Source organism: Podarcis pityusensis, assembly GCF_964106645.2.
Source record: "Podarcis pityusensis genome assembly, chromosome: 17".
Lineage (NCBI taxonomy): Eukaryota > Metazoa > Chordata > Lepidosauria > Squamata > Lacertidae > Podarcis > Podarcis pityusensis.
Window position 1 is genome coordinate 34,266,990 of NC_138042.1, and position 262,905 is coordinate 34,529,894.

The 262,905-nt window shown below is 43.9% G+C and overlaps 7 protein-coding genes and 1 pseudogene across 12 annotated transcripts; 4 read left to right on the forward strand and 4 right to left on the reverse strand.

Annotated features, from left to right (window-relative positions):
* Positions 1-7,262: 7,262 nt before the first annotated feature.
* Positions 7,263-12,156, reverse strand: MBOAT4 (membrane bound ghrelin O-acyltransferase MBOAT4; the record flags this gene model as incomplete). The annotated part of the gene is made up of 3 exons (XM_080988553.1): positions 7,263-8,362; positions 9,882-10,106; positions 12,026-12,156. The coding sequence occupies 3 exons, from the start codon at positions 12,154-12,156 to the stop codon at positions 7,408-7,410; spliced, it is 1,311 nt and encodes a 436-aa protein (XP_080844679.1). The 3' UTR covers positions 7,263-7,407.
* A 2,375-nt stretch (positions 12,157-14,531) lies between these two features.
* DCTN6 (dynactin subunit 6) lies at positions 14,532-22,276 on the forward strand. The gene is made up of 7 exons (XM_080987035.1): positions 14,532-14,660; positions 15,712-15,776; positions 17,049-17,154; positions 19,035-19,123; positions 20,441-20,488; positions 21,229-21,371; positions 22,035-22,276. The coding sequence occupies exons 1-7, from the start codon at positions 14,617-14,619 to the stop codon at positions 22,131-22,133; spliced, it is 594 nt and encodes a 197-aa protein (XP_080843161.1). The 5' UTR covers positions 14,532-14,616; the 3' UTR covers positions 22,134-22,276.
* A 6,821-nt stretch (positions 22,277-29,097) lies between these two features.
* On the reverse strand, positions 29,098-30,752 carry LOC308466567 (STING ER exit protein pseudogene; annotated as a pseudogene). Its single transcript has one exon. The product of its transcript is annotated as an STING ER exit protein pseudogene (transcript).
* Positions 30,753-45,270: 14,518 nt separating this feature from the next.
* On the forward strand, positions 45,271-131,237 carry RBPMS (RNA binding protein, mRNA processing factor). Of its 2 annotated transcripts, XM_080987010.1 has the most exons (9): positions 45,274-45,800; positions 87,615-87,692; positions 91,036-91,074; positions 91,647-91,709; positions 102,322-102,475; positions 107,930-108,060; positions 121,887-121,956; positions 127,134-127,240; positions 128,799-131,237. In XM_080987010.1, the coding sequence occupies exons 1-7, from the start codon at positions 45,537-45,539 to the stop codon at positions 121,947-121,949; spliced, it is 792 nt and encodes a 263-aa protein (XP_080843136.1). In that variant the 5' UTR covers positions 45,274-45,536; the 3' UTR covers positions 121,950-121,956; positions 127,134-127,240; positions 128,799-131,237. The 2 variants fall into 2 exon arrangements, with proteins under 2 accessions (XP_080843137.1, XP_080843136.1); XM_080987011.1 differs by lacking the exon at positions 107,930-108,060 and having other exon boundaries at positions 45,271-45,800.
* A 7,244-nt stretch (positions 131,238-138,481) lies between these two features.
* Positions 138,482-169,909, reverse strand: GTF2E2 (general transcription factor IIE subunit 2). 3 transcript variants are annotated; one of them, XM_080986991.1, is made up of 8 exons: positions 169,708-169,909; positions 167,060-167,226; positions 151,586-151,677; positions 149,920-150,027; positions 148,130-148,312; positions 146,586-146,679; positions 141,227-141,342; positions 138,482-139,006 (listed from the first exon to the last, which is right to left on the reverse strand). In XM_080986991.1, exons 2-8 carry the CDS (start codon positions 167,220-167,222, stop codon positions 138,890-138,892), a joined length of 873 nt encoding a protein of 290 aa, XP_080843117.1. In that variant the 5' UTR covers positions 167,223-167,226; positions 169,708-169,909; the 3' UTR covers positions 138,482-138,889. The 3 variants fall into 3 exon arrangements, with proteins under 3 accessions (XP_080843117.1, XP_080843119.1, XP_080843118.1); XM_080986993.1 differs by lacking the exon at positions 169,708-169,909 and adding an exon at positions 169,139-169,240; XM_080986992.1 differs by lacking the exon at positions 169,708-169,909 and adding an exon at positions 168,873-169,053.
* Positions 153,865-161,031, forward strand: SMIM18 (small integral membrane protein 18). The gene is made up of 2 exons (XM_080987041.1): positions 153,865-154,714; positions 160,410-161,031. Exons 1-2 carry the CDS (start codon positions 154,555-154,557, stop codon positions 160,739-160,741), a joined length of 492 nt encoding a protein of 163 aa, XP_080843167.1. The 5' UTR covers positions 153,865-154,554; the 3' UTR covers positions 160,742-161,031.
* Positions 169,910-170,876: 967 nt separating the features above from the next.
* Positions 170,877-231,587, reverse strand: WRN (WRN RecQ like helicase). The gene is made up of 35 exons (XM_080986667.1): positions 231,463-231,587; positions 230,739-230,835; positions 230,031-230,146; positions 229,393-229,538; positions 226,592-226,740; positions 223,586-223,735; positions 222,412-222,484; positions 219,103-219,217; positions 218,014-218,407; positions 216,738-216,818; positions 214,941-215,073; positions 214,516-214,591; positions 213,411-213,478; positions 211,822-211,930; positions 210,281-210,349; positions 210,019-210,101; positions 205,121-205,227; positions 203,499-203,686; positions 202,991-203,165; positions 200,973-201,154; positions 199,218-199,319; positions 198,827-198,919; positions 196,083-196,224; positions 191,758-191,928; positions 191,577-191,671; positions 189,703-189,775; positions 187,996-188,069; positions 186,253-186,325; positions 185,001-185,113; positions 184,275-184,389; positions 183,449-183,580; positions 178,880-179,042; positions 177,913-178,133; positions 174,087-174,227; positions 170,877-171,678 (listed from the first exon to the last, which is right to left on the reverse strand). Exons 2-35 carry the CDS (start codon positions 230,799-230,801, stop codon positions 171,559-171,561), a joined length of 4,305 nt encoding a protein of 1,434 aa, XP_080842793.1. The 5' UTR covers positions 230,802-230,835; positions 231,463-231,587; the 3' UTR covers positions 170,877-171,558.
* A 125-nt stretch (positions 231,588-231,712) lies between these two features.
* PURG (purine rich element binding protein G) lies at positions 231,713-238,157 on the forward strand. 2 transcript variants are annotated; one of them, XM_080986954.1, is made up of 2 exons: positions 231,713-232,078; positions 234,173-238,157. In XM_080986954.1, the coding sequence occupies exon 2, from the start codon at positions 234,186-234,188 to the stop codon at positions 235,197-235,199; it is 1,014 nt and encodes a 337-aa protein (XP_080843080.1). In that variant the 5' UTR covers positions 231,713-232,078; positions 234,173-234,185; the 3' UTR covers positions 235,200-238,157. The 2 variants fall into 2 exon arrangements, with proteins under 2 accessions (XP_080843080.1, XP_080843081.1); XM_080986955.1 differs by having other exon boundaries at positions 234,300-238,157.
* Positions 238,158-262,905: the final 24,748 nt, after the last annotated feature.

A 262,905-nucleotide genomic window follows, 5' to 3' on the forward strand; every position in this document is an offset into this window, starting at 1 on the left:
CCCCTTGCTGATCACTAGCCTTACTGTTGGACTACATCCTGATATTCCCTTCCCCAGCAGGCTTGCTATGAGGTCCCATCACCATAATACTACTTATCTGTAACTTTTCTCCCTAGAGGGTTGAAGTTGAGAAGCCCAGATAGTACTTCAGAGGCTAGATTTGGGTCATGGGTAACCATAGCTGACCCCAGGTTATATTATAAATTATACCATCACCGTAACCATTTGGCAATCCATCTTTCTATTTAATTAAATTAACGCAGAGGAATCGAGAGGTGCAATGAGCTGGGAGAACTGAGAACCTGAAATAAATAATACCTCTCAATAGAAATTCCTTACTGTTTTTCTAGTCTGCTTCTGGATGCTTAACAGCAGCTTGGCACTCAGAAATTAAACAGGTGCAGCTTTTATTGATGTAGAAATTGGGGGGGGGGGTTCAGCTCCATAATTTCTTCATGTACCTGGGGTTACAGACGCTTCAGGTTACAGACTCTGCTAACCTAGAAATAGTACCTCGGGTTAAGAACTTTGCTTCAGGATGAGAACAGAAATTGTGTGGCGGCAGCAGGAAGCCCCATTAGCTAAAGTGGTACCTCAGGTTAAGAACAGTTTCAGGTTAAGAACGGACCTCCAGAATGAATTACGTTCTTAACCCGAGGTACCACTGTATCTACAGTGCGTTCAACAATGATTCGTGTTGGAGGAGGCAGCATGAAATTCATACTCAAGGTATGGTTTTTTTACCAACCAGTTTGGAGTGGGTGGAGGGGTGATCAATGGCTCTATGCAAGTCAGTTTGACAGTTACTTATTGACCCAGATCCTGTGCTTTTATGCTAGTGGCGCTGTGGGTTAAACCACAGAGCCTAGGACTTGCCGATCAGGAGGTCGGTGGTTCAAATCCCCACGACGGGGTGAGCTCCCGTTGCTCGGTCCCTGCTCCTTCCAACCTAGCAGTTCGAAAGCACGTCAAAGTGCAAGTAGATAAATAGGTACCACTCCGGCGGGAAGGTAAACGGTGTTTCCGTGCGCTGCTCTGGTTCACCAGAAGTGGCTTGGTCATGCTGGCCACATGACCTGGAAGCTGTACGCCGGCTCCCTCGGCCAATAAAGCGAGATGAGCGCCGCAACCCCAGAGTCGGCCACGACTGGACCTAACGGTCAGGGGTCCCTTTACCTTTTTAAGCCTAATGTACTAAGCAGGCAACGGTTTGTTCTGACATAGCACCAGAAATAGTGATGGGAAAAACTTCATCACACCTTTATTAATGTTGGGCTGCTGTTAAACGCCGTAAGAACAAGTTTGTTTTACCCTCCCGAGCCAGGATCCTGCCCACAAAGGACCTGCAGAGCAATCAGGCCACATGCAACCAAGAGAGAACTGAAAGGCTTCCTGTTTGGCCACCAGCAACATATGGTGAGAACGGGTGAGCATTAATATGTAATAGACCCCTGTTAAGAAATCAATGGGGTTACAGTTTACTGAGCCTGGTGACAGCTGGGAGCCTGGCAGCCAATCTGTGTTTGCTGTTCTAACTTTGGACAAGAGGGAATTAGCAACAGGTGGGTCATATTGTTCTCAAAGGAAAATGGTTGGATCCAACACAAAAAGACGGAAATTGCGCTCACTCAGACCAGTTGGGCAAAGTTCGTGCAGTTGCACAACATCCTCCCTCAAGACCTTTGCCCTGTAGGCTAAAAGGCAAACTGAAATGGGCCAAATTGCCTGACTGCAGAAATGAGATTTGTGCGGTGACAGCACTTGATAGAGGCAAACCATACCAAGTATGAACTTCAAGGAACAGGTCCCACAACAGCTGATAGTTCAGATGTGCCCTGACCACAGCTCACCTGCTTTCCCCACTCCTCCTTCCTCTACCCTTGAAGGGATGGGCGGATGGATGGTAGGAAACAACCCTTTCTGAGAGTTCGTCATCCATCCATTGTAGAGACCCTGGCTGGCTAGCAAGTACATTTTCTGACGGGTGACTTTGGGGCTGTTCCACAAATTGCACAGCCACAAATGCAGATCGGCCAACAAGTGTACACTGCTCCCTGACATGTGCTTGCTTGTATGATACATGTGTATACAACAATCACCTGTTGTCGCATCTGTGCTTTGCATTTTTAGTTAAGACACCTAAAATGTGAAATGTGTGAAGAGGGCCTAGTAGGGAGGGAGGAAGGGTAGTGTTCTGAGGCCCTCCCTCCCTCACCCACCACCGGCTGCCTCCAAATCCTGTTGCCGCCTCCTCAATACACCTTCACTGGAGGCTTTTGAGCAGAGGTTGGATGGTCATCTGTTGTGGATGTTTATTTGGGATTCCTGCCTTGCAGGGAGTTCGACTAGATGACTCTTGGGGTCCCTTCCAACTCCACGATTCTGTTACCTCTCTGCACAGAATGACAATTCCATAGAGAGCCGGATTTGACCCTCTGACCTGTAGTTGCTAAGTCCAAATTTGGGCACCCTGGTGCTCCTGAACATCTCCCACTCAACTCAGCTGGCCATCATCTGGTTCACCTGTTGACTTAAGTCTGCAGAGCAGCCTTCCACAACTTGGTGTCCTCCAGATGTTCTTGGGACTATAACTCCCATCAATCCCAGGCAGTATGGCTAAGAGTGATGGGAGTCGTGATTCAAAACTATGCAGAGTTGAGGAAGGCTGCTATAGAACCTCTATGAGGATGCTCTGCTATCCAGTCCCAACCAATCCACACATGGACCAGAGCTAAGCCAGCATTCTGATTGGCTTCAGAGAACCAGGACACTACCTGCGCCTTGGGACAAACCAGGTACAGTGGACGCTCGGGTTGCGAACATGATCCGTGCAGGATGCACGTTCACAACCCGCAGCATTTGCAACCCGCGACTGCACACACATGGGTTGCGATTTGGCACTTCTGCGCATGCGCAAAGCGTGATTTAGCACTTCTGCGCATGTGTCACCGCCAAAACCCAGAAGTAACCAGTTCCGGTACTTCCAGGTTTCAGCAGTCTGTAACCCGAAAAGACATAACCTGAAGCAGCTGTAACCCAAGGTGTGATTGTAATCTGTAGTCTTAGATTTGACAATGTACCCATTGGTGAAAGATAGCCCCAGCATAACCAATAATAGGACCTTCTCTGAATGTGCCCCTCTGGCCAGTTGCTTGTTGAGATTAAGGGTCCATCTAGGCTGGAATTCTTTTTCAGCAGTGGCTAGTCAGATGCCTCTGGAAGCTCACAAACAAGGCATGAAGAAACACACAAATAAACAAACCCACCATCCCATTGTTTGCTCCCTGCAACTGGTACTCAAAGGTAAACTTCTCTGAATGTGAAATCTTTATTTTGCTATCATGGCTAATCAGAGCTGTCCTGCTTTATCAGATCAAGAGTCCCATCTAGGCTATAAGCACATTAGTGGCTTAAACTTCCTTTTTTTTTTTAATGATATTTATTGAAAATTTTTTAGAATTACAAAAGAAAACAAAGTAGAAAAAGAGAAAGAAAGAAGAGAAAACAAACCACATCAAACAATACAAATTCAAAAAAACAAAAATATACCACAAACATTTAAAAACAAATCCAATATTCTCAAATCCTTAACTGTCATTACCTTCTTTCTTTGACCTCCTCCTCCCTTTTTTTTGTATCCTAATTGTTAATTGTCGCAGCAAATCCTTTCCATATTTCATAATATTCTGTCATTACATTACCTTAATCTATTTTAATCTTATCTTACTATAAAAAACCTTAAAGTTTAAAACTTAAATCTTATTTTTACCAACTTCTCATAACCATAATATTCTTACATAATTCTTTAAACATTTTTGCTAAAGCAAAATAATTTCGTTCCAACATTTTTTTAACATTCATCAATTTTATAAAACAATCCTGGTAATAAAAAAAAGAAATAAGAAAACAATCCAATCTTCATCCAGCGTCCCTTCCTCCTGGTCCCGGGTTTTGTCAGTCCTTTTTATCTCATTGATCTAGCGCATTAACCTGGTAATCTTATATCCGAGGCCCTTAAGTCCCTTCCATGTCCCTTCCGCAGCTCTTCTTCATATTTATAACTGTATTTTCCTTTGTCTCCTGCTCCTTTCACTCGTGGGAACTCCAGCTTAACAATGTTTTTGACCCTTCTCGGCAAATCAGCCCCTTTTCCATAGTCCACACTAAACTCCATGTGGTATTTAAGAAAATGTTTCAAAGTCCCTCCAAAATTAAGAGCCCCCACAACCCCAAACATCTCACGGCCCATTGCCAGATTTGAAAAGTCCAAACATCCCTGCATAGGGGGGGTCTATCCAACCCCCCCATTTCCAAACCAGACCAAACTTTATCTTTCCAAATCTGGCTTTTTCCAAGTTCATTTGTCAAATCCAAGAGCTCATGTTCCTGCTGGGCCACAGCTCCCTCCATCTCTGGCGCCCAAGATTCAGCAACGTCCTCTTCCCTCATCTGTTCTGTCAGGGCACACTCCTGATTTAATTCCTGGGTGGGCTCCATATAATTTCCCACTGCCTGTTCAAAATTTCTGATCGCATCAGTCATCAAGTCCGTCTTCTCATGTAGCTGTTCCAGTAGGGCACTTGTTTTACAGAGAGCACCCAACAGAGCTTCTGAATACATTGTCCTGCAAGGTCAGAAGTCTATTCCCATGATCGTAATCTGTAACAGCTGCAAGCTCCCCGATTCAGAATTGGTTACAGTTTCACAGGCTCCCTCTAGGGGGAAAACTTCTATTTGTTCTTTTCTTTTAAAGACAAATCTAACAACAAAGTTTCCTTTTTCAGATATTTTGTCAATATTTGTTCCTTTAAAATGCGAAGGGGAACAATGGAATCACTATGTTTCTCTTCTTTTAGCTATCTGTCAAAAACGTTTGTCTCTGGTCAATGAACTTCAAAAAACGTCAGTCCTGACACCCCGCTCCAGGATCAAGACGGTGGAAAGTTACTTTACTTTACACTCACTTCTGAGGGTTTAAAGAGTCCGGAAAAAATCCCCCCTCTTCTCCTGCTTCCGAAGGGGGTTCAACAATTTTAGATGATGAAAGTTAACCTTTTACAAGCGATTTTCTGAGCTCTAGTTTGCCATGTCTTTGCTTTAATCTATCTACAAAGAAACGGAAGGCTGACTTCCTGTTTAGACCTTCCCGTTTCAGTGCCAAATTGAGAAGAATTTCTTAGTCCAATTTTCCTTTCTGCTCGCAAGTCCTTATTTAGAGTCCAATTGTCCGAAATTTAAGTACTCACGGGTGATTATTTTAGAAGCCAAACTGTCCCAGGAAAAAGGCAGCGCTCTCCGGCAACGGCTATGCGGCTTCGCTCCACGGAAGAAGCAGTTGACTCTCAGCACCGCACCACTTCCCCCTCTTCGCTCCGGAGCCCGTTAGTGGGTTCCTTTGCGGGTTGGGGGGGCGCTAAAGGTGCCCGCCGAGTCCCATGGTCACAGGCTTCATCCGCCTGTGATTTTTGAAAGGGTCCCCGCTTCGCCGTAGCGGAAAAGACCCGTTTCCCATGGAGCTGGTCCCTCCAGATCAGAGGGAGTCCGCCATTACCGATGGCGCCACCCCGGAAGTCTCGGCTTAAACTTTCCCTCTGCTGCATTTCACCCAATGCACGTGATGTGATTTGTTCTCCCACCCCTCCTATTCAATGAAACTCACTGAGCATGTGGCTGCCTGAACTCTACACATCTCAGCTTAACTGCGGCTTATGTTTTCAAATCGTATGGAAGCTGCTCTGACGGAAAATGCATCAAACAGGAATATTCCTCAAGAAACTGCAGGATACATTTTAAAAAATTGTGGCTAACTGGCTTCAAGCACCAGTGCGGGGAGAGCATTGGAGCTGGAATAAAATGCAATGTACCCACAGCCATAGATTGAGTTGCTAAAGTATTCTTTTACAAAGCGATCTGCTGTCATGTATAGACAGTGGGGAGGTAGAAGGAATCCTACATAAGTTGTAGATTTCTTGCTGCCTCCCATGCATCGTACTTGGCGCATTGCCACTTGCTCAGAGAGAAGAAACTCTTAAGCATGTAGCAGTAACATTGGGTTCTGCTGCCACCTGGTGACATTCTTGGAAGGTACAGCCAGCCTGGTTTCAAAGGAAGAATTCTTTGGCAGCTAGCCTATACCACAGCCCAGAGAGTTTGGGGCATATCTAGGGAGCAGCAAGAGGACTGATGGGCTTTAACAATGGCATAGAGGCATGCCTGTTCTTCTGCTCAATGTCACTGTCTGCTCAAAAGACCAGAGGCAAGGTACTGGGGACTGCCAAAAAGATGGGCTAGTACTGGAATAGGATGCCAAGCACAGTTACAGCACAAGGCAGTGTCTCTGTATACTTCATTCATTTTGTAAGATCCAAAGCATGTGCTTCGTTGCAGAACCGCCACGCTGAGTCCAATTATGTAGCAACCACAGGACTTGGGAGAGGAAGCAACAGCTGCTGTATCTCCAGCAATATTGGGGGATTTAAAGGCATGTTCCCTGCAGCAGGTGCAATCCCTAAAACAGGCAAAAGCACATACCAAAAAAAAAAAAAAAAAGGCAATTGGAGACAAGGCTCGGTTGGTAGAGCATGAGATTCTTAATCTCAGGGTTGTGGGTTCAAGCCCCACGATGGGCAAAATATTCCTGCATTGCACTGGGATGGACTAGATGACTCTTGTCCCTTCCAACTCTACAAATTCTCTGTCCTTAGGTAGGCATGCTCAGGGAGAAGACAGATACAGGATTTTAAAACTGGTCAAGAGTGCTTGACTGCACTGTTGCTGCTTTGTAAACAGAAATACTTTATTGTCAGGGAACCAGGCAGAAGGCCTTCTTGGTAGTGGCACCCACCCTGTGGAAAGCCTTCCCACCAGATGTCAAAGAGAAAAACAACTACCAGACTTTTAGAAGACATCTGAAGGTAGCTGTGTTTAGGGAAGCTTTTAATGTTTAATAGACTATTGTATTTTAATATTCTGTTGGAAGCTGCCCAGAGTGGTTGGGGAAACCCAGCCAGATGCGTAGGGTATAAATAAATTATTATTATTATTATCATCATCATCATCATCATCATCATCGTTTTCTGAGTGGTTTTAACTGTTTTTGAAAAAGCATTGTGTGTTGTTGCTCTTTTTTTGCAGGTAAGGGAAAAAGATTGATGTGGGGGGGCAAATAAAAACAAGTGCAGGCTTTATTAAAAGGGGAGGGGAAAGACAACCATGATGGGAGGAGCAAGATGAAAGACTTCACCTAGTTTGTACGTACTGTATGTTAACGATGCAAGTCACCTTACAAGGTGGCCTTGAACCTTGGATGAAAAAGCTGCTGCAACTGTTTTTAAAATCCTGCTTCTGTCTACACACCTCCATTTAAGGATGCGAAATGAGCTAGTGAGGACCAGTGGGGCTGCTCACTCATTTCTTTACTAACAGGAGGAGCACAGTGACAGAGACTAATGGAAAGAAGCTATTGTACGAAGACAACAGCCGCCAAAGCATGGAGACACTCCTCATCTCAACAGCAATCATAATGTACGCCACCACCAGTTGTGTATGACACCAGGTCACAGTTTGGTACAGCAGCCTCTGAAGCCGGGATTTTGCCACTGAACCAAAAAAGCGATGGAAGCGGTAGTCTGCTTCCACCATAACGGCCCAGCACAGAAACCCAAAGACCTGGCCAGGGTGGAGGCCATGCCACCAGGCTGAGAAGGCAAAGGTGGCCAGGAGAGGATGTGAACTGCTCTGCTGGAATATGAGCCGCCTCAGCCACTGGGCTGTGCTCTTGTTCCATGTTCGGGTGAAGCCAGCAATTGTGTTGGTTGTTTCTAGGGTCCAAATATCTGTGTCCATGACAACTCTGTCGGCAGCTGCTGAATATTGGTGGTGGCCAAGATCCAGCCCCAAACCGGCAGCAAGGAAGAGGGACTCGTCAAGCAGCCAGTGAGAGTAATAAGTGAGCCTCAAGGACAGGGCTGAGGTCCACACGACGTAAACACAGTCAAAGTGGGTGCAGTCGATTAGGTCGTCCAGAGCGGAAATGTATCCCCTCACGATATTGTTCAACAGGCCCAGAGTCAGAGCCCCCAGGCCTTTTTGAGTGGCAGCCCCGAGGAGACCTGAAGAAAAGGGAGCCTTGGAATACCTTACCCATGCCTGAAATCTGCGGAAAGAGCATAGAGGGCCTCCCAGCAGGGTTGGGAAACACAGCAGATAAGTACACAATGGCAGTGCCTGGAGCAGGTGCCAGCAAAAGGATCTCCTCTCTTCAGATGGCAAGGCCACCCTCACTTTGTTTTCATGGATATCCAAAGCCAGTGAGGTGACTTTCTGGGTCATCAGCATGAGGGCAGAAAGGGCAATGGGCAATCTGAAACAGAGCAAAAGGTTAGCTCAGTGACAGGTAAAAGGTAAAGAGACGCCTGACCATTAGGTCCAGTCATGGCTGACTCTGGGGTTGCGGCACTCATCTCGCTTTATTGACCGAGGGAGCCAGTGTACAGCTTCCGGGTCATGTGGCCAGCATGACTAAGCCGCTTCTGGCTAACCAGAGCAGCGCACGGAAACGCCGTTTACCTTCCCACCGGAGCGGTAAATATTTATCCACTTGCACTTTGATGTGCTTTCAAACTGCTAGGTTGGCAGGAGCAGGGACCGAGCAACGGGAGCTCACCCCGTCATGGGGATTCGAACCGCCGACCTTCTGATCGGCAAGCCCTAGGCTCTGTGGTTTAACCTACAGCGCCAGCCACATAGCCCAGCTCAGTGACAGAAGAGCACACAATTTGCATTTAAGAGCCACCAAGTTTTAGGTCTCGGCAATTCTGTTAGAGAGCCTATGTCACATCCCATTTTAAGCATCCGAAAGAATGCCAGGAATTGTAGTTTTGGTGAGGGTGCTGAACATATTTTGTTAGATATCTCAAACCGCCTCACAGAACTAAACTTCTCTGGATCCCATGGGCAACAGGAAATGGCTAATAAACCAGTCTGTCTGGTTTATATTTCCCCGCTTCAAAAGTAAATAGAGCTGCTTGTCTTTTAAGTCTCATGTACTTTTCTTGGCTCAGGATCTGACTTTTACGCAGATCCTTTTAAGAGCAAAATTTGTATGTGTATTCTTGCTCACCTTGGGTCTCTTTTTGCAGGGAAGTCTGATCCGGGAAGTGAACAGAAGGGGTGGCGGCAACACATCACTTACTCAAAAGTCCAAATGTGCTCATGGAAATAAAAAGGTTGACTATCCCTCCTCAAAAAGAAGCTCACTGATTAGTGATAGTTTAGTTTGTCCTAATAAAGGTATTTTATTAGGGTGGCGCTGTGGGTTAAACCACAGAGCCTAGAACTTGCCGATCAGAAGGTTGGCTGTTCGAATCCCCATGATGGTGTGAGCTCCTGTTGTTCGATCCCTGCTCCTGCCAACCTAGCAGTTCAAAAGCACTTCAAAGTGCGAGTAGATAAATAGGTACCGCTCTGGCGGGAAGGTAAACGGCGTTTCCGTGCGCTGCTCTGGTTCACCAGGAGTGGCTTAGTCATGCTAGCCACATGACACGGAAGCTGTATGCCAGCTCCCTCAGGCAATAAAGCGAGATGAGTGCCGCAACCCCAGAGTTGGTCACAACTGGACCTAATGGTCAGTTGTCCCTTTACCTTTACCTTTAATAAAGGTATTACACTACTGCTCCTGTTTATACTGGGTATAATTCCCATAAAGTTCAATGACAATAAAATTAGTAAGAAAAACAGTTATACCACCCAGGAAAGGACACTTTGAATCCAGTTGGTCTGTCTACTGTTTCTATGTGTACTGAAATAATGCAAAGTAAACTGCTCCGAGACTAACTCCGTCAACCAACCGATACACTAGACTAGAGCCAGCACATCTTTACCTGATACATGCAGCTTCTTGTAGGTAATATTCTTTGTAATGCAGCCCAAGATGGCACAGTGTTTGCCAGGTCATCTGAACGAAGAATGCCCATGTGTGGACCTGCTGTGGGCCAGCGGAATGGATTACGGCAAGAGAGGAGAAGGCAGATATAAGCAGCAGCAGGGCATAGCAGCCCATAGCAGCCCAGGCCAGGAGGAAACCACCCACCAGGAGGAAAGTGTACCTAAAAATAAACAGACATGTTTTCAGAGTCATGGTGGCAATTTTCAGGGTAAGAGGTTTCCCGCCTGGCAGGAAAGTGAACAGACGGGGAGGCGGGAATGCCACGTAGAAGTGTGGCAAGGCAGTGTTGGGAAGATCTGGGAATCTGTGCTCCCTGTGTAACATCTAGTTCCCAACCAACCACTTTGGTAACAAACAAAAAATCAGCCAGGTCATCACACTAGTTCAACCTGCATCGATACCTAAAGATGCCATTTGGTTCACTGTTAGAAATAAACATAAATTATTAGCATACATCCAATTCACATAGGACTGCCTCTTGTTGTTGTTTAGTCATTTAGTCGTGTCCGCCTCTTCGTGACCCCCTGGACCAGAGCACGCCAGGCACTCCTGTCTTCCACTGCCTCCCGCAGTTTGGTCAGACTCATGTTTGTAGCTTCGAGAACACTGTCCAACCATCTCGTCCTCTGTCGTCCCCTTCTCCTTGTGCCCTCCATCTTTGCCAACATCAGGGTCTTTTCCAGGGAGTCTTCTCTTCTCACGAGGTGGCCAAATATTGGAGCCTCAGCTTCAGGATCTGTCCTTCCAGTGAGCACTCAGGGCTGATTTCCTTCAGAATGGATAGGTTTGATCTTCTTGCAGTCCATGGGACTCTCAAGAGTCTCCTCCAGCACTATAATTCAAAAGCATCAATTCTTCGGCGATCAGCCTTCTTTATGGTCCAGCTCTCACTTCCATACAACACTACTGGGGACTGCCTCTTAAGACAGTACAAAAGCTTCAACTGGTGGAGAATTCTGTGGCATGCTATTGGAAGAAAGATGGCAGGGAGCTCCAGTCGTAACTGATTTTCTTCCCAGCTAGTTGTTGCTTTTAAAGTGCTACACATTCCTATACAGGGCTTTTTTTCAGCCGGAACTTGCCGGAACTCAGTTCCAGCACCTCTCAGGTGGGTGCCATTGCCATTATAAGAGAAAAAAGGAAGGCGTTCATGGTGAGTTCCGGCACCTCTTTTTCTAGAAAAATAACACTGTTCCTATAAGAAAGATAGGAAAGTTCTGGTCCTTCAGATGTTGTTGGACTACAGCTCCCAACATCCCCGACCTTTGGCCATGCTAATTGTGACTGATGGGAGTTGGAGTCCAACAACATCTGGAAGGCCACAGATTCCCCATCCTCTGGTATATACAATAGCCTCCTGTCCACACAGATAAGGCCTCTTTTGTACGTCCCTTTTTCCTAAGGACAGAACCATTCAGGCATGGAGAATATATCTTCCCATTTTGGTACCCAGAGGTGGTTGCTAGGTACTTAAAAGACCTGGGAGACCAACAGATGACACAAATGTCTATAAAATTAGCATGTGATACTTTACAGGTATAGATGTTCCTGGGAAATTACAGTGGCAAATGGTTGGAGCTCACCTACACTGTTTTGCTTTGTCCCCAGCTTCCTCAGAATTTTTTCCCCAGAAAATTGTTTTACTTTTATTTCTTTAAGGGGAAAGGGGCAGGAAATCTAGGGCACGCTACAAATGACATGAGACTCAGCCCCCCATAAACATCATGGCTGGTGGCACTTTCTTTTGCATCTCACTTTCTGGAAAACAATTGGATTGGCCCTTTCCTTACCAATTCACTTTTCAAATCTCCTCCTTATCCACAAGTGAAAACTTTTTCTTTCTCAAGTGTTTCCTAGTTCCTGATACATTGAGCTTATTATTTTCTAGAAGCTGCTGTTTTTTGATTGGCTTTCTTTTTAAGTATATATTTTTTAAAAGATTTCTTAGTTATTGTTTCTATTGTAAACTTTAAAATTCTTGTTTTAGACCTTGCTTTGTTTGCTGCTTATTAGGCAAGAAAAATATAACATTTTTATAAAAAGTAATAATAGGGGGAAAAATTAGATAATGATACCTACCTTGCATTTATAGAAAGATTCCCAGAGGCACAGAGATAATGGAACAAAATAGCAAATGGAAAAGCAGCTAGCTGGTATAAAGCTGTGGCTTGAAAGAAAAACGGGGTTTCCCAGTTCATGAAGACCCTCATTCTCAAAATGCTATTTTGCTGGTTATCTTCCAGTCCTTTCTCACCTAAATGAAGTGTCTCAACAAACGTTGTTGTCTTTTCCCTATATTGGAGTAGGCTAGTAATGAAAATCACCTAGATAATGAAGGTCAGCGTATCAGAGTTTATAACTATGGAGACGGGACATTCTGCCTAAAATATACCATTGAGGTGCATTATTTGTGCAAATGCCATTTTCACTGAGCTGCTGTGTCACGAAAGTCAGATTGTCACCCGATGAGGCCCTTTTGAATACTGATTATGAGGTGGAAGCAAAGATAAGAGCCTCATACCAAACTGATAACATCTCCATGACACACAAAATTGCAATACTTTCAAAGAATCAGAGATGCATAAATGGTTGTTCTTATCCTTCCCTTATAATATCCATCATAAACATTACCAAAAGAATACACAGTAAGTCAATATAAAAAATGGCAACTGTGGTAGGCATGAATAGAAAATTGTTTTGATACATTGGATTGTAGTGGGTATAAGGGTCAGTACAATAGTTAGGTTTCCAAGCGCCCATATTTCTCACAGATGGTCCATGGCTAAAAGGAGGCATGCAGTGAGTTTCACTAGAAATGAAAAGTAGAAGGAAAACTGAACATCCCTTCCCTGTGTGCCACAGTCCTGGTAAATATCACTCCCATCCATCGCCAGCCCACCCATAAGGCAGGCTGAGGCAGCCACCTTGGGTGGCAGAAGCCCAAGAGGCAGTGCCTCCACAAGTGCCCTTGGTCACCCTACCACCACTGGGGGAGAAGCAGCAAGATGGCACCAACATCTTAAGAGATCTTGTGCACTTCACAAAATCTTGTGAGAACTCTGCGAGATCTCATGGTCACTGTTGCTGCTTCGTGGGCACTCCCCAGGTAGGGGAGGCTGTTGTGGGGCAGCACCTTCCTGATGCACTTCGGGTGGCAAAAAGGGATGAGCTACCCCTGCCCAGAGCCACCTGTTGGAAAATTCCCAATGGTACACTTAGATATGTGATGTTTGGCCATAGTTGACTTGGGAATCAAACCCATGCTGCTCCCCTCATCCCACCACAACACTGGGGAGGCTTGTAGCAGTTATTAGTGTGGGTCAGAGCCCAACTAGGGCAGCTAAGGGTGAAATATCCCCTAGGCCATGAAACCCATTGCGGGACCTTGAGCTGTCTCCTGTCTCAACTACCTCACACTGTTACTGTGAGGATAACCTTAATCTCAGAGTTGTGGGTTGGAGCCCCGCACTGGACAAGAGTCCTGCACTGCAGGGGGTTTGTTTGTGCACGAGCCGATCCTCGTGATCCCTTCCAACTCCACAATTCTATGATTGTGCGTTTCTGAGCACAATTCAGAGTGTTGATGCTGACCTTTAAAGCCCTAAACAGCCTCTGCCCAGTATATCTGAAGGAGCATCTCCACCCCCATCGTCCAACCCGGACACTGAGGTCCATTGCCGAGGGCCCTCTGGCGGTTCCCTCACAGCGAGAAGTGAGGTTGCAGAGGGCCTTCTCGGTGGTGGCTCCCGCCCTGTGGAACGCCCTCCCATCAGATGTCAAGGAAATAAACATCTATCTGACATTTAGAAGACATCTGAAGGCAGCCCTGTTTAGGGAAGTTTTTATGTTTGATGTTTATTGTGCTTTTAATATTCTGTTGGGAGCCGCCCAGAGCAGCTGCTGAGGCCCAGCCAGATGGGCAGGTAATAAGCACTATATGTCAGTACTATAAGTGAAATATACTCGGAGTCGAGAATGGATTTCATGCTCTTTATTCAGCTCATAGTGGTGAGAAGGAATGGAAGTTCCCCCACAATATCTGCTTTATATACACTATTTACACAATGGGCCCCATGTGATTGGCTAATTCCAGGATTCTCCTGTAGGCCAATCAGGTTGTGGATTCACTTCCACCTGGAGCTGGATTGGGTGGATCCTGCAGACCAATCAGACTGCTGTATTGTTCTAGGACCAATCAGACTGCTGCATTTTGGATCCTATTCAGCTCAGAACATAACAATAAGTAACATAAGTAATAAATTAAACTATAAGTAAGTAAAATAAGTAATATAAGTAATAAATTGTTGTTGTTGTTGTTCCATGAACCATTGTGGGAGAAGCAAGCACACCACTTGAGCATGATATAAATGTACTGCACTAACACAAATGCTGGCTCCCATGTTTGTCTGTTTACACGAAAAAAAATCAAGACACATAACATTGTGTGCCGGGTGTTAAGAGGTTAATACACGCTGCCTCACGATATTAAGCGCATCAATGGTAACCCAGAACGAGGGGAGGAGTTACACGCTCCAGGGCGGGTTCTCATTGGCTACGTCGCTCCCATCCGGCCCGAGCGCAAGGCGCGGGGAATCGATTCCCGAGGGCCACGATCGCCACTCCTTTCCTTCTCGTTGGTATCAGCGGGCTGCGTCGCCGCCGGCCGAGTAATGGATGAGAGGGCGGACAAGATGGCGGAGAAGGCGCAGAAGAGGTGAGCAGAATCGAGCTGGTCGGGTCTCTTTGGTGGTGGGCTTAGCGGCGGCCTGGTGGATGGCAGGTCTGCAATTTGGCTAAGAAGGTGGGCGGGAGCCCCGGTCTTCTGCCCAGTTCTCTTTTGCCCGGTGCAGAATTAAATTTAGCATTATTCTCGCCATTTGCCACGGCTGCCCCTTTATTATTCTCTTTTTACCTTGTATGCATTTTTGCTCTGCGTAGAAATGTCTCGCAGCCGCTGCTGCCCGATCTGTTTCATGGCCTTTTGGCGCCACTAGATCCATTTTTCTCTCCACCGGATCCCGTACCAGTGAAGTGAGGATAAGACTCCACGCATCTGATATGAAAGATCAATAAAAAAGGGGGTCTTAGCCTGATACTTTTCCAGCTTGGAACTTCTTACTCCGTAGTTTTTATTTATATGCTTTACCGCTTATTCAGGCTGCTGCTTTTTTATACCAGGGGGAGAGAATCTTTTTAATAAAAACAAAAACAGCCCCACTCTCCTGTTGCTTTGCCTTGTAGAGAAAAGAAAATAGGACATGAAAGTTACACACGCGCTGCTGTCCTGTGCCGTTGCCTTAGAAGTCAGCCCCATTGAGCTCAACTGGGCGTATTTTTAGTAGACATGTATAAGAATTCCATTGTTTAAAAATGCTTTCCTCCTTTGGGGGGTGGAGCAGTCTAATTGTCTGTGTCACAGACTTCAGGCTTGTGAAACATTTTGTTTTTTTACTAGAACCCTGGTTAGGTTTCTTAATTTTTGTAGCCCCCTCCCTGAGGGACAGGATGGAACCCTGAGATGAACTGTCAAGCCTAAATTCTCTTAGCACCCCTTTCTTGAATTGCCCATCAAGGAAAATTTGGAGCCATTGTAACTGACCCCGTTACATCTGGGTAACAGCACCCAGCTCTCCTAATCTGGAATTAAAAGCCACTGATTGGGTCTCAGCTTGCTTGAAATATTCTGGATATATTTTCATATACATGTGCTTTCAAGGGAGATGCAAAACACTGTTGTTGTTTTTTGTTGATGTTCTCTTTTCCAGTGTAAAGATTGCTCCTGGAGCTGTTGTCTGTGTCGAGAGTGAAATCAAGGGTGATGTGACAATTGGTAAGAGAAAGTAATTTGTGTGGTTACTGTAGTTGTCAGAATCTCCAATTTGAATTATTGTCAGATTAAAGATACCAGTCTACAAATAGTCTCTTAATTTTCACATATTGCTTAACGTTTTAAAACAGCATTGCCTTCAGTACGAGACAATCCCTTGATTGTACAGGGGAAGATAATCCAAACAAGATCAATGTTTGTTTACAGTGTGGGTGGGGAACCTGCTGTGGAAATTGTTAGACTCCCAACTACCATCAGCCCCAATCAACCTGGCCAAATGTGAGGGATGTTGGGAGCTGTAGTCAAATCATATCTGGAGGGCCACAGGATTTCCGCTCATAGTTTGCAACAATGAACAGTGAGTAGAACCAGTGAGCCGATCAGAAGTACAGGTGCTCATGAGGGCAAATAGTTTGTGATCTGAAATACCCCTTCCATATTTATGTGGTGTTCTTGCTGAGAATGTAAAAAGCTTGTGGGTGTGATGGCCTGGGATTCGGATTCGGATGCTGAACCTGAGGAATCCCAGCCTGCACAGGATTCCCCGCCTCCAGAACCAGCTGAGCCGGGGCTGGGGCTTGAGCCTGAAGGGTCCTCACCTGTGCTGGATCCCCAGGTGCAGGCACCAGCTGAGTCTGCTCCAGCTCCTGAGGGGGTGGAGGACCCATTGTCTGCCGGTGCTCTACTCTCAGCCCCATCAGGGGAAGCTGAGGTTGCCTCTGGGTCCGGTAACCCTCCAGCTTCTCCTGAGCTGCAGAGAGGGCAGAGAGGCGGAGGGAACTAAGTTCCCGCAGGAGGAGGGCTCACTTCCAGGCTAGGAGAGGCGAGTCACCTGAGGATCGGGGCCGCCCTGTGCCTTGGGGCAGATAAAAGCCAGCCAGCCTCAGTCCCAAGTTGCAGGAACAGCTTTGTTGGTTGTCAGTTCCTGCCTGAACCCTGTCCTGCCAGAGCTCCTGACCTCACCCGACTACCTGCCCTGCATCCAACTTCAACTTTTATGGACTGCCTCCATACTGCACCTTCGACCTTGGACTGGACTCGGACCTCGCCTCTCAGTTAGCCCACGGGACCAGCACAGTTGTGTTCCAATAGTCCCTTCCACTGTTTGAGAATATAGTTGGTAGTTGAGATTTCTTATTGGTTCCATGTACATCCATGGTAGCCATGTATTGAGACAAATTGATACTGCTGCCCCATACCCTCTGTTTTCATAAAGTAGTTGGAGAAATATCTAACCGCTATACTCAGGAGTAAACTTTTGAGTATTTCCTACAGGGCCTAGGACCGTGATTCACCCCAAAGCACGGATCATTGCAGAAGCTGGACCAATAGTAATTGGGGAAGGTAACCTCATAGAAGAGCAGGCAATTATCATAAATGGGTATGTATGAAATGTTGAACTTTCTTGGGCCAAAATGGTGTACCTTGGGAAGGCCTTAGCGAATGCAGCCAAAAGCCAGCTTAATTTTAAAAATGTAAATGCAAGCATAATATTATGCAGTCTACCCTACACTAATAATAATAATAATAATAATTTTTATTATTTATATGCCGCTCACCTGGCTGGGTTTTCCCAGCCACTTTGGTCAGCTTACGAAGCATACATATCATAGCTTTCTGTCCCCTGCAGCTTCTCTCAGTGGTGGACCACATGTTATGTGTGCAGAAGATCCTACCCTTATCACCTTGGTTATACCAGTGAAAAAGATCTTGGCAACCCCTTGCTTGAGTTCTTGGAAAGCTGCTATCAGACTGAGCATATAGTACTGAGCTAAATGGACCATTGGTCTTATTCAACATAGAAAGCTGCCTTGTACTACCCAAAGCCACTAAAACCTAAATCTCCCAGGCCACCTGTCTTGCTCTTTTTTCTTGGCATCTTCCTAAACGGCCTCTTCTCATTGGCTCAGTTTTGCAGGGACAGTGTAAGTTCAGTATTAAAATGGAAAGAAATGCAAAGCTTCTTCATGAATGCACTGTTGCAGATAGGTAGTAAATCTCCATGTTGAATCCTTGTGCTTTATTTTATGTTCCACTGTGGAGGGGATATGCCACTAAAGAAAGCACGTGTAAGAAATCTAAGATAAAGAACAAGGCTTCCTATAATCCTTGCATGCCTTCAGTAGTTCACCGTTGTACACATTTAATTTGATCACACAGTATTTTACGTGATTTTTAAATTCCCCTTACCCCACTACAGTGGTACCTCAGGTTACATACGCTTCAGGTTACAGACTCCGCTAACCCAGAAATAGTGCTTCAGGTTAAGAACTTTGCTTCAGGATGAGAACAGAAATCGTGCTCTGGTGGCACGGCGGCAGCAGGAGGCCCCATTAGCTAAAGTAGTGCTTCAGGTTAAGAACAGTTTCAGGTTAAGAACAGACCTCTGGAATGAATTAAGTACTTAACCAGAGGTATCACTGTATTTTGAAGAAGAGGAGGAGTTTGGATTTGATATCCCGCCTTTCACTCCCTTTAAGGAGTCTCAAAGCGGCTCACATTCTCCTTTCCCTTCCTCCCCCACAACAAACACTCTGTGAGGTGAGTGAGGCTGAGAGACTTCAGAGAAGTGTGACTAGCCCAAGGTCACCCAGCAGCTGCAGGTGGAGGAGCGGGGAAGCAAACCCGATTCCCCAGATTACGAGACTACCGCTCTTAACCACTACACCACACTGGCTCTCTTTGATATGCATTTTGTGGTGTTCTCTTAGTGCAGAGAAATTAAATGGGAAATAGTTTGATCTCCTGAATTCTTCAGTTGCACAGCACTACTGGTGTCTTCTTTAGCCCGGCAGAGCATATTGCTCTACTGTGCCAACAGTCATCTGTCCTCATTGGCTCTGCAGTCTGAACAATCAGCTTTCTAACTCCTAGAAAAAGGTGAATACAAGGTACTTTCTATACTGAAGGACTTTTCCTCATCTGTATCCATTTTTCAAAGCTAAATGTTTTGGGAAGCTGCCCATAATTTAGTTTTTCCACCAGATATATTTAAATTGCTATGTAGATGCAAAGGTGGATGTTTCGCCCAGCAACCTCCTTTCAAATTCACACCTGTTCTGGTATTCCAGAAGAAACAGACTTGCCTTTGGGGCATAGGGTAGAGTGGGGAATCAAAAGGAGCAGCCCAATGCCATTGCCAAAGTTTTAACTGTCCAAACCTTATAGCTACCAAAGATAAAGACAGTTCTCAATCTTTCAACAAAGACATGGTTTTTTTGTGATGTAGAAATGTTAATGAATGTTTCAATCCTTTTACAGCTATCCTGAAAACATTACCCCTGATACAGAGGAGGTGGGAGCCAAACCAATGATCATTGGCACCAACAACGTCTTTGAAGTTGGCTGTTGTATCCTTCAAAAGAGCAGTGTTTTTTTAAAGTGAGAAAGTGTATGTTTGCACAGGACAGTGCTACTTTAGCAATGAAAACACCAGTGATGGAGTGATTTATTACTTACACACACACACACACACACACACACACACACACACACACACCCCTACCTTTTCACAAGGGAGAATTGTCTGAGTTTAATGACCTATCTCAGATTCCACAGGTGTTGTTAGTCACTTATATCTCTTTTGCTCCCAGCAACTTCCACCCGTGGGCATTTTGTTCATGTTCAGGGCAAGAGCTTCCTGATAGTGATGGGGTGTGGGTGTGTTTGTAGTAAACCTCAATGATATTTTAATACAAGAACTGCGTGCATTTATTTCACTACACAAATGTGCTGCATGGGCTCACTGTGCCTTTCATTTCACAGGGAACGTGTGGCAAAATAGATGTGTCTGCTCAGCATGTTGCAGCATTCACAACAAACTTGGTAAACATGCTAGTTTCCCTAATGTGAAAAAAAGCAACCCTGCATTGTGAGCAGTGACCTCTCTTGGGACAAAAGGCCTCAAAGTTCTGTTTTGTTTTGTCTAAAGGGATCAACCATTGCAGCTGGTGTTCCAAACTCAAATGCGCAATCTTAAATAAATGCAATCCAAAGGACCAGGTAATGAAAGCAACCCTCCTACAAGGCAAGCAAAGCAATGCAAAACATCACATTTAATATCATTACAATTTCCCTTGTTCTTTCCTTACCTGTAATATTCTCCATGTTGGCTGTGTTTTAAACCTAGTTGACAGCCTTCTAGTACAACAAGCTGTGAGTTTTGTTTAATCTCCTGTCTATCTTCGCCTTCCTTTTCTGCCTAATTTTAACACAGCTTATAACCGTTGAAGCCACAGAACAGTGGTAGGAGCACTTTTGCTGTAACAAAAGGGTCGTTCACAATCATAACAGCTAATTGGTTGCTCACAAAGAACTTCCCACTGATCTTTTACTTGTTCTGCTGAGAGAATTCCACTCACTGTTCATTCCTTCTCTGGCAGTTTGTAAGAGCCTAGCAGAAGAACCTAGGACCACAGAGCTGGCTGCTCTGAGCATTGAGGAAAGCTTTTGAGCACACACTCAAAGGTCCATAGGCAGCTTTTGATTAAACTAAAGGCCACTGGTCCAGGAGCTTTCAAATCACACTTTACTGAAGCAGGCCACTTGTCCTGAACGCCTTTTCAAAACATGGGGATTCTTCAGAGAGGATTGTATTAGGAGGAATCCAGGATAAGGGAGCATGCAAACTAAATATCTAAGTACTCTTCTTAACTGTGAACTTACAGATTCCCAGGCAATGAAAATAGGAGACAACAATGTAATTGAGTCCAAAGGTATGTATGTTGATTAAGTGGGAAATTGATAACTGGGGGTTATTTTTTTGTTTCCGGTTTTTGCATTGTATTACATATTCTCTATGCTTCTGAGGACCACTCCGACATCTGAAAATAGTGGAACGGTTTATGTGAAAAACCAATTTTGATAAATATATTGCAAGTCCGTAGTAGCATGCTTAAAATTGCAGCCTTGCTTTAAAAAAAAAAAAAAAAAGTTTGACCAAGACAGTAGTTTTGGAAACAGCGCACACACACTCCATTTGCAAACTTACTTAATTCTGAGTTTCCCCATGTTCTCCTAGGGCAGTCGTGGGTAACCAAAGGCCCTCTAGATGTTGCTGGATTAAAACTCCCATGAGCCCTAGCCGGCTTGGTCAGGGATGATGGGAGATGTAGTCCAGCGTCCTCTGCAAGGTCACTGGGTCCTCATCCCTATGCTTGATGGTACAGACTGTGGCAATTTAAGACCAGAGTTGCACATCCCTGGGTTGTTTACACTTGGAAATAAGCAGTGGACCTGGTGGTACTCAGAAGTGAGACTGCACATGATTGCAGCCAAAATCTGATATCAGCTGATACCTCAAACAAGTTGAGTTCTAGAAACAAGACAAAAAATTTGGGATGTTACAGAGGAGTAGCAGAGAGTAGACTTCTGTTGATGATGCTGGGCCAAAGAACAGACCACTGATGAGACTTCATGATGTTGCTCATTCTAGATGGGTTTTTTCTCTCTGCAGCATTTGTGGGTAGGAACGTGATCCTGACAAGTGGCTGCATCATTGGAGCCTGCTGCAATGTCAACACCTACGAAGTCATCCCTGAAAACACGGTCATCTATGGAGCTGACTGTCTCCGGCGAGTGCAGACTGAGCGGCCCCAGGTAGGTGCATGACAGGAGGTCAAGCTTTACTAATATGTTGCCAGTTGTTCCTCCCTTCCCAACAACATGACTTTGCCAACCCAGTCTGGTCTATCAGGACGGAGAGCCACTTGCTTCCTTTTCTTTCCCATCAACTCAGCACTCCCGTGTCTACGGTGCAAAGGCCAGTGGCAGTGGAGCAACTGATTTGTCAATGAGAATGTCATACGAAACCTGGCACAAACCTAAACACACTTTTTAATCCTCTCTGAGAGGGTCACTTGTAAGAGTCCATGATGTCTGGCCCTTAACAAGCCACAGTTTGCAATCAGTTTCTAATTCTGGTTTTCTAGCTGATTGCAAACTGTGGCTTATCAAGGTCCAGGCATCATGGACTCTTACAGGTGACCCACTCAGAGAGGATTAAAAAGCCTGTTGTCTTTCTCAGCTTGGCTGGGGGGTAGGAGAGACTCCCAGGATGGGGGCGGATAGGAAATAGAAATGAAGTTTCTGGTTAATTGATCATTTGCTTTCCCTTATGTTGTCTTTAAGGATGCTTTGGTTCTTTATCCCATGAATTATTTTCCCTGGTAGAGCAGAACATAAGCAAATGAATTCAGACTGTCAGTATTATCACCTATCTGGTGCCCCCCCCCCATTTTTTCACACTGCTGTTCTTTCTAGCCACAAACATTGCAGCTGGACTTCCTAATGAAAATCCTGCCAAACTATCACCATCTTAAAAAAGCCATGAAACCAACCTCAACACCTGTGAAGAGCTGAAGACACCCTTCTCCCAGCATGCTTACCAGAATTGCAGTGCTTTCAGGACTCTTGTGTCCGCAAGAACTAACTCACTTAACTTACATGCTCGTTCATTCCATTGTGCAACATAATGTTATTTATTAAAATGTTGAAAAATGAAATGTTGTGTGTGATGTATTCCCCTCAGTGGGTTGTCTTCTTCTTAGCCGATAAAAACTTGCGTTTCAGTGGAGGAGTGAAATTGTTTTAGCATTACAGGAGGTATAATTTTCAGTGGAATTGGGGCACGTTAAATGCCATAGGCACAATTCAGGCAAAGCGATGCACTTTTTAAAAGTTCCACTGCAGTCAGTGGGAGATGCTTAATGCTCACGCTGAAACTTACAAATTCATAACTACCTGCTCAGAGGTGGGGAACCTGTGTCCACTCTTCAGATGTTGCTGGATTTCAACTCCCAACATCCCTAACTATTGGCCAGTCTGACTGTGGCTGATGGTAACTGGAGTTCAACAATGTCTGGAGGGAAGCCACAGGTTCCTCACTCCTGGCCTGGATTGCACCTCAAGTGTATTAGAGCTCCTCATCATTTCTCTTAGATGGGTCTCTCTTCAGACAAAAATGGTGCAAGAGTGAGGCCCTAAGTGCTGTTCTGGCAGGAACTAATTGGAGTTGGGAATCCAGAACATCTGAAGGACACCAGATTGGCAAAGGCTGCCCTGAGTAATCTAGCTGTGACTGGTTATCGCCTCCCTTTGGCTTTATAATACACTCTCACACTCCATCCACAGAGCCATTTATGTGCACTCTAGACAGTGTGAGAGAGTATCTGTACCTTACTGAGCAATCCTATACCTAAGTGTGAAATTCTAAACACCCTTAGGAGTAAGGCTCCTTGGAAAGGGTGGGACTTTCTTTTGACTAACCTGTGCAGGTGTGCTCTGTGACCCAAATCAGCTTAAGTCATAGCCCCCAATAAATCTGTTATATTTTCCCCCAGTTGCTCAAAACGTGCAATCCAGGGAAAGTTAAGCATCCTTAAAACCTGTAAAGGAACTAAGCCCACTGATTTCAACTGTACTTAAAGTATTCCTACATTTATCTGGATTGTACCTTCCCTTTGGTTTTTTCCCTAGGGTGAGAGTTGTCCAATACAGCAGTACCTAATTTCTGTATTCACTGGAGGTTTTTAAACAGATGTTGGATGGCCACCTGTCAGGGATTATTTAGCTGTGATTCCTGCATTGCAGGGAGTTGGACTAGATGACCCTCTGGGATCCCTTCCAACTTTACAATTCTCCGGGGCTACTCTATTAGTCCAGAGGCCATCAGCGTAACACAAACTAATAATCCCAGAAGTTGCCAGGTTCTGCCATAATTAGGGTGCCAGGAAGCAAGATGGGTTTTCCAATTATGGAAAACATGCATGCAGGCATATATGAGGCCTGGCAAAACAACGAAAACACTGCGATATTCCTGAGCTGTTTCTCCCTCCGGAATGGAAGCTCCTCATGGAGAACCGTTTGCTGAAGATCTCAGTGAGTAGCTAGACTCTCAGATTGAAAATGCTTTGTAAACAAAAATATTCTGCGACTGATGGTAACTTCATTAGCATCCTCTAAACACAGCTGTCCCAATCTGTGCAAAGGCCTGCTTCCAATGGTGGGTGCGAGTGCTTGTTCCGGCTCCATGGAATTCCCTAGATGTCAGTGTGGTGTAGTGGTTAAGAGCAGTAGATTCGTAATCTGGGGAACTGGGTTCACCTCTCCGCTCCTCCACGTGCAGCTGCTGGGTGACTTTGGGCTAGTCACACTTCTTTGAAGTCTCTCAGCCTCACTCACCTCACAGAGTGTTTGTTGTGGTGGAGGAAGGGAAAGGAGAATGTTAGCCGCTTTGGGACTCCCTAGGGTAGTGATAAAGCGGGATATCAAATCCAAACTCCTGTGATACGATACACGACTGCATCTAGGGCTGCTAGCAGTTGCATGCACAGAGAGCTGGACTGGGAACCAAGATCTCAAGAACACCTAAAGTGTGTGAACTTCTGCCATCCTCATGCTGACCCTAAGGCTCATTAAATAGAGTTGCAAATTGAGAACATGTTTCTCTGTATACACAAGGGACTGAAGCCTTGACTTCCCTTACTATTTTCTAATCCAAATCTCTCTTGCCCCTGTGATTAATTGTCCCTTAGAAACAACCTTGACATGCCTCCACAAACGTTAGGACTTTTTAAACATACAAAATATCCACTCTGCCCTTGGGGAGTTCCAAAAGTGTATATTATTCTTACGCAAGGGTGATTGCTGGAGAGTGTGACCTAGTGGGTAGACTTGATGGATTTGGGATGAAGAGTTCCGTAACACACACTGGGTGACATTGAGCGAGGCAAGTTTCTGTCTCGGCCTAGTGTTGCTGTGAGGATAACCGGGAGAACCGAAGGAGATGACCTTCAGTGAAGATGTGATCAATCATGCCATGTGTGCTGTAACCTGAGTTCCATGAATGGAAAACAATGTTTCAGGATAAATGTCTGCCATGGAGCTGGTGCAAGAGGACATCATTTTGGTTCCCCAAAGAAACCATCCAGCGATCCAGCATAAAAAAGCAAAATACTAGCTCATTCTTCTTTTGACTTAAACAAAAGCTTATAGTGCTTCCTGGACAGCTCAGTTGGTTAGAGCATGGTGCTGATAACGCCAGGGTTGCAGGTTCGATCCCTGGTGGGATCAGCTGCCCTTTGATCCCTGCCCAAAGCAGGGCTTGCTGCCCCAGGCCTTGGTGTGAATGTGATTCAGCAGTACTCTTACCTGTGATGCAGAAGGCTGTTGGTGGAGCAATACAATCTGAAACACACATGCCCATTGTGTGCTTGTATTTACAGAACAAGTTGTGTGGTTCTTTGTGTCCTGGTCACTTTCTTTGATGACATAGCCAAATATATCTAACCAAAACAGCAATAGCTAGCCATTCCCTCCTCCTTGTTGTTTCCATATCTTTCTCATAACACACACGCCCGCTAATCGTGAGGATTTCTTAAGGAGATGTTAAAGCTCGATGCTTCAAAGATACCAGATGAATACAGAGCAACATCTCCCTCCCCACATTCCAGTGGTGAAAAGTCATTAGAGGAAAGGCTAATGAGTTAACATTGCTGTGATAAGGGAGCTGGAATAGCTTGACCTCCAAGAGGCCCCAGAGTTGAGGAAAAAATGGGTAAATACTCTAAACAATGCTGAGGAAAGCACAGGAAATTGGACTGCCAGGGAGTAGGCCCGTCAAACCAAACAGTATGAATGGTCCAGAGGAACTAAAGGTCTCTTAGGTTGTTCTAATTCTGCCTGACTCAGAGACTAAAATGCTTTTGTGTGTCTGCATCAAGCCCAGGGCATTTACATCAGTGGTGCAGTATATGGTGAAGAGAGAAGGGAACACTTTGTGTATGTGTGTGTGTGTGTGCGTGCATGTGAGAGAAAATGTGTAGAAAATGGGCACAGAGTTGCTGAACCACAGCTCCCATAATCCATGGCCATTGCCCACACTTTCTAGGTCTGACAGGAGTTCAGCAAAATCTGGAAGGCCAAAGGTTTTCATAAATGAGGCACACTGTGTATTCTACTCGTTTGTCCCCGGCATTGAGCAAACTTCCTCTATACATGGAGGGTCCATTCAGCTCTCATGGCAAATACCCACTGAGATTTATTTGTCTATTCCAGTTTTGAAGCTCTCAAAGTATATTATCACCAGCAGGCAGGAACATGGGATTGGCTCTCCAGGATCACTTGATTCAAGTTCAAAGCACACACTTTCCCTCAAAGAATTCTGGATATGATAGTTTGATTTCCAGCAAACCTAAACAGAATTCCTTTTGAGGGAAAGAATGCGCATCGTGTGTGCTTTAAATCATCTATACCAGGGGTCGGCAAACTAAGGCCTGGGGGTTAGATGCGGCCCCCAGGCTCGTAAATCTGGCCCGCAGACCCTGCCGCCGCTCGGTCAGCCCCCACCCGCTGCGGATGCCTTGCTGCGCGGGGACTGACTTCCGCGACGCTGGCACGGCTTCTGGGCGGGCAGCGACACTGGCGCAGCTTCGGATTGGCTGCAGGAAGTTCCTGCAGCCAATCTGAAGCCTCGCCACCTGCGCGCTGAGGTAAACCCGGCACTGCCATGGATGGAGAGGCCAGGAGGTGGGTCTGGGCCGTGCCATGGGCATTGTGATGGGCGCATCACAGGGCTTCAGGCGGAGCTTGGCGCACCTGCTGGCCCCACACCTGGCACCCAGCTCGGCGCTGCTGCTGGTGGTGCGCTTGGTGGCCACACTAGAGCAGCTGGAGGGCAAGCTGTGTGCCACCTGCCCAGTGCTCCGCATGCGCGGCCTGCCTGCCGAACTGGCCTCGGACGACGGGCTGCAGTGCATGGTGCACACCGCCTGGGAGCTCCGTGGGGACGGGCTGATGGAGTGGCTGCTTCTTGTCAACAATGCCGGTGAGTGGACGCCACCAAGACACGCTCCTGAGCGTGTGCAGAGTGCGTTCCTCCTCCAGGTCTGGAGGCAGCTGCGGGACCGGCTTGCAGGGTATTTACTATATTTTTCACTCTATAAGACGCACCAGACCACAAGACTGTTTTTGGAGGAGGAAAACAAGAAAAAAAATATTCTGAATCTCAGAAGCCAGAACAGCAAGAGGGATCGCTGCGTAGTGAAAGCAGCAATCCCTCTTGCTGTTCTGGCTTCTGGGATAGCTGCGCAGCCTGCATTCGCTCCATAAGACGCACACACATTTCCCCTTACTTTTTAGGAGGGAAAAAGTGAGTCTTAAAGAGCAAAAAATACGATATATTTTTCAAAATATAGTCCGGCCCCCCGCAAGGTCTGAGGCACAGTGGACCAGCCCCCTGATGAAAAAGTTTGCTGACCCCGATCTATACACAGCTTAGTAGCCTGGCTTGGATGGCCGGCAGTTTCCTCTTCTGTCCAGCAGTTTAAGAAGGAGAGACCGACAGTAGGCCTGATTTGACCCCAAAACACTCCCTGATTATTGCTCTGTAGCACCCGGCGCAGGGACTCCCAAAAGCTGCCCAGTTTTCTTTTGTAAAGGAAAGCAATCCCATAAGTAGAACGCCTAGATGTCCTAAATCAGGCCGACTCAAAGTGGGGGGAATTCACCAGACAGCACAGGGATGAAAAGCCTAATTGGCAGGCCGACAAGCCGTCCATGTGATGCGAAACACACCAGAGCTCTGGCAGCCGGTTGGTAAAAGTCAAGATAACTGATGGGGGAACAGCACGTAGTATCAGCAAATAGACAGCTGGACACAGCTACAGACCAGTGGCAAAACCCCAGAGATGTTTCTTTGAAGGGGAACAAAAATATTTAGGCAGCCGCTGAGCTTGTGTATACACAATACTCTTTTAAGGTGGTATGGTGGTAGATCCAGGGTTCCCTGCCTTGCAAACATTGTAGTCCCCACCCCCCATGGCTGCTGTTCAGACCTACAGAATCTGCTTGACCAGCTAGAATGTGGAAGAGAAAACTTGAGGCTGCAATCTCAGAGTTCAGGGATTGCTCACCTTTTAGGCCTGTGGGTTTTGGGGGTTTTTAAGAGAGTGCTATGTGGATGCAACCACCTCTGGTCATTTATGGCTCCTTCCCCTCCCAATAGAGACAGAAAAAACTGCAGCACAGAGATTTCCTTTTTTCCAAGGGATCTGTGTAAAATTCAGTTGTATTAATCTCTTGGAAAGCACACAGAAGTGAAAGGAACATCACTCTTCCAACTTCTTCCTTTAGCTCTATGTACTATTAAAGAGGAAGGGACGCGGGTGGCACTGTGGGTTAAATCACAGAGCCTAGGACTTGCAGATCAGAAAGTCGGTGGTTCGACTTCCCGCCACGGGGTGAGCTCCCATTGCTCGGTCCCTGCTCCTGCCAACCTAGCAGTTCGAAAGCACATCAAAGTGCAAGTAGATAAATAGGTACCGCTCCGGCGGGAAGGTAAACGGTGTTTCCGTGTGCTGCTCTGGTTCGCCAGAAGCGGCTTAGTCATGCTGGCCACATGACCCGGAAGCTGTACGCCAGCTCCCTCGGCCAATAAAGCAAGATGAGCGCCGCAACCCCAGAGTCGGCCACGACTGGACCTAATGGTCAGTGGTCCCTTTACCTTTACCTTACTATTAAAGGGGGGGGAAGGTAGCTACTCTCATCATTTCTTGGGGGAGGGGGGGGCAAAACTCAGAAGCTTCCTGGTGCATCCATAGACATGAGATGTCAATATGCATTGGGTCAAACACAGATTTTACACTGGGTTTACTTTACAACCTGTAAAGCTTTTTTAAAGAACGATTTTCTAAACCAGAAAATCCATCTTTCCACGCAGGAAATTATATGGAGGTGAATTACAGCAATCTTACGAATTTCCAACATTCATGTATTCAGTGTGGCAGCAACACACATGAACTTTCGGTAATGATCATGCACTTTTTCAAAAATGTCACTGGAAAAAACACAGGCAAATAAGTAGAATGATTAACGGCTATCTAAACCTTATAAACTAGTATCCACTTAAAAAATAAATAAACTAGTATCCACATGTATAAGGGAATGCTTATTAAAAATTGCACCTATATAGCATTGCACAGCAGTGGAGAATTCTGAAACAACACCGATCTTATGGGGAAGATCCCTAACATATGTAAAAGTGATATTGTAATGACCCACCCAAACTTACTTTGTTAAATCTCTGGGGCGGTTATGTGTGCAATTTGTGTACTTTTTGGACCTTTGGAACTGCTGTACAATATTCTCTATTGAGGGCGAAATGCAGTTGTCTTGAGGGATCCTTTTTCCGAATACTCTATGAATGAGATGCAACTTACTTTTATATTCTACTCCTTGGATGAAGAGGGATTGCCCCGCCCCCCAGCAAATACCACATGAGGAAAAGGTTAGATCCCCTCACCATGAATTTTTTCAAACCTGTATGTAAGATGCTGAGTCACATTTAACGCCACCTGTAGTTAGGCTTTTAGTATCTCAATGGAATACAGCTTTGGAGCCCCAGAATAACCCTCTCCCATCTTCCAAAGCAAATTTAACTTCTTTAACAAAGAAATTTAACTTCTTGCCAAAGGCGACGGGGATGGGTTGGAAATGACATACCACATGAAAATAACTTATTAAAGATCTATTTTTTTGTACATTTTGCTTCTAACTCCATCAATACAGACTTGACATATTGCCAGTAACACGGTAATTTCTATATACACCTGAAGATACAAAAACGTAACTCAGCACAACAGAGGCAGACTAACGCCTCTCTGCTCGCTCTTGGGAGAAGGTTGCTTTGCTTTTGCTAGGAAATTAAGGCTGCAGTGCTTCCTAGAAATGCAAAATAATAATAATAATAATAATAATAATAATAATAATGGGAAATGTTTCAGAAGGCACATGGTGCACACAAGCCTCCCTAGAGTGAAAGGCAACATCCCTAAGAGGATTTGAATAATAAGGACACAGGGGTGGGGTCCATGATTTTGGTTGGGGGTGGGCAGAACCTCAGATTTGTATTGATTTACAATACAATACATGGGCTACGCCCATGGTGGTGTGTGCCCCCCACCCTTTCCCCCCTAAGAAACGACGCATCCCTCTCTCTGGACGTTTCTTATTTGAACTCCTTGTCGATCAGAGTGCCTTTCCCTCTGGCCTTCTTGCCTCCCAGCTCGGCCTCTTCCTGCAGCATCCGCCTCTTGCAAGCGCCCTCCCTGCGCAGCTGCTTCTGGATCACGCGCGCGTTCTGCGCGTACGACTCGGCCACTTCCTTGGCTTGGATCTCCACCTCCTCCTCGTCGACGGTGGAGACGGTGACCGAGCCGCACTTGCCCATGTCCTTCGTCCGACGGGTCACCATCACTTTCTCGGGAGGAGGAGGCGGCTGCTGCTGCAGCTGCTTCTGGGCCCAGCCCTGCCCGAACTGGACCAGGGCGCCGTCGACCACGAAGGTGGCGGGCGCGCCGTCGGGCTGGTGGCGGTAGAAGAGGAGCAGCCCGCACCGCGCGCACTTCTTCCGGCACTGCCGCTCGACGCCGCCTCCGTCCCGGCGGAGATAGGCGCCCTCGGGCTCGTCCTGGGTGTTGCAGAGCTTGTAGACGTGCTTGGCGGCGTCGATCACGCGCGCGCGGTCCCGGGGCCTCAGGGGCAGCTTCTCCAGCGCGCAGTCCAGCACCAGCACCATCTGCCCGCACAGGCAATAATAGACGTGCAGGGGCTTCTCGCCCTCGCCGTACTCCTCGCGGTCGCGCGTATCCGAGCAAGCCAAGGAGCGGGACACCACTTTGGGCATGGCGGGCGGGAAGAGGGGCAAGCCGGCCAGGAAGGAAAGAAGGAAGAAGCCCCTCCTTCTCGGATGGAAATGCAAAATGTCGTCACGCTTTGCACTTCCGACGGAGCTGCTGGGATGCGCCACTTGCAGCAAGGCGCGCGCTGGCGCAGAGCGAGGTTTAGCAAACAGCTGGATGGAGCGCCTCCCTCTCCTTTAAAGGGGGTGGGTCCATGCTGTTTTCAGTTAATTTAACTTCACATATTTAACCAAGTAATCATTAAATTTAATCCAATCTTCCTGGTGCTCATTAAATTTAATATGTTAAGTTAAATTACGGTAACTGAAAACAGCTTGCAGATACTTAATTGGCTTAGGATTTTATTTAAGTTAAGTGATGAATTAATATGTTTAATTTCATAACGTGAAGATCTAAGGATGTTAATGTTTAAGTTAAATTTTATAAGAACTGTGATTTGGAAAACCGTTAAAAGGATATGCGATGAAATTCAACCAAGGGGAAGCGAGGAAGTCACATAATAATAATAATAATAATAAATTTTATTTATATCCCGCCTTCCCCAGCCGAAGCCGGGCTCAGAGCGGCTAATAACAGTAAAACGATAAAACATTCTAAAATAATTTCATTATAAAATTAATTCCAATCAAATTAATGGCATAGAGTTCTATGAGGATTACCAAAGGAGGGGGTCAGACTGTGCTTTGGCCAAAGGCCTGGTGGAACAGCTCTGTCTTGCAAGCCCTGCAAAAAGATGCCAAGTCTCGCAGGGTCCTAGTCTCTTGTGACAGAGCATTCCACCAGATCGGAGCCACAGCCGAAAAAGCCCTGGCTCTAGTTGAGGCCAGCCTAACCTCTCTGTGGCCTGGAACCTTCAGGATGTTTTTATTTGAAGACCTTAAGGTCCTCTGTGGGACATACCAGGAGAGGCGGTCCCGTAGGTACGAGGGTCCTAGGCTGTATAGGGCTTTGAAGGTTAAAACCAGCACCTTAAACCTGATCCTATACTCCACCGGGAGCCAGTGCAGCTGGTATAGCATCGGGTGAATGTGATCTCGCAGTGAAGACCCCATAAGGAGTCTCACCGCGGCATTCTGCACCTGCTGGAGTTTCTGGGTGGTTTTGTCAGTCCCCTGTTATGTTTATGGTGTATAACTTTTATGTAAAATAATAAAAATTTATAATAAAAAATAGATATTGGTAGAAAGTGATAATGGCCATCTGATTGTGCCAAGCTCTGCCTCCATTTTATAACTGGCTCCACCATTTTGTAACGGATGAGCCTCAGTAATTTTCAGCCATCTCAAGGAAGCCCCTGTGCTAAAGGAATACACACTCTGCAAATATAACCAGGCTTAATAGGAGTTCCTATTAATATAACTAGGTTTAATAGAAGTATTCTCAAATAGAGAATGCTCAGCTTCTCGCTTATATATCATTCCCAGGATATATATAATGTTAGGTTGTAAATGGGCCTGAAAATCTAGAGGTTATGCTGAAACTGGTCCCCAAAGGCCTGTGGTGGAGTGGCTACTGTCTGCTGGAGCAAAGGAAGCAAATGCTTCAGTCAACAGAAGTGAATATCCTTGCTTATGCCTGCCAATTTATGAAATTGTGGATTAAGGCAATACTGGGCTTAAATCCAGGGAGCACGAGGACAGCCAAGAGAGCAGGGCCATTCAAAAGGAGAAGGGTTGCTCTTGAACAAGATGCCTGTAGAGACAAAAGTCCCAGGGGCCAAAGTAAAATGACACCTCGAGCCTCAAGGCAGCTTCTGCTAGTTGGAGCACTTTTTAAGGGTGTCCCTTCGGCCTTAAACAGAGGAGTCCCCAGGGCCCCTCACTTTTGAGAAAGGAATTTGTTCAGCAGAAGCGTCAAAACTCCTCAGGAATCCTCAAACAATAGAGGGACTGTTCTCCAACCACAGAGGAAGAGAAACCTGTTTATCTATTTTCGTTAGAGAGCATCAGGAGATTTTTGAGGCACTGTTTCTGATGCGTCATATAAGATACAGGTTAATAACATTGGAAAAACCATCTTGATCTGGTGTTCTGTTGCAGAACCCCAGTGCTCTTTCCCTGCCCACATAAAATTTAAAAAACAAAGGGAAAAAAGGTACTAAGTTATTTATTTAGTAACTGCAGTGTTTCACAGCATTGTTGGAGAAAGCTTGCTCACTATTTTGTCACATTTTGATTTGTCTTAAAGCTGTTGATTTTGGCTTTTTCTCCTTATGGAATGGCATAACTTCCTCTGTGTGTGTTTGTGTGCACGCTTTATTAAGTGAAATCTGGATTGTACAAAGACATATTTTCTCATGTCAAGTCCAAATGCACTGCTAATCTTCAGTTCTATATAAATGGGGAGACATTGTCTACATTCCCCATACTAGCCATAGTTTAATAAAGTTCTATCATGTCCACAAATTTTAGCATTTTTTCCTACTCCAAACGATTCCAAAGACTTGAACTAACTAACTAACTAGCTAACTAAAATCCCACCTTCTACACTGATAGAACCCAAGGTGGCTTACAGATAAAAAGAAGAACCGCTAAAAACATAGAAAAAGCAACTATTAAAATACAATGAAACATTGATAGGATGGATATTCTTTTGTGGGATGTCCCAACCATGTCATAATTTCAGATGATCATTGCTAAACTTCTTCTAGCTACATGATTATTATTTTTTTAAAGATGTGGTGAGCTGAAACTGGATACTTCTATCATTATAATTGTTATTATCACTCTGGTCAGTGACCGAAAAAAATCGATTCATTCATTCATAATTATTATTATTTCATTGCAATACAGTAAGATCACAACTTGCGCTCATTTAACTTGTGTGTATTCAGCTTTTACATGCATGGCAAATAAATAAATAAATGGGCAGCCTTCTGGGAAAAATGACTTTCACAACCCCATGCACCATTGAACCCAATGTATTTAGCCTATAGGCGATATTTGCTTTAGGCGCGATCCTTGGAACATAACCCCACCCCCACGTAAGTTGCAAGCTTACTGTATATCAAGGTTCACTAGTTAACTGGACTTAAGCACTCAAGTCAGAAAATGGAGCTTTTGCTTGGCAATAGTAATAGGAAAACAACAACGGGGGGAAAGGACTTCATTTGCTTTTGCAGTGACAAAACAACATCAGTCTTATATGGAAACCAGCGCAGTGAAGGGTTACAAGGATAACTGAGAATTTTTATTTATTTTATTATTGCATTTGTATTTATGCTTTGATGAGTACCATATGTAATTTGATAGTGTATTTATTTACCTGGTTTCATGCTTAGAGTCATTGTGGTGTACTGTTAAGAGTGGGTGGAGCTAGATACAATGGTGACTATAGCCAGAATGAAATGTGTGAGGAGTTTGCAGGATTGCATCTTTGCATGTTCAGACCCAGAAATCTCCCCACTAAATAAATTCACACTTGACTCAAATTTTGGTTTTGGTTTTTCACATAATTTAAACCACAACTTTATTGATTACAGGAAGTGAATGTTTGCATAGGTTCTGGTTCGACTAGCTCCCTGCCATGTAGGTAGCGCTGACCCAGGGTTCCAGCATAGGTCAGCCAAGGGTGAACACCTGGATAAGCAGAAAGCTGGGAACGGGCTAACTTCGCCACCCAAATGTCCCCCTGGACTCAGGCATGGGCACAACCCCCTCTCAGGGGTTGACCAAACCATCGAGTCCCTGGATTCCTTTAATGGAATACCCTTCACATAGGGATGGCGAGAGCGTTCTCCCATCCCTATCACCTGAACCAGAGCCTATCCGCAACAAGTTGTGACAATTTGCTACGCGGCAGGTGAAACCCAAATTGCAACAGCCAATCAGCCAAGTGGGGAAAATTCCTGCCGTGCCCCTGTCCCAATGACAGACAGCACACGATGGCATAGCAAGGTCAAGCACAAAGCCCTAAAAGTAGGGAGAGGTGGGCGGGTGTTCCGAATGCACGCGCCGAAAGAGGAAGCTCTGGGTCACGTGCATGGGTATAAATAGGTCCCTCGAAACGTTTGGACTGCATCCCATTGGCCAGATTGCACCCAGCTACGAGGGACCTACCAATCCGGTGTTGTGGCTGACCAACTGTACCCACCCACAACACAGGGTGTCGGTTTCCAGCTCTCACCACAATACGTGCCCTCTTTAAGGGAGGACCCGATTTATCACCCTCCTTTCTCTCTCTCTCTGCTTCCCCCTCCCTCCAAATCTCTCTGCGTTTTTTTGGATGTGTGTCCCCCCCACCCTTCAATTACTGAATTGCTTGCAGAGGGCCCAAAGTGATTCCTTGTACAGTAAGCCAATATAGGTGTCTGAAAAGATAATAAACTTCAGATTCCGCCAGGCTCCATTGGGCGTAGTAGCCAGGATTTATGGGGGGGGGGGGGGCAGGCTTTATGTTAGGGAGGGTCAGAACCGAGTTATCAGCGATGCAATTGGTCAGTTACTTAAGCATTTTTATTTATTTACTTGATTTATGGGGAAGGGGAAGCTGCACCCTCTGGCTATGCCCATCCATTATGACTGGCAAATTCTGCCAGATTCAGCCCATATTTCTTCTGGCACCACCCCTAAGCCAGCATTCTACCCCCAGGGTTCAGGAACTGAGCAAACCCTTAAGTTTCCCCCCAGTTCTTTGCAGCTTTTTCAGATTCCAATACTCCAAGTTCTCACCCCAAGGTCTCTGTGCCTCAGAACTGCTTTGATTAACTGCTCAATTTCTCAATTGTTTATCTTCTATACATACCAGCAGGAGGCCCATTCTCCACTGGAAAGAGAACAGTACTACAGTAGCTAGAATAACAAGGGGGGGGGGGAATTGCTGTCGGGCCACTGGCCGTTCTCTCAAGGAAATGGACCGTTCTGCCAAATTAATGTTTTTCTACACCGTGTTGCAGTGGGGGTTGGGGTGCAATAGTTCAGGTTTCTGTATGTCACAATCCAAGTTCCTATGCACGCACACACACACAGTCACAATACAATGAAAAACAACTGTCCAAGGTTTGGGGGTGGGGAGGGCGTGACACACACAGAGAACAAGTAATTTGGCCACCCATTTGATTATACTTGCTTCCTGGCTTTTGTGTGGTTGGATTAACGCAGACTCTCAACAGTTTAGAACAGGGGTCAGCAACCTTTTTCAGCTGTGGGCCAGTCCACCGTCCCTCAGAGCATGTGGTGGGCCGGATTATATTTTGAAAAAAATATATGAAGAAATTCCTATGCCCCACAAATAACCCAGAGATGCATTTTAAATAAAAGGACACATTCTGCTCATGTAAAAACACGCTGATTCCCGGACCGTCTGTGGGCCAGATTTAGAAGGCGATTGGGCCGCATCCGGCCCCCGGGCCTTAGGTTGCCTACCCTTGGTTTAGAAGATGGAAGTAGAGACATTCTTGGGCACTTATGAAACCCCTATTTTCCAATGCAGGACACCAGCCTGGGGAAATGTGTGCATCCCTGACACAGACATGTTCATCTTGCGGGCCTTTTCCTTCCAAACACCGGTTGCTGCAAACCACGGGCGTGGGGAGAGTGCTTTTGTGCTCATGTTCTGCTTACTGGTTTCCCACAATCATGTGGTTGGCTACTGTGAGAACAAGATGCTGGACCAAATGGGATGTTGGCCTGATCCTGCAGGCTATTATTATGTTCCTCTCCCATGCTGAATTAGTTTCGTCTTCAAACATCTGTACTGCCCTGATTTGGAATACAGTGGTACCTCGGGTTACAGACTCTTCGGGTTACAGACGCTTCAGGTTACAGACTCCGCTAACCCAGAAATACAGTGGTACCTCGGGTTACATACGCTTCAGGTTACACACACTTCAGGTTATAGACTCCGCTAACCCAGAAATAGTGCTTCAGGTTAAGAACTTTGCTTCAGGATGAGAACAGAAATCGAGCAGCGATGGTGCGGCGGCAGCAGGAGGCCCCATTAGCTAAAGTGGTGCTTCAGGTTAAGAACAGTTTCAGGTTAAGAACGGACCTTCGGAACGAATTAAGTACTTAACCCGAGGTACCACTGTACATGTTATAGAAGTTATGTATTTCTATACACTCAAACCTTGGCTCCCAAACACCTCCGTTTTTTAACGTTTCGGCTTCTGAACACTGAAAACCCGGAACTAAATGCTCTGGTTTCTGAAAGTTTTTCGGAAGCTGCACGTCCAACGCAGCTTCCGCCTGAGTGCAGGAAGCTCCTGCGACCAGTCAGAAGCTGCGCCTCAGTTGTTTAACATTTCGGAAGCTGAATGGGCTTCCGGAATGGATTATGTTCGACAACCGAGGTTTGACTGTACCACTTCTAAGTAAGTGTGTACTGTCCCAGGCTAAGTTGGGAGTAAACCCTAGGGGAAAATCTGTACCCATGGCCTTGTGGGACATCTTCAGAAGAAGAAAAGGCTAAGGGGTAAAACCTACACAAATCTGGAGGTGAGTCCCTAAAACCAGAGGTTTTCAACCTTTTTGAGTCCATGGCTCCCTTAACCAACTACATTCTTTCTGCGGCACCCTATGGGGCTCAGGAACCCAGTTATGTCACCCCTTGCCTGCAGAGCAGGCAGCCTCTTACCCCTTTTTTGAACACCCTTCCTTGTGGAGTGTTCCCTCAGCCTCCTCTCCCCTCTCCTTGGGAGTCCTTTGGTCAGCAGCTTCCATCCCTGGTTTCTGCGCTGCCCACCCTGCCCCTAAAAGAGGGGCTTCCCAGAGGCACCATTCGTCTGCGGAGCTTGTAGCCAGGGCTGCTGCAATGAACAGCTGGGTAAGCCTTTGGGAGGCAGAGATGGGAGAGGGCATCAGAGGACGGAGGGAAGGAAAGAGGGACAGAGGCCAGTGTTGCCCGCAGGCCGCGGCACTCCTGACTATCGGCACCCCAGAGTCTTGACATCTGAGCAGTCCAGGACCTCCATACACACTGCCCAGACTTGCACCCTAGAGAGGTCACTTTGTTCCAGCCAATGCAGCAAAAACAATGCAGAATGCAGCGGTTATGAGTTACTGGTGTCTGCAGCCATAGCAGGCGCTGTGATTCTTTAGCAGTTTGACTTCACCTCCAGAGTCACACTCCGTTTTCTTTTGAGACAGACAGATGGCAACAGCAGCAATCCCAGAGCAACTGTTAGCTGGAGCAGGAATGGTTTCTAGCAAAGTGAGGGGAAGTGGCAGTTCTTTATCTGTCCAATAGCTAAGGCTAGGCTGTTCTGCTCTTTGTGGCCCTTGTTCCTGCCACTGACAAAGGGGGAAAGAGTTCCTCTCTTCTGTACTTCCAGAATAACTTGCTTATACTCTAAGGTGCTACTGGAAGGAATTTTTTTATTTTGCTTATACAGTATTTTATCTTATTATTGAAACCTATATACCTCTTGATTGAAATAAAACCTCTAAACAGTTTACAAGAACTATTAAAAAATGTAAGAAATTTTAAAACAATTCAAAATATTCTAAAATAATTAAAATTAAGCATAAAAGAAGGCATCAGCATCTACCTGTCTAGATAGGCTTGCCTTCACAGAAATGTGTTAAGCAGACGACGAGAAGAGTGCAGAGATGGCTGCATGATGTTAATAGGCAGGAAACTCCAAAGTATAGGTGCTGCCATACTAAAAGGTTGATTTCTCACAATTGTGGAACAAGTGTTTTGTGTCACCTGCTATACTGCCAATTCTGCATATCAAAGCAGTTGAGTGGGCATGTATTGAGGAAGGCAATCACACAATTATATGTTAATTCTGCCTTATTAAAATTAATAAACAAAAGCAACAAAATGCAAATAAAAAGTGATGGGAACATCATTTTTTAAGTTTTGCCAGCAGGCGATAGGTATATTTATAGTGACATGGGTGCTGGCCAATCTGTGCTACTCAGATCCACCATTAGTTACAAACTTGCAGAATTAATTTTGTGCAATCTGATCCTGGAGGGGAAAAATGCCTGTACGGACTCAATAAACAGAAATCCCATGCAGACCAGTTCCACTGCTCTGCAAATGTTACATCTTATGTAGGATAGGCTCTCTGGAGCGCTTCAACAGTATAATCATACTGAACAGAAGTTTGGCCTGCTTTATGTTTAACTCCACATCCCCTCTCTCCTTCATCCTAAGTCTGAATATTTATTAAAGCCAACAAACCGTGGTGTTCAATGGGACAGATACGGCAGAAGGCAAGGAGACCAGAATAGGGAGAACCAGAGGCAGAATCATGCCCTAAGTGGCTGTAACTCATAAGGCAGGCAGGCAGGCAGGCAGGCAGGCAGGCAGGCACTGTCTAGGGCAGGCTGAGGTTGGTGGGGCAGTGCCCCATTTGCACCAGCCCCCACTGCTAAAAAGAAAACCCTTACAAACTTAGAAGCCTTTCTAGCTTCTCCATCACAGCTTGTCTGAATGCACTTGCCAGACAGCTAAAGTAGCAAGAAACCTGAAATTAGAATGCTTGTTCAAGAGCCCATCCATCATCACCAACTCATAGACACATAAGACTGAAGATCCCCTTTCAAGTGATAATCCTTCGCAAAAACCCACAAAAATCCACCTTACTGTAACACAGAGACATTGCCAGAAGAGGCTGACTCACAGAATTTGTTGTTGTTGTTGTTGCTGCTGCTGCTGTTATATTTTTAAATATCCCACCTTTTCCCCAGACTGGGACTCACAAGGCAGCTTACAGATAAAAATACAAAAACACAGATAAAAGTAGTGAAAGCTAAAAACATAGAAAAGATGATAATTTAAAAGGAATTATCTTTTTTTTTTTACGTTTGCTAGTTTTAATTCTACAGTGGTACCTCAGGTTAAGTACTTAATTCGTTCTGGAGGTCTGTACTTAACCTGAAACTGTTCTTAACTTGAAGCACCACTTTAGCTAATGGGGCCTCCTGCTGCCGCCGCGCCGCCTGAGCACGATTTCTGTTCTCATCCTGAAGCAAAGTTCTTAACCTGAAGCACTATTTCTGGGTTAGCGGAGTCTGTAACCTGAAGCGTATGTAACCTGAAGTGTATGTACCGTATTTTTCGCTCTATAAGACGCACCAGACCACAAGACGCACCTAGTTTTTGGAGGAGGAAAACAAGAAAAAAAATATTCTGAATCTCAGAAGCCAGAACAGCAAGAGGGATCGCTGCGCAGCGAAAGCAGCAATCCGTCTTGCTGTTCTGGCTTCTGTGATAGCTGCGCAGCCTGCATTCGCTCCATAAGACGCACACACATTTCCCCTTATTTTTTAGGAAGGAAAAAGCGAGTCTTATAGAGCAAAAAATACAGTAACCTGAGGTACTACTGTATTAGCATTAAAACTATGTATCTTCTAATTCTATTAAAAATACAGGCAGCAGCAACAACAAAAATATCACAGCACTAGCCCTTTCCTTAAAAACAGTCAGTTCCTAAAGACCTAAAGAATCAGTCTAACTTTCCCAAGAAGAGAGTTCCAAAGTCCATTTTCATATGTCTTGGGAGGCCAGCTACAGTTATACCAACTGAGTAGCATTAACACCTCAAAAGGCTCTTGTTTCTCCCACAGCCACATCCTTGGAGTCAACCAGAAATCCTGCAAGGCTCACTTTCTGCTTGCTGTTTTGCTTCTGGCCCATATCACTGCATTTCAGCTCCCAACTCAGGTTCTTTCCTTCTGACAATCTCTGAGTTCAGGGAGGTGCCCCACCCATCTGGCACAAAGCTCCCTTTCCTTTGTTCTCTTAATGCCCCATCACCCAGGCGATCACCTCATTGGGCTTATGTTTTAACATTTGCTGGAACCAGGGATTAGAAGGATCTCAACTCCCCCCAGCAACTCATAAAAATAAGAAGTCCCACCATGCTGTCAACTTTTATTGACTTTTCTTTTAAAATATCCGTGGTTTTACATATTTTCTAAGTTTCAGCCTTAATAACAGTATGTTGCTCTCTGTACAGCTGTGATTTCAGGGAGACCTGGACGGTGAACCTACTCCAGCAGCTATCTGGGAGAGAGAAGGAAAGTAGATTGCAAGGAGATTTGTTCTGACAGAGCCTGGGAAGGATCCCAGCTCTTTTAAGGTAAATACCATAACTTACTGGACAAGTGTTTGGCAATTATATAAATACTGGCAAAAGTCAAGCAAAGCTAAAAAGAGACGCTGCCTTACAGCTGCTAAGGAAAACTCCAGTCGTTTTCTTGTTCTTGACTGCCATATATGGGCTATTCCATGACATTTCTGTAATGCTTTGCAGTGTGGCACATCTCATCCCTGAAGAGAAAAGTTGTGTGCAGGTTGACAGGGGTATCTCCTAAAGAAAGGTAGAATCAGATGCCTTTCCCCCCCTTCATGCTGTCTGGCACCTTGTCCTTTATGCACGGTGCTCCGAGGACAGCCAGAAAAATAGGAACAGCAGGCCCATAAAGCCATCAAGCACAAATTGATAGACAGATGACTCCATCATTCTTAGTGTTTCAGGGGACAGGGAGCAAACAAACACCACCCACTTCCACCTTATTCTGGAAAAAAATCACTGTGTGTTGTGCACTGACAGTGTTCTTGAGGTAAAAGGCTCTTCCCAATACGTAATCTCAATGTTCAAAGATTGCTGCCCTCTTCTGATTATGAACAAATTGGTTCTTTGTCTCTCTCTACATCTTCACTTGGTTTTGGGGGGTTTGATGAGTCACTGTTTTTGTTGATATGGAAATATTTTGTTTTTTTATGATGTTGGCATTTTTCGGCGGCTTAAAGTATCTTTGTGGGTTTGGTTCTGTTGCATGTACAAGTTCATTGATGTGAGCTGTTTTGAAATTGTCTTCTCCGGGGGAAAAAGTGGGACCTAAGTTTAAAAAAAGAAAGAAAAACAAACCAGCATATTCAGGGAAAGATGGGTGGTGGCGGTGGGCAAGCTGTCTTTCAGCAAAATTCATCTGCCAGAAGTGGCCTAAGCGACAAAGACATTATTAAGTTCTCTAAAGAAACCCAGGGTTCACTGGAACACAGATTGGAAACCACACCGTATAGGACAGAGGTGGATAACCTGTGGCACTAGGTTGCATGAGGCTTTCGGCCTAATGTCAAAAGCCTTTTTGCAGGCTGTTTAGTTAAGACCTCTGGCAATCTGTCCCACCCCTGGCTGTCTGATGGGTAAGGGCAGGGGAGGGGTTTGAGAAGGAGAGAGAAAAGAGGGTGGTAGGAAGCAAAAGGTTATGCCCTCCTTTCACTGTGGCCATTGGCAGAGTAAAAGCTGCACATCCTGGGTCTAAGGTACCAAATATTCCTAACTGATAGTACAGTGGTACCTCGGGTTACATGCGCTTCAGGTTACATACGCTTCAGGTTACAGAGTCCGCTAAGCCAGAAATATTACCTCAGGTTAAGAACTTTGCTTCAAGATGAGAACAGAAATCGTGCTCCGGCGGTACGGCAGCAGCAGGAGGCCCCATTAGCTAAAGTGGTGCTTCAGGTTAAGAACAATTTCAGGTTAAGAACGGACCTCTTGAACGAATTAAGTACAGTGGTACCTCAGGTTAAGAACTTAATTCGTTCTGGAGGTCTGTTCTTAACCTGAAACTGTTCTTAACCTGAAGCACCACTTTAGCTAATGGAGCCTCCTGCTGCCACCGCGCCACTGCTGCATGATTTATGTCCTCATCCTGAAGCAAAGTTCTTAACCCGAGGTACTATTTCTGGGTTAGCAGAGTCTGTAACCTGAAGCATATGTAACCCGAGGTACCACTGTACTTAACCTGAGGTACCACTGTAGTAGAAAACGAAGCATAGGTGATAGGTACTGTGTTACCTCTAGTACCCAAGAGCCACTCATTTGTAAAAAGAGAGATGATGCCGTCTTCTTACTTGGTCAGCCTCGTAATGCCTAGCAGAAACAGTCTGTGGTGTGTTATTTGCTTAGTGTGTCTCCCTGTTCCTGCTATCTTACATTACCACAACTAGGGAACCCCCCCCCCCACTCTGAAACAGAGTCTAAACACCAAGCTGGATGTGATGCAAAAGTTCCGTGACTGGAATGCCCACATTGTTTTTCCTTTCTGAAAAGTCTGCCATGAAGGACCCTTATCTGAAATATGTACAAAGCACAGGACGGCAGGCCTGTAAGATTCCCCTCCTCTGCATAATTTCCTTGCATCTCTCGCCACCCCCAAACCCTATGCAGTGCTATTTTGCCCTAACAGAGAAAACTTGTGTTGCCCATATTTATTTTTCAAATAAGGGAAAAAAGAACAGCTTGGGGTTTCAGTGGGAAAACAGTATGGAAGGAAAGGTTAAGAACTCTCCTCGTTGCATAAGCCCAGGTCTGGATTGTGCCCTTCCCCTCGGCTGTGTTTTGCAAAAGAAAAAAAAAAATTGGAAATTCCTTTTACAGAGCTCTCATATATCACTTCTAGTTTGACCCTAAAATATATTATTTTAGCACTCTTTTGGGTCCATAATGTCAAAACATTGTGGGGCATGTATGTGTGTTTGAAATTAACATAGATATTCTAGTGATTTTCTGGGATGTGGTTCTTTTAACTACTGTCATAAAAGTCAAAGTCAAAGAGTATGAAGACGCAGCCTCCTTCACACACTGATTCAACAGATTGAAACGGCTTCAAAGGAGCCACTTGTGTGCTGCGCTGTACTGTCAGCAGTGAGCTGTGCCTTTAGAAATGTTAGAACCATTATAAATCCTTTCTGATCTTCAGACTTATTTTTAGTGACATGAGGCAGGTATCATGTTGATCAGCCTCAGCGTGAAGCCTTCCTAGATCTAGTGACTTTTGGATTTGATGCAAACTGGTGGGCTGATTTATTTATCTGTGCTTGTAGAAATGATGATGATAATTAATAGGGAAAATCATCTGCGTAAGAAGAACCTGCTGGATCCAGGCCAATGGCCCATCGAGTCCAGCATCCTGTTCTCACAGTGGCCACCCAGATGCCCGTGGGAAATGTACAAGCAGGATCAAGGCACAAGAGCCCTCGCCCCTCTGGCAGTTTCCAGGGACTGATTGTTGTTGTTGTTTAGTCGTTTCCGACTCTTCGTGACCCCATGGACCAGAGCACGCCAGGCACTCCTGTCTTCCACTGCCTCCCGCAGTTTGGTCAAACTCATGCTGGTAGCTTTGAGAACACTGTCCAACCATCTCGACTTCTGTCGTCCCCTTCTCCTTGTGCCCGCCATCTTTCCCAACATCAGGGTCTTTTCCAGGGAGTCTTCTCTTCTCATGCGGTGGCCAAAGTATTGGAGCCTCAGCTTCACGATCTGTCCTTCCAGTGAGCACTCAGGGCTGATTTCCTTAAGAATGGATAGGTTTGATCTTCTTGCAGTCCATGAGACTCTCAAGAGTCTCCTCCAGCACCATAATTCAAAAGCATCGATTCTTCGGCGATAAGCCTTCTTTATGGTCCAGCTTTCACTTCCATACATCACTACTGGGAAAACCATAGCTTTTACTATATGTGGCTGGTAGCCATCAATAGCCTTTTTCTCCATGAATTCATGTAATACTCTTAAAAGTCATCCATCACTGCCTCCTGTGGGAGAAACTTCCATAATTTTAACGATGTGCTACGTTAAGTACTTTATTTTATCTGTCCCAAATCTTCCAAAATTCACCTTCCACAAGTTTCAGTGTTTTGAGAGAGGGTGAAAACCATTTTCTATCCACTTTCTCCCTCACATGCATGATTTTATAAACTTCTATCATGTCACCTCTCACTTGCTTTTTCTATAAACCAGGAAGTCCCAAAGGCTGCCGCCTTTTCTCATGGGGAGGGGGGTTTTGTTCCACCCCATCGATCATTTTGGCTTCCCTTTTCTGAACCTTTCCCAAGTGTAAGGTAAAGGTAAAGGGACCCCTGACCATTAGGTCCAGTCGTGACCGACTCTGGGGTTGCGGCGCTGATCGCGCTTTACTGGCCAAAGGAGCCGGCGTACAGCTTCCAGGTCATGTGGCCAGCATGACTAAGCTGCTTCTGGCGAACCAGAGCAGCGCACGGAAACGCCATTTACCTTCCCGCTGGAGCGGTACCTATTTATCTACTTGCCCTTTGACGTGCTTTCAAACTGCTAGGTTGGCAGGAGCAGGGACCAAGCAACGGGAGCTCACCTCATTGCGGGGATTCAAACTGCCGACCTTCTGATTAGCAAGTCCTAGGCTCTGTGGTTTAACCCACAGCACCACCCGCGTCCCTTTCCCAAGTGTACAAATACCTTTTTCGAGGTGAGGCAACCAGAACTGTAATCAGCACAGTGGTACCTCGGGTTACAGATGCTTCAGGTTACGTGATTTCGGGTTGCGCACTGCACCAAACCCAGAAGGACCGGAACAGGTTACTTCTGGGTTTTGGTGCTCACGCATGCGCAGAAACGCCAAACCACGACCCGCATGTGCGCAGACGCAGCGCTGAGGGTTGCGAACGTGCCTCCTGCACGGATCACAATCACAACTTGAGGTTCCACTGTATCCCAACTGTGGCCCCCTCAAACATTTTAGGGGGGTGGTTTGAAGGGATCTTGACCCCAAGGCGTTGGCTCCTTCCAACTGTCTGACTTCACCCCCAAAGGCGCAGGCTCTTCCATTGTCGCCAGAGACAAACGGACGCCAACCACCTGGTTTCGAGCCCCACTAGGGACGAAAGATTCCAGCGTGGCAGGGGGCTGGACTAGATGCCCCTCGTGGGTCCACGGCGAAGCAAGTTCAGCCCACGACCACTTGTCATTTGCCATTGGGTTTGGGAGTCATCACCCCGCCAAGCTCCTCCTTCCCCAAGCCTCGACGCCTTGCTTTCTGACCCGCCTCTCTTCACGTGCTGGGGCCGGAGGGTTGCTGAGGGGGCTGCCTCTCCTCTCCCTCGCGATTAGTCGACACCCCCCAACACCCCCCTCCTCCTCCTCCGCTCCCTCCCACGTAGTCCCAGGGAGTGGGCGCCAGGCGCGCGAGCCACCTTCCCCGCCAACCAGAGCCAGGCGCGCAGGCGAGGAGCTCGCGGTTCTTCCCCTCACGACTTCCTTCCACGGCAAAGAAGCCGCCGCCGCCGCCGCCTCTTTCCCGCCCCTCACGCGGCTCGCTCGGGGTCTCTCTCGCCGCCAGAGAAGCCCTGCATGCTGCTGAAGCAGCTGCCGCTGCTGGTGGCCAGGGCGAGAGCCCCGCTGCTTCTTCGCCTCGCCTCGGCGCGCTCGCCTGCCCGGCAGCAGCAGCAGCAGCACCTCAGCCCAGACGCGCCGCGGACGGGAGAGGCGAGGCAAGGAGGAGGAGGCGGCGGCGGCGGCGGGCCAGGGCGCTCCGGACCGGCGGAGGGAACCATGAACAGCGCCAAAGGCGAGCAAGAGCACAGCCCCGCCGAGCCGAACCTGCAGGAGGAAGAGGTACCTGCCGGAGGGGAGGCGGACGGGCCAAAGGCGCTGCCTCCCGGGCTTTCGCTTCGGAGCGCAGGGGCGGCGTGCGTCATGGGCTTGTCCGGGGAGCCCTGGAAAAAGTTTTGGGGGAAGGGGGGAGCGCTTCCAAGCAGGGCAGCCGCAGAGCTTTTCGGACACCCCCCATCCCTGCCACCCACCCACCAGCCCGTCCCTTAAAACGCGTTGACACCGAAGCCGTCCGCTCCGTCCGCTTTGGGGGCATGGAGAGGTTGCGCAACGCTTGGAAAACGAAAGGCGCGCCGAAGGTTCTCCGAAGCAACTAAGTTTGACCTTAGTTTGAACGGGGAAAGTGGGATGGTTGGTGGTGGGGAAACATGGGAGGCGAACACTGTGTTTTCTCCTTTACTCTCTTGTGGTCGTGCGCTTTCTCCCTGTAACCTAGTTGCCCCCCGACTCCCCACATTAAAAGCAGAGTACTCCTTTAAAAAAAAAAAAAAAGCAAGCCAGGCGCTCTGATTAATAGATAACGTATCGGGCGCATTCTTTCCCGATGAGTTAAGATGCAGAGAACTTGCACTTGGGCAAATCTTAATTCAGAGCCACCTTGGGGAAAGGTCGTGGTCAAAAAAAGCAAAGCGTGGCAAAACACGCAAATTAAGTTGGCGATGCGCTTTGGCAATATCGGTAAATGGTTGAACTCAATAATAAAGCAGTGCGAGTGATTTCCATCGTTAGAGATTGTTGTACAGTACTGTATTGTGTTGCCCATTTATGGTTCAACCCTATATGCTTACTCAGAAGCAAGCCCATACTGTTCAGTGGAAAACACTCCTAGGTAGGGTTGTATATCGTAATTTCCTTGAAATACTTGTGAGCTCTTGTAAGTTTGAGGTACTAAGCCATGCTTTATGTCTTAACCACCACATTCCACTTATAGACTGTCTACTCACTTTAAACCTCCCTGTGTGTGATTTGAATATTACAACCTTATAATAGATAGGTAGCCTGTGAATTTATAACGCCTACAGCATTTCTGTTCACAGTCTTTTTTGCAGGGTGATAAACAGTCAAAACTCAGTGTAGTAGGACCTTAGGCATTTTGTTGGAGGAAACTTTGCTTTTCCTTGAAGTAGACTAGTCCACAAAACCTTAGTGCCGGAATGATATTGTGAGTCTTTAAGGTGCCATAAGACTCTTCGGTGCTGTTGTTGTTTTGCTACACTGCTCTGAAATAAAGAAAGATGGTTACTCTTGAGCAGGGGTCACCAAACATTTTCATCAGGGGTCTACTCTCCTTCAAACCTTGTGGAGGGCCGGACTATATTTTTTTTCCGGGGGGGGGGGGGAATGAATTCCTATGCCCCACAAATAACCCAGAGATGCATTTTAAATAAAAGGACACATTCTACTAATGTAAAAACACGCTGATTCCTGGACCGTCCGTGGGCCAGATTTAGAAAGCGATTGGGCCAGATCCGGCCCCTGGGCCTTAGTTTGCCTACCCATGCTCTTGAGGCTAGGAACCTGTTTGGAAAAGAATTAAGGCAGTAAACTACCCAGATTAACACTTCAAGCCTATTATGAAGTGCTGCCGATTCACAGATCCTAGAAGGATGAATGGTGGTTGCATGGAACAAAACACATTTTCTTAAAAGAAAAACATTTCCTTGTGTCATGTATTCATTCTGCCTATCTGTGGGAATTACCGTATATTTATAGGAACACGAATATGTAGGTTTCTTCATCTATTACAATATATAGGCTTCTAAGCATCAGTTCAGTTTGTTATAACGTGATAACTTGCCCATATAGGCAAGAATGAAAATTCTAATGTTTGCATTGTTTTTCAGGTTGCCACCAAGTACTAACCAGATAGTGCTTGTGATCTGCAACATAAACCACTATGAAATATGTATATGTATGAACATTAATTACTATACTGATTAATTAATTTTAGGCATGGTTTGGACAAACTTTGAAAATTTTGTATTAGTAGAAGTTCTCTTTTGGGAACTCCTACAATGTGCTTAAACTCGGCATAAGCTTGCCTTGTATTGCAGCCGTGATGTTTGTTCATGGGGTTGGTGGTTGAGACTCTTCATTGCCTATCCCCTTAGTTGAAGGAATAATTTTTAATGATTTAATAATCTTGTTAGCGGCGAAATCTGGTGGTGGCTCGGAAAACATTTATGGTGCAACCTGTTGTCTTGTGATGATGTGCAACGAGGTATTGTAACAACGCATTCATACACGGCTTTGATGCTGTGTGTGTCCTTTTTGCTTCTGGTGTCAGCCTTGGGACGTCCTTGGCTCCTGAAGTCCCAATGGAGAGCATTTTCAGTGGGTTTGGGGGGAAAGAAGTTATTGGTGCTGCACTACCTAAGTATTTTCCTGGTCCCTGTCATTTCACCATTGGCAGCAAATAAGTAATGAATGGGAAGCTAAGGATGGAAGGAACATGGGAGTCCACAGTCACTTGTGTTGCATTCACCTACAACCTGTTTTTCATTTGTTTGGTGGTATTAGTTTTCTAAGGACCTTTTAATAGTATTGGGCTTGGGCAGAGGATTACATTAACTTCTGACCCTATTCCAACCTTACAGTTTATCGTTCCAAATATAAACGTGACTTAAATCTTGGCAACCTCACATCTCTTAGAGATCTGTGCTCCCATAGATAAACCATTTGGAGGTAGTGCTGACATCAGTGCCTCTTTACAGCAGAAGCCTCAAACAAAGAACAAGTCCCTGTCTCAAAGAGCTTTCAGCCTAAAGTTTGATGGCAACTGTGCAGCAGGTTAGCAGTGCTTCTGAAACAGATAACTGTTCAGTGTACTGTATCAGTTGTGGATTTTATACTTCTGTGTTTTAAATTCACTTGTACTTAACTTTGTATGTGGAGAAATAGCATTCTGATTTCAGACTGTGGTAAATGGGCAGTGTGGGAAAAGGAAGTCGGTGAAAGCGAAAATTGGACGTAGCGCTGGTGAAGGACCATATTTCCATTAATTATCTCATCCTTCACTTGTACACACCTGCTTGTTTCATTCATATGTTTGCATTCTTCCATTATCCCACTGTTTCTGCGCAATAAGGTGCACACATTTTATTGATATATATTTTATGCAGAGTTTAATTAGTTTATTTCCTTGGGCTAGGGAAATGTAAAAGTCTGTGAGGTGGATTGCTGCTTCCACTGAATACAGGGAATGGGAGGACCAAAGTACATGTTACATGGGAGGTCTGTGATTGGATATCCCAATATATTTTTCTTTACAGTGGTACCTTGGGTTACATACGCTTCAGGTTACATACGCTTCAGGTTACAGACTCCGCTAACCCAGAAATAGTACCTCAGGTTAAGAACTTTGCTTCAGGATGAGAACAGAAATCGTGCTCCGGCGGTGCGGCGGCAGCAGGCGGTCCCGTTAGCTAAAGTGGTGCTTCAGGTTAAGAACAGACCTCTGGAACAAATTAAGTACTTAACCCGAGGTACCACTGTACTTCGAAACTTCCAGGGTGCGTGTGTTCCTAGTGTGATCCGGGAAATGGTACATGTAGTATTTAACCCTTCCCGGGTATCATTTTGTCAATGTAAACCCCATCGCTCAAACTGTTAGCCAAATTGTGGGGGAAGACCTCTTGTCACTGCCCCCCCCATAGGGTAATAGCATCTCTGTGTGGTTAAATTGAAGGGTTAAACACACCTTCCCTAGTGGTTCCCAGCCTTTTGGGGGGGCTATGCCCCACCTAAGCATCTCTAAAATCCTGACCCCCCCCCGGTGACATATAATTCTTATTACTCAAAAAGTGAACTCCTATTCACATGGAGGAAGCCTAAAAGGCCATTAATTTGGTCTACACAAGCTTCCAAATCCCCCCCCCCAAATATATCAAATTGCACCCCTGTGGGGCATGTGCCCCACTTCGGGAACCATGGCTCTGGAGCTATTGCCCTGATCAAATGAAGAACCCTCCTTAATAAGGAGCGGCTGCTTTGAAGTAAATGAAAAGTATAGCAAATCTTCCTCATCTCTTCTACTTTGGCTCTGAGGTGCATTTTTTTTTTTTAAAACAAGGACAGCTCAGTAAGTTCATGGCTAAGATGTGAGTCCAGGTTTCCAACTCCAGATCCTACCTCTCTTTGCTGAGTCAAATGTCCCTCATAACCTTCAGCATCACTTAACAAACTGAGGAACCTTCAGGGCTGTGGTTGGTGTTATGCACTGAAGTTCTCACCCTGGGCCAGCAGAGGGATACTGTAGATAGTTTTCACTCAGGTCTGCATATGCAAATAAGGAATTGAAAGTGACGTTCAGTGATTGGATAGTTACAGAAAGTTGTTACTGTTGCCATGTAGTTGAGCTTTATATAAGCAGGTTGGCTGAACCACTTCAGCCCTGTTCTGGCCTGTGAATAAACAAGAGCTGTCTGAAGAATCGCTGTGTCGTCTGATATGTTCACCCGCAACTTAACAGTTGGCACCTGTCTTGTTCATGTCTTGCAGTTAGGCTGATAAACTGTGTGTAGAGTTGCCAGAACAGACGTGCAGTCAGAACAGGGCATGTTGAGGGGAGAATAGGGGATTGGCGCCATAAGAACCTTTCATCAAACATTACGATTTAAAATAGAGCAGAAGGCCGAGACCTGTAGTTATTCTAGCAGCTGAAAAAGAGACTAGTCATTTCTAATCACTGTTCTAAGAAAGGGAGAAATTGCCTGAAATGATGTTTTCTAACCACTGTGTAAGGGACGCGGGTGGCGCTGTGGGTTAAACCACAGAGCCTAGGACTTGCCAGTCAGAAGGTCGGTGGTTCGAATCCCCGCGACGGGGTGAGCTCCCGTTGCTTGGTCCCTGCTCCTGCCAACCTAGCAGTTTGAAAGCACATCAAAGTGCAAGTAGATAAATAGGTACCGTTCCGGCGGGAAGGTAAACGGCGTTTCCGTGCACTGCTCTGGCTCGCCAGAAGCGGCTTAGTCATTCTGGCCACATGACCCGGAAGCTATACGTCGCCTCCCTTGGCCAATAAAGCGAGATGAGCGCCGCAACCCCAGAGTCGGCCACGACTGGACCTAATGGTCAGGGGTCCCTTTACCTTTACCCTTTTAACCACTGTGTAGTATATAGTTGGTGCCTGAAACATCACTGTTAAGGACTGTTTCTCACGTCAGTGCAAACGGAACTCCCTTCTGATGGAAGGACCAGGTCTTGTTGTGATGATAGCTAGGTATGCTGAGTCAATACAATAGTAACTTACCACCTAATATGGTCTTTTTGTTTATTAAAAACGAGTTACCCTCTGAATTACTGGTATAAGTTTTTACTGCTCTGCGGTTGTCTGCCAGATGGTAAGGCTCTCTGCATGTTGTGTTGGTTGTTGCTGAATGTAGAGCAAAAATGACGGTGGTGTTCCCCTGAGCTGGGTGGCAAACATTCAAGTATATTCTTCAGGTATTGCTAATCTTCCGTATCTTTTCTTGGTGGCATATCAGTTTTTGTTATTTCCAAGTTCTGTTGCTGTTTGAAGTGACTTTACCTTTCTGAGTTGCTATTTAGAAAATTTTTGTGTGTCAGTGCCTGTGCTTAAGCCCCCCCTCCCCCCCAGATATCAGTCTCGGTGTGTCTGAAGTTGTGATTTTAGCAAGTGTAGATATGAGTGTCATAGGACAGATCTTTACTATACATTGTAAGCGCATCCAGCACACATTTTGTAACTTGTTAAGAGTGCTTAGAATTGTAGATCTGGGGGGGGGGGGAGACTACAGTTCCCAGGATTCTTGGGGGGGGAGTCATGTGCCTTAAATGTGCATTTGATGTGCTTTAAAAATATTGTGTGTTCATATTTCATCTTACTATTAATATTGTTTAATAAACAGTGGTAGTTTTCAGTATTTGATTTGGCTTTGAAAAACTCTGCTATGGAGCTAGTTTACACATAGGCGTGAGCAATCTAATTGAATCCAAATTGTGAATGCAGTGGTACCTTGGTACTCAAACAGCTTGGGTCCCGAACAAATCGAAGTGAGTGTTCCAGTTTGCGAACGTTTTTTGGAAGCTGAATGTCCGACTTGGCTTCCACGGCTTACGATTGAGTTCAGGAAGCTCCTGCAGCCAATCGGAAGCTGTGTTTTGGTTTCCGAATGGTTTCGGGAGTCGAATGGACTCCCAGAATGGATTATCGTAAATTCGAGAACCAAGGTACCACTGTAATGTATGATTACACAGTGCGGTAAGGAACCTAGCTATGGCGACCCATATGCATATCTTCTTGGCTGGATCAGAAAGCTTTGGCATGCAGTGGGTGCACATTTCAGACAGCTATTCTAGGTCAATGTAGGATTTGCATTCAGGACCTTCACATTCTCTGTAGGTCTTGCTGACTTTTTTTTTCAAAGTAGGCAATCCACTTTTTAAAAAAAGTCAACAAGACCTATAGAGTTCCAGATGTGGATTTCATAGCAAGCTAAAATGGTGATGATAATGCAATCATCCTATCTCTGCTGTGTTAATTAACACCTGTGCATGGGACGTGAAACCGTTGTCTTGAATCAAGCTTAAACAAAAAGAATCAAACCTCTTGATAAGTTCTGGATGATTTGTGTTTATCACCAATTAATGCTGTTGTGAAAGGTCACGGTATTTACCTTCTGTATTTACAGTATATTACATAGAATTATTGCAAGCTGTACTATTCACATTTCATTGCCATTTTACCTCCCTGTTTTTCTGTTTATACCTCTGTAATATATGCATGTATGTATACACTCTCTTCCCTGGGCCATAGGAGGATTCTCTTTCATGCATCGGATGAAATGAACTCTGTTCATGAAAGCTTGTTCTCAGACTCTTCCTCCCCTTTTAAATGCCTTTTTCTTCTTTTCAGCTCATTGCTCAACAACAGTATCTTCGTGAACATACATTTTCATATTTATTTAACTGCTGTAGTTATTAAAAAATATTTACAGTCTTCCATTCATCTATTCACATACCAGATGGGATACAAAACATAAAAAACACACAACAATAAAAACCCACCATTCAAAATACACAAAAGCAGTTAAAAGCAACAGATCAAGCTGAACAGCCATTAAAATGCCTGGGCAAATAATTGAGTTTAAACCTGGTGCTAGAATGATGTCAGCACTAATTGCACCTGTGAGTGAAGGGCATTCCACATTCCCGGTGCCACCACCAAAAAGGCTGTATTCCTCACCATGGGCTCACCCGCAGCAGTCAAATGCTGAGAAAAGCCTTTTAAGACATCACAGTTACAGGCAGCTTAGCATAAAGGAAAGGTGGTCCTTTGGGTATTTTCATCCCAAGCCTTTTCAGGCTTTAGATGCAGGTGCCAGCACTTTGAATTGGATTTGGAAGAGAATAGAATCCGTGGGATAAGATTCCACCCAGCTACACCATTTGAACAGTTCCAGGTAGTCTTTAGTGGCAGCCCCATGTACAGTGCATTGCAGCAATTCCCTTGGGAGGTTACTAGAATGTGGGTCACTGTGAACAAACTGTTCACTGTCAAGGAGCAACTGCAGCTGGCAAAGCAGCCAACTCTGGGGAAAAGCACTCTGTGCCACTGAGGCCACCTGTGTTAATGGTGACAATGCTGGATCCAGGAGTACCTGCACACGGTGTACCTTTTCCTTTAAGGTGAGTACAACCCTATCTGGAAAAAGCTGCCTGCCTGATTCCACAGACATGAGAACCACTTATTCCTTCTCATGATTCATCGTCAGTTTATTGGCTTTCATCCAGCCCATCACCAAATACAAGCCCTAGTTCAGAAACCACATAGCTTCACTTGACTAAGCTGACAGATGAAAATAGAATTAGGTTCCATCTGCATCATTAGTGGTCTTGTTCAAGGCTCCAGAAGCCTTGCTTCTGGCAAGGGACACTTTCCCCCCCTTTCCTGCTCTCCTGAAATCTTCCACAACTGTGCTGCTTGGTGCTAAATAGCTCAGGATTGGTGCTGGCTCACAGCCCCTGAATCCAAATGCTTTATTTTTGAACAGTAGGGCAGGACTTCCCAAACTGTAGTCTTAAGGATCATAGCTTCACACAGGTGGGTTGCAGCATGTCTGTGAAGAACACTTACCATTTGACTTCTGTGGATTTCAAACTTCAGTACAATAAAATACATACAATGTAAGAAATCAAGGAAGCAATAAAAATGCGATTGAAAGTCACACAGCCTCTAGCACAGCACATTACAATTGCTGCAGCAGGCTCAAGAATCATTAAGAGGTCTGCTAAGACCATCAGCAATTTTCAGTAGCAGGAGAAGTATAGTATGGGGAAGAGAGGAGGTTTTTTTTATCTTGGTGCACACCTGTCAGGGGTTCAGGAGCAGAGGCAAGGGCAAGGGAGGAAACAGAGAGCGAGGGGGAGGAGGCAGAAGAAAAGATGAGTGATGACGACGACCCGAGATCTCCGAGTCTTTCCAGTGAATCAGAAGATTCACAGAAAGGAGCACCAGTGGCCAGGGCAAGGGGGGAGCCTAGGGGGACACCCCAGGAAGATAGAGCCAGAGGGGACTCAGAGGGGAGCAGTTGGAAATCGGGACCAGCGTCACCGCCAGAGAGCAGGGAAGAGGAAGGGCGCCAGGGATCAAGCGCTGGCAGCTCACAACAGGGGGGAGGGCACGAGTCAGGAGTGGCCACACCTCCATCGGGGAGCGAAGAAACGGTCAGACGGAAGGTGGAAGGTTGGGCGCGCGCGCCAAGTTCAAATGCACAGGAAGGTGGCGCAGTAGGCAGCCCGGAAAGGGAGCCAGGTCCTAAAGCCCGCCGAAAGGAGGGAGAAGAGTCAGGGGGGTCAGCGTCAGCGTCAGAGGAATCCCGGAAGGAAGAGACCCCGGGGGGCAGAGGGACCCAGAGAAGAACAGTCAGGCGGAAAAGGTGGAGCAAGGCTAGGATATTAAGTTGGTGTACAAGGGGCGGAGACTCAGATGGAGCTTCGCCGATCTAACCATTAGACGTAGGGTTGCACGCAGCAGCTTGAGAATGGAAACTGTAACTCAATAAAGACTTTTATTTAATGATCGCTGGCTAGCGTGATCCTCTGTGAGCTAGGATCTGGAAGCAACTCTGACAGTAAGCTCCATCCCTTAAATTGTGGGCATCTACAGCCTCGCGGAGAGGAGAGAAAGCGGGTGCCTACTAGCGAGCTCACGAACGGCAGACAACATGACGGCCGAACAGCAGATAGTGGAACTCAGAGAAGCAGTGTCGCGCCTGAATGCCGAGGCTCTTGCATCCAGGAAGAGAGAGGAGGACGCAGCTGCCGCCTACAGGGATCTCCAGGTCAGGTTGGAAGTGCTTACGAAGCAAGGGCAACTGACACCCAAACCGGAGGGGATTGGGTTGGGGAGACGAACAGGCGGTTTGGTCTCTCACTTCGATGGGAATTTGCAACAGTACCCCAACTTTAGAGCAGATGTAATGTGTGCACTGCAACTGCTGAACAAAGACTTTAGAGATGAGCAAGAGAAGGTGGGATTCATCATGTCCCATTTGCATGGAGATGCTAAAGCATGGCTGCGCAATTTGTGGAGAGATAAGGATCCGGCGCTCCAAAATGCGGATGCCTTTATTAAAGCGATGGATGGGTGCTTTTTGTCAAGCATTGACGTGGATCTTGCTCGGCAGCAGATACATGGACTGAAGCAAGGGAGGGCCAGCGTAAGGCAGTACCATGCCCGCTTTTTCGCTTTGGTCAGTGCTCTGGAATGGGACAGAGATTCGGCTCCTGTAAGAGACCTGTTTTGGGAGGGATTGCACGGCTCGGTTAAAGATGAAATTGCGAGGGGGGAGAGACCCCGGACCACGCAGGAGATCGTTCAGAGGGCGCTGGCGGTGGGGGTGCGGCTGGAAGGACGTCCGTGGAGCAGTGGCGAAGGGCGTGGAGGGCGCGAACCAGCCAGGGGCTCCTCCTTCCTTCCCAGAGAAGCAGCGCGTGCGCAATCCACGCCTCCGCCAGGAGGAGGAGCGGAACCTATGGAGGTTGGAGGTGCAAGGGCTCAGTCAGCAGCCAGAGCCCTAGCACCGGCAGCAGTGAAAGCGAAGCCTCCTAGAGGGAACAGGAAGTGTTACATCTGCGATGATCCACAGCATATGGCGAAAGAGTGTCCCCAGAGGCTCCACAAGCACACTGCAGCCTCAGCAATGGTAACTGCAGCAACGCAGCAAGGACAACCACAGCAGGGAAACGACGGAGTCTGGTTGGAGGAAGAGGCACTGGGGCCCAGCCAGACGTGTCAGTGAAGCAGTCCCCAGAGATTTTACAGCCCATGGACCCCCTCCCGCCCAAACCGGTAGTGAGGCTCACCGCGTCGCTCCAGCTGCCCAATGGAATCACCATGGACGTGCCAATCACCATTGACTCCGGAAGCAATGCGGACTTTATAGGGCAGGACTTTGTCGACCGGCACGCTATACAGTTGCTGCCTGCCACGCTGCCCCTGCAGGTTGTCACGGTGGATGGCAGGGAGCTGCTAGGGGGGCAAGTGGTGAAGCAGACGCCACCAATGGTGATGCGACTTGGGAATCACAGGGAAATCATCAGCTTCAATGTCACTCAACTATCGGACACGCCCATTGTATTGGGCATGAGTTGGCTGGACAAGCACAGCCCGACGCTGGCTTGGTACCAGAGGCAGCTGACCTTCGGCTCTTCCTTTTGCGCTGAACACTGCATCGTGCCCAGGCAGGAAGGAGGGGAAGAGGAGTCACAGCTGCAGCTAGGCACGCTGCAAGCGGTTCCCCACAAGTACGCGGAATTTTTGGAGGTTTTCTGCGAGAAGGAGGCAGACAGGCTACCCCCCCACAGACCATATGACTGCAAAATTGACCTGCTGCCGGGGGCGGCGCTGCCCAAAGGGAAGCTGTATTCCATGTCTGAGGACGAACTGCAGGAACTCAAAGAGTTCATAGATCATAATTTGGAGCGCGGTTTCATCCGAGAGTCCAAGGCAGCGGGGGGCAGTCCGGTATTCTTTGTTAAGAAGCGGGACACGCCCCAAAAAAGACTTGTAGTGGACTTTCGCATCTTGAACAGTGTGACCAAGCCATCGGACTTCCCCATGCCCCGAATCGACGACCTCCTCGCAAAGGTACGGAAGGGCAGAGTGTTCACCAAGTTGGACCTGCGAGGGGCATACAACCTCATTCGCATGCGGGAAGGAGATGAGTGGAAGACAGCCATGTTCACGCCCCTGGGCACCTACAAATATAGAGTTATGCCTTTTGGATTGCAAAATGGCTCCCACGTTTTTCAAGCTTTCATGCATCACGTGTTGGCGGGGCTCCTCTACAAGACGTGCGTCTGTTTCTTGGATGACATCCTGATCTTTTCGGAATCGCAGCAGGAGCATGACAGACACGTCAAGGAAGTGCTGAGCAGGCTACAGCAACATAGGCTTTACGCCAAGCTGGAGAAGTGCCAATTCGACGTGACGGAGGTGGATTTCCTGGGCTACAAGTTGTCTGATAAAGGGCTCGCCATGGACAGCGCCAAGGTCCGAGCAGTGTTGGATTGGAAAAGCCCACGCAACCGGAAGGAGGTCCAACGGTTTGTCGGCTTCGCGAACTTCTATCGCAAGTTTATCAAAGGCTTTGCGATGCAGACAGCGGCCATCACGGACACGCTCAGCTCCAAGAAAAAGAAGTTCATCTGGACAGAGCAGGCGGAGCAGTCCTTTCAGGCACTCAAGCGTCTCTTCGCATCGGAAGAGCAGCTGCTTCATGTCAACCCCAGCAGGCCGATGAGGGTGGAGACAGACGCTTCGGACAGAGCCGTGGGAGCAGTCCTGCTGCAGAAAGACCCGCAGGGGGTTTGGAGGCCGGGAGCGTTTTATTCAAGGAAGCTCAGCAAGTCCGAACAGAACTACACCATCTGGGACAGGGAGTTGCTGGCCATTCATGCAGCGTTCAAAGCGTGGAGGCACTTCCTGATCGGCGCCAAGCACACGGTGCAGGTCTGCACGGACCACAAGAATCTAGAGCACTGGCGCACGGCACAGTTCCTGAACCAGAGGCAGATACGTTGGGCTGAGTTCTTTGCGAATTTCGACTTCCGAATAGAATATGTCCCGGGGGACACCAACATCATGGCGGATGCTCTCTCCCGTAAGCCACAGTATCTGGAGGAGGCAACGCCAGCGGCCGCCATGCACATCTTCGCACCGACAGTGTGGGCGTGCGCAGCGGCAACAGTTGACCTGGATGCGGTGCGACGAGCGTTGCAGGATGACTCCTTCGCGCAAGCAAAGATGGCAGAGGTGCACAGGGGCACGGCAGCGACCGACGAGTTCCAGCTGCGAGATGGTTTGCTCATCCGTAAAGGGGCCATCTACGTGCCGGGAGACGAACTTCGCGCCAAGGTACTGCAGCAGCTGCACGACGCGCCCACTGCCGGGCACTTTGGCAAGGAGAAGACGGTGGAATTAGTAGCCAGAGACTTCTGGTGGCCCGGAATGAGAGGGGAGGTCGCGGACTACGTGGCGAGGTGTGACACCTGCCAGAGGGCCAAACCAGTGCACAGACCGCCGGCCGGACTGCTGGAACCGCTGCAAACTCCGTTCGAACCATGGGAGAGAGTGGCCCTGGACTTTGTCACGGATCTGCCCAGCTCGAGGGGCAAGACGGCTGTGCTGGTGGTGGTGGACTTGTTCTCCAAGATGGCACATTTCATTCCGTGTGCGAAGGTGGCCACGGCGGAACAAACCGCCAAACTGTTCATAGACCACGTGTTCAAGGTTCACGGTCTGCCGCGGTCTATTCTGTCCGACCGAGGGCGACAGTTCATCTCGAACTTCTGGCAGAGGCTGATGGGCTTCCTGAACGTCAAGATCAACCTGGCGTCGGCTAGACACCCGCAGACCAACGGGCAAGCGGAGCGGGTCAATGCCATCATGCAGCAGTACCTGAGATGTTATGCGAATCAACAGCCTGCGACGTGGGTGGATTACCTGCCTCTCGCCGAGTTCGCCTACAACAACACGAAGCACGTGTCCACGGGGGTCACGCCGTTCTTCGCCAACAACGGGAGGCACCCCAGAACCTTCCCGGGACTGGAAAGAATGGGGGAGGGGGAGCCGCAGACAGCAGATGCGTTCGCGTCGGAGTTGCAGGAGGTCCACGATCAGCTGCGGCGGCACCTGGAGCTGGCTAAACACGCATACAAGGTACAAGCGGACAAACACAGAAGGGTTGGCGAAGAGATCCATGTGGGAGACTGGGTCTGGTTAGCAGCCCACGCAGTGCCGGCCAGGTCGTTGGCAAAGAAGAAACTAGGGCATAAACAACTGGGGCCCTACCAAGTCGAAGAACAGGTCAACCCGGTGGCTTTCAGGCTGGCTCTTCCGGAGGGTTCCAGAATGCATCCGGTGTTCCACAGATCGGTGCTCACTCCCTACAAGGCACCTCACAGGTTTCAGGAACCAGGAACGGCACCGGGTCCGCTCCGAGAGAGAACCGGGCAAGGGGGAGTGGCACAGGAGGAGCGCATCAACGAAGTCACGGAGATTTTGGACTCCAGATGGGGGGAAGAGGGGGTAGAATACCTTCTCGCCAAGGAGGGCACCCCGGCCAGTGCCAACAGCTGGGTGCCGGGCTACGCTTTAGACGAACCTCTGCTCAAAGAAGAGTTTCATGCCCTCTTCCCACATAGGCCAATGCCAGCAGACTTTTTCGACGACTGGCTTTTCACGCCCACGCTTTCGGCCAGCACGTTCCGGGGGTTCGACTCGGACGAGGAACCGACACGAGACGCCCGTTCCCCGGAGGGGTCACCCTCGGGATCTGCTTCAGAACCCTCGTATTGGTGGGATGATCGACCAGAGGAGCAGTTCCGCAGAAGGTGGCTGGAGGGTCCAGGACGAGCAACGTCTCCAGAAGGCAACGAGGGAGAGACGGACATGGACGTTTTCGGGGACGACCCGGGTTTCGAGCACGGCGGCACAGAGATGGAAGCGGAGGTGACCGTCGTCAACGAGAGCAGGGAGGAAGAACCGGAAGACTTCGGATGGCGGCCCGCCACGGGAAGCGAACTGTATCCGACATTCGTCCCCCTGACACAGCAGCACCCAGATCCCGCACCGGAAGGAGGGGAGGGGGGAAGAGGGGGCTTCGAGGGGGGGATGGATGTCAGGGGTTCAGGAGCAGAGGCAAGGGCAAGGGAGGAAACAGAGAGCGAGGGGGAGGAGGCAGAAGAAAAGATGAGTGATGACGACGACCCGAGATCTCCGAGTCTTTCCAGTGAATCAGAAGATTCACAGAAAGGAGCACCAGTGGCCAGGGCAAGGGGGGAGCCTAGGGGGACACCCCAGGAAGATAGAGCCAGAGGGGACTCAGAGGGGAGCAGTTGGAAATCGGGACCAGCGTCACCGCCAGAGAGCAGGGAAGAGGAAGGGCGCCAGGGATCAAGTGCTGGCAGCTCACAACAGGGGGGAGGGCACGAGTCAGGAGTGGCCACACCTCCATCGGGGAGCGAAGAAACGGTCAGACGGAAGGTGGAAGGTTGGGCGCGCGCGCCAAGTTCAAATGCACAGGAAGGTGGCGCAGTAGGCAGCCCGGAAAGGGAGCCAGGTCCTAAAGCCCGCCGAAAGGAGGGAGAAGAGTCAGGGGGGTCAGCGTCAGCGTCAGAGGAATCCCGGAAGGAAGAGACCCCGGGGGGCAGAGGGACCCAGAGAAGAACAGTCAGGCGGAAAAGGTGGAGCAAGGCTAGGATATTAAGTTGGTGTACAAGGGGCGGAGACTCAGATGGAGCTTCGCCGATCTAACCATTAGACGTAGGGTTGCACGCAGCAGCTTGAGAATGGAAACTGTAACTCAATAAAGACTTTTATTTAATGATCGCTGGCTAGCGTGATCCTCTGTGAGCTAGGATCTGGAAACAACTCTGACAACACCATTCCCCTGACTCTTAATGCTCAACTTCTAGGATACTGTTATAGCAGGGGCAGGGGGCCTTTTTGACTCCATAGGCCAAATTCTTATCAGGGTCTCCTTGTGGGCCAAATTTGACAGGTGTGTGTGGAGAAGGACGATCCTTCTTAGTGTTGGGTTTGGTTGTGTGAGAGAACTCTCACATTCACCTGGATCAAGCAAATTCACTTTCTCTTCACATCAGCTGAGGCCCTGTGTACCTGAAGGAGTGTCTCCACCCACATTGTTCAGCCCAGACACGGAGGTCCAGTTCCTTCTGGCAGTTTGCTCACTGTGAGAAATAAAGTTACAGAGAACCAGGAAAAGGGCCTTCTTGGTAGTTGTGCCCGCCCTGCGGAACACATTCCCCTCAAATGCCATCATTCCCTATAACAGTGCCTATCAACTTGGAAACAAAATGGAACATCTCCGAAACCAGGTAATGGTTTCTACTCCATTGATATTTTAAATAAAAATCCCCAGTCATCTCAGAATCTTACCTGCTCTGGCTTTGGGACATTGAAATGAGATGTTAAAATTCATCAGAATGGCTGCTGGGTTTGAGAGTTGAGAGTCTAAGAATTTATAAAATAATAATATTAATAATAATAATAGTATGCAAAGCAGGGGGATGGGTTGAGTTATGTTCTGTTGCAGGGGCTGTTACAAAGATGAAGGGAGCAGGCAACATTATATCAACGTACTGGTCATCTGTTTAACTGAGGTATATGTTTGTGTTTGTTGCCTGTACAATTTTGAAACTATTTATGTATATAAATCAGTTCATTTCTTCAATGGTGGTTATGCGTAAACATGACCTGCATGATTCCTGTATTCTCGAAGCTGAGAAATTATGTATGGAAATTCATCCATCTGAGTTTGAACACTAAAAGCAACAACAACCTCTTATAACTACAGCACAGGCCTGTAAAATTGCTGCAGGCCTCTGGCAAGTTACAAGCCTCTCTGAATGGGAGAAAGTTTGATGTCAGACAAGTATCAGTCCTCCGTACCCTTCAATTAGCATGTCAAAAATTGCCAACATAGATCGGGCGTGGGCAATTTGGGGAAGTGTTTTCTTTTTTTCAAAGCCTAGAAATATTGTATGCTTCTTCTTTTTTTGCAGTGTTGCACCAATCTGAAATATGTTCCAGATAAGGATTATAGGGCACAAGGATAGTAAAAGGAGGGAAAATTGCATTCCTTTTCCACTAGACTTAATTGTTCATTTAAACCATGGTTGTTGGCATTGTGGATTTTACTGTTCCGCCCCCCCTGCAGTAGCACTTCTGGAAGTCAGTAGTGTTATTATTTTTTGTAGGACCTTTGGCTGCGATAAATATTGGTTGAGTCCACTTTTTGGTAAGGGAAATAGCATGGAGTTAAGACTTTCAGACCCAAAATGCTTCACTTTAGTGATGTTTTCATAATTCTGTATGTGTCTGTTGGGAAGCAAGCCCCACTGAGTTCAGTGGACTTTTACTTCCGAGGAAGTCACAATATGACAAACTACAGAATGGCTTGTCTGAGCTGTGCAGTGAGCAGGAGAGAGGCATTTTCATGATGGCACCATGGTTAAGATAGGCGGCTGTGACATGTGAATGAGGCCGCTTCATATGTACATTTGAATTGACTATGAGGGGTGTCATTGTACCTCCACGTAAAGTGAAGTGGCTGCCTTGGGTTTCAGGTCTTGGATACTCTTACAGAAGACAGGGTGGAAAATTGACGCACCTGTCTTGTGAGATATGCTCCTCAAGGCGCATTGAAATGAATGGGAGCAGCTCAAAATCTAGCAAGAATGCTATTAGCTGCAAGATATAGCTTGGTGTGTATGTGCAGTGCTGAAAGCTCCAACTTAAAAAGACCCAACAGACTGCTTTATTTTTTATTACATAATAGAGCTATAATTTTAAAATATGGTTCTTAATGACTTTTTGGTTTTGGCAGAGCTACAGATCTGACTGTTCAAAGCTAGGAAGTAATAGAAGCATGTCAGTGACTTAAAACTCCGTAATAATCTTCCACTTGTGGAACCAATAAATCATAAAGAAACATGTGCTTTATTGCAATGGTAATGTGACTGGATTTTTAATGACAGATCTAGGGTTGCCATGCGCCTGGAATTTCCTGGACATAGCTGGGATTTGGCCATAAGAAACAATGTCTGAATTTTCACTTTTTGAAATATGGCAACCCTAGACAAATTGGTGAATTCTAGGTCTTGAAGAGATAATTTCTGTGTAGTTGGGAAACTGTATGCTTTCATTTTTGTGGAACTCTATACCAAGCTAACTCTTGGGAAAAACATATTTATTATGTTTGTAATTATTTTAATGCCTTAAAATTACCTTGATGGGCCATGCATTTTACATTTAAACCTTACGGGGTTCTATGGAAACACGATTCCACATGTGTGCTTTTCTTCTGCATCCATGTTCCAAAGAGTTGATGCTTTTCTTGTCAAACCTGTAGATGGAAGGAGTTCATATAATGGAAGGCCCATATAATGGAAGGTCTGATGAGCATTTACTGTTCCCAACCCAAATCCTGCGGAAAGCCATCTAATTCAGATTTTATTTTTATCCTGACTTGTTTTTAAGAGGTGATTTAATTATTGTTTGATTTTATATCAATGTTTATATTTGATGTTAGCCGCCCTGAGACCGGTCTCGGCCGGGGAGGGCAGAATACAAATAAAAATTTAAAATAAAAAAAGTTCATTATTCAGTTCATTAAAAAAATGAACTGGCTTGGTTGGTAGTAATCTGGGCTCTAGATGGCATTAGATTACTTCTGTAGTTGGTATGTATTGCCGTTGAATGATAGGCTAATGCTGCAGGTTAACAAAATTCCAGAGATAAGACGTAAGCTTCCCCTCTGAACCCAAAGAAATCTGAAAGTTTGCTTTGCACTTGCCATGTGTATTGAAGCTGTCATTTACTTTGGATGGTTGTAGAGGAAACAGACATTGGCCAGGAATTCCAAATCAGAAACATTTAATGGTTTACACAGGGCAGCGGCGTAGCGTGAGTTGTCAGCACCCGGGGCAAGGCAAGTAATTTGCGCCCCCTAACCCGGGGCAAGGCAAGTAATTTGCGCCCCCCCCAACCCCTAACCTGCCGATCTGAGTCGAGTTGCTGCTGGCGCTGCCGCCCAAACCACGCCGCTTGCCCGGAGGAGGAGGGGGGCAGAGAGGCGAGGAAAATGCAACATGGCCCAGCAGCTGCAGCAGCAGCAGCGGAGGCGGGGCTGTGAGGAGGGGCTGCCTGGCACGTCCTCCGCGGCCCTGACACGCGGGGCTGAGAGCCGTTGCCTGCCGGACGCCTTCAGCCCGGGCGCGCGCACAGCTCGTCGGTTCCACGAGACATGGGGCTCTGCTACAGCCTGCGCCCGAGGCTCTTCGGCGACTCCGGAGGCAGCGAGCGCGCCCCCCCAGATGTTGCGCCCGGTGCGGCCGGCCCCCCTGGCACCCCCCACGCTACGCCACTGACACAGGGTGACATTTTCAAGCTGCAGAACAGCATATAATAATAATAATAATAATAATAATAATAATAATAAGAAGAAGAAGAAGAAGAAGAAGAAGAAGAAGAAGAAGTTATTTATACCCCACCCATCTGGCTGGGTTTCCCCAGCCACTCTGGGCGGCTTCCAACAAAATATTAAAATACAATAGTCTATTAAACATTAAAAGCTTCCCTCAACAGGGCTGCCTGCAGATGTCTTCACATAGTGCTTTAGCAAGGACTTGTATCCTTTTTTGCCACGCAATAGTATTCAGAGTTACAAAACAGAGTAAAAGAAAACTTCATTGTTGAAATAATCTAATCTAAATCAGTTTCATTCTACCCAGTCTCTTTGGTAGACAAAAACCAGTTAAAAGATCCATAACTGTTAAGTTGTGGGTGAACATATCAGACGACACAGTGATTCTCCAAACAGCTCTTGTTTATTCACAGGTCAGAACAGAACTGAACTGAAGGGTTCAGCCAGCCTGCTTATATAGAGCTCCAGTACAACGTAACTGTAACAACTTTCTGTAACTATCCAATCACTGAATGTCATTTTCGATCCCTTATTAGCATATGTGGACCTGAACTATCTACAGTATCCCCCTGCTGTCCCAAGGTGAGAACTTCAGTACATAACAATAACTACTGCAGTGATAGTGCTGTATATGAAATAGACTCCGACAGGATGTTCCTAATGGAAGGTGACCAGTAGGAGATCTGTCAGACCTCCTCATCCTTTTTCTGCTCTAAAATGAGGTTGTTTCACCATTGAGCATTTAACTTTTGGGTTAGTGATAGATATAAATATGTTATGATGCTGTATAAAATGAGTATAATCTCTGTATTGGAGAAAGAGGAGCTGAGCCTAAATGAACTGTAGCTTGCCTCTTAAGAGTGTCTGGTGAGATATGACTGAGGTGAGATTTGAACTGGAGGATTTCTGGCTCACACCCTTTGGCTGCAATCCCACACTTTCCTGTGAGTAAGTCCCATACACATCAGCGGGGCAATGAACTCAACAGAGTTTACTTCTGAGCAGATATGTATAGGATTTTATCCCACGTCGCTCCACCACCATGAATAAAATATAGGTGGCTGTGAGTTCTCGTAAGTGGAAGTTCATTCGCTCCGTGTATTTTAATTTTTAAAATAAAAGCATCTAGGAAAAGTATTTGTAACATAAGTTTATCTCTTGTTTATAAAGTAAATTTATCACTTGAAACAGCTCCAAGTTTCCAAAGGCTTGTCGTACGTTCTAAGAAGGTATGCTAATCCACAGCAAAAACAAGAGGGAAAACATGTAGGGGGAAGTTCAGAAGATGGGAGATTAACCCCCCCCCCCAATGTCTTGAAGCTGTTTAGAGTGAACAGAAAAACAGAAAGTGAACAGAAAAAAATTCTAGAAATTCTGAAAATATTCTGGAGAAGCAACTGCAAAACTCAGAGTGCAGCAGGCAAAAACCCTTGCCTCCTTCATTGCTTTTTGGATATTTCCTGTCTTGATTTGTTCTTAATATAGCCCCTGTGCAATCCTGTGCACACTTGAGCACAGAGGTGCTTATTTCTGGATAGACATGTGTCTTGGTTTCTGGCTGTTGTTAATGCAGCCATTCAAGACTTTACTGCTAGACCAGAACTGGAAAAACCCAAGATTATCATCCTGGGATTTAGCTCCTGACATGCAATGCCCTTCCAGCGCCTTTCTTTTGGCTTAAATGATCATAGATAATTAGGATGGCAGGTGGAGAAGGCTATAAACCCATACCACATTGGAAAGTGGCCCCATTGAACTCCTTGGGGCTGACTGACTGTTAAGTAGACATGCATAAAGGTAAAGGGACCCCTGACCATTAGGTCCAGTCGTGGCCGACTCTGGGGTTGCTGCACTCATCCCGCTTTATTGGCCAAGGGAACCGGCGTACAGCTTCCGGGTTATGTGGCCAGGATGACTAAGCGCTTCTGGCAAATCAGAGCAGTGCACGGAAACGCCGTTTACCTTCCTGTCGGAGTGGTCCCTATTTATCTACTTGCACTTTGACATGCTTTCAAACTGCTAGGTTGGCAGGAGCAGGGACCAAGCAACAGGAGCTCACCCTGTCACGGGGATTTGAACCGCCGACCTTCTGATCGGCAAGTCCTAGGCTCTGTGGTTTAACCCACAGCGCCACCCGCGTCCCTTAGACATGCATAGAACTGTGCTATTAATCTACCACTTTCTCCCCCACCCCTCGGTTTGTGGATAAATCCTGGAAATAGAATGGGGGCTAGTTAAATTTGTAGAGGGGCATGTGCATGTAATGAAAAAGAGACTTAAATGTAGCCTGAAATCTGGCCCCTTGTGGTAGCATTTCAGTTGTCTCATGATGACTTCTTAAAAATCTTCCAAGACTGTGGAGGTTTCCCCCCCTTTTTTCTGGTACCCGTCTGTCTTGAGAGACAATGGAGTGTTACTGACTGGCTAAACCAGGTGAGGGTAGTCAATGGGTCTCAGCCCCTCGATGAGTTAGGGACTTCCCCTGTGTGTGTGAAGACAGTCTCCAGTGGATTGAGGGGACAAGACAAATAGTGGGTCAGATGGTCAAGAAGACAGTTTCAGCATGTGCTGTAGAGGGATCCAATAATTACTAAACATACAATTAAGAAAAATGTATTTTAAAGCTCATACCAATAAAATAGTTCCGTAAAACTCAACTTCAGAGCAGCCTAATCATATCAATACATGTCAGAATATCCATATCATTAAAAAAAAAAGGATGCCTCCTTTGAATTCTATAAATTGAAATTAATACATTGGAAATGGAAACTGATTTTTAACCTTCTTTTCCTGTCCCTTTCCCGGTCCTTGAATAAGCTAAGAATACATTTCCCCGCTCACCCACCCCCTTTAAATTTTTCCAAACCCTACAAAGGCAGGAACTGGGAATAATTGTTTTTAAAACTTGGATGATTGTTTGGGTACCAGACATCTGTAGCCTTGGTGACTATATGGTAGAGACCCAGAAACGAGGCTTGTGATGATGACATTATGTTGGAGGGCCTTTTAAGGTCCTTGGCTGAAAGTTTTTGTTTGCTTCAAGTGGGCTTGTGGGATTCCAGCAACCATAAACAGAGCCTGATAATCTAAACCAAGAATGGGGGGGGGGGGGAGGTACAAGCCCTCCATTAATGGAGTTCGTTTTTATGTGGACTTGTTCCAAGAGAGACGGAATGTACCCTACTTGAAAAAAGCAGTGACACACAGAGAGCTATTTGCCTCTGCTGTTTTGGTATGTTGTATGTTGTTTAGCTGTTGTGGTAAAATTGCATTTTCCTCAGGGAGAAGGAAGACTGCAGTCTTAAATTATTGCAAACCCATGTTGCTTGCCAACATTTCCTTTTAAAATTTTGGAGACTTTTATCTTTCACTCGCTTCAACCCCAAGCATACGTTTTCTGTCATGTTCTTGACATAATACTTCCTCCTACTTGTGTTTATAAGTTTGTTTTAGTGGCGTATCTACAGGACCGCTGTTTGTGCGTCCCAGGTGGTTACTGCCTTTGCAATGCTTGCTTGGAAAGCTCTGGTGCCAGGTAAGGAAGAAAAAAAAATGGGAGAGGAGAGGTAAAGGTGATGTAGGATGAGTGAAAGAAAACATAGTTAGGCGTGGTTTCATTTGAAGATAAGAACTTGTATCATTCACTTTAGAGGAAATAAACCAGGTACAGTTAATATTGATGAAGTGACAAGCCAAGTACCGTATTTTTCGCTCCATGACACACTTTTTTCCTTCTAAAAAGTAAGGGGAAATATGAGTGCGTCTTACGGAGCGAATGGCACTGCGCAGAGAGGGAGAACTGTGCAGCGCCCCTTCAGCGACGCACCTGTCCTGCGAAGCCGGAGGAGGAACAGAGGGGACTCCTTCTGTTCCTCCTCCCGCTTCGCAGCGATGTGCCTGTCCTGTGAAGGAGAGGCGCTGCGCAGAGAGGGAGAACTGCGCGGCGCCCCTTCAGCGGTGCGCCTGTCCTGGCTTCTCCCTTAGCCGTGCGCAGCCTCTTCCGGGCAGGGCGAGCCTTCATCCCGCTGCCTTGAAGAGGCTTGGCGCAGTTATCCCAGAAGCCAGAACAGCCACACGGTATCCCAGAAGCCAGATCCCTCTTGCTGTTCTGGCTTCTGGGATTCAAAATAATTTTTTCTTGTTTTCCTCCTCCCAAAACTAGGTGCACCTTATGGTCTGGTGCGTCTTATGGAGCAAAAAATGCGGTAAATTCCGTTTCTAAAGTTCTGTGTTCTGCAAACGCTGCTCCAATGTGACATGGTGACTATTTTTAGGCTCTAGTCATGGAAGTCTCCAGAGATCCACAAATATTTTCACTAGAGTGCTTGTGTTTAATTCTGGCGTCCAGAACCCAAAGCCTCTAGTGTACTGTGGCACAGAAGCAGGAACACATTAAGAGAGCCCCTCTTTCAAAATGGCGCCAGGCTTCTTTCTTCTGCCGGAACACGCTGTCACTGCCATAGGTTGGAGGGGAGTGGTAGCTGCCCCCACACATACTATCTGCCCCTTCTCCCATATAAAACTGCCTTGCTGGGCAGTAGATACAAAAAAAGGAGCATGTTTCCTTCTATGGATCAGGAAGCAAGAGCCCAAATTAGTGGCACCTTGCAGTCACCCTTTTAACCTACTAATAAAAAATTAAGAAAACTGTGTTGAGCATGTGTGTGAGGAAGAGTTCTGTTTATGGGTGGGCCCTGAGTTATTTTTTTAATAAAAAGCACTCGGTGAATTGCAATCTCTCACACAATGTGTCTGAATATTTTAAGTTTAGTAGTTTTGTTAGGGAATGTTGAGTAAGCGAGGCCTCTTAACCATATCTTCCTCCTTGTGTTGCAAGTCTTCTAAAAGTGATGAACTCGCAAATCCTTGACAAGAATGTGTACAGCAAACTGAAAACAGGTATTCTCTTGGGTTTCTGAAAACTGCAGAGTAGCTAGGGAGAAGGGAGTTTTCGTTGGGTCAATCAGGTGTCAAATGTTTGCCAAGGACACTAGTGTAGTTGCTTATTTTTGACTTGGAATGTGCTGAGGAAAGCTCCGATAGCAAGGAGACTGGGTGCTTGCAGCCGCAGAACCTTCCTGAAGCCTGAGGTGTAAATCTGACCATGTTCCAATGCAACTATGATTAATGCTTGCACATTCATCGTGTGGTGATAGCAATATCAGGGGATAAGTTTCATGTGTAAATCAGCTATTGCAGAACTTTTGTATTGCCTCAGACCAGAATGCTCTTCTGTGGAGTCAGTTCACACATAGGACTAATCAGTGAGGAAACTTGCATGTTTTATTTTGGATTGTTTTATTTGATGTTTTAATGTGTTGCAAACCACTCTGAGGCTTTTTCTTTAATAAATAATAATAAAAATAAAAATGGTGCCTAGACATTCCGTTGTGGAGACTGTAAGCTAGGTTTAAGGTACCATTACCTTATATACAGTGGTACCTCGGGTTAAGAACTTAATTCGTTCCGAAGGTCCGTTCTTAACCTGAAACTGTTCTTAACCTGAAGCACCACTTTAGCTAATGGAGCCTCCTGCTGCCGCCGCACCGCTGCTGCACGATTTATGTTCTCATCCTGAAGCAAAGTTCTTAAACTGAGGTAATATTTCTGGGTTAGCAGAGTCTGTAACCTGAAGCGTATGTAACCTGAAGTGTATGTAACCTGAGGTACCACTGTATCTGAGTTTCTAACACCGGCCAAAGGGACCTCAGCTTCTGGAAACTGGCTCCAATGATTCACTTTGATCTAGCACCCTTGAGAAAACGGTATTTCCCAGCAGTTCTTTGTAGCCTAGTGATCTGGTGACCAGAAGCAGAGGAAGGAGAAGAGAGAGAAAGCGATTGACCCTTCCTTCCTCCTTTATGCCCATGCTAGTGGAACACCAACCAGGTCAGTGGAGGGGGTTGAGGGGTGGGTGTGAGGTATGGTTTTATGGGCTGCCTGGGTGAGAGAGGGCTTGGTAGATAACTGTTCTGTTGCTTGGATTAAAATCTGAACCAGGAAAGTACAGTGGTACCTCTGGTTGCGAACGGGATCCGTTCCAGAGCCCCATTCGCAACCTGAGCAGAACGCAACCCACGTCTGCGTGGGTCGCGATTCACCACTTCTGCGCATGCACGCGACGTCATTTTGAGCGTCTGCGCATGTGCAAGCGGCAAAACCTGGAATTAACCTGTTCCATTACTTCCAGGTCACCGCAGGACACAGCCTGAAAAGATTTAACCTGAAGCAAACATAACAAGAGGTATAACTGTATTTCCAGGGCTGTAATGCCTAGCCTTGTATTTGAGGTGAGCATTACGGGCCTCAAGAGACTCATATTTCTGAGCTTGTGGTTTGCAAATAAATGACAGATTATTAGCAGAAGCTTCAGTGTGTGTTTAGCCAAAAATATTACAATTATCTACCTGACATAAGCTGCTGCCCATAGTAGGACTGGGCAAATATTTCAAGGAAAACGGAATAGCCAAGAACTGTTTTCTGCTCCCCACATCAGAGGGTTTCTTGCTAACCTTGAGTCGTATGCATCTGTGACCCAGTTAGTGCTGCCCCATTTTGCTTACAAATGTTCTTGTCTCTAGGGCCATCTGCCTCTGACCCTACGTAGAGTTCCTTTCCAACATGAAAATGTTGCTTCCTTTTCTGTTGAGTGACTGGAATCTGGAGTCCTGTGTTTTTTCTGTCTCCTTCCTGCCGTGACCCCATAGATGCTGCCCTTCTTGTGAGATGGCAAGGGGAGATTTGGGCTCAGGCTGCATTAAAAAAAGAAAAGAGCAAAAAAACCTGACTGTATGTAAACAAAATGGGTGGGATTCAACAGAAGAATTTCCCCTTGTGTGATGGAACCTGTTCTCCACCTGCTCCTTTCCCTGCCCCCCCCAAAAAATTGGATTGGGGATCAGGAGAACCCCTTCTGGCGAGCTGAAATGTTTGTGCTGACATAACACGAGGTTGAATTCTTCCCAGTGTTTTCAAAACAAGATGCCAACTCATTTCAAACTAGAATTCTTTTTTTTTAAAAATGGAAAGTTCTTTGTTTAGTTTAAAATAAGCTTTGAATTTTGCTGTTCAAGAAGCTATCCATATATATCTTGCACTTTCAACAACCCTTTTACACGAAGGGTGCTCTTTTTAAGAGTTTGAAGCACCTTGTTTTGGAAAAAAAATGCATATGCACCTTTTTTTCTTCACTGCTTTCGCATTTGGCGTAATGCCCTCCTGTGACGAGACATCGGTTTATCTGCCTGACATGTGGGAGAGCAAAATAAAGTTAGCACTGAGGCCAAATATACCCTGCAGAGTATATCTTTGTGACTGATTATGGAGTAGGACGGTGTATGTTTTTTGTGATTGTAAGTTGTTTCTGTTTTTAACATTGTGTTTTAAGTGTTGCGACCTGCCCTGGGATCTTAGGGTGAAGGATGGCAAATTATTATTATTATTATTATTATTATTAATGTATTTGCATTATCAGTGCACATGTGCGCATCCTACATATGGAGTCACACATGTGTCCCACTTTCCAAACACAATGTGATCCCAGGAAACTGTTCATTAGGCAAACGTTTGCATAACGAGTTGATGATCTCCATTATTTCCTATGGGAACATTGCTATTCCGTGATCTCTTAACCTCCCTCCATGGTTTCTTCCTAAAATGGCTGCAGCATCTCTTTGGAAAAAGCAGAAGCATAGGTATAGACTTGTGGAGCTTTGGTCCATGTTCCCTCTGCTGCTGAATCCCTGCAAAGGTCTGCACCAGTGTGGGAAAGGAGAAACTGGCTTCCAGGCTAGAGGCTGTGGTTTTTGTGTTTACAGTGGTACCTCGGGTTAACTACTTAATTCGTTCCAGAGGTCCGTACTTAACCTGAAACTGTTCTTAACCTGAAACACCACTTTAGCTAATGGGGCCTCCTGCTGCTGCCGTGCCGCTGGAGCACAATTTCTGTTCTCATCCTGAAGCAAAGTTCTTAACCTGAAGCACTATTTCTAGGTTAGCAGAGTCTGTAACCTGAAGCGTATGTAACCCGAGGTACCACTGTACTTCTGGTTTACTAGAATCTGAGTTGGAGAAAAAGTTATCCTTAAAACGCTTATTTATCTCTTTATTATCTTCTAAAATGCTTATTGGTTCACGATCACTGTGCTGTATTACCTCTTTTTAATATATAGAACAACACTTCTTGGCCACCGTTCATCTGTTCACGGCTAGCAAGAGCTCCTTGCACGTCTCTGATTCCCATTGTTGTGTATCTTGAGGGCTTCAGAAAATACAGACAGGCTCGCTTCAGCCTGTGGCCAGAATAAGCATTGAGACCTTTATTAAACGAGGAGTTATATAGTTCGTTCGTATTCCCTTTTGTGCAATACTCCTGATCTCAGGAACTAAAAATAGAACTTTTTTTTCAATATAGAAGCCAAATAAGAAGATCCTTGGGGGAAGAAAAGAGTAGAATGCCCTCTCCCATCTCATGCCCCAGCTCACCATTGACTTGACGAAAAGAGCAATAATGTTTTATGGTTTGAAAGTTGGCTGACCTGAGATTCAACTTTTAAGAAAACAAGAATAATTGCTAAGGAGATGACAGTTCTCTTTGAGGCTTGTTTTCAGCTCACTTCTCAGAGCACTTACGTTCGGTACCTGTGATCTCACGGTCAAACATGCTCATTTCTCTCTCTCTCCCCATTATTAATTGTTATTATTTAAATTTGGTTATTGAGTTTCATAATAAAGTATACACTTGTAGGGCTTTTCGTCTTGACACTTGGAAATTTTAATCGAAAACCATGACAGTGTTTTGCAGTTTGGAAATAGGGTACAGATGTTCTAGAGCTGAGCTGCGTGGTCAGCAGAATCGTGTGGTTCATCGCTTCAGACTGCAGGCAGCACACAGTTTCTATGTCTGAACGACTTCTGCCTCTAAACACATCTTCCTGCTCATGGAGAACTAGCAGGTCAGGCAGAAGGCTAAGCTTAAGAGCTCTCCTGTTATATTCACTCTATATTTATCCATCACCCCTCACCCAGAGGCTTCTCAGAGCAGCAATAGATATTTCAAAATATACTGGACGGAGCTATTGCTACAAGGTCTCTGAGCCCCTTTTCATCACTGGACCCTTCCGCTGGGCTTCCATTAAGGTAAAGGTAAAGGGACCCCTGACCATTAGGTCCAGTTGTGACCGACTCTGGGGTTGCGGTGCTCATCTTGCTTTATTGGCCAAGGGAGCCAGCGTACAGGTTCCAAGTCATGTGGCCAGCATGGCTAAGCCACTTCTGGCAAACCAGAGCAGCGCGTGGAAATGCCGTTTACCTTCCCGCCGGAGCGGTACCCATTTATCTACTTGCACTTTGACGTGCTTTCGAACTGCAGGAGCAGGGACTGAGCAACGGGAGCTCACCCCGTCGCGGGGATTCGAACCGCCGACCATCTGTGTTTTTTTTTTAAAACAATTTATTGGGTTTTACAATGGAAATAAACATAATAAACAATTATAACATTTGTCTTAACATAGTTTCACATTTTCTTTGGACTTCCTCGCATCTCCCGCTCCCACTTTCATCGTTATAACATTTTGTCAGCAATTTATCATCTTATTTAGAATCTTGTGTCCCTTCTATGTTTCATAATCTTATAGTTCTCAAAAGGAGTTAAATTTTCACAATCTTACTTATTTTCTTAAAAACCTCTAAATTTAGTGGTGCTCAGTTATTTTAGTCTAGCATCTTATTTAGCATTCACTCAAATTATAATGTTTTTGTAAATAATTCTTAAATTTCTTCCAATCCTCCTCAGTCCTCTCTTCTCCCAGGTCACGAATTCTGCCGGTCATTTCAGCCAGTTCCATGTAGTCTATCAGTTGCATCTGCCATTCTTCCAGTGTGGGTAGATCTTGAGTTTTCCAGTGTTTTGCGAGAAGTATCCTTGCTGCTGTTGTTGCATACATAAAAAATGTCTGATCCTTCTTTACCACCCCTTGGCCGACAATACCCAAAAGGAAAGCCTCTGGTTTCTTAGTGAAGGTATATTTAAATACCTTTTTCAATTCATTATAAATCATTTCCCAGAACGCCTTCACTTTAGGGCAAGTCCACCAGAGGTGGAAGAACGTTCCCTCACACTCTTTACATTTCCAACACTTATTATCAGACAGGTGGTAAATTTTTGCAAGTTTGACTGGGGTCATATACCATCTATAAATCATTTTCATTACATTTTCTTTCAAAGCGTTACATGCAGTAAATTTCAATCCATTACTCCACAACCTTTCCCAGTCCTCAAACATGATATTATACCCAATGTCCTGTGCCCACCTTATCATAGCTGATTTAACCGTTTCATCTTGTGTATTCCATTTTAACAGCAAGTTATACATCCTTGAAAGTGTCTTAATCTTTGGTTCTAACAATTCTGTTTCTAGTTTCGATTTCTCCACCTGGAACCCTAGTTTCTTATCATTTTTAAAAACTTCTTTAATCTGAGCGTAATGTAGCCAGTCTCGCACTTTGTCTTTCATTTTCTCCAAACTCTGCAATTTCCAAATATCTCCATCCTTTTCTAATATCTCCCAATATTTTGGCCATTTAGCCTCCATATTGGGTCTTTTTCTCGAACCGCCGACCTTCTGATCAGCAAGTCCTAGGCTCTGTGGTTTAACCCACAGCACCACCCGCGTCCCTATCATCTAGTCCTAGCTTACACCAATTTCTTCTTACAGACTTGCCACTAGGACTCTGACTCAAATACCTGTGTTTCTTGTTGCCTTCTTATGTGCTCAGAGTGTGAAGGCTCCATCTGCATCCTTTTCCACCTCTGACCTTTCTTTGGACACTGTTTTCGCAGGCTGTAGCCTCTTACCTCTGTTCCCTTGAACTCCTCACTCTGAGCATGGGGTGGAATGCATATTGATGATTCCCCTCCTGCTTCTCTTTCCTCTTTCTGATTCCTCCTCAAGCCCTTGCCTCAGCGGTTCTGTTTTATCTCTGCACCCTGTGAGGAGAGGCGTGACTTCCACCCTGACCTGATTTATTGCTCGCATGGCTTCCTGCGAAGACTTAACACATTCACAGCAGCAGAGCTGCTTCCTCCTAACACCTTCCTGCTAACAGTCTAGGGGCCAAACTGCATATGACATTAAATGGGTCAGTTGTGTGACTCTATTTTAAAAACTATAAATAGCAGCCACTGGAGGGCCTAACCAAGACCATGTGTGTAGGGGAGAAACCTGTCAGGAAGTTCCCAATCATCCCAGTGGCACTTTTCCTTTCAGGGCTAATAGCAACTTGGGTGTGTATTTGATATTCCCCCCTCCCCTGGCACTATGGCCTGGGAATAAAGACTTAATTCCACTCTCATCACACACTCGGTTCTGATCAGGGTCTCCATAGTCTGCTCATGGTTTTTAAAAGATTTGTCAGGCAATTGCAACTGATGTAGTTTAGCTGCAGGTCTCTCTGTGCAGAGTTCTTATAATATAAAGGAGAGCATTTGAGCATGTCTGAAGGGGTGCAGTGGGACGAGGGTGGCGCTGTGGGTTAAACCACAGAGCCTAGGACTTGCCGATCAGAAGGTTGGCAGTTCGAATCCCCGCGACGGGGTGAGCTCCCGTTGCTCGGTCCATGCTCCTGCCAACCTAGCAGTTCAAAAGCACGTCAAAGTGCAAGTAGATAAATAGGTACCACTCTGGCGGGAAGGTAAACGGCGTTTCCGTGCACTGCTCTGGCTTGCCAGAAGCGGCTTAGTCATGCTGGCCACATGACCTGGAAGCTGTACGCTGGCTCCCTCGGCCAGTAAAGCGAGATGAGTGCCGCAGCCCCAGAGTTGGTCACGACTGGACCTAATGGTCAGGGGTCCCTTTCCCTTTACCTAAAGGGGTGCGGGGAAGAGCTGCAAGAAAAGAGAACACAGTTGTAAAAAGAGGACATGTTATAGTAGTCCAGTATGGATTTTTTCCAGAGCATAAATAATGCTGGGGAGGTCAGGAGTAGCCGGGTCCTCCAGGTGTTCCTGGATCTGCAACAGCATGATCAATGGCCAAAGGTGGTGGATATTGTAGTCCAGCACTCATCTGGAGGGCACCTCACTTGGTGGAAGGATGTTTGTGCCACTGATGCCCGTTTGGTATCCAAGTTGCGAATCTGATTCTTTTAGGGGAAGCGTAAGCCCTTTCAGAACAGGTTGAACACCACCATTCCAGTCCACTAAATCATCTACCAGCACTTTACCTGCCTTGTCTGGATTTGCTTTTGCATTCCATTCCTTATTGGGTCCATTTCTGATTCAGATACCGGTTCGCCGCATTCACAGCCTCACTTGGCTCAATGAACACTTTTCTTTCTTACATCTACATGTCACCCTTTCATCCAAGGTGCTCAAGCTGGTGTATATTCCTCTTCTCTTCTGCCTTTTATTCCTGCAGGAGATAACTAGAACATGTACCACTCTGGTGAGACAGGGCACAGGCAGGTAAGGTCTCGGCCGATGAACCAGATGGAGCTGGTCGACAGCCACCCTGGACACAGAGTTGACCTGTGCCTCCACGGACAGCTGTGAGTCCAAAATGACTCCAAGGCTGTGCAGTTGGTCCTTTAGGGCAGGCATCCCCAACCTACGGCCCTCCAGATGTTTTGGCCTACAACTCCCATGATCCCTAGCTAACAGGACCAGTGGTCAGGGATTATGGGAATTGTAGTCCAAAACATCTGGAGGGCCGAAGGTTGGGGATGCCTGCTTTAGGGTCACAGTGTTGCACTTTTGTATGATAGTCCTGGCTCATTTTATAGGGTTGTTGTAAGTTGTCTACTCTGCCCCATCCCACCCAAACACATTCTGTAGAGCTTTAAATGGGCAGAGTGAGACCTCTGGCATAACTGCCATTCCCTTTCTTCTGCAGATGTTTTTGCCTGTGTTTCAAGCACCTGGTCAGAGCAACCATTGGAGTTGCTGTGTTCCTGAAGTACCCAACACAGTGCCCTTGGGGTGTTGTTGGAACGCAGCTCCCATCAGCCCCTGCCTTCATGGCTGGTGGTCAAGAATGATGGAAGTTTTAGTCTACAAATATATGTCAGTTGCCCCTGCCATATGCCTTGAGCATGTTTGCAGAGTGGCAATCAGTCTCTTAAAAATGGCTTGTGAATAGTCACTTGTGCAGTTTATCTGTGATGTGAGTGTTAGCACATTTCCTGCAGGCAATTGGGAAAAGATAACTTTGGAGTCACAAATGGGTATGTATAGGCAGCCAGGCTACGAAATATTTTTGTGGTCTTTTCTTTATAAGACAGTCCTGCAAGCATTCATTAAACAGAAGGGAGGGTTAATGTTTTGCTTGCACACTGATTTCAGGTGTGTCAAACTGTGTCTAGTATGCCGAGTCTATAGTAGGCTTTTTCCTCTATTTTTATATAGAAAGTTGGCTGCTTTTCAGTTTGGGAAGTTCGCAACGCAAAGCTTTCTGTCAAATACTGTGCAGAGGCCATTAAGGGAATTGTTTGCAAACAAAACTTTTCATGTCCATAGAGAACCAGTGGAAATAGAAGCCACATCTAAATATTGCAAATAAACAGAGGCCCCAGGCATTGCATGTCACAGTGTCGGGTATCTGATGTGGATTTGGAATGCAGGTTAAAATGACTTGGCCCTGTGCTCATAACCCTTGGAAACTCAACATCTCAGATTAGTGCTGATATACAGATGCGCTGGCATCGGCTCCTTTCTCCATTTATGGGGATTTTGACATCTTGTCCTAAAGTTCTGGTCCCTGGCCAAAGAAATTATAAGAGATTACATGGCTCCAGCTTCTCTTAGTCCCAGGAATCTCTACGCTAGGGGTTTGTTTCCACTGTCCCCTGGTGAACTTTAATGGAGATCTTTGCAACCAGCTCATTCCGGCAGTGTGCGGGACAGATTCTGCCATGTGCTAGTGCAAGTTTTCTTGTGCCCTTTTCCCGTTTTTGCTCATAAGTTTATTGTTCTAGCCAAAGGCCATGACAAACTTAGTACCCTCTTGCTTGTGTGAACAAAGATTTCAGAAAGCAATCTCTTGAGTCTCTATATAAGGGGCAGATTAATGAGTGATGTCTTCACCTGAGCTTGACCACAAATACAAAGTCTTCTGTTGTAGTGGCCATCCAAGATTGCACTGGAGCTAGTTCAAGCAGTTTTGTAGCTTACTGTTATACTCACGTAATGCCTTTGACTAGACTTTACGAAGAGAACAGTACCCAGTAATTCTGGAGAAGCAAAAAAAATGCAATGCATATCTAGACTACAAATACGTTGGTTCTATATAATAATATTTTGTACCTACATAGCACTTCAGAACATTCAGAGCACACACTTTTATAGCTGTTTGCAGGGCAGATGGTCAGTGTTAGAAACTGGGATAGAAAAGCTAGGAGCCAAATGGCTCCTGGGACTTGGGTTTGGGTGCCAAAACAGAATATCTAGTCGCCATGTTGGGGGGGGGGGAGTGTTGGCCAGCAACACATTTTATTTATTATTTTGATAAGCATTAACTAATACGCAAGACGCGGGTGGCGCTGTGGGTAAAACCTCAGCGCCTAGGACTTGCTGATCGTCAGGTCGGCGGTTCGAATCCCCGCGGTGGGGTGCGCTCCCGTTGCTCGGTCCCAGCGCCTGCCAACCTAGCAGTTCGAAAGCACCCCCGGGTGCAAGTAGATAAATAGGGACTGCTTACTAGCGGGAAGGTAAACAGCGTTTCCGTGTGCTGCGCTGGCTCGCCAGATGCAGTTTGTCACGCTGGCCACGTGACCCGGAAGTGTCTTCGGACAGCGCTGGCCCCCGGCCTCTTAAGCGAGATGGGCGCGCAACCCCAGAGTCGGACACGACTGGCCCGTACGGGCAGGGGTACCTTTACCTTTATCTTAATACGCAATTCACATAAGTGACACATTGTTAAGATCACATTTTTAACCGAAATAGTTAATATATGTTTAATTTGGTGTTGACAATAAAAATATTGGCACCATACTTCAGTTTTCAAAACACTCTACTCTTTACTGTATTGTTAAACTTCTTAACTTGTCTATCCTTATCATATACTTTGAGGCTTCAAAGCACACACATTTAAGTAATTCTTGAGTGTCAGCCAGGCACAAAAAATGGCACCCAGACTTTTTGAGGTGCTCGCAAATGGAGAATCTTTAGGCACAAAATGTGCCTGGCGACCTGCTAATTTTGAACCTTGAAGATGGTATGGTCCCCGCTTCAGCTTTTAAGGCAGTTACAAAGAAGGATAGTTGCTTGTGATGTTTATTCTCACCCCATGTTTCACTATGGTAAATGGAGTTGGGGACACAAAGTGTGTTGGGATGCAACTGCTCTCAAGCCACTTTGAGCTCCCTTTTTAGGCAGTCATACATGACCTTGGTATCATTACAACCGGGATCTTGCAGATAGCTATCATTATTCTCTTTTGCCCTGTCGAAAGGATTCTAGGAGCCCCTGCGAGGAGAGATGCCTGTTGAATCAGGCATCGGTTGCAGAATGAAATGTGACCTTTTCATGTTGGGCTCAGTTGCAACAAATGTGCACAAAGGAGAATTTCCATTCTTGCTCAAAGAGTTTGGTGGAGATAGAATCCAGTTGCTTAGATATGTGCAACACATTGTAATAATAATAATAATAATAATAATAATAATAATAGTAGTAGTAGTAGTAGATTGAAAGTTCACGGTCTGGAGCCCTTGCCTGGAGGTGCCATGGGATCTGCAGACACTAGATTGGTGACCCTACCTTACTGCATGACATATATGGCTGCCTCAGTTATATATCCCTGACTTAAGGGTGAAAATGTCTGTTGGTGATGAGAGAGCCCATTTACTAGTACAGTGGTACCTTGGCTGTCGAACTTAATCTGTTCCAGGAGTCTGTTCAACTCGTGGAACCGTTCGAAAACCAAGGTGAGGCTTCCGATTGGCTGCAGGAGCTTTCTGTACTCAATCGGAAGCCGCGTCGGACATTCGGCTTCTGAAAAATGTTCGCAAACCGGAACACTTACTTCTGGGGTTGTGGCTTTCAGGAGCCGATTGTTCAGGAGCCAAGCCGTTCGACAACCAAGGTACCACTGTACTGGGGCTTGTGCATGTGGAAAGTTATCATATAATTGGAACTAGATACTTGCTGGCTTTCATTTGGCTCTTGTGTGGACTTCAGCAGAACACAACCTCTTAAGATGTTTGACTCCATTGCGATAAGGGTATATCAGATACCTCTGAAGAGGACCAAACTAAGAGGAAGCCATTGAGCCTTTTGCTCATGTAGGGTTATTTAGACTTGCTGACAGCTGTTAATTATTGACAAGGGTTTAGAGATTAGCTGCCTTGTTTTGAATTGGAGTAAATCATTGAACTGAAGAGAATCTCTTAATAAACCTCCAAAACCAATGTTATTTACTAACATTAACTTACTCTGCCAAGTTGTATGTGTTCTTCATTTTAATTTTATTATTCGGTATAATACATTACATTTGGTGGAGTCAAAAAGTTGAATAAGTGGAATATGAGGCCGCTTGATGCTGTAGTGAACAAGATCCTAGGCAACATCTGAACTCATACTTTATACAAAATAGGCCAGACAAAAGGCAAATTCTTGGTTTCTCAGTGAAAATCTATTGGAAAACAAGAACTCGTCTTTTTATTTAAAAATAATAATAACAAAAAAGTCATTGCAAACAGCCAAAGGCATTTGAAGTCTTTGTTTCTGTCTCTGTTGTACTTCTGGCAGATGTTTAAGGACAAGGGAACATTATACTTTGCTTTCTAGAAAATAACACATGTCTGGAAAAGCTAGATTTAGGGGGCAGCTTTGCCCTTGGCCAGAATACCTCATTAATACCAGAAAGAATAATAAGAGATGAGGGAGGGTAGAGGGTGAAGAACAAAAAAATGCACTTGTAGGAAAAAAATGTATTATTTTTAGAAGGCTTTGAAATTCCTTGTGTACTCCTTCACAAAATTGAGGAATGCTGATAGGCTCAAGCACTGGAACGTTGCTGTGTTTAACACTCAGGAATGAGTTGGGGAAAGGGGGGAAACAGTTCATGTGGTGGGTTTCAGTTGCTGGACTGCCTCTGGCTGCAGTTTGAAATGTGTGTTTTTGGGATAGCAAAGATAGGCTAATTCAAGTGAGGGACACTTTAGGATGTAGAAGGAGACTTCTGAACCATGTGTCTTGATTCAGTCTGTAGTGTGGGAGAAATGGATCTTGCAGAACCATACCTGTGGCTGGGCGATATCTGGTTTTCAACATCATGATATATCGCCAGCTAAACATTACAGTATACAGCTATATAAAGGTGGAGCTATATAGAGGCATTGGCTGGCTTCGTGGTTTTTACCGCATTGTGATTTTTGAATAGCACACACCTAGGCATCATGATTCACAGTATATCGCCAGGTCAAAAATTATGAAACTGATAGATATCATGATATGGACTTCGAACTGGTTTTGGATGATATATCACATAGCCCTATCTGTGATGTGCTCCTTCACACGATGGGTAATTAACTTACGGACATGAGAACCACAGTCTGAGATGGGCTTAAGAAGTTAAAGGTAAAGGTACCCCTGGGGTTGCGTGCACATCTCACTCTATAGGCTGAGGGAGCAGGCGTTGGTCCACAGACAGCTTCTGGGTCATGTGGCCAGCATGACTAAGCCGCTTCTGGCGAACCAGAGCAGTACATGGAAACGGCGTTTACCTTCCTGCTGGAGTGGTACCTATTTATCTACTTGCACTTTGATGTGCTTTCAAACTGCTAGGTGGGCAGGAGCAGGGACTGAGCAACGGGAGCTCACCCCGTGGCGGGGATTCGAACCGTCGTCCTTCTGATCGGCAAGCCCTAGGCTCTGTGGTTTAGACCACAGCGCCACCCGTGTCCCTTGAGATGGGCTTAGTGGTGGGTAATTTTAAGGCAAATTCATGGAGGAAAGGTCTGTCAATGAAAATTATCCTTCATGATAACTAATGGAGCCTCAGTGTAGGGAGACGGCATAGTCCTGAAGACCAGGTTCTGGGAGCCAATAATGGAGGGCCCTAATTTTAAACTTTGTGAAAGCACGCGGGTGGCTGTTGTTCGCGATGGAATGTCCAGTGACATGGTTCCTTGACTTGAGCCAGGAGGGCTGGATCCTTACTGCATATAAGAATGCTTACACAAGTATAGCTGTGTGGGTGTGTATCCCTATCTCCTTGACTAAAAGGCTATTAATTGCTGATCTCATCTCTCTTTGGTGTTCTTCCATTGAACACGCCGCTAGACTTTTGCTTCTAAAGAGCAATAGAGCTTGAATTTCACCTTTGCACTGTATAATTTATTTACAAAGAAGAGAACTTGGGTCACTTACTATTTGGACCATGATTACATCAAGCCAGAAGAGACCCTTTGTTGCTCAGTTTTAAGTGCTCTGTATATTCGCTGACTGAAACTGTAGGCTCAAGTTAAGTGTAAATACCCCGCTTAACTAGCACAGAAAAGAGAGAAGACAAAGGCACCCAAATGGAAACAAAAGTCCTCACCTTCTGTCGGGAGCCTCCCCTCTTTTGAGCAAACCTGTTTTGGTCTGTTGTTTGCATATTACCCTGATGAAGGAATTGCATAAGGCAGGAGATGGGGGACAGTCTTCTCTTGCTGATGATCAAACAAGGTGTTAAAGGGGGGGGGGGAGGACTGAATGTACAAATACTTACCAAACCTATCTTCACAGAGGTAAAAGTGGAAACAGTATTGTTATAGATTGGGGGGACCCCCCCTAAATCATATAAATTAGGCATGATTTTTGATTATTTGGGATGTGAAGGGAGAAATAAAAGCTGCAGAAGAATTCCTGAGCTAGCCAAAAAGACCTGGCCATTAAGAAACAAGACAGGGCCATTGGCATTGCAAGAGAACTGTCCTCCCCCTTTGCCTTGAGGTATGAACAGAGGCTGGGGTTTGGGAAGGTTGCCAGGGTAACTGGATGTGAGGTGACAGGAAAAGAGAAGGTTTTTTTTAGCAAGGTGTTCTGGGAAAAAGAAGGGGGGAGAAGAAGGACTGAGATCCATCTTTGGCAGGCTGGCTGAAGGCTGACTGGGAGAGATGCCTTGGACTCTGTGGCTGCAGCGCTGAGGGGTACAATCCCCTCTTGGAATGTTGTAAGATCTGGACTCCCTTCATGCAGACTGAAGGTGTAAATAGGCGAACAAACCTTATTTCTTAAAGCTACAACAGTCTCTGCCATGTCTCAATTCTGCAAAGGAACACAGACCCTGGGTGAGTGCCTGGAACCCCCTGGACACTTGCCACCGCTCGTCGGAGAGAGGGGGAGGCACCCAACTTTTGTAACAGTATACACACCACAAGCAGCATTCGCTCTATCAAACTGCCTTCAGACGTCTGGGATGACAAAATCCTTTGCCTCTAGCCATCAAAGTGCCTTTCTGTGAGGTCTCTTTTATGTCCTAGTGAATCCTCAATGATTATCTTTATAGTTGGCAAAAGGCAGAGTCTCAGGACAGCTGGTGATGTCTGTTTAGAGAGGTATGTGTATGTTGGAGAGAGAGAGAGGAATGTTGGGGTCAGAGTCTATATTATCCTGGTCAGAGGGACAAGGGTGGTGCTGTGGTCTAAACCACTGAGCCTCTTGGGCTTGCCGATTGGAAGGTTGGCGGTTCGAATCAGCGCAATGGGATGAGCTCCCATTGCTCTGTCCCAGTTTCTGCCAACCTAGCAGTTCGAAAGCATACCAGTGCAAGTAGATAAGTAGGAGCCGCTGTGGCAGGAAGATAAACTGTTTCCATGCACTCTGGAACTTGTCATGGTGTCTCATTGCGCCAGAAGCGGTTTAGTTATGCTGGCCACATGACCTGGCAAGCTGTCTGTGGACAAACGCCAGCTCCCTTGGCCTGAAAGCCAAGATGAGCAACACACCCCATAGTCACCTTTGACTGGACTTAACTGTCCAGGGGTCCTTTACCTTTATGTTATCCTGGTCAGTAAACTTTCTTTGGCCAACTTTTGATTGGTTGGGATAGACAGTAGAGTCTCTTTCATATTAGAAAAAGAGTAGCTGTTAACCTCTCCTCCTCTTCCTACTATGAGATGTGAAAAAAATAGAGTGGAAGGCTAAGGAGTGGGCACTCATTTCATATTTGCTGAATCAAAAGCAACACATTGCTTTGGGGCAAACTGGTACTGATTTCCTCACGAAGCTGAAGCAAACACATATCTCTTAATGGGAAACAGTACCAGCGAGGCCGAAACATTCTGCCTAATGTGCCGATCAGTGCCTTCCTAATCCTTCAGGACCTCTGGCACGCTTCAGAAAATTAATGTTTGGTTTGGTGAAGCATAGGGGTGGACAAACAACAGTTGGGCACTTTTATCTTACATAGTCAGATATGAGCAGCTCTTTATGAGTCTGGAATAAACTTGCATTTCTAACGTAAGGGAGATCGTACAGTAGATTCCAAACACTGGTTGCAACCCGTGGAAATTATAACACCAGGAAACAGGCTGGGAGTACTTTTTGATGACAGAACCCTAAACAGAGGACTCGTTTGACAGCCGGCTTTTTTCTTAAACAACAGCAGGTCCTTTGTGCGAGTGATAGGGTAGAAACATTGCAAAACACTGTGACTTGGCATAGGAAGCTTTCATTATTTATCGATAAAAACGTATGAGAGCCTTACAAAGAAAAGTAGAACTCAAGGTGATTTGCAGCCAGTGCTATTTTTCTAGGAGGTGCTGGAGCTCACCACGAGCCAGTGTGGTGTAGTGGTTAAGAGCGATGGGCTCGTAATCTGGTGAACCGGGTTTGATTCCCCGCTCCTCCACATGCAGCTGCTGGGTGACCTTGGGCCAGTCACACTTCTCTGAAGTCTCTCAGCCCCACTCACCTCACATAGTGTTTGTTGTGGGGGAGGAAGGGAAAGGAGATTGTTAGCTGCTTTGAGACTCCTTAGGGTAGTGATAAAGCGGGATATCAAATCCAAACTCTTCTTCTTCTTCTCCCTTGTTCTCTTAGAATGGCACCAACCTGAGAGGTGCTGGAGCTAAGCTCTGGTGAGGTCCCGCTGAAAAAAAGCCCTGTGTGTAGCCAAAAAAGGAACATTGTATTAAATTCTAGTTTAAAATGCTTTCTTGATATTTCCAAAGCCAGAAGAAATGTAGTAACTCCAATGCAAGTAAGTCCAAAAGAACTTAACAAGGTTAGATGAGGTAGGGGGAGAGAAAAAGAAATGAAAATGCAGGACCTCAGGGGTGTATGGGAATCTGTTCATTAGGGCCAGACATGAATGAAGAGATTCTGGCTCAGCTGTGCCTGAAAAACGTATTTTGAAAGGAGCAGCTTATGCATTAACAAGCTTATGGACCTGAAGTTACTTAGATGTTTGAAGCCTGATAGAATAGGTAGATTTTCACCAGGCCTCTGAGTGCTAAGAAGGATAACCTGGCAAGCCTCCCTGGAGAGGACATGAAGCAGTTCTTGGCACCACAAATAAGAGTCCTATCTCAGGAGCCCATAAACTGACATCATAAAGAGCTGTATGCAGAACAGGGTCTCCCAGATGTGCTTTGGCTAGAGGGAGGTTTCTGTGGGAGATGTTCTCAAAGATACTCTTGAGCTAAGGCCGTTTCTGAAACAGAGTACATGATTGCAGCATACATTTTCTTCTTGCAAAGCATTATTAAGTAACTTTGCATGCCGATATTGACATTGGTAGAGCAGTTTACCATTTACTATGGGTATAAATTTTCCGGATTTGCAGACATCTGCGTTGCTTCATATGCATCTGCAAGGAAGCCAACACTTGGCGATAGTTTTTAAGTCATCTGCTTAAAGCTGGGTGGGGGGTTAATGCTGCTTTAATGGGTAAACATTTATTTATTTATGGCTAAATAATTGTTGAGAGAAGCTTGAAGTCATGACTTCAGCAAAATATGGCTGTGATCCACCAGCACTCTCTTTCCAGTGCAGAAGAAACAGTTTTAGTATCAGTGTAATTCTGTTGGTTTTTTTTTTTTAATGTTGCAGGATGTGCAGGAGTTATTATTTGAAATTAACGAACAGGGCTGGGTAAATGAAACATTGTCACCTGATGACTTTGAAGCCATTTTCATGTTTGTGTTTATAAGGAAGGCTTCAATTGGGAGCCGATTGAAACTAAATCCTTCGAAGACAGAGGTCCTATGGCTGGGTCGGGATGGCATGGGGATGGGGGCCCAATTAGTGCCATTGCCTTCCGTTAAGAGTTTGGGTGTAATCCTTGACGCCTCCCTTTCCATGGAGGTGCAGGTTACAGCAACAGCCAAGGCGACATTTTTCCACCTTCGCCGCATCAAGCAGTTGGTCCCTTACCTTTCCCGCCCCGACCTGGCCACAGTGATCCATGCGACGGTCACCTCCAGGCTTGACTACTGTAATTCGCTCTACGCGGGGCTGCCCTTGAAGCTGTCCCAGAAACTCCAGCGGGTGCAGAATGCTGCAGCGAGGCTCCTCACGGGGTCTCTGCCATGGGAGCATATTCACCCAGTGCTTTTCAAGCTGCACTGGCTCCCGGTGGTGTACAGGGTCAGATTTAAGGTGCTGCTTTTGACCTTTAAAGCCCTTCACAGCCTAGGACCCTCGTACCTACGGGACCGCCTCTCCCAGTATGCCCCACGGAGAGCCTCAAGGTCCATAAATAGCAACACCCTAGTGGTCCCGGGCCCTAAGGAAGTTAGATTAGCTTCAACCAGAGCCAGGGTCTTTTCAACACTGGCTCCGGCCTGGTGGAACGCTCTGCCTCATGAGACCAGGGCCCTGCAGGATCGGATTTCTTTCCGCAGGGCTTGACAGAAATTGTTCCGCCTGGCCTTTGGCTTGGAGCCAATTTGATTCCCTCCCTCCCTTTCTTTTTTTCTTTACTTCTCCTCCTGCGATGAGGCTACATTTTAATATTTTAATGTTTCATTATTTTATTGTTGTATTTTAATTTTGTTTTTAAGTTGTAATCATTCAACTTGTTTTTATTACTGCTTGTAAGCCGCTCTGAGCCCGGCCTTGGCTGGGGAGGGCGGGGTATAAATAAATATTATTATTATTATTAGACCTTCCAGGTTACCTGCAGTAAGTAAGAATCCCTTGTGCTCAGAGATGGGAAGCTTTTGTAAATTCCTGTTGATTTCTCATATACAGCTAACAAGAGATGTTTGGGCAGGTAGGCCAGTAATTTTTGTGAACAGACTTTAAAGGTTGAAAAAACTACTATTTGGAACTTCTTCATTTTTTGACAAAAAAAAGAAGGTTAAGTTGCCTTAATATTCTTGACGTGTGCCCTTTTCGCTTTTGTTTTTGTTAAAGGTACGAACGCTATTTGTCAGCGGCCTGCCTCTGGACATCAAACCCCGGGAACTCTATTTGTTGTTCAGACCATTCAAGGTACCCTGCTATTGAACTTGGAACTGAAGTGCCAGTGTCCTTATTTACGTAAATACTTGTGGTTCGTTTACTGTTTGTCATAGATGGTAAATCGGCGCAATAATATGTAATTGCCTCTTCTGGAGTAGCAGACAGAAATTCAGACGATGCTCCTCAGTATCTGGATTTTGAAAAAAGGTTGGGATGCAGTCTATCATGATATCTTATTTCAAATAAAAACTTGGCTACAGTGACTTTCCCATGAAGTGAAAGTTGGCCAAGAGCCCATGAGTAGAGTAATTATAAATAGCATACTGGTGTGATCAGGATTTAAAGTTGTGAATGCTAACCTCTAATGATGATAGGGATTTGGAGTAAGGATTCATAAGAAGGCTGAGCGACGTGTAATAATATGAACACACTTATGTATGCTTCCTGCAAGCATACATGCGTATTCCTGGTTGCTCCTTGGAAGTCCCCCAGCTCCCAGTCCAGGCAACAGAATTCCTGCAGCCCAGCCTGGTATATTTTCTGTTGCAGTGCTCGTTTCTCTTAGGAAATAAACCCCATCTCCCAAGTTTTAACTACTAGATGTAAAAATATCCCTACTCCAGACTTCCTCAGTACACATTAGTGTCTTGGCATTATGTATGTAACAAACTGAATCTGGCTAGCTAGTGCTGAAGTACCTTGACTACCTTCATGATCCTGCTTTTGCTAGAGGAAGAGAAATAGAAACGCTCCCCTTTTATACTTCCCAGCAGTTGGCGTGTCTTGGGGTACAGCTACTTTTCTGTTTCCCTCTGTATTAAAGTCCAGATGTGCATGGACGGCTAAGGGAGCTGGGCATGTTTAGCCTGGAGAAGAGGAGGTTAAGGGGTGATATGATAGCCATGTTCAAATATATAAAAGGATGTCACATAGAGGAGGGAGAAAGGTTGTTTTCTGCTGCTCCAGAGAAGCGGACGCGGAGCAATGGATCCAAACTACAAGAAAGAAGATTCCACCTAAACGTTAGGAAGAACTTCCTGACAGTAAGAGCTGTTCGACAGTGGAATTTGCTGCCAAGGAGTGTGGTGGAGTCTCCTTCTTTGGAGGTCTTTAAGCAGAGGCTTGACAACCATATGTCAGGAGTGCTCTGATGGTGTTTCCTGCTTGGCAGGGTGTTGGACTCGATGGCCCTTGTGGTCTCTTCCAACTCTGTGATTCTATGATGTGTCCCATTTTCAGACAGAAAATGAATTGGACTATAGAGTCACTAAATTTGAGTTTCTGGGTCTTACAGACATAATCTGTAATGATTTTAACATCCCATAAGTATTATTTTTGCTTCCAGGGAGCACTGTAAATGTCTCATCACTGCAGAATTTGCATGGAAGTATAGCCCTGATTCCCGCTGCTTTAAGAAAACCACCAGTGGCTTTGTGACATATTACTCTTATCCCCACCCTTCCGTCAGACCTGTTTGCATGCCTAAGAAGCATACCTCACATTTAGAAAAGGGGAAAAGCCTGAAGCCTGCCATGCTCAACAGGCCTGGAAGCGGACAGGTCAAGAACGAATTTGAGCAGGACCTACCATAACTAGTGTCTGAAATTGAAAATGGAGAGGCAGCATGGGATTTGGGAAGCAGAGACAGAGGGAAAGGCATCCCAAGGGCAAGAGAGGAAGTAGAGCCCCATGAGAAGAACAAAGCCACCTGGATAGGGAATCTGGGACAGGAACTTGCCCCACCTTTCTCAGCTTCTGCCTATCCTCATGGTTACTTCACACACACACTTAGATACTTCGGTGTGCATCTCACTAGCTGCTTAAGATTTGCATCCTTAGCTTTCCTAGTAAAGCTATTTGAAGAGTCTCTTCCACAAACATTCCCTTTGACCTGCCTTTGCAAATTATCAGCTATGTTCCTTTTATTGCTAGCAGAGCAGGGATATAAATTTTGCTCATCTTTTACATGAAATCCTCAGGCACCCATATTTAATTGGACAGAGTGGACACCTCTTAGAGCTGGGGTAGCTAACCTTTTTTGGCCTTCTCTCTGCCTCTTACACCCACGACGCACAAACCCCTATTTGATCACCCCTGTTTTATACCATCCCAGAATCTGTATCACCCTTTATTTACATGTGCAAGTAGACACTAGACTTGAATGTTGATTCTCTTTTAAGGAGTTTTAAAAAAATAAATCGGAAGAACTTCTCTAAACATTCAGTGTAGTCATATAGTAAGCCTGGATTTAAGAATGCAGATATGTTACGTTTGAATATTCCACCAACTGTGTATGTGTATATATTTTTAAACCACCCTCCTTGCATATGTGATGTTGGGGCAAAGAGTTCTAGGTTCTCATATTCTGCCTTGTGTGCAGGTTTGCCATATTCATTTGTTCCCTGAGGCATCTGATTGGTCACTGTGTTTATATGAGAAGGGGGGCATTCAGATGTGTGGTGATCCCAGTTGCAGTGGAAAAGCTTGTACCCAAGCAACAAAACCACAGCCATACTGAAGTACTACTGTAAAATTATGGATATTTTAATAATTCACAGTTTGGATGGGTTTTACAATGCAAAGCTTCATATGTTTACTCAGAAGGAAGCCCTGCTGTGCTCAGAATCAATCAATCATTTTATTTGCATGCTCCCTTTCCAAAGTTAAAACCATGCTTAAGGCAGCTTACGACATAAAAAAGTTACATAACTACAAACATAACCAAAGTAGTCATAAACAATAAAACATCAAAAAGTACACAACCAAATTGAACAATTTCCACATAACTTGTAAAAAAAGATACAAAAATTAATATCAATAACAGCAAAAAACTCCAAATAGACTCCAAAGAGTCTGTTCAGCAGCCTCAGCTTTTGTAGCTGGAGTCAGTCCGGGTCCTGCCCTCCCAGACCAGTTGGAAAAATGCCTGCAAGTCAAGGAGCAGGTTTTCCAGAACTTACAGCCAAGATGGTCTCTCAAAAGGGCTTACTTCTAAGTAAGTGTGCAAAGGTTTTCAGGCTTGCTATTTTTGTTTAATTCTTCCCTCTCAAACAAGAACAGTAGGCAACATGTATTTCTAGCAAGAATAAGCACCCTTAAACCATGCTGTTAAGCCCACCTTTAGGAGTTGGGATAGAGAAGGAGAGTTCAGCTCCTACTGTTAATAAGACTTCTGCCTTGGAGCCAAATGAAATACCTTGCATCTTTCCCACAAACCTTCCTCTTAAAGTTTGCTGTTTCTAAGTATAGCCAAATAACAAGTCACTCAGGGAAAAATGTACTGTATCCTGTTTTTATATATTCACATTTATTTATCTAGCATTGATCTTAAATTTTATCTTGGCCAGACTGTAATTTTTATTTCTTCCTGCAGGGTTATGAAGGCTCTCTTATTAAACTCACATCTAAGCAGGTAAGCAGTGTGTGTAAGCACATCTAAGCAGTGAAATTGTTAACGTAAATGTCAGCAGTGTATGGTTAACGTGAGAAATTCTAAACCAAGGAGATGGTATGAAATTTTGGCACAAAGTTTCAAACACCATAAATCTCCTGATTGTCTTCAGTCTAGATTCACCTTGGCTGTCTTGTGGGCTATTAAACATTATTTGGGTTTATGTGGAGTTCAGCAAAGATTTTCAAAAGCATCATACAGTAACGTTATAGAACTGCCAACAGGTTGAAGATAATAAAGTGTCTGCCTTTTAACCGAAGGAAAACTAAACCTTTAATGTGTTCATTTCCTTTTAACACAAAATAGCTATAAAAAACAGGCAATTATACCTTGTACTTCCAAGCTCACCACTTAAAACTGATAATCACCAATGTTCTGTTTGATTAATCTTTTAATTCAGTGGATTACAGTAGCTGCAGCAGTATGTAACTTTTTTATCACTGAAGTGTGAATATTCCTATCCCTGGGTTCTTTATTCATCCTTCAACAATAATTCCCTACCCCCAACCTTTGATTTTCTCGTTTTCTTTCAGCCCGTGGGCTTCGTTAGTTTCGACAGTCGCTCAGAAGCAGAAGCTGCTAAGAATGCTTTGAATGTGAGTATTGGTGCCATATGAAAGGCTTCTGGGTTGTCTTACAGCAGAGCTGCAGTAGCAGCAGAACAGTGTGGTGGAAGGTCTCCTGGCCGTGTAGCACTTGAGACTGCAGATGTGGGGATCCTTAAATGCTCACTCATGTGAAGAACAGAGCATAGGAATTTAAGAGACGGGGACGACAACGAACAAAACACGAGGCAAAGCTGTGCAGAGTATTGTTACGAAGCAGTTCCCGACATAATAAAATCGCACCACGTTTTAAAACTAGAATCGTCCAAAATTAACAGCAGCAGCAACTATAGTGCAGGCAATCCTTAAACCCAGAGCAAGCTTAACCCAAGACCTCCAAATACTGAGAGGACATGATGTGTTTTAGTTAGGTGATGGAAGCCCATCAAGGATGTGGACATCTGTACCATGGTTGTTAGAATGATTGGACTTAGCTGAGATGGCAGAGTTGGCTGTAGCTGGCGAATTGCCTGTAGCTGGAAATAGACAATCCTTGCCATTGATGCCACCTGGGTTTTCAGCGGCACCCCGGCTACATATCTGCTCTTCCAGGGAGAGTGCTGCTCCACCCAGGACAGGCTGAATTCCTGGTTCCCATAACTGAGAACCACCCACCAACAGGACCAAATCTGTCTTAGTGCTGAAACCAGGCCTTAACCAGAAAGGGTCATGAGAATGAGGAAGTGCTGTACATACAGGGGCCACCTCAGTTTTCAGAGGCCTCATTGCGTTGTGTGGAATGAAGCAAACAGGCTGCGAGTGTGAGCCACAGTTGAGAAGGGATGAAACATCACCTCAGACACTACGTTGCCCAAAACAGGAGGGAGCAGTGTCCCTGAGTGTTTGTGTTTTACTTTCACCTGTGTAGATGGGGAGAAATACTGTATTTTTTGCTCTATAAGACTCACTTTTTCCCTCCTAAAAAGTAAGGGGAAATGTGTGTGCATCTTTTGGAGTGAATGCAGGCTGCACAGCTATCCCAGAAGCCAGAACAGCAAGAGGGATTGCTGCTTTCACTGCACAGCGATCCCTCTTGCTGTTCTGGCTTCTTGAGATTCAGAATATTTTTTTTCTTGTTTTCCTCCTCCAAAAAATAGGTGCGTCTTGTGGTCTGGTGCGTCTTATAGAGCGAAAAATACGGTAGAATAGTGCATTAGTATTTTCACTTAATAGCTTAATCCCCAGTGAGAGGGATTTTGCAAGAAAGTAAAAACTTTCCTGCATTTTCTGCTACCATCCTCTATCCATCATAGTAAAGGGGACTTTTCCTATTATTAGTCATGGATTATACAGGGCAGAAAATAGCCCTTCTATGCTAGGGTTGAGGAGCAGGAATATTACGCTATTGTGTGATTTTTCTGAACGCCTTTGTCTTCCTTCAGGTAGCATTAGGTGGAGCAGATGTTCCCTTTTGTGTTCTGCCAGCGAGATTGCTCAGATATTGTGGAGTGCAAACAAAGTTCAGCCAAGTTTAATGTACCTTTAAAACGTGTTGGAAAGACACAGGGTTTTTTAAAGTTCTCAGTGCAGGAGGATGGAAATTAGTTCAGAAGAGGACTAACATAGCTGAAGAACCCAGTTTGTTATATCTGTAGTGAGGAGTTATCTCTCTCTATAGGAGATTTGACTGGATATTTTACGCTCACACCTTAAGTACAGCATCCTAAAAAACAATTTTGGGGTTCTGTTTGCCAGTCCATATGCAAAATGCTAAAGCATACCTCTAATCCCTGCTGGCAGTGCTTTTCCCCCTAGAAAAATTGGTGCCGGTATTCACCATGAAGTTATCACAGTAAGTGTCACACCTTTTAACAACAACAACAACAACAATAATAATAATAAGGTGTACCCTTGAGTACCCCCTGAAAAACACACACTGCCTGGAGGTATTTTGCCTGAAATTTACAGTCTTTTGACTGAACATGCAGTCCTGTAGAGTGAATTCTCCACCTGAGTAAGCAGGCAGGGATATGTCGATCTTGATTTCAGATGGCTCTGAATTAGTCTGTCTGCAGGTTTGCATAACTAAAGGTACATTGTACCTTTGTTTGTACATTGTACATTGAACAGAAACAAATACAGTGGTACCTCGGGTTACATACGCTTCGGGTTACAGACTCCGCTAACCCAGAAATAGTGCTTCAGGTTAAGAACTTAGCTTCAGGATGAAAACAGAAATCGTGCTCTGGCAGCACGGCGGCAGCGGGAGGCCCCATTAGCTAAAGTGGTGCTTCAGGTTAAGAACAGTTTCAGGTTAAGAACGGACCTCCAGAATGAATTAAGTACTTAACCCAAGGTACCAGTGTAGCGTGCAAAAGTAACACGAACTTTTCAGTCTGAACCCATGTCATGCAAGCTAAGTAAGCTTCCATGCATTTCCTTTTATTTTACGTAATTCTACCTCTGCTACTCATGGTTGCAAACCATTCTGCAAGGCAGAAGAACCCCAAGCCCATCTCCATTGCAAGTCTGCTATAGCGGTTAAGAGTGTTGGACTAGGACCTGGGTCCTAGACATGGGTTCAGCTTCCTGCTCAGCCATGAAGCTCACTGGGTGACCTTGAGCTGTCACCTTCTCTTAGCCTAACCTACCTCACAGGGTTTTGTGAGGATAAAATGTGACAGGAGAGAGCCTTGTTTTCTTGGTACAACCAACTCCCTCTGATGCCGGCTCTCCATGTCTGTCTCTCTGCAGCCTCTCTGGCCCTTCGTCCAATGCACTCTTTCCTGTCTCTCTCTTTTCTACCTCACCTCCTCCCAGGCTGACACTCAGGCTATTCATGGTGACGACAAGGCCTTTTTTTCAGCTGGAACTCACAGGAACTCTGTTCCGGCGCCTCTCAGGTGACGCCATTGCCATTATAAGAGAACAAGGGAGGCGTTCTGGCACCTCTTTTTCTGGAAAAATAGCACCGGTGAGGACTCACCAACGCAAGTATACTACTAGCTTGCCCATGCTATTGAGTTTGATAGAGGAGCCCTTCTTGGCGTCCCAACTGTAGCGGAAGCTCAGTTGATGGAGACTAGAGAAAGCTGTGCTTTTGTTCTAGAAAAGAAGGTGCTGGTACTGTGTATCCTTGAGTACCCCCAGAAAAAAAGCTTTGAGAGAAAGGAACTTGCTCTGTGTCCACACCTAAATTGTGGAACTCCCTTGGTGAGGTTTGTGAGGCCCTCTGTTATTTTTGTGCTTGTTTAGGCTAGCTTTTTTCTGATAGGTCAGATTTTTATTTGTTGCTTTTGTTTAACTGATGTGCCTGTCTCTGTCTTAAGCATATTATATTGTTTTATAGCTGAATTTAATTGTTGCTAGTTGCCTTGAGTAGTGCTGTGAGCACTGAGATTATAAGGAAAGACTGCTGGATCAGGCCAGTGGCCCCATCTAGTCCAGCAACCAGTGGCCACTGGCCAGATGCCCATGGGGAACTGCAAGCAGGACCCAAACGCAGCAGCACTCTCCCCTCCTGTGGTCTTTTGCAACTGGTGGACTAGATATATATAGCCATTGGAGTTTGTAGCCATTGTTGACCCTATCCTTCATGAACTTGTATAATCCTCCTTTGGGCTGGATCTAGTTTGCCTACCCATGGACTAGGAGGATGGGATGCCAATGCTAGTATAAATAAATACATTCAGTAGAAGATGGGGGATGTCTTTGCTACGTGACTGACTTCAGACCCATTGATTTTAGTAAATCTTATACATGACTAAAGGGACATGGGTGGTGCTGTGGGTTAAACCACAGAGCCTAGGACTTGCTGATCAGAAGGTTGCCAGTTCAAATCCCCATGACGGGGTGAGCTCCCGTTGCTCGGTCCCTGCTGCTGCCAACCTAGCAGTTCGAAAGCACGTCAAAATGCGAGTAGATAAATAGGTACCGCTCCTGCGGGAAGGTAAACGGTGTTTCCGTGCGCTGTTCTGGTTCGCCAGAAGCGGCTTTGTCATGCTGGCCGCATGATCCCGAAGCTGGTCAGGGGTCCCTTTACCTTTACCTTATACATGACTAAGCTTTCTGCGGCTCTGGGTCACTGAGTGAGAAGCGCAATATAACAGTATAATATGCTTAAGACAGAGGATATAATATGCTTAGGACAGAGACAGGTACATCAGTTAAACAAAAGCAACAAATAAAAATTTGACCTATCAGAAAAAAGCTAGCCTAAACAAGCACAAAAATAACAGAGGGCCTCACAAACCTCACCAAGGGAGTTCCACAATTTAGGTGTGGACACAGAGCAAGTTCCTTTCTCTCAAGGATACACAGTACCAGCACCTTTTTTTCTAGAACACCTCCAAGTTGGTGGCCATCACTGCCTCTCATGAGGGCAAAGGACTAGGACAGGGGTCAGCAAACGTTTTCAGCAGGGGCCCGGTCCACTGTCTCTCAGACCTTGTGGGGGGCCAGGCTACATTTTGAAGAAAAAATGAACAAATTCCTATGCCCCACAAATACCCCAGAGATGCATTTTAAATAAAAGGACACATTCTAATGTAAAAACATGCTGATTCCCGGACCGTCCATGGGCCGGATTTAGAAGGTGATTGGGCCGGATCCGGCCCCCGGGCCTTAGTTTGCCTACCCATGGACTAGGAGGATGGGATGCCAATGCTAGTATAAATAAATACATTCAGTAGAAGATGGGGGATGTCTTTGCTACGTGACTGACTTCAGACCCATTGATTTTAGTAAATCTTATACATGACTAAGCTTTCTACAGCTCAGGGTCACCGAGTGAGAAGCGCAAATGGCTTTAGGTTTGTGAAACTGCTCCAAGTTATTCTTTTAAATGTTCCTGCGTAGGCTACCTTGTAGGAATTTTGCCTGATAATGGAGTTGAAACAAGGCACCTCATTGATCTTGTCAACATCAGGTTATGGAAGAACGCAGACAGATGTCTAAAATGTAGCTGCCCTGTGCTGGGGGGGGAAACCCATCCATGCCGGATGTGTCAGATGTGAAGATAATCTCTTGGTGTCGTTGCTGTCAAGTGATGACAACTCATATGTGAGTTTTCTCTACACATTGGCAATCCTTTAAGTTGTACCCGGTACTCAGGAAAGCAGTATTATAAAGAAGTGTGTCTCCAAGCATATGAGGAATGAGTTTCCCTCAAAACTGATCGCCCCCAGCAACACCTTGTTACTGGGGAGAAGCATTCCTGAAGAGTAGAATGCCTTTGCTCTGACACTGATTTTTGTTCGTTTTAAAGTACAGTGGTACCTCGGGTTACATATGCTTCAGGTTACATACGCTTCAGGTTACAGACTCCGCTAACCCAGAAATAGTGCTTCAGGTTAAGAACTTTGCTTCAGGATGAGAACAGAAATTGTGCTCCGGTGGTGCGGCGGCAGCAGGAGGCCCCATTAGCTAAAGTGGTGCTTCAGGTTAATAACAGTTTCAGGTTAAGAATGGACCTCCGGAACGAATTAAGTACTTAACCTGAGGTACCACTGTACTGTTTCTTTGTCTTGTGTGGGGTGGGAGGGGAGTTAGCTGCCGGGAAATATAGTTATATTCTGTGTGTATAGAGTTAACCTCATTATTGATGACCCTCAAGAGCAAAAATATCTTGAGTGCAGGGAACAATTTTTCAGACTAGGATAAAAAGCATGCAGCAAGTACTCTGGTTCCCTAGTCTGTTTTCCTGTCTTCATTTTTTATGTACAATGTCTTCTTGGCTCTGCTAATCTCCGGGGATAAGAGTGAAGCAGAGCAGGATACAGACTGCCTTATATGGTGCTGATACTAAAGATGTTTTAGGAATGTGACTTGCTCTAAAGCCTATGGCCCCAGTTTTTGCTGCCAAACAAATTAGGTCATTTAAACTTCTGAGGTTTTAAAAGGACGTTGGAACTTTAATTTGGAACAAGAAACTGATGTTTTTTTGTTGAATGGCTCAGACTCCCAGGGAGTCTAGGTTTGTAATTTTTTGTCAGGCTTCTTGACTCTTACTTGCTGGTTTCTGGGTGCAATCTTTTTTTCCCTGGTTTAAAGTGAACAGGGAAACTTTTAAGGCAGGGGTCAGCAAACTTTTGCAGCAGGGGGCCGGTCCACTGTCCCTCAGACCTTGTGGGGGGGCTGGACTGTATTTTTTTGGGGGGGGGGAAATGAACGAATTCCTATGCCCCACAAATAACCCAGAGATGCATTTTAAATAAAAGGACACATTCTACACATGTAAAAACACACTGATTCCCAGACTGTCTGTGGGCCGGATTTAGAAGGCGATTGGGCAGGATCCAGCCCCCGGGCCTTAGTTTGCCCACCCATGTTTTAAGGCCTGCTAAAAAACATATACTGTATTTTTCGCTCTATAAGACGCACCAGACCACAAGACGCACCTAGTTTTTGGAGAAGGAAAACAAGAAAAAAAATATTCTGCATCTCAGAAGCCAGAACAGCAAGAGGGATCGCTGTGCAGTGAAAGTAGCAATCCCTCTTGCTGTTCTGGCTTCTGGGATAGCTGTGCAGCCTGCATTCACTCCATAAGACGCGCACACATTTCCCCTTACTTTTTAGGAGGGAAAAAGTGAGTCTTATAGAGCAAAAAATACAGTACGTACTTCAGTTTGCATTGAAATAATACTGGTCCTAGAATACAACACATGTGAGCCTCACAGCTTCACTGGGCATGAACAATGCATCTTGAGGTAAGGTGAAGTTGTACTGTGAAAAGTTAATGTTCCATCACAGTTGGCTCAGGCATCTTTGTCCGTGACGGAAGGCTTGCCACATTCAGCCAAATCAAGAAGCAACCACGCTTTCCCTTGGACTGTACCATTTCACGCTGTTATGTATGAATACTTCCTGGTGGTGGTGGTGAGCTCTCTAGAAAATCAGCACATCTCTCTGGGCTGATAGCCACTGGATTGAGAGGTGAGGCAGTGATGCCCACTTTACCAGCCTGATTTGGGATCTATTGCCCCTGGACTCCTCCCTCCCAGATCTCCATTGGTGACCATTCCATGTGTTAATGTATGTAATTTGATTGTACTTGTTGCCATCTTCTTTCTGTGGCATCTGCCACCTTGAACCTTTTCAGAAGCAGGACCCAGGGTCCTCCTTAAAGAGCGCACAGTAGGACCACCTTTTAATCCCAAACTGCCACATGGGACACATTTCAAGCCCACGTTTCTGTTGTAAACATCTGGAACTCTGTCTGTAAGACAGGAATTCTATTTGTGGGGAGGCAGTTCCAGGTGGAAAGTGGTGTTGCCTTCTCTCATTCGCAATTTCTGCCCTCCTGATGTTGCTTTTCAGTACTTTTAAAGGCTGAAGCTGATGTTAATCTGTATTGTAGAATTAATTAGCTAGTGCCCCGGGTGAAGTCTCCAGAGGGGCGCCATTGAGGCTCCCGGCATATGTGTGTTTGCATTGAAATGCACATGGGTGTTTGTGTGCCAAACTGGGTCTTTGACCCAGGTGAAATAAAGCCTAGTTTTGCCCCTTGCTGAATGCCAAGAGAGAGTTGAGCAATATGTTGCTAGATGTTGCCTCATTATAGCTAATTAAAGGGTACCAACAGGGTAGTCTTTTTAATGGGTGGTGGGTTATTGGGTTTTAGACCTAACATGAAATCTCATTTAGCAGTACACATGCAAGGAGGAGATCTGTCCTTGGATTTACATCCCATGTAAATCCCATGTAGGCAACCATAATCTCAGAAATGAGTCACTGTCCATACAGCCCCAGCATTGCTTACTCCTGACTGGGAGCATCTATCTGTGGTAGAGGTCTTGGAGATGCCCAGGAATAGACCTGCAAACTTGGCATGCAAAGCATTGTTTTACCATGGAGATATGGCCCCTCCCTATGTTGCCCTCTTTGGGGCAATACTTTGGAAGCATCTCTTGCTGGGGCAGTCAGCTCTGCAAATCTATTATTGTAGGGCTAGTTCTCTTTCAGGCGGGTAAACCTGTATCTGACCTGTATGCCTGCAAGTGGGGAAATCACATGATTGAATTCTGTACGCTATAAAAAAAAATGCCTTTGGTGGGAGTTGGGTTTGGGGTTGTATTTTAAATCACACTAAGCGTCTGCCTCACTGTTGTAGTTATGATTTATTCATCAGGGACCCTTCACTATCTATTACTACAATGGGCAGATTGGGTTCAGAGGTTTCCAGAATCTAGGGTACAGATACATTGGATTTCCATACTGAGCTTTGGTGGCTGAACTGTTCCTGCCTTTTTTCCTCCGTTCAGCATAATGGAACACCAAAGCTTACAGCTGCTTGTTTTTCCCCACAACCTTTATTTTTGTCTGTAGCTTATTTCAAGAATTTGCAAGCCCAGCTAACATAATTGTGCGTGCTTTTAATTAAAAATGAGAGTGAAGATGTTAAGCTTTATTTATTGCCTCACCCCACAAGTTTTCTCTCAATATTTAATTTCCCAGAGTCCGTCTCCCTAAAGATTCATGTTTTCATAGGCCTTGTTTATCTTCTCCCACTTCTCTTGTTGTTAATTGAATTCATGACATCAGTCTTATCCACCCACATCAAGTTGCAGCGTTCTGTTGGCAATGTTGTAGTGATGCATAGAAAAATTAGATCCAAACAGTAGTGTCCTGTTTCTAGGACCAACAAAAATAAAATTCGGAAAGCATAGGGTGTATCATTTCCTACTGAGTCTTATGTTTGGGGCAGTCATACAGAGAACAGCTTGCAGCTCTTGATTCCATCCGGACAGCACAACATATGGAGGTATACTTATTATTATTTTTGTCAACGCACTAAACAAGCTATTAGTTCTTCTCCAGCTTTAATAAACATTCAGAGCTTAAGAGTTTAATTGGACTTGCCATGGAATGTTCACATGAGTCTCCATGCATGTGTGCATATGCAAATGTGTTTTCCATATGGGAAATTTAAGAATTGGCATCTTAGAACTCAAAAGTGCATTGCTGAAAGAGGTTTAACACTTATGTAAATTTCCTAGAACCTAGTTTTGTGAGGTGGACTGCAAATTCCAGGTTACTTAATGGGAGGAAGCCTTAACACAGTTAAAGCCATGATTGAGGTTTGGCTAGGATTATAGGCATCTGAGCTGTGAGCAAAGAACTCCCTAGTTCAAATCATACTGATCACAAACGCTTGTTTTTGACACCTGCAGTGCAGGCAACTCCCCGTTTACACAGGGGTTGTGTTCTGAGGCACTGTGCATGTTGGTGGGACATGCATAAGCATGCCCTGTTCTGCCCTGCACCCTTCCAGAGCAAAAAATGGTGCATGCATCAATGGACATGAGTGCCATTGGGGAATTGCCTGTATAGGATAGCAATGCTTATAGGATATTGGACAGACTTATGAAATTATTATTGAATTATTGTTGTCATCCCCCGCTCAGAGTGGCTGAGGAAACTCAGCCAGATGAATGGGGTATAAATATTATCCTGTTGAAACCTAGTTCCTCAAAAGACTAGAAGTGTCTTTCCCCAATATTTTATTGAAAGCCTCCAAAGGAAAATATTGTACACCTTCATTATGGATCTTTATATGTTTTCCTGATGGGTAGCATAAATGATTGTCTCTCTGCATTTGTATACCCTTTTAGACAGGGAGAAAAGTTGGTCTTGATCTCTGATAGGCTAACACGTCTTGATTTTTTCAGCCTTTTTGTAATGGATTTGTTTCCTAGACCATCTACGCCCGTAAATTTCTCGTGAATCAGTTCATCACAATCCTCCTTGGAATTGTGGCGGTTAAACTGAAGAAATGCTGATTCTTAACCGAATCATTTTCGCTGGTGAAGTTTCTTTTACGGAGCCTTTTGAATGCATCTTCCCACCCCATTCTGTCGTATGCCTATTTAAGGCAGTGGCTTTGGGTTTGCATTTCTCAAGAGGATGTTATGCAGACTTGGCACCATGTTTGAGGGTGCCCTGGGCAAAGTGCCCTGGTACACACACACCCCAGTAAAACTTATCAGGTGGTGGGCCAGGAACATTTTGTTCTTTTTTTATATAAAAAGCTTCTTTTACTAGGGCAGACTGTGAAGTGACGTGCTGGCTGAAGCTGCCCACCGTTTCCACTTTCCCGGAATACTTCTGGGTCCTGCTATGTCATGCCTGGTGCTGATCTCAGACCTGATGCCACGCTCCTCTTTCTGGATTTATTTGCTTTGTATGATGCTGCTTCTATTGTATTCTCATGCCGTATGCAGTCTTGTCTGTTACTTTTCAAAAAAGTTTGCCTATAATATTTTATTCAAACATTTTCACAATAAGCTTCAAATCAAATACCGTATTTTTCCGTGTATAAGACTAGGTTTCCCCCCTAAAAAATAATGTCCAAAATTTGGGGGCGTCTTATACATGGGGGCCATCTCTCCCTATTTTCTTAAATCTGAGTCCCCAAAAATAGGGGGCATATTATACATGGGGCCGTCTTATAGATCGAAAAATACGGCAATTACATTGTTTCATAAGCTGACTTTCTTCCCTCCACTGTACATTGTTTTTACTCACACCTTTTCCACCGCATTATGCCTTTTATCTATTACAAAAGGTTTCTCTATTACAGTTAAGTCTTGTCGGTTACTTTCAGTGCAACCGTGATATCGCTGCAGGAAGAACTAACTCTCGTTCTTTCTCTTTCCGCAAAAAGGGAATCCGCTTTGACCCAGAAATTCCCCAGACGCTCCGGCTAGAGTTCGCCAAGGCCAACACGAAGATGGCCAAGAGCAAATTAGTGGGGACGCCAAATCCAAGCACTCCTGCCACCCCCAACACTTTACCTCAGTTCATTACCAGGGAGCCGTGTAAGTATGTGAGTGTGTGTGTCTGTGCTTCGTCATAAAAGAGCAAGCAGTGGTATGTGCCTTAGATAGGAATGCTCGACTTGTTTGCAAATTCCTATATGACCTGTCCTGATCTCCACCTCCTGGACTAATGTGTGGATTGGAGCGTAGTAGTTCTTTGGATTTTGCAGTTTTCACCTGTGGCGAAACAGGAAGTGCCTGTGCTGCCTGCCTCTGGTATTGGAATCAACTTTGAGTGAGATCTTGCCCAAAATTGGTGCCAGTGCCAGCAGCAGGGCAGGCGGGGTACTCTGCCACCCGAGTCAGCTGCCTCACCCTACCTAATGGCTGTGCTGGCCCTGCACTTCTCTGAATTTTCAGCATGTTTATCTACAATATTTAGGGAGCATTTTTAAGGGTGCTGTGGCAACAGTCTCTGTCTTAGAATGTTGGTTGCACCAAGCAGCTATAAAGTGGAGACAGGGGAAAATTCAAGCAAAGCAAAAGGAGTGTGCAGGTGTGAGAGTTTTGAGCCCCTTCTCCCCAAAGAATGCTCCCCCTCCCCTTCTCCCAAGTTGCTTTCCCCCTAGCCAGACCCGAAGGCAGTAAATCAGGACTCCATAGGGATGATCTGGAAGGTGGAACGTATTTGAACTTCCAAAACGCTTTTGATAAAAGTGCCTTACCATGGACTCCTGAAGACATCTGGCAGTCATGGAATAAGAGAGCAGGTCCACATAAGGCAAAGTCACTGATAATAGGAAGCAGAGGGCAGAATTTTATGTACAGTTGTCTTAGGGGGGGGGGGATAAGCAGTGAGATCCCCCCCCCCCAAGCATGTGAACTGGCACTATTTAACTTGTTCATGAACGATCTGGAGTTGGGGCAGCAGTGAAGTTGGCCGATGGACACCAAATTATTGGACATCTGGCAAAGCCTGAATGTGGCTTAAAATTAGGCGAATGAGTAACCAAATGTCAAATGAGAATTTAGTGAAAGTAATAAGTGGTGCATATTGCAAAAAACGAAACAAAATACAAAGCAACTTTTCTGTCTGAAACCTATTATTTCTACTTTTCCACTTCAACCGGCAGCAGAGTTGCACTCAGTGCAGGCCAGTGTCATTCCCGTTTTCCACAAAATGGCCCCAGGAGAATGGAATACTGTTGTTCCCATTGAGCCATGTTGCGCCAAAAGGTTTGGGCTATTCTGCTGTTTCCCCTTATTTACACATGAGTCATTTCCTGAATATCTTGGGAGCACTCCATCTATTCAGAAACATCTGAGGTGGCCCTGATTTGCTGCTGCTCTGATAGGTAGGGGTTGCCAAATTTGCTATTAGATAAACTCATGGTGCGTATCACGTGTGTCATCACATTTGTCCCTTGGCTTGCTCTTTGCTGGAATACGACAGTCACTGCTACGTGACAGACCTGATGTCTTCATTTCCGAGAGCGCAAGGTAAAACTGCCTGAGAGAGAAAAGCAACATAAATGTGTAACATAATTTTGTATTTTATTTTCTCTGTACGTTTGCTAGAATCATGAAAAAGTAGCTTGAATAAGCATAGGAAACGGAACACATTTGGGATTCCCAATTTTGGAAAAGACGGGTGTAGTTCATATGTCACATTAAACTGTAGTTTACAGCAAACCATGATTTAATGTGAACGAGCATTATGTGAACGACCCAAAGCAAACTGGTTACTGCTTGTGGTATGTTTCAAGGAAGTAAACTATGAGCCCAGGCTTGGACAACATGTCTTCCAGACAGGCTTGTTTCGTGCGCTGTGTGGAGCATGCACCGGGAAGCTGCTTGGTTACAGGGGTCAGCAGACTTTTTCAGCAGGGGGCCGGTCCACTGTCCCTCAGACCTTGTGGGGGGCCGGACTATATTTTGAAAAAATAATAATGAACGAATTCCTATGCCCCACAAATAACCCAGAAATGCATTTTAAATAAAAGGACACATTTTACTCACATAAAAACACACTGATTCCCGAACTGTCTGCGGGCTGGATTTAGAAGGCAATTGGGCCGGATCCGGCCCCTGGGCCTTAGTTTGCCTACCCGTGCATTAAACCTTGGTTTGTTTTAGGCTATGGTTTGATGTGATATGCAGTTCACCCCTGTATATCTCAAAGATTGAGCAAATGGTCATCACTGTAACCCTTTGGCTCATGTTGTGTATGCTTGGAGGCTTGTTCATTTTTGGCCCCAGTATTGTTCCTGGTTCAACAGAGGTTTGCAGTACATTTTAATACTTGAAGAACCTGCAAAATCAGTTTTACTGGAGACAATGGTAGGATGAAGAAAAACAACAACAGCAGCACACACATGTAGACACCACTACCAATAATGATTGTCTTCAACTCTCTTTAGAATAGTTGTCAGTCTCCCAGAGTATTCATGTGGTGTGACATTATTACACCGGATAGGTCATATTTCTCATAAAGGGGTGATTTTGTAGCTGAGCCAATGCGACTTTTTGTTGTTTTGCCTGGCTCAACCCTTTGTTTCCCATTATACATTTCACATGTTGGGAAATGGCCCCTGGGACGCCCAATGATGATAGCATTCCATCTGAACACGTGACACATCATAGTCCCTGACCCCAAGGAGCTTGCAGCCGAAATGTCAACAGAGAGAAGAGAACAGGGAGAGGACGAAATGCCAGAGGCGCAAAGGGAGCTGAAGGGTATGTGTGGCTCCAAGTGCCCTTTCTGCAAATTCCAGCAGAGCAGCTTCCGAAAAGAGGGGCCCAGGTTACATGGCAGCGTCCCTTAGTGTTGCATTCTTGCTAAACTCCTCCTGGCTCACATATTTCGGGGAAGGTTCTGGAGCTCTTGTGTGTATTTATAGGCTTGTTGCTCTCTGCTCAAGAATGACCACAAAGCTTAGGAATGAATGGCGGAAGGGAACGTTGTTAGCATTAGCCCTTGCCAACTTTTACTGTTTATCTTGCTTTTAAAACCAACAGGACAAACACTTAATCTCTGCTGTAATTAAAGTGCATCCCTGTCAGCTCCCACTGGGGCTTTGCTTGGATGTTCTCTGCCATCGTGTCTTGTGGGTGGAAGAAGAGGATTTCTTTAAATCTGAGGGTAGTGCGGATGGCTCAAGACTCCTTCAGTGAGATTCCAACCTTCCCTGATGCATTGCCCACCTCCTCTCATACCTGGAAAGAAGCTCAGGGGCACTTGGGCAAAGCAAATCGTGATAGGAGGAGAAGTAACAGGTTGATAGTTGCCAACTCTACCCTTGGGTAGTCAAAACAGCTGGGGAGGGGAGCAGTCCTAGCAGAGGATCACATCCTCTTCTTCTGTCCCTGAGTGGGAGTGAGGGGACAATAAGCCACCCACTTCTCCCTGACTGTTGTGGCACCAGCAGTTGATGCTGGGCTTGTAACAAAGACCAGTTCCACTGTATTGGAAGAAATGGATCAAGCCTCTTCTAACCTCAGAAATAATTATTATTATTTATTAAATTTCCATGCCACCCATAATAACATGCACATACCCCAGGCCATGGGGGACGTGGGTGGCGTTGTGGGTTAAACCACAGAGCCTAGGACTTGCTGATCAGAACGCTGGCGGTTCGAATCCCGCGACGGGGTGAGCTCCCGTTGCTCCTGCCAACCTAGCAGTTTGAAAGCACGCCAAAGTGCAAGTAGATAAATAGGTACCGCTCTGGTGGGAAGGTAAACGGCGTTTCCATGCGCTGCTCTGGTTTGCCAGAAGCGGCTTAGTCATGCTGGTCACATGACCTGGAAGCTGTACGCCGGCTCCCTCGGCTAATAAAGCGAGATGAGCGCTGCAACCCCAGAGTCGGTCATGACTGGACCTAATGGTCAGAGGTCCCTTTACCTTTTTACCCCAGGCCATAGATTGTTTAATTAGACAAAGGCCCGGGAGAAGAGAAATGTATTTGCCTGGTGCCTAAAGGTGTATAATGAAGGCACCGCATTCCACAAACGGGGAGCCATTGCAGAAAAGGCACTACCTCGTGTTGCCGCCCTCCAAACCTCTCATGGAGGAGGCACACATAAATCATTCTGAAATGAAGCCGATTAAGGTTGAGACGCATCTTTCCTCACTACCCACTAGATTAAGTAAAGTGGTAGCTTGTTCACAAGCTCTCAGAGAAGACAGGGAGCTTCACTCATGCAGCCCAGCATGGCATGTGGATTCTGCTGTTATGGAAACGTTTGGTTCTTGGATGTTTCATATACAGAATGGTGAAGTCTAAGCTGGCAACTGGGAAAGAGGTATTTGGCGCCCGGTGGTTGGCTCAGTGGATATTTCAGCTCTGGCATGGTGGTGCTTATGAAAAATTCAAGTTCGGTGCAAGGCATTGTTAGGGAAAAGACTGAAAATAAAAAACTGCCTGTATGATAATTGCTATTTTAGTAGGATTGCATTTGAAGTGTGTACTTTTCAGGTGACCTATCCCAAAAGGTGATCTGGAAAAGGCACAGGAAACTGCAACCCAAACAGTCAATGGATAATTGCACCTTTCTTTTTGCAAAGCAAGGATGGAGCTGAAATTATGAGTAGTTATCCTGGCTGCCCTAGATTCGTCTAAACTCTTCAGGAATGGGTGACTAGTGGAGGTAGGGAGAAGCACTGGGTAGGAGGCCTTCATGAATGGTGGCAAAGGAAAGAGGAGGAATATGCTGGTATTGTAACTTAAATAAGGTACCTGAACCACTGATATGTTGTTGTACTGCTATGAAAGGGTAGAAGAAAACCTTCATTATCATATAGACTCTTTATTTTGATCTGTGCAGAATGGCATTCTGTGTGCCCCCTCTCCCTTCCATTCTTAAGATGACTGGATTGTTTTTAATTGGGGAGACAAATGTAGTGGGGTAGCTGAGACTAACCTCTGAGTTAGGAAGTCCTGAGTTCAAATCTTGACTATGATTGGCAGGCCAAGAACAACCTTGGCTTCACATTGTGGTTTAAAGCAAGCTATGGTCCCTGGTTTAGATGTAACAGGCTACTGTGGTTTGTTGCCTAGGCTCACACCAGGGGAAGAGCGAAGCGGGAGCCACCAAGGCAACCACGGTAAACAGTTAACTATGGCTTACTATGATGTGTATCTAGATCAGGACGCAAAGTGCCACAGCCATAAGAGTTCATTCGCCCAGAGTCTGTATTCTTTCATCAGAATACTTTTGAGTGGCTCACTTTCCGCCTCTTAACAACAGCTGTAGACTGCCTTGCATTTCTTTCTCCAGCCGACAAAACGCCCAGTTTCCTTTCGGACAATAACCCTTTTCCTTAACGTAAGTTGCAGACTTTGGCGCCCTAACTCACAGCAGAATTTTTGTACCTGCTCTTCGGATTCCGTTTCCTAAGGAGAAGGCAGAGGGAGTTGGAGGGACCTCCTTGAGCTCTGCTTGTGTTTGCCGTTTTGTTTCCTGCATTTGCTGTTTTTATAACCATGAACTCTCCTTATTCTTCTCTTGCAGATGAGCTCACAGTGCCTGCACTTTACCCCAGTAGCCCTGAAGTGTGGGCGCCGTACCCTCTCTACCCAGCGGAGTTAGCACCTGCTCTACCCCCGCCTGCTTTCACCTACCCTGCTTCACTGCATGCCCAGGTAATTTATACCAATCAGTCACACCTTCACCCACGTTATACCACCTGATCCTCTCCAGTGCACCCCGAACGACTAACACCTGTCTGGCTAACAGGCACCCCAGAGAGATATTAATGATCACATCTCGATCAAGCTGACGCATTCTCCTTGGGACTACTGGGGAACGGACTTAGGAAAAATTGACAGCACCCCACTGCCTGATAGAACCGTGAACACCTTTCTCCTCTCGAGTAATTTCACTTCCGTTCACACGAGGCAGCGAGAAATACCTGCCGGGTCTTTGCACACATATATACCCCCTTGTATATATGGACTCTGCTTCCCAGGCTTGCCTTTGCCACAGTTTTGCTTCAAAGTTCCAAGGCTAAATTGTCTTTACAACGGATAAGGGGAAGGTGTGCAAGAGCGTGTTTATGTACACGTGTGTTTCTAAAGCCAGAGAGAAGGGAGGTAGACGGAACAAAAGTCTGTCAGAGGACATGCACATGGTCTCTTAAGTCACATGGGGGAATTTGCATTGTGAGCAGTTACCGTACTTCATACACGTTCTGAGCTGTAGCAAAACGAAGTTACCGAGCGAAAACTTAACTGCGATGTGCGTATGACCACTTGTAATCCAGTTGCCTGAATTGTTGTCCGTTCCCAGCGAGTCAGAGAAAATCCTGAATTGTTGCTTGGACATGATGTTGGGCTACAGAAGAGCTAATGAAGCAGCGCTTAACCCAGATAATATGAGATGCTGACAATAGGCCTGTTGAGCTGGGAAGGAGCGTTCAGGCTGTTTTTCGATGCGGGTCACACTCCGTCAGGAAAAGCAGGTTTACAGCTTATTCCCTTTGATCCTGCTTTTGTTACTTGATACTCAGAGGTCATTGGCAGCAAGGAGTGCCTTTTTTCCAGCTCCATGTTGGCTAGCTGTTCTCTTTTCTAGTGGCTAAAGAAATAAGTCATGGGGCGTTCTTGCAGGCTTGGATATTGCAGTGTGCTCTATGGGGGCAACCTTTTGATAAATGTCTGAAAGTTACAGCTGCAGAAAATAGGCTCTTGTCCAGGAGTGGAGATTATTACACCCATTAAAGAGCTGCATTGGTTCTCGGTATCTGGCCCATTTCAGAGTGCCGGTACTGACCTTCTAAAGCCTTAAAGAGCCTGGATATTCAGAGGTTTGCATATCTTAAGACATGGTGGGGAAACATACAGATGTGCAACTGAGATACTGCTTTGTGAACCTAGTTAGTGGAGGTGTGGGCGATGGCAGTGAGATTTAGAGTCTGCCTTGAGAGGCCTGCGTGGCTGACACTGCCCTTTCCCAGCTTTTAGGAAACATGTTAAAGTCTTCCTGCTTGAGTGGCCCTTTTTGGTTCTCTGGAGTTGGAGGAAGAAGTTGCTTTTGTTTCTCTGCAGTTCTGCTTGGTTGGTTTCAGGCTCTGTTGTTGCTATGGGGTGTTCTCTGTTCACTGAAGTGATGATTTCATTGCCACTTCAAGAGGCCGACAGGGCTGATTAAGCAGAGTATACATTTTTAAATATATCTCTGTGCCAAGAGCTTTGAATTTTATTGCATGGTTTCACCCAGTCAGAAATCTAGGAAGGAAAACCCCCTTGCCTCTTGGCAAGCTAGTCTTTGTAACATTCTTTTGAGGGATCTTATGTACACTTTGTTAAATTCCCACCTGGTGAATGGCTTTCCAGCTATTGTGGGGCAGCTCACAACCCCCCTCCCCCCTTTTTGGCAAGTGCTGAAATAAACATGTCAATAAGTAAACTGAAAATTCTGAAGAAGTGTGCATGCACACGAACGCTTATACCCAGAACAAACTTAGTTGGTCTCTAAGGTGCTACTGGACAATTTTTTAATTTTTTAATTTATTTTGACTGCGTCAGACCAGCCGGCTACCTACCTGACTGTGGGATAATGTAACACATGATGCATTAACACAAGGATCAGACATATTTTAGAGTCGGTATATGGGTCAATTGAACATTTCTCGGTAAGGAGATCCATTTTCCTGCCTGTAACTCAGTACCACCTTGGTTCTTGTTCCGGAAGTCCATTCAAGTTCTGTAAACGTTCGCAAACCAAGGCTTCCTGCACTCAATCAGAAGCTGCAGAAGCAACGTCCAACGTTTGGGTTCCAAAGAACATCCGCAAACCAAAACACTCACTTCCAGGTTTGCGGCATTTGGGAGCCAAAACGTTCGAGTCGCAAGGCGGTTGACAGCCAAGGTATGACTGTAGTTTTAAATTCTAGTAGGAGGATGTTAGGACACTTTCGTGAGGACTGAACACAACATAACCACTAGGTTAGGTTGGGGGGGGCATGGAGCAGGTTTTCACATAGAGATCAAATACGGTTCTAAAACAGAGAACTTTAGGAAACCTCAAGTAAATATCTCATCCCCCTAAATCCCGACTAGGTGTTGTGTTTATTCCAGCCTCAGGAATTATGATCAAGTCCTAGTGTTTACAGCTTGATGAGAGCTCTTAATCTTCTTTAGTGCCTGGATTCATGGACCTTGGTAAATTCTGTGGCTACATGGACCATGGTTAAGATAGCCTGACCTCATTCTGTATGGTGAAGCATGATAATATCATCTGATGCTTCTTTAATCCAGGCCATATCTCTTCTTAAAGTCCATCACTGGTAATCGGCCTGAATGCACCCAGTGCTATATAGCATTGTTGAAGCTTAAGTGACCTGACTTGGGAGGCCAGCGCAAGTTGCTCAGTGCTCTTGGAAAAGAAGTATGCTGTGTGCATTATTAAAAGACAGGAATAAAGGTTTGGCCAGGCTAGCTGATGCCAAGGAACCACATGATTGATTGACTGATGTTGCAATGTGCATAATTTCTGGCCATACCTGTAAAGATTACAAGGAGATAATACAACTTTAAATCTTTCGAATGGAATGCCTTCTGGCAGTTTTTGTGTCTCCCATGAATATTGTCTGTGGCTAAACCAGTTCATCCTACACGAGTGCAAAAGGGCAGGTCCCTACCCAGATAGTTTACAATCTGTAATTTGTCATGAGGAAACCACAGAGGAAGGGGAGGAAAGTGGAGGCAGGACTTAACAAGGGGAAGAATGTGTCTTATTCCAATGGCGAAGCCTTGGGCTTAGTTACAGTGGCATGTGAGGACCAGGGGTTTTCTGAAGCTTTCTCTGGAACAGTAGTCCTGAACTAGGGCATTTAGGCAAGGGCTTAGCTTTGAAGGCACATGAAGCGATTGCTAATCAGTTGTGTGTGCGTGGTTAAAAAAAGAATCTTACAGCAGTAGTCAAACTTATTTGAAGTTAGGCACCATCATTCTGCTTTGCTTGTTTCTCGTAGAACGGAGGTGGTCAGCTCCCAAGAGACTGCGATCTACTCACAGAATTAGGAACTGGCAGTGATCTACCCCCTTTTTGGGGGTTCAGGTCAAAGTTGTTGAGCCTTTTTTACCAGTAGATCACGATCGACCTGTTGGACATCCCTGTCATAGAACACTACATTTTCTTACCTTAATTGAAAATCTAGTGGAAGACAAGATGCTTGAAAATGTCCCTTTCCTAAAATTTCCCCACTCTGAAGCCTGAGTCTCTCTTCTTGGTTAAAAGTAGCAAGCACCCTTTTTATTTTTTGAGAGGCACTTTTGTTGCTGGAGAGGCAGCCACCTAGGAGGCCACTATAAGATGGGCAGGTCCCAAACCTGCAAGATACACACCAAGAAGCAGATATCTTATTCTTTTCTGGCACATTAGATAGGTCAGGTTCTCGTGTCAGCTGGCTGGGCTGGAAGTCACAGGGCAAGTCTCGCAACCCTCTTTTTCAGGGATGGCCCCAGCTTTGCGGAGGCGGGGATGGTGTGTATTCTCCTCCGCAATTTTCCAGCCGGGTTGTGCTAACGTAAAATTCAAAACTGAACATGAAGACGGGAGTATGATGGCATTCTGGAGCAAATGAAACCTTTGCCCAAGCCACAGCCTTCCTCCTCTTAAAAGGGAATAAAAGTTACAGCCTGAAAACTTGGGGAAAGAATAAATGAGAACGCAACCAGAGCTTGAGGAAAACAGTTTCTGACATGGAGGGAAAGGGGAAATAAGCTTCAAATGGAACACTATCTTTTATTCACGACCTGCAGTGGGGTGGACTGCGAGCGCAGGACTGAAAATAACCCCCCCAAGCTCCACACCTCTCTGGCAAAGTGGGAGGCAAGAATGCCAAGTAATGTATGTTCTGTCACAAGGACTTTTTCTGCTCGCTGAACCTTGCTGCCTGGGACTCCTAATGGCCCCTGAGAGCTGGCGCACTCTAGTTAAAAATTAACAAACAAAGGGAGGGAAAAGTAATTAAATATGGATGGCGGTAATCGCTGAGGAGCATGTCTGGCCCGAACTGCTGCACGCTTGAGCGCTCCCGTGCAGCTCGGCACATCCTGCAAGTTTAGAAGAACCCTGCGGTGAGCTTCCCGGGAAGATTTGCCCATTAAATCTTCGAGGAGGGGCGGCTGCGCTAGTAGGGGATGGGCGAGAGCGCAAGACTTTCAGGTGGACACAATGGGAGACCTGTGGCACAAGCTTGAGGAGTGATGGAATGGCGGCCAGGGAGGAATTTAAAAGGGCAGGTCCTTCTTGGCATCATCTTTCCTCAAAATAAAAGGCTTTCCGTAAGGTGTTGCAGATCCCTTGCATTGCATTGTAAGGGCTGCAGAGTCAACATGCATCGCAAAGCTGGGTGTGTGAGTGTTTATTGTGGATCGCCGTGCTGCAAACTTCTTGTCTTTATCTGGTTTGGTTTGTTCTTCCTCCTCCTGGAAGTATTCCATTACTGAAGGATTTGTCTCTTCTCAAGCCCACCACTTACCAATCTCCCTTTTTTGACTTTCCCTTCTGCCTTCTCCACTCCACACTTAATTTTTTTACATGCGTGAACGTCCTCAGCCCCACACCATCCCTAAATGCACAACTGTTGAGCTGCTCTAGGCAGCAAAACAAACTAATCCGTAACTTGCACTTTCTAAGGGCTCTGAACATTCAGGTGACAAGGCGTGCGGTTTGTAGTGCTTCTGATTTCCACACGCCAGGCCATATTAGAGTACTTTGAACTGTGATCTCCCTCCACCACAGGCCCACACTGACGACAAAGATTCTAGCTGGGTGGTTTCCTGCCTGTGCTGAGAATGGGAGCTTGGAATTGCTTGGGAAGAGAATACTTCTGACTTCCTGGGTAGACAGCAGTTTTAGCACCTAATGCACTTTCCCCAACACTTGAGATTTTTGCAGGTAGCTGCGTGTCATTTACATTTTACCTTTACCCTGTAGCAATGGTGAGGCTTAGCATCACAGCTGTCAGTCTTCCACCCAAGGTGGGCTGTTAATGCATCAAGTACAAGATGTATTGACAGCCTGTGCTGCCTTAGTGCTCAGACCTGGCCTGGATATGAAATTGAATCCACAGTGAAGTCCAAATCAGAGAGATGTAATCATGTCATTTGCATGTTGCTGCTAGATCTAAATGTACGTATTGTGGAGTTGCTGAGATTTCTTCATAGATGTAAAACTGGAGTAAAGGTAAAGGGACCCCTGACCATTAGGTCCAGTCGCGGACGACTCTGGGGTTGCAAGGGGAGCCGGCATACAGCTTCCGGGACATGTGGCCAGCATGACTAAGCCGCTTCTGGCGAACCAGAGCAGCGCATGGAAACGCCGTTTACCTTCCCGCCGGAGCGGTACCTATTTATCTACTTGCACTGGCGTGCTTTCAAACTGCTAGGTTAGCAGGAAAACTGGAATAGTACTATTCAAAGTACATTTCACACTGGATATGTTCCTGCTTTGTTTTCTTCCTGTTTTTAGCCCTACCTACCGCATTTCTCATGATGTCATTTCAGTTGCCATTTCATACATTGTCATCACATGTGGATATTTGCTGTTCTGTCCAAAATGACTCCCTGAGCGTCATGCAATTCATAAATTGTAGTCTTGGAAGGGACCGCAAGGATCATCAAAGTTTCCATTCAAGAGCAATTGGGCTGCGATAGATGGCTTGTAGGTGTTAGATTGGCCAGGCCATGTTCTGTTGTTAGTCCAAGTGCCAGAAAGGTATTTTGTGCTGGCCTCCTGGCACTGCAAGCCACTATGTCTTAATCTGCTTTAGCACTTTGAAAGCACGTTTGGCGTAAGATGGAAGCAACAAACTCAAAGAAGAGGTGCTTTCTATTGAGAAATTTGGGCACAGCAATGGCTGCGTTGGTTGTGCCGATCCTTCCAATGTGCCTGGATTAGCAGTGGTTGGTATACTGAATGTTGCAGGCACTGGCAGCCCACAACCAGAGCACCAGATAACCCCCAAAACCCATGTGGTTCTCTGCCGTAGAATCTGTTGACAAACCAAGTGATGCCACAGCTAGTTATTACTGTGGTGAGTGGTGGGATATGAACAAGAATAGTCCACTACAAACTAGGCTGTACCATCGATGGGTGGGTGGAATTGAGATGGGAGTAAGGGCAAGCTTGCACAGCGCCATGTGGGTCTTTCTTGCAAGACAGGCCTTTTGCGCCATAATAGTTGAGCAAATCTATAGGCAACTCGCCATTTGCGCAGGGATTGCATTTGAGATCATCCCATGCATTGGCGGACTGTGCCCACCCACCCCTTTCTGCCCCATTTTTGGGCCACTTCCAGGTCCACAGTGATGACCATGCGTCAATCAGATGCGTGTAAAAAGGTTGCTGCCTGTTTCCTTGTTGTTTGGGCAGCCCAGGACCTCCAAACACTCTAGTACGTTTCAGAGCACAATTCAAAGTATTGGTGTTGACCTTTAAAGCTCTAAACGGCCTCAGCCCAGTAAACCTGAAGGAGTGTCTCCACCCCCATCATTCTGCCCGGACACTGAGGTCCAGCGCCGAGGGCCTTCTGGCGGTTCCCTCATTGCGAGAAGCAAAGCTACAGGGAACCAGGCAGAGGGCCTTCTCGGTAGTAGCGCCCGCCCTGTGGAACGCCCTCCCATCAGATGTCAAAGAGATAAACAATGACCTGACATTCAGAAGACATCTTAAGGCAGCTCTGTTCAGGGAAGTTTTTAATGTGTGACATCTTAGTGTATTTTTGGTCTTTGTGGAAGCCACCCAGAGTAGCTAGGGAAAGCCAGCCAGATAGGCGGGGTACAAATAATAAATTATTATTATTATTACCCACACTTGTGCCCTGGGGAGGTTACTTTGGGGCTGCTAACACAACAAAAGCAATGTGGAAGGCAACAGTTACAAGTTCCCGGTCTTAGCAGCCACAGCAGGCTTTCAGATTCTCCAGCGGTTTAACTTCCTTCCTGGAGGCGCCCCCGTTATCTTCCATTACAGAAGAATGTGAACAGCTAACGTTGAGAGGTGGACGTCAGAAAACAGAAATAAAATTCAAAATGGTCTTGATAGAATGGTAAACTGCCATTTTTTATGTGTGGGGAGTTCAATCCTCCTCAGTTTGCACATGCAAAAGGTTTTCCCGTGTACCCAAATGCTGCAAGAAGCAGGACTGAACTCCCTGCAAATCAACCAGTGTGTGAGGAATTCAGTCCTGCTTGGTCGTTGTCTGCCGTTACCCAACTCCTGTGGGCCAACACTGACAGATGGATGGTACCACTCACACACCACACCCATCCCCTGATGTCATTATGATGTCAGATGATTGACTGGTGAGTGGTTCTGCCCTCTTGTCAAAGTTTGCCCAAGGGGAAAGTGAGGGAGAGATAAAGCCAAAAGCTTCCCTACCCCTGCGATGAGAGGTAATAGTTCAATTTGACTGTGCCCTAGTCAAATCTTATCTGGACTCTGCTGCATCCAGTTCTGGGCACAAAACTTGGAGACAAACTGGAATTATTTCAAAGGGAGCAGTGAAGATGGCTGGTGGGAAAGCAATCCTGTGCAGAAAGATTGAAGGAGAGAAGCCTTGAGGAGAGATGTCAGAGCACTATTCAAAAATACTTGAATGGCTCTTACATACAGAAGAAAGACTCATTCAAGACTAGATTTGATGTTGCTTAACTTACAAGGGATGGGACGCGGGTGGCGCTGTGGGTTAAACCACAGAGCCTAGGACTTGCTGATCAGAAGGTCGGTGGTTCAAATCCCCACGACACGATGAGCTCCCATTGCTCGGTCCCTGCTCTTGCCAACCTAGCAGTTCGAAAGCACGTCAAAGTGCAAGTAGATAAATAGGTACCGCTCCAGCGGGAAGGTAAACGGCGTTTCCGTGCGCTGCTCTGGTAACGCCAGAAGCGGCTTAGTCGTGCTGGCCACATGACCCGGAAGCTGTACGCCGGCTCCCTCGGCCAGAAAAGTGAGATGAGCGCCGCAACCCCAGAGTCGGCCACGACTGGACCTAATGGTCAGGGGTCCCCTTTACCTTTACCTAACTTACAAGGGTGTAAATTTGGCTTGAATATTAGGAGAAACTTGCTGATGGTAAGAGCAGCTAAAAATCGAAACTTCTTAGAAGTCGGGGGGGGGGGCAGGGCTCTTCCTTGCCTGAGGTTTTAAAACAAGCTGGATGGTCATTGGCTGGGGATGCTTCCCCCCAGTTGTACTGCAGGGTTGGAGTGGGATTCAGATGGTGCTGTTTAAGGACAGATGAGCATTCATATTCACACTTGTTCCATATCTTCTGTCTCCTTTCCTCCCCACTCTCCCTGCTTCTCAAGTACTGGGTTTGTAATATTTTTAATCAGGCAGATTAATCTATTTTTAAAACTTTTGATCAAGTAACAAGGTTCCCTGATTAACTAGGCAAACATAAGTGTATTTAATTTTTTTAAAAAACCACACACCATTTTAGGGAAGTTGTTCACCGTTTTCTTGAACACACGAGGCGATGCCTCTTTGATTAATTAAGGATGGTGCTTGCTGCTTCATCTAAAAGCATACATTGCCCCTCAAAACTATTTTTATCCCTTCGCTCACATGGGCACATTTAATTCTCATTGGATTCCTTTAAGTTGTTGACAAGTCCTGTCAGATGTACAGATCGTACAGTATTGACTGGCCCAACAGACCTAGAGGCAGAAAACTCTGTAGGTAAAGGCCTCCTCATAATGTTTTTCCCTCACTTTGCATTTCTTCAGTGAAACTGAGTTAGAAAAGGGTCAGCTGGGGGTTCAGGACACTGTAGCAGTTTCTGCCAGGACTGCTTTGCACGCTGCACCATTAAGCATAGCCTTTAAGACTTCTGAAGCATGAACGAGACAAGCAAATGTTTTGAAAAGCCTTGTGTGTCACGCAGGACTGGCTCGCTTCCCTGTCAAATCTACATGTGGGTCTGTTCCTGGGTGTACTGGGGAATAGATGGGAGTTACTTGGGTTCTGTACAACCTCTTGGTCAGAGACTTCAGGGATACGGTTTACGTCAAGGTGTAAAGAAGCCCTCTTTCCCCGCCATTTCACTTGCGTACATGACCTCCCACGCCAACACCACTGTTCAGTTAAATAGGTGGCTGTTCTTCTAAACTAGGCTGCCGCTTGCCTTGTCTTACCAAGCAGAAAAATCATGGAACTTACTCATGGTAGTTACAAAGGTGTGAGAGAGGGGGGTGTAGGTGCTGGTGGAGGAACTACATTGTGTTCTTTCTCTGAGGTGTAGCTGCCAGAGAAAGACGAATGTTGGGTGGGAGCAGAACAGAAAGGGGTACCATGTTCAGAACTCTTTCCCTAGGCATGTTTGCATGGCACTGTCATTACAATTTTTAGGGCCCAGGCGAATCCCTCTTTGCCATGTGAATTTTTGACAGCATTTAAGATCCTTGTGGACTTTCGCTATTTTTGTGTTGCAGTGGCAACTAGGACCGCTCCATTTGCTTGCTACATTGCACTGCTGTTGCAGTGAAGTAATGCTTTTGTCCCAGAAGTCTTTTGTTTGCTTGTTTGAAATGAGAGACAGAGATAGTTTAAATGTTCACTTGTCTTTCACCACTGCATTTGTACATGACCCCTATCTTTAAGAAAAGAATCATCTGCACAAGTCTTAGGTTGCAATCCTACACACTCCTGAGATTGAATTCCAGTGTTGAAGCCAGTGAGACATGCATCTGAATAGAAGGCGCACCTAAGATTTCACCATGGGTGTGTTTGGAATTAGGCACCCAAACCATAGTATGGCTTTGAATTCATTAATAATAATATTTTATTTTTATTTATTTTTATTTATACCCTGCCCATCTGGCTGGGTTGCTTCAGCCACTCTGGGTGGATTCCAACACATATAAAAACATAATAAAATGCCAAACATCAATGCTAGCAATCTAATCCAGTATAAAAAGTCACAATAACTTTAAACAGCTTATATCAAACAAAGCAACATTCAACAATCCACCAGAATCTAATAGTAAAACCGTAAAGTTAAACATCAGCACATAATAATCAGTTTACACTTATCAACCACAATAGAGAATTGCCAATCTATAATCAATAAAAATAACAGCAAATTGCAATGCATAAAATACCACAAAAGATACAAAAAGGGTAAAATTGTGACAAGGACACACAACTTATAAAACTATTTTTTAAAAAATATACCTGAACTCCTCTCCTTAGCTGCTGCTGCTGTTCTCAAACTCATGGTCTGGGAAAGGCTTCCAGGGCTGGAGTGTGGGCAGGGCAGATGGAAACACCATTGCCTGGTGAAGAATTCATTAATGTCTGCAGTTTCAGAGCAAGGTGAAGCGGGGGGGGGGGGGGAATGACTGCGAGAGCTCCCTCTTGTGGTGAACTGAATTCTGCCCCAATTGATTCTGCGGCCGTAGTGATGAAGGTTTGGGATTGTAGCACTCTTTCCCAAACCAACTGAACTTGGCTCTTTGGAACTTGCTGTATGTTCCCCCCACACTTCTAATTGCTACGTGATAAAAGATAATCTTAGCAGCAATTTCTGGCTTTGCTTAGCCCCTGCCCTCTTGCCTGACTTACTCATTTGCGCACTGAACTCAGAAGAGGCCAGCTGCTCTAAATGGGAGAGCAGGCTTTGTGCAGCTTGGAAAAAGATGGTGCAAGGAGGTAATTGGGCTTGTCATCTAGGTATTGACTTGTAGGGCAGGAGCTCTTTCCTGGTCCTGTTTAGGTGTCTTGTAGGGTTTGCTTAAGGGATGCAGGCGGCGCTGTGGGTTAAACCACAGAGCCTAGGACTTGCCGATCAGAAGGTTGTCGGTTCGAATCCCCGTGACGGGTGAGCTCCCGTTGCTCGGTCCCTGCTCCTGCCAACCTAGCAGTTCAAAAGCATGTCAAAGTGCAAGTAGATAAATAGGTACCGCTCCGGCGGGAAGGTAAACAGCGTTTCCGTGTGCTGCTCTGGTTCGCCAGAAGCGGCTTAGTCATGCTAGCCACATGACCCGGAAGCTGTATGCCGGCTCCCTCGGCCAATAAAGCGAGATGAGCGCCGCAACCCCAGAGTCGTCCACAACTGGACCTAATGGTCAGGGGTCCCTTTACCTTTACTAGGGCTTGCTTCCGGTAAGGCACCCCCTTTCCCAGAGTCCTTATGAGTCTTCTTCCCCCACCAACCTTCTTGTCTGGTAGTTGAGAATCTTCAGAGTATACTATTGAAAAGTTAGTGGTAGTCAGACTGGATGTTTAAGTATATGTAACTGCTTTCATTCCCCCCCCCCCCAAAAAAATATCACACATGAGAATTGCTAAGGGTCTTGCTAGACCACTTCCTTTTGTAGCAATTGCAATACACTATGCTAGATGCTGTTTGGTTTTAATTTTATTTCTATTGCTTCTTATATTTTGTATCTTGCTGCATTACCATTTGAATTCCATAGCTTCCCAAGTGTAATAAAATAAGAGAGAAGTGGTAAAATACAACGAAAAACCAGTGCGAATTAATGTGATAGTTGATGTGCCATCTCCTGCCTTCAGCCACAAATCCACAGACTTGTCGTGGACCACCTGAACGATGCTTGTGGACAACTGGTGGTCCGTGGGCCAGTTTGGCAGCCCTTCCACTATATGATCTCGGTGAAACTTTCAGTAGATGGACTCATACAAATAAAAATGAACGTGCCTGTTTTGTTTAAAATAAGGAGGCAAGGCATATTGCATGCCCACAAATTTTATAATGAACATTTGTTTTCTTAAAAATCCTTGCTTCTGGAAATGTTTGTGTGTACACATGCGATAGAGAATATATATATATCACACTCTGAAATTAGCATAGCCCTACTGACACCACCAGCACAACTTGAAGGCTCTGATTCATTTTGGCTGCTTTCTCACTTAATGCAACACTTGCATCTGTTTTGATGGGATGGCTGGTGTCAATTGCCAGGAAATGTCTAAATTTATAAGTATTGTTGGGGTCTGGATGGGCTGGGTATAGCATCTGAAGAATGTTTGGTCTAGTTCAGCTCTCAAATCCACTCCGATTTCCCCGATAGTGACCCAGGGACTAGAGGTGTTTTGCTGCAAAACCTGACAACTTTCCACGGGTGGTGTGGCTCGGGAATAGAGTTGGTGTTGTCTTTTTTCAGTTTATACTAATTTTGTATCTCTCTTTTGGGGTTTTGTATATAAAATGTAGAAAAAAATTCTCCTATAATAATTTAAACCTATTTTGCTGTATGAGTGGAACTGTGGGTGCCTGTTGTGCCCTATCTTGATTTGAAAACTTAATTAGGAACTCTCCTGCGGAACTTGGGGACCTGTGATCTTTGTCTCCATTCTAGAAAATATTGAGAGGGGCATGTTCTTGCATGTGCCCAGTGATCTTCCATCTGGTCCCACTAGAACAGACTTCCTCAACCTGGTGTCTTCCAGTTGTTGCTGGACTCCAACTCCCACCAGCCTCAGCCAGCATGGCCAATGGTCAGGAATGATGGGAGCTGTTGCCCAACAACATCGGAGGGCACCAGCTTGTGGAGAAGCTGTTCAAGGTAAGAGGCACAGTACGAAAGTGGATCATGTCAGGACAGACACCTGCCATTTCCCTTGAGCTTCTAATGGTATTGGGTTGCTCTTGATTGCATCTATTCAGTTTTAAAGCTACAATAGTGTGTGTGTGTGTGTGTGTGTGTGTTTTTATTATAAGAGATAAAAAGGAAACACACACACACACACACACACACACACACACACACACAGTAACAGTGCCAAAAGGAAACAGTGGAGACATCAAAATGAACTTTTAGGTAGCCGGGGAAACAAAGCCAGATGGGCGGGGTATTAATATAATATAATATGATGATAATGTCGTCCTCAGGACACTGGGACACAATCGAATAACACTAAAAATTGCAGACAAAATAAATGCTTAATAAAGGATAAATGATAAAAAAGACTTTACATAATTATAGGGGTGGGAAAAAATTAAATATTACAGAACAGCCGTGTACAAGGCTTCTTCCGTCTCCAGATTTACGATGTCCCCTGATGGTCTAGAGACAAGTGTAAAACTTACAGAATCCATGTATTCTGTATGAACAGGTGCCTTTCTAATCTCGCATTATCATAGTGGAGAGTCCAGTGGTTAATAAAACAATTCCATCTCTCTACTAGCTTGTCTGCTCCTTCGTCCTTCCCTCCTCCTTACCAGGTCTGTCAGTTTATCCATAAGGCCAGTGTGATACATTTTGTTAACATTCTGTTGTTGTTATGGTATTCTGTTGTTAATCTTCCTGCTTTGCTTAGCTGCCTTGGGGCATCTGCAAGAAGGTGGGGTGTAAATTTCAAATTTAGATGAAAGAACGCGTTGCTTGAGAGATTCAAAGGTGAGTCCTGCATCCGAGGAGGCTGAGGGCCGCTCTTATAAATGCCTTCCAAGTCTTGTCTCTCACTTTTGTTTTGATTTTTTCTCTCTCTCCAGATGCGCTGGCTCCCTCCCTCAGAGGCTACTTCTCAGGGCTGGAAGTCCCGTCAGTTCTGCTGAATACTGTGTAAGTGGATGAGAAAGACCTTGTGAAAATGCTCCAGATTAGCACAAGAGGGAGCCCGAGCGCTGTGTTGTTTTTGTTTTCTTCACTTCCTCTGTCTCATATGGATTGGTGGGAGGCTTGTGGCTACTTTCATTCTCTGCTTGTCATGCAGTCTTGGGCCTGAAATTGGTCCTTCTGTACTGGTTGCAGGTAGTCTCTCTCCGTGTCGCCACCCCCCTACTCCCTGCAATCTCCTTTCTGAGAAAAATATTCAACTTTTTTCGAACGAAAGGGAGCCGGTTCATGCTGTTGACCAAACTCTTTCATCGTTTTCTGTACCCCCTTCTCCCACAAACACATTTAAAAGAGTATAGGATGTCAGTCAGCCCAAGGCCTGGTTGAAGATGAACATTTTTGCCTGGCTCCTAAAGGTGTATAATGAAGGTGCCAGCCGAACCTCCCTGGGGAGAGCATTCTGCAGGGAGCCACTGCAGAGAAGGCCCCGTTCTTGTGTCGCCACCCTCCAGACCACTCAAGGAAGAGGCACACGAAGAAGGGCCTCAGAATATGATATCAGGGGCTGGATAAGTTCACATGGAGAGAGGCGGTCCTTGACGTATTGTGGTCCTGAGCCATTTAAGGTGTTCTACGTCAAATCCAATGCTTTGAATCGATGTTCCCCTTGCCTCGGGTGGCAGCGATTAGTGTCTGCATAATCACACATCACCCACCTCTACCATTTCTTTCCGGGGCATAAATAATACCTTAAGTGTAGATGAAGAAGCATTTGGATTTGATACCCCGTTTTATCACTACCCTAAGGAGTCTCAAAGCAGCTAACATTCTCCTTTCCCTTCCTCCCCCACAACAAACACTCTGTGAGGTGAGTGGGGCTGAGAGACTTCAGAGAAGTGTGACTAGCCCAAGGTCACCCAGCAGCTGCATGTGGAGGAACGGAGATAGGAACCCGGTTCACCAGATTACGAGACTACCGCTCTTAACCACTACACCACACTGGCTGAATTTATTTGTCTCTTTCCTCCTGTGATATGTGGGAGGGATCCTCAAGAATCTGGGAGTGACCCCAGAGTCTGATTGGATAGCTGATTGAGCAGTAAAAATACACTGCATGGGGTTTGTGTCCAAAACACAAAAAACTCCTTTGACCCTCTGAAGATAAAAGCAACCAACATGCAGCCTCTCTGTCTCCTCCTGCTTTTCTGTAAAGCAACAGAGAGCAATAGACCAATAATCTTCCCTCCCTGTTTTTCGTCCCATTTCAGCCAAAGAAAACAAATCTGCTGTTCTTAAAAATTAATGAAAACTTCACTGGCCGCACATCAAAGTTGGAGAGCTGTAAATCAGTGGGGTTATTAAAGGACATGAGTTTTGAGGGTGAAAGATGCATGCGGAGCTGCATGCTGCAAATAGGTTGGGATGACTTAAAAACTAAACCAGCAAGGACAGAAAGTAGTGAGGCTGAACTGATGGGAGAGAACTGCAAAACTTGTTCCCTTACAGAATGCTGGTTCCAGAACCTCAGGAAGCACTTCATACCCCAAAGTTCTGATTGCTCTAGAACAGTGTTCTTCAAACCTTCTATTGGCAGAGAACACTGTCCATATCAGCTGGGTCTCGCTGTGTGTTGCAGAGAACTCTGGGGCATGTCCTAAGTACACCGTCCATTCAGCCAGAGTACTAGCTGTATACCTATTGGGCTTCATTGTCACACATTCTCGGCAGAATATACATGAGATCTCTCCCAACACACTCATTATCTGTTCATTCAAGGGAATATGAGCAGCGAAGGGCACATACACCTTGTTGTTGTTGTTGTTTAGTCGTTCAGTCGTGTCCAACTCTTCGTGACCCCATGGACCAGAGCACGCCAGGCACTCCTGTCTTCCACTGCCTCCCGCAGTTTGGTCAAACTCATGCTGGTAGCTTCGAGAACACTGTCCAACCATCTCGTCCTCTGTCGTCCCCTTCTCCTTGTGCCCTCCATCTTTCCCAGCATCAGGGTCTTTTCCAGGGAGTCTTCTCTTCTCATGAGGTGGCCAAAGTATTGGAGCCTCAGCTTCAGGATCTGTCCTTCCAGTGAGCACTCAGGGCTGATTTCCTTCAGAATGGATAGGTTTGATCTTCTTGCAGTCCATGGGACTCTCAAGAGTCTCCTCCAGCACCAGAATTCAAAAGCATCAATTCTTTGGCGATCAGCCTTCTTTATGGTCCAGCTCTCACTTCCATACATCACTACTGGGAAAACCATAGCTTTTACTATACGGACCTTAGGGCAAGCAGTATGTGATGCCAATAAAGGTTTGATGATGATGGCAAGCAGTGTTCAGTGAAACTCAACTCATATTCTGATTTATTAGCTCAAGAAATACATACCCGACTGCCACCCCAGAAAGTTTTGAAATTGTTCAGCATCACAGGACAATAGGTGCCTGCTTTAACATAGATACCAACTATTGCACTGTGATGCTGAATAATTTCAAAATTTCGTCTCATATCTGTACTCACAAATCCATTTAATCTTCTGACATCTGAAAACCCAAACCTCATTGTGTCTGGTTAGCAGTACAATGTGCTGCTGTTTTCCTTTAAGAATAAACTCAGCAAATGGCCTTTCCCTAATATAGTGATTTTATCTTCCAAAGCCCAAATTTATCTAGGATTATTGGATTGTTGGTGGTTGTTTTTTTTTCCCCTAGAGAGAGGGAGCCAATGAGTTGTTTTCATACCAGCGTATCAGAGTGAGCAAGAGATGCATGCAAAAATGAGGCAAAGAGGCCTCGTGGATTGTTCTCCTCCTTCCAGATGCACGCACAGCCATATTTGGGAACAGTTCCCTCAGCTGCAAGCTGGCTGCTGCAATAGGAAAACCTCAGTGAAGAAAGAAAGAAAGAGTTCACCTCCGATGATTTTGCATGTTACGTGAACAATAAGAGAAGACAAAAGGCTTCTATTTTAAGAAGTGCTGAGACTGATGTAACAAGTCAAGCACCTGCCTCTCTAAGCATTATTAACATGTTTCAACATGTATACATGATGCACTGGCCATAAGAATTTGCTCCCTTGCATGTAGCATTAGTAAACTAGAGACGCAGGTGTCCTCAGCGGCTATGAGTGTCTTTTACCAGCTTCACCTGGTAAGGCAGATGCAGCCGTTCCTGGAGGAGAGCTGGACCACAGTTGTCTGTTATTGGAAACCTCAAAGTTGGATTACTGCAGTGCTCTTGGGGGGCGGGAGGCTACCCTTGAGGCTGCAGTTTCAGCTAGGCTGCTTATGGGAGCAAACCTACTCCCAGCTGCCAATCCTGCTACTGAACCAAGTTCAAGATTGAGACTACCTTTTCTCTTACATACCAAGTAGGTCACTGTGTTCTGCAGGGGAGTTTTTCCTCAAAGTCCCCCAAATATCAGAAACTTTCTGCACAGTAACTGAAAGGAAGGCTTTCAGTGGGGCTGCCCTTGTTTTGTGACAGGAGCACACTTAACCTGTACTTTACAGAAACAGTAGAAGACTTTGTTTTGTTTTGACAAACTTACCCATTTGGATGAAGAGGTCTTTGCTTTAGATTTAAAAACCATGCAAAATGGACATCTGCCTTTAGCTGTTGTTTCTGTACTGTTGTTCAAACGATTTTTAGCCGTGTTTTACGGCATGTTCGTAAATTGCCTTTAGACAAATGCAAAAGGAGACTGGCAAATAAATAAATCACCATATCCTCACCCAAAAGGCATTCAGTGGAAAGAGTAGCCATTGAGCGGCCTATCCTTTGGTTTATTTATTGGCTATACTAGCCAAATATAATGACCGTCCCTTGATGTGCAGAGGTAGACTTCCAGAATCCAGATACTGAGGGAAGAAAGGAGGAATAGCCATGGTGTGTTGCTTGTGACCTTCTCAGAAGTATTGAGCTGCCCTTTTTATTTAAAACAATGTTTTGGGTGTTGGAGCTGGGATGCTGGTCAGATTGGGTGAAGGGAGGCTTCTCATGGCCTTTGAAAAACAGGTCAAGCTTGACTTCAGCAAAAATGGGGCACGTTAAGAAAACATAGTTAATAAAGCTACTGTGCAACTGGGAACACCGGATGGAGGAAGGATTCGATGGGAGTCCAGCTTAGTTGTGGCTTTGGCTGCATAGGAGCACTCTAACCCTGTCCCTAAGCTGGACTGTTGTTATTGTGTCATTTGCAAAAGTGGGGCTTTTCAAGCTAGAAAACAATTGAACACTGCTGAGGTTGTCATAGAAAAGAAAAAGATGAGGAAAAAGAAGCAAAGGGACAAATGTGGTATTGTTGGTGTACAGTCAGCATTGTTTGAAAGTCGCTGTCAAGAGTAAAGGCTCAGTAGGTTTTCACCCTGAAATTATAATTCCTCATGCACATAGCACAGTGGATCCAGGGCAAACCGCTGCTTATATTCTTGATGTCTAATTAGTTCGGCTACAGCTGTTGTGGTTTAGCAGATTTGTATGTTGCGGTTGTGCTGAGAACTCTCTCCAATCTCCAACACTATTATAAATGGATTTTCCTAGATAGAGGCAATCTTCAGATTTCACTATTAAACACAGAAGCTAAGGTGTCCAATCTCTGTCATTTGTCCAGTCAGTGTACTCACTGGGAAAAAAGGCCCTATGTATTTTATATAATTATATCTAAGGGCCTATGCAGTGCTATTTTTCTAGAAAAAGAGGTGCTGGAACTCACTCATTCTCTTAGAATGGCAATGGTGCCCACCTGAGAGGTGCCAGAACTGATTTCTGGTGAGTTCCCCCTGAAAAAAAAAGCCCTGGCTATGTATTGTGTATTTTTCTTTATTGTAAATCGCTTGGAGAGCTTTGGGTGACAAGCAGCTATTAAGTTTAATAAATAAACAAACAAACAATCCTATAATGTACCAACTTTTTTCAATAAGGAGATATTCATATTAAGAATCTTTGTATCCATTATGGGGAATAATACCAACTGTCCCACAGATGAATACAATGCTAAAGTTTTAAGATGATTGTGGCAGTATTTCTGGTAACATAACTCTTTGTGTGTTGTGCATCTACTCTCTTGCAATTTGAAGACATGATTTCATATCTCCTTTTAACATCTTTAGAGATGGTCCTCGTCATATTACCCATTTCATTCTACAGAAGCATGAATGTTTCTGACAGCGCATGTACCTTTCTGTTGTGCAGGTACCAGGTGTGTGATGGCGGCTACAATCTGTCTTGTGGGTATTAATGCGTTCTTCCTAAGTCGCTACTGGTATCTTACCTCCATCTTCAAATTTGCAGTGTGGTGGGTAAGTGAAGACCTGGTTGTGAAAATACGCATTAATTTGATGGGCCAAACAGTTTAAGCAGCGCAGCCAAAAGCCTTAGACCCTCCATTTTCATCTTGGATCATCTTGACTTTGAGCCAAGAGACTCTGCTGAATAAATGCTGTTTATATGCATCTTCCCTGGCATATAACCAAGCTGGCAGTGCTAGCTGGAAATAACCTTGCACTGAAAAACCACCAGTTGGCTGCTGCTGTGGGCGATCAGTATATAGCAGGGGTTGGCACCTAAGGCCCATGAGCCACAAGCGGCTCATGGGGGTCGTTTAACTGGTCCATGGACCCCCGCTGCCTGCTCGGTTGGCTCCCATGCGCTGCACTAAACCAGCATGGAGCAGAGTGGGGACTGCCTTCTGCAACGCTGGCCCGCTTCCCATTGGCTGCAGGGAGCTCCAGGGCAGAAAGCCCAGCCAGCAGCCAAACGAAGCCTCAAGCGGTGGTTCCCACAGCGCAGCAACCTGGCAAAGGGGATGCAGCAAGGAAAACCATCGTCACCTCTCCACTGGGAAGTGCTGAGCAAAGACAAGTCCCCAGGCAACGCGGCTGATTTGATTGGCACAAGGCATGCAAGCTCCACCCCCCCAGTCGTTCTTAGACTCCTTATTGGATGAGCAACGCAGCCAAGCAACACAGTTGGAGCCTCCCTCCTCCCTGGCCGGCAGGGAGGGAGGGAGGGAGGGAGGGAGAGGAGCTGCTTCCTTTGAAACCCGGGAAATTTAAGGGACATCATCAATAAGGGACAGCAGTGGGACACAGTGCTGGGGTAAGGGACTTTCCCGCCAAATAAGGGACGGTTGACAGCTATGCCGTAGCGTCTGCGGGACCGTGAACCGGCCCAAGCCACAAAAACTTTGCCGACCCCTGATATATAGCATAGCTTCAGAAGGCAAAGCTTTTGTTCATACAAGAGCTCTGTTTTGCGTTTGGCCGCACTGAAGCTTTCTTTGAGATAGCAGCTTGCTAATTCAATTGGCTTGAGCTCAGCAGTAACACTTGGTGTTGCTTTTCCTTTTGGAATCAGTCAGAAGCATGCCTCTCTCACTGCCAAGGAGTGAGAAATGCATACACAGGAAGAGGCACCCCCAGAGCCCATGCATACAGTGAAATCAGTGTGCAAATCCAAACAGAGGGTCTTACGACACAAGAAAGTTAAAGAATTCCTGTTCATAATTTAATCCACCCTCACCTTCTTTCTATTCTGTTTTGCCCTGTGTTCACACATTATTCTTTGAATGCTAAAGGTTCTGTTCTGCTCTTAAGAGAAGGTCTTGAGAAGAACTGTCAATTTCTCCACTAGCAGATTCCATAGAGGGGAGGGGTATCCTACTTGTCAGCACTGTATCTCTTTCAGCAAGCTGCTCCCTATGTTCTTATTGAGGGGCCCTGTGCCTTGTGCCTGAAACCCCCTGGCCTAGAGATCTAGGTGTCCATATGTACATGAGCACCCAGACTCTTCCACTTTCTCATCGTTCCAAGATTGTGATTGCCTTTTTCTAACTGATGCATCTTGCCTTTCTTACAGGCTTGAAAAAACCTCACACAAGGATGGATTCCTTCAAGACTTTGCCACAGCCTCTATCACACATCTGCTCTTTCAGAAGTAAAGTAAAAATACTGAGTAATAATAATGTTTTCCTCTTCTATGCTGTATAAAATTGTAAGGAAGAGTGCGAATTCTAAAAAGCATGGCTGAACATCTGGTTTGAAAAAGTTATTTTCAAACAAAGCAACAAAGAGAACCAAGTATTTTTATACTAAGCATTTTAAGTAGAAAGATCTTACGCTGGGTTGGATCACTGATTACGTTCTTGACTTTTTGAATGCGTGTAATTGAAATTTCTCTTTCCCTGTCCTTTTAAGCTGCATGTTCAAGGCATGTTTTTAAATCTTGTTCAGATTTTTAAAAAGTGTATTGTTAAATTGTATAAACTCTTTGGCTATCCTGACGGGGAGCCTGAGAGGATGTGTGTTGAACATATGAAGTATTCCTGTGGTACGTGCTTCTCCCAGTTGTGCCAAATTATATCAAGCAAGACAATCAGATATGCAAATGTCTTTGTAACTTTGGGATATATTACCGTGTGCTGAACAGTATACTGGCAGTTCTGACAGCTGGTTTATGCTGTATTTTATCTGTGGTCACATATTTTGATATAAAACTATATGGGGGAGATGTGCTTTTTTTCTATGGCTTTCTACTGTGCACTAAGACCATTTTCATAATTACAACAGCTAGAAAAAGTGCAGTCATCACAATAAAATGACTGCAGCTACCTCTGCATACTGTATTCATTCAGACACATAGTTCCCAACATGCCGTTGTGTAACCAGTAGGATTCCTTGGTAAAAGAGAAAAGGAAAAGCATCTAGTTGGGCTATGGGAACCAGTCTTGAATGGCAGAGCCACGGAGGAAATGTCTTCTGTAAAGTAGGTTCATAGCATTCCTAGTCTACTTGTTTTAAAATAAGGGTACATTTGCATGCCTTTGCTCCATGTACAGGAAGGATTGGTTCTGCTAAGGTGGTGGTGGTTGTTAGCCGGTAATGCTGCTGTCTGTGAAGCTGACTGAAACATTGAGCAGTAAAGCTTAAGTTCATTTCATGCCATTATCCCATATGCATGCAGAAAACCAAAGGCCTTCTCTGTCACTGGATCCAGATCTAAGGCTCTTCTTCTGTACAGATTTTCTAGGAAGTGCCAAACTTGGATACAACAGTTGACCTTCCAATGTCGCCACTAACATCCTCCATGTGTCTGCAAGGCTGCCAGGTTGTGTGAAACTCACATAAAAAGAGCCAACTCAGCGCCATTGTTCTATTAGTTTGATGTCTGCCCTCTGTCTATACACAGACATTTCTGGTATAGAGGAATTCAGCAGCCCCTGTGTACCTACTTTTGTATAAGGTGCTGCTCCACCAGTGCCAAGATGAATACCAGGATCCCTTGAGGTCTTGGGAGAGAGTACCAGCTTGATTTTGCATGCAAACGTCTCTCTTACTGAACTACTTGGATTGCTTGGCCGTCAACTGGGGTGTGGACACAATGGATTCAATTAGTCATCTGCCTTCTCAAGCCTGATTCATGCCACCATTTTCAGGTGTGATATGTGGGTTGAGTGAATACAGCTTGTACGCTGTCCTCTGACCTGCTAATGAAGTTGGTTACATGACTTAGGCACCATTGGACAACCTGCCTGTAAATCAGTCAATCAGGATATCTGTCTATAGTGATGTAACAAAAACAGTTGCTTCACAAAAGGCAGAGAAGTAAAAAAAATAAAAATTAGAATTGACCTTGTCATCAAAAGATGATTATGTGAACCAGTCCCTCTGAGTACCATGATGTGGAGAGAAGGCCAGGGCTCCTGGATCATTTATTGGTGTAGAAGACAAAACTTCCAACAGACGAGCTTCCTTCTTTCCTGAATGATATGCTCCACATGCCAGATTCTTGCTTCCTATCCTCCTTTGCAATCTAGTCATGATACAGCTATACGGTTACTTCCATAACAATACTGGTAGTTCTGACTAAACAAGGAAACTGTTTTAATATGGTTAAATCTTTCCAAATGGGCTTCCCCGAGTATTGTTAATTCTCCTGAGAACAAATGACTTCATTGTCTTAAAGAGAATGCAGTATTTTGCAGGGAATACAAGTGACAAATGTCAAGCAGTCAGAGGCTTTAAAATTGCAGGGGAAAGGGGGTAGGTAAAAACCTATTCTTAAAACTAAATGGAAGACTTGAGAACAGAATTAAAATGTGACAGCGGGTGGCTGAATAACAGAATTGTGTTGGACTTTGTCAGCAAAAAACTTGATTTTTCCATATCTCCTCCTATTGGCAATAGCAGAAACAGAAGATGCTTCCAATTTATGGTTTTGTTTTTTTAAAAATAATGTTGTTAAAGGTACTTTTCTATTGTAATTTTCTAAAAATAAAGAAACAATGATTATAACTTATGCCTAAATAACAGTGGCCTCTGTTACAGTGTCTCCTTATCTGATTACCTGTTTGAGGAAATACAAGTTGCCTATGAGAATAAATTGCTTTCTAGGTGTGTTGATCCTGCTAGTGATCTCTGTGTGAGGTCAGGGTGTGTAACCTCTCATAGTATCAAGGAAACAGGATTTAAAACATCTCTGGCCTGGATCATGCAGGCATGTGAAATACATTGCCATCCTTTCGCTTGGTAGTTCCCACATTCTGCAGTGTTGAGTAAACTGTTTTAAAAACTAATTATTTGAGCAGACACCAGGTAAGAAGAAACCTAATTCTCAGGTCTGTGGTGATTAGTCTGTGATGGCTCATTTATACTTGCAAGTTATCATGCAAAGCATTGCACGTGCCAAAGGGAGAGGTGTCCCTGTGTCAAGAATAATTCCAGTTCAGTTGTAATAATAATCATTTAAAAAATTATCAGCTATACTTCACCCATCTGGCTGGGTTGCCCAGGCCACTCTGGGTGGCTTCCAAGCCACATAAATACATAACAACTTCCTGACACAGGGCTGCCTTCAGATGTCTTCTAAAAGTTGTCTTCAGCCCTCTGGCTGAAATAATATCTTGCCCGGCTTCAAAGCTACCTGCTTGAGGAATATATCTGTATTTGAAGCAAGCTTAGAATCCTGGATAATTAACAATTCTTGTCTCACCTCAGGTTCTTCTTGGGGTAACTGCTTATGTTAAACATTGTCCATCTTGGGCATGCAAAAGTAGCTTGAAATCCAGTTAGCATGAGCAGAGATTGGGGAATGGACCAAGATACTGAGAACAGGTTAACTACTTTTCAGACTCCTGGCATGAAAAAACAGTATGTTTATTATTCATTCAGATAGGTCTGATTAAGTCACTAAGGCTTGTATTGTTGAGATCTTTTATTTATTTTTTTATAAGATATTTATTAAAATTTTCAAAGTGTTACAAAATAAAATAAAAGCAGAAGAAAGTACAAAATAAAAATAGTTAACAAAGTAGAAAAAGAAAAAGAACAAACCCCTTCCAACCATATGAATACAAATTCAAAAATAAAAAAGTGACAGGGAAAAAAAATACATCACAAACAATTAAAAACATTTAAAGACAAATTCATTATTTTCAAATCCTCAACTGTCATTGCCTTCTTTCTTTGACCTCCTCCTCCTCCCTTTCTTTGTATCCTAATTATTAATTATCCCAGCAAATCCTTTCCATATTTCATAATATTCTGTCATTACATTACCCTAAACTGTTTTAATCTTATCTTTCTATAATAAAATAAACCTTAAAGCTTAAAACTTAAATCTTATCTTATCCTTACCAACTTCTCATAACCATAATATTCTTTCATAATTCTTTAAACATCTTTACTAAAGCCAAGTATTTTCATTCCAACATTTTTCTGACATTCATCAATTTTATAAAACAGTTCTAATGGTAGAGAAAAGAGATACAAACAGGTCCAATCTTCATCCAACGTCCCTTCCTCCTGGTTCCGGGTTTTGTCAGTCCTTATTATCCCGTCGATCTAGCCCATTAACCTGGCAACCTTATATCCGAGGCCCTCAAGTCTCTTCCATGTCCCTTCCGCAGCTCTTCTTCATATTTGTAACTGTATTTTCCCTTGTCTCCTGCTCGTGGTAACTCCAGCTTGGCAATGTTTTTAGCCCTTCTCGACAGATCAGCCCCTTTTCCATATTCAACACTGAATTCCATATGGTATTTAAAAGCATGTTTCAAAGGCCCTCCAGAATTAAGAGCCCCCACAATCCCAAACATCTCACGGCCCATTGCCAGATTTGAAAAGTCCAAACATCCCAGCATAGGGGGGGTCAATCCAGCCCCCCATTTCCAAGCCAAACCAAACTTTTTCTTTCCAAATCTGGCTTTTTCCAAGTTCATTTGTCAAATCCGAAAACTCATATTCCTGTTGGGCCTGTTCTGTCAGGACACACTCCTGATTTAATTCCTGAGTGGGCTCCACATATTTTCCCACTGTCTGTTCAAAATTTCCCACTGCCTGTTCAAAATTTCTAGTCAAAGTCGCCATCCAATTCACCTTCTCATGTAACTGTTCCAGTAAGGCATTTGTTTTATAGAAAGCACACAACAAAGCTTCTGAATTGTCCTGCAAGGTCAAATGCCTGTTCCCACGATTGTAATCTGTAACAGCTGCCGGCTCCCTGGAGTTGGTTACAGTTTCACAGTCTCCCTCTAGGGGGAAAACTTCTATTTGTTCTTGCAACAAAGTTTCCCTTTTTGAGATACTTTGTCAATATTTCTTCCTTTAAAATGCGAAGGGAAACAGTGGAATCACTATGTTTCTCTTCTTTTAGCTATCTGTCAAAAACGCTTGTCTCTGGTCAGTGAACTTCAAACGTCAGTCCTGACACCCCTCTCCAGGATCAGGACGGAGGAAAGTTACTTTACTTTAAACTCACTTTAAGCAGTCCGAAAAAGACCCCCCCCTTCTCCTGCTGTCGAAGGGGGGTTCCACAACTTTAAATGATGAAATTCAATCCTTTAAAGGCGGTTTTCTGAGCTCTAGTTTACGTTGTCTTTGCTTTATTCTGTTTACAAAAGAACGGAAGGCTGACTTCCTGTTTAGACCTTCCCGTTCCGTACCGAATTAAAATAGGTTTTTAAGATCCAATTCTTTTCTGCTCGCAAGTCCTTATTTAATGTCCAGTTGTTCAAAGTCTAAGTACTCACGGGTGCTTATTTTAAAGTCCAAATTGTCCCAGGAAAAAGGCAGCGCTCTCCGGCAACGGCTATGCGGCTTCGCTCCACGGAAATAGCAGTTGACTCACAGCACCGCGCCACTTCCCCCTCTTTACTTCGGAGCCCGTTAGTGGGTTCCTTAGCGAGTTGGGGGGGCGCTAAGGGTGCCCGCCGAGTCCCATGGTCACAGGCTTCATCCGCCTGTGATTTTTGAGTGGGTCCCCGCTTCGCTGTAGCGGTAAAGACCCGTTTCCCGTGGAGCTGGTCCCTCCAGTTCAGAGGGAATCCGCCATTGCCGATGGCGCCACCCTGGAAGTCCTCTATTGTTAAGATCTTTTATAAAGGAGCTCTTTAAATCAATGGAACTGAAGACACAACTATAGGTTATTGGTTGGTCTTGCCACTATTCCAAACTCTTTATCCAGATTTATATACGTTGAGGGCCAGTTTTTTTGTTGCGTAAGAATTAATCATCTGCTTCAATATTTCTTGGCAACAGTGAGGTATAAGGCTTGTGTTGTAAACTAAGGCTGCAATCCTGTATTTACTTACCTAGGAGTACCTATGTCTACTCAGAGGTATTTGGGTGATCCTTTTAAGGCTTGCTGGTCATGGCAAGGGCTATTTGGTGAAGCCAAGTAAAGGCAAATGGAACTCGGGCCCACTGAAAGTTCCCAGTAAGAATGAAGGAGCCAAGATCGTGAGAACAGCATCCATAGAATGCCACGCTGTTAAAACACCTGCCCATCCACAAATGGAGAAAACATTATTTCCAGCAAAAATGTCAGGACTGCATTGCATGTTAATAAATTGGTGAAATGTTCACCACAAACAAGGGGGAAGTGAGCATGGCTCATAGTACAGGGGGAAATGAATAACTTAAATGGAAAATCCTACTGATAACTGGAGCTCATGGAAACAAATGGGTGCAGGATAGGCATCTAATAGATATGTGAAGCCACACAAAACCTGCTAAATAAGCAGGAATCGTCACAGGGCAGTATCCTAAGATCTGAAAACACCCAAACAGGGCTCTATGAACCACCACTTTGGATGAAATGAGCTGCAATGCACACGTGCAATGCTTGAGTCTCCCTTATTAATCTCCATGTACAGTTACAGTGTTCTGTGCCATGAGATATCAAAACTGGCATCACATTTGTCACCAGCACTTCATCTTAGCAAGTGATACTTGTCTGTTGTCATAAATTTCTCTCAATAAGCAGTTAAGTGCCTGTTTTATTTTTATTTCATATTTTACTTTTATGCTTTTTTATTGCATTTTTAAACGGAATAATGACCTCGATAGTGGAGTTCTACATCCTGTGTCGGAGACAGTATGCCTCTTGGATACCAATTACAGTGGTGCCCCGCAAGACGAATGCCTCGCAAGACGGAAAACCCGCTAGACGAAAGGGTTTTCCGTTTTGGAGGTGCTTCGCAAAACGAATTTCCTATGTGCTTGCTTCGCAAGACGAAAATGTCTTGCCAGTTCCTGCGGGGGTTTTTTCCTTTTTCCCAAGCCGCTAAACCGCTTATCAGCTGCTGGCTAAGCCGCTTATCAGCTGATCTTTAAGCCGCTTAACAGCTGATGCTAAGCCGCTTATCAGCTGATCTTTAAGCCGCTTAACAGCTGATGCTAAGCCGCTTATCAGCTCATCGTTAAGCCGCTTATCAGCTCATCGTTAAGCCTCTTATCAGCTGATCTTTAAACCTAAGCCGCTAATACTGTAGCGCTAAGCCGCTAAACCTCTAATGGGCTTGCTTCGCAAGACGAAAAAACCCGCAAGACGAAGAGACTCGCGGAACGGATTCTTTTCGTCTTGCGAGGCACCACTGTACTGGGAATTGCAGGTGGGGAGGATGTTGTTGCACTCAGGCCCTGTTTACGGGTTTCCTATAGTCATCTGGCAACTGAGAACAGAATGCGAAACTCTTATTTCCTTGAATATATATATGAAGTAGTAAGTTAGCTCCCCTATGCAGAAAAATCGCTCACCTCTACAATTTCCTTTCACCCCCTTTCATTCATGGTGGGCACCAGCATGATCTTATCAACTCAACACTCTCAACAGCTTTCTGCCTAGGTATCATTGTCAAATTATACTGCAGAATCATCAATAGGAATTGGTGCCTGAATCTCTCATGAACTAGTCTGATTTTACATCTCTCAACCGTGAGACTTAATGGAGGCCACATTTAGTTTGGTGGGTCACAAATACAGGAAGCCAGCCTAATGGAACTTGGAACAAGTCAATAGTGGTGCTGTGCTGGCATAGCTGAAGTCAACCACCTCATCTCCCACCTCCCAACACACCTATTTCACTCCCTTGATGTGTTGCAGATGTTGCATAGGCTCCCCTCCTAAAGCAGTTTAAGAGGCTGGGAGCTAGCTGAGGAATGAGCATTCCTTACACATATGCCACTTCCTTCTCTCAGGGGTGAATTTTCTCTTCCCATCTTAATAATAGTTACTGTTAATGAAACTTCCAATTTCTAGCTTCTGAAACCAAGAGGTAACCTGTTGTACCAGGCACTGCTAATAGTCGAAAGAAGAATTCTAACTTGACTGATGGCATCTGTTGGTGAAAAACACCTATTTTTAATCAAGCCAAGGATATGCCTGCTGCTAGTCTCTAGGCAACAGCACACCAAGGAATCCGATCCAGCATATTAGCAGCTACCTCCGTGTGAGCCATGCAGCTGTAAGTAATTGGATGTCACTGCCATCACTATCTCCATGGTTATCCCTAACCTCGAATCCCTTTCCATCAGCAGGCAGCAAGAGCTTGCCACTCCCCTGTGTCATACCACCATCTGCCTGCACTTATAGAAAGTGACAGGGAAAGCCAAATGGGCATTCTTTACACAATTTGTCTAAGCTCACTTGCCTTTTTCTCCTCCGTTCTCTAAAAGCCTGGAAGGATTGCAATGAATTATAGATCAAATGCATTACAAACTACTTCATGTCAGTTCTCTCAGGCAACCATGCAAAATCCTGCTGCTACTTCCTTTTTATTCTGTTTTCCCTTTCCCCCCTCTTCCCTTGCCTATAGTTATAAATATCAGGGGAGGAAATAAAATTACCCTTCTGTTACACCAATTTGTGGAGCAGCATCAAACAGATCTGTATTTGTATTGCCGACCCAATAAACTTCCAAAATTACACTCTCAATTTGTGATGCCCAAGCTTTTAAGGGTGGCTAGGGACAGACAGCAAGTTGAATCTATGATTGGTTGTAGACCTCTGGGCCCAGTTTTTAACATTCAAAGCTAAATGGATTGGGTCCTTTGTACCTCGAAGAATACATGCCCGATACAAGCCTCTCCTTTACCGTAAGTTCATTTGAAGAGGCATTACTGCACGTGACAATTCCTTATCTAAGGTCAGAACTGGCAGTGGCACCATCCTCAATCTCAACTGCAAACACCACTGCAAGAACAGACAGGCTTTGCCTCACTGTTTTGCAGGTTTTCTAGATTGGGACACACACACTTTATTCATTTTAATTATGTAAATTAGGGCAGAGGTTTAAGAAAAATACTCTTACCTTCATTTATTTCTGTTTCCCACACAGCCAACAGGCAGAACAGGCAAGATGTTCCTGATCACTCCATAACTGCTGTAGGTCAGATGATTAGGTAGAGAAGAGACCAAGCTCTTCTGAGAAATAATTCAGTTTTAAACTGCAAATAATACAGAGCTAAGGAACAGACTTTCATTAAATTAGTATATTGGTTGTCAAAACAGGAGGATGCCTGCTCTCTGAAGAGTGTAAAAAATTGATAGAGAAGGCAAGAATACCTGATTCCTCACCTTCCATACACACAGTTTTTATTTGAGTCCTGAGGTGGATCAATGATTTTTTTAGAAAAAGAAAAAGAATGCCACCATGTCCCATTCTTTTTGCAGTGCAGTTAAGATGGAAGGAGGAGGCTGGAGCTTGAGCCATGAAGCTCTCCAAATGATTTTGGCCCAGTCAGTCTCTTAGCCTAACCTACCTCGCAGGGTTATTATTTGGATAAAATGAGGATAAGGAGAACCATAATTCATCACTCTGAGCTCCTTGGAGGAAATGTAAGATATAAATGTAGGAAACATAAAAATACGTAAAAACCTATTATTAGCATGGATATAGCATGCTAGACAAAATGATTTTGGGGATTGGTTTTGCCTGGCATATGAGATGCAGCTTTCCAGCACAGGCTGAACTGTAGAAATGACTCAACCCAGTAAACTGCTTACCCTCCATAATCTGAGTGGAGCTGCTGGCACAGGTGACCAATTGAAACTCTGGACTAAAAATTAATGGTTTCCAGGGTCTTTGTGAAATAATAAATAAGGAGAATGACCCATGAAAAAAATACATTGTGAACATGGAGGACCATTTTAAATTGTATCCTAACACTTCCACCCCCACTCATTTTTATTTCTGCAAGACAGAAAGCATCAGCTTTTATTGTAGTTCAGTTAACAGGCAAGGAAATACACCCCAGAAGAAATGCCTTATCTTTCTAGTTTTTATTATAAACATGTTTCCTTGAGAGATAAAACAAACATTCCATTTTATCTCTAAGTCAACCCCGATGAATAAAAGAAAATACCCACAGAACCCCCAAAAAAAATTCAAAGAAGACTTAAATGGTGAATACGAACCTTGGCACTACATGCTGAATATATTTAACTCCAATACCGGAGGTCTACTGACAGTGAACAGCTCTGATCCATGTTCATATTAGCCAATAAGATAAATATAGATGAACAGTTCATCCTTTATCTCAAGAGCTGGTTCTTCTTGGCTGCTGCAGGACTGGGAGGGGGTAGAACCACTTAACATTATACACAGGACACTTGTCCCTCAGAGCTACTGAGCATCTGCATCAAAGCTCACAACTGTTCTTTCCAGAAGGTCCTCTACTTGCCCGGAACCACATCAGAGTAATCCTTCAAAACTCCAGCTAAATGGTCATTGTGAGTCTTGAACCTCCGTTTCTTCTGAGAAGCAGGCTTCTTTCTCCTTTGAATTGGAGCCTAAAAGGAAAAATAAGGAATAATCATAATCCTGTTAAAACATTTTCTGCAAACAGCCTTGCAGGATCAGACCAAAGGCCTATCTAACCCAGCATCCTCTCTTGCCAGCAGTGGCCAGATGGCGACCTCTAAGAAGCTCACAAACAGGACATGACAGTAATACTTATCTCTGATGGATGCCCTGCTTCTGATAACCAGAAACGCAGTATCACTGAACATGACATTTTCTTTTTATCTATCATGGCTAACGGAAGTTGAAATATCAATTCTCCATGAATTTGTTTGCCTGAGAAACACACCAAAACTAAACCATGACTTAGTGCAGGAGTGGGGAACTTCTGGACTGCAGACCAATCGTGGCCCTCCAGGCTATTCCGTATTTGGCTGTGGAGGCCATTTTGGGGGAGTCACACCCACACCACCCCTGATGTCATACATCAGCTAGTGGGCGAGTGGGACCACGCCTTAAAATTCCCCGCACTTCTTCAGACCTCCATGATTTGAAGGAAAAGTGGAGGGGATGCATGAAGGTGTGCTGATGGGTGGTACAAGTGTGTGCTTTGCTCAAAGTTTCTGAACACACTCCCTTCATTATTTCTCCTTTAAACCTTCATGTATGTACATGGTAACATAGTCATAATAAATGATTTTGAACAAAATGAGGACTCTGTACATGGATGAAAGAAATGCTACATTTTGACCCGGCTATAGTGAAATAAGGAACAGCCTTAAAAAGTTCCCACCACTGGGGGACCACTAAGGGCGCATCGGAAGATGGCTGACAATAACATCTCTCCGACCCACACGAGGTAATTAAGAGGCTGTGATGGGAGTAAATAGCCTCCCGGCCCCCCCAAGCGTGTGGGGGGGGGGGACTGCCCTTGCCTGCTGTGCCCTATACCACCCCCGAATTTGAGGGGGTGGGGGCACTAGGCAGAAAGCCCTTGTGCGGATTTCGGCGCTCCTGGACGCTGTCTCTGATTCGCGCCTCTAGCTGCAGCAACTTCAAAAGAAACAATTAGGAGGACGCTAATGCACATATTTCAAGGAAGAAGGGGGAGTAAAGACTGCTAACTGAAGAGATCTCTGAGAAACAAGACGGGTCGGAGGAACAGGAATAAATCATGAGAAGACACACCAAGGCTCGGTATGTTTGGCAACGGGACTGGATTGGGGGGGGGGGGACTTTCCTTTCTTTTCTCTATGTGATTAACCAAGAATCCCCCCCCCAAGTCACAAGTCAGAAATGCCGCTTAAATGACTTAAGCTGAGGATTTAAGACTGTGTGGAGATAATTTTCTAACCAAAGCATGTTTTAAGGAGATCGTGGAAAGCATAAGAGCTTTGGAATGACGCAGCAAAAAATAGCGTCGCCATTTTGGCAAGTTCTGCCGAAAGACTTATGTCTGGGAGGAGGAACAGATCTGTTTTCATATTGTGGGTGAGCCTCCTCAGAGGGACTAAAGAAGGCGACAGATTTGCGAGACTAATGATGGAAAGAGTGCTTTTATTTATGAAAGTGATGATATATGGAAACCATCTCGACATGATGATTGGACGAACAGAAAAATTCACACAGGATTATAACTGGTGTTTACCTGCTTAAGGAGATTATCAGAAGAGATCATAAAGAAAAAAAGAAAAATATACGAACAAGATGAGATGTGGGAACAGCAAGATAGGACTGGATAGAATTATGAACATTATTTGGACAGAATTGTGGATATTAACGCAGCAGCAAGAAGATGATTGGAATCCCCTTCGGAACTTGAAATATGGGTCCCCCAACAAAAAAATTAAAATTCGGCTTTGTAATTCGGAATTTATGTGATGTGATTTGATTTGATTGGTCGGTTAATAAAAATTATTTTAAAAAAAAGAAGAAAAGTCCCCAGCACTAATCTTATAATCAAGCCTAATTCTAATGTCATGGCACCATGCAAAAATAATGAATTTTACTGAGTCCATAAAGGGATCAAATTGCTGTAACCATTTGCCAGATCTCAGGCAAGCATTCCTAATGGTAGGAGAAGAGCAAAGAAGCCTGGGGAGAAGAAGAGAAAGACAACTACCTCATTTATTAGTTGCAAGACAAATACTGATCGTTGTCCTGTAACCTGATTATTTTAAGGGTAACAAAGCATTAATTCTGTCCAGATTAAGTTCTCCTTAACTGACTCAATACTAGAGCAAAGCAAGGAAAAATGGCAATTTTCTTACTATTTTCTTTGGTCCAGCCTCCTGCATGGAAGAAATTCCCTGGCGTTTCAGATACTCTTCTATCTTCTCTTCATCCATGGAATCCACAGGAACACTCCTCCACAGTTTCTGAAATTCTAAAATGCCAAAATAAGAATACTTAATTAGACACGGCACTGGATAAACAAACAGGAAATGTTTCTCATTGCATTCACAATGCAAAACTTGCAGAGTTTTAAGCAGTGTGAAAAACTGCTTTGCCAGATTGTCAATGACACGGCAGACAAACCATAAGGTTTTAAATTACAGTAGTGAATTGAAAGGTCAATGATGAACACTCCTGGAAGCTGGTTAGAGGGTCACTTCAGCACAACTGCTTTCAGAAAAGTATCCCAACCTTTCCAGGATTTCTTTTTTGTCATAAGAAATGCATATGCACTTCTGCTTAGTGAGTGTCAGTTCAGTACATTCTAATGATTGGTACCATACGTTTTTCTTTAATGTACGTGGCCTTAAAACTAGACAGCTGCTGCACCAGCATCTCCTCCCACTGACATCCCAGTAACTTCAAGTGAAAGATAAGTGATGTGAAGTCACTGCATTTTGTGCCTCCACATCTCCCACAATGAGGTGGACTGGAGACAGAACGCATTGTTCTCATGTGTTTTCCTTCCGTAGGTACAGCTGGGGAGAGATGGGTTGGCAGCAGACACACATTTCCTAGTTTGAGCCTAAAGGAAATGATTAACAAATCAAAAGATACATCATGCTTCTATCCAAGTCTCATTAGTGTTGTTTTTTAACACACTTTTAAAACCAAAAAGCTATCTTGGCCTATGGGTCACCGAAAATGAAGAAGAGGCCCAAAGCTTCAAAGAGCAGCAATGGTCTGATAACCTGCATGCAACCTGCCTCCATATATCGTTTTAAGTGCTTTCCTGGAATGCCTTTATCAAGGCTGTGACTGGTACAATTCCACTTCCCTTCATTCCATGGTAATTAACTTCGGTAGTGCCTGTCAACAGACCCAGTGCACAACCCATCAATAAAACCCTAAAACACGAGTCAGAAACCATTTCAGGTATTCCCACATATACCAAGCATTCATGTTTTTGATGTGATGCTAACCAAGGAAATCCTCTGTGACTTTTCCTCCTTTGGATTTAATATAAAAGTAATGGAACTGGTTGGAGATTAACAAACTTAGGCTTAATCGAGAAAAGGCAGCAGTACTCAGCAGTGTAGTGGTGGGGGGGAGGGTCTTCCGGGGCAATTACCCTGGGCGCATTGAGGGGTGCTACTGACACTGCCCTCCTCGAGCAAGCCCTGCGCCGGTGTCACTCTGGTGGCTGGTGTCACTTCAGTGGTGAGGGCTGGCCAGGCGCAGCAGGCTCCTTTGCCTTCCGTGCCCGGCCCCTGGTGAGGGCACACGTGTCTGACCCGGAGTACTACTGCTTAAGGTTTCTGTTGATCTTGGTTCAGCTGTACAACCTGTACTTGATGGGGCTACACTCCCCCTTAGTGATCAAGTTAGTAGCTAAGGGGAACAGCCACAAGCTCAGCAGCTCTGCCTGGTGAATCAGCCAATCAGTATGTGAATGTTTGTGTAACTGCGGGGAACGCGAGACATCTGAACGGAGTGTGCAAGTAGTTTACAGAGTGTATTAAACTGAGTAAGGAAAAGGTAGAAGAGAAAGTATTTGAAATGAATACATTTTCAAGTTTTTGCAGTTCTTCACTTGCTTTATATTATTTTGATCAGCAATCTTTGGCTAAGAGGAGTGTGGTAGGTTTTGCACACCCAAACAGTTGCAGAGATTTTGTAAACACAAAGACGGGCATTATGTGGGATGAGATGGATGACCTCACGAGCTGGCATAATAAAAATGAAATTCAACAATGCACTGTATAAGGTCTCACAGCTGCTAAGACAGTAAATGCAATTCTTGTGTTTGCTGAGACATTTGTAATATAGGAAATGAAATACTGGTATTCTGGGCATTGAAAAAGAAACGGGGAACAAGCCTACCAGAAGACAGAACTCTTACAACTCAGAAATACAGCACTGTTGAAAACACTTGAATAACTTTGCCTAAAAAAAAGAAGCACTTCCATAAAACATATGAACTTGATCTGGGAGAGGACAGATCACAGATCATAACATGGAATAATGGATTAAAAACCTTTGGGACACTTCTGCAAAAATCTAACCTTCCTCCTGCAGCCGCCTAGCAATTCTGAGAATTCAAGCAAAATTTGGCCCAGATGCACTGAGTGCAACCATATCTTCTGCAAACAGCATACCTTCACATTTGAGAAAACTCAATTAAGTGCTTATACACATTAATATGTAATGCATTAAGCCTCAATCTAAACCCAATTAGACACAAGCGGAACAAAGAAATAGAAGCCCACCTAACACCTGCACAGTGGGAAAAAGTCCTATGTATAGTGGCATTAAACTATTCACCCATTACATTGGACTGAGATTAATCCAACAACAACAACAAACACTCCTCCAGGCCCACTGGACACTGGCATGCCTTAAACGCATGAGCATTACACCCATGGATGACTGCTGGAGAAGTAAGCAGCCCACCTAACCCACCAACTATGGAGCTACCCCAATAATCAAACCCTTCTGGGAATGGAATTAATTTGGTCCTGGACAAATTCCTGATAATAGGAGGTACCAACATCCTATTTGGCTACATACCTGGGGATTATTGAAAATACAGAAAATATGGTTCCACTAAGTCACACAGGCAGCAAAATGCATAACCCTCCAACACTGAAAAGGATGGATCACACCAAACATGGAAAACATGAATACAATACCTCCTCTCCTACGGCTAGCTGCCTGTGAGAAAATACTGCTCTATAAACTACATAAAAAGTCTAGTTTCCAAGAGAATTGGGAGCACAGCTTTGGAACCTTTCACCGAAAAATACTCACAACCTGAATAAGTGGGAGCACAACATAGGGATGGAAACTTCTCTAACTGTACTACTGTTAATCTGGGACCCCAAACATCACTGACATTTATTGGCCCATATCCTTATCTGAAAATGTAAACCTGAACATCATGTGTAACACACCAAACAACTGAACATCAGAAATGGAAATGCTGTAACTGAAAAAGCACAAGAGCAGAGGAAGGAACAGAGGAGAACTGGGGGTAGAGGGGGCAGGGATAAGGGACTGTTCTGCTTTATTGTAGTAACATGAAAACCCTAATAATAACAACAGAAATAATAAAAAAGGAATTCTGAGAAAGCCCTGCATTCCCCCAAAAAGGCAGGAAGATGTATGCACATCTAGAGAAAAGTCCCAGCTGTTCAGAAAATGCTTATTAGCCCTGATTTTCTGATTCCCAAAACCATATGCCCTCCTATCTATAAGGAGAGAATAGCTCACTACAAACAGTTATCATTCACATGTGGCATTATATCAAGGAAGCTCTAGTATTAGTTTTGTATATATTTTGTAATGTCTAAAACAGTGGTTCCCAACTGGTAGTCCATGAACCCCAAGGGGTCTGTGTAACCCACCCAGCGGGTTCGCAACACCACTCACATAACAAAAACGACTATACAGATATAAATATTTTCAAAAGTAGGGGGTTTATGGCTTGGCTTTTGAAAAACAGGGGGTCCACAGTACTGAGCTAATTGGGAACCTCTGTTTTAAAATAAAGCCTGTAATATGTTATCCTATGACAGCCGTTGCTGACTATTCATATCTGAAAGAAGTATCTTTTTAGCAGAGTTTAAGCTTTAAAAAAATCAGATAAATGATAAAATCATGGCTCACAAAAACACATTGTTAATGTACCATGACAGATTCCAAAATAAAATTTGTACACAATTATTTCCATAACAGAGCAAGCAAACTACAAATGTGAGATTATGCTGCCATCTACAGATCAAATTATGAAGACTCTAACCTTTCACAAACATTTTACACAGCTATGCATTCATCCTATCATGTGATATTAAATTTAAACATTAAGCTAATAATTACAGTTTTCTTATCTGAAAATAAACCTAAAGCCTTAAAAATCAACCGTGTTTCAAATTACTGACACCCCATATTGCAAAGGAATTGGGATTAAATAGACTGAACATCAGGTAGAAGTGCAACACCGACTATATTTAGATAATTCATAAATAAAATATGATAATGGTGATGACAGCGCAGCACATAATGGACAAAAATGACATCATCATCAAACAGTACATAAAAATAGTACATTACTACATATGCCGGATGGCTTCTATGCTTTCTCTAAAGCATTCAGAAAGCAGAACAATCCCACTTTATTCATAGCTTAGCCATATCTAAAATTATTTTCTCTCAATATTCTTCTAAAATAAATTTTTGAAGAAGAGAAAGAGGCTTTATGAAAAGCCTACCAACCACTCCTATATTTAGGGAAGTCTTATCATCTGCATATTCCCAGCGGTTATCTGAAAACTTGCCCCTCTCCCAGGAGGTCCAATTTGGCCTGCAAGGCCATTTCCCCCACTGGTGATGTCTGCTGATGGACAGGAGGACAGGATTTAATTCTACACTGGCTGAGCAATCCTGTTCCCGTATTCCTCCCTTAAGATTGCCTTAACAAAAAATCCCAACCACTTTTAGCTTTCCTCATAGAAGGTGCTCGAATCTCTTGATTAGGGTTGGTTTTTTTCTGGGATATAGAGTTTTTAAGTAATGGCTCATACTTGCCTCCTCTCAATTCATTATTTCCTATGAATAAACTAACAAGTTTACATGTACCAGCTGAATCTCTGCCTGCATGTTTGCCTTTCATAAGAGGAGAGGGGGACTATGTGCAAGGGAGCCTAAAAGGCCCTAGAGCAGTGTTTCCAAACCTTGGCTCGCCAGCTGTTTTTGGACTACAACTCCCATCATCCCTAACTAGCAGGATCAGTGGTCAGGGACGATGGGAATTGTAGTCCAGAAACAGCTGGAGAGCCAAGGTTGGGAAACCCTGCCCTAGACCATGATACCTGCTTTCAAGGGTCTCCAACATCCAGCACACAGCTAAGATGCGTGTGCTCAGTATTTTAGGCTCTGGAATTTAAATATTAGATGTATTAGCATTCAGGTTCAAGTTGTACAACATCAGATGAAGTGAGACATACGAGTGACATTTTAACATTTGACACCATGTGTGGCATCAGGTTTGGTGAACTCCAGCTCTCATCAGCCCCAGACAACACGGCCACTTGTCCGTGATAATGAAAGTTGTAGTCTAGCAACATCTGATTGACCAAATGTCTCACAGCCCAGTAATAAACTATTCTAAACCCATATCTAGAATATGCTTTCCCTAGACATACATATATTTATAGCTGTAATTAGAAAACCAACCTTCATCCACTGTAAACTGACAGCTCTTATCATTGTAGAAAAGAATTTTCTTCTTATCAGGACGTGTAACAAAGATGATCTGGTCCCCTAAAGCCTCAAATGTAAACACAGAAACATAAGTGTACTTAAGCACTGATAATTCCAGTACTTTTGAGATCCTCAACAACTGAATCTGTTAAGAGATATGGGTGGATGCTCAACACTGGAACTCATTTAGAAGAAATATGAGATGGATCCTTGCATTAATTTTGCCTATGACATAAACAATTAACAAAATCTGCAAGCATTTTGTGAATGGGCAAAACATCTTGTAACTCAAATAACAACAGATACAAATTATAGATCCCCACAGTGTTCACTTTCATAAAGGGAAAGGTGAATAATGCTAAATGTGTCTTATGGTTTGTTGACTTATAGTTGTAGAAGCAAGAAGAACACTCTAATTCCATGAATTTGAGGGAGAGTTAGCCCATCTCTATCATATATATCTTAATAAACACAGCCTACATATACATATATTCTGGAAAGCTGCTGGAAGCCAGCTTTTCACTCTGAATGTCACTGCTAGGTAAAAATCTAGCACCAATGATCACATGAGCACACATAACTGCAGGCAGCTCTCAAAACACCTGTCATTAGGGTAAGAGCTGTTTGAAGGTATGCTCCCTCCATGAGAGGTCCAGAGGGTGGAAACACAAGAACCGGCCTTTTCTGCAGTGGCTCCTCATATGTGGAATGCTCTCCCCAAGAAGGCTCACTTGGCACCTTCATTGCATATCTTCAGGAGCCAGGCGAAAATATTTCTCAATGAACAGGCCTCTGGCGGATCTATGGCCTTTTAAATGTGTTGGGGGAGACAGTTATTGGTTGGTTTGTTTTTATTATTTTGTGTTCTCATGTTGTATTTTTATGCTGCGAACCACCCTGTGATCTTTGGAGATAGGGTGGTATACAAATTTATTAATAATTAAATATGTTAATATTAATGGCATTTTCAGAAAAAGTGATTTATTAGGTGGTCCTCTAGGTGTTGTGTTGTAAGATGTTCAGAGTCTTTAAGATGGCAGATGGTCTAAATCAGTAATCTAAACAAATACCAAAATCTTTTGCCGTGATTCAGTTACTCAATTTAGTTTTGTGAATAAAGGAGTGTGTATTAAGCTTTTGGCTTAGCATTAAAAGTACTAACATGGTTCTTAAAAAGGAAGTCCAGAATTCAAAAGCATTCTCAACCACAAGTTGAACTGATGAGGACCCTAAGGAACTCACTCTCTGTCAGCATCAGTTCCTCATTTGTAAAACTGGTATATTTAGTTTGGAATCCTATACAGATTTACCTGGTAGTAGGTCTCATTGAACTCCCCCCCCCCCAAATCAATACTGCAAAGGCCCTTTTATACTGATTTGCTAGACAATGGCTATGATTCAGAAGGTTGACCCCTGATTTTTATTTTAACTTCTACCAGAAGCTGTCCACATTGAAGTTTGCTTTTGCAGAATAAGAAAAACAAATTCCTAACATGAAACTAGGGAGTGTTGCTTACCTTTATGGCTTTCTGTGCATTAGGCAGTCCTTCTTCAATATCTTCTAGAAGTATTCCTCCTAGCCCTCGCTGGTCATGTTTATCCAAGAGCCGAAGCAGGGCCTTTTTGTCTTTCAAATTATACTTAGGCTTGAAAGCATATTTTCCATCTATAACATCTATTTTGGGATTGTTGACAAGGGCCTGTAACATAAATACATGTTTTCAGCTTTTTACAGAAGATGTATTTGCTTTGTATACATTTTGTTAAAACAGTAATTCCTAAATTATGTACCAAGAAATACTGCCTAACACAAGAAAACTGCATATGGAAGAGCCGCAATAAATTAAAGGCCCAAAGTAGGAACTTCATGTTGCATGCCTGTATTACTCACCTGATCAGCCTCTTTCCACCCAATGATTATGTAAATTGCATGATGTCTTGGCATCACGAGCAACTGGAATATTCAGTCGCTGTCAGTGCAGAGATCAAGCAGAATTATGTGCCTGCCCAGGAGGCTGCCTGGTATGTCTCTGAATGAGCCATCACTCTGGCCTTGCCTCTTTCCAGGACTTCTTGAAGGAAAGCTATTCTGCAGTATCTCTGCTTCTCAGCATGGGTGTTGTGCAATATGAATTTGAGGTGAGTAGGACTGTGTCTGTTTATAAACTCTAAAATATACTAGGAAAACACACACAGGGTGAAGGCTTCAGCATGTACACAGGGTTTCCTCCTTCTCTCACCACTACCCCAATGGAATTGGCTCTGGGGGGGTTGGGAGAACCCCCAGAACAGCTCGTTTCACACCTTGTTTCATATGTCAAGCTGAAATGGTTGAGTCTCTCAGAAAACTGCATCTTGGTAACTCACTCACGGGTAGGGATGGCTGAAGTGCTCATAAGCCTGGGGATGAAGGTGCTTGGCGATTGTCCCAGGAGACACTGACCTCTCTTGCCCGACTGTGGGAGCTCCCCTCCAAGCACCAGCTATTTTCCCTGCCCAAAGCAAGGCCCACTCTGGCCAAGTCAAGTTGCTACTGAATAGTACTGATGGTGACCTGAAGACCCTGGTTCACTAAGAATGTCCCTGCTGGAAGAAGAGCATGAAGATGAACAGCTTGCGTACTCTGTTGGAACCAATAGGGCAAGGCAGGTGTTTCAGAGTAGGTGGGTGGAGGTGTGTTATATGGCAACAAGCAGCAGTTTTATTTTGCTAGCACACGTCTAGTCATGGATTCTATGAACACTGAGGGCTTCAGGGTGCTCTTTTTCCCAAGAACAGATTATGTTTAGACTTTGCTAAACATTTAATTACTGTTTAAAAGTGATGGCATCTTGTACAGCCAAAGGGAAATATTATTAGAGTATGTGAAAGTAAAATATGCCTGCAATTGTAACATTTGAGAATCCACATTTAAATAAATAAATAAATGCAGATCTTTTAAGCTTTTATTACTATAAAGCACTCAACACTAAAACTATTCCATAATTAGCATACACACAATATGAACAAATGTATATGCTTTGAAGAGTGCCACAGCTTTTTTAACAAGATGCATTCACATTAGATAGCATTTAGACATCAAGTTTTTAGGGGAAATGTAATATTAAACATTACAGAAAATATATTCACAATAACTTGAACCAGTATTTACCAAATAGTAATTTAACAAATTGGTAAGTTTGTCTCTTTTGATAGCTCATTAAAGCTCTGTATGACAGCTTCTTACAGCCATACGATCACTGAACAATATGAGTTAACATTTGATAAAAATGCTTATTTGAACTGGCCTTATCTTAGAAGTCGTTACCTCACTCATTAACCATTGTTTCTGCTTCAGTCCAATATCTAGGTGCTGTGTTTCATCCAATATTTCTTCCAGAGTTAAAGGGTGTGTATCACCACGCTGGTGCCGCGTCTAGGGAAAGAAATCATAACTACTTTGAGTTGCTATTTTTTTTTTAAAGTAAAACATTAAGAGTACATAAACTATGTGCTGAAGTTGGGTAGCAACGAAATGCAATTTCTTTTAGTTAAAGAACTGAGACACTATTCACAGATTCAGTTCCAGTAATTTACCTCTCTGTATTTATTCTTATCCTGCATGTGTTACAATCAAATCCATTAATTTTTTAAAATATCGACATATAAATGCTCAGAATGCTGTGTACCAACAAATAGGCCAGTGTTGTATCACAAATGTGTTACAACAGCGTTTCAGCAACACTGCATTGCTATTACAGGAATTCAGCTGCTAGGTTTTGGATCTTTATTGATAGCCCTTCTAAAATTTGAAATGGTACCTATGCTCATAGGAAAGGAAACCAGCATCTAGGTAACAGGTGGGTGAAATCTCAAGATCAAGGGCATATTGATCTACAGCTTGGCTCTTACCCCAACCAGCCTGTACCAAGTAGCTCTCCTGCTTTGCAACATGGGCAGGGCTGTCAAAACTGAGTTTGGTTAACTCTTATCAAAATGCACATTGGGGAAAGAAGCTCCAATCAATGTAAGTTGTAATAATATCATACTGCACAATGTAGTTAGACCTTCTACCAAATGAGAACAGAACTGCAGAGTTTGACATAGCTCTATTCACTTTCACCAGCAGATCTAAATGCAATAAATGTAATCTTACTCTGTCCACAAAATTACAACTGGACCAGCAGGTCTAATAAACCATTGGACTACAGCCGCTCACCCATTTTTTTATTGTATGAACTAAGGTATATATATTAATTCAGATGAATAATGTCCTTACTGTAACTACAGTGAAAATTAACTTGTACAAAATTATTATTCCAAGCCAGGTGTTAGCCACAATAATACTTTTTATACTTTTTAGCTCATTGCTGCAAACAATGAAATCACAAGAGTTTATATTTGAATGTCTGTGGTTACATAAAAATATAGTTACTTCTTGGTTAGTCACAGATATGCCGTGTACTGCTATGCAAATGAAGAAAAGACTAAATCTTTACTTCAGTGTCTCACATTTCCCTTATGCCTACTTATTCCCTATTAAAACTAGCACTTTTAACCCAGGGTTTAAATAGTCTGTGAGAGGCCTATAAACAAAATTGCACCTCTTAATTTCTATAGTCATTTCCGCACAGGAAACAAGGTTTCCAGGATACCAACTGTCAGAGGAAATCAATCAGCTTGTGGTTGTTGTGTGCTGCTAGGTATGGTCATATTTGTGCTTAAATCAGAAGCCTTCAAGGCAGAGCTTAGCTGATACCCTACTCCCATTTCCCACTCTTAAGGATTAAGCAGGAAATGATAGACCTCAGTTGGCAGGCAGAATAGTATCCTCCCCAAAAGCAGCAGAGTTATGCCTGAAAGATATATGCCATTTTTTTGCATCTAGCCATTTTCCTTGTCACATACATTTAATATTGCTGCTGAGATTAAGGAAATTATACTAGAAGGTGCACACTTTATTGTTCTAAATATCTGGAAACAAATGATTATACCTTCATATAATTCACTATTTTTGCAAGGACTCCAAACTTGTAGCCAGATCCACCAGAAAGGGCTTTCAAGTTAAAAGATCCATTGCTGTGATCTGCAAAGGAAAAACATGTTCTCATTTAGGCTAAATATACCCTTCTGTTACCATAACCACAAAGAAAAAGCTACGAGCAAGACCTAGCAGTTCTCATATGCATTACAGTATTTTCAGAAACAGCACTTATTACATGTTTGGAGAAACAAAGATTTTCAAAGCACAGTTCATTATCATAGGAGTAATCTTTATCAATAAACTGTTTGTGACATTTTTAAAGCGGAGTACCTCTTTACAAATGGTGTTACACTGGGAGTTTTGCAAAACTTGGCAGCCTTGGTGTTAACGATATTTACAGATTACCAGCAATGAGCCTCAAGCCTTCCACACAGCATGAATGAGGTTCCCTGCACATGAAGCTCTGCAGAAGACATATTCCCATGGAGTGATCCCACAATGATAAAAAGCACGTAAAGTAAAGCAGTAACGCAGGTAGGGCCAAATGGTTATTTATCAGACACTTCAGTGGCATGGTGACTGCATGTGAAGGGGACTGGAGACAATAAATGCTTCAACCAACTAGTAAATTATTACAGTGGCACCTCGGATTAAATGGGACGCGGGTGGCGCTGTGGGTAAAACCTCAGTACCTAGGACTTGCTGATCGTAAGGTCGGCGGTTCAAATCCCCGCGGGGATCATTTCCCCAACCCCCTGGATCAGATGGTGGGAGAGACAAGAGGACGAAAGAAGAAGTCCTGTTGCGCAAGCAGAATTCCTTACACTAGCCAAACAACTTTATTAGGTACAACCATCTGTCTATAAGGCAGCTGAGGGTCCACCAGACCCAGAAATAGCAGGATATGAGATGACATACAGTAATAAATAAAATCTCCCTAATTGTCCCATGTCTTACAGACTGTAAATAGAAATTAAACTGCCTCCCAATTTTTCTAGCACTAACCAAGCCAAATAAGCATATATTTTAGATCCCACATGCAAGAAAAGGCCACTGAATTTTTTAGGCTCTGAAAAGTTGCCAGATCTCTCAAATCCTTCCCAGTAACATTCATTCTAGTACCACAAGTCCATTGGCCCTGGGTTTCCAACAGCAAAACCATTTGTTGAACTAGAGTTGCCATATTTCAAAAAGTGAAAATCCGGACACAAAAATAAAATAAAACAAAAATTTAGTTTTGGAATTATTTTAAAGGAAATTTGCAAAAAAACCCAACACTTCCGACATAGGTTGGCATACGTCCAGATTTTCCTGGACACTCAAGAGATTTCTACCCGAGCGCTGTTACAGATGGCAAAATCCCAGCTGTGTCCGGGAAATTTCGAACATGTGGCAATCTTATCTGGATTCATGTGCCAGAAAAGACCATTAACTAAAAATAATTTTACCACATCTGACCCAGTGGAAAGTCTCTGCAATTACTGTATCAAACAAAGTGGTCGAGTGAACTGGATAAATGTATTTTAGACTGACTTAGGGTAAAAATCAGACTCCTGGCAATGAATGAAAATTTGAGATTTATCTCAGTTATTATGCAGTATAACAATTCACAGGCTGATTTTCTCTACAAACTGTACCCAAGGAATCTCATAATAGAAAAATACAATAAAAACAAAACTACAAGCAAAACCATCAGTAAATTATTAAAATAATGTGAACAGACTATAACAAAGGCATTAGTTAATTAAAAGAATGCTACAGTGAAACAGTCTTCTGTTCTTATGGAAAGGCAACCAGTGATTGGGTCAGGAATACCTCCATAAGGAGACGGTTCCATAATCCCTTCCCACAGCCAATAAGATTATATTTTCTCATGCCCCCTCACCATACTTCTGATGGTACAGAGTTCTTGAACGTATTTGTATAGTTGAAAGCAAATTTAGTAACCCCATTCCCAAGCCATTAAGCTGTTGTTGTTGTTTTGCTTTATTTCAGATTGGCCTAGCTTTGCTCTTTTTTTTTAATTTAAAAAATGGATTTATTAAAGGATTTTCATAGTTAACAATGTCTCTGTTTTCAATTCATAGAGTCAGTTATATTAAAATGAAATATTGTTTTAACTGGAATTGATAGTTTCTCTTCCTTGGTGTACTCCTACTGAAAAGGTAAAGGAAAATGTACACCCAAAACTACTTAGAATGATGGTTTTTTAATCACTTTTATACAAGTAGTCAAAGTGATAACAAATTCAGTTTTCTTTCCTAAATGGTAATACGAATCCATTGAAACAGAACACTGGCATTATTTTCAGATATATTTTGTGGAAAACAAAAACCTAAATTTCTAATTTTCCAGAGGTTATTCTGTTTTTGGCTTATTTCTTTTTTGTTGTTAATAATAATCTCTGGTATTTTGCTAGCTGCCTTAAGATGCTAGAAAAACAGCCTACAATATTTTAAAGAAAGACAGAATAACAAATTTGGACACATTTTGAAGAATTCAAAACACATTGTAATTCTCATAACTATCACCTGGTCTTCCCTGTCTATTTCAGCTATAGAAATGGGTCAGAAAGCAACAAAAGAAAAAAGGTAAATATTACGGATACAATTCACAAACTACTGCTGTAGTTTCAAATATTTCAATGCCTTTTACCATAAATGGTTGACAAAGCAGAAAAGACAAAATGTGTGTCTGTGTGAGTGTACATAATAATATAGGAAAATTTAGATCAGGCAGTAATTCTCTTCTATTAAGATTCTGACTAGTTATGGATGGTTCGCACCAGCTTGGTATGTCATTAAAAGAGCAAAGAAACCTGAAGGCATTAACACAATAAGTGCCTTGCTCGGATCAAAGCAAAAGCACAAAAGGCCACATTATTTATAAATATATTTAATGGTTAAAGGAGCTTCTGGGGGAATGGCAAGGCAGGGGAAGAAGATCTAGACAGATACCCTCTACATTTCAGATTTATGAATGATTTCCTCCTCGAGTAGGGGTCTGATGCAAATGAGCATAAAGGAAGTTGTCAGCTGCATTCTGCTTCAGCCAATAGCAGCAGAGCTCCATTTTAGCTGTACCCGAGGCTGTATTAAACAGCAGATCAGCACTGTTCCAGCATCCTTTCTAAAAAGAGGTAGGTTTATACCTTTTTTAAACTGTTGTACAATTATTATCTGAAGGCAAAACAGATTTTTTAAAATAAATCAAAGCATGCAAGACCCCTATCTACAATTTTTTTAAAAAAAATACAAACTGTTTACTTTCTCTTGCATCTAAAGCTGGATTATGTGCTGCTTAAATGCAGAGACGCTTCTCTTGTGCTAATAGAGAATCTTACCATCTGTGCATTCATGAAGAATTGATGACCATCCATCTTACAGAGAGAGCCCAACACACCCAGATAATATTCTGTGATCAAAATCCCTTTGAGGCGACGTGTGACCTACTAATTAATCTAATTTTGCCTGGTAAAAGCTACTGTTAATAAATATGAAATAAGGCTGTGCTAGTAAGATTCTTTTGTCTTCAAATTTAAACTATCGCTAAACTGCACACACAAAAATGCTATTGACCAAACCCACTAAGCTGGAATCTTAGACTAGCCTTAACCCTTAGCACTTAGCTATTGTACCTCTTCCGAGATGGATCACTGACATATTCAATGGGATTCTGCCAGTTCAAGTGTGAAGTGATTATTGTTTTGGGCTGCAATCATATATCCTCTAATTTGGGAGTAAGCCCCACTGAAACCAGAGGGACTTCAGAGTAAGCATGAGCTGTTAAGTTGTACTGGTTCATTTAACATTACAATTCCATGCATGTCTATTCAGATGTAAGCCCCACTGAGTTCAATGGGTCTTACTCTCAGATAAGTGGGTATAAGACTGCAGAGATTGTCCTTAAAAACATGTTGTCGTATGTTTCCTTACGGAACTTCTTTAACATGACCTAGAGAACCTACTTTGCAAGTCATGTGCTTTTACTGCTTTCCATATGGCTAAGTAAAAATAAGTCAAGCAGAAAGTACATACAAATAATCATGAAATATTTAACTTTCATTTGATTGTGTGGGCACACAATGAAGTGCATACATACATATATATATTTACCTTACTGTAAAGCCAAACATTTCGTTTCAAAATTTTAATCTCAAGGTAGTAAAAGAAAGAACCCTTCCAAAGCATAATTGTTAGCATGTAAATACAAATACCCATTCTTAAAACAATCAGTATTGGACAGTAATACATTTACTGATTTACTAAGCACCATCATGTCTTTATACCACATTCTATCAGGGCTAATCCTCCTGGCACAAGTAATATTTAAAAATAAAAGGCAGTTACTCCCTTGATAGCCATGTCTGAAGCTCTCTTAAATAGTTACGTTTATATTTCACCCTTCCCCTAAATGTGTTGTTTTTAAATCTTTGTACAAATTTATAACAACATAATACCACCAGTAGCAATCATTAGTCTGATTACAATCAGTTTTTTTAACCACTGAACTCTGCTTTTTCAACTAAAATGAAGCACAGCCTCATACATTAATCACACACATCAAAAATATGTCAGGTTGTTGATATTTAGGCTAAATAGATATATAGGATTCCTTTCATAGAAAAGCAATCAGTAGACAACAATACCTTTATGACCTATGGACTCATCAGGCTTTTCTAATAATTTAGGCCATGCACTTTGCTCATAATTTTATATACTTCCCAAGCTCTGTTGCCTCTATTTACAGCAGTAAAATGTTGGATCCTATGTAGCTATGTGTCAGTTGTGGCTAAACAGGAACCTTCAAAACATGGCCCAATCTCTTTCACTGAACTCTACTACCATCATTGGGCACAAGCACCTGCTAGAGGCACCGTGGGCAATTAGGTGTTTTCTTTTCTTTCCTGTATCTTGTGTTATTTGACAGGATCAAAGTACAATAGGAATCCAAATGCTCTTTTTATTGTGGGTGTTTTGCTTCCTCTTCTGCCCTGCTCTTGATAATTTGGAGCACATTGTAGGTCCTGCTTCAAAATTAAATTGATCAAATTAAGCTCATGGCAGTTCTTTCCAGGAAATTCAATAAATCCCAACACTTTTAGCTTTTCATGTTCATATTTTCAACACACATCTGGGCAGTCTATGTACCATTGGAGAGCTGGAAAGGAAAGCTGTTCTCACTAGTTAAGACTCTTGCCTATGTCTATGTAGTGTGTTACCAAAAGGGCTTTGTCTTTTTGTCTCCACTAAAACTGCCTTTGGAAGAAATGACAGAAGCTCTCCATAGCCAAGTCCAGCCATCTTTCTGTGACAAGTTTTACCAGCTGCCAGGGTTCAAAATTAGCAGGGTGCCAGGCGCATTTTGTGCCTAAAGATTCTCTATTTGTGAGCACCTCCAAAAGTCTGGGTGCCGTTTTTCGTGCCTGGCTGACACTCAAGGATCACTGAAATGTATGTGTTTTGAAGCCTCAAAGTATATGATAAGGATAGACAATAAGTTAAGGAGTTTAACAATAAAGAGTAGAATGTTTTGAAAACTGAAGTATGGTACCAGTATTTTTATTCTAAACACCAATCTAAGCATGTATTAACAGTTTATGCTAAAAATGCGATCTTAACAATGTGTCACTTGTGTGACTTGCGTATTAGTTCATGCTTATCAAATTAATAAATAAAAAGTGTTGCCACCCCACTCCCTCAGTGATAGCTAGACGTTCTGTGTTGGAGCCTACAACCCATGTCCCAGGAAGCCATTTGGCTCCTAGCTTTTCTATCCAAGTTTCTAACACTGCCTGCTCTTCAATGATTCCATGTGAGGCAGAAAAATCCAGCAGATGGATGACTAGACTGGTGGGGGAACTGTAGTCTAGTACTGCTTTCATCGAAGACACAAAAGCAGTATCAGTGCTCTCCCATTCTACAACAGGTATGGGGAATGGAGAACATTAGGCCCCTCCCAAACAAGATGATCAAGCTCCTTAAGCTCTGGGTGTGGAGCTCAAAGCTGTAGTCCAAAGCTCTCTTGCATTTGCTACTGAGGCTTCATGTGAGTGGGGAGTGGGGCTGTCATGCAGCTGAAGAGACCATGTTGGCCAAGACATTTCAATATTACTTTTCTGATCAATGTTGAGCAAAAGGGGCCTAGAGGCTTGGGATCCATGGCATTCCCTGCCTGTTGGGGGCACAGATAATAAAGCAGAGCTAGAACAGTTTTGGGAGTCGTCCTAATATTGAGATGGCGACCCCAATGGCCTCTATTAGGTCTTCTCTTTTGGCGATGGTAGCTGTGGGTTGTGTGTGGAGGATGTCTCACAGCCAAAGGGGTGTGAGTGGGGGTTTGCCAGCTCCATCCAATTCCCCACCCCCATTTTGAGCTCTCTCACTGGGTTGTGGTGGTGTATGCTTGCAGGTGAGGAGTCCAACGGGAGCTTGCTTTCCACAAGCAGACAGGATTTCTCTCTCTCTCTCTCGATTTGACTGGGGAAGCCTCTCCTCAACCAAGTCAATCCAGAATTCTGTCTTCCAAGGCCCAGCGATGGAGACTTTCCCTGTGCCAATTACTGTCTTTCTCTAGAGATCTCAAGAGAAAACTGAGATCTCATTTTTTAAAAGTTGTATTTCACATTGAGAGCCACTGGTTTAACTCTTATCTCATTAGCTCCTACAATTAGACCATAAAGAGTTCAACAATCTAAGCAAATAAAGAGAGAGGCACCATTATAAATGTGAGAGTACCAACAAATAGCACACAATGCAAAGTTATTTGGACCTTATTGTGTTAATCAAACTCATTTAAAAATAGAACTGTGATTAATAGCACTAGCCTACATTTTACTCTTTAGGTAAAAACATGGGCTAGAAAAGGATTCTAGCATTTGTTTTGACCTCGAGAGTATGACTGTCATGGCAATTACAATTTTTATTAAACTTCCAATAAATGTTATATATTCATAAAAGCAAGGTCTTCATTGATGCTCAGAGCCCTTTAAACAGCAAGATACCCTTCTGATTTTGATGTTTGGCTGTTATTTGTACCAAAAGCTGTCATTTCAGAGAATTATATGAAGTGTCCAACATTAATCTGTACTACTTGGATTACTATGACCCAGAAGACATACAGGCCTTGTTCAAATGATCAGATCTTAACTTATTTGGCTGAAATATGTGCTAGCCTTTCCCCTGCACATGCTGCTCCTTCCTTTTCCTCTGTGCAGTGTACAGTAATTAAACCCAGAAGTCTCTCAGTGACCATAGTTCTAAACCAAGAAACTGTTGTTTTGGAGTTTTTGAACAAGCCATGGTAAGAAATTGATTTAACACCTTGGTTTGTTCTGAACCTGGGAATCAGGGCTAAACTCAACAATGCCTAAATGCAAGCAGAATGGACTTCTTGCTCCAAAGGTCTGAGATACTATTAGTGCAGATTTGGAAGGGTATGCGGGGAGCAGAGGGGAGTAAAGGGCATTTCCATTGTATGAGTAGACATTAATCTAGACACAAATCTTGGTGACCTTTAAAAAGTTCTCTAAAGCTGCAAACCTATGCTAATTTACTTGGGATGGAGCCCCATTGAACTTAGTGGGACTTACTTCTGCATAGAAGTACACTGTGATGTGAATTATGAAGAAAGAATTATATTCTAAACACTAGAACTTAATTCAAAACAAAATGACTAAGGTTGGCATGCCAGTCAGCCAAACAGTCAAATATGGCCAAATATTCCATGAAGTCAAGATTGTCATTGGCTGTGTTAGCATGTAATGCTAACTCATGATTTGTTTAAGCCACTGTATGTCCAACAAACCACAAACTGTCTCACAGGTGGGCAATCATGGTTTGTTTCTCCAATGTTTGGTTTGTTTTCCAACTGTTCTTGTCTCATGCCTCTATAGCTTACAGGGGTCAGCAAACATTTTTAGCAGGGGGCCGGTCCACTGTCCGTCAGACCTTGTGGGGGGCCGGACTGTATTTTGAAAAGAATAATGAATTCCTATGCCCCCCCACAAATAACCCAGAGATGCATTCAAGAGTGAAGTCTGCTTGCTCCCTAGCCCTATAGCAGTCACAGAGAAAGCTTCTACTGCTGCTTATCCACAGGCAACTACAATACAGTAGTAGCAACGGTCACTGCCTAGGACTGCTCATTACTTCAACTTGCTTACTGAAGGAACCAAAGAATTTATGGCCTGCACAAGTGCTTTTAAAAACTATTTTTTTGTTTTTCAATAGTTGCTGTTACTTGGCTTATCTTTCTGTTTTACTTTACCTTTAAAAAAACAACAACTGTAGGCTGACCATGTTTCAGCATGAAACTGAGAGAACTGATCAGTAAATGGTTCACATTTACACAAACTTTACCCAACATTAAAAATGATAGCAATTACCATTTTGTAAGTTAATTGGGTTGGTGGGGGGAAAAGAGGTTAACTTGTTTTTACAATTTGCAAAATGTCAAACCTGTTTTTTGTTCTAATAAAGTTGATTTCAAAATACATGACCATTATTTGACAGTATCTGTCCAGTCAAATGTCTAGTCCTACGCATGACTGATGCAGTCTTGCAATACAGTAAGAAACATAAAGTAAGCACTATGATCCAAAACTTTGCTTTATTTGAAATAAAACTGAATTAATGTATCTGCACGTCAACACCTTTATATAAAACTATAGCAAGAAACATGAACAAACAATTAGCCAATTAAACAAAACAACCTTTCTCAAACTATTTACATAGAAAGAAACAGTTCTATTTTGTTGGTGACAGGAAAAAGCATAAAAATTTAACAACAAAGGAAAATCACCAACTTTCCTGTTTGTATATTTCAACACACAGAGCTGGTGCAGAGACGGAACTTGGAAGACTCTCTCAACATGGCAACATTCAACAATAGCCGTTGGAATGAAACTACATCCCTCTACCAATATCTTGGTTTTCAAGTGCAGAAGATTTATCCTTTCCATGACAACTGGAACACTGCCTGCTTTGTCATTTTGGTCATATTTATATTTACTGTAATATGTTTGGTGGTGCTAGCTTTCTTATATGAGCTGCTTGACTGCTGCTGCTGTGTGAAAAACAAAACTATGAAAGACTTGGAGAATGAACCAAACCCTGTTAGATCTATGATGGACAGCTTCAGGAAACGTGAAACAGAAGTGGTGTAGCAATGGACTGTTTTGCTAGCACCTGCAGCAAAACCTATGTTCAATATCATAATAAAGCTGCTTGCAACTTTTGACCAAGCAAGTCAGATTCTGCTTAGCCTTAAATATCATTAGCACCATTTTTTGTTCACTGGTGGATAGAAACTTGAAGAGTTCACAAAATGCTTAATACTGGGATGATCAATCACAGTGTTATGTGAAAATGGATTTTATGTAAAAATGGTTTCTTTGTTGTTTTACAATGAAAACCTGTTGACTAGATTGGAGTAAAATTTTGTTCATCTGACCAATTATGTCTACTGCTTAATTTATTTATTTTAAAATAAATATTATTGTCATTCAATATTTCTTTCCCAAGGTAGGCAACAAGTAATAACATATAAAAAGACAAAGTAAAGTGTATAAAAACAGCAGAGACAGTAAAAAAATAGCAGTAGGACTGATTCTATTTTTAAAATATTTGTTGTAGTCTGAAAGCTTATCAAACCCAAAGAAGTATAGCAACACAGAACCATTTTAGAATTCTGCACATCTGAAGGTATTAGATGAGCAAACAACAATGTTTTTATCATTTATGTAGTACATTTCAAGTATTTAAAGTTCTTCACATATTCATTATGGTATAAGCATTCCATCAGAGAATGAGTATAGGAGTGGCTAACTTTAGGAGTCCAGATGTTGCTGTCCTACAACTCATGTCATCCCTGACCATTGGCCTTGTTGGCTGGGGCTGATGGGAGTTGAGAGCACAACAACAACTGGAGAACCGCTGGTTAGCTGTCCCTGGTGCAGAGAGAGAAAATTATGTTAGCAGGGAGGTCAAAAGAAAATGAAATGCATTAAGTACTGACAGTGAAAAATACATGAGATTTTAGCTGATGTAAAATAATTGTAGAGACCATTCAAGAAGTTGTTCTTAGACTGGTAAATTAATTACGATCTGTAACTTACCAACTCAATGACATTTATCAACATCACTGCAGTTAATTACTGCTGTTGGCATTTTTTGTATTCCATCTCCTCTGACCTCTCTGCTAACATGTTTTTCTTTAGACACCACAATATATATATAATATTCTGGCAATCCAGGGTAACATTCCATGCATCTGATGAAAGCATTATGCCATGAAAGCCAGCCTTATGCCAATACATGAGTTTGAAAGCATACCAGCGCGACTATTGACTGTATTGCATACAGTGGTGCCCCGCAAGACGAACGCCTCACAAGACGAAAAACTCGCAAGACGAAAGGTTTTTTCGTTTTCGAGTTGCTTCGCAAGACGAATTTCCCTATGGGCTTGCTTCGCAAGACGAAAACGTCTTGCAAGTTTGTTTCCTTTTTCGTAAAACCGTTAAAACCCAGGGTGCATTGCTGGAAGAGGTGCAGTTGCAACCTGACTTCGAGGAGCAACACATTGCACGCGGTGTGGTGGCCTTTTAGAGCTTTTTAAAGAGTTTGCTGCATTTTTGAAGCTTTTCCAAAACTTCTTTTGCAGCTGTTTGGTAAGTTAAACTTTTAAAACTTTTTTTGGGGTTTTTGGATTTTGGGTTGGGGTGTTTAGAATTCAAGGACTTGGTGTTGGGGAGAGGTTTGCAAGAATCTGGGAGCTAGTGTGGTTTTTTTCTGCATTTTTATGATTTTCTGTGACCATTGGGCCATGTTTATTTTTTTTTTGGAAAAAAAAATCTGGGTTTGAATTTCTGTGTGCTGGGTGGATGGGGGAACAGTTGAGGAGGGGTTTGCAAGAATCTGGGAGCTTGTGTGGTTTTTTCTGCATTTTTATGATTTTCTGTGACCATTGGGCCATGTTGGGTTTTTTTTGAAAAAATTTTCTGGGTTTTGAATTTCTGTGTGCTGGGTGGCTGGGGGAACAGCTGGGGAGGGGTTTGCAAGAATCTGGGAGCTTGTGTGGCTTTTTCTGCATTTTTATGATTTTCTGTGACCATTGGGCCATGTTGGTTTTTTTTGAAAAAAAATTCTGGGTTTTGAATTTCTGTGTGCTGGGTGGCTGGGGGAACAGCTCGGGAGGTGTTTGCAAGAATCTGGAAGCTTGTGTGGTTTTTTTTGAATTTTTATGGTTTTCTGTGACCATTGGGCCATGTTGTTTTTTTTGGAAAAAAAATTCTGGGTTTTGAATTTCTGTGTGCTGGGTGGCTGGGGGAACAGCTGGGGAGGGGTTTGCAAGAATCTGGAAGCTTGTGTGGTTTTTTTTTTTAATTTTTATGGTTTTCTGTGACCATTGGGCCATGTTGGTTTTTTTGGAAAAAAATTCTGGGTTTGAATTTCTGTGTGCTGGGTGGATGGGGGAACAGTTGAGGAGGGGTTTGCAACAGTTGGGGAGGGGCTGGGGGAACAGTTGAGGTTTTTGAAGACTTTGGTGATTTTTAAAGCTTTCCCAAAACTTCTTTTGCAGCCATTTGAGGACTTTGAAGACTTTGGTGATTTGCAGCCATTTCGTAAGTTAAACTTTAAAAACTTTTTTGGGGGTTTTTGGATTTTGGGTTGGGTGTTTGGAATTCAAGGACTTGGTTCTGGGTTTGAATTGCTGATTTTTTTTTCCTTTTTCTGAGTTTACGAAGGTAAGAGCTGTGCTGCCATGGGACCCAAGAAGACTGCTGCTGCTGCGGAGGCCGGCAAGAGGAAGAAGGAGAAGGTGACGCTGGAAATGAAGAAGGAGATCATCTGGAAGCACGACGGTGGAATGCGTGTGACGGACCTCGCCAGGGAGTACGGCAGGAACCCATCGACCATCGGGACCATCCTGAAGATGAGGGAGAAGATCCTTGCGACTGATGCAGCCAAGGGAGTCACCAGGATCGTGAAGAACCGCCCAGCTGTTCTGGAGGTCGAGAAGTTGCTGCTCATCTGGTTAGAAGAGAAGCAGCGTGCAGGGGACACAGTGACTGAGGCCGTCATTTGTGAGAAGGCCAAGGCCTTGCACGCAGACCTCATCCGGGAACAGCCAGGAACCTCAGGAGAGCCAGAAGTCTTCAAGGCAAGCAGAGGCTGGTTTGACCAGTTCAAGGCAAGATCTGGAATCCACAGCGTGGTCAGGCATGGAGAGGCTGCCAGTTCTGATGTTCCTGCAGCTGAAGACTTTGCCTTGGAGTTCCTGGAGGCTGTGAAGACAGAGGGCTACGTTCCACAGCAGGTCTTCAACTGCGACGAGACCGGGCTGTTTTGGAAGAGGATGCCCAAAAGGACTTTCCTCACACAGGAGGAGGCCAAGTTGCCTGGCCACAAGCCCATGAAGGACCGCCTGACCCTGCTCTTCTGTGCCAACGCAAGCGGCGACCTGAAGATCAAGCCCCTGCTGGTGTACCACTCGGAGAACCCACGGGCCTTCAAGAAACACAAGGTCGACAAGGAGCGGCTGAGTGTCATGTGGCGATCCAACAGCAAGGCTTGGGTCACACGTGTGCTGTTTGTGGACTGGGTCAATCTTGCTTTTGGCCCTGCTGTCAAACAGTACCTGCTGGACAACGACCTGCCGCTGAAGGCTTTGCTTCTGATGGACAATGCTCCTGCTCATCCTAAAGGCCTTGAGGTGGACTTGTTGGAGGAGTTCAGCTTCATCAACACCATGTTCCTGCCGCCTAACACCACGCCACTGCTCCAGCTGATGGATCAGCAGGTCATCGCCAATTTCAAAAAACTCTACACCAAGGAGCTTTTCAGGCGATGCTTCGAGGTGACTGATTGCACCACCATCACCCTGCGGGAATTCTGGAAGGACCACTTCGACATCGCCACCTGCCTGAAGATGATCACCACGGCCTGGAACGGGATCAGCCAGAGAAATTTGAATTGCGCTTGGCGCAGCCTGTGGCTGGACTGTGTGGCACCAAGTGACTCTGATGCACCAGAGTCAACAGTGGTGCAGGACATTGTTGCCTTGGGGAGGACCATGGGCCTGGAAGTCACAGAGGAGGATGTCTGCGAGCTGGTGGAGGAGCACGACCACGAGCTGACCACCCAGGAGCTGGTTGAACTGCAGTCAGAGGTTGCGCAGGAGCAGGCCTCGCTGGAAGAGGAGGAAGCAACTGAGGAACGGCCGTCCTCCAAAGAACTGAGGGACATTTGCCAGAAGTGGAAGGAGGTGCAGGCTTTTGCAGAGCGGCACCACCCTAACAAGCACGTGGCACATGACCAAGCGAACACTTTTGATACGACGGTCATGTTGCCTCTCAGGGAGCTGCTGAAAAGGCGGATGAAGCAGCAGACCATGGACAGGTTCCTCAGCAAGAAGCAAAGAGTGGAAGAGGAACCTTCTTCGAGTGGTCCCCCAGAGTCTTAGAAAATGTATGTACAGTACACTTTGTTGATTTTTAAATGTTTTTCTGTCATGTTTAGAAACTTAATTTATTGTTCCTTCAATTTTTGATATGCTCTTTAAAGTATGTGTGACTTTAAAGAGCAGTTAATAAACTATTGTTGTACCAAATTTGGCTTTGATTGGACTTTTTTTGACCATAGGAACGCATTAATTGAATTTCAATGCATTCCTATGGGAAACCGTGCTTCGCAAGACGAAAAATTTGCTAGACGAAAAAACTCGCGGAACGAATTAATTTCGTCTTGCGAGGCACCACTGTATTTGTCAACCCTGCATCTACACAGTAGGGCTGACAACTTGGTTAAAAAACATGAAAAACCCAACAGTATGTGCTGTGTTTCCTTTTATATTTGGAACAGTCAGGCAAGGAAGGAACTCTGTTAATATGAAAACAGCACTGTTTCCTGCTCTTGACTTTGAGAGGATTGAAGCCTTACAAGAAAAGCAAGGCTGGCACCAAATCTAAGTAGCCCTGTGTTGGGTTCCCACCTCCACCAAAATCTGTACAACACACAGTACAACTTGATGCCATGACATCATTACACTATGAGGTCCCATTGCTGCCATCCAATTATGCAGAGCACGGGAACACAGCATGGTGATGACAGGACAAGCAATTCTTGGCAGCAGGCTCATGTAACATTTAGTTCTGCAATCTGGTTTAATGAGGTGGGGGGAGGAAATGACTGAACTGATTCTGCCATGGGGTGAGTGGTACAGCAATCTTTTCCTAACCACAAGCAAGTCTCAGTGAATTCTAAGCAATACTCAACACTTCAAGTTACAACTGCTTAACTGGCTGATAGGACTCTACATCAACAGCAGCACCAACTTTGCAATTCTTAGAATTGGCCCTGAAAGTGTATGATCATTGACTTGAGGAATGACGTCTGGAGGAAAGAAAGAATGGCAATCACGCAACAGGAGCTGGCCGAATGATGAGGCTTGCTTTATTAGAGCATAGTGTTACTCTATTCCTTTGTCCAGCTGCTAGTGCGAAGCAAGTCTCCTTACCTTACTGCTCCTATCTTGCCTGCATGGGCTCCTATCACCAGCTGCAAAAAACCTGCCACTCAAACAGAAATCTCAATATAAGCCAGGGTTAATTCCATCTTCTCACATTTCTAGGCTATGATATAACATAATTAACAGCATAAAGGCCCAGAAATGGGATACTGGAATCTTAACTGATGATTTAATTTTTTATTCTAAGAGTAGAAATACACAGTAGCCTCACTCATGTGACTGGAACCTGTATTAAAAAAACTAAACACTAACAAAATACTATCATGAGAGCTAGAACCACTTTAGCAACACAGCTCTGCTGCATGAAAGTTCAGATAATATTACTTCTCTCTTGAAGGAGCACCACAAACCAAGAAAAACAGTCCCTCGGTTCCATTTCTGTTATGTCAATTATTATTAGTAGTAGTATTTTTTGAGAAAAGGGGTATAGTCCAACTTCTCCAAGTCATTAACTGATCTAAATTGTTCTCGACCCCCTACCACAGAACTACCATTAGAAGAAACATACAAGGTGCCCTGGTTTGCACATTATCTATTTATTTATTTATTAAATTTATATCCTGTTCTTTCTTCCAAAGAAGCCCAGGGCAGCAAAAAACAAGTGGTAAAACATCTTAAAAACATTAAGCCACTATTAAACTATGGTTTAATGTAAAAGAACAGTGAGCTTGTGAATGCTACTAAAACTGCAGGCATTTCACTCCTCCCCTACTCCTGCCAGGAAACAAACCAGCCACAAACCTGGGTGTGGCAATGTGGCAGCAGTAGTAAGGCATAAAACATGCAAGATTTCAGTAGCATATACCAGCACAATGCACATTCACATTTATTTCAGCTGTGGTTCATTGTGACATGTTAATCAGATTGTTATGTATACATAAAGCTCAATGACCTGGAAGGATAGGACATAAGAAGAAGAGTTTCTGCTTAAACTCCAAAAGCAGAACCCACGAACCTGCATTCTGTTTTGAGCTTGATGATCCACCCTGCTCTACCTTTGTCTTCTTCTTCTTAGAAGATGAGGAATCAGAAGAGGGTGCTGGACGTTTTTCTACAGCTGGAGTACAGAGCGCTCGCTTTTTGAAAAGTTCTCGTTCTCTTAGCAAGCTTGGATCCATAATTCTGTCAAAAAAAGTGAAATACTAGTGAGAATGTGTTGTATTTATACAGAGCTTTACATCATACATAATAGTTGCGTTCCGACATTGTCAGCCGCTAACATGGGAAGAGTTGTCTTCACCATGGGTTGAACAAGATCTAGCTAGTCAGTCCCACTCTATTTCCCTCAGAGGACATCAGTGGGAACTGTCGCCTAGTAGGCAGAGGCTAAAGGGCAACACCATGGAAGACTAAGAATGAGGGCAGAAAATGCCCCCTGAATAATCATAGTACCACAGGATTGCCACATTATTTCTGTTCCTAATACCACACTTGAATTTGATTTTTATTGTTGGAATATTTTGTATGCCACTTTGAAAGTTTCTATGAGTTATAAAGCAGGGTAGAAGTACTGTAAATAAAGAAAACTAAATTATAGTTTAACACTACAGGGAAGCGTCTGGGTGAACCTCCAGCCTGTGTGCTTACTCCTCCCTCCAAAAGCATTAGCTCCTATTTTCAGCTAATCTTGGTTACTTATTATGTGTGAACACAGATAAATTGTGGTTGTGTTAAGCATGTTTTAGGAACCAAGGTTTTTGATACTGGCTCAGTCTCCTAAACCATATGAAACCCTAACAATAGTTATTGGTTCAGATATAGCATGTACAGTGGTACCTCGGGTTACATACGCTTCAGGTTACAGACTCCGCTAAGCCAGAAATATTACCTCGGGTTAAGAACTTTGCTTCAGGATGAGAACAGAAATTGCGTGGCGCCGCCGCCGCAGCAGCGGGAAGCCCCATTAGCTAAAGTGGTGCTTCAGGTTAAGAATGGACCTCCGGAACATATTAAGTACATAACCAGAGGTACTACTGTAATCACAATTACTTGAAAATGGAAGCCAAATCTTATGTTTTCCTCACAAACCACAGGAAGGTGAATGCTCAGGTCAAAGCGGTTGCTCAAAGCACTATTTCACTACTTCTTGGCTTAAATCCATGCCGTAAAGCTCATAAGCGTTATCTTCAAACAGCAGATGTAAGGCTGAAGAAAGCATCTTGCCCATCTAGTAGGTTTTCAACAGAGGCAGTATGTGAATTGTGGATTTCCTGTATCACATATTTAGCCACTATAATACACTAACTTTCCTGGTCATGAGGGTTCGTTCCACAGTTTTAGGTAACTGGCAAGTGTGTGCTCATAAGCACAAAACTTTGTATTGACTATGTCTTGCTCAACCCTGAAGGACCACTTCAAGACTAGGAGCCTTCCAAGACTGCTAATTCCAAGGCAACATCCTGTTTTTATTCTATGTTCAAAAGGGAAATGGACAGCTAAAGAGTTGTATGTCAGCTTTCTCCTCATCCCAAGATGAGTTACCAGGTAAAATATTCAGAGCAGCATCTCTGGCGGGAGTCCATTGATACACTTGGGAAATACAGGACTTCACCAGAAAGTTAAGGTGAGCAAGTGAAACACGCTGGAATATTTGCATACTCAGCGGTCCTCTCTGAAACTAAGGTAATGGCCTTGCAGACAATTATTCTCTCAGCCTAAGACCTCTTGCAATGTGAGGCAATAGCACCGCCTACGTTCCAGGGGTATTAAGCATTACCCTGCCAGCTCCTATTTCTGCGAAGAGTTTTGAAAACATATGGGTCACACACCTACTCTATGGAGTGCCTATGGAACTGCTGGCGGTATTTATCCTTGAGGAACCCTGGAAATCGTGCAGAAATCGTCAGGGAGCCCCTGCGCGCAACCACAGAGCAAGGTTTCTGAAGGTTCCCCCAGGAAGGGAACGACAGTCCTGTGGGGCGGATGGCGGTGCCTCTGAAGCAGAGAAATTTCCCTCAAAAGCGGGGGCCACTTTTCACTTTTTTCTCAGCTTTCGCACGGCAACCGTATGTCGGGTTCGACTACCCAGGCTTACCTCAAAGGGACTCCAAGGAGGACATGGCAGTTTGAAGAAGCCGCTCCGAGTTTCCTCAGTTAAGAGGTCAGCCGCCCTGCGCGCGCCCCTCCTCACAACAGCTGAAGCAACGACGACGACAATAACACTAACACTGTGGTTTTTGAACTGAGGGGGCGGTTGTGAGGAAGGGGCGCGCGCAGGGCGGCTGACCTCTTAACTGAGGAATTTCGAAGCGGCTTCTTCAAACTGCCAGCTCCTCAGCCGAGTCCCTTTGGGGGAAGCCTGGGTAGTCGAACCCGACATACGGTTGCCGTGCGGAAGCTGAGGAAAAAGTGCCCCCCCCCCCGCTTTTGAGGGAAATTTCTCTCGCAGGTCTCCTCACGCTTCCCCATGCCCGGAATATTCCCGCTTCCACAAGGGGGTTGCCTTGCTGACTCCACCCGGGGAGGTGGACTGCCGGGCTGCCCTCTCACTTCCCCCCCCCCGAGCCCGCCCCCCACGAGGCAAACCAAAGTCGCCGCCGCCGCCGCCAATCCTATCCCGGGGTGCCGCTGAGCGCGCGCGCCCCCGCGCGCCAAACCACTCACCTCGCGCACGAGACTACCCCAACGGCGGGAGTGGGGTGGAGGGGAGACGGGTAGAGTGTTTGTGGGGGCGGGGGAGAGAGCGGGTTTGGGAAACCAACTTGAGCCCTGCGGCTCGTGCTGCTTCCCTATTGGCTCAGCTTCCTAGCGCGCAGGTCTTCCGCCGACTTTTCCCATCCTGCTCGCTAGGCGCGACGTGACGTCACCGCAACGATGCTTTTTTAAAAAAAATATGAACCTGGAAGTACATCCCTACGTTGCTCCGGCAACGGGGAGGATTGTTTGAAAGGCGCATGCGCGGAGCAAAAGGGTTCCTCCTCCTCCCCCCCACTCCTATTACTGGGTGATAAAGTAGAGAAAGCGTATTGGTTGGCATGCAAGGTGAGGGGTGGGATTAAGGCGGGTCTTGGGGGGGTGAAACTTAATTTTTGCAGGGGTCTTAAAAGTACGTTTTGGGGGCGTGAGGAATTCAAGTCTACTATCATTTTTGTGTTTGGAGAACATTTGGCTTCGGAAGGCTGCGTTTGATGAAGCACATAAACTGGGGAAAGAGCTTTTGGTGGCTCCTAAATTTTGGAACTTCCTCCCCAAAGAAAGACCCATTTATTGCCTGGAGACCCTTTTATTGTCAACTTAGGTGTCAGACGAAAAGAAATTCTGTTTCTGTAGGCTCTTAAGATTTAAATACTTCAAATACATTAAGTATCCATGAATTCTGGAGAATAAGGAGATAAAAAGTCAAATTTGGTGTGTGTGCATAGAGGAAGGGGTGGTGGATTTTGGTACTTAAGGAGTAAGGGTTAAATTATTTTAGGTGGCAATTCATTAGAAAATACCTATACAGTGGTACCTCAGGTTAAGTACTTAATTCGTTCCGGAGGTCTGTTCTTAACCTGAAACTGTTCTTAACCTGAAGCACTACTTTAGCTAATGGGGCCTCCCGCTGCTGCCGTGCCGCCGGAGCACGATTTCTGTTCTTATCCTGAAGCAAAGTTCTTAACCTGAAGCACTATTTCTGGGTTAGCGGAGTCTGTAACCTGAAGCGTATGTAACCTGAAGCGTATGTAACCCGAGGTACCACTTTAATTCTTCAGCATGGATTTTAAAAATATTTTTTTAACTTCTATCTACTTCTCACCATCAACCTTCATAACTGGACAAAACAGAATAACTTTTAATGAAAAAGAAGATTTATTTATAAGAAAGTGCCAAAAATAGTGGCAATTATAGAAAATAATATATTAACAATTTAACAATATTCATAATGGTTAAGTAATCTGACAACCACTTAGTTATGCACCACAATATCCTGCTGTTGGGTTACATTTTTTGCCTTCCTTAAAGAAATGGTCACAAAAATAAAAAATGTGGGATTGCCCATTTTATGCAGCAATAATCCTACTGATATTACTAACAAGGCAGCTGGAAAAGACCGGTGCTACATGCACTGTTCCCAGGCTTCAACTGTTCTTCGAAGTGTACTCTGTGTTCTTTCCCCCAAAGTTACTGAAACTCTTCAGCATGCCAATATTCAGTGGTACACAGAGGTGCAAGCCCTGCAACACTGTATAATCTGATTTAATCCACTGCTGTTTTCTTCTTCACCTCAAGGTTCAGAACCTGGTAAGCCCGGCATATGAACCAACTCAATATTTGGGGCTAATTTTAAGCCCATCCAGTCAGTCATAGGTTTGTGTGGTAAAAAATGAACAGAATGTTCTGAATGTTCTGTATTTTGAAAAAGAAGTGTTCATAAATGTCTCACTGAGTCAGACTGAATGAAGAAAAGTGAATGAAGTATAAAATTTTGATCCAGTTTTTATATCTAAACATAGTTTTATGATATCCCCATGTTCAACCGAAGAGCCCTTTGCTTCCTCCAGCCTTAGATTTCTTGGGAGTTTTACGAGGAACAGTTTCTCCTGAAGTCCCAATCCATCCTGGTAACTTCCTCTTTGAAGGCTGAGACAATGTCTAGAAAAGAAAAGAAGAAATCAAAACACATTTCCACCCACTATTGCATACCGCTATTTGCACATACTGTCAACTGCCTGTGTTCCTACCAGGCTGCCTGTTGAAGTGGATATAAAGATACATTACTCCACACTTCTATCAAGTTCCTTGGAGTGTCCCACAACTTTTGGTTTTGCACTTTAACCTCTGTTACCTTGACAGGCAGCCCTTCACTAGGGGCTGCTGACATTTCAATCTCCTATCTTACTTTCCAGTTCCCAAAAACATGTCAAAGAGCTTCAAGGACAGATGCTGGATTAACATCCCAGTGCTAAATGGAAACGGACATAGCAAAATATTCTGGCTGGCCATGTCATTTGTGCCTCTCTGAGGTCAGATAAGGAGATGGAATGCAGCCTATGCGAGTCACAAAATGCAGGCACACAAAAATCATGCCTAATGCTTTCTATCTAAAACGGGGGTGGGCAAAGTTTTTGTGGCTAGGGCCGGTTCACGGTCCTGCAGATGCCGCGGTGTGTGTGTGTGTGCACACGCATGCACGCATGTGCAAATGCTATTTTCGGCGCTCCTTCCGGCACAGAGGAGGCGTGCGCAGCTTCCCATTGGCTGCAGGAGCTTCCTGCAACCAATGGGAAGCCAGCCAGCGTCGCAGAAGGCGGTCCTCACTCTGCTCTGTGCCAGTTTAGCGCGGCACACGGGAGCTAACCAAGCAGGCACTGTGGGGGTGTCCATGGGCCGGTTAAACGACCCCCAAGGGCTGCTTGTGGCCCATGGGCCTTAGGCTGCCGACCCCTGATCTAAAAGGTTAAATGCAAATAATATTGAGACAGTTAGAATAAAATCTGTATATTTAATATCTAATTTTCAATCAAATATCACAATTTTTACATCACTACTTTCTCCAGAAACCTAATCAAATCTATGCATGATTAAGGGCTGCCTCTCCCCATATGCATTGACAAGGACCCTGCAATCAACATCTGAGGCCCTTCTTTGTGTGCGTCCTCTATGAGAGGTCTGGAGGGGGGCAACACGAGAACCGGCCTTTTCTGCAGTGGCTCCATATTTGTGGAATGCTCTCCTCAGGGAGGCTTGCCTGGTGCCTTCATTACATATCTTTAGGCACCAGGCGAAAACATTTCTCTTCAACCATGTGTTCAGCTGATTAACATTCTATGGCTTTTTTAATAATAAAGGTAATAATAATAATAATTTTTATTTATACCCTGCCCTCCCCAGCCAAGGCCTGGCTCAGGGCGGCTAACAAGCAATAATAAAAACAAGTTGAATGAATACAACTTGAAAACAAGATTAAAATACAACATTAAAATATTGAAACATTAAAATATTAAAATGCAGCCTCATCCCAGGAGGAGAAAGGAAAAAGGAAAAAGAAAGAGGGGGAGGGAATCAAATTGGCTCCAAGTCAAAGGCCAGGCGGAAGAGCTCTGTCTTACAGGCCCTGCGGAAAGAAATCAGATCCCGCAGGGCCCTGGTCTCATGAGGCAGAGCGTTCCACCAGGCCGGGAGAGGCGGTCCTGTAGGTACGAGGGTCCTAAGCCGTGAAGGGCTTTAAAGGTCAAAACCAGCACCTTAAATCTGACCCTGTACTCCACCGGGAGCCAGTGCAGCTTGAAAAGCACTGGGTGAATATGCTCCCATGGCAGAGACTCCGTGAGGAGCCTCGCTGCAGCATTCTGCACCCGTTGGGAGTTTCTGGGACAGCTTCAAGGGCAGCCCTGCGTAGAGCAAATTACAGTAGTCAAGCCTGGAGGTGACCGTCGCATGGATCACTGTGGCCAGGTCAGGGCGGGAAAGGTAAGGGACCAAATGTGTTTGTGGGAGAGGGGTTATTGGTTTGTTTTTGTTTAGTATTTATTCTGTATTGGCATTTTGTATTTTTCTGTTGTGAACTGCCCTGGGATCTTTGGGTGAAGGGTGATATACAAATTTAATTAATTAATAAAGATGATGATGATGATTTCAGCTATAGTTTGGGATTTGCATTTGTTTGGGTTCCTCACTTCCACCTTTGTGAGAGAGGGAATGGTGGAACTTTGAATTCTGAGCTCCTGAGGGCAGGGGAAAGCCAGGAATTTGGCTAAAAGAGCATTTGGGAAAGACTGCCTTCCTAGATTGCTGTAGGCTATACCCACAAATCCATTCAACAGGGTGGGGGACAAGATGCTAAGCTACAGGGGCTACACAGGGAAGGAGGAGAGATGACAAGCAATTCCTTGTGCAGTTTTAATAAACCAGGTCTCTACAGGACACTGAGATTGCTGTTACTCTCTTGGTTCTGTAATTTATTTAAAGGTGTTCCCTCACCTGGGTAAGAACATGTGGTGCAGAAGTAAATTATTACCACAATAGTTACAAATGTAAATATGATATATTGACCACATTACCTGTGACTGGGAATCAGTAAAGAGATCTTCTTCCTCAGCATTGAGTGAAGTCTGATTCCATGAGGCCAATTTGATAGCGCTCTGATGGCTCTGGACATTTGGTTTAGCGCCAAGAATTTGCTCTTCATTATCGCTTTTCGCCTTTGAAAGAAAAAGAAACCATGACAAACATTCCATTGGCTACTGAACGAAAACACCGAAATAGAAAAGGATTTAACGTGAAAATCAGTCACAGTATAACGTTGTGCACATAACACTTCCAACTGTTCATTTGGTAATTTGTATGACCAAACACTCATAGTTTACTGAAAGATTAGATATTGCTTTTAAGGAACAAAAACCTGCATCGCATGTGCTTCATCTTATCATTAAACAATGAGCCCCATGTACACTGTAATGCCGAAAAGAAAGCCGACAACCAAATCCTGTGGGAAAGCTGTTCTACGCAAGGAAAATATATTCATGCATGGAACACAAGAATCAAAGGGGAAACCAAAGAGAGAGAAAAGAAAATACAAAAATAAAATTAAATCAACCTGGGGTAGGGTGTAGGTGTGTGTGTGTGTGTGTGCGCGCGCGCTGTACCCCAGTTCCAAAACAGTTAACAGACACATAAAGAATAATAGGATTTTATTACATGTGGTTTTTTTATGGATACTTAGGTTTCCTGGAATTCTATCCCGTACAAAATTATAATGTCAGAGGTGATTACCCAAAATGAAGAATCTGTAGGTTCCTTGAAGAAAACCAAGAAGTGTATCAATACACTGGTATAATTTAATTGTTGTTAAAATGTACTAGATAAAAAGTGCAAAATAGGGTCTCATCAAAAGGAAGAGGAAATCCTTAAAACTGATCATTCCAGTCCCTTTGCGTCATAATTTTGACCCAAATTGGTTCCTCAATGCAATGCATTCACCATCTCAACCCTATTTTCACATTTCCAACCTTGTTTCCAAAGCAGCTTCTCTATCTCATTCGGCAGCTCTGCTTTGCGCTGATTTTACCATCAACCTCCATGTCCTCCCATCACAGAATCATCAAATTGGAAGGGACTCTGAGAATCATCTAGTCTGGATTGCAGGAATATGCTGCTGTCCCATACGGGAATTGAACCTGCAACCTTGGTGTTATCAGCACCATGCTCTAACCAACTGAACTATCCAAGCACATGCAACCCTGGCTTGCATGTATGAACCCTCCCGTCCCACCCCATGGTAAAAGTACCTGGAGTTCTCCCTTGCTCCCACTAGGTGCAGCTGTGGAGCCATGATTCTAAAAGAAAACAGTATTATTACATTTTCATTTCAAAGAGCTCAGGAGGCAATTAGTCCTCTCTCTCTCTCTCTCCCTCTCTCTCTCTCTCTCTCCTTCAGACCCTTGTGAAGCAGTGGATACCCTGAAGAAGTGCAATAGTACCTCAGGTTAAGAACTTAATTTGTTCTGGAGGTCCGTTCTTAACTTTAAACTGTTAACCTGAGGTACCACTTTAGCTAATGGGGCCTCCCACTGCCACCGCACCGCCAGAGCATGATTTCTGTTCTCATCTTGAAGCAAAGTTCTTAACCTGAGGTACTATTTCTGGGTCAGCGGAGTCTGTAACTTGAAGTGTCTGTAACCTGAAGCCTCTGTAACACAAGGTACCACTGTACTTGGGAGTGAATGATGGGCTTGGATGAGGGCTAACAAATTGAACCACCAGAGCTGCTGGTGAACAAGTCTGGCAAACCAAGGGTGTGGTGTTTTGACTCCTTCCAGAGCAGGCGGTGCTCCCCTTTAAGAACCTGGTAGGGGCAGGGCCAGCACACAGTTTGACGGCATCAGTAGCTCACAATGCCTCGTACTAGCTCAAGCATAGGCAAACTTGGGCCTCCAGATTTTTTCGGACTACAACTCCCATCATCCCTGACCACTGGTCCTGTTAGCTAGGGATGATGGGAGTTGTAGTCCCAAAAAACATCTGGAGGGCCAAGTTTGCCTATGCCTGTACTAGCCAGCTCAGGGTGGCCTCTGTGCCCCTCCTTGGAGATGACCTAGCCAGTGACATAGTGTCAGCTGCCGACATCCCAGGGTGCACGCCAGAAAGGGGGCACACATGTGCAGTGGACGGGGTGGCATGTGTCCCAGGTGTGGGGGCGCCAGCCCAGCCAATGCCACCAGAGTGGCCCCACCCCCACCAGAGCAATGTGCTGAGCTGCCTGCCCACCTGTGCAAGGGGCAGCCTGGCTGGCCAATACAGTCCTTGTCGGACAGAGGAGCACTGGATCGAACCATCACCTGCGTGGAGGCACCTAGTTCGTGCCCCTTCAAAAACTGGGCGCCCAGCACCACAGCCCCCCTAACGCCCCCCCCCCAAGCTATGCCCCTGGACCTGGCCACAAGTGCTCATCTTCTAGTTATATCCAGACTCTTGCAATGCATGTACATGGGTCTGTCTGTGTAAAGTGTCCAGAAACTACTTTTCCTCCAACATGCAGGAGCCAGACAACTGGGATTGACTGCTGTGAACATATTACCCAATAACTAAGGGGGCTTCAAGGAGCTGGTTTGGCTTTCAAAGCTGTACATGGCCACTAATCCCATCACCTCCTGGCAAATAGAAGGGGAAGAAATGGAGGCAGTGAGAGATTTTACTTTCTTGGGCTCCATGATCACTGCAGACGGTGACAGCAGCCACGAAATTAAAAGACGCATGCTGCTTGTGAGAAAAGCAATGACAAACCTAGACAACATCTTAAAAAGCAGAGACATCACCTTGCCAACAAAGGTTCATATAGTTAAAGCCATGGTTTTCCCAGTAGTGATGTATGGAAGTGAGAGCTGGACCATAAAGAAGGCTGATCGCCGAAGAATTAATGCTTTTGAATTCTGGTGCTGGAGGAGACTCTTGAGAGTCCCATGGACTGCAAGAAGATCAAACCTCTCCATTCTGAAGGAAACCAGCCCTGAGTGCTCACTGGAAGGACAGATCCTGAAGCTGAGGCTCCAATATTTGGCCGCCTCATGAGAAGAGAAGACTCCCTGGAAAAAACCCTGATGTTGGGAAAGATGGAGGGCACAAGGAGAAGCGGACGACAGAGGACGAGATGGTGGGACAGTGTTCTCGAAGCTACCAGCATGAGTTTGACCAAACTGCGGGAGGCAGTGGAAGACAGGAGGGCCTGGCGTGCTCTGGTCCAGGGGGTCACGAAGAGTCGGACACGACTAAACAACAACAACAAGCATGTTGTCCAGACCCAGGCCTGTGCTTAAGCTTTCTCCCTCCTAACTACAAGTTTGCAGGGGGGAGGTCTTGCTAAGCCATGGTTTGGCTTACTGTGTCCTGCAAAGGCCAATGTGACTGACACAGGCACAGAGTTGTGCCCGACACTGGGGGGTGGGGCCTGACGTAACCCATGCAGTGTGTGTGACAACACATGCATTGCGTGCACGACTGTTACATTGAGAGAGGCCAGCCAGGCCTCCTCTCATTGTGACATTCACCCGCAAGGCCCGTATTGGTCCATGCAGCATCAGGAAGTGCCACATGGCCCAGGGCGACTTCCTGCCAGGCTGCAAAGCGTCAGGAGATGCCCCGCAGCCAGGGGCAACATCCCACCAGGCCATGCAGCATCCCATACTGCTGCAAAAATATGGGGAAACAGAACTGAAATTAACAGATTTGTCCATTGCTAGGCAATGAAACAACTGCAAGTGCAGTTGAGTGCAAAGGGACAATGGATATAAATCAAAAGACCACTGACGCCAAACCACTTTTTGTTTCTTTCTTGCATAATTAGTTTGACAGTGTCTTTCTCTCTTTCTTTGTATAACTTTGTTTACAAACCTTTGTTTTAATCCACGTAATTTTCTCCCCATCCTTCTGTGAGGCTACTGTCATCTGTAGACATGAAGGTTCTCCTGTTGGTCCTTGCTTTTCTGAATCGTCCTGCTGTCCCAGCTGCCGACTTCTGTACCCTTTCTTCAGCAGTGCAATGGTCATTCTTATAAGATACAGTTCAATATCTGCAGGGACTAGTGTTCTAATGGCTTTCATTTGTGTTACATCTTAGAAAGGGGAAAAACATCAATGCAATAATTATTATTTGGTAAGAGAAAAAAACCCACTGTGAAGAACTGCTCAAATTTCCACAAAATCATATTTAGGTTTGCATCCAAAGCCTGTCATACTCAGAAAAGATCTGTTGGATAGGATGCAATGAATGAGTCCCATCAGCAGGTTTCAACTATTGAGTCCCATTCCTCCCATGAAAATTAATGGACGTGACTAACTTAGGTCCACCAATGTCAATGGTAAAATTTAGTTGGATACAACCAAAAAAAACCTCTATATACAGAGCAGGCAAATTACTTTTTTTTTTTTTTAAGGTCCAGGGAAAGTTGAACTTTGGATAAAACAATATAGAATAATGGGGATTTCCAATCATTTTTGCACATGCCAACCCCAATTCTGTAAAGCCAGAACCTCATAAATGTAGGTTATCTTAATAAGCATTCACAAATTCATCTCAGAAACACCAATGAAAACAAAAGCTATTATCTTCTCTACATCTTCTCTCTGAATTTGCAAAGTTGTGCAGATGGGACCATTTTCTTTTTTCCAGTTTAAACTCTACGTGTTTTGATGAAACACTGGCAGTTTCATTATGAGGTGCCCTATTCATATCACAATTAATTAGGCTCATCTTTGCCCAGGAATGGGCCATTTTCAAAGGTACTGAAGCTCTCATATTTTGTCCGTATCTCAAGAATATCATTTATTAGAGGCTGCAGTGCTTGGCTGAACTTTTCACCTGAGTTGATGGGAGGGTTTTGGATGACTTTCGTGATCATCTCTTGTATCTCAGGAGTGAGACCGGCACGTTGTAAATTGACTGGGTAGCCAGCTTTCAAGGCTTGGGATAGATGTGTGCCAACCACAGTAAGAGGCAAAGACCGTTGGTCACTTATACTCTCCTGAGGAAACAAGAAAGACAGCAATCAGAAGAGCTACATTAAGCCAAAACTTTATAGCTGAAAATACATTTCCCCAGAAAGAGAAATAGTTCTTTAGCAATAGAAATAGTTCTTTGGCAATTTCTGGTTTGCTTCGCTATACTTTGCTTGGGATTAGGAAAGGGAAGATAACTTGACACAGGGCTGCCATCTTAGCACCCTAAATAGCCTGTTAATAATATCTGGCAACAGAGAAAGTGTATGAGACTCTTGGGGGCTATAAAATGCAATGGCGATTTTAACCACTACCGAATATATCAGGCCAATGACCCACCAAGCCAAACACACCACACCCAGATATATACAGTGGTACCTCGCAAGACGAATGCCTCGCAAGACGGAAAACTCGCAAAACGAAAGGGTTTTTGGTTTTTTGAGTTGCTTCGCAAGACGATTTTCCCTATGGGCTTGCTTCGCAAGACGGAAACGTCTTGCAAGTTTGTTTCCTTTTTCTTAAAACCGTTAATACAGTTGCGACTTGACTTCGAGGAGCAACTCATAGCACGCGGTGTGGTAGCCTTTTTTGAGGTTTTTGAAGACTTTGGTGATTTTTGAAGCTTTTCCAAAACTTTTCCGACACCGTGCTTCGCAAGACGAAAAAAACCGCAAGACGAAAAAACTCGTGGAACGAATTAATTTCATCTTGCGAGGCACCACTGTACAGTGGACACTCGGGTTGCGAACGTGATCTGTGCGGGAGGCACGTTCGCAACCCGCAGCGCCGCGTCTGCGCACGCATGGGTTGCGATTCGGCGCTTCTGTGCATGCGCAAAGTGCAATTTTGTGCTTTTGCGCATGCGTGAGTGTCGAAACCTGGAAGTAACCTGTTCCGGTACTTCAGGGTTCGGCATAGTGCGCAACCCAAAAACGTGCAACCCGAAGCGTCTGTAACCCGAGGTATGACTGTATTGTGGTCTCTCCATACAGATATGTTTTGTGCTTGTGTTTTTACAGATTCAGGCAGGATGTGAAAAACCCCAGGTTTGCTTAGCTACCAGTGATGGCTGCAGATTACAAGTTGCTTGCACCTAATAATGCTGGAATATTAAAAAAAAAAAAAAAAGGCTGAATGTTGAACTTAATTGTGTAATTCTAGAGCAGTGATGGCCAAACTTGGCCCTCCAGCTGTTTGGGGACTACAATTCCCATCATCCCTGACCAGAGGTCCTGTTAGCTAGGGATGATGGGAGTTGTTGTCCCAAAACAACTGGAGGGCCAAGTTTGGCCATCACTGTTCTAGAGGGTAGATGCCTGTTGAAAAATTATTTGGGCTATAAGTGAAACTATACACTAGTAATAGCACTATTGAATATATTTAGATTCAGGTTAAAAAAGCAACACTGCTTTTCAGTACTGAACATCCTAAGCAGCCGCTTATGCACCAACTATCTACACTTTGACAATTATATTCTTCCCATAAAGAGGACGGCTGTATGTTATGTTTGCTGACTTTCTCCCAGACAGGAGACACCAGGGTGCACCCTGTAATCAATGGTTATTTGATACAAGGCATCAAATTACCTAGTACTAATTGTATTATTGCTCCTTGTTAATTAGTCCTTGGGCATTTTAAATTGGTTGGCTATCTAACAAGGAACACTCCTGGGAGGAGGGAGTTGAGCAGGCAGCAAGCCCCCGGCATTATTGCACAGCAGCACTCTGTGACAAATAAGTGTAACAAAATAAGGTATAGGACTAAGTAGGGGGAAGGTCATGTTCAATGACAATTTTCGGCAGTGGTGAAAAATGCATCCCATATTGATTTATATGTTGTTGGTGGATTATGGTCATTGTCTTGTTGGGCTGTGTATGTGATAAAGGGGAGCCATACCGGGGTAAAGGCGTCTTCTTCTGTTTGTCCCTGTGTCAGTTTCAGTTTATTGGTTAATTTTTCTAGTAGGGCTGTTTCCCATACTATTTGGTACCATTGGTCCATGCTTACTCCTGACAGGTCTCTCCAGTGTCTGATTATGGTGTTTCTGGCTGCTGAAAGTAGGTGGGTTATGAGTTCTTTGTGGTGTAAATGGGCATTGTTGTCTTGGAAGATGTTTAGTAGGGCCAATTCTGGGGTGATGTCTAATACTTACATATTTCTCGTATGGCTGTTCACCCACCCACCCCACTCACTCACGAAAACAAAGACCACCACAGCCCACCACAAACAAACAACCACACCCTAACCCCAACCTCTCACACCACCAAAGGAACACAAGTGAACAGCAGAGAACCTGCACAAGCAACACTGACACCAAACCCTACATACATTAAGCATAATAGAAACATTGCCACCCGACCCCACCCCCACCTATCTTCCCCCCTCCACCCCTTTTTTCTCTCCCCCTAATGTCTCACCAAATGAAACGGATTTGTAAAAATGTTACATGGAAAAAATACGAGAGACATTACACATACTTCTGTAAAACAAGAAAATCTTTAATAAAAAAAATAATGCATCCCACTAGCTGCACTTTTTGGGGGGCGGGCAAGAGAGGTTACTCTGAAAAGAAGAAAATATGCTCTTGAGAACAATGCTGATCCTAGAAGAAATGTTCTAACTTATGCTCAGCAATGTTGCCACATAACCAAATCTGTACAGCCACATGGCATTATGTCACCACCTTTGTGGCCTGATTGCCAATTGGCTGGGATTGCACGTGTAAGATTGTTCCCAGGAAGAAGGCTGCAAAATACCAGTAGAGAAGAAAACAACAACAACAGAGCAGTAAAGAAATGACAAAAAGAGAGTGGAGAATATAACATTATTTAGTGGGACTAGGGGAACAGTTGCTTCCCTCCCCTTCAAAAACAAAGCAGATAAACATTTGGTGTGGCTTTAACAGAATATAGGTTTCAAACCCTTTTAAGAAACAGCAGTGAACAGTAAACACAACAAGAGTAGCACACTACCAAATGTATTTTGACACCCCTTAGAGGCAATTTTAGTTAAGTAGCATAGAAATTGTTGAATAAAATGAGCTTTCATAGGCCACACTCAACTTTGTAGACTGTATTAGTGGGCCCCAAATCAGAAAAGCCACAATAAACATGTTAGCCTTCTTTAAGTCTACTTTATTGTTTCTGCTACAACCATTGAACAAGACTTGCCAAACATTAAATGGTGCACTTCGGCCATACAACCTAGGGTTTGTTATGGCTCTGTGCCTTTCTTTAAGTTGAGTAAAGCATTAATTGGTGAAGCTTTTCCTAATATGGAGTTTTAGTGTGAAGAAGTGCTTCACTAGTTAATTTCTGCCTGTTAAAGGTAAAGGGTCTCCTGACCATTAGGTCCAGTCGTGACCGACTCTGGGGTTGCGGCACTCATCTCGCTTTATTGGCCGAGGGAGCCAGCATACATCTTCCGGGTCATGTGGCCAGCATGACTAAGCCACTTCTGACGAACCAGAGCAGCGCACAGAAACACTGTTTACCTTCCCACCGGAGCGGTACCTATTTATCTACTTGCACTTTGATGTGCTTTCTAACTGCTAGGATGGCAGGAGCAGGGACCGAGCAATGGGAGCTCACCCCGTTGCGGGGATTTGAACCGCTGACCTTCTGATCGGCAAGTCCTAGACTCTGTGGTTTAACCTACAGTGCCACCCACGTTCCGCGTCTGCCTGTTAGGAAGTGATGAAAGGCACAGATATTTTGCCTACATTAAAAAAATGTGGCAATTCTAGGACTATCCTATTATAAGCCTGGTTTTTTAGAAAGTTACATTCCACTGACTTTGGTGGGACAACCCCTCTCTCCATGTGTGGGAGCCAGTTCCCTATATTTAGATCCTATGAAGCTGTGGTACATGTGCACTTATCACAACCAAGTTGGTGGGGCAGGTTGCATGGGTCTCCCTCATACAGCTGGCACCCTATCCAGTTCCATTTTAAGGGCATGCATATAGAGGCCTTATACATCCAGATAAGCAGTGCTTAGAATTAAAACCTTGTTGAATCCTAACATTCTGCCACTCTGTTCCAAATACAGTGGTACCTCAGGTTACATAAGCTTCAGGTTACAGATTCCACTAACCTGGAAGTAGTACCTCGGGTTAAGAACTTTACCTCAGGATGAGAACAGAAATCGTGCTCTGGCAGCACGGCAGCAGCTGGAGGCCCCATTAGCTAAAGTGGTGCTTCAGGTTAAGAACAGTTTAAGGTTAAGAACGGACCTCCGGAACGAATTAAGTACGTAACCAGAGGTACCACTGTAAGTGTTCTCCCCAAGCCACAGAGCTCACTTGTGGCTTGCACTATGCATCAGCAGCAGCCGGTCTTACACCTTTCAATTTCACAAAATTAACCGAAATAGATCATAATCCTTCTAAAGCAGAGCAGCTATGAAACACAGCTGGAGCTTCAGGAGCTTACCAATGACATGCTCTTTTCCTGAAACAATGTGTAAGTTGTGCGTTCCGATTCTGTTAGAGTGCTGCATCCGCCATCCTTCCGAAGATCTATTTCTGGCTGATCTCTGGATCCAGAACTCTTGAAGACATCAATCTATACAACAATAAGCAAGCTTTTATTATTTAAAAAAATCCTAAAGCCTCAAGGAAAACCACTAACTAAGCAAATGATGTTGATGGCTGAACACTGTCGGAAAGCTAACTATATTTTTCCAGATTACAGATAACCCAAAACAGTGACTAGGATTCAAAGAATTTTATGAAGCTATCTTCCACGTTACACTCTGCATTGGCTATATTCACATTTAAAAAATAATAATCACGAAAAAGGTACTTTTAGTGTCACTTTTGAGACTCCTTGAGCTAAGCAGTTCTATAATCCTGCAATGCGGATGGCTATCTATATGCCTCTGCAATGCCTGCATAAACTTGTTCCACATTCTATACTCATCTGGGACAGGACAAAAGGGAGAAAATACTACTTTGAAAAGCAGAGACTAGTGCCATGATGACTTTCAGGGCCCCAGAGGCCACAGCAGCAGCAGCACCAACTCCCACCAATCTCTTGATTGTGTGGTGATGAGAGTCCAATGTCAGCCAGCCGTGGAAGGTGCAAATCCATTAATTGCAATGGGCCTAACCTTGCCCTAGAAATCTGCATGGCAGAGACATCAGTGGGTTTCTGCTGACAAGTAAAAACAATCCTTTTTAAAGCCCTTTTGAACCCTAAGGAAATAAATGCAGGGGAGGGAAACCAGATACAGTACATTAATTCAATTACATCTGACCTGTAAATCATTTGCCTGGCAGAACTCCTTGATTGTGATCAGGAGAGGAGCCAGCATGGTAGATTTCGCTTCGGAAACGCCATCAACTCTCTTAATGTTTTCCACAGTTGTAGGCCTGAAGGAAATATTGGAGACGTTCTGTAATTTAACGCCATGAGCTTCGATACATAAGGTGTATGCAGGTTAAGTCCGGATTTTAACAAATAAAACCCTACAAGCTACTACCATCACTGCTAATAATTTAGCCTCTGTAAGAGACCTTGAAAAATTCCTGAAGACTGCTTTCCTCAAGAGAGTAAGAACATGTAAGAAGGTGCCAGGTTTTAAAAGAGGTAACGAAATCTTCTAGACCAGTGCCATTTCTAAGTCATGAACAATCTTCTGTGTTGATTTGCACATGTATGTTCATGATTTGATGACTCTGGAACACTTTACAACTCTCAACTGAATGTGTAAATACTTTATTTGCATATTACATAAAGATTATCTTAAGTTTGGCTGGTGTGGTTTGTGCACACATTCCCTGCTCCCTGTGTCCTAGCCTATTATGGTCTCTGGTCAAATAGATTCTGCTGGTTTTTGTAGCGCTTCAGCTCCGACTACTGTAAAGTGGGCAATGACAGCCCATCATATCATCCTCCCTGGAAAAGACTTGCCTTGCTGGCATAAATTATTAAGTCGTCAGACAAGGTTTATCTTCTTATTCAAACCAAAATAAAGGCTCACCTTATCACGCTCATATCAACCAGCACTTTATTTGTTGCTAGTACGGCTGGAGGAATGTCCTTCTCATTCGCCAGTTTCTGACGGGCTGTCACTAGCTTGCCATATAGCATTGTCTATTAAAGGCAAAAGACAACATGTGAAGGCTGTACAGTGGTGCCTCGCAAGACAAAATTAATTCGTTCTGCGAGTATTTTCGTCTTGCGAATTTTTCGTCTTGCGAAGCACGGTTTCCCAAAGTCTTCAAAATCACCAAAGTCTTCAAAAACCTCAAAAAAGGCTACCACACCGCGTGCTATGAGTTGCTCCTCGAAGTCACCCTGGGTATTAACGGTTTTAAGAAAAAGGAAACAAACTTGCAAGACGTTTTCGTTTTTCGTCTTGCGAAGCAAGCCCATAGGGAAATTCGTCTTGCGAAGCAACTCAAAAAATGAAAAACTCTTTCGTCTTGCAAGTTTTTCGTCTTGCGAGGCATTCGTCTTGCGAGGTACCACTGTACTGTGATGCCTATGAGGGTCTCAGAGGACGAATGGGGATGTGTATGTCCTGAGTGAGTAAACCCAAAAGGTATGTGAGTCTGAAGATAAACATGAAGATGAAGATAGGTAAAGTAAAGGTAAAGGGACCCCTGACCATTAGGTCCAGTCGTGACCAACTCTGGGGTTGTGGCACTCATCTCACTCTATAGGCCGAGGGAGCTGGCGTACAGCTTCTGGGTCATGTGGCCAGCATGACTAAGCCGTTTCTGGTGAACCAGAGCAATGCACGGAAACACTGTTTATCTTCCCGCTGGAGCGGTACCTATTTATCTAATTGCACTTTGATGTGCTTTCGAACTGCTAGGTTGGCAGGAGCCGGGACCGAGCAACAGGAGCTCACCTCATCGCAGGGATTCAAACCACCGACCTTCTGATAGGCAAGCCCTAGGCTCTGTGGTTTAACCCACAGCGCCACCCGCGTCCCTAGCCGTGTAATACATAAACATTAATAGAAAAGGCAACACTACAATGGGAAGGGCATTCTGGTCTCATTCTCCACCCCTAAAAGCTTGTGCAAAAAGCTGCATCTTGACCCAGCGTCAAAATGTATAGAATGCTGAAGACAGATGCACATCAGACGAGAGGACATCTTCACTCCAGGAAACTTCATCATTATCTGCAACTCATAAAACTAATCCACTAAGATTTCTTTAATCAGGTGACAGCCCCAGTAAACATATCATCAAATAAGGAATTACTTCAGTTGACATACTCACCTGCAATTCCTTCTCTCTTAGAGATGCAGTAGATTCTGAAGGGGTCAGAAGCCGTGGCAACTGCGCTGTGGCACTATCAAAAGAAAGGAGGCAAGTGTTCTAACTTCAATTCAGCCCGTTTATCCAGCAACTGACACAAAAATCCCTGCACCTTTTCCTTGAAATATCCAGGAAATATCCTTGGAGATAGGCGATATATTGATATATTGCCCCAAACTGGTTTGAAGTCCATATGATGATCTCGGTTTCATAACTTCTGATGTGGCAATATACTGCGAATCAGGGTGTATGTGTGTGTGTTCGTGTGTGTGTTATGCAAAAATCACAATGTGGGGGAAACCGTGAAGCCAGCTAATGCTTCTCTCAATTCCTGCAGCTCCTGTTAACTCTTCCAGCTCAGCTCCCCCCGCCTGATGCAGGGGGCAGAGAATCGCAAGAGCAGGCGCTGTCAAAAATCACGATGCAGGAAAAACAGTGAAGCCAGCCAATGCCTTTGTACAGCTCCATCCTTATTTCACACATCATGATATATCAATCTGTTGCTATGTTTAGCTGGTGATATATCGTGATGTTGAAAACCAGATATTGCCCAGCCTTACTTGGAAGGTTTTACCAATGAGTGAATCCAGAACCCACTGTACTGTGTCATCCATGGACGACAAAGCTCCAGGACAGCTGCCACTAGCAGCAAAGGGAGGGGGTGTTTGTGAAACATATGGACAGGAGCAGGAATGTCCATAATAAGCCTGACTTTCGTGTCAGTTCAGGCCTGCATGCCTATCTATGTATTTCATGGTTATGCAGCTATTTCCCCACCCAGCAGTCTACATGCAAGCGCAGGCAAAAGGGAGGTCGCCGGATGAATTGCAGTGGATTGCATGTTTCTGATTCCCAATCATTTAACAAGAGCAACAACCAAAAGGCTCCCCGACCCCCACCCCCAAAATAGTCTGTTAGAATCCCTGTTCCGTAGGAACTCAGATATGGTTAAAAAACCGTATCTTATATATGCAGATAATCCCAGTTCATGTGGTACAGTATGCAATTGGCCTCTTTACCCTTATTTTGCACCTGGCTGCAGTTGGAGGATTTTGTAGTTCACACACATACACACACACACACACACACACACACAATCTCTCACTAAGCTAAAGCGTGCCCACACTTACATTAAAACAACTATTGCACAAAAGGCTGTATTTTCATTAGAACTGAAGATTTGATCAAGTTTTAGTTATTTAATCAGTGATGATGACTGCCTGCAGACCTGCATGTTGATGAGTTTTTAGGCCAAGTTGGTTCTGTTAGGCTGCTGTAATAGGAACTAGAAAAATATTGATTTTCCATCTAACGACGAGTGGGTTTTTGCTTATTCAACTGTATGTTGTCTTACACACCCTTCAGTCTTTCGCCAATGCATCTATATTGTGCTTTGGCTATTGTGGTAGCCATAGAATATGCCCAACTTTTCATGGGGCTCCATATCAGTAGGAATTGATATCAGTCATCAATTAATCATTTAAAGGGGGGATGATTAAAGAACCAAAAACTCTTGAAATGATTGACATTACTAATTGTAGCAACAAAGAAAAGCGCTTTTGTAACTGTATTGTCCCACTTACAGCGGCTGACCCAACCAACATTCTCTAAAGAGACCATAGGAAGACTAGATGGAAAAAGGAGATCTAAAAAGATATTGGGGGGGGGGGGGGTTAGAAGGTAGATAATCTTTGGAAGTATTACCTTTTAGCCGAGGATGAACTTTCTCTAGAGACTTTACTCGCTTCTCGATACGAAAACTTTTCATGCAAAGACATCTTCAGGAATACAAAATCCCAAAGCAGAAAATGAATACAAACACAAAAATTTACTTTGAATAAATATTTATAGTAAAATACTCAAAATAATATCAGTAATTTGATAATGTGTTAACGGAATGCATCTCGTTTCAGAAAAACATTTTAGATTCCACTCCTGTAAACTCTCATGGAGATCTGAAGACAGGAGAATATAAAATGTATCCTGAGATGATTACTTGACTTCACCTGCCTAAGGTCTATTATGTATATATCTTATGTATTTATTTCAGTTGTGATTGATACACTTTTATTAAAGTCTTGGTATCTTACTTTATTCTATTATAGTCTATGGACTAACGGAATAAACATTATTCATTCAATCAATAAATCTTTTAATTTTACAGTATCCAAGAAATCTTTAAAACAATATAGAATTCTAAGGCTTCATTTCCAAGTCCCTTTTGAAACACCTTTCATGAGAGAAGGAATGCAGACACAGATCTCATTTGTGCATAATGCTAAGGGAAACCATGATTTGGTGCAAACATTCAGACAGGCGACCGCAGCTTAGCATGTCCTTCGAACCCATTTCTCTCTAACACAAACCACAAGCTGAAAAATCAAAGGACAAACCTTGGTGGCCGCTCATGGCTTATCTGAAAGAGTTAAACCACACACCCAGATTCAGACAACATGCTAAGCGAAACCATATAGTTACCTAAGCTGTGTTTTGGAAGTGAGAATGGAATGTGTTTTGGAAGTGAGAGCTGGACCATAAAGAAGGATGATCGCCGAAGAATTGATGCTTTTGAATTATGGTGCTGGAGGAGACTCTTGAGAGTCCCATGGACTGCAAGAAAATCAAACCTATCCATTCTTAAAGAAATCAGCCCTGAGTGCTCACTGGAAGGACAGATCCTGAAGCTGAGGCTCCAAGACTTTGGCCACCTCATGAGAAGAGAAGACTCCCTGGAAAAGACCCTGATGTTGGGAAAGATGGAGGGCACAAGGAGAAGGGGACGACAGAAGACGAGATGGTTGGACAGTGTTCTCGAAGCTACCAGCATGAGTTTGACCAAACTGCGGGAGGCAGTGGAAGACAGGAGGGCCTGGCGTGCTCTGGTCCAGGGGGTCACGAAGAGTCGGACACGACTAAACGACTCAACAACAACAACAAAGCTGTGTTTTGTCTGCCAGAGAACCATGCTTCGTAGAGCTGCTGCACTAACTTGAGAAGTCACCATAGAATATGCCCAACTTTTCATGGGGCTCCATATCAGTAGGAAAAATTAACAGTGGTATGCAAGCTCACTTTTAGCCAAGCTTGCATCCATCGCTGTGCAATCATCACGTGTACAGCAACTCCAGAGCAAGGAAATATGTGCCCAGGAACTGGGCAGCTAGGCTTGATCCTGCCACCCTATCATATATAGCAGGTGTGCTGAACCTCTAGTTCTCCAAATGTTGTTGGGACTCCAGCTCTCATTAGCCACAGCCAAGATAGTCAATCATCAGGAATGATGGGAGTTGCATTGCATTAACAACTGGAAGGCAACAGTTTGGCCATGCCTGACAGATAGCCTGACCAGATCACTGTCTTTGACTAGAAGGCAAGAAGCGATGCAAAAGTGCTGGTTTTTACCATACAGACCTGCTTTTCTGTTGTCAACTGAGGTGACGTTCTATAGGAGAAATTACTGGTGTTCGAAGAGGTCGGCTGATAGCTGGAAAGAGAAGGGAAATTATCTCAGCCTTACTGATAGCAAAAACCATTCCAACAGCAAGATGCACAGCCAAGTCTTACCGTATTTTTTGCTCTATAAGACTCACTTTTTCCCTCCTAAAAAGTAAGGGGAAATGTGTGTGTGTGTCTTATGGACCGAATGCAGGCTGCACAGCTATCGCTGAAGCCAGAACAGCAAGAGGGATTGCTGCTTTCACTGCGCAGCGATCCCTCTTGCTGTTCTGGCTTCTGAGATTCAGAATATTTTTTTTCTTGTTTTCCTCCTCCAAAAACTAGGTGCGTCTTGTGGTCTGGTGCATCTTATAGAGCGAAACATACGGTACTTTTGCAGAATGCAAAGTCACAAATGTTAATGATTTCAAAGTGCAGCTTCTATTTACTTTCAGGCCAATCTCTAAGGCAGTGGAGTTCAACTCTCTGAAAACTGAGGCACTCCTGTAATATATCACCACACCCTGTGAAACCTAACCACTTTTCCCTGTCTGCCACAACCTGCCATATTTTTTTCTTCACCACTTTGGTCTAATAGTAAGGTTAATCCTTACATTCTAGAAGACAATTGCAATACCTTTCCCCTGCCATACAAACCTGAACAAAACAAACAATGACACATGCCCTTATTTTGTCAAACAGAGGACTCAATTTGAACAATCAGCACAGAAAGGTTTAAAGTGGGAGATGGCAACCTTAAATCGTGGTCACATTTGAAAACCGGAGAAACCGTCGTGGGTACCACACACAACATAACCTACTACCCTGATGCAAAAGAAAACTCCATTCAAGCTCAACTTTTTTTGGGGGGGGGGGCTGCCAATAAAGGCCTCTGCGGATATGTGTGTGCCCATGAGAGTTATGCTGGCACCCGCTAGTTTAGGGCCATGAGACTGCACAAGGCCGCACAAGCATCTGTCCTTTTTCTACACCAGTACCAACAATAGAGGGACGCGGGTGGTGCTGTGGGTTAAACCACAGAGCCTAGGACTTGCCAATCAGAAGGTTGGCGGTTCGAATCCCCATAACGGGGTGAGCTCCCGTTGCTCGGTCCCAGCTCCTGCCAACCTAGCAGTTCGAAAGCACATCAAAGTGCAAGTAGATAAATAGGTACCACTCCAGCGGGAAGGTAAAAGGTGTTTCCGTGTGCTGCTCTGGTTCTCCAGAAGCAGCTTAGTCATGCTGGCCACATGACCCGGAAGCTGTACACCGGCTCCCTCAGCCAATAAAGCGAGATGAGCGCCGCAACTCCAGAGTCGGCCACGACTGGACCTAATGGTCAGGGGTCCCTTTTCCTTTACCAACAATAGAGTTCCATTTTGTTTTTGTTTTTTAAAATCATTTTTATTAATTTTCCAATAAAAACACCCAATTAAGATATCCAATCATAATATTCCAATTTAAATAAAATAAAAAACTAAAATAAAATATTTTTATTTATTATAATAGAGTTCCATTTTGAAGCTCCCAGGTGAAAGCTGGGAGGGTCCATCCCTTTCTGTGTGAGACAAGGGTTAGGATCTACCTTTGAGAGAGAACTTTGTATTTTCTTTCTTTCTTTCTTTCTTTCTTTCTTTCTTTCTTTCTTTCTATTTTCATTTAGATTAGTTTTTTTATTGTATTATGAAAAAGCTTCCATTTTTTTAATGAAAAAAAAACACACAAAAGAAAACAATGTTCCATTTCAACAGGTGAGCTTTCAAAATGATCCAGACCTAATGTTTGGCAGCCTGGAAGCACTTACACAAATAAGCATTGTTAACTTCAGTACTTAGACAGGCCATGGTTACCTTAAAGGAGACTTCATTAAGCGCAGTTCCTCATTAGGCTGAAGCAGAAGCTTCTGTCCTGATTCCTTTCTTGCTTTACAGAGCCAGTCTTTACCCTGAGACAGAAGAAACAAATTATGGCTCAATATGGTGCTGCCAAAACAACCAATTAATAGAGCACCTTCTTTAGTTGCAAACTTACTGTCTGCGTCAGCTTGCACTTGGTTGTAAATTTGCGTTGGCCAGAAACCTCTATAAGAAAGCCCTCTAAGATCAGTTGCCGGCCTAATGACTTCCACCAGTTCTCTGGCCAGTCCTTCCCACTTCCGAAGAGAGGATGACTTCGGTATTGTTCTGGGAGGCGTTCAGAATACTGAAATTAAAAAAGGAAGAAGCCAGAAATATAACTAAAATCTGAAGAACCGTTTCAGATGTTCCCTGGACTTCCTGTTCCTGCAGAGGACCATGACTTCAGAAGTACATTCACATCGTTCTCAAGTAGAAGATGCTCACATAAATGGCTGGGCGGTATCTGGTTTTCAACACTGAGCTATGTCACCAGATAAACATAGCAATATACCAATATATTGCAATGTCTGAAATAAGGATAGAGCGTTGGCTTGCTTCACGGTTTTCCCTGCATTGTGATTTTTGCATAATGTGTGCGTGCACACACTTTGATTTGCAATATATTGCCAGGTCAAAAATTATGAAACCAACATCACGATATGGACTCCAAACGGGTTACGACAATATATTGATATATTGCCCAGCTCTGCTTATGTAAAGACAGCTCTTTTCAGCATGGCTGCATTGTGCAGGAGGAAACCATTCTACTGGGATTGTATTGGGGTGGGAAAAACACATAGTAACACCTCATCAGACTGTATGTGACTGCAAGCTTATTTCCATCCACACATATCATTTTTTTTATTGAAAAACAGGTGATTCACTATAGGATTACTATGTCCACTTCCAGACTGTTGCTATCTTGTGGGTAGGGTTCAATCGCATGCCAACAAATTCAGATTGTGCAATTTAAGTGGATTTAATGTTCTTGTTGAACAGAGTAACTTTTGAAAAACGAACTTTTTGCAGTAAGGAAAGTAAAGGAATAAGAAAATGCACTGGAAAGAGCAGGATAACCATTGCTTAACACCTTGTTGTATAACCTCCCTGTAAACATATCAGAATCAATGATCAATAAGCAGCGGATGCTGCATAGCCTCCCGTTGTGCAAATGAATCAGGATGAATGTTCAACAAATACAAGTATATAGGCTTCTTCTGAAAAACCCAAGACACACTTTTCAGTAAAGCACTTTCGCTGGAGATTATCTCATGGTGTTTGGGAGGCTGCTACAAATGCAAAACCGGCATGAGATTAGACATGCTTCCCCACACCTCCTCACTTTTGGAGCATGAAATCTCACCCACACTGCAAACCTAATTATAGGAATACAGTGTTGTTGCACTGACATTGGTGCTCAATGCTGTTTAGCACAGGGTCTGAGACTCTTATTTTCAGCCTTGGTTAGGAGATAGGAATAGGGATTCTTTTTAAGTGCCAGCTCAAGTCTGTCGTGTTTGTTTAGGAGTCTAGTGCACTTTTATCTGGTATTTAGTTGCTGTTTTGTTCTATTAAGCTGATCCCCATGACCTTATTTCATATTTTAATCTTTACCATATTTTAAACTAACTTTTTTGTGAGACCCTGGAAGGGTCAACCACACATCCCTTAAATAAACAATCAATCTTGAGATTAAAATGCAAGAAAAAAATACTGCTGAAGTCTAACAAGCATCAAAATAACATCAGCCGCTATATTTTAAAGTTCCGTACTTTTCTTTGTTTTAACAAGGGTAGTATAAGATTTCATTCAAGGCAACTTCTTAATTTGAAGATTCCCAGGAGGACTTGTTCACCACGGAAGACTGACTCAAATTTCAAACAACAGGTGAAATCTGATCTCTCTTGTGACCCACCTGAAACCTGTCTAGGAGCACACCTGTGCATATTGTTACCAAAAGAGTCTACCAGGCTGAACAAAACTGAGGATAACACAACTCTTCATAAACTATGGGTGAATGTTGTATAAGGTAAACAATGCATATTCATAAGGCGCGATTGGTAAAAGGTATTTCCAACCGTAAACACTTTTAAACCCAAAAAGCTGCTGAATTAAGCTTTACAACCAGAACAAAACTTGATTAGAATTAACATTCAGCTTTCACAACAAGCTCTGAAAATAAGCAAGAACAATTAGAGAACACAGACACCTGTCGCAAGAAGTCAATAAAAGAAGCCCCTTAGTGCAAGTGATGGGAAATTTTCTGATGCATTCTAAACTCAGTGTACAAATGTTAACTGCATATAATCTTTTGAGGGCCCCCTCCTAAGGCATTTTCTGGTTTGCTGCTGAACTTTCTGCAGTCCACAGAAAACTAAAATAGCAGCCTACAGAGGGAAAGTCTGGTTTTCCAGATTGAGTAGGTGGCAGAAGGAGAGACAGTTAAGCACTGGAAACTGCAAGGGGCGAGAATGTTGCTGTGCATGGGTTCTGCTTCCAAGTTTCCCAAAGGCATCTCGTTGGCCACTGGAAGAACAAGATGCTGGACTATATGGTCCACTGGCCTGATCCAGTAGACTCTTCTTATGCTCTTAACTCTCGTGTAAAGATAAAGCCAACTGGAAGCACAACTCCTCCCACCCCGGCCACATAAAATGTACCTAGGATCCAAGGCACCCTTGCAGTCATTTGTAACTGGTGTCCAAACCCCCACTCTCAGCAATGAAATGATTTTTGGAAAAAACACACAGTTAAAATCCACTCCAGTGCTCTTCAACTGGTGTAACCAAGTAAAAACAGAATTTATAATACAGGCAAAATGCTAATGTTTTCCCAATCCTATTTTGAAAAACTGTGGGGATAGAATGGACCCCATACAGCAGGGATGTCCAACTGGTCGACCATGATTGACAGGTCGACCCCCGGGTGATAGCGGTTGGTCACGGGCTCATTTTTGTCCACGGTGGAAAAATAACTGTAGCCCCCCCGCTCTGTCCTTCATTCACGCAGGATAGGTAAAACAGAAGATGGAGTTATCGCTGCTCGTTTGATTTGTTGCTAAGTGATTTATGACCTGGCCCCCCCTAAAACAGCTTAGGCGTACCCCCCTAAAAAAAAGCTTAACAACTCTGAACTCCCCCCCAAATGGGTAGACCACTACCAATTTTTTATTCTGGGAGTAGATCGCAGTCTCTTGGGAGTTTGACATCCCTGCCATATAGTTTAGGCAACTAATAGTTTCACTTTCTCATCCATTTCAGTGTTTCGAAACCCTGATAGATTGGTAAGTCAAACGAGCAGACTCTTAAAAGTGTTGAGAAGAGCTGAATAACAGTTTAACAGACTTTTTCAAACAGCTCCTGGGACCTAGAGTAACTACATTATCCCTCCTATGGTAATATTTCCCCTAAAACATACCAAACCTGCCTATATTGACATGTTATTATTGGTTTGGGGTTTTTTGCCTGCAGGGTGTATCCCCCCTCCCCCCCGCAGAAGGGATTTAACATCCTGAACTAGTTCAGTCCAGGAAAAGCTTTACCACTTCATTCTGCTGCTAAATAAACTGGCCCTTATTATATTGAAGTCACAGGTGGGCAAACTGAGGCAGAAAGGGTGGCTTGCTATTAGGCACCTACAGCTGAGATTTGAACCAGGGAATTCTTGGCCCGCAGCTCATGCTCTAACCACTGCACAAAAGCAGCTCCCCTACATGACACACGGTCCCCAGCAAAGCACACATAAGGGATTGTTGAGCGCTTCACAAATGCATCACCTTTAAAGTGAGAAATTACTGAATTTTTCCGTCTATAAGACGTCCCCATGTATAAGACGCCCCCTATTTTGGGGGACTCTGATTTTAAAAAATGGAGGAAGATCTATCCGTGTTTAAGACGCCCCCAAATTTTGGACATTGTTATTTAAGGGGAAAAACTGAATTTTTCCGTCTATAAGACGTCCCCATGTATAAGACGCCCCCTATTTTGGGGGACTCTGATTTTAAAAAATGGAGGAAGATCTATCCGTGTTTAAGACGCCCCCAAATTTTGGACAAAACCCTTATACATGGAAAAATACGGTAAGTCTTTCCTCCCAAAGTGCTGCACATCAGCCAGTTAAGATTCAGACCTTTCTTCCTACACATTTGTATCAAGGAATGTGTTTCTAACAGATTTGTTTCTAATTAGGTACTCCTTAAAAACAAAAGGTTTGAAGCAATATCTGGATGTAATAAGCAAACAATTAGAAGTCTACACACTGTCTCTTAAAAACAAATTCATTGCCTTTCAGTTTCTGTACAAAAGGACAGAGCTTCCTTTTCTTCAAGTTTGGGACGGTCTTCAATGAGAACCAGAAGGCACAGGAAAAACACCTCTCCCTCCTTCCCTCCTATACATACAGACAGCCAAGAGGATTAAAGAGCTGTTAACAAGCCACCCCATAAGCTGTAACACTTACAGATCCTCTGAGAAACAGGACTGGGACACCCATGCCAAACCTCTCGTTTAAAGCACATACTGCAGACATCAACTGGTATGCTTGCCGGCCAAAATCCTGCAAACTGTCTTCTGTATTGACCACAGGAGTACGTTGAATGTTCCTAAAAGCACAGGAACAAAAATAAGGTTTGTGTGATATGTATAAAACAACAACAGAGGACAAAAAGTGTGTGTATGTGTGTGTGTGTGTGTGTGTGCCATGAGCGAACACACAGAGAGCAAGTTCTGGTGGGGGACCTGTGGCCCTCCAGATGTTACTGGTCTGCAACTCCCATCAGTACAGCCAGGACAGCCAATGGTGAGGCATGATGGGAACTGTAGTCCAGCAATATCGAGCCAGTCACCAGTTAACCACCGTTGCCAGTGTGGTGTAGTTAAGAGCGGTAGACTCGTAATCTGGTGAACTGGGTTCGCTTCCCTGCTCCTCCACATGCAGCTGCTGGGTGACCTTGGGCTAGTCACACTTCTCTGAAGTCTCTCAGCCCCACTCACCTCACAGAGTGTTTGTTGTCGGGGAGGAAGGGAAAGGAGATTGTTAGCCACTTTGAGACTCCATAAGGGGAGTGAAAGGCGGGATATCAAGTCCAAACACCACTTCTTCTTCTTGATCTAGGCCAGGCTTCCTCAAACTCGGCCCGCCAGATGTTTTGGGACTACAACTCCCATCATCCCTAGTTAACAGAACCAGTGGTCAGGGATGATGGGAACTGTAGTCTCAAAACATCTGGAGGGCCAAGTTTGAGGAAGCCTGCTCTAGGCAGTGTTTCTCAAACTTGGGTGCCCAGCTGTTGCTGGACTACAACTCCCATCATCCCTGACTGCTGGTTTGCCCTCGCTTCCCCCAATCTCCCATGTCTCTGCTAACTGGCACGCAACAAAATGGATGCAGCACCTCTGTACATAAAGCTGTGTCCCTGGAATGTAAGCCCCCACTCATCATAATGCCAATCGCCTCATAGGAATGATCAGCATCACATCCTGCATGCCACGAGTGCGCAGGTCTGTGGCTCAGGTGTGAACCAACAGGGTTTGAAAAGAGGAATCACTACAGCAATGGAGATGTGAGCAGAGGCGTTGTCATCCTTGCTCCAAAAGGAACTTCCATCCCTTCTCCACAACTCGCCTTAGACTATACAGGCAAGCTTCAGATTCTGCTGTAGTACAGGGGTGGGTGGGCGTAAAGTCCATAGATTTCTAGGGACGGGGAAAGTACTTGCCAAAACGGGGCATGCAAGAATACAGTCGGACAATCTGTTGCCATGATGCAAATCCTTAGAGCATTTGCATTGTGTCTTAAACTATAATATTCCTACCGTTCAAGCTACATGACCGAGCAAATAAAGCAAAACAAAGAGGTTCAGCTCTCTGTGTAGCTTCTCCACCGTTATACAATTTTATTTATACAGTCATAGCTCGGGTTGCGAACGCTGCAGGTTGCACGTTTTCGAGTTACGGATCGCACCGAACCCGGAAGTACTGGAACGGGTTACTTCCAGGTTTCGGCGCTCGCACAGAACCACTAAATCGCACTTTGTGCATGTGCAGAAGCATGGCAGACGCGGCACAACAGGTTGTGAACACTGCGGGTTGCGAATGTGCCTCCGGCATGGATCACATTCGCAACCCGAGGTTCCACTGTAAATACGGATGGCGGGGGAGGGTGGGGAAAGAACAGCAATTAAAATGCAGGCATGAAGCAAGGCAGGGGAGGCCAACCTTTTATTGTAAAGGTAAAGGGACCCCTGGCAGTTAGGTCAGGTGGTGGCCAACTCTGGGGTTGCGGCGATCATCTCGCTTTATTGGCCGAGGGAGCCGGCATTCAGCTTCTGGGTCATGTGGCCATCATGACTAAGCCGCTTTTGGTGAACCAGAGCAGCACACGGAAACGCCGTTTACCTTCCCGCTGGAGCGGTACCTATTTATCTACTTGCACTTTGATGTGCTTTCGAACTGCTAGGTTGGCAGGAGCAGGGACCGAGCAACGGGAGCTCACCCCGTCGTGGGGATTCAAACTGCCGACCTTCTGATCGGCTAGTCCTAGGCTCTGTGGTTTAACCCACAGCATCACCCGTGTCCCAACCTTTATTGTACATCAGCCATAAATCAAGTCCAAAGTATGAGCTTGTGATGCTTGGGTGTGCACAAGAGTACAGTACACAGCTCCTTCTCTTCAGATCCCTGGCTGCAGTTGTGCCTCTAGTCTAAGGCCATGCTGCAGAAGGCCAGGGTGTGGGGGGGACGGATAAGCAGCAGTATAAGCCTGTCTTTGTGTCATATTACCAGGCCTGCAGGCCCACATGACTTATGTCCAGATGTGGCCTTTGCCAGTGCAGGCTGGTCAACCATGAACTATGGAAGAGGCCCTGGTTAGGTCAAGGAATTTAGGATAAGATTTAATATTTGACTTCACAACTTGAGCTCAGTGCCCACAGTCGTTCTCCAACATAAATTCAAAGAATAACATTTCATTTTTATTTCTTGGCTTTTTAAGGATGGATTTTAAATTTGAAACTAAAGCCATAATCCTGCGAGTCAGCTTTTGATTGGGAATTGCAGGATGGCATCTTATACCGTTTACCCTAAAAGTAACAACATTTGAAGAAAACTTCATTAACAGAGAGCCATTAGAGACTTATTGCTGCTTGTCATATAAGCTGTGGGAAGACAGTTCCAAACCTTTAATCTTTTGGGAGGAACATTTACCTGGATCTGCAATTATCGCAACATTTTTCTGTTCCCATGATACCCGATGAGGCCTTTCGGAGTTGTTTGTCTTCGAAATGTGACAAAATGATTCTACCCAAGAGAACATTGGGAATTAAATAAAAGAACAAGAATTTACATGTTAAATTCATTGAAGAAAACAATGAGCAGAAATCACCATCATTAATTAGTTCACCTGGGAGCTAATTTATCTTGCTTGAATCATCCCGAGATGGGCATCTATATTTTTTTCAAAGTATAAGCTTCAAGGTGCAAATACAAAAATGTACCAGAATGCAAGCGGCACTTTTCAAAACTTTGAAAGATTTTCATTGAGCTGTGTTGACAGCTCCTGATTGTTACTTGCTAAAATATAAAGTATAACACGTACTTTCTTCTGCAGCTATTCAAGCTGAGGTATTTCTCAATCTTTGCCATCATCTTCAGTTTGTACAAGCGAAATTTTTCATTACGTATCTCACTGAGTAGGTGTCTTAAAAAGAAAGTGGGGGAGAGAAGGAGAAAATTAGAGATGAAACGTTCATTATCTCCCTGTCACCTTCCAAGAAAATATAAAATTTGCACAAACATCCTACACACATGCTTTTCATGCAATATCAATCGGTCATAGCTATAAACGGAGCAAGAAATGAAGAGCAAGGAAATGCACACTGAAATTTCATATTGTCATCGTCCATATATTGCCATGTTGTCACAATTTCTCTAGTTATATGCAGATACAGTGGTACCTCAGGTTACATACGCTTCAGGTTACAGACGCTTCAGGTTACAGACTCTGCTAACCCAGAAAGTGCTTCAGGTTAAGAACTTTGCTTCAGGATGAGAACAGAAATCGGGCTCCGGAGGCGCGGCAGCAGCAGGAGGCCCCATTAGCTAAAGTTGTGCTTCAGGTTAAGAACAGTTTCAGGTTAAGTATGGACCTCGAGAATGAATTAAGTACTTAACCTGAGGTACCACTGTATATATAAAACAGACTGACACCATAGACAGAAACTGCAGTCTGACTGGGCAAAGTAACATTAAAAACAATGATGTCACAATTTTATAACACATCTCAAGCATATAAAGTGTTTCACATACACTGGGTGGGATTCAACTATGTGTTGTGTGTGTGGAACTAGGCCCACTTGCCCAACAGGACTCCCCCCTCTCTCTCCTCCTCCCACACACTCCCTAAATATGCTCTGGGGGTTGGGGGGGTGAATCCCAGAACAGGTTTAAGGGGCACGTGAGGGATGAATGGGGGGGGGATCAGCGGACCTCATTCCTCATGTGCATATCCCACTTAATGCTACACTGAATTCCACCGACTACCTCAATGGTCATGTTCAGACATCACACTAAAACAGAGTTTAGAGTAACAAGAACAAGATGCAGTGAGCCTTGGGCCTTCTGTGTCCATCAGAAGGAGTTCAGAAGCTTTTGCTTGAAAGTTAGTTAGTTAGTCTATACCACAGAGCCTCTTGGGCTTCCTGATTGGAAGGTTGGAGGTTCGAATCCCCGCAACGGGGTGAGCTCCCGTTGCTTGGTCCCAGCTCCTGCCAACCTAGCAGTTTGAAAGCACGCCAAAAAAGTGCAAGTAGATAAATAGGTACTGCTCCGGCGGGAAGGTAAACGGCGTTTCTGTGCGCTGCTCTGGTTTCGCCAGAAGCGGCTTAGTCATGCTGGCCACATGAACCGGAAGCTGTCTGCGGACAAACGCCGGCTCCCTCGGCCTGTAAAGCAAGATGAGCACCACAGCCCCAGTCACCTGTGACTGGACTTAACTGTCAGGGATCCTTTTTTGTTGTTGTTATATTTATATATCGTTTCACACTCTCAGAGGCATCCCAAAAAGATTTACAATATAAGATTGTTTGGATCAACAGTAGCTTTTTGTGTTGCCCAAACCCAACAAACTGTGATTGATCTTAACTATGGTTTGTTTGAAAAAGGTTACATTCAAACACTGGGTTATGAAACTGGCTTGTTAAGACAAACCATGGGTAAACATTAATAACGGTTTAAGACTGGGCTGCCGAGTTAAAATGTGGTTCTCTGAAATCAGAAGCAAAAGCTTCCAAACTCCTCCTTGTAAGCACATGAGGAGAGAGGAAAGCATGGTAGGCCAGTAGTATTTGGTTACCTGTTGAAACTCATGTCAGCTGGAGTCCATAATACATAGCAAGAGGCAGGAAGCCCATCACGACCAGCCCTTCCAATTTCCTGATAATACGATTCCATTTCTTTTGGCGCTCCATAATGAATAATTGTCCGGATGTCTGCTTTATTGATGCCCATTCCAAAAGCTACAGTCGCTACTATACACTGAAAAATAACCACCATATCAGTTTTTAACTCCACTTTAATATTGATGCATGGAAAAAATTCAATGTGCTTACAACAGTTTAATATGTCCAGCTACATAAAGTATACAGTGGTACCTCGGGTTACATACGCTTCAGGTTACAGACTCCGCTAACCCAGAAATAGTGCTTCAGGTTAAGAACTTTGCTTCAGGATGAGAACAGAAATCGTGCTCCGGTGGTGCGGCAGCAGCAGCAGCAGGAGGCCCCATTAGCTAAAGTGGTGCTTGAGGTTAAGAACAGTTTCAGGTTAAGTACGGACCTCCAGAACGAATTAAGTACTTAACCCGAGGTACCACTGTACTATGGCTCTGTCTCCAGTTGCAAAGCACTCATTAAAGGCAATGAAGCCAAAATGGAGCTATATTGGGCACAGCCCAGTAAAAGGTACTACCTAAAAGTCTAGTTTAAATCAACAGAACAAGCCATGCAGCCAAATCCTATGAACATATAGTAAGAGGCAGGAGCTTACGAAGTGGGGGGCGGTCTGCCCCGGGTGCCACTCTGGGGGGGGGTGACTAGATGGCCCCTGCCTTCCCCCAGCTGTAGAGCAGTCGAGGGTGCACGCAGTCAGCATGGGCGCCGCTCACACAGCGACCATACAGGCCACCGCGCACGAGCGGCAGCCCATATGGCCGCCTCGCGTGAGTGGCACCCATACTGAGGCAGGGGCCATCTTGTCAACCCCCCCCCCCCCCCGAGTGGCACCCAGGGCGGCCTCCGTACGGATGTCGCGTGTGCGTCCCCGGGCAGGGTGTCCCGCCCCAGGTGCCGGAAAGCGTTCCTCCGCCACTGGTCAGAGGTATTGCTGAATTCAATGGCTCAGTGTTTGATCTAGGGAAGGATTTGTACCAACACCTGACCAATGAGGAATTTGTCAGCAAATGGCAGAAAACCATGGCTAAAAAAGCCACCTCTATTGGTCTGTCACCCCCCCAACTGTATTACCTGGGTTATGAAGGCGCCCAAAAGATGTTAAAGCAAAGATTATGGGATAATGCACACAGTGACTTGCGATCTCGATCACACGCAGTCTGTAGTCCGCTGGCAGTAGGAGTACAATATGGGCATGTCTTTAACATCTTACATTAAAAACCTGACAGTACCAAACTACTGAAGGCTTTTCACCAAAGCCAGACTAAACGTCTTTCCTTCTGCAGTGTTGGATGGCAGGTTGAGAGGAGTTCCCTACCAGGACAGACTTTGCTCGTGTGCTCAAGACATCGACTCCATAAAACATATTTTGTTGCACTGTGCAAAATATGAGCAAGCCAGGGCTGAACTGATGCTACCCTTGCTGGTACCTTTCCCGGGAAAATCAGAGGCTCACTATGTCAGGTTCCTATTGGAAGACCGGACAAATGCTAGAACATTAGCAGTAGCAAAGTTTTTATCGGTGGTTGCAAGAACCAATGATCCCTATATTCTGAACAAAATGCTTGTTTAACCTGGAGGTAGGCTGTATGAATTGTGTCTTGCTTTGTAACGATTTGTTGAGTCCCTGGACCGTAATAAAGATTGTTGTTGTTGTTGTTGAATTCAATGGGATTTACTCCCAGGTTAAGTGTGCACAGAATCACAACCTTAGTCGCAACCAGTTTAAATTTTATTGGTGTCACTGGGACACAGTCAGAGCTAACTTATGCTAGATTGTGGCTGCTGAGCTTGGAAGGAAAGTGGGAGGTGGGACTTTGGGACATATTTAGCGACTATGATGCTTCCTCCTGTATATTGCCCCCTGTATATCCCACAAAATACAACCACACCTTATGACAAGCAAACAGCATTTCCTTCATACCTGAATTTCATCTCTCATGAATTTGTGGTGGATGTCTCGCCTTGCTGCGACTCCCATGCCAGCATGATATGTTCCACAAACAATGTTTAATTTTTTCAGCTCTGCAGCTACCTGTTCAGTTGTCTTCCTTGATGGGCAGTAAACAATAGCGGGGCCTTCAAACTCATAACTAAATCTAAGAATTTAAAGAAAAAGCATCTGCGTGTGACATAGATCATTAGGATATCCAAGGAACAAACAAAGAAAATACGTTAGCCTTGTGACAAATCTTTCTTGTAGATTTTTTCCTTGAATACTGGCTCTCTTAATATAATAATAAACTTGGAAAAAAATACTGATCTACTGTTGTGGACTATCAACACATTTCAGAAGTTGAAAGTGTTATTGGAGTAGAAGAGCCTTTATTTAAAAAATAAATAAATTTAAATAAATATTTATAAATGTTTCTTTCCAGCGGTAACCTTGGAACACAAAATTTGCGGGCGAAGGAGGGACAAAACACACTAACTTGTCTTTTTTAACAAGGAACTGCTGTATGTCCACGATGATATTTCCAGTTTTCCGTACTACTTCTAAGTATAAATTAGGCCGGTCAAAGCTGGTACATGTGACCTGGGGAGTCTTAAGGTTCAGACAGTTTATGATGTCCTCTCTGACAGAAGGGCTTGCTGTTGCAGTTAATGCAACAATGGGAACCTGAAAAGAAAAAAGAAGCAGAAATCTGGAATATGTAAAGATGGTGGATAAAAAGAAATCAAAGCATTAAACTCTTTTTATACCATAATCCAAAATTTAAGGAATAAAGAATAAGCTGACACTCTTTGATTTGACTTACTCTAATTGGTGTGGCAAGTGTAAATATATGCATGAATAAAGCACATTGTTTTCAGTAGGGTCAGATTAAGTTTCCCAGAAGAATTCTAGGAGGAATCTAGGAAATATCCATCATCACCTTCTCCTTCAATGTCAACATTTGCAGTTACAGTGAACATCCACACAGGTTATCATGATCCATATTCTGGCCTTCCTCCCACCACTTCCCTTCCTCCCCCCGAAAGGTTGCGAGGCAACTTTTAAGAGTCCATGTGCATGTAATGCTCTCCAGACTGGGAGTGAGCTACAGGATCATATACTCCTCTTTCCACAGACCATTAATTTTTTCTTATAGCCCAGGGTTAATTATGATTTAGTCTGTTGTCTGTTTTGGCAAACCATGGTTTGCAGGCAGCCAGCACACCAGAATCAGGAGCCAAGGTTTGAAACCACGGTGGGTTAAACCACAGAGCCTAGGGCTTGTCGATCAGAAGGTCGGCGGTTCGAATCCCCGCAACGGGGTGAGCTCCCGCTGCTTGGTCCCTGCTCCTGCTAACCTAGCAGTTCAAAAGCACGTCAGAGTGCAAGTAGATAAATAGGTACCGCTCCGGCAGGAAGGTAAACAGAGTTTCCGTGCGCTGCTCTGGTTTGCCAGAAGCGGCTTAGTCATGCTGGCCACATGACCCGGAAGCTGTACGCCGGCTCCCTCGGCCAATAAAGCGAGATGAGCGCCGCAACCCCAGAGTCGGCCACAACTGGACCTAATGGTCAGGGGTCCCTTTACCTTTATTACAGTACAGCATGATGTACAGATTGGCAAAAGGGGATTGTGGCAATTACTGCTCTTCCATTTTTATAGTGCTTCAGCCTCTGGGAGTGCCGAGTAGTTGGAAAACAAGAGCAGATAACCAAAGCTAATATACCTGGAAGTTCAAACCATCTTCAGCATAATTTATGGTTGGCATGATTCTGAATTGAGCCTATGCTAGTATACACGTTAATGTGTAATCACAGAGGGAAGAGTATGTAGCGCAGGCATAGGCAACCTCGGCCCTCCAGATGTTTTTGGCCTACAACTCCCATGATCCCTAGCTAACAGGACCAGTGGTCAGGGATGATGGGAATTGTAGTCCCAAAACATCTGGAGGGCCGAGGTTGCCTATGCCTGATGTAGCAAGTTGCCCATCCAAAACGAAAACACAAGGAATGATCAACAACTATACACAGCGCACAGAGATCAAACATTTGTTTTGTTAAAGTTGATCTATGTTTACAAAAATTAAATCACAAAAATTTCTTGCAATGACTATACTGTACCTTAGGAAGATGTTTCTTCAACAACCCCAAAGACCTGAAAGAATTCCTGAAGTCATGTCCCCATTCAGAAATACAGTGAGCTTCATCAACAGCTATCAGGGTGATGCCTAAGATGAGTTAAGACAGGCTCGATTATGTGGTTACAGAGCACTTACGACAGTATAGATTTCAGAGCCAATTGGTATATACGTTTTGCAAATTTAACCACTTATGCAAGTGGTCTACTTTGAATTAGCAGGTGTCAGAAGGCAGAGTGACCTCTGGGTGTACCTCATCTGAGGAAGAGGCCTAGGATGCTGCAGTCAGCCCTGACACACCTAAAGAACCCATTAAAGCAGCCCAACTACAGTGGTACCTCGGGTTAAGTACTTAATTCGTTCCGGAGGTCCGTTCTTAACCTGAAGCTGTTCTTAACCTGAAGACCACTCTAGCTAATGGGGCCTCCTGCTGCCGCTGCGCCGCCGGAGCACGATTTCTGTTCTCATCCTGAAGCAAAGTTCTTAACCTGAGGTAATATTTCTGGGTTAGCGGAGTCTGTAACCTGAAGCGTATGTAACCCGAGGTACCACTGTAATCCAGTCTTACAGACACTTCATCTGGCGCAAACCTCTACATGCACTGTGGATCAGATTCTTTCCTGGACCTCTACGGTGGTACCTCGGGTTAAGTACTTAATTTGTTCCGGAGGTCCGTTCTTAACCTGAAACCATTCTTAACCTGAAGCACCACTTTAGCTAATGGGGCCTCCCGCTGCTGCCGCACTGCCGGCACTTGGTTTCTGTTCTATCCTGGGGCAAAGTTCTTAACCCAAGGCACTACTTCCAGGTTAGTGGAGTCTGTAACCCGAGGTGTTTGTAACCTGAGGTACCACTGTACAGCTAAGACAATGGTGGACCCAGTGAAAGACAATAAACCAGTAGAGAAGTGCTTGCCCTGCTGCAAGGAGGCTTCCAGATCCGATGTCTACTCAGAAGAAAGCTGCACTTGTAGCCCAGCTGATGTTCAGAAAGGCATGGATCTGGTTGAATTAGTATAATAAAACCTCTGTGTCTGCCTTTAAACTCCTGCCTAGATTTCGGTTTGTCTACAGTAGCGCAACTGGGTTGCTAATGAGCAAACTTGAGCCCTGATCAGACGACCCAGTTAACATTCATGCCAGAAATTATTCTAGTAAGCTTTAATGCTGATTGGAACCTCAAATTAACCTGTGGACCTCCAGATGTCATTGAACTCCAACTACTCCCAACAGTTTAGCCACCTCTTTACTAAAGTTTAAAAAAAGAAGCAGCTGTCACTTGGCAGAAATAAAACTCTACAACCTAATTGCAAACTTATGTTGGTATTTTGCAGAAGAGAAAGGGAAAAAGAAAAATGTGCTCTCCACTGAACCTTCCCAATGCTCCCATAAGTCAAGGTCTACAAAAAGTTATCTTATCCTCGCACTCCTACATCCTTTCCCATACTAAGTTTCTGGCAATTCTCAGAAGCGAAGAAGTACAGAGCACAGACAAGAGGGACTTCAATTAACAGAAACCTTGGCTGACTGGATCAGAGCCAATGTAAACATTGGGGGAGCCCAGGTGGACAACCAAGAACATGCCATAAGTCATTTCTCTGATAAGAGCTTACTCTTTTTATCTGACCCTGAGGCAGGAATGCCAGCAGGGGCATCGCAGATTCCATACAGTAGTTGGCCTTGAAGTTAACTACGCAAAGCTGCAATTAACCAAGTCTCAACACTAGCTGGAAAGACCAAATATCCTTATCAGCTAAGGCCTTGCTCTCTTCCCAAGGTATTTTGGAGTACTTACAATCAACAACTTAGCCCAAATGAGAAGAAGAAAAATTGACCCTCCTTTTAGGACTTGAAGAAAGGGATTAAAGCTTTCATAGTAATGGTTCTCCCAAAGATCTTTTTTTCTATTCCAGACTTTGCCTATAGACAATCCTTCCTCTTCTCCGTGGCAATGGCAGAAATATTTGGTAGATTTCTGTCACTGGAATAAGAAAGTACGGCTGGAGGTGGGGGCGGGTGGCAGCGGGTGTTGTTGTTGTTGAGTCGTTTAGTCGTGTCCGACTCTTCATGACCCCATGGACCAGAGCACGCCAGGCACTCCTGTCTTCCACTGCCTCCCGCAGTTTAGTCAAACTCATGCTGGTAGCTTCAAGAACACTATCCAACCATCTCATCCTCTGTCGTCCCCTTCTCCTTGTGCCCTCCATCTTTCCCAACATCAGGGTCTTTTCCAGGGAGTCTTCTCTTTTCATGAGGTGGCCAAAGTATTGGAGTCTCAGCTTCAGGATCTGTCCTTCCAGTGAGCACTCAGGGCTGATTTCCTTAAGAATGGATAGGTTTGATCTTCTTGCAGTCCATGGGACTCTCAAGAGTCTCCTCCAGCACCATAATTCAAAAGCATCAATTCTTCGGTGATCAGCCTTCTTTACAGTCCAGCTCTCAATTCCATACATCACTACTGGGAAAACCATAGCTTTAACTATACAGACCTTTGTCGGCAAGGTGATGTCTCTGCTATTTAAGATGCTGTCTAGGTTTGTCATTGCTTTTCTCCCAAGAAGCAGGCATCTTTTAATTTCGTGGCTGCTGTCACCATCTGCAGTGATCATGGAGCCCAAGAAAGCAAAATCTCTCACTGCCTCCATTTCTTCCCCTTCTATTTGCCAGGAGGTGATGGGACCAGTGGCCATGATCTTTGTTTTTTTGATGGGTGGCAGCGAGTAACACACAGTAAATCAAAGGTAGAGAGGCTGGGAATTCCCAGTCTCAGGTCATACTGTGAGGTTTGCTGGAAACATCAGTGCCTTAATTGCTAGTAACGCTGAAATGATACACTGAAGAATAGCCAGCAATTTCCTCGACGGCAGGCACTCCTGTTTGGTACGCTCTCCCTGGAAAATCCTTTATCAACCTTTAGGGTTGGGAGATGCTGGTGCAAACATCTGTTACCATTCCTTTATACAGTTCTAAATCGTCAAGACTGCATGTGTCTGAAAAGATATGCTCATTTCTAAAGTTGGAAGTGGGTGAGCATTAAAAGACTAAGAGGCTTGTTTCAAAATGGGAAACCACTATCATGTGAAAACCTGATCACCTCCTTCCCTGCTGAGAGGGATCTTTGGCTCAGTTACATAGTTTTGCAAGGGCAATTGCGGAAAGGGAAAGTGTGGATGGGTCTTTAACAGCCTTTGAAACCTAACGCTTCCATTGGTTCAGCCACAGGGAATTAATTTACTGCTCTATGACGTGCTATGGGAATTTGGTAGGATTGAAACAGGTCTGGGAGGGGAATATAGGGGGATTAAAGGTAAAGGGACCCCTGACCATTAGGTCCAGTCGTAGCCGACTCTGAGGTTGCGGCGCTCATCTCGCTTTATTGGCCGAGGGAGCCGGCATACAGCTTCCAGGTCATGTGGCCAGCATGACTAAGCCGCTTCTAGCGAACCAGAGCAGCGCACGGAAACGCCGTTTACCTTCCCGCCGGAGCGGTACCTATTTATCTACTTGCACTTTGACGTGCTTTCAAACTGCTAGGTTGGCAGGAGCAGGGACCGAGCAACGGGAGCTCACCCCGTTGCAGGGATTCGAACCGCTGACCTTCTGATCGGCAAGTCCTAGGCTCTGTGGTTTAACCCACAGCTCCACCCGCATCCCTTATAGGGGGATTAGTGCACTATGATTCTGAGGCAGCCCCCATTTAAAACCATCTCAATCTTAGGTTTGTGCAACTGCTTCGAAAATCATTCATGGGTGGAACTTGACATCAGTTCAGCTGAGCTACAAGAACATGACTATGCCATTGAGCTGGAGAGGCTGTAGTGCTAGAGGCTTTATCCACCAGATGTGGTGGCCATGTCCTTACATTGAAAGATTTTGGGGCCCAGTATTTGACCACCTCTCGAAAATCACAAAACAACCAGTTGCTAAATCTTCATATATAACCTACTTATCCTTACAACTAGGCAAGAAGCTGCTCCATATGGGCCCAATTAACTTCCTCTTGGTAAGGACTAGAATGACAATCTCTGGAGGCTGGAAGACCTCTTCGGATGTCACCAGCCATATTTGGACATTTGAGTTATATGGCCAAGACCATATAACACTGGTCCTGAAAGACCTACATTGGCTCCCAGTATGTTTTCAAGCACAATTCGAAGTGCTGGTGCTGACCTTTAAAGCCCTAAATGGCCTCAGCCCAGTATACCTGAAGGAGGATCTCCATCCCCATCATTCAGCTCAGACACTGAGGTCCTCCTCCAAGGGCCTTCTGGCAGTTCCCTCACTGCGAGAAGTGAGGTTACAGGGAACCAGGAAGATAAACAACTATCTGACTTTTAGAAGACATCTGAAGGCAGCCCTGTTTAGGGAAGTTTTTAAACTCAGCCAGATGGGCAGGGTAATGTAATGTAATGTAATGTAATGAAATGAAATGAAAATAATTCACCTTTTCAGAAAAACTGACTCAGTCTACAGAGCCCATGGGCATTCTAAAAAGCATTCTTTTGATATCACGTGTTTTTTGTTGTTATTTCTGTGAAAACTCATAGGTGTGTTATAAGAAACTAGACTCCAATACAGTGGTACCTATGGTTACATACTTAATTTGTTCCGGAGGTCCGTTCTTAACCTCAAACTGTTCTTAACCTGAAGACCACTTTAGCTAATGGGGCCTCCCGCTGCTGCCGCATGATTTCTGTTCTCATCCTGAGGCAAAGTTCTTAACCCGAGGTACAATTTCTGGGTTAGCGGAGTCTGTAACCTGAAGCGTATGTAACCTGAAGTGTATGTAACCTGAGGTACCACTGTAGATAAAACTCCTAGCAATTCCAAAAGCAGCAATCTCTTCTGAATTTTTTTAACACTATCAACTATTCCCACTTACCAATTGTTCTGTCAAGTTCCTCAAGCCATGGCAAGTTCCCCGAACAGAACTCTGGGGTAATGTAGACAACTCTATAGTGGCCCCTAGCAAAAAGAGGGGAAAACAGCAGTGAGCTCAAGTTCAGCTTTTTTATGTTTGAAATTGCTCTTTCATGTTTACTGTACTTTATAAAGTTCTTTAAAAGCAACTTTAGGACTCTGCCTAAAAAGAGGCACATTATTTGCCTGACCACCCCAAAAAAAGGAGACAAGGCAAGGCTTACGCTTTGATTTCCCCTCTGACATTCTTTGACTGTGCTGATCCAAGTAGACAAGCTTGAATTCCTGACATCCTACAAGAAAACACCACAGTTTTTTTATGATTTAGATTGTAATACCCATTGGCTAGAAACAGTAAAAATCTGTCTGACTGCACAGTGGCTGTTCTCTAAGCAGGGCTTTCACTAATTCGCCATAAAAAATAAGATACATTTTACGTTTTCACTTCCCATCTATCACTTTGCCTTCTAGAGTAGTATTACAGTGGTGCCTCGGGTTAAGTACTTAATTTGTTCTGGAAGTCCGTTGTGGTGATCACAAAGGGTCCCTGGACATTTGACGGTCTATTGATCCCTGTGCCACCACTGTGATTGCTTCCCCACTGCCACCATCCCGTTTCTCTTCAGGTAAACACGGAGTCCAAACAGTTGTTAACATCAAAGCAAATAAACAAGTTTATTTTATAAGCATTAACAAGTTTATGGTTTCAGATAATTTTTCTTGTCAGTTTCTTAATCTTAGTTACTTTACCAGCCTATACCTTCCTAATAACTTCTGATTATCCCAACTGTCTATCTGACTCCTCTTAACAGATTCTCTCACTCTCTCACATCAAACTATCCCAACCCAGACTTATCCTCCCTCTCTCTTCTCTAACACCCGACTGACTCCTCAACAACTCCAACTCTAACTCCTCCCCTTGGGTTCCCACTTGCCAATCACTTCACACTCATTTAACCCTTTCCTTATGACCCAGCATGATGTCACCTAACCCAGGAGGGCAAACACCACATCCGTTCTTAACCTGAAACTGTTCTTAACCTGAGGTACCACTTTAGCTAATGGGGCCTCCTGCTGCTGCCACACAATTTCTGTTCTCATCCTGAGGTAAAGTTCTTAACCCGAGGTACTATTTGTGGGTTAGCGGAGTCTGTAACCTGAAGTGTCTGTAACCCGAGGTACCACTGTATAGGTAGAGGAACAATTGAACTTCCAACGTCGCATCCGAAAAGGGATTTTGGTGCAGTGGGGTGGGAGATAAGCTGGGACATTTCCTCATGCACATTTCCAGTTCAACACTACATTAAGGGTATGCGTCTCTGGGATGAGTCTCTGCATGGTTGTGACATCATATGTCTTAGAAAATGAAATTCTCCACCACAGAAATACGAAATCTTCTAGTTCATTTCTTTTTATTAAAGAACCTTAAAAAAAAAAAAAAAGACCCAGGGACATCTCTTTTGCAATGAAGAAAAGAAAAGCACCTCTAAGAGAGAAAAGGTGCTACATTTGTTTTGCGCTACACTTTTTTGATAGGTTTGGACATTTTGTGGATTACAGTTAAAAAAACCAGAGACAAACATATCCTCAAAGTTTGATGCGGCTGGGAAAAGACAACAGGTCTTCCGATTTATTGGTTTAAAATATGTTTTAGGCCACCTTTTAGGGCTGCTTTCATCACAAGGCTGCTTTCATCATATAGACACAGAATCACAATATATAAAATGAAGACAAGACCACTTATTCACGGCAGGCCTAGACTTACTCAAGTTGTAGTACTTGGTCTTCCATCAAAGAAATAAGGGGAGAGATTACTATTCCAATTCCTCTTGTATAAACTGGTGGAAACTGAAAGCACAAACTTTTCCCGTATCCTGAAATAATATATATTGAATGAACACATCTTGAATGATAAGGGAATCTCATTGGAAAACAACATTTCCTTTCCTCAACCTCCCTAGTTTGTTATCAGTCTTTATAGAGACACAGATGTATATAACGATATTAGTGGGTTTATCCTCATGTCTATGTCAGTACTAATAAGGACCTTCTACAACACTTCAAATTAAAATTTTACAGATGCAGAGAAAATCACAGCAAGGCTAAAACTGGCACGGAATTTAATGAACCAGCTTCAGTCCCCTTTGTTCCAGCGATCTCTAGATCAGAATAATAGAATAAGATGTACATGCGGCTACACAGCTGGTGCACAATGTGGCAGCAAGAATGCCAATAGGAACAAAGTGGTCTGAGCATATTAACACCAATTCTGGCACTATGTTGCCTAGTTAGCTAATAACTTAGTATTGTCTAAATCAGAGCTTTCCAAACTTTTCATGTTGGTGACACACTTTTTAAACATGCATCATTTCGCAACACAGTACCGTATTTTTCGCTCTATAGGACGCACCCGACCATAGGACGCACCTTGATTTAGAGGGGGAGAACAAGGGGGGGAAATCCTCCCCTTCTCTGCTCAGCGCCCTTCAGCGAAGTGGGAGAAATGGAGCCCCTTCCATTTCAGCAAAAGGAACCTGAAGCCTTCGGAGTTCCCGCTGCACTCCGGAGGCTTCAGGCGGCTATCCCTGAAGCCTGGAGAGCAAGAGGGGTCGGTGCGCACCGACCTCTCTCGCTCTCCAGGCTTCAGCGAAAGCAACGCGAAGCCTCTGGAGCGCGGAGGGAGCGCTCCCTCTGCGCTTCGGAGGCTTCGCGTTGATATCGCTGAAGCCAAGGAGCCTGAATTCGCTCCATAGGACACACACACATTTCCCCTTAATTTTTGGAGGGGGAAAAGTGCGTCCTATAGAGCGAAAAATATGGTAATTCAGTTTTACTAGCAAACTGGAGGTTAAACTAAACCCTTTCCAGCCCTGGGAGGAGCACAGGCAGCATTCGTGTGACACACCTACACAGTGCAGCCGACACACTAACGTGTCGCAACACACAGTTTGGAAAGCTCTGGTCTAAATACTGGAAGTATGATACTGTCCTAAAGGGGTGTGTGTGAAAATGTGGAGGCTGTAGAAAGAAGGGGAAATTGACCCGAAACAGGTACTTTGAACTTCCACCATGCCATACCAAAGGCTTCCTGACCTTTCAAAGATGGAGCAGTGAGGAACAGGTGTAGGAGAGAACATCAAAGTTCATGAGCTTCCTTAAAGTTGCAGTTCTTAAGACTCCAAACCATGGCACCCAAAAAGCTTACAGACTCCCAACCCAAAGATATCCTTGGCATTTTATCCCCGCAATGGGGCAACAACCGCTCATATCACTACACCCTAACACTCTCAGGAAGTCATCTTCATGGGTTTACCCCTCATACGACATCCTGTGGAAAAAATATATGCAGCTCACCAGTTGCCATGACAACAAGGTTGTCTCGTCTGTCTTGCAAAACCGAAGAGATCACTTTCCACTGGACCCTTGAAGTTAAGGAAAAACATGACACAAAAGGTTCAACTCTCATTTGAGTCTTATTCAGCAACTTAGCAGTCACTCTCTCATGTGCAACATAAAGGTAAAGGGGACCCCTGACCATTAGGTCCAGTCATAGCCAACTCTGGGGTTGCGGCGCTCATCTCGCTTTATTGGCCGAGGGAGCCGGCGTACAGCTTCCAGGTCATGTGGCCAGCATGAATAAGCCGCTTCTGGCAAACCAGAGCAGCGCACGGAAACGCCGTTTACCTTCCTGCCAGAGCGGTACCTACTTATCTACTTGCACTTTGGTGTGCTTTCGAACTGCTAGGTTGGCAGGAGCAGGGACCGAGCAACGGGAGCTCACCCCATCGTGGGGATTCGAACCGCCGACCTTCTGATCGGCAAGCCCTAGGCTCTGTGGTTTAACCCACAGCACCACCCGCGTCCCCATGTGCAACATACAGGTTTCTTTTTACAGAAAGCTGAGTCTTCTATGCTCTATTGACTGAGCTATTCCAGCTAAGGAATTCAGAATAGAGCAGAGGTGCAAGAATTGTTCTCCTTGGTGTCTCCCTTCCTCTGCCTTCTATCACGAAAACATCCAGCCAGCCATGTCACCTTTGCAACAAGTCAATTCCTCATTGTCCCTGCCTGCCAATGCATGCAGCTAATCCAGATGTCCACCTCCAAATGAGCCCATTGGTTCCTGTTCCACTGACCAAGCCACTATCATCTCATTTGCACCATGAGTGTGCCCTAGAAGACACCTAACACAACACTCCCCTGGCCCTGTGGGGGGACTGATAACTTGCCCACTCCACCAGCACTGATCTCATCATTGCAGAGCCCACCATATGTTCCAAGCAACACAGCTTAAAGACCACTGCACTATGCATGCTGGTCGCAACCCACATGGTGAGCTCTATTCAGCAGTACAGCTGGGGCAAGGGACCTGTCCCAGGGATATATGTTTATGTGGTAAATACAAAGCACAGATCCCTTCCTATTGTTGTGTATAGGAAAGGAAAACAACAAAACTTACGGTTTAAAATTTGCATGTCCAAAATACATCTTTAGGCAAGCAATTTGTTTATCGTTGGGTCTAGGCAAGTAGGAATCTTTGAAAACACAGAAAACACAAGATTCAGAGCTAAAGAATATAGAAAATCTAGTGAAGTCATGAGAAGCAGTTCTTGTAGCTAGGCCTCCATTTTAACTTGTTATAGTGACTTGGGTCTAACTAACTATTGTAGGCATCCCTCAGTGAGAATTCTGGTTTCCTCGCCACCCCTAAACAGCAGATTCCCCATGCTTTATTATAAATTGCTCTTGAAACTTGGAGGTTTGTCTAAGCTTCTCTTTGGAGAAATATAAGTTCCCTTTGAAGTGCAGAACTAGATAGGTGGTTCTTTGGATATATTTTAACAAACTTTTAAAGTGGTTTTTTTAATAAAAAAAACTATTTACCCCAACTTTCCTCCTCTTCCTCAATGCCTTCATCTTCCTCATTATCATCTATAGTGAGTTCATTTTGCCTCTTGGACTTATCCAGGGTCGAATCAGTGAAATCTTTATTGTGCTTGTCTATTTCTTCTAAAGACTGGAGAAGAGATTGGACAAGTTAAGACACTCTTAGATCAAAAGATGCAAATAAATCAGAGGTAGCTAAGATGCTGGAGTGAAGTTACATTTGATCGCACCTGTTTGGTTTGTTTTTTAATTTAGTTAATGAGCTCATAAACCCTATCAATAGAATGACTCTAGGCTGTAAAAATAATATTCCATTACAAAGAAACTTGGCTGGTGGGAAAAGTTGCAATTAGTTCTATCACTTTATCTGCCCGTCAAGAAAAAGCTCCATCTCCTTGATTTCTTCATATCAAGTTGCTGTTAAGGCACAGGAGAAGAGGCAGCATTTCATTTCGCTAAGCTGCACCAGTATTTAAAAGTCTATTCTTGCTTGTCAAACATTTTCTCAATGGCTCCAGTCAAACATACTATACCAAATACAAACTTCTTCAGTAGAGGAAATACCTGGCAAAGCACATGACCAAGAGCTAGCGCGCTCTCTCTCTATTTACAAAACCTCTCTCTCAAAAACAACTTATTTATTCCAAAAAGCAACACATTTACAAAAACATGCTCGTAGACGGAAAAAACAGACATCTGAAAGAAAAGTAAATTATTATTTTTAAAAGTCAGCAGACATCATTATTTTGTAACAGACGCCGTGAGAAAATGGAAGAGGCTCAAGCCTCATCCCTGGGATTTCTAACTTTTCCCAGCCAAATTCAACACAATTATCTCTGTTATGCCATGAACGGACAAGCAACCCAAATACATGACAGGGATGTTTAACAACCCATTGCAACCCTTGCTTCCTTATCTCAATATAACCAAGCTTCAGAGCGTCTCTCTATGGTGGGTATTTAAATAAATAATTGAAAATTAAAATCTAACTAGCCAGAAAGAAACTAATTGGCTCAGGGAGGATCAGGAGAACCCCTAGATACTACGGTAATTGATACTCAGCAAAACTGAGCCTTGACTGGGATCCAATGATCTCAAGAATGCAAGGTGAGGCAGCCAGCAGACAGAAAGTTAAAGCCCGGCAATGCAATTCCCACCCCATCCACACACAAAAAGTAATGTAGAAGGACCCTCTAGAAAAAGTACACAATTTTTATCCATCAACAACAGGACCAGGGTGGGGTTGGACCTTTCCCTTATAGTTTTCCATGAATTTTACTGTCCATAAACAGTATTTTACTGTTCGTGTAAACCCTGAATTACCATAATCTCTCTGGGAGGGGGCAGCATGAGCAGCTTAGACCTTGTTGCATAAGTGGTTCCCCCATGCAGGGACCTTTGACACACAGCGCCGGTTCACCAAAACATGCTACGTTCTCACTTTCATTTAGGCAACCATAGCTGCTTTTCTGTCTCTCTGATCAGAATGCCAACACCTCCATGGGCCTTTATTAAAAGCAGCAAAAATATGCACACAGTAAAATACTGTTCCCAGCCAGTGAGTTTTCCGGTTTGCAAACGTTCATTGGAACCCGAACGTCCGGCGCGGCTTCCACGGCTTCCTGCAGCCAATCGGAAGCTGTACCTTGGTTTCTGAACGTTTTGGAAGTTGAACGGACTTCCGGAACGGATTCCATTCGACTTCCGAGGTACCACTGTACTTATACCTGATATTTAACAGAAACATGATCAAATGCACTTTAAAAACTGATAAGTAGATTTTCAAACACCTACTTTAAGCATCTCCATTTCAAGTTCATCATCATCTTCAATGGTGCAAAGAGAATCCTCTTCATCCTCTAGATGGCTTGATTCCTAAAAGGAACATTTCAAAGTGAGTGCAGTTTCTATTTTGCTGTTGCTTCTCTCTGTGAGCAAACATGACAGCGGCTGATGTTTGTGCCTTTCCCCCCATTGATAGGGCAACTGAGGGGGAGGGGGCAAGGGGCATGTCCGTACCATTTTGTAGTTCTGTCTCTTTTTCTGTTCATTTAGATGTGACGGCCATTATGCCATCCCCCAAAGCAGCCACTTTGTGTTATACCACGCCCCATAGTAGTCATGTGTGGCTCATGCTCACAGCACTTTCTCCCCAAAATGATGGAGACCCTTGTAACACGAGAAGCGTTATGCACAGCCTTATTATTGAGTTAGGAGAGGGGTTTAAAAGTCCGATATTTTGTCACAGGAGAAAACAGGGGTTTCTCAGATTTCTAGAAGCAAGCAGACCCCCGCCCACCTCTCATACAATACTGCTTCAGTTGTTGCAACCCTACTGAAATCTGGGAGAAATATCTGGTTGTTAATAGATTAAACATTATGGTGGAACCTCGATGGTCGAACGTAATCTGTTCTGGAATAATAATAATAATAATAATAATAATAATAATAATTTATTTATACCCCACCCATCTGGCTGAGTTTTCCCAACCACTCTCGGCGGCTCCCAATCAAGTGTTAAAAACAATACAGCGTTAAATATTAACAACTTCCCTAAACAGGGCTGCCTTCAGATGTCTTTTAAAGATAGGATAGCTGCTTATTTCCTTCACATCTGAAGGGAGGGCGTTCCACAGCGTGGGTGCCACTACCGAGAAGGCCCTGTGCCTGGTTCCCTGTGACCTCACTTCTCGCAATGAGGGAACCGCCAGAAGGCCCTCGGCACTGGACCTCAGTGTCCGGGCTGAATGATGGGGGTGGAGACGCTCCTTCAGGTATACTGGACCGAGGCCGTTTAGGGCTTTAAAGGTCAGCACCAATACTTTGAATTGGAACACTTTCTGGAAGACCGTTCGACAACCGAGGCGCAATTGCAGTCGGCAAAATCCATTGAAAAAAATGGGAGAAATGCAGCTCGGAAGGCGTTCGACTTCCAAAAATCGTTCCAAAACAGAAGCATTCACTTCCGGGTTGTCGACGTTCAGGTTCTGAATTGTTTGGCTTCTGAAGCGTTCGACAACCAAGGTTCCACTGTGCTACTTTTCTTAGACCCTTATCCAGATAGACTCACCTTAGACATACAAGCCATTTCACTTAGCAGCTCCTCCTCAGCCTGACGCTCCAACATTTGAAGTTCATATTCAGTTATATCTAGCGACATTAAGCATTCTCCCACCACAGCTTTAGGTCCACTGTCTGAAGCAACATCTACGTGTTTTTCTTTATTAATTTCCAATTCACCTTCCATTAGGGCTTCCTTTTGGACTAGTTTGTGACCCACACGATTGATTGACTCAGACGTGACCTTGGAAGTCAAGTCTGATATTTCAGTTTTTTCTTCATTACCGCAGATCATTTCTGAATCTGTAGAATCTCCCAACTCGATCCGGAAGGTAGGCTCAACAAGCAGCTCTCTTCTGAAAGCCTTGAAGTTTTCTGACATGGCAGCCAAAATTTCTGCAGCTCTATTAAAGAATGTCAAAATGGCAGAGCAAGCTTCAAAATGGGCTTGATGGATTTATCCAAAGAGGGTTAAAGCAAACTTGGATGTATTCTTGGTCTGATCTAAATGCACTCCCCTTTCTTAGTAGGATCCAGAAAACCATACATACAATCCAGTTATCCATTGCCCATATTTTAGCCCTTATTCAAAAGCACTTTTCAATTAAAAAACAAAGGTTATTCAATTACATTTAAAAAATAGATCTTAAAAGACACAGTTAAAACCAAGAAGGAAAAGGGATCACTAAAAATAATCAACAAGCTAAAGGAGAATGGAAATTTAGCTCAGACTAAGTCAGACAAAATTAAGATGTTTTCACAGTTCAGAAGAGGCGGGGCTACAACTCTTATAATCTGGGTACCACAATTAAAAGAAACTTGTCCTGCAATCCAGGCAAGCACACCTTAAAAGGCAACAACACATGAAATATTTCTTGATGCTCTATAAAATACATTCAGGGGGTCTCCCGACATTCTTTAAAATATTTTTTAAGGAGTAAACGGAAATGCAGTAAGAAATAAGGCCCAAAAAGCTATGGTGCAAGTACAGACATCCTGGTGCAAGTAAAGAAGGCCTGTCTATGGTTTTGTCTCATTAATGTTCTGAGAAAGAACACAATACCATTAATTTGAACTGATAAAGCAAACAACACCTAACCTTTGGAGGTTTGTAGATTGTCCAAAAGTGCCAGGAAGATTATTTGCTAAATCCACCATCTCCTCTAATAAAGATGCGAATTCCTTCTTCATTTCACTTGCCAATAGGGCCCCATCTGTTTGTTTTTAGGGGAGGAAAGGTCAATGTGAACATTATTTTTACCAACCACTATGTGCTCTTTTCCAGTTACCTGGCTTTGAAACAACAACAAAGTAAAATTCACTGTTTTAATAGCGATTTACTTCTCTTAAAATTTCAGGCCTGCTCGCAAAATAAGGGATATTGCAATGATTACTTTTAAATGGGCTTCCACTGGGCTTTTTCAGAGAGGCACAGAATTCTCCTAACATGTTTCATATGCATGCTTAAATCTTTCTGGTCATTCTTAAATCACCACATCCTTGCTATGAAGTGAGTCTACCACCTAAGTCCTAATTATTAATAAATAATAATAATAATGCAGTGTTAACCTTTATGTTGAGTTACTACAATGTTGCCTACATGTAGCCGCTTCCAAAGAATGCTCACAAACTGCAACTCATCCAACATGCAGTTGCGGGTCCATTACTTGCCAGCCTGTTTCATGGACCCAATTCAATGTGTTGGTGCCCTGCAATTTTTTTCATTAAAAATGGAAGATGAAGGCGAAGTACAGTGGTACCTCAGGTTACAGACGCTTCAGGACTGTTTTTCTCGGTTTGTGGTGCTCCTTCAAGAGAGAAGTAATATTTTCTGAACTTTCATGCAGCAGAGCTGTGTTGCTAAAGTGGTTCTAGCTCTCATGATAGTATTTTGTTAGTGTTTATAGTTTTTTTTTTAATACAGGTTCCAGTCACATGAGTGAGGCTACTGTGTATTTCTTCTCTTAAAAGAAAAAAATAATTCATCAGTTATTATTCCAGTATCCCATTTCTGGGCCTTTATGCTGTTAATTATATTACAGTGGTACCTCGGGTTACATACACTTCAGGTTACATACGCTTCAGGTTACAGACTCCGCTAACCCAGAAATAGTACCTCGGGTTAAGAACTTTACCTCAGGGTGAGAACAGAAATTGCACAGCAGCAGTGGGAGGCCCCATTAGCTAAAGTGGTGCTTCAGGTTAAGAACAGTTTCAGGTTAAGTACGGACCTCCAGAATGAATTACATTCTTAACCCGAGGTACCACTGTATACTTTTTTTAGAAACAAGCTCTGATGATTTCAGCAGTGCATTACCCGGTAAGCACACAAGGTTGCAACTGAATTCTCATATATATATTTACTTATTTAAATATTTGCAAACTGCACTTACCAGAATATATAACAATGTGGTGTGCAACATACAAACATAAGAATAGGCTAGCAACCAAAAGAACATCAATGATGTATCGATAAAAACCAATTGGTTCACACACACACACACACACACATATATATTTAAGAGGGATTTTAACAGGGAGAGTGAGGTGGCACAACATGTTTTATAGCAGGCATGTCCAACTCCCAAGAGAATGCGATCTACTCCCCCTTTGGGGGGGGACCCAACGTTACTGAGCTTTTTTAGGGAAGTGGTTGACCTTTGGGGGGGGCGAAGGCAAAGTTGTTTACCTTTTTTTAGGTGGGGAAGCAAAGCATGTTTAGCTTTATATTGGGGGGGGGGACATCGCTCACCTAAAACAACAATGCAGCAGTAACAACTGCTTTCGTTTTCTAATTCGTCGGCAAAACATCCATTTGACACAACAGAGGACAAGAGCGATGGCGGCCAGGGACTTTCACTCCATTGCTTATCACTACTACCAATCAACAGGGATCCCATGATTGACCACGATCATCCGGGGATCGACCAGCCGATCACGGTCGACAGGTTGGACATCCCAGTTTTAAAGCATTAATTGGAAAAGCCCTCTCTGCTAGCTAGGGATGATGGGACTTGTAGGACTTCTGGGTTGGCGCCTCTGGCAATGGCGGATTTCCTCCGATCGGGAGGAACCCGCTCCGTGAAAAACAGGGTCTGAACCGCCATGGCGAGGCAGAGACCCATTAAAAACCACAGGCGGGAGAAGCCTGTGGATGTGGCATTCGGCTGGCACCTTTGCGCCTCCCCTACTCGCGGGGAAACCCTGTTTTGGGGATCCGGAGCGACGTGGGGTGAGTGGCGCAGTGCTTTGAATTGACTTGTAGTCCAACAGCAGCTGGGGATCCAAGTTTGAAACAGTAACTCATGGTTTAGTGCAATGTGGACAATCCAAGCGCCCTTCCAGGTTAGCAAATGAGGAGGTGCTTAGAAGCTTTCACTTCTGCTTCTAGTTAACCAAAGCTAGTCAACTAGAGCAGCTAGTTGGAAACAGAGTCGCTCGCTCGGAGCTATCCGTGGTGCTGCAAACTCTGATCAGCGTCGCCTCATTATCTGTGGATCCACGCGGCAGAGGAACCAAATAAAAGCACTGAAATTAACCAGTAAAGCTATAAATGGCCTAAATTAGTGGTATCTGAAGGAAACGTGTGTAGAATGCATCCATGTACAGGGTCACAGTGTACGCCCTAGTCTTCCAGTTGTATAGAAAAATGCAATGCCTTTTAAAAGACTCCCCATCCCCCATGCTTTTTGTAAAATACAGTCATGGGAAAGTCATGCTAGCAATCTTTCCAATCTAAAAGGGACACCTTTTGAGGTGTGCAAGGTATTGCTATGTTTACCAAATAGTTTGCGGTTTCATTCAAGTATATGACCACACCCACTCTATTTTCCCACAGCTCTGATAATACACACAGTATGAACTCCCAGTACGTTTCCGAGCACAATTCAAAGTGTTGGGGCTGACCTTTAAAGCCCTAAACAGCCTCGGTCCAGGATATCTGAAGGAGCGTTTCCACCCCCATCGTTCTACCCGGACACTGAGGTCCAGCACTGAGGGCCTTCTGGCGGTTCCCTCATTGCGAGAAGCCAAGTTACAGGGAACCAGGAAGAGGGCCTTCTCGGTGGTGGCACCCGTTCTGTGGAATGCCCTCCCACCAGATGTCAAAGAGAACAACTACTACCAGACTTTTAGAAGACATCTGAAGGCAGCCCTCTTTAGAGAAGCTTTTAGTGTTTGATGTATTGCAGTATTTTAATATTTTTTTGGAAGCCGCCCAGAGTGGCTGGGGAAGCCCAGCCAGATGGGCGGGGTATAAATAATAAATTATTATTATTATTATTATTATTATTATTATTATTAACTGTGTCTATCACGTTGCCCAATGCATTTTAGGAAAAGAGGAAAGACAACAGAAGTTGAAAGTGGGGATGGGTAGAACCTCATTATGGTTTACGTTGAAGCTCACCTTTTTCTGCCCTAATTTGCATCTGCTTAGAAGTACTCATGTTCACCAGTTTTTCGTAAATGAGAAGGCTAGCCTACAAAATAAGAGCAAAGAGAACTTTTTAATGCAAGTTAAGTAATGCTTAACATTTTTTCTCAGTCCATATAATTTAAAACTACCTCTCTCTCTCAAAAAAATTTTTGATTAGCATCTTAACAGTGAACATTCTTTTAATACTGCGCAACAACTGAGCAACTGAGCAATAATGAACAATTTTAAAAATTATAAAACCATAAAACAACAGGGAAACAGCTTAATACAGTTTAAATAAAAAGTGGGGCTGGGGGGGGGGGAATCTCAGCGGACAGCAAAAAGGTAACTAGTCATTAAAAGCCCATGGAAACTTAGAATTCATTAGTCTAAGCATTAGGCAAGGAGCCCTGGGGAGATCAATTCAAAGTCAAGGCACCACCATGGAGAAAACCCCTTCCACAGATGCCACCTGCCTGATCTCTGACAACAGGGATACTGAGAGAATGATGCCCTTAACTGGCAGGCAGCTTCATGCAAAATTAACGATGCGTGGTTAATACAGAATTCTATGAAGTTAATTATGACCAGAAGCTTCCAGATTGGATCAGAAGCCATTTCTGTTTCCTTTTGGCAGCCCAAGTCCTATGTAGCTGGGATGTCCTCCAAGAAATACTCTCTTTCGCTACCTTCTGTGTGGCTTAACACTTCCTTTAATCAGAGAATTGAGGGAGCCTGTAACATTGGCCAAAACCACTGATTCTCACCCATATCAGTGGCTTCTACTTTTTAAAAGCAAAATGTTACGGTGCCAACAAATATCAAGGAACAACACTCAGCTCCATATCCCCCATGTGACTTTGCAATTCTGGGATATGGTTTATAGAAGACAAGAGAGGATGCTGCTTTCTACATAAGATCACTTCAGCACTAGCAAGGGAAAGTGTCTTTGGTAGGATCAAACAGGAAACTATGCCTGGCAGTAGAGTTCTGGGTTAATTCACGGGACGCTGAGAAAGTAAGAGGGTAGGGGTTGTGTACTCAGACACAAGGCTCATCCACATCTTGGCATATTAAGCCGATCATCCAAACCAGGCCATAGTAAGCTTGCAAATTGCATACTGCCAGACGTCACCTAGAAAAATATAAGCTTCTTAGTACATACATAAGCATCGGTGGCGGCATACAGCTTTTGCTCCTCTGTAAGGGGAAACTGCTTCCAGTTACCACAACGGACCGATTTGTCTTTCAAAAGCTGTTTGTGGAACAGATGCTTCAGAAGGTTGTTCAGACTCCAGATCTCTTTACATTTGAGCTAAACAAAATAAGTTGCAAACATTAAGCGCGAGCTGTTTTTGAGGCTACATCAGATAATAAGTGCACAGTGATATATTTCAGATAGAGATGGAATAAATCTAAATCGCAGCTTTAAAATGCGTTCGGAGAACACGCTGAATTTTAAAACAGAGGTTAAGGGGAGCAATAAGCTGTGAAAGAATTTCATGATATGAAACCTTAAATCAGCTACCTTTAACATGAGCCATGTTGCAATTAAGTGTGTGTATGGGAAATCCATCCAGAAGACAAAATGTTTATCAAAGAGTTAGTGATTCTAACATGGTTATCCTTCCTGCCTCTGTTCCTTCCCCCTCCCTCGCAGCTGCTAAGTTTTTGATGGTGTGAGAACAGTTTTTGATGTCCTCCCTTGCAGCTGTTAAGCTTTTGATGGTGTGAGAACAGTTTTTGATGTCCTAATCAGTGGTGAGAAAGTGAAGCCCCACATACGCCTTAATCAGTCTGGGAGGATAGTGCTGGGAACCTTCTGTGATGTTGGAAATTGTTATTGGAAAGTGGGGCATTGGGAGGAGATGGCTATAACATCAGATGGCTTGGCCAGAGTTTTTCAGAAGTTTGTGCATGGACTGATTGGCTGCAGGGCCGTGCAAACTGAGGCTACCTGGGGGAGTCACTTTGCCACATCTTGAGGGCTTCCAAGTTGCACATAGAAGTGCATGCTTGGTATGTATATATTGCTTGTTGTTTAGGAATAAAACCTTCTTCTCACTCGTGTTTTGTACTGGTTCTGAATCTCTTTTAAAAGAACCACCTTGCGTTTGGCAAGACAGTGTGCCACAATGAATAGATGTATCAGCTGAATAATAATAATAATTTTTATTTATACCCCGCCCTCCCCAGCCAAGGCCGGGCTCAGGGCGGCTAACAAGCAATAATAAAAACAAGTTGAATGAATACAACTTAAAAACAAGATTAAAATACAACAATTAAAATACTGAAACATTAAAATATTAAAATGCAGCCTCATCACAGGAGGAGAAAGGAAAAAGAAAAAAGAAAGGGAGGGAGGGAATCAAATTGGCTCCAAGCCAAAGGCCAGGCGGAACAGCTCTGTCTTACAGGCCCTGCGGAAAGAAATCAGATCCTGCAGGGCCCTGGTCTCATGAGGCAGAGCGTTCCACCAGGTCGGAGCCAGTGTTGAGAAGGCCCTGGCTCTGGTTGAAGCTAATCTAACTTCCTTAGGGCCCGGGACCACTAGGGTGTTGCTATTTATGGACCTTGAGGCTCTCCGTGGGGCACATCAGGAGAGGCGGTCCCATAGGTACGAGGCTCCTAGGCCGTGAAGGGCTTTAAAGGTCAAAACCAGCACCTTAAATCTGACCCTGTACTCCACCGGGAGCCAGTGGAAAAGCACTGGGTGAATATGCTCCCATGGCAGAGACCCCATGAGGAGCCTCGCTGCAGCATTCTGTACCCGCTGGAGTTTCTGGGACAGCTTCAAGGGCAGCCCCGCGTAGAGCGAATTACAGTAGTCAAGCCTGGAGGTGACTGTTGCATGGATCACTGTGGCCAGGTCGGGGCGGGAAAGGTAAGAGTAAAGAGTAAAGTTCTGTAACATTAGCTGAAAATATTCATCGCATAAGGCTTGGTGTGCCATAACTCAGTGACAGAGCCTCTGCCTTGCATGCCGAAGGCCCAATCCCCGGCATCTCCAGATAGGGCTGGGAGAAATCTCTGCTGGAAGCCCTGGAGAACTACTGCCGGTCAGTGTAGACAATACTAAGCTAAATGGGCAATTGCTCTGACTCAGTATAAGGCATATGTTTCTGTGTTTTGTGTCATTGGAGCAGGGAGTTCCAGAAACCCAACACATTACATGAGAATTCAATGAACCCTGGCCAAACAATACTCAGGTGACAAGCAAGAAGGCTCATCCCAGATTTGTGGAAAGTGACATTTCTAGCTACTGAGACGGTCCATTCACAGTCTCTCTAAATTCCTACAGATTCATGCAATAGACTCTGAAATAATTTGATGATACGAAACCTTAAATCAGTTACCTTTAACATGAGCCATGCTGCAATTAACTGTGTGTATGGGAAATCCATCCAGAAGACAAAATGTATATCGAGGAGTTAGTGATTCTAACATGGTTACCCTTCCTGCCTTTGTTCCTTCCCCCTCCCTCGCATCTGTTACGTTTTTGATGGTGTGAGAACAGTTTCTGATGTCCTAATCAGTGGTGAGGAGGTGAAGCCCCACATACGCCTTAATCAGCCTGGGAGGATAGTGCTGGGAACCTTCTTTGATGTTGGAAATTGTTACTGGAAAGTGGGGCATTGTCTTTGGATCAGGGAGTTCCAGAAACCCCACACATTACATGAGAATTCAATGAACCCTGGCCAAACAATACTCAAGTGACAAGCAAGAAGGCTCATCCCAGATTTATGGAAAGTGATATTTCTAGCTACTGAGATGGTCCATTCTCAGTCTCTCTAAATTCCTATAGATTCGTAGTCTGGGAAATGAATTCTTTGCACTAGGCTGATCTGAGGCCAGCACCCATAGTAGTTCCTCAATATTATTATTATTTTAAAAATCACAAAGTTTCATATAATGCAGAATGGAAATACAGTCCAATAAGCAAAAGCGAAGGAAAAAGGAGTATTTGGCACAATATGAACATTGATCCTAAAAGGATCTCATTATGGGATATCCATTTTCATTTTAAATTTAAGATATCACTAGCTGCAGGAGATTCATCCAGCAATGTTAGTCTAAATACACAGCATAGGGTTTCTCGCCTACATAGCTGATTTTCTATAACTTCTCTGCTGAGGATCCACTCTAATAACAAAGACTCAGTTATTATTACCTTTTCATTAGCAAGGTCACCCAGGTCCACAAGGCTCTCCAACTTGATTTCAAAATCACGCATCAGCTTCCATTTATCCCCTTCGATACCAACCCCAACTTTTTTAATAGTGTTACTTTCAAGCAATTTTTTTAGTGCCAAAGGAAAGTCTGAAAAGATCAAGTATGCACATTTTTAAAATAACCACTTAAGGAATTTATATATCCTATCTATTTAATGTAACAGTAGGCTTCTCACAATGCTTTTTGTTAAAAAAGAAAGAAGTAAATTATATGTTATTCTGGTCTCTATCACAGCTGCACCACCGCAGCTATACATTAAATTACCTACCCACCAAAAAAAGAGATATTTTCAGCTAGAATTGCTGAATAAACAACAGAATATTTCATTACATTTTTTTTTTACCCCACCCTTCCTCCCAAGAGAATTCTGACCGTATTCACGAGCTGATCTAGAGATACAGCTCATATATTCAAAAGAACTTAGGTTCAGCCCAGAAACAGAAAGTAGACATGAATATTAGCTACAGAGTTGAAGTACTGTGTATGCATTGATACATACCATACTTTTCGCTCCATTGGACAGTTTTTCCCCTCCAAAAACTGAGGGGAAATGTGTGTGCGTCCTATGGAGCGAATGCAGGCTTGTGCCATAGCCGCGCGCAACCCCTCCGGCAGGGAGAGGCTGCTCGGGGCTATGGCTTCTTTAGCTCCACGCAGCCTCTCCCGGCAGGGAGGGATTGCACGGGGCTAAAGAGGAAGCCAAAACAGCCAGCGCAATCCATCCCGCTCGCTGCCTTGGCTTGTGCCATAGCTGCGCACAACCCCTCCGGCAAGGGAGAGGTTGTGCGCAGCCTGTACGCTGCTCTTTGGGGCTGGGGGGGGAAAAGATTTTTTTTATTGATTTCCCCATCTAAAAACTAGGTGCACCCTATGGTCCGGTGCGCCCTATGGTGCGAAAAATACGGTAATGGATAGCACTGAATCTGAAGCACTGAGTTTGGTTCACAGGCTCAGTGGGAGCAAAAGAAACGAGCATGAAGAAACCAGTGTCACCTCCCCAAACAACCTGACCTAAGTGAGGAGAAGAAACACCAGCAGCTGAGGAATTGGTGTCCCCAAAAATCCCTTGCTAGGAACAGAAAACTGCAGCCAAAACAAATTTTTCCAGTTCGGGAACAGCCACACAGTCTTTGGTCCCACCAGCACCCCACATTTAAAGCACTACGATACCACTTTATACATTCATGGCGTCACCCAAAGAAACATGGGAAATATAGTTTGTCAAGAGTGCAGAGAGGAGTTAAAAAGGTAAAGGGACCCCTGACTGTTAAGTCCAGTCATGGACGACTCTGGGGTTGCGGCGCTCATCTCGCTTTATTGGCCGAGGGAGCCGGCATACAGCTTCCGGGTCATGTGGCCAGCATGACCGAGCCGCCTCTGGCGAACCAGAGCAGCGCACGGAAATGCCGTTTACCTTCCCGCCGGAGTGGTACCTATTTATCTACTTGCACTTTGATGTGCTTTTGAATTGCTAGGTGGGCAGGAGCAGGGACCGAGCAACGGGAGCTCACCCGGTCGTGGGGATTCGAACTGCCGACCGTCTGATCGGCAAGTCCTAGGCTCTGTGGTTTAACCCACAGCGCCACCCGCGTCCCTCAGAGAGGAGTTAGAATACCCATATTTCCCTCAGAGAGCTACAATTCCCAGACGTCCCTGGGAAGAAGGATTGGTTTTAAAGCACTCTCAACAAGTAGCTGCTATAATATTCTCTTTCTGCCACCACTTTGGGCCTGGAAGGCCCTGGGAACCAAGAAAAGCAGTATCAGGAAATTTGAGCATGTCTTTGCTACACAGCAGAAAAATACTGAATGCCCGTTTCCAGATATTGCTTCTTTTTGATCTGGGAAATAAAAGTAGTGGAACTGTACAGGCAGAGATATGCTGTGAAATGATAAATTCCAACTGTACTTCCTTCTGCACTAAGAATCCTACTCTCTCCTCCCTCAACAGAATGAAGCAATTTAAATTGTGCTAAACTGACACCTGTGAACTTTCCAGTTTACACATCAATAAAAACAATATTTTGTCAGAAAATAAATCTGATCAGATTTGCTACAACGGAAAAGATTATCACACTCGGCATCATGGAGATCAGGATCCCTTCAGGTAGACATCACACTTGACATAGTGAGAACCTCTCTCCCTCCACAATTGCAAAATACTCAGCATGAGTCTGTACTATACATTATGCAGTAGAACCACATGGTACAGTTATATCAAGTTATATATTTGACCGGTATTCCACTGTGGGAAGGATTACAGAACCTCCCTGAACACTGAAATCCACCAAGATGGTTCTCACATTGCATAAGTTAAGCAAGTCCAGCTTTTCTTGGTTACAGAGTTTGGACAGCCAGGGTACAAAACGTCCTACTATTGTGAGAGCAGGCCTTTTGCTGCTTTACAAAATACCGTATTTTTTGCTCTATAAGACACACTTTTTCCCTCCTAAAAAGTAAGGGGAAATGTGTGTGCGTCTTATGGAGTGAGTGCAGGCTGCGCAGCTATCCCAGAAGCCAGAACAGCAAGAGGGATCGTTGCACAGCGAAAGCAGCGAATATATTTTTTTTCTTGTTTTCCTCCTTCAGAAACTATATGCGTCTTATAGTCTGGTGTGTCTTATAGAGCAAAAAATACGGTAAATTGTGTTCAACAAAGCAAACAAACTGAGCTACAGCTTAGATGAAAGGACAACTTAACAAGTACAATTTGTTGAGAGATTAACTACACAGTACTGACTTGACATAGAAGAGATGTGAAACAAATAGCACTTTTGTTCAGATCCACAGAGTTGGACTAAAGCAACTTTGCCCTCCTTCCCTTTAGTGTAGCATGGCGGCCATTCAATGTCAAATCCTAATGCAGCTCCATAGGATAAGGTTGTACTAGAAGATAAAAGGTATTAACAGGATTAGTACAGTGCAATCCTGTGCAGGATTATTCAGAAGCAAGCCTTTCTAAACCTAGAGGGCATAGATTTGCACAGGTAATATTTGTTAGTGTCTTTTCTTCCTTCAAGAAATACTGCATGACTATTTTATCAGTTCTGTGCCAGACCTAGTACTTGCAAGGATCCTTAGTACTAACTTGACATGAAAGACTGTATAAATCTTTGCAAGGGGGGGTGTCCTTCATTTTTTTAATTGATTGATTCAGTGTGTGTGTGTGAGAGTGAGTGAGAGAGAGAGAGAGAGAGAGAGAGATTGAGGACATCATACCTCTTTCAATTAATGGCCCTTATTCCTAGATTTTGGAGGTGGCTCCCACATTTGGATCAGATTTGTCTATAACAGCCTAATGAACATAATTTTTTTTTCAGCTTACAAAAATGAGATGCCATAGGGTTAGCAGTTTAAATTAAACTTTCAGTCTCTTACGCAATATCCTCTGAGAGTAAGGAACAATCGTTTGCATTATAGCTGTAAACAACGGAACCATGGAATTCTAAGAAGGGAAGGTTGTCTTCCAGGGCACTCCGATGGACTGGATTACTCTGGTTCATAAAAATGCAAAAGAGAGCTTGTTGTAAAGGATGTTTAAGGAATGGTTTTTCAGATCAATCATACTGGCACAGGTCACAGTGCGCTTGCCTTCCTGTCCAGGTTACAAAAGCATCACAACAATTTCTGTCGATAGGTAATTAGAGAAGTTAATGCATCCAATGCATACCAAGAAAATGCTTTGCCCCACGCATATATAAAACATATACATCTTCCAACACAGAGATTATTTGCTATGTCACCACATGCCATGTCATCAACTCAATCTCCACTACTCAACCTGCAAACCTTAAGGAGAGTCACTGATGACTGTTCCTTTGGAATACTTTTCAGGTCATGCAATCACAACACCCAGTCCTCATGAGCAATGGTATCAAGCTAACATCAACACTATTTGGGACATAATAAATCTAAGAAATGCAGTAGTTTTACATTTTTCCGTGAAACGGGAAAATTCTATGTGATTTGCTAATTAGAAACTGCACACAGAAGTACAATCAGTGCTGCGTTTCAGAGTCTGCCACTTTTTACTGCTGTTTTTGTTCTTGTCCTCTTGTGTGAATCAAGCATATTCCCATTCCTTACCTTTTTGTCCCCTTTGGCCTGTTCAGTCATCCACTGAGGTAGTTTATTTGATGAAGAATCCATATTCCTATCAAATTTGTTTGGATTTTTATGTTAACTGGAATAGAAGAAATAACAAGCATGCAACTTGGCTCAGTCTAATATGAAATGATTGGTGTGGCATAGGTCAATCCATTCCAATCAGTTATTTGGGGGAAAGTCAGAATATAAGTTTTCCACATAAGTAAATAATATAAAGAAAAGATATTGCTTAACCATAAATTGCTTAACCATATATTCATCTGAAAAATATTCAGATGTCAAAGCAATAAACAACTATTTTACTTTTAAAAGACAACTGAAGGCAGCCCTCTTTAGGGAAGTTTTTAATGTCTGATGCTGTACTGTTTTTAATATTCAGTTGGAAGCTGCCCAGAGTGGCTGGGGAAACCCAGCCAGATGGGCGGGGTATAAATAATAAATTATTGTTATTATTAATTATTATTATTAATATTATACACGTTTCCTGATAAGTAAACCCTCCTCCCGTTTTTAAAAATGTAACTTACTGCCAGGTAAGTGCATAGGTGTGCAGCCTAACAACACTGCAAACTGAAGTAACTATGCGAGTATGGAACCAGTGCAAAGGGCTCAGATCAATCAATTTCTGCGTGTACATACAACCTTATTCAACCCAGTCATAGACACTGCCAGTCCGAAGAAGGCTCGGCGTTGGACAACTCACCTGATCTAAGCCCTTCCTGGGATCCTCACCCTCATCTTAGCAACCTTTCCCGCCAGACCCGCTAAATAGCCGTTACGAGCCGCCGACGCTACTGTCGCAACAGAATGACGTCGCTTACCGCGCCTCTCCAGCCCATCCCTTCGCCCTCCCTCCCTTTTCCGCAGCTGTCAACTCTAGAAGGTGAAATGAGGTGAAACGCATGCGCGTAGCGCTTTCCGCGCCCGCCGGCCTCTGGCGCCCGCGCGGCATTCTGGGGCTTGTAGTTTGCGGTTCTGTGAGGGGAGGCGGGAGAGGAGGCCGGTAGGCTTTGGCGACGGGAAACGAACCCCCGGGCCCCTCTCCCCGCTCGTCGCCCTGCTCCTTCCGTCCACTGGCGCGGAGAGCGGGCTCCGTCCGGGCTTCCCGGCGGAGGAAACGGACCTGAGGCGGCGGCGGGAGGCGGGAGGCGAGCCGGGCGGGCGGTAGGACCTGCCCGGCCGGGGATGCTCCTCTCCGGCTCCCTGCGGGCGGCAGCGCGGGGAAGGCGAGCGCTGCGGGGGCCAGCGGCGGCTGACTGGCTAGCTGGCGAGCGAGGAAGGAAGGAAGGAAGGAGGCGAGGAGCGGCTGAAGAGATGGAGTAAGTATCCCCTCGCCTGGCTCCCTCCTCGCCCGCCTCGCCTGCGTGTCATGGCGGCGGGTGATCCTTCCCTCCCCATCCCCCCCCCCACAGCACGGAGAGCGCCGTGTCTGTCGGCCTGAGGAGATGAGGGGGGGTCCGTGGGAATAGTCACCTGCTGTGTCAGGTGGAGGGGTGGGGGTTGCTCCCGCAGGTAGAAAAAGCGGGGTTGGCTTTGACCCTGGGAGGCTGTTGCCGAGGGCGGCGGGGGGGGGGGGGAGAGACAGCGGAGCAGTTAGAGAGGCTTGTGGTGGCGGGAAGGCCCGTAATCGGGAAGGGTGGCAATTTATTTTTTGCCTTTATTCCAGGGGTTTCCCCTTCCCCTTATCCTGCATCCCCAACAAAGGGCATGCATGCTACCTTGTGCCTTGAACGGCGGCGGCGGCGGCGGCAGCAGCACATGCAGAAATTTCAGAAGAGGGGCGCTGGTATAGGGTTACCTTTTCTTTCATTCTTTGCTGGCCATGATCCTGTATCCTAGAATCATAGAGCTGGAAGGGACGACGAGGATCATCTAGTCCCGCCATCCTGCGATGCAGGAATATTTTGCCCAACGTGGGGCTCGAACCCACCACCCTGAAATTCTTGACCCTGAGATTCAGAGCCTCGTGTTGTGCCAACTGAGCTTTCCCAGTCCTGACATGCTGAAATTCAGCAAATGAAGGCTTTTCTATCATAAATAATAATAATAATAATAATAATTTATTATTTATATCCCGCCCATCTGGCTGGGCTTCCCCGCCACTCTGGGCGGCTTCCAGCAGAATATTAAAATACTGTAATACATCAAACATTAAAAGCTTCCCTAAACAGGGCTGCCTTCAGATGTCTTCTAAAAGTCTGGTAGTTGTTGTTCTCTTTGACATCTGGTGGGAGGGTGTTCCACAGGGCGGGCGCCACTACCGAGAAGGCCCTCTGCCTGGTTCCCTGTAACTTGGCTTCTCGCAGTGAGGGAACCGCCAGAAGGCCCTCGGTGCTGGACCTCAGTGTCCGGGTAGAACGATGGGGGTGGAGACGCTCCTTCAGGTATACAGGACCGAGGCCGCTTAGGGCTTTAAAGGTCAGCACCAACACTTTGAATTGTGCTCGGAAACGTACTGGGAGCCAATGTAGGTCTTTCAAGACCGGTGTTATATGGTCTCGGCGGCCGCTCCCAGTCACCAATCTGGCTGCCGCATTCTGGATTAGTTGTAGTTTCTGGGTCACCTTCAAAGGTAGCCCCACGTAGAGCGCATTGCAGTAGTCCAAGCGGGAGATAATTAGAGCATGCACCAGTCTGGTGAGGCAGTCCGCAGGCAAATAGGGTCTCAGCCTGCATACCAGATGGAGCTGGTAAACAGCTGCCCTGGACACAGATTTCACCTGTTCCTCCATGGACAGCTGTGAGTCCAAAATGACTCCCAGGCAGCACACCTGGTCCTTCAGGGGCACAGTTACCCCATTCAGGACCAGGGAATCCTCCACATTATTATTATTACCTGTCCCATTTGGCTGGGTTTCCCCCAGCCACTCTGGACGGCTTACAAAACATGTAAAAAACATAGTAAAATGTCAAACATTAAAGACTCCCCAATACAGGGCTGCTATCAGATGTCTTCTAAATAATAGTCCCTTCGCCAGGAAAAGCTGGCGAAAGTTTCTATATGCCGGGAAGCTATTTAAGGCACAAGCAGGGCCAGTGAAGGTGGGCAGGGGGATGGCAGCCCTACATCACCGCTTCTCTCTTTTAAGATTTATGCTCTCTCTAAAGTTATTAATAACCTTCAGAAATTTTGCATGTGAAGCTTTTACCACAATGCATCCCTGTCAGGAAAGGCTCCAAATCCCTCCCTGCCCCTTGTAACATCCATAGCTCTTATGGGTTGAACAGGCTCTGTTTCTCTCTCTCTCGCTCCCACAGTACTGTGGGTTGGAATAAAAGGCAAGAGGAGTGTTAGTGGAGCAACTTTCTAGAGAAATTAATTATGTACAGAGAGGCTATTGCCGGGAAAGCAGAATAGGCATGCTGGATGTCTATGGTGTTATGCATCTTTGTCATATATTTGTTGTTTTCAGTTGATTGGTAAAGATGGAGAGAGGCAGAGGAGGAGGAGGAGGAAGGAGTGTGGGGGGCTCTGGCCTACACAGGAGCATTTACTCCCAGTCCCAGCAGCAGTATCATTATCCTGCCTCCTCTTCTCAGGCGGGCTGCATGGAGATCCAGGAGCTGGCCTCCAAAAGAGTGGACATCCAAAAAAAGAGGTTTTATTTGGATGTGAAACAGAGTTCCCGAGGCCGCTTTCTGAAGATAGCAGAAGTCTGGATAGGAAGAGGCAGGCAGGACAATATCAGGAAAAGCAAGCTGACTCTCTCCTTGTCAGTAGCTTCTGAGCTAAAGGATTGTCTGGGAGATTTCATAGAGCACTATGCCCATTTGGGCCTAAAAGGCAGCCAGAGTCATCGGAATGATCACAGTAATGGCAAAGAACAAGATTCAAGAAGACGGCAACACCATCACCCACCATCACCTCCAGCATCAGTTGGCTCAGAAGAACACCTTCACAGCGTCTTAAAAACTGAGTATATTGAAAGAGACAATAGGAAGTATTACCTAGACCTGAAGGAGAACCAACGTGGACGTTTCTTACGGATTAGACAAACCTTGATTAGAGGACCAGGCATGATAGGATATTTTGGTCACAGTTTGGGACAGGAACAAACTATTGTCCTTCCAGCACAGGGGATGATTGAGTTCAGGGATGCTTTGGTCCAGCTCATTGAAGAGTATGGTGAAGGAGACATAGAAGAAAGGAGGAGCGGAGGTGATGAGCCTCCTGAACTCCCAGAAGGGACCTCCTTCAGGGTAGACAACAAGAGGTTCTACTTTGATGTGGGGTCCAACAGGTACGGTATTTTTTTGAAGGTAAGTGAAGTGAGGCCTCCCTACCGTAACACCATCACTGTCCCATACAAAGCATGGACAAGATTTGGGGAAAACTTTATCAAGTATGAAGAGGAGATGAGGAGAATTTACAATGGCCATAAAGAGAAAAGAATGGATACAAGAGGGGACAGTGGTGAAGAACAAGAGGGTCTTGATTAGAATGTATTTCAACTGGCCAAGAAACAAAATAGAAAATTGGCTACAGATACTGATACGTAGTTGTTGGAAGAAGATGCCTTTCTTTTTGTAAGTTCTTCCCTGTTGTTAGATAACACCAATATATAAAATATTACAAGGGTTTGGTTGTCATATTAAATTATACCCAGTAATATCTCTGTGATTTCTATCAGAATAGTTGAGAATAATTAACCACCCAATGATTCTGAAAATTCCAATAATTTCATGGTCTTCAAAGACTACTTGTGTATAATAGTGCTAAATCTCTTATTACGACCTTTAAAAGAATCTGTATCAGGTTTGTGTTGCAGTGTAACATGATACAAGTAAGGCAGATCTAATTAATGTCTTCTAATACTAACCATAGAGCATTTATGACCAAAACTGATCTTTAAATTTTAAATACTTGTATTGGGAAAGGTATCTTTGAATAACTATCTGCTGGTCACTTTATGGTAAAAATCTTGGAAGCATGGGGGGGGGGGATCAAACCTCTATAGTGTATTGGCCAGTAATTTCATGGTTACCTAATTTTATGATAACCTATTAATTTTAAGTGTCCCAACAATATAAATCCATGTTTGATTGTTTGAGAGTAATGTTTATCATGAATCATCCATTTGTATGGACTGCTTACATCATGTGAGGAGAGTTTTATTTAAATAATGTTGCAACATTTCAAAAGCTATTTTTGTATTTGTGGTGTTAAAGGGGCTCCAGCAAGTTGCTGTGATGTGGGAATTTAGTAGGTGGTTACAGTTGGAATTAAAATTCAAAATAAGGAGGTTAAATATGTGATGTGGAAAAGTAGTAGAATAATGTTGTTTTTATCTTTATACTTTATGAAAATGCTTTGAGAGATTTTGGTGCATCACTTAACTGGTACAAAACAGATCTCTGGTTTCACACTGGTGCAGTTGAAGCATTCAATAACAGCTATCAGCACTTCCCTTAAATCTTACATTTCAAATCTATATTATTATTGCAGGCCACAATCTGCACTTCTTCTTTTGTTAAATCATTAACCCATGACCCTCCAGCTTAATGCTGTAGAGTTACATCTTGATCTGTAGAGCGATATCTAGAGACAAGAGTTCCAATCATGAGAAGATTTTTTTAAAAAAATAGCAAGATGATGAATGGAGAATTCTGTGTTGATTATTGATAAAGAAAAGAAAAAAGTGAACTTGCACCAAAATCACCAAAGGAACTTTAGAAATGTGTGTTACAGTTGTGACAGAGAAGGGGAAAAAGATGTTTGGACTTTAATTTCACTGTTTTAGGTGAGTTTCCCAATATATAAAAAGTGGACCTATTCAGTGTTTGGTCTAGTTTCAGAAATAACAATTAATGAGTAATGTCAAACCTAAAACTAAGATTTCCAATTTGGTTATTTTAATTAGTAGTGGCCTACTGGGCCATGATATCATTGAAAGGTTATACATTCATCTTAGTATAAAAGTATACTAAGAGATGTTATGGGGGTGGAAATTAGACATCTGAATGAAAGAGTTCTATGTACTGTTTGTGATGTCTTAAAATTATAGTGAGTTGTCTAAGCCTAAATTACCATATTGCTGATTTGGTGCTGCACGTCCCAATGCCTATAGTAATGGTAGTATTGTTGGATTCCAAAATACAGGATCCATGAATGTAGAAACTCCTGATGCTCACATTCTCACAACTCTCGTCTCACTATGAGGAACTTCCCCTTTCCCCCTCAGTATGCAACATGTTTAATTCTTATATCAGTCAATACGTTTTTATTGGAATTTTATTGGAACTTTATCCTATCCTGTTAAATCTGGTTCACTGAAATATCCTGCATTCTTCATATAAACTTTTAATTGATAAAAGTATACAAATTGTCTAACTGGTTGTCAAAAAAAGGCATTTCCCCTGTTTTTAAAAAGGAAATAGCTGTGAAGTGGTATCTTTACGCTTCAGTCAGAATTTATATTTGTTTATACATTGGCATGTGCAATTTTTCATCATTGTATCTAAATCCTGTTTTCTGGATGTTGCCATGGATTCTGTACTCAACCCCACTCCAAATTTCTGTATCCCCATTCCACTAAACAAGACTCAGTTTTCATCTGTTTACAGGTGCAGGTTGTTGTCTTCTTCAGATCAACTATGCCCTTAATTAAATGCAGTGCTTTTTTTCTTGGGGGACACAGGGGGACTCATAACCCTAAACATTTTGTGAATCTTCGTACTTTCGTCCATTTACTGTATTTTTCCCCATTTAAACTATAAAATTGTGATTTTCTTGAGTCAAAACGAGAGTACCCCTAAACATTTTTTAAAGGAAAAAAAGCACTGATTAAATGCACATGTGAGCATCTGAGACTGACTACACATGAGCTGTAAAGTGGCCATCTACTATATACAGTTATACAGCGATTTTGGCTTATCCATTGGAAGCAACTGCTTCTTTCATATTGTCATATCCAAGGGTTATATAGTCAATTTACAAAGTTCAGAGCTTAAATGGTAATTTGGGAAATAGATTCTTTTTACACCTGGCAGTACATCCCCATCTTTGGAGAGTGGCAATAACATGTAGTGTTTGCAGAAGGGTCTGTTATAATGTAAAGAACTATTCTTTGCACCCCAAAAATGCCATGTCCCTTAAACTTGAGAAAAACACAAGCTTATTTGCACTAAAAAGCGTGGCCAAAAACAAATCTAGGAGGGCCGGGTGGATAAAATCAATTTGTACCTCTTGAATTATCTGTTCTCATGAGAGAATTTTACAGTAAAGCCCTGACCTCTCTTTTAAAACTATGGTCCAGACAGAAAGTCTGTCAGTTTTGTGATTTTGATAATAATGCACTTTATATTTTATAAATAATAGAAGCACATTTCTGCTACAGGTCTGGTACAGTGTGTTTCAATATTATACTCTAAAACAGTATAAAAATGGCTTTCTGCATATATGTCTGTCAGTGATCTATTTTATGGATTAGATCAAATTACACTGGCATGATTGAATAGAGCAGGCACCACTTTGAAATTAATTTCAAAATATTAGTGGCCTGTTTTTTTCAGAAATATTGAGTACATTTCTCACTGGATTTGAATAATCAACATTTCTGAAACTCAGATACTTCAATAGATTTTTAAGTAACTTATTACTGCAGCTGCTGCAGATGTGGGTTAAATAACTTTTTCCTATCTGTAGTTTTGCAGTGTTGTCACATAATTCCTCTTCCTTCCATCAAGAGTCCTTTTGGGGGACTAAATTTTATGTGGTTTACACCAGGTTGGTAGTAGGTGACGTGTGCTGGCTATATCATATAATGTAGCCTCTCTTTTGCTCAAGTAAAAACCTAGAAAGTTGTTATCACAAAACAGTTGTACAAGTGAGTTCCGCAGGACAGTTAAAATGACTGTACTTTGCACCAATTCTATGAAAATATATAGCACATTGCAAAGCAAGTAAGTTTGGTGAAAAAAATTGCAGAAAAACCATCCTTATTCCTATACTTAAAAGAGTGGGATAAAAGATATCTAATGTGTCAAAACCAGACAGATTTAAAAACTAGAAATGAAGATGGAGATACTATTTCATAGTGACATCATTATTTTTTCTTAAGAATCTGCTGTTCTAAGGACCAGTTTCTCCCTGTCCATTTCTCTCACACATGAGTAGTGTTACTGTTGTAGTAGCTTAAAAGTATCGGGTAAATAGACTACGGTAATTCTCCAATCGTATTCCAAGGAAATTTTCTTAATGTTTTCAATTTAGTTAAATTTGCAATTAATATGTTATGGGCAGTGTTATTTTTCTAGAAAAAAATGGTGCCGGAACTCACCATGAACGCTTCCCTTGTTCTCTTATAATGGCAATGAAGCCCACCTAAGAGGTGCCAGAACTGAGTTCCGGCTGAAAAAAAAGCCCTGTTTAAGGGGACCATATCGTTAAAATATGAGTATCACATGCTATGTGTTTGCACACAAATTATAGCACATTCCATCTTCCATTCATCAGCAGCACGCCCTTCCACGTCAAAACGAACAAAGTCTCTTCTTTAACATTGCTAAACCTAGGTTTAGATTTCTGTGAACAGGCTGATGATAGTAGCACCTTACCCATCCTTATCTAGATGCCAGCCCAAACTCACAAGAGGAAAAGTAACATATATGTTCAGATAATAAACCAACAAGGCTAGGTTATTTTGGACATAACAAAACCTTTTCTCCCCGAGCAAACACAACAACATGAATCACTCTTGACTATATCTGTGGAATACTTGTTTACAGCACATTTCCCCACATAAGTGTATACCCCAGAGCAGTTTGTAAGCTCTTGCATAAAGGGAAAAAAGGACAGTGTGAATCGGTTCTAAGATTTAGGGTGGTACCCAGTGTTGCACAAGCAGAATTTCCCCTATCCTCCCTATTGCACCCCCTCAGTTCCCACTTCAGATCTGCTCCAAAGCCTCTCCCAACCCTTGGAAGCGGATTTGGTGAATATCTGGGGGTCTGCCAGGTATGAGAGAAAAGGAAATTCTGTTCAGCTAGCGGTCAGATACAATTGGAATATCACCCTTAATATATCTAATAAGATATTTGCAGCGATTATATCTTTACCATATGCATGTTGGCTGATATCCAGTGTTAATCAAACTCAAAGTAAACCTATTGATTTCAGTTGGTCTGGTCTCAGAATGATGGTTGAGTATCACCCATTATTATATATTAAGCCTTTGACCCTGAAATCTCTGTATCTGAATTTCTGAATTTAAAAATACGATCTAAAAATCAACTTTTGTACAAACAGAAATTTCAGGTAAATGTTTAGCTTACCAAACTGTTTAATTTATGAGTTACCCCATATTTTCAAAAGAAAACATTTTTTTAAAAAAACACAGGGAGGCAGGCCTCTCAGTAAAGTTGAAAGAAAAATAGCAGCAAAAATGCTTCTTAAAATATAAGATGAGGTTGTAAAGTGCAGAGTGAAGGTGTAATATTGGATGATATAGTGTAGCCTTCCTCAACCTGATGCCCTCCAGGTGTTTTTGGGCTACAGCTTCTGTCATCCTTGACCACTGGCCTAGCTGCTTAGAACTGATGGGAGCTGTAGAGCGAAGCTTTAGGGAGGAATACCACAGTGTTTCATGTAATAGTTGAACTGCAAGTCTCAAAATAGTGCTGATATTTAAGAACGATCCAAAATACTATATCTGCATGGGGCAACATCAGTGATATACACCCATTAGCACAATGGAAAGCTGCTTATGCAGTAGGACTTTTGGTTTTTCTTCTCCCCTCTCCATCCACAGCCTGCCCCCTAAATCTGTTCCAGAGGATCCCTCAACCATATGGAACAAGTTTTAGGGGCACACAGAGGGGCTAATGGAGGAAGAGAGGGGGGGACCCACTGCATGAGTGGATGCCTGTTCTCACCCATGATATTTTATTGGGATGCAGATTGGTAGGAGCTTTTAACGTTATATGCTTGTTAGTGAAATTTTCTGCATTTTTAAATTGTTTAATAAAGTGGATTAAAAACTCCATAGGGAAGAGAACCAGCAAGGTTCAGGAGGGACTGATGATCATTTATTGATAACCATGTTAATTGAAGCTATAGCAATTTGTGTAGTAGCAATATATTTAGTTTATTATTTAGCTCTTGCTGTAAATTAGCTGCAATTTGATTAAATTAAGCTCTTTATAGTCGCAACATACTGGTTCAAATTCATTTGTATGTGCATGTAAAACATTTTCATCATCATCTTTGTTGCAATGTCCAAAATGAGATTTGCTTCTTCCATTTCATTGTTTTCAGAATCACTTTTATTTCCTAAATACATTTTGTAACAGTAAAGAACCGAAGTAAATATTTTATTTGGTTGAAGTGGAATGAAAACATGTGACATGCCATACCTAGGTATTTTCTGTTTTTTAAGCTAGAAAAATGCCCGTCTGATATTGTGCTAGCTGAAGAATCTGTAGGCTTCTCTCTCTAAGCAACTTTTTGCTGTTACAAATAAGCTTGGCTCAGATGTCATGTTTCCAATCGCCCAAACCAAAAGAGAGTCATATTGTTGGTGTACGACTCCTTTCATCCCTGAGCAACAATGGTTTATAGCAGGGATAGTTAACATTTGCCCCTGTAGATGTTGGACTACAACTGTCATCACCCTCAGCTATTGTCCATGCTGCCTGGGGCTGATGGAAGTTGGAGTCCAACAACTTCTGGGGGGCCACAGGTTAGCCATCTCTGCTTTACACTCTATCCTCCCTTTTCATGATCAGTTTGAAGAGTAAAATTCTGGTTTTCAGCTGGAGGTTTTATCATTAATTGTGGGTTTGTGCATAGTATAGCTCTCTGGTTTGGATGCTCCAGCATGAAGTAGCTTGCCCAAACCAGGTAGTTGTTTCTCTTTGTACTCTTGACTTAACTAGTGAGATAAGAGAGTGCATAAGCAGAGGACTTATTCCCAGTCATCCAAAACATAATTTAGAACAGATCTATTACAGCTGAACTTTTCCTGAGAATTATATACAAACTGATTCAAGCTAGCTTAACAGTTTTGGAATTTCCACTGACATATAGTATGGTAATCGTCAAGTGGTTCAGTAAAGTTTGATGACATGGTAACAGACATTTTTTAGTGAATGTCCCCAAGTCATCATTTGAATCTGCTTGTAAAGGAAGTGCAGGAGATTTTCTTAATACTGTATGTATATGAAAGTTGCAATCCTTTCACTGTTTTTGAAATTATTTCATTACCGCCATTGAGGATTTTTATGTGAGTGGGTTTTTGCTGTGGTTTTGCAAAACAAGGTTAATTTTGAGAGCAATCCTACATGTAGGTTTTTACGCTAACGCTACTTCCAGGGCCACTTTGAATTTTAAGTCTGTAGATCTGCTAGATTCATTTATTTTATTTATCATACTTTCAATGATTTGCTTAAACACAAATAAAGAATAGCTCTTGAGATAGCATTCATATGTTTCAAATGTAAGATGATTGATAGCAATCAAAATCTCACTGCAGCCATAACTTTACTGATCTGACCATATTGAGATCAGGAGTGTGCTGTCGCATTGTGTACTCCCTTCCTTGCATGAATCGTCCCGCCTTTTCATAGATTACCTTAACTATGTTGTCATTTCAGTCTGCATTGCTGCTAGTCATTCTGTAGGATGAAGCCTACATTGTGCTAACTAAGGTTTGCAAGAGCACTTCAAACCCTGGTTTCACAGAGCACCACTTTGCTTAACACATCATGGAGAGGGAGGAACTTGCATAGGAGAAGGCAGGACAACAAACAGGTCTTTATTTAGTGCCATTTCTGCAGTACATGTTATCTGTGATTCTGGATTCCTTGATTTAGAAAGCAAGAGCAGAATATGGAGTTAAGATACTGCTCTGCCAGATGTGAGTTTGGGGGGGGGGTTACTGTTCTATTATTGTAACACTTGAAAATTTAATAAATGTACTTGAGATATTTAAAATGGTAAATTCATACTAACTTACAATTGCAAGATAACTGAAGCTTCGCTGGGAAGCAAAAATACTAACCCTTAATTAGTTTTCTGCCCATCTTTCCCTCTGCTTCAAAAGTTTAAAAAACTGTAGAGCTGTGAAGTGAATGCAGGTTTCTGCTTCCTCAGTTTTTCCCATGTGCTCATTAGAGCAGGCAGGGTTCTGGGTCAGAATAAATCTATCAATACTATAATGTACTAATGTTTTTTGTGGCAGCAATGAAGCCTCTGGCACTAATTTGCTGAGCTGTGCTGATGTTGCAGAGGCTGAGCAGCGATCATATTGCAAACTGAGCAGCAGAGGAGGCCTTAGAAAGAGGGAGCTTTGAGTCAGGGTTGCTGAAGAAAGGGAGGGAATGATAAAGAGGAGGCTGGGTAAAGGAGAAGGCAGGCATATTGAGACAGGCTATTTTAAGGAAAAATGATAAGCAGCAGCGAATAGGAGAGATGTCAGCAAGGTGCCACATTGAGAACCCTTTAGAGCGGATGTCTGCAGGACAAAAGAAAAGGGATTGTTGGAGTTCTGCACAGGGAGTAGGGAAAGAAGAGGGAAGGGTCTTATAAGCACAGGGGAAGCAATGGCTTTATTAAAAGAGAAATGGAAGCCAGAATGGAGCACAGGAACATAAGGAAGTAGAGATTTTCTACAGGAAAAGTCTGATGAATGATTGACCACAGCTGTGGCCTTGGGTCTCTAATTTAGAGCTAGATTGATGGAAATAATCTACATTAAAAGATGCTTGAGCTTTGGTTGTTCACTCAGTATTATGTATTCAAAGCGTTAAGATACTTCTACAACACATAGCTGAAGTTTAATATACACATCGGTGCACACTGATTACTAGGAAAGAAATCTGAAAACAGCGCATTTTCACCTCCCTCAAAATTAGCACATGACAGAGGCAAACTTTTTAGCACAGAGCAATCAGCTGTGGAATAAGGAATGAAAAGGATTTCCAGTGGCAACTTGTTTGCAAAAATGAAGGTGGTCACCAGCCTTTCATGTAGAAATATATGAACTGTACAACTATCATTTGGCAGAATTTTTACTAAGCATGGTTGTCTCTATTTTACATAAGAATTTATTATAGAATGTGTGTGGAAAAGCTGTATACATGCATATGTATGTGTACTATTAAATAATGTCATTGCTGGACATAGCAAAATTCTTAAACAGTATCTATTCACAATGGTGACAGATGAATTCTTGGATTTAGCCAAATAAGCATTTCAGTATTTTCAAATGCTCCCGTTCACAGTCTGTATGTTCTTCTCTGCCAACTAAAGCCCTGTGCTAACCCTGAGTATGTTGTTGTGGGGGGGAAGTGACCACCTTTAACATACATTCACACATCAACAAGCTTTCAAATATTTGAAATGAATTTAGCTGAGTAACAAACTACCTGAAAAATGCTAAGAAAGATAACATATAACTACTGCTGATCTATCAGTTATAAATAGATACCTATGTGCTTGAGTTGTTTTTTATTACTACAAATAGGTATAAGGCACCTGAACGTAGATGCCCTATACCAGTATAAAAAGCAGCCAGACAAAGCAGTGAAATATCAATGAATGTTATCTCTGGTTTTACACTTTCACACATCCAGTCTATGCCCGTTATACTGGCTCCGATTCTTTAATTCTATATTTGCTGTTTTCTCCTTGCTTATGTCTTGATTTCTTTTTTCTGTTTCTTTCTGCAGTGCTGGAAAAGGTTGCTAATATCATTAATCTAGCACTGAGCCAAATGCAGTAAAATATTTTGAATTCTATTGGGCTCTTAGGTTAAAATGCCATTAATTAAAATGCCCATTTCCTTGGGCCATTTCAGAGAACCCCCATGTTTTAGGACTGCTGGCTGTGGTCTAGAAAGTATAGTTCACCTATTAGTAGGTAAGTGGCGTTTAGGCAATCCACCGTTTTCCCAATTTTTCAGAAATCGTCTGAGAAGGACCACCCCCAGTTTCATATTTACCAGGACTGGCAACAATCAGATGCAAAAATGAACCAGCATAGAATAAGGTAGCAATTCCCACATAAGATAGTCAGGAAGTAGAGCTGTTGCTGTAGCTCCATCCTTTAATCCCACGTGGTAGGTTTTATCTGCATAGGGCTATAATAACAACTAGCTTTTATAACAGAAGAAACCCAAAATATGCTTGGACTTAAATATAAAATTTGAAGTTTATTTTGTTTTTGTTTCAGTCAAGTGTGTGTGTGTGTGTGTGTGTGTGTGTGTGTGCGTGTTTAGTCAAGAATTTTCATTTTTTTTAACTCTAGATTTGCATATCTTATGCTCACATGAATGATAAGCAAATGGTAATCTTCTAATAAAAAAATAGTGTTGGCCTATCCCTATTGTCTTTTCATGGCAGCACTTTGTGTTTGAAGAGCACCTTGGTATTGGAGAAATTCTGTGATGAGTTGTTAGGCAATTAGTAAGGAATAATGTTGTATCATGCAGGTAATGGGGCAATCTCATTACACATTTTAAAATATTAAGCTTTTATGCTGTAATAGAAGAGAGAGACTTTCTCTGTCTCCCCCCCCCCCCCCATATACTAGCGGACATCAGAAGCAAACATTTTGCCATTTCTAATTTTATTTTGACCAAATACATAATCCTAATTGTAGAATTATACAGTTCCAGAGTGGTTGCTTCATTAGGCTACAATCACTCCTAGCCCTGCTTACCTGAAAGTAAGCTCCACTTAGGAGTAGACATATTTAGGACAGCACTACAGCACAACCAACAGACATGTGACGCCTTGAAAGGCTAACCGATTTGTTGTAGCAAAACATAGCTTACATTTTTTAAAATAATAAGCTCCAAACAGTTTAGCCTTGGGGCTAAACCCCTGATTATCTGGGTTGTCCTTTTCTATATGTTCCCCAGGTTTATGGTATTGATTTTAAGGTGAGGCAAAATGAACTGTACAAGATTCCAAATGTGGCTTTACCATGGAGTTGTATGAAAGTATTACAATACCAGCAATTTTATTTTCATTCCTTTTCCTAATCCCTGAAATTTAATTTGCTTTTTTCACAATCACACAGTCTCTTCCCCAATTAGGTACTGCCAGTTCAGACCTCAAGTATGTCTGTGGACAGAATATTTTTGACCCTAGTGAGTATTGCCTTAGAATTACTTTCATTGAACCCAATTTGCTTGACCTTCATCAGTATTGGAGAACCCAATTTGCTTGACATTCAGCCTCTTAAGCCCCAGAGATAGACAAAAATGGAACAGTCTCCCCTCTGGTTTTCCATTGAACTGGCTGGCTAAGGAGCAGGGTGCTATTTGCATATAAACTTTTAATTTTAAAGGAAAACAGGTTAGTTAGAGCAACAACTGCCATAGTTAGCACTTTGTACTTTTCTGAAGTACCAAAACTACAATCCTGTTGTATGGAGAATTATGGCCCTCTCCACAGTTAGAGAGATTTTAGAAGAGATGTAGTGAGCCAATGGTGCATGTTCAGGCTATATTACTACCAGTTCACATATACACCTTCATTATTTAAATTATTTTTGACTGGCAGCTGAACATGTAAATTAACGCCATTGAAAAGCACTGCTAAAGTGATGGGAAGAGATACAAAACTTCCATCTAAGATGTTATATGTCAGATGACCCATTCACACATCATCTTATGAGCAAACCTTCCATTAACGGGAGGACCATACACAGGCAAGATAGCTAAAACTGTTAGTTTCTGCATTTTTAAAATGCAAAGCTGAGTATTGTTACGTTTCACCCAAAAGTTCAGGAGGTTCCTTTTTTAGGATGCAGTTTTCTCGGTTTTAAAGGCTTATATAGGTGTGTTAAATTTCCCTTCCTGAGTTGGTTTATTCAATGTTCAGGGTTGGGCATATTATAGTCAAGATGTTACATACTACACATTTCACTCTTTGATCTGAAATATACCTTGATTTGTGTAATATAACTGAGATGTGTAATAGGCATACTATACTCAGTCACAAAAACAATAAATTTAGCATTCTAGGCAATGCTAGAAAGGTTTTCAAGGATGCCCCGCTCACCTGGACTACAAGGGCAGGGCTGATCCATTCTGCATGTTTTCAGCACACCAAGAAAATAGTTCCTAGTGGACTTCAATGTGCTGGAACCTGTAGCAGCTCTCCTTTTTCTTATCCTGTCTCTATTGTACCATGCTGGAGTGGGATGCCGTTTTCAGCATCCCAAAAGATGTGACAATAAGACCATAGAGCTTCAAGCTAACAGCATGATATATTTAGAATATTTCATTGCCAGCGCTTAGTTCCCTGATGCCTTCAAATAGCTTCATGATTTTTTTCTGTGCATTTTAGAGTCTCATGCCTTTGTGGCATGGGAGACAGAAAATGTATGAATGAAAATAACATCAAGTTCACTAACAATGCATTCCTAACCTAAGGCTGCAATCCTTACCCCGGTTACCAGGCAGTAAGACCCACTGAATTCAGTAGGACTTATGTCCGAGTACACATGGTTAGTAATCCATTAGTGTTCTTTCTTTTTCGTTTTTGCTCTTGATGTGTAGAGAGAGATTATGTAAGTATAGCCGTGAGTCGTTTCTTTATAAAGCAAACTCGCATGTGGAAGCATGGATGAAGCCAAGCTTTGCCTCATGCTAATGTTTGGCAGGCTCTTCAGGGACACTTCAGATAGACTTCTGGTTTCAGGTAGCAGACACTTCAGAAATACTTGTTCTGGAAGACGCGTAAGAAGTATTGGTACTTTTGCTTTTCAAATTGTCTTCTGCCGATTAAGTCTATGGACTTGTATTATAATGTAAAGCTATTATACAATGTGTTTGTACATAGTTGCAGCCTGGACAATAGCACTGCATATTTCTTTAAACATAGCAAATTGTAATGTAGAGCACATTTGCCATGGCATGTACAGCACCTGTGCTCTCCGCTCTTACTTTACTCTCTTAAGTAATGTGACAGTATAATTAGGTTTGGGATACTAACCTAAACCATGATCAAAGCTAGCACTTTAAGTACTTGTAGTCACTTTTCTTCTTACTATATGGAGCACTGCACTTTTATAAATACTAGTAGCACTGAGTTTCAAACTTTTTTTGCCCCCATATTTGTGTAGTCTTTACAGGGTGTATGTTTAACAAGGGTAATGGCTGTATGAAAATAGATTTTCATGAATGTGGCCACTGCCTGGTGCCTAACTTTTATTTTATTTTATGTTTTAAAAAATTATAAACTTCTGAAAAGGGGGATGAGATCCAGACTATATGTTGTATCTGTAAATGGAACCATCCCAAATTGCTGACATCTAGACAAATCTGATTTTAAAAGCCAACCCAAAAAATGTGCATATGTACACCCAAAGGAGCAAAGGCTTTCAAAAACATCAAAACTTTTAAAATACCGTAAGTAAGAACAGCACAAGAGCTTGTGTTTTAAACTTTGCATTATATTGACAGAGTATGAAGTAATTAATGTGGTTTTAAATGTAGAGTTCTGTAGACATAACGTTTGGTAATGGACGTTTTTAGCATGGGGAATTACCTTGGATAGGCAAGAGTCACTCACAGCTATAGTTCACTGTGTGCATAAGCATTGCTTAAGCAGTTAGGAAAAAATTATGTACTGTTTCTGTAAATTAGTTTGACTTACACTGTATTGTATTTTCGACCGTAAAACAATTTTTTCCCCAGCAAGGTAGAACTACAGTGCATTAGAAGAAACTGTCACTAGCTATGCTATTGCATTTGTGGAATGCTCTTAGCTTACAGAAAGTTTACTAAGGTTGGGTGGAAGTTTCTACACAATCATTAAATTTCTGTTGGTTACAAATAAAAACATCAGGATCTTTGTTCTACTTACCGGTATAGAAGAAACTGACCTAAAAAAATAATAATGCATTGTCTAATTTATATCCTTACCATCAACAAACGTGCTAGCTCTACATTATATGAAACCCTTAAATGTGCTGTTCCAGGTTTACTTCATGTTGCTAAATACCTTAAGAACTTGGAAATAAATTAACTTTTAAGGCCTGGGCAGCTTACAAAAAATTGAACCATTTTGTGCAAATATTTTTTTCTTCTGAATACAACTGTTTTCTAGATATCACTCAATAAATGCTAGGGAGATTCTTTCTAAAGAGCCCAAAATATTAATGTTCTCATGTGCCCTCATTCAGCTGGCACAATGCAATTACTGAAGCTAGCCTCTGAGGATTAGAAACTATACACAAACAGTTGTTAAGTGCACTATTTATGGTGGCGTCCAGATGTTGAGACTGCATGTACAGTTCCCGTTACGCTCTCCTCATGAAGAACCAGAAATGCAGCCCTAATAAAATGATTAGTGTCAGCAGAACTCATTGTTTGTTCAAGGATGAGGAAGGTTCAAACACAAGGCATATTGATTAGGAACACACAGAGCTTGATTGGGACCTTAGTTTTAAAGTGCCCTGTGATGCGTTACCAGTCTTGACTAATAAATTAATTGAATTTTGCACAGTCCACTTTCATATCAGTAATAATCCTGAATGAGTTTTAGGAACCCACGTGATTTTATTACGATATAGTGACTATTATCAGTCATGTTGATTCTGCCACATCAGTGATATCTGTCTCATCAACTCTAAAAATGTAATGATTTATTCCAAATTCAGAGCATTATATTATAAGAATGTCACTCTTTACACTGACCTAACCTAAATATATTTAACTAGAATAGTCAGTATATTTAGTCCCTTTGCTAGTTGTGATTAAAATTATGTGAAAGAGCTTCTATAGTCAAATGGAAAATTGTGTAAAATGTACTAAAAATCTAGCAATGTCCCCTTTTCTAAGCTAATATACAATAAAATATTACAATATGATCCACAGATAGCTGAAGCAGTAGATATAAAGGGTAGGATTCAAAGAACCATGCATGGTATTGCTCCCCTACCCCCCGGTCCTGCCAGCCTGCTACAGCTCCCTTACAAAGCTATTCCCAGAGTTGGGGGGCCTATGCAGAGCTGCTCTCAATATTGTGCCTGGGGTTGCATCTAGAAAGGTGCATGTATGGACCTCTTTGGATCCCATCCATTGTAGTTTTAATCCAGACAAATTTGCCAGGCTAGTTTTGTGGATCGTGTCTACAGTAGGCTAAACGGTTTGCAAGGTATATATATATATATATATATATATATTTACTTATACAGATTTAGGGGAAGAGAAACTATAAAATTGGTGGTCCCCTTCAACTAGACATCTATTTTCCCAATGTTCTTTTCTTAGCCTGAAGATAAAATGTTCATGTAAAAATATTTCTAAGGAATAATGAGCTGCTTTTTAAAAAAAGATAAAAACATTGTAACGGCACACAGGCAGTGTTTTAACCTTAGTCAGTGGTGGGTTTGTTTTTCTTTTCAACAGCATGTGTAGTCATTTTAATTATCATTTTAGTATTCCTCCATAAGTGTAACGGTAATTTTGCAGCTGCACCTATAATCAGAATATGGCATTACAACAGTCAAGTTACTCAAAATCATGTGCATAGCAGGTAGCGGTTTACTCTGTGTGTGTATTCTTCCCCAATGGTACTATTCTTCAGTAGGATATTCTTAACCAAAAGGTGTGTTAAAGTCATGGCATGAAAAATTGTAAATGTAAACGAGTACATGTAATGCTAATTTAAAAGAATTTTCTTAAATTTATGTGATGCTTAATATTTCCTTAGAAAATTTGTTTTAAAGGTAGATCACTGTTCTGAAGGATGTTGGTCCTAATGGAATAAAAATAATGGAAATAAAATGCATGTGTTACAATTGTAGACATGGTAAAGAATTAAATGTGAACTTACTGTACGATACCGACTCTGTTTTCAAACAATCTGTTTTGCTGTTCTATTGTTAACATATATTTAAAAAGCAAATGTACTGTAACTTAGCACTTTTTTTCCTATGTGCCCTGTTCTCACTATACTAGAGGTACAAAATGGCATAGGTGTGGAACATGTAATCATGCCTGCATGTATATTTCAGGGTTTTTGCTTTTCTTGATGTACAAGACTGGTCTCTGCAGACATCATCTTAAGTGCAAAACCCTCTCTATCTATTGACTTATACTGTTACCTTACACAGTTCCAGAAATGTTTTTAAAGCAACTTAAGTTCAGGGTCTCTTTACATGATCTCTTTTCTAAAAGATAAGCGTTGGCCATTAAAGAGTAGACCTTGGGGATAATTCGTTTGAGCTCCTAAACACCTAGCTGAGGATGTAATCACATATGCCTTTAACAGGATGACATTTAAAGTTTTTGAATGTGGCATCCCCACACTTGCCATCAAGCAAGTACAGATTTGAAAGGGATGTACTGTATACTGCAAAACCCAGAGAGAGATCATGCCAACAAGAAATGGCCAGAATTGACCACTTTGCCAGTATGTCTATATGCATGGAGTGGGGAGCAAAGAAAAGAAAAGAAAAGTGGAATTGAGTATTAAGGGCATATGCAAATCTATCCTGAGACAGCACCACATATAGGTGTCACAGTAAATTTGCTTAATTTCATTACAAGCATTGCAGAACATCAGAAAATGAGGAAGAATGTACTCTTGTGAAGAGACCTCTCAAGCAGGACACAGTAACAGGCTAACAATTAAATTCCGTATTTTGCTATCGCTTCTTGTTTGGGTGAAAGAATTAAGACTCGGGGTCCCGTTCACTTGAGGTACTTACAAAAATGAAAAGGGAGGCATTCAAGTACATGGATATATTGAATACGAGCCACTGCTTATTGAAGGAGGGTATATTTTTCCCAGAGCACTGTGTTGAGTACGGACAGGTAAAGCGTCTTAGTGAGAGAAAGGATGCTTGAAGAGGAAGGAATACAAATTATTTTGGCTGTGCTGCAATCAAAACAAGCCTTAGGATAGATAAACACACACACACACATGCACTGAATGACACATTTCAGAGCAAGGCTGAATATTCTCTCACATTTAAAGAAAATCTGCATGGCTCTAGTAAGCTAGCATGACAGAGAAAAATGGTTCTAACCAGTGGCGTAGCGTGGGGGGTGCAGGGGGGCCGGCCACACCGGGCGCAACATCTGGGGTGGGGCGCGCTCTCACTCGCAGCTCTCTGCCCCCTGCTAAAATCCACGGGTTAGGGGGCGCAAATTACTTGCCTTGCCCCGGGTGCTGACAACCCACGCTACGCCACTGGTTCTAACACAGCCTTTTTCTGATATGCTGATTTTTCTGTACAGGAGTTTGTAATATGGAGAAGCTTTAAGTCTTGTTGTCCCTTGTCTTCTGAAGTAGCAGAGTCTTAGCAGGACTATACTGCATGCATTTTCTGAATATGTGGGTGAACTCTCAGCTAGTCAGCACGACGACACACAGCTTGAATGTGTGATCCACTTCCATTGAAGGATTACGTAGGATGAGAGAGCTCCGATTACCTATTCAAATCCATCTATATGGTCATCATTTTAATCAATGTGATAAACATTAATGCATGAAGTTCTTCAAGTAATTAAAAAGCTCTGCTTTTTAACTAGGCTGGGATTGAGAAGGCACTGAATTTTTGCTGAGAGATGTCAGTAAACCAGGATCAGATGTGAAGCGGGAAAGTAAGGCTTATCTGTAGAGTAGTATGTGCTGTAAAGCATCAAGCTCAAAACTAAGCAGCCAGGAGTCAGAAAACAAAGATCACAACCAAATGTACATGGATACTTTGGGGCTCTCTTCAGAGGAAGAGGGATTCAAAAAGGCAAGGTAAGATTGAAATAGTAATCAAGTTGCTTTAAATCTTACAGAGGAGATAGGCTTCAAAATCCATGTTAAAGGGAAGACAGGAGATAAGGGTGTTTAGGTGGTGGCAGGGTTTTAGTAGTGAAAAACAGGCATATCAAATGAGATATAAATGGCCATAATGGATGGCAGAGATATGTACAAAACCAATGGCAGGCACAGAGTTAAAAAAAAAAGTCCAAGATCAGAAGACAGGTGTTGTTCCTGGGATCAAAGGGAGCAGGGAGATGCATGGAGTCAAAACTTTGTATGGAGAAAATGGAACTAGGAGGCTTAGTGATGATAGTCAATGAGGTAGAATCATTATGGCTCTTGTTACATTCCAAGGCCACTGCTATGTGCAGTGAGAAGATTTGTAAAAAGGGAATATTCTAAAGATTTCCACCCTGTGAGCAGTTTTTAGCTGTGTCAGGGTACAGGGCTAAAAGCTTGGTAGCACCCAAATCTTAAACTATCCCGTGGTCTACTGTTAGTTTATTCATAGACTGATGACTGCTTCCAGGCATTTCTCTAATTATTCTATAGCATTTCTTCACATTGGACTGTTAAAGGTAAACACACAAGATGAAGTGAAGCTTAGATTAAAAATGAGTACCTAGAGCGCTAAGTTTAAACTACTTAATAGTTTATCTCACTTTAAATTTTTTAAAAAGTTGAATCATTTGCCACTGATTCCAGCTACCCGTACAATGCTTCATTAGTTTGGTTTTTGAGGCCATGTAAATACCCGACCCTGAAATTCAGACTAAGTAAGCCTATCAGCAAACTCCCTGTGTTACACTCAAGATTTGCTTCTAAAATCTTCAGCATACTCTAGTATTAACGGGGTGTTCAGATGTGACTTGTCATGTACTGTACTCAAAGGTTCATTGATCAGTGACTGTATTGTACTGTATGAATAATCATAAATTGCCTTGTATTGTTTATAATAAGACTGTACTAAGTACCACACAGATTTCCATGTTCCAAGTTTGTCGGCAAAGCATGTGGGCAGTTAGGTCCTGAAACTATGTGGTGCTAACTCTTCCATATCTAATGGTGCTTTTGTGGATGCTAACTGCTGACATGCTGGGGAGAAAAAAAGCTTGAAGTTGAAAAGTGTCTCATCCGTTCGTAAAAGTAAAAAACAACCATGATTTAAACTTGAATTGTTTCACAGTACCATTGACAATCCGGTGTTTTATATGTGTGTACTTTTTATTGGGTTTTCAGATGATTCTTCAAAAAGCAGCTCCCCCATTTCTCCTATAAATGGATTTGTATTTGACCCAGGCAATAGCCTTTTCATGTTGACTGCTTATCCCTGCATCTCTGTTTGAATCCGGTGAATATTCAGCCTGCTTATGTATTTTCAGGGGGGTGGGCAGGGGAAGTCACATGAGATGTTCTTATTCACACAGTCATTCCAGAAGAGTAAGGCAGTTTCTTCTTAAAAAACACTTACCGGTATACTGAGGCCGGATCATATATATTCTAGAACACTTAACCATTGGGTCTGATCATCCTGCTTATTATGAACCATAAAGCTGTTTCATACATTGTAGTCAAATATGACTGAATAAACACTTAAAAGGAAGCTGAAACCAATCATGGCTCTTTGCCTAGTGTACCTGTATAACACGTTTATTTGCTGCAATCACGTGTAACATTTTTAGATGTACATATAAATTGTACATCTTAAAATGTGCCTGCAAGTAGAAGCGGAATGATAAAAGTGAATCAAACCAAAGTTTTCAGAGGTTGAGAGTTTAATGAATAATAAAATCATGTCTCTAGAGGTCTAATGAAGGCAAAATGGAGCAAAGCTTAATTTTCACATCAAACGACGTGCTTTAATGCTGCTCTGTATCCATTTATGTGAAAAGCTGCACATACCTGTAGTGGTGTTCAAACATCTATGAAGGGGGGAGCATAATTCTGTTTCCCACATGATCTTATTTCACACAAGAATGGGAATTGCCTGATGACATGAATTGGCCTGTTGGTGATCGTTATATAGGCTCTACAATTTATAGAATCCTGGCAAATCAAAATACTGTAGTTCTGTTCTTTTACAGTTCACCTACACTTTGAAGAGATGGGAATATTCCTTGTCTGCCAGCAGTGTACTTACTACTTTTTAAATAAAATGAATAGAATTGCTCAGTTTTATCTCAAATACTATAAGGGAGATCGCAACACGTTAAAAACCAAACAACTCTTACGGCTCTGGAATAAAACCTGCCCCCAATTCCAATTTTAACCCACTCAGGACTCCAAGTTTAAATGACCATCAATTGGACATACTATTGTACAACTAACTCTGTTTCCAAGTGTAATTAAGGGGGTGGGGTAGGTAGCACAAAGCATTGTGAATGTGGATTCAGCAAAGAGGCAGAGAAGTACCGTATTTTTTGCTCTATAAGACTCACTTTTTCTCTCCTAAAAAGTAAGGGGAAATGTGTGTGCGTCTTATGGAGCGAATGCAGCCTGTGCAGCTATCTCAGAAGCCAGAACAGCAAGGGGGATTGCTGCTTTCACTGCGCAGCGATCCCTCTTGCTGTTCTGGCTTCTGAGATTCAGAATTTTTTTTTCTTGTTTTCCTCCTCCCAAAACTAGGTGCATCTTGTGGTCTGGTGCGTCTTATAGAGCGAAAAATACGGTAATATCCCTAGATTGTGTGAGGGGGAAAGAGAGGAGGTAATGTCCAAACCCTGGTGCAAATATAATGGCATCAAGTTAACTTCAGAAATACTTAAAACACCTCTAAAAGTACAGTAGTATATGCCATCCGTAATGTAGACTAAATTCTGCACTGTACCATTTCAGACAGGAGGTAAAAGGTAAGTTGCTTTTTTTTTTTAATGCTACCTCATGTAAAAAAAACAACTCCCTGGTAACTTGTCTTGCCAAGGAGAAAGGCATGCTGTATGCTACATGTAGGAAGTTACCTTTGTAAAAAAATTCATATTTTTTATTTACTCATACAGGGGAGCATTCAAAGATACATTTCTCCCCACCTGTTGTCTTCAACTGGTACCGTCCAGAAATAAAGCACCACATTCTTCATCGTATGTAAAAAAAACCACACATTCCTTACTCTGTGAAAGATGATGTCCAGTTATACATGTCTCCTTATGAGGTGTCTGGATAGGTACCCAAAGGAAGAAAACTCATCACTTAAAAAAAAGCCAAAGTGTTTCCTGCCTCCATTGCCACTGCTCTTCCTTGCAAACATATTTGTCATACCGGATTTCCTAAATTTTTTTGCTAGAATATATTTTTTTTAAAAAATACTGAGCTGCTTTTTGGAGGAATATTCATATATAGATATATATATATTTGTCAGTTTGACAAGTCTATTTGCCCCATTATCAACTGAATTTACATGTTGTTTGCCACTGTTTGTTCTGTCTTACAATAAATTGCTTACTTGTGTAGTCTTACACATTTATTCTGTTTTTAAGCTAATATTGAATATATCAGCTTCACTGAATTTGTAGTATACATATCCCTGATATTTCTATACATTTAGCTCAAATGCTTGCACAAACGTGTATCTTAACTATGAGAAGAGAGGATCTCACAGCCTAAAAGCCTGTTTCTTTGTATCCATTTGATTATTCCAAAGAGCTGCCAGAATGTTTTATTTTAGCGATAATACCCCAGTAAACTGGAAGCACCACTCCTCAGAAGCTTAGTGGCTTATGAAGAAAAAAGTGCAGTTGGTCTTCTAAACTAAAGTAGTGATTTTTAACTGAGTAGGAAAAAGAAGAAGAGTTTGGATTTGATATCCTGCTTTATCACTACCCGAAGGAGTCTCAAAGCGGCTAACATTCTCCTTTCCCTTCCTCTCCCACAACAAACACTCTGTGAGGTGAGTGAGGCTGAGAGACTTCAGAGAAGTGTGACTGGCCCAAGGTCACCCAGCAACTGCATGTGGAGGAGCGGAGACGCGAACACAGTTCCCCAGATTACGAGTCTACCACACTTAACCACTACACCACACTGGCTCTCAGGAAATCATAAGTACAGTGGTACCTTGGTTTGCATACGTCTTGGTTTGCATACGTTTTGGATTACAAACACGTCAAACTCGGAAGTGCGTGTCCTGGTTTGCAACCTTTTCTTGGGATTACAACCCAATTTTGGGGGATTACAACCCAATTTTTTTCAGAGGCCCCATTGGCGAAAGCACTCCTTGGGTTACAACCTGTTTTGGTTTACAAATGGACCTCCGGAACGGATTATGGTTGTAAACCAAGGTACCACTGTACAGTCACATTAGAACCTGCTATTCACGGTGCAAAACCATGCTGGTAAATGTCATGTAAGTCAACAATGCTGAACTGCAGCAGAAGATGGAAGTAACTGACCCTAAGGGGTATTGGCTCATAATTGTTAATTGTTTGTCATACCAAATTGTTGTTAACAATTGTTAATTGTTGATGAGCAAAAAAATCTCCAAGACTGATCTTCTAGTATTAATGAAGGGCTTCATGCAACGTTCATAGGTTTGAGTTAACCCGTAGCCCATCTGTAGCCTTTGAGTTGTGATGTCAAATGCTCCAGCTCCTATGGAAGGAGAGGTAACAGGCCTAATTCAGACATTACTACTGCAGCATGGGAGCGGCTTTCATATGGGGTGATCCCAAGTTACACTGGTTGGATATGGAAAAAGATTCATATTGGTTGGGAAAGTTAGTGGTTCCTTCTCATATTTATGTCACAGCAGCCTCCTGGGAGAAGTAGGCAGAAATTGCATTCACCCATTATTACATAGATCTGTCCTTATTTCTCCTCAACTCCCCTTTTCCCAGACCATTTTTCTCATAGCTGAGTTTTGAAGCCTGGCTGGGAAACAAGGACCAGCCAGGAGGAGGCTGCTGAGAAGAATGGCAGAAAGCCATGGAAACATTTGGCACTTAGTCTGCTCCTCCATCACTTGAAATTCATACACCCTCCTGCCATCTTACCTAAAACCTAAAGGAAATTCTGTTTGTTCTCCTGCCTAATATAAGCTGCATAGAAATTATATGTGGGATACTTTCAAACACACAGTCTTGTTGACCATGTAACAAAAGAGATGGGCAGACCAGAATCTGGGCTGATATAAAAAGCGCACCCACCCACAGACTGACACATCACAGCCTGACCCAGTGATGTAAGGGGGGAAATTGGCCCAGCTCCATGCTTTGAACGTGTGCACAACATTTCTCCACCCCCATCGTTTAGCCCGGACACAGAGATCCAGTGCCGAGGGCCTTCTGGTGGTTCCCTAATTGCGAGAAGTGAAGTTACAGGGAACCAGACAAAGGGCCTTCTCGGTAGTGGCGCCCACACTGTGGAAAAACCTTCCCTTCAGATGTGAAGGAAATAAGCAGTTATCCTATCTTTAAAAGACATCTGAAGGCAGCCCTGTTTAGGGAAGTTTTTAATATCTAATGCTGTATTGTTTTTAACATTTGGTTGGAAGCCGCCCAGAGTGGCTGGGGAGACTCAGCCAGATGGGCGGGGTATAAATAATAAATTATTATTATTATTATTATTATTATTATTGTACAGTCATGACGGACCACATGATCTGAGCCGACTTGCATACACTACTATGCACATGTTTGGTTAACACGTAGAGGCTAAGCATTCAGAGAAAGTGGTGCCTTCTATTGTATTCATAATCCCTAGCATTACAGCAGGGAGAGAAAAACAGTACAGGTATACAGAAAGCATCTACATTCGATAACTAACAGACTTAATCTGATTTCAGAAAATAACTAGTCTGTTTTCAACGTCAGGAAAGAAACATTTATCCTGATTCTGGCTTCTACTGCTTATATCTTTTTTTTCCTTTTGGCCTCATTCTATCGTGCATCTACTGCAACTACATGATAAGCCAGGGAAAGGGAGCTGAAAAGTTCTTAGAAACAAAATCTCCCAAGTACAGAATCCAAATTCTGCTACAGAAAGAAACCGCAAATTAAATGGATAAGGTAAGAAAAGGTCAGTATGCTTTCCAAACCCACCATTACATACCCAAAAATAATATGAAGGCTTTCAAGAATGACTGACATCGAAAGGACATTAAAAGCTGTGGACCAATATATGGTCAAAACTACGCGGGTGGCGCTGTGGGCAAAAGCCTCAGCGCCTAGGACTTGCCGATCGAAAGGTCAGCGGTTCGAATCCCCGCGGTGGGGTGCGCTCCCGTCGCTTGGTCCCAGCGCCTGCCAGCCTAGCAGTTCGAAAGCACCCCCGGGTGCAAGTAGATAAATAGGGACCGCTTACTAGCGGGAAGGTAAACGGCGTTCCGTGTGCTGCGCTGGCTTGCCAGATGCAGCTTGTCACGCTGGCCACATGACCCGGAAGTGTCTGCGGACAGCGCTGGCACCAGGCCTATAGAGTGAGATGAGCGCACAACCCTAGAGTCTGGCAAGACTGGCCCGTACGGGCAGGGGTACCTTTACCTTTATATACAAAAATACTACTTACAGGTGGGTTTTCCTTGGCTCTTTGAATCTGTTCTGCATCTTCATTTGCAACTAACTACAGTCAGAGGAGAACCATGTCTGCTGGAGACTGTTTTGGGGGTTCCTCACTGGGGAGGACTCTGTATACACCATATGTCAAATGCACACACATGAAAAATAATGCTGGAAACTGTAGTCGTCCCCCCCAGGATCTTTAACAAAACTACAATTCCCAGAAAATATGTGTTCTTATCAGTTGGTGAGCTTCAGAGCAAGACTTGTATCTCAAGTCTCTGGCTTCAAAATGCCAGAGAGGATGCCCAGGAACAGTTGTGTCAGCCACCCATTTCACCTTGCCATTCAATAGTGAGACCAGAGCTTTGCTGGGGTCATCAGCTTTCTCCACTGCCAAGTCCCCTATAGCATTTAAAAACACATCCAGTTCCATCAGTCTCTGATGATGAACCACCCAAACGGGGCCCCCACCCTTAGAGGGGGGGAAGTGTCCCTGTTGGTCCAAACTTAACCAGGTACTGGTCTGACCTAACAAGGGAATGCACTGCACTCTCTCATATCACCTGGAGCAAATATTACATCAAGGGTGTGCCATGCTGGGGTGCTGGACCAATGACTATCTGAGAATGACCCATAGTTGTCATAGAGACCATGAAGTCTCAAGCTGGCCTGACAGCAGCCTCCCCGTGGATATTTAAGTCACCCAGACTTCTCATTTTAGGACCCTCCAACAATACCACAGAGACTACCATGGCCAGCCAGATCAGAGAGTCTGCCAGGCAACAGGGCAGTTGGTAGACCAGCAGCATCCTCATTCTCTCTGACCAGGTGCAGACCCTCTAAACCCATCCCAAGATCAAGAGACTTCCTCGTCAAGGAGATGGTGCTCTTACAGGCAATAGCAGCACCCCTACCTCAGCCTCCCAGTCTAGTCTGGTGCAGTACAGAAAACCCAGGTGGGCGCAGCTGGGTAAGAACATGCCCGCCCAGCTCACTCACCCAAGTATTGGTAATGCAAGCCAAATCATCTTATTCACAATCAAGTTGTGAGTGAACATTGTTTTTTTACAGACTGATCTGGCATTCAGCAACAGCACCACCAGACCAGAGGGCTTAGTAGATATGCTACCAGGGACATCCAGTGAAGTGAGAGGACTAGAACAAGGAACAGAGGCCAAACACCTATGTCTCTGCCCCAGATGGTAGTCAGCCCTGCCTTCCAGCTGTGCCTTCCCCTGCCTACCACCACTGGAATTGGGGCAGCATCTCAACCACTCCCTGCTACCTGCCCATCCAGGAACATTCATGCACCACCATTCACACCATAAGCAGATGGGTTTGCCTTGAGACAGTCTTTAAACTTCTTTTGTTGACCACCAGCATTACACTTTCCATTTTTAAGTTCTCAGTAAATAATAGGTATAAGCAGTGCTTTTTCAAAAAAAAATGTTTAGGGGGTACTCTCCTTTTGACTCAAGAAAACCACCATTTTATAGTTCAAATCAGGGAAAATAAATACAGTAAATGGACAAAGATTCACAAAATGTTTAGCACCGGCTATAAGCAGCACGGGACGCAGGTGGCGCTGTGGGTTAAACCACAGAGCCTAGGACTTGCCGATCAGAAAGTCGGCGGTTCGAATCCCCGTGACAGCGTGAGCTCCCGTTGCTCAGTCCCTGCTCCTGCCAACCCAGCAGTTCGAAAGCAGGTCAAACTGCAAGTAGATAAATAGGTACCGCTCCGGCGGGAAGGTAAACGGCATTTTTGTGCGCTGCTCTGGTTCGCCAGAAGCGGCTTAGTCATGCTGGCCACATGACCCGGAAGCTGTACACTGGCTCCCTCGGCCAGTAAAGCGAGATGAGCGCCGCAACCCCAGAGTTGGCCACGACTGGACCTAATGGTCAGGGGTCCCTTTACCTTTTACTCTCCTTTTGACTCAAGAAAACCACCATTTTATAGTTCAAATCAGGGGAAATAAATACAGTAAATGGACAAAAGTACAAAGATTCACAAAATGTTTAGCACCGGCTATAAGCAGCACAAACACTTTTACCTGCAACCAGATATTTCACAGGTCAAACTATTGTAGCACAAAATACGCAAACACCAGCTGGCTGAGACAGCAGGGTGGGCAAGGGTCAAGCTGCTGCAAAGTCAGCTCCTCACTGTTTTACTGTGCTCTAGGAGGGAAAGGGCAGCAGGGCTTTTATATTAAGGCAGGTCCTGGAGCACACTCCCCACCCCAGCTGCTTTCAATTAGCCAGCACTTAAACAATAACCCTTCTTTTGAAGTTTAATCATCTGATGTCAGGTGACTTGCAGGAGGTAAAAAATGGCTGCTGAGTGTGGGCCAGTTCCAGCAGAAGGAAAAGGAGGAATGGCAAGTAAAGTTATTTGAATATACCTGTATACAGCTAGCTAAAATGACAGAAACAATTAGGAATAGAACAAGCCAAAAGTTTGTTAAGGAATGGGAGTGTTATAAAAACTATCTAGAAAAACATTGTTCTCAAATTAAACCTTTATTACACTTTGATTAATTTTTGCAAAAGACAAAACAGCTATTATAACCAAGAAAGTTAATACCAAGAAAGTGGAAACATTTAAAGAAGGCAGGTGAGGAAAGGAAAAATTGACTCAAATTGAAGTAGTAGACGGAAGTCAAATAAAATTTTAGAATTTTTAAGGTTTGATAAGTAAACACAACAAATATGGATTATGGGTGGTGGGAAATATATTAAGTGGTTATGCAATTTTGTTTTCTCTTATGTATTTGCTTATTCTTAGGCTAAGCCTGAATTATGGATGGAAAATGTTTATGGATGTATGCAAACAAAATGTAATATAAATTTAATTAAATAAAAATAGCAGTAACTATGGAAACACTTGGCAACTGGTGGCTCCCTTTCATAACTCTTTGGATGTTTTTTCCAACCTCAGAACAAAATTTTACAAATGCTGGTTATAAATCACTCCTTCAAAGTTAGCTCCCAACATTATGCCATATTTTGCTGTAGCCAAGATGTTTGCAGATACAGGCTGCCTCATTTCTCAAAAGCTCCTAATCAAAGTATGTGCCATAACTTCTATTTCTCTACAGCCCATATAGTTGTGAAATAATTCTAAGTTTCCAGTGTATAAGAGCAATAAAAATTCAGCTATCAAATGTAGGGCAGTGGACCAGATCCTGTCCGAAGCATAGGCAAAGCATGTGAAGCAAGGCCAATAGCAGCAAGTAAGGAAACAAACACATCACCCCCCCCCCAAAAAAATAGTACAGTGGTACCTCAGGTTACATATGCTTCAGGTTACATACGCTTCAGGTTACAGACTCCGCTAACCCAGAAATAGTGCTTCAGGATAAGAACAGAAATCGTGCTCCGGCGGTGCGGTAGCAGTGGGAGGCCCCATTAGCTAAAGTGGTGCTTCAGGTTAAGAACAGTTTCAGGTTAAGTACGGACCTCCGGAACTAATTAAGTACTTAACCCGAGGTACCACTGTAATAGAATAACAATTTATTTTAAAAAATTAGTATGCCTTTTATAATAATCAGCAGTGGGCCCAGGGGATATGGCCTTTCCATCAAAATTTTCTACCAATTTTACTGCTCGTATGTGTGGACCCACATAAAATGAATTACAGTGGTACCTCGGGTTACATACGCTTCAGGTTACATACGCTTCAGGTTACAGACTCCGCTAACCCAGAAATAGTGCTTTAGGTTAAGAACTTCGCTTCAGGATAAGAACAGAAATCGTGCTCCGGCGGCATGGCAGCAGCGGGAGGCCCCATTAGCTACAGTGGTGCTTCAGGTTAAGAACAGTTTCAGGTTAAGTACGGACCTCCAGAACGAATTAAGTACTTAACCCGAGGTACCACTGTACCACAATCCTTTTAAAAAAAAAAAAATTATTGTTAAAATAGTTCATCATTAATAC

Bases quoted from the DNA above. Each gene is read 5' to 3' on its own strand.
- DCTN6 (XM_080987035.1), top strand. From the start codon at position 14,617: ATGGATGAGAGGGCGGACAAGATGGCGGAGAAGGCGCAGAAGAG. The intron at 14,661-15,711 runs GTGAGCAGAATC...TCTCTTTTCCAG, and splicing joins GCGGAGAAGGCGCAGAAGAG to TGTAAAGATTGCTCCTGGAG. The intron at 19,124-20,440 runs GTATCCTTCAAA...GTGAACTTACAG, and splicing joins CGTCTTTGAAGTTGGCTGTT to ATTCCCAGGCAATGAAAATA.
- RBPMS (XM_080987010.1), top strand. From the start codon at position 45,537: ATGCTGCTGAAGCAGCTGCCGCTGCTGGTGGCCAGGGCGAGAGCCCCG. The intron at 91,075-91,646 runs GTAAGCAGTGTG...GTTTTCTTTCAG, and splicing joins TTAAACTCACATCTAAGCAG to CCCGTGGGCTTCGTTAGTTT. The intron at 91,710-102,321 runs GTGAGTATTGGT...TTCCGCAAAAAG, and splicing joins CTGCTAAGAATGCTTTGAAT to GGAATCCGCTTTGACCCAGA.
- SMIM18 (XM_080987041.1), top strand. From the start codon at position 154,555: ATGATTTCCTCCTCGAGTAGGGGTCTGATGCAAATGAGCATAAAGGAA. The intron at 154,715-160,409 runs GTAGGTTTATAC...TTCAACACACAG, and splicing joins AGCATCCTTTCTAAAAAGAG to AGCTGGTGCAGAGACGGAAC.
- GTF2E2 (XM_080986991.1), bottom strand. From the start codon at position 167,222: ATGGATCCAAGCTTGCTAAGAGAACGAGAACTTTTCAAAAAGCGAGCG. The intron at 150,028-151,585 runs GTATAATCATTT...TTCTTTCCCTAG, and splicing joins AAATAGTGAATTATATGAAG to ACGCGGCACCAGCGTGGTGA. The intron at 139,007-141,226 runs GTAAGAAAATTG...TTTTCCTTTTAG, and splicing joins AGGCTGGACCAAAGAAAATA to GCTCCAATTCAAAGGAGAAA.
- WRN (XM_080986667.1), bottom strand. From the start codon at position 230,801: ATGGATTCTTCATCAAATAAACTACCTCAGTGGATGACTGAACAGGCC. The intron at 215,074-216,737 runs GTAGGTGTTTGA...TCTCTTCTCCAG, and splicing joins TTGAAATGGAGATGCTTAAA to TCTTTAGAAGAAATAGACAA. The intron at 178,134-178,879 runs GTGAAAAGTTCA...CCCCTTTCTAAG, and splicing joins AAACCCTCCCATCAACTCAG to ATGTAACACAAATGAAAGCC.
- PURG (XM_080986954.1), top strand. From the start codon at position 234,186: ATGGAGAGAGGCAGAGGAGGAGGAGGAGGAAGGAGTGTGGGGGGCTCT.